At 35.2% G+C, this 254321-nt stretch overlaps 8 protein-coding genes and 3 non-coding genes across 23 annotated transcripts; 6 read left to right on the forward strand and 5 right to left on the reverse strand.

The window, feature by feature from the left end:
- The first annotated feature begins 29674 nt into the window (after window positions 1-29674).
- LOC126979915 (tribbles homolog 2-like) lies at window positions 29675-68259 on the forward strand. 2 transcript variants are annotated; one of them, XM_050829509.1, is made up of 5 exons: window positions 29675-29942; window positions 30084-30477; window positions 34967-35256; window positions 65572-65763; window positions 66661-68259. In XM_050829509.1, exons 2-5 carry the CDS (start codon window positions 30175-30177, stop codon window positions 66929-66931), a joined length of 1056 nt encoding a protein of 351 aa, XP_050685466.1. In that variant the 5' UTR covers window positions 29675-29942; window positions 30084-30174; the 3' UTR covers window positions 66932-68259. The 2 variants fall into 2 exon arrangements, with proteins under 2 accessions (XP_050685466.1, XP_050685467.1); XM_050829510.1 differs by lacking the exons at window positions 65572-65763; window positions 66661-68259 and having other exon boundaries at window positions 34967-35260.
- A 1285-nt stretch (window positions 68260-69544) lies between these two features.
- LOC126979903 (NADH dehydrogenase [ubiquinone] flavoprotein 1, mitochondrial) lies at window positions 69545-77847 on the reverse strand. Of its 2 annotated transcripts, none has more exons than XM_050829491.1 (8): window positions 77683-77847; window positions 77366-77569; window positions 76955-77247; window positions 74934-75164; window positions 74182-74414; window positions 72340-72543; window positions 71318-71385; window positions 69545-69874 (listed from the first exon to the last, which is right to left on the reverse strand). In XM_050829491.1, exons 1-8 carry the CDS (start codon window positions 77729-77731, stop codon window positions 69735-69737), a joined length of 1422 nt encoding a protein of 473 aa, XP_050685448.1. In that variant the 5' UTR covers window positions 77732-77847; the 3' UTR covers window positions 69545-69734. The 2 variants fall into 2 exon arrangements, with proteins under 2 accessions (XP_050685448.1, XP_050685447.1); XM_050829490.1 differs by having other exon boundaries at window positions 77680-77833.
- A 3970-nt stretch (window positions 77848-81817) lies between these two features.
- LOC126979929 (beta-lactamase-like protein 2 homolog) lies at window positions 81818-86465 on the forward strand. Its single transcript, XM_050829525.1, has 4 exons — window positions 81818-82209; window positions 82615-82775; window positions 84277-84602; window positions 86077-86465. Exons 1-4 carry the CDS (start codon window positions 82088-82090, stop codon window positions 86347-86349), a joined length of 882 nt encoding a protein of 293 aa, XP_050685482.1. The 5' UTR covers window positions 81818-82087; the 3' UTR covers window positions 86350-86465.
- A 1003-nt stretch (window positions 86466-87468) lies between these two features.
- LOC126979896 (mRNA-capping enzyme) lies at window positions 87469-104127 on the reverse strand. Its single transcript, XM_050829475.1, has 12 exons — window positions 103715-104127; window positions 103500-103636; window positions 102904-103071; window positions 101950-102053; window positions 100441-100516; window positions 99538-99777; window positions 96976-97108; window positions 95045-95190; window positions 93440-93605; window positions 90254-90354; window positions 89750-89940; window positions 87469-87696 (listed from the first exon to the last, which is right to left on the reverse strand). Exons 1-12 carry the CDS (start codon window positions 103901-103903, stop codon window positions 87575-87577), a joined length of 1773 nt encoding a protein of 590 aa, XP_050685432.1. The 5' UTR covers window positions 103904-104127; the 3' UTR covers window positions 87469-87574.
- Window positions 104128-104621: 494 nt separating this feature from the next.
- LOC126979928 (carboxy-terminal domain RNA polymerase II polypeptide A small phosphatase 1) lies at window positions 104622-135414 on the forward strand. The gene is made up of 5 exons (XM_050829524.1): window positions 104622-104812; window positions 105127-105443; window positions 123725-123906; window positions 126218-126371; window positions 127841-135414. The coding sequence occupies exons 1-5, from the start codon at window positions 104740-104742 to the stop codon at window positions 127997-127999; spliced, it is 885 nt and encodes a 294-aa protein (XP_050685481.1). The 5' UTR covers window positions 104622-104739; the 3' UTR covers window positions 128000-135414.
- Window positions 135415-136038: 624 nt separating this feature from the next.
- On the reverse strand, window positions 136039-156471 carry LOC126979872 (alsin). Of its 5 annotated transcripts, none has more exons than XM_050829420.1 (10): window positions 153229-156471; window positions 152819-153150; window positions 152273-152487; window positions 149077-149413; window positions 147246-147395; window positions 145267-145379; window positions 143137-143313; window positions 140481-140653; window positions 139886-140049; window positions 136039-138846 (listed from the first exon to the last, which is right to left on the reverse strand). In XM_050829420.1, the coding sequence occupies exons 1-10, from the start codon at window positions 156290-156292 to the stop codon at window positions 138796-138798; spliced, it is 4776 nt and encodes a 1591-aa protein (XP_050685377.1). In that variant the 5' UTR covers window positions 156293-156471; the 3' UTR covers window positions 136039-138795. The 5 variants fall into 5 exon arrangements, 4 of the variants coding, with proteins under 4 accessions (XP_050685377.1, XP_050685380.1, XP_050685378.1 ...); XM_050829423.1 differs by having other exon boundaries at window positions 153233-153382; XM_050829421.1 differs by lacking the exon at window positions 143137-143313.
- Window positions 156472-156970: 499 nt separating this feature from the next.
- On the reverse strand, window positions 156971-174420 carry LOC126979948 (uncharacterized). Of its 7 annotated transcripts, XR_007732917.1 has the most exons (7): window positions 174313-174420; window positions 169530-169715; window positions 159523-159730; window positions 159178-159261; window positions 158459-158527; window positions 157922-158011; window positions 156971-157156 (listed from the first exon to the last, which is right to left on the reverse strand). XR_007732917.1 is itself a non-coding variant. In XM_050829545.1 (5 exons), exons 1-5 carry the CDS (start codon window positions 160197-160199, stop codon window positions 157020-157022), a joined length of 432 nt encoding a protein of 143 aa, XP_050685502.1. In that variant the 5' UTR covers window positions 160200-160404; the 3' UTR covers window positions 156971-157019. The 7 variants fall into 7 exon arrangements, 1 of the variants encoding a protein (XP_050685502.1); XR_007732916.1 differs by lacking the exon at window positions 174313-174420 and having other exon boundaries at window positions 159523-159706; window positions 169530-169820; XR_007732914.1 differs by lacking the exon at window positions 174313-174420 and having other exon boundaries at window positions 169530-169820.
- Window positions 174421-175142: 722 nt separating this feature from the next.
- Window positions 175143-181779, forward strand: LOC126979918 (eukaryotic translation initiation factor 3 subunit H). The gene is made up of 5 exons (XM_050829513.1): window positions 175143-175309; window positions 175752-175969; window positions 177301-177460; window positions 178252-178456; window positions 181384-181779. Exons 1-5 carry the CDS (start codon window positions 175232-175234, stop codon window positions 181734-181736), a joined length of 1014 nt encoding a protein of 337 aa, XP_050685470.1. The 5' UTR covers window positions 175143-175231; the 3' UTR covers window positions 181737-181779.
- A 5975-nt stretch (window positions 181780-187754) lies between these two features.
- LOC126980091 (5S ribosomal RNA) lies at window positions 187755-187873 on the forward strand. Its single transcript, XR_007732956.1, has one exon. It is a non-coding gene; the product is annotated as a 5S ribosomal RNA (ribosomal RNA).
- A 3952-nt stretch (window positions 187874-191825) lies between these two features.
- On the reverse strand, window positions 191826-191944 carry LOC126980094 (5S ribosomal RNA). The gene has a single exon (XR_007732958.1). It is a non-coding gene; the product is annotated as a 5S ribosomal RNA (ribosomal RNA).
- A 34629-nt stretch (window positions 191945-226573) lies between these two features.
- LOC126980093 (U4 spliceosomal RNA) lies at window positions 226574-226712 on the forward strand. Its single transcript, XR_007732957.1, has one exon. It is a non-coding gene; the product is annotated as a U4 spliceosomal RNA (small nuclear RNA).
- Window positions 226713-254321: the final 27609 nt, after the last annotated feature.

A 254321-nucleotide genomic window follows, 5' to 3' on the forward strand; every position in this document is an offset into this window, starting at 1 on the left:
ATTACTATGACCATTTTTTATTATTACACTGTGACAGCAGCGAATTAGTGAATTAGTGGACCATAACTTCCATCTGGTAATAGTCTGCCCTACTCCTAGAGTATATTATAAAAGCCGGAGGTGTGGAGGGTGGGCAGGCCCTACGCAACTTTGGCTCACACGGCTGCCTGTGCCTAGTTACGCAAGGGTGGAGACGCTGCTCTTCCTTCAGTGCCGAAGGCGTGCAGACCCGAATTGGTCTCAAAAACTTTTGCTTATGATGCCCCAATATGACGGTAATGGAGGTTAAAAACCTGGTATTTAGTGCTTATAATGTCTGAGGTCAAATTCAATTCGCAAATAGGTTGTACACCCTTTTTAAAAGTAACCTAACATGACCTCAAACTGAAAATATTTAAATAAAAATAAAACTACTCCTTTCCGCGCTTTGAGGGTTGAAAGGGGTGCTGTTATCCCTTCCTTTTCCCACTCCTCTACCCCTCAACTCTTAAATAAGGATGGGAATTTCTAATTCAGACCCTTACTTAATTCCAAATCTAGCTGATATAGATTGTTTTTAAAATTTATAAATTATATCCCTGAAATAAGGAATATCGTTATGTCTTAGATGCTCCTCCATGCAAATCTCTCTCTCAAATTTTATATCGTATGCAAGGGCATGATTAAAATAAAAGGGTTTACTTAAAGTATTAAAAAAAAATGACTCAAGTGGTAATGACACATGTCCTACGTACCTACGTACATTTTCTGCCAGCTTGCCCTACTGAAAACCACGTAAAAGACCTTTATTCACTAACGAAAACATTCATCATAACACTTCTCGTTTTAAATATTCATACTAAATCCTCTTAACAGCTCTCCAAGTATTGGATTATAAGTTCTATAATATAAACGATTGCCAATAGAACTAGATAATACTTGACACTGCCACAAATACTTCTCATCTCTATGCATCAGCACGCCAGTTTTTTGTCAGTACAGACCTTATGACGGGTGCAACGAGCTTATAAATGGTCAGTTCATTGATCATCTTTTAATATATCACGGGGATGCATTAACCAGTAATTAACTAACCGTCAGATACCAGCATTACACCTTATCATCTAATTCCATCCGATTATACGAACCTTTAAAACTTGTCTGTATACCTTAGACCATTAACGCCCATGTATTAATTATTCTTATATTAATAGAGACTATGGTGACAATTATTACTTATCTTCAGGTAGCCCGCTTGCTCATCCACATCGGCCGTGCCCGCGGGCACTGGTAATTCAAAAAACAATGAGAGCGGCTGTGCCGCGGGGCACTCTTTTACCTCATCCAGTTTTCACCCTTATTAGGTGTACAAGATGGTTTATTTGCCTACGCAGTTATGAACGAGTGAATTCCCAAACACATTTCGATCCGTTACGATTCAAGGCCACCAATATTCGACGTCATAGCTTTACGGACAAAGCACTTATGTGTCCACTTGTTCCCGGCCGCCGCAGCGAGCGGTCGTTATCAAGACTTTACACGAAGATCATTCTTTGTGGAGATTTAAGCTTAATTTTATAATTAACATATACTATTCATTACAAAAACATAAAAGGAAATAAATAAAACAAGTAATTAACAATAATAACAATATTTATTTTAAAATATACCTATTTTTACACTTTTTTTCGAATGAAAAGTCTTTGTGAAATAAAAAAGAAAGACAATATGAATAATTTATACATGGTCTTATAGCTTGTTTCAATAGCTTTCAGTGACAGTCACTCAAATCACCCTAGTTATAAGCATTTTATAACTACACGTAAAATAATACACACGGGGAAAATGCCGCGAAAATGCCGGAAGCTTGCCGATCTACAGTGTACAGCGAGATCCGGAGCGCGCCGATGCGGAAAGGGTTCTACTGACTACTCTTAATCTAAAATCATTTCAATCGATAGTTTAATTGGAATGAAGATAAATAAATAATACAAAACCAAAAAGGAAAACTTCAAAAAACAAGCAACTCTGCAATAAGAGTCACCGCGACCACAGTGAAAAAATTAAAAATACATTAGAATTTGTATTTAAAAGTGTTAATTAAATCTGTTAAAAAATATTGCGTTAAAAAAAGTTTCTTTTAGTTTTTTAAGTTAAACTATTATCGAAATGCGATTATTCTCGATAAATGAATCGATTCAAATCAGCACATGCAGAAATTGATTGTCAAATCTTGTAGATATGACATTTGACAATGACAAATGACAGACTGATGACAGTCATCACTCCTGACAGTGAGTCAGTACTGACAGTTTAAAAAGCTTTGATAAAATATTAATTATCGTAGAGTGTTGTTTACTCAGTCTACGTTCGTTATGTATTTTAGATACAACAGATTCAATATTATTATAATATTCTGTTATACATAGTTGTAAAAGTAATACCCTCACAATTTGCCATAATTTTATTTGTCGTTCGTGTTTAGGCTATTAGATACAGTACAGCCCGATGTCTTAATTAAAGAGGGTCTAACACCCATATTCGGGAGGGGCGAGAGCAGAGTCGTGCTTGGGTTCTCGGTGGTTAAATGGTAAAAATAAGTTGTAGCCAAATATCATTAAATCAATTTAGTATGTAGTATATTAGAAATGACATCAAAAATAATTCTAAAGGAATCAATTTTGAGAAAATAAATGCCTTTTATGCCTTTCTTTACCTATAAGCTTAACAACAAATCTTGATTTGATATGAAATAGTTGGATGAAGCAACAATATATGGGACGAGGAAATTGTGAAACATATTATACACTACCGTGTTTTCGTTTGTATGTTCCGAGTACGTGCCGCGCTACTAAACATAGAAAATGTACTTAAGTACCTTTAATATTGTACGTATCTACTTCATGACAAAAATGTGGTTCAACTCGACTTGCTTTTAACTACTTGTTAACTTTATTATATTAAATTGTGTTTTATTTTCTTTTATTTGTGCAGAAGGCTATCCTTGAATGGAAACTGTGGCATTAAGATCTCGATGGGATTAAGATGGGAAGCAAAACAGCAGATGGGGGGACGGTTTTAAATAGTACCTAAGCAGGGCCAGACTGAATTAGAGTAGAACGGGATAGATCAAGATTTAAGATTGAAGTCCTTAGAAGAGGTCTATAGATACTATTTTGACAAAGGCACTCTCTTAGGTTATTTGTTAAGATTGGGTATAAGAAAAATAATTAAAATTAGTAACAATGTAATAATAAAGGCTTACTTTATATGGGTATCATCTCAACATTAAACTTTTAAATATTATTTCTGAAAATATTTTGGTGGCAGTGTTTCCAAATAAAGATTATTACTTAGCTACTTCTGAAATACTTACATTGTAAATTGAAGATTGATACAAAATTTCGTAATATAGTCCATTAGTAAATCAAGATATGTCTCAATATGTCAAGTTCTATAAATTGTTAAGTAATTGTGGTTGACATTAGTATTTGCGCGCTATTTGACTGAAACGTGAATCTCAGCTAACATTTACGAGTTACACAATAGCGCTAATTACAATTTTAATCAAAATCGTCCTAGGTAATGATGAATTGTGCATAGCCAGTTACGATTCCCGTTCGTTTAAAACTACTTCACACCTGATACTTAGATAATTTAAACACGTCTAGATAAACTATGACAGCTGTGAAAACGTTGAAAAAAATTTAGTTTAGACTTAATCTCTAATTTGAGTAATGCACGCACACTAATACAAAGTATCATAAAAATCGCGAGTGTAAGACGTAGCTTGTCACGCACACTAAACTAATCTTCCTTATACTAATATTCGTTTTAATCGGTTGTCTAACAGCAAGAGACTATCAGATTATCTATCTGATAGAGTATAGAGGTAGAGATATCTAGAAAGAATCTATCTAGACATATTAATTATCTAAGCATAAATCTGTCTTTTCAACCGAATTCAAAAAGAAAGAGATTCTTAAATAAAAAAGCAATTGTGTGTTTTTATGAAACCACAAAGTTTATACTAAACCCGAAGTGAAAACATTTTTCCACAAAATTACATATTTAATCACCTTAATCTACAATCTTTACATACAATACATACAACAATTCATACTCCTTCTCGAGAACGAGAGTTAATCTGGCACCTTAAACCACTCGGCCAACCTAACTTGAAAGCAGTAGTTGAAGTTAATGTGTCTCCTCACCCTTAATCAGCGGCCGGCTGTAATGCGACATGCCATAGATGGACGAAAAAAATTGAGACGCAATATAATAACACTTTTGTTTTAAAAACATAAAAATCACTCAGTATAGATTCCTTTCTTTATATTCACAGACCATTTGGCAATCGCTTGAAATCTTTTGAAAATATTGCAAAATAATGTTGATTTCAAAGAGTGATTTTGATTTGATATTGGTTTGACTTAGTATATATGTACCTATGTACTTCAGACGATCTGATCGCCCGATAATGCATGACAAATTTTCATTTGTCAATGGAAAAAAATTGGAAAAATTTTCAAAACATTAAGGAGCTAATTCCAATCGTGGCTGACTGTTTACGAATTTACAATCAAAATTGGTTACAGTAACAACAGATTCGCTCACCTTTTCTATGTTGCTGTATCTCCGTTACAAATGCTTTTCGTTTGTCTATTCGCCAGTTTTTCCAGTTTAAGTGTATAAATGAAATATCGCTGGCTTTCGTGAGCTGTATTGACCACATCTGAAACAAACATGGTACACGAGGAGGTTTGCTGGGAATTTCGTTATTTGATCATAAATTAGCACCTCCGTTTCTTGCGAATTTATAATATCAAAATAACGTTTAAGTAGTTTACATATATTATGAGTCAATGTTACGAAATACGGAAGTTACTGACCGACTCATATCTGAAGGCTTTGAAGCACGTAGGTTTTGTGGAGGCTTAAGGACAATGCAAGTGACCTCGGAAAGTACAATATATTAATTTACATACTATCAACTACCGTGCCTAAAAGTATGTACAAAGGCGTTGATTTATAGCTTATTTCATAAAGATATTCTATGATGAAAAAAATCTTCTTCTTCTTGTACCATATCCCTCTAGAAGTTGGCGATCATTTCTCTGTACCATTTAGAGACAAATGATTTATTTTGGGGTACCGTAAAAAGTCCATAGAGACTTTTTAGAGGGAATTAAGTTCTCAAGACCGTCAAACGCCTCTTTCAACCAACCGGCTAAGAATAATACGATTTTATTCTACCTTGCCTATTCTTGTTTTACAAAGTAAAACTGTACATTGATTTCATTTTTAAAAATGTGTGTTTTACAAACAATACCAAAGCCAAAAAGTAATAAGTGCAAATATTTTCTCTTTGTCTTTTTGTTTGTTTTTTTTTTTATGAAAATAAGGGACGAGACGAGCAGGACGTTCAGCTGATGGTAATTGATACGCCCTGCCCATTACAATACAGTGCCGCTCCGGATTCTTGAAAAACCCCAAATATTTAGAGCGGCACGAAAAACTTAGCTCGTCACCTTCAGACATAAGATGTTAAGTCTCACGTGCCCAGTAATTTCATTAGCTACGGCGCCCCCCTCAGACCGAAACACAGTTATGCTTACACATTACTGCTCTGCGGCAGAAATAGGCGCCGTTGTGGTACCCATAATCTAGCCGGCATCCTGTGCAAAGGAGCCTCCCACTGGTAAAATGTATGTACGGGCTAATCAAAAAACTACTGAATAGATATGCATGAATATTAACAAAAGGTGACGACATAATATAAGTTACATAATTCTAGCTGACCCAGCAAACGTTGTATTGCCGATATTAAAATCGTGATACAAAAGTAACTGTTGATCGTAGATGGGTGAAAATTTGAAGTTGTATGTATTTTTTAATGCTGACTCATAATCAAATTTAAAAAAAATGTCAAAAAAAAAATTTCGTGTGGACCAGCCTTAACATTTAGGGGGATGTTGTCCGATTCTCAGACCTACCCAATATGCACTCAAAATTTCATGAGAATCGGTCAAGCCGTTTCGGAGGAGTTCAAAGTTTAACACCATGACACGAGAATTTTATATATTAGATTATCACACAAGATACAGACATATTTTGTGCGGTGTTTCCGGGACGATACGACATGGGTACCTTCAAAAAAAGCGCATACACCTTCCTTAAAGGCCGGCAACGCTCCTGTGATTCCTCTGGTGTTGCAAGAGATTGTGGGCGGCGGTGATCACTTAGCAACAGGTGACCCGTACGCTCGTATTCTCCTATACGACGACGTCGCGGCCAGCAGCTAGTTAAACAATATACCGACATGTACAAATATTTCACTGTTTGAAAAGTTAGATTTGTTATATTATCAGACAAACAAAGCCAATTGGGCCATAAATATTGTAACAAATAAAAAATTATTGAAACATATTTATTTTAAGCTCTTTAGACTATTTACGTCATACCTATTTGTGAGTACCTTATATTAAATAACAAAATTTTAGTAGGTAATACAAAAAGCAGGTGATTTGGGAACAGCACGCATCGTGCGAAAGTTCCTCAGTTTGTGGCCCTAATCATCGATTGAATGGAGAACCTACGCCAGCGGGACTATTTTTTTTTATTTCATATTGTTTTTTATATACATAATATTAATATAATAATTATAAATAATAACAGAATACATTCTAATGAAGAGTAATAATTATTGGCACCCTTTATACATAGGTATATTAGTATCTACTAGCAAACAATACAAAATTAGAATAAATAGAATAGAAACACTTTATTAGCATACAAAAAACACTCACACAAAAACATAACAATTTACAATATTAATTAAAATCTTAAAATACTAAATTAAATAACGTAACAATATTATAAATATTATATTATAGGCAATTAAGCACAGCGATCGGTATATTTATTATTTAAAACAAAAAAATTAAATTATTTATATGTCTAGATAGACTGTGACAGTTGTGAAAACGTCGAAAAAAGTTGAGGTTGACAATTAACCTCTATTTTTTAGCAATACGCACATTAACACAAAGTTACACCTTCCACAGAAGCCACAGTAGGAAGAATAGAATAGTGACAGAATAGACAAAGTGACCTACAAATCGCGAGTGTAAGACGTAGCTTGTCACGCACACTAAAGTAATAATCCGGGCCTGTTTTCATCGGTTGTCTAGCAACAAGAGGCTCTAATTAGACGTATAAATTATCTAAGACAAAAAACATACATAAACAATCCATGCTATGAATAATTAATCTTTATTATAGAACATAATGGGCTTGCACGAATTGGTTGGAATTATCTGCCATTTAAAACAAGATGACCATACACGATGCGGGGTTTCAACTTGCGCTTCATCACAATATCTGGTGTTCCTTCTAAAATAACCATCGAAGAGGAGCAAAAATTTATGAAAATCTAGTTTTTTTTTTATGGAAAGGGAGGACAAACGACCGTACGGGTCACTTCTTGTAAAGTGATCTTCTACAACACCAGAGGAATCACAGGAGCGTTACCGGCTGTTAAGGAAGGAAGAACGCGCCTTATTTTTAAAGTATCTACGTCGTATCATCCCGGAAACACTGCACAAGGAAGCTCATTCCACAGCTTTGTTGTACGTGGAAACGTTCCTTGAAAACCGCACTGTGGAGGAGGGCCACACATTCACATGGTGGGGATGATATTCTAAGTTGTGGCGCGTCATGCGAAGGTGGAATTCGGCGGCAGGAATCAGGTGAAACAGCTCTTCGGGACACTCCCCGTGATAAATACGGTAGAATACACACAATGAAGCGACATTTCTACGCAATGCCGGATGTTATAGATGTTATATTCCCAGACATAAAGCATAGTAAAAATTGTTCACATTTCACAAGCTGTTAGCCAATTCAGCAAATGAAAGGTTAACCCCCAGAGAGAGAGAAATTCGTTTAAAACTCTTGACATGAAAGAAACCGCTGACGTAGTTTGCTCAAAACAATGACTTTGATAACTTATAAATAAATAAATGAAGCAGTTTTGATCCAAAAAAGTAACGTCCTGCTTTGTATTATCAACCCTACGAAAAAAAAAATCTTTTACGCCAATTTATTAAACTTTAAACGAGTTGCTTCTTATCAAATAGATTGTGTTTTACTAAAAAACTCTACTACCGATTTAGGTGTTGATGGTGTTGAACTAATTAACAATTCCGTAGAGACGTCTCATTGTGTGTCTTCTATGGCATTTATCACGGGGAGTGTTCCGAAGAGCTGTTTGACCTAATTCCTGCCTTCTAATTCCAGTTTCGCACGACACGCCACGACACAAATTATTATTATCAGCTAAGCTGAGTCATTCAGCTTTGTTATAGGAAAATATTCATAGAAAAATTTAAATATTATGATTGTTCACAAAAACCGTAACATACAAAAAAAACTACCTAACTACGTTTAAAAAAGCGACTTCAAAACCTGAAAAGTAGAAAATAACTTATACCTGCCGTTAATCTTAATAAAATATTTTTACTTGTATGTGCTACCTACTGATAGGGTTTAAGTCGGTGCCTGCCCGCTTGGATTGTTTGGTTATAGACGAAGTTATCCCGCTCATAGTCACGTGTGGCGAGTGTAGGTACCTGTTATTACATTTGGTTTGGCACCGACTTCAAACCTATCAATAGGTAGCACATGCAAATAATAGTATTTTATTAAGATTAGAGGTGTAAGATTTGCATAAGAGGTGTATTAAGTTATTTGAAACCTTTCAGTTTTTTAAGTCGGTTTTTTTAAAAGTAGTTTTTTTTATTTTCTACTTTTTAGTGTCTTTATTCAGCTAATCTTTAAGATTTCGTTGCTTTTTATTGGCATATATTAAATAGTATTTTTAGTAGCTATAGTTATGCCTAAGAAAGGTTCCGCGTGCCTTAAACAATATAGATCCCCTATTTCACGTTCTTGTTAGACACTGAAATATCGTGAAGAACCTTTGTTACATATAAGAGATTTCCACGTATATAGTCACTCATCACGATATCTCTGGAACCATTAGAGCTAAAGACTTGAAATTTGGTAGGAATATTCTTTTCACCGAGTAGAGGTCAGCTAAAAACGGATTTTCCAAAATTCCACCCGCAAGAGTGTTTTTTTATTATGAACAGAACAACGTCTGTCGGGTCAGCTAGTCACTTATAAATGATAAAAAGTAGCACTTTTAACATTTTAAGTGTCATTTTTAAGGTTTATTAGCCAAATGGCAAAAAACGGAACCTATATAAATTCGCAATGTCCATTCGTATGTCACAGCCACTTTTTTTCCGAAACTATAAGAACTATACTGTTGAAAATTGGTAAGTAGAGGAATTCTGTAAACCGCATTAAGATTTTCACACAAAAATAGAGTTGGGGGTTCCCCATACTTAGAACTGAAACCCAAAAAAATATGTTTATTTGTGCATAGGTCTTCAAAAATGATATTGCTGTTTCTTATATCATTTTTTTCTAAACTGAATAGTTTGAGCGAAAGACTCTTCCAAAGTGGTAAAATATGTCGTCCACCCTCCCCTCCCTGTAATTTCTAAAATAAGATAATGATAAAACTAATAAAAATATATGATGCCCATTACCCACCATGCAAAGTTATAAATTAATAACCAAATTGAAAAAAAAAAGTACACTATTAATAAAACATCGATCAAAGTTACATCGAACTACAAGAACTTTTATATTATGTTACTTGCTGCTACGGAATCCTTCAAGCACGAGTCCAATTGGCCGCTTTTTTTACCTAAACGAATAATGAAATTTTGATTTGATTTAAATTCTAAATTAAACCAACCTCAGGTCATTTTTATATCATCAAGTTAATGTTCAGAAAAACACCTCTGTTTAATTTCTTTTATTTCAACAAATATTTTATCATATAAATGATTTGAGTTTTCTTTAGTGTCAATTCCGCCAATATTTGTCTTTAAACAATTCAACACGTGTTTCGCCTCTACCCGAGGCATCCTCAGGACGTGTTGTCTCGCCAAAATTTTGAGTCTCGTGCCAAATTTTGAGTCTCGTGCCAGATTGTTTAAAGACAGACGTGTAGAATTGTTTAAAGACAAATATTGGCGGAATTAACACTAAAGAAAACTCAAATCATTTATATAATTATGGATTTCCGCAAAGTAACGCCTACTTCAATAAATATTTTATCGATCAATTAAAACAGAAAAGAAGTGCCTACTTATAGACCTTATTCACCCTATTGTTAAAGTCTCACATAGCTCTGTTGTAGCTTTAAAGCCTCACAAAGCTCTGTTGTAGCTTTAAAGCATATCGTCATTCGACATTTCATAAAATGTAGCAATACACCCAGTTCCAATAACGAAATATTGCATAACAGCGAAATTAATATCAGCGGAGCAACCATGCTGACTGAACACCGCTCAAGGTCTGAACTCTAACATATTTGTCATTATATTTATTTAAATTACAAATTGTATAAATGAAGCTTACTGAAGACAAGTTTTAGTGCAAGAAAAAAATTAAATAAAAGTGACTGATATAATTAATATAATTAAGTTACAATAATTGTTATTTTTTGAATCGGTCTCCTCCCGCACCGGCCCTATCTCGCCTCTTGTGTCATCACATCGCGCGTGCGACACAAGCACATCTCACCTATAACTATGTATGTAGTTACAAACCTACCTTGGCTGACACCAAACAGACGATAGTTCTAAGGTTAGTAATATAAAAAAAAACCTCTCCCTTTTTTGAAATAGGTTGAAAAGAATTTTCACTATTCATTTTTTATGTTAGTTTTCAATGGCACGAGCTTGAAGCTTCATTAAATAGTATTAATTAATTAATCTAATAGGTCTGACCATCCGTTGACTCTCACCACAGAGCTCCGGAGTTGATCCTCGCCCGCCACGTACGAGTACCAATGTGTTCTCAGTATTTGAACTCATTTGTATGTTTATTCGACACTTAGTAATGTCTTATATCAGCAAAATACATAAAAAATAGAAGTTATTAATACGTAATTAAAATCTTTCCACACAACACAGAGTTTACTACACGAGTTTTAGTAACTTACGACATTATAGAGTTCTTCAATGATAAATCTGCTTTGATAGTTCCCTATCTGGTTAATTTAAGATAAAACGTACTTTTATAGTATAATTATTATTATAATTTCTTCAAATAAAACAAATCTTATAGTTATACTTACGACATTATGATTACATTAAATTAAAATATCTGCCAGCGCTTGGGTTGCCAGTATCTAAGACTCACTGAGACCGACATATCTGCGACAATTGCTGTCTTCGGCAGTCGAAGCAGCCCCAGCACCAACTGACATTACTTGGACATCAATATTAGGTACATATTGTTTATATCTATATAAAATCCATCAAAAGCATAGCTTGTAAAAAAAACAAGTCTCACAACTCCGTTCTTCCGCAGTAAACATTTGTGAGATATATGTAATAGCTACCAAATCTGTCAATTTATTTAGTCTCTACTTTTAAGTAGGACCTTTAGGCTCTTCTGTCTTAAGTTATTACATAATTAGCTAACCTAACAACATCTTATAGTGACTTGACCATCGGAAGAAAACACAGTGTGTTTTTTTAATTTTATTAAAACACAATGTATCTCACAAGTTATATATATTATATATAATTGGATTGTTTAGATAATTCTATATTTATGTATTATTTTATGGAATGTAATAATAAGTACTATTGCATGTTGCTGAGCCTTCACTTATCGCAGGCGTGTCATCGGATCCGACCATTTTTGTAACATCCGAGTCCTTGATATAGGCTTGCAATAAATTATTACACATTCATCCTCTCTATATAACCCACATATTTCTATTAGTACTAGCTGACCCAGCAAACGTTGTATTTCCGATATTAAAATCACGATACAAAAGTAACTGTTGATCTTAGATGGGTGAAAATTTGAAGTTGTATGTATTTTTTAATGCTGACTCATAATCAAACAAATTTAAAAAAAAAAAGTCAAAAAAATTAAAAAAAAATTTCGTGTGGACCGGACCACATTTAACATTTAAGGGGTTGAAAAAAAAAATGTTGTCCAATTCTCAGACCTACCCAATATGCACTCAAAGTTCAATGTTTAACACCATGACACGAGAATTTTATATATTAGAATATCACAACATAGAGCCCGTGTACTTAAAGTTAACATTGCACATGAACAGTTAAGTTGTGAGTCAGATAAAGATGATGCATCAAATTCTTTGTTCGTTCAACGGTTTGGCGCATTCCGGAGCACGCCACCAGGGGTCAATCAGAAACGGATGACGTATAAAACAATGACTTTAATACTGATTCATATGGAGATAATATAAAGCAAAAATTATAAGTGTGAGGGACTTACGCCAAGTTCTAGTATGATGTGACATTTTTTTTTTAATTCGGATCCCACTGCTGGGCAAAGGCCTCCCCTGCTTTACTCCATTTATTGCGTTCCTGTGCCAGTACTGACCAAGTCTTATTATAGGCATATATATTATATAATGCCAACATATATGGATATGACATTAGTATCTTCAAAAACAGCTTAAGCTTTTTATGGAGGAGGAGGAGAAACGAGCCTACGGGTCACGGTAGTGAATGCGGTAGAAGACACACAATAAAGCGACCGCGACGTTTCTACGCAACTAAGTGATCTAACCGTTCACAGAGCATTGGGTCCTCGATAGTTCGAGCAGCTCTGCGTTGCACGCGGTCAAATGGTTCGAGCTGATACTGGGGTGCACCAGATCAGATATAACAGCAATACTCCATATGTGACCGGACGTGTTATCGAAGAGAAGTGATACGACAAATGGGGTTTTTAGTGGTAAACACGCCAAGTTTTTTGGGGGTTCAATTGGACAAGGATCATTTTACCCCATTCTGCTACCTTCCCTAGAGAGGACTCGATCAAATTATAGATAGAAAAACAACGATAGACCTCGTTCCCTGTCACTTTCACTTACTTGCCACATTATTTTTCTCTTTCCATGGACTGCGTTAATAGAGTGAATGCGGATACAAGTTTTCGGGGAAATATTGATCTAAGTGTTGATTACACGGTAAGGTGATATCATAAAAAATAGAGAAAGAATAGCTTGAATAAGAGAGCATTTATGAACTTTAGTGCCCCAACAGCCATCTGCTATATGTACCCTACTTACTGCGACATAAGTTTCGCAATCTTCCAGGCAATTGGTGATTCTGGTTCTCCTACGGATCTCCTCGATTCTAATTCGATCTCTCCATTGTCCTCTGAGCGACCATGAGCTGTCTCATAAGGCTCATAGGTAGTGTGAGGAAGTGCGTAACCTCTCAGTAACCATCTGGGAGTCAGGAGTGAATGAATAATTATAATCACATGTAAACTTTGCCAAAATCGACGTACGACGTGTCTAGCGTCAAAGCGCGAAGGCTTTGTTTAAGAATTTCTCGATAGGTTTCGACAACTGATTGAGAAGAATTATTAGAATAAATGAAATCTTAGATAGTATGTACCCAAACAATATAAAATGACCTACATTCGAAAAAAGTGTGGTCATTTCGATTAAACATTTTTTTTACTGTACCTAGTTATAAGTAGGTACTTTTAACTTTACTTTTTTCAATCGCTCCAACAGGACTGGTGACTGAGAGTCATGACACCGAGCAGCTGATCGCCAGTAGAAGTGATAGTCGGTGCTGCGCCAATTGCAGTGCCTCTAGCTGTCATCTGTTTTACATAAGGCAGGCATCTGTTTTACATAAGCTTATTTTCTTCCAGTTTTTCTTACAAGATCAATCTCGTCACAATTCAGAGCCTCCACTCGCTACTTCATCGAAAAACTAACTATCAAGACGAAAAACATGAATAATACAAAATATTTTAATATCATTCGAAAATAAATTACTTTTATATTGTCTCTTTTTTTATGGAATAGGAGGACAAACGAGCGTACGGGTCACCTGGTGTTAAGTGATCACCGCCGCCCACATTCTCTTGCAACAGCAGAGGAATCACAAGAGCGTTGCCGGCCTTTAAGGAAGGTGTACGCGCTTTTTTTGAAGGTACCCATGTCGTATCGTCCCGGAAACACCGCACAAGGAAGCTCATTCCACAGCTTTGTAGTACGAGGGAGAAAGCTCCTTGAAAACCGCCCTGTGGAGGACCGCCACACATCCAGATGGTGGGGATGAAATCCTAACTTGTGGCGTGTCGTGCGAAGGTGGAATTCGACGGCAGGAATCAGGTTAAACAGCTCTTCGGAACACTCCCCGTGATAAATGCGGTAGAAGGCACACAATGAAGCGACGTCTCTGCACTGACACAAGAGTTTTCTAATGGTTTATTATTAAGAAGTGAATGAAATGCAATAAAATTGTCATACCAAGGAGAACAGAAAAGGTCAAACCATAATACGTAGGTCGTTGATCGCCTCACGGTGCTCAAGCAAGGTGCTTCTCTCCCGAAAGCATTTTGAAGACGAACGGCACAGTCAGAGAGAACTTTTAAAATCATAAAAAATCATCGCTCTAAAATCTTTTCTACTCAATTCCACTTTTGTTGCGTACGTACAACTTTGATGTGTGATAAATAACAATTGAAAAATGATTTCCCGCCAATTGTTTTTTTTTATTATGTACTAAGAAGGCTGCAATGTTTCAAAAAATATAACATTCGAAATTCAAATAGTTCAAGAAGCTCCAACACAGACAACAAATGTTTCTAGAGCAAAGGATGCCAGGCGATAGAAGTCAAATAAAAAGAAAGTCACAATGTCATCATTGTATTAAAATCAATGACAATGAATCACTGACACACGACACTTCCTGTTTCCGTCAACAAATAAAGGAAGCGCCTGCGCACCTCTGTTTCCAACATGACGTATGCGCCACATGATTCAGCCACAGACTTATAAACACAGAGGAAGTGTACGGTATAAATTAATAAGGAATGTTTGTATCGATTTGATGATTTTGTTTAGATCTCGCAACGTTTCACAATAACGCATAATTATTATATTACAGAACCTTGCCATTTATATTATGTTACAATATACATTTTCTTTCGATTGAAAAGTTAAATGAAAACAATATTACAAACACGATTATTTATTTAACATGATTAACCAAAAAAACTGTTCTTTAAAAAACATAAACCCGTTTCTGTGTAATTTGGAAATGAAAAAACCCTAAAACAAGAAAATCTTTATACTCAAATTGCACTTAAGAATCGTCAAAGTTGCTAAGACGATGCTTAATAGCGTGAAATCCATACAAAAAAAGTCAATTTAGACCTTACATAATAGTCTTTAGGCGCTTTGAGATGTTTAGTGCAAACGGGCACTCGACTAATAGGGGTAGTTAAATCTAATATATAAAATTCTCGTGTCATGGTATTAAACATTGAACTCCTCCGAAACGGCTTGGCCGATTCTCATGAAATTTTGAGTGCAGATTAGATAGGTCTGAGAATCGGACAACATCTATTTTTCATCCCCCTTAAGGGTGGTCCACATGATTTTTTTTTTATTATTTTGACTTTATTTTTTAAATTTGTTTGATTATGAGTCAGCATTAAAAAATACATACAACTTCAAATTTTCACCCATCTACGATCAACAGTTACTTTTGTACCGTGATTTCAATATCGGCAACGTTTGCTGGGTCAGCTAGTTAGTTTAGAAAAGGAGCTCTTTGTATTTTTACTAACAATATTTTAAAAACAAGAAAAGTCAGTCGGGACCTAATCTAGAAATGGAGGCTTAGCAAATGAGAACACATTTATTACTTTGTTGATTACTCCAATCTACTGACAAGACCGCTGACTTTCTACAATGGTAAGTAGTTACATATATTAAACAGGCTTTAGTTCGTACCCCGCGAGCAGAAATTCGTAGTGCGAGACGGGTCGTTTAAGAACCTCCGAATGGTCTGAATCTTTTAATAAATGTTAATATGTGTGGATTGATGCATCTACTATACTCAATAACTCTTGTGTTTATAAGTATTAATTTACTTTTTTTTTCTTTTTTTGACTTACTCGTGTAAGCCTTTCAGTTTTTGACATTTGAGTATTTTTGTTGCGTCACTTTGCATATATTGTAATTGAAATGATTTGTAAAACAATTAAAATGTAAATCTTGACTTAAAAGAGTGGCAATGAGTTTCTTGCTACTTCTTCTCATTAGCTCAACCCTTTACGAAGTAGCGGTAAATTCAATAAGAAACAATTTTTTTTTTACTTTCATAAGTGTCATTTCCGTGACCTACATGAATAGTGTTTTTGAATTTGAATTTAATAAGGTCTCACGAAAACTGTAATAATTTAAATACAGAGATAATTTACAAATCTTCGGGATGAATAGCACCGTGAATCAGCCGTTATCAATTATCACCAATGCGTCATAATATGTAATCTTATTTACAGAGCACAATCTTGATATAAATATTCTGATGGCATTTGGAGAACTTGTTTTGTATGAGCGAGTTCACACTACGCCCTTGTTTTGACAGGCATTGTACATTAAATATTATCACAAAAAAATTATACGCGTTATAACTTATGTAACTAAAAACAAACAAATGACGGTTTCTAGGTTTGTCTGTATGTTTGTGCACGTTTATATCCCATAAGTAAACCCATAAGTAATGTCTTAAAACCCAAAAAATATAAAATGACCTTAATAAATATTCGAAAAAAGTGTGGTCATTTCGATTAAACATTTTTTTTTACTGTACCTAGTTATAAGTAGGTACTTCTAACTTTACTTTTTTCGATCGCTCCAACAGGACTGGTGACTGAGAGGCGTGAGACCGAGCAGCTGATCGCCAGGATAAGTGATAGTCGGTGCTGCGCCAATTGCAGTGCCTCTAGCAGTACCGGCATCTGTTTTACATAAGCTTGTTTTCTTCCAGTTTTTCTTACAAGATCGATCTCGTCATAATTCAGAGCCTCCACTCGCCACTTCATCGAAAAACTAACTATCAAGACGAAAAACAAGAATAGAACTTGTTTGGTATGAGCGATTCACACAACGCCCTTGTTTTGACAGGCATTCTACATTAAATAATTTATCACAAAAAAATTATACGCATTATACTTATGTAAATCAAAACAAACAAATTACCGTTTCTAGGTTTGTCTGTATGTTTGTGCACGTTTATATATCAAAGGCAGATTTGAATGCGGTTTTAGTGTTATATTTTGGCAACCGGTTATAAGGTTTGTTTGAATTCAATCACAATTCAGAAACAAAATTATTATCTTAGTTGAAGCAATACACATTAATCTCCGTAGAGACAAGTCCAGGGTTGGAAGCGACGGCACCTGATGGTATGTGGTAGTCGTGGTTCATACTCTCTTGTGATTTGTAACACTAGAGAAAACGTAAGATCGTTGCCGACCCAAAAAGGTATTGTTTTTTTTTATGAAAACAAGGGACGAGACGAGCAGGACATTCAGCTTATGGTAATTGATACGCCCTACCCATTACAATGCAGCGGCACCTACAATTGCGCTCGTCACGTTAAGTCTCATTTGCCCAGTAATTTCACTAGCAACAGCGCCCTTCAGACCCAAACACAGTAATGTTTACATATACGCGCTACAAATAGGCGCCGTTATGGTACCCATAATCTAGCCGGCTTCCTGTGCAAAGGAGCCTCCCACTGGTTATTTATTATATATATATAATATTATTGTGGTTGAGAGTCAACTGTTCTACCCACAGGCTTTACCTATTGCAATGCCAACGCTTCAAAACAATTAATACCTTTTCACATTTGATTAGAGAGCTCATAATAGCTTGACCTTCTTCTAAGTCTGTGTTACAAGTGCTTGGGTAACAATAATACTCTATATTTTGTTACAATAATTACTTCCCCTCAGGTGCACGCTCCTCTCTTATCTATATTAAATACTAGCGACTGCCCGCGACGTCGTCTGCTTACTAGCTATAAGTAGCAATAATACTATGTCTGCAACTAGATTCTCTCTTAGATTCTCGATAGATCCCATATTACTATTAATGCAATATTTGAATTAAAACTATTCATTAGTTTTATGTTTTGCCTGGACGTAGATAGATGCAGATATATAGTATTTTTGCTGCTTACAGTGTCATTACATACATCATAGCTTAAAGGGTAAATACACACTTTTATAATAAAGTCCCAGCCACTTTTCAGGCATTATCTTTAAATAAATTTAAATGTTTTATTTAAAAATGTCTCTGTCGTAAATTCTACTACCCCACAGCTGAATATCTAAGTGGTCCAACAGCCTTGGGCTAGATTATGATTATTTATAGCAATAGCAATGACAGTACAATATTGTATATTTCATTAAAAAGAGCGCACAAAAAGAAGGCTGGGAGAGTTTCTTGCGCCGCTTCTTCTCTCTCAGAGCGCCATTTGATTCCGAAGCGGTAGTAGTATCTAGTATATTAGAAATGACGTCAAAAAGAATTCTAAAGGAATCAATTTTGAGAAAATAAATGCCTTTTATGACTTTTCATGCTGACCACATCGAAAGCAACAGCTATTCTACAAAAAGTTTCTTATGTACGTCTTGTATTTGCTACGTTGTTACCCTACCTTGGTAGTTCTAAAAATGCTGAACGGATTTAGATTTTTGAATTAAATCATCTATAGGCGCGAGTAGGGCATGGTTTGAGATGTGAAAGAACTGTTTCCGTTACCGACACCTTTATATATATTAGAATGTATTAACATATAATGTGTAATTACCGTACACAGATAACATGCGCGTCAGCATAATATTAAAAAAATACGCACGCAAATGTTTAACTTCTCACTTCTGTCGGAAATACCAGAGTTCCACCATTCTTTTTGTTTTTTTTTTATGTGTCTGAGGACGGCCGTTTCATGTTAAAAATAGACTGGTGCTACTCTCTAGTTCTAGAAGTTTTTCTAAACCTATTTTGATTTTTCTTATATTGCCTTAATTATAACCCAGATCCAAAATACAACCTCGATATTTCACTTTACACGAAATTATATAAATGATTTGAGTTTTCTTAAGTGTTAATTCCGCCAATATTTGTCTTTTAACAATTCGACACGTATTTCGCCTCTACACTAGGCAAAATCTGGCACGAGACAGTGTGATATCTCGTGTCGATGTCTCGTCAGAATTGTTTGAATTATTTAAAGACAATTATTGGCGGAATAAACACTAAAGAAAACTCAAATCATTTATATAATTATGGATTTCCGCAAAGTAACTCCTACTTCAATAAATTTTCTTTACACGAAAGAAAATTTATACATTTCCGTCTATTTAGGTAGACTAGAAGCGCTAATCTCTATAGTATGGGCTTCCCGAGAGTTTTTGCAAGAGGATCACCAGTTTCCCCCCGAGGCGCAAAATACACCGACTGTTGCTGCTCAGACCCTAAAAGTGTGTACGCTGGTGTTCCCTACTCCTGTGCGCTTTCTCCTACATATATCTTATAATGATTTCTTAGCGAATCAGCTCTCAACCTACCAAAAAAGGCTAAAAGATTACAGTGTGATTCCACTGGCAGATAGAAGGATAGTGCTAGATCTTTTGTTTTTACACAATATTTTTAGCGGTAGAATAGATTCTCCATAGCTATCAAAATTAAAAAAAAAAGTTCCTCCAAAATTTATAAGAAATAATGCCTATAAATTTTTTGTAGTACCACTATCTAGGACTAATCTGGGTCAAAACGGAACTATTTCTAGGCTCTGTAGGTCATATAACTCACTGGCCAAATCGCAGAACATTGATTTATTTTTGCCAATTGCTGAATATATAAAGGATATACTAAGTTTACACAAGTGAGTTAGAAGCCTTGTTTTCATATTTCATTTTTATTTTTCTATTATACATTACAATATTTATAGATTTTAGTTTTTAAATTGTCATAATTACTGTCTTATACACGTAGTAAAAATAATGAATGCTGTGGTAGCTTATAAGTGAATTAACTCTTATGCATATTATTAATTTTAAGTTTAAGCATGTTAAAAGTGTAATTTGTTAGTTGCCCAATTGAATAAATAAATACATTGTATCTTCGTATCAAGGATATATTTAACGCCTCCAACATGCATTGTTATGCAGATTTTTAGTACTGAAGACGCAGGCCCCTCTCGGGAAAGTGCGGTCTCCGTCGCCCGTGTCGGAAGAATCTTGTATCTTCTAACAACTCCTCTTTTGGAAAGGTGGCTGAAATGGGGTAAAATGCTAACTCAATTTAACTCCCAGAATACTCACGTGAAAAAATACCTTTATACATCGTGTCTCTGCTCTTGCATGATTCACTTTAATGCCTCGCCTATTATACTGCTTACTGGGTTTCGAAATCTCGAGCGGTTGGTAATTCCGCTGTCATCAGGAAGGCAAGTTCCAATTGGGTTCAAAGAAACAGGCAGTCTTATATAGGGTAAGGAAATAGTTTAAGTCTGCGCACATTCTAGCGCTCTACAAAGCGCAGGTCTGGCCACATATTGACAATAATTTGCTTTCATCTCTGGTATGGTGCATCCCTGTACTATCAGCTCTAACTATTTGCCCGCGTGCAACACAGAGATGCTCGAATTATCTGCTATTATTATTAATGTTATTAATAGTGTAATGTGACCAAGACAATACATCGTGGGTACCATCAAAAAAGCGCGTACACGTTCTTAAAAGGCCGGCAACACTCGTGTTAGGTATTCCTCTGGTAAATGATATATGGCCTCGGCGATCACTTAACGCCAGGTAACCCGTATGTTTGTATGTCCTGCTTTTTCATAAAAAATGCATCGTGAGGGCAGTTCAATGTTCCCTAATATGTATATAACATGATATGATCGTAATTCTGAATACATAAATCACAACTCGAAAGCTTATCATATGTATTGTCTTTCTAGTACCAGTATATTGTTAACAATAATGTGTAATAATATATTTATCAAGAGTACACATTACTATCTTAGTTCAGTAAATAACTGATTTATAAATATTAATAATGACTGATTTATAAACATAAACCAACGTCATATTTTGTAGTACCATATTTCATAATACAAATTCGATAGTTCAAATTCAAATATTTTTAGTCAAAATAGGATATAAAATCACTTATTGAATGTCAAAAACTACCACCCATTCTAAAAGGTATGCCTCAAACCTGAGAAGAACGGGCGCAACAAACTCAGCGGGCTTCTTTTTTATAAAAATATGGTTGCAATGTACGATAAAATTTATTATTATCCTGTTGGCGGTCGCTCTATTTCCAATCTGTGGTATCATTAAGAAAGTCATTTATATCATAGTAACCTTTACCACACAAACGTTTTTTAAAGATTCTTTTGTGTTTCGTAATACATTTGTTTTGAACATTATCTTGGGATCTTGTTGGTATATTGTTTAATATTGTGAAATACATAAAATTGCAATTTTAGGCTAAGTTCATCTGACCGCTTTGCGCATTCACATGACGGCATATTATGTACATGCTTGAATCTATTCATCTATCCGTCTCAATTCGCGCGGATCAACTGACCACTTGAACAGGGTCCTTATATGTTCGTAGATCTTGGTCATATTATGACTACATAGCCTCTAGTTAAAAAGTACCTTCACTTATATAGAAGCTGATCATTAAACTTATTTTTTTTTGTTATAAAGTATAATATATTTAACTTGGAAGCCCTCCTTTATTCACTTCGTTAGATTCAGCAATGACTTTTTTGGTACACGAGCTTATCGCAAATTCTCAAATTGCTAGGACAGCAGTTGATTATCTAGAAGATAATTTTTAGCACGTAGTTAAAAGTTTAAATGAAACAAATTAAAAGGTTGTCGCGCCGTCATGTTTTTCCGATTTCTCCTCTATTTATTATTTGGTCCCACTGGACCCCCGGCGATATGACGCTTTAAGTGATTCGTGCTGTCAAATCCGAGACTTTCGGGTCGCTCGTTGATAACAATATTATCTGTGCACTAATTGTATTAACTTGTATCATATCGCGTTTCTTATCTCATTATTATATTACTGTCAAAAGTCAATATTAAGACTGAGTCACGAAAAATATTTGTATATATATAAAGAAAATTGTCTTTGTTTGAAGCTCAATCACGCCTAAACCACTAATAATATCGACATGAAACTACCACCATTCGATGCAAAATTTATCCTAGATGGTTTATGGCTACTTATTGTTCGATTTCCAACGTTCCTTCATTAATTTAATTCGGTTTAATATGTATAACCAGAGAATTGAGATTTATTAAATCGTATGGACAACTGCAATGCCTAATATCTAAGGTTCGAGATTGCGTCTCAACCAGGTCCCAATACATAATCTAAGATCAAATGAAAAATAACTAAAATACATTTGATCCTAGATTACGGATTAGTATACTTCTATATTTTACTATAAACTGTTTTGTTTTACTATAAACTATGATAAACTAATGATGAGCACTGAAAATTTTATTAAACCAAAAGTAAAGTCCTACTGTGGTAGTTATAAACGCGAAGTAAATTTATTCCAAATTTAAAACATTTCGTCTTTATGTTACCTTTGTCACTACAGAATAACATGACAGGTAATTTTAAACTTGGAGTAACTTTTCACTGCGTTTATGAATAAGACAGTTGGAGTAAGGGTCTTCTTTCCCGCAAAACAAAAATTTGTATACAGCTAGTATCGAAAAACTGTAAGTGAGGTTATTTTATTATGGCCACCTCTGTGTAATGAGAAGTATGAATATTTCGAATGACAATGACAATGACATTTGCTAGAAAGACAAAGCTGTAATATACAAGCACCCGCGCACTTAATTCGTGAACACAGACTCATTACTCCATCGGATACATTTCTACCTGACGACGAAACAAAAGCTGCAAAGCAAAAAAAGTGCTAATTGGTAAGTTTTCAAGTCATAAATTTACTGGCTGGAATGTCAAGTTACCGATGGTTACGATAAGTTTTATCTGAGACATCGAACTATTTAAACCATATTCTAAACAAAGGTTACCCCAGTGATTGTTTTATGACGACATCGTCTCACACGTCACTTGTTGACTGGTTCCCCGGACTGCTCAGAACTCATGTCTTCCTAGTATCATTTACACAATTTTAGAATATTCTTGCGCAATACGATATCAATGTTTAACACAAGATATAAGTATTATCTGTAGTTATTTTTCGGCCTCTACGAGGGTTGGTTTTGTGACAGTTTCGGTCCGTTTAGCTTTTGACTTCAAGGTATGTTGGAGACTTTTCTTAGCCTATAAACTATGATAAACTAATGATGTACACTGAATATTTTATTAAAACCAAAACTAAACTCCTACTGTGATAGTAATAAACGCAAAGTAAATTTATTCCAAATTTAAAACATTGTCATTCCCCCTTATTCATAATAGTCTGCTAACTTAAAGCATTGCTAATTCTCACTCTGTCTTCTTCTATAGACCTAAGTCAGAATGAGAAAAAACACTCCTAAGCGGCTGATTAAAGTTAGCGGACCATTATGAATAAGGGGGTTTATATTACCTTTGTCACTACAGAATTACATGAAAGGGAGAAGTATTTTTTTAGCCTGTAGCCTGTAGTGACTCTAGAATCTAGTGTATTATTAAAACGAGAATATACTGTAAGTATAAAAGAAAATATTAAATCTAAATAACAAATACTTCCAAAGCATTTTCTTGTGATGCTTCTGATGTAGTATTGATGAACAGCGGTGTTTACTAAACAATAGGTAATCCGCATTCTCGTTTTTCATCTTAATCTACGGAAAATTAACAAGGGGAGTCGAATTGTTATTCGTAATATAAGCTATTGTCGTGGGGTACTACTATATTGTAACAGATATTGTATAATTGTATCATATCTTACGCTTCTAACAAATTTAATATCAACCTTGGCTTTAAAACTAATTAACACTGACATTGTACATGCTTTATTGAATTTAGAGGTTTATTTGATGAAATTGCGCAATATTTCATTCGTATTCTAAATACGTATTTTCAGTTGATTGTAAATTTGTATGACATATTATGGAGTAAGTAAATTAAATTACTCATTTAGCATTTAATTATTTTATTGTGGTTAAAATTGATAAGCTTCTGTTTTTAGACAACTCAAATATAAACAATTTGTAATTTTTAGCGACCCATCCCACTTCTGGCTTAAATATATCAACTCAATTTATGTATTTACCAAATTTCTTAGATGAAGAGAACCTGTGCCTCTTGTGATACGCCTCAGCGTTCTAAACATTCAGCCAACCGTTCGAATGACAAATTCAAAAACCTTCGTATGTTTGTTTTAACTCTCATGTAGTGGCGCCATCTACGGGATCTACATTACAGTTGATAACCAGCTTAGTCCCAATATTTGCATGTTAGGAAATTGACTTGAGTTGCCTAAACAATTTGATATTTTAACAGATTTGCGTCATTTTTGGGATTACACTAAAATATTTGATCTACTGTTCGTTAGTAATTTTGTAATCATAGCGATGGGGCGCATCTCCAGAGGAGCGAATGTCAATAAATTTTGTTATATAAGTTAAGTTTGTATGAAGAATTATGCTAAGAATTAGTGGATATAAATCTGTATATTTGTTGCTCACTTAGAAAATTGCGCAATGCTAAGGTCTCTACTCCACAACATTCAATTGTAGTATTGTATCTTTCATGCTGTTATGAAGACGTTTGGAGTGAAGAACTTAAACTACTCATTGAGCATACAACAATACATACCAAGACTTGTGGATAATGCATTATTTGAACGGAGTTGAAAGCGCTGGAACTTTTCAATAAATTTTGTTGCATAAATTAAGTTTGTTTACAGAATGATATTGCTATGTAACTATTAAATAAGAATAAGTGGAAATGAGCAAGACATTCAGTTGATGTTAGTTATAAGCCCTGCCCAATGGAATGCATTGGCAATCAAGATTGAAAAATAAAAAACCAAAATTGTGAGGTGCAGTGCGTTACTCTCGTCACCTTGAGACCAATAGCGTAGTATTTTCACAGGCAACGATAGCTACGACGGCCATAAATTAGACGTAATTTCAGAAAAACGTTCCAAACCACAATCATGTCGAAAGAACTGGTCACGTGATTCATATTAACGGACTGACAAAAATCGCAGCCCTACTGTCACTCTCTAGATGACATCATGTCGTAGTAGCCCAACCCTCGTGTATGGAATACACTAATATTTATTAAACTTTAAATACGAATTCCTTAAAATGTTATGTTTGTGGCTTGGAACGTTTTTCAGGAACTACGTCCCATTAAGGCTGGGGACCGAGCCAATGGCCTTGAGGAATCGAGTGGAGCTAGGATACCTCTCTCGCACAAGATCGCCATAATTTTAATGCTGAATTAGAAGCATTTTTAATTTATTAGAAATATAATACAATTTTCTTTACAAAATTAACAAAACCATAACTCCAACTGTAAAGGTTAGAGGTATTTTGGTCATTTTAGTCTATAAAAAATAGAAATGTAAAGAAAAAATGAATTTTTTACGCATATTCTGTAGATATATAATAATTTTTCTGTAAAAATATAAGCTTTATATAAACCGTCAAGAAATGGTTACAATTATGCGCTATTTTGGCAATTTCCAAATTAAAGCGAAACTATTCACAAATGCAAATATTGCATGCACACCACTGCTGCTTGGCGGCAAATAAAACATTGGTCTTCCCGTTTTAAGCCTTCAATGTAGAAGGTACTATCGGCAAAATTTAATCGTACCACACCTTAATGTCATTTTCCTATATAGTCATAATAAACAAGTAGGTCGAAAATCGTTTGAATATACATACTAAGTTAGAGGTCCCGGGTTCGAATCCCGGTAGGTGCAAGCATTTATATGATGAATATGAATGTTTGTTTCCGAGTCATGGATGTTTAAATGTATTTATGTATGTTTAAGTAAGTATATTGTATTAAATATATCATTGTCTTGTAACCCATAACACAGGCTATATATGCTTAACTTGGGGCAAGATAATTTGTGTAAAAAGTGTCTCAATATTATTATATTATTATTATACATTTCCTAATTTAAATTCAAAATACATATATTTCTTTAAATACACTATTTTATACACAATTTATTATATTTACTTACACAATTTAACTATGTTTTGTGATGAATTACGGGCCAATAAAAGCAACAGTAATTAAAATAATGTAAAAATCATTGACTCGATCTATACGAAATACAAATAATAATATGTATACATTGCCGCATTTACTCCAGTTGTTTAAAATACTCTTGGTCAATAAGCAGCAATGTAAAACATTTCTTCAGTTCAGGTTTGATTCGGCCAGTGACACACGACTGAGAAAAGTGTGCTTACATTGTTTTAAAGCACACTTTTGCCGTTCCGCTATCAGACTGGGAATGATATGTCCATATAATCTGTGTATAGGACGTCATTGCAGAATATGCATTAATGCAGTTGTGTAGAGGTACTTATGATGTATAAATATTGTGATTATTATTATGTTAAGTTAATGTTAGATGTCGCATTTGTACCACAAATAAGTAGGTACACGAAGATAATAGCTATCTATCTATCGCTTGTGGTAAGTTTGCTGGTTTTCCTGTAATGATAAGTATAAAAAACTTAGTTAAGCATGGCTTGAATAGTCCATTTGACATTATGGAAAATAATTACTTATTTACTGCCATCCACGTAAACGCAGTAATAAAATTTAAAAATATTTTGTATTTACTGCAAAGACTACTTAAACCTATTCTTTTTTAGTTGCTCGTCAACGGTTTTGATTGGCATAATTCATTATGAAGTATTAATTCATAATAATATGTGAATATAATATTTTTCCATTGCTATCTAGCCCATTTGCGAAATATTCAATAAGTACATTAATAGTGAATTGTGTAAGAAATATATTAATCTATATATGTATAAATGAATTGCTATTCGTTAGTCTCGCTAAGACTCGAGAACGGCTGGACAGATTTGGCTAATTTTAGTCCTAAGTCTAAGTCCAGAGCAGGTTTAAAAGGTTTGAATAAATATGAAAACGCTCGGAATCAAATAAAAACAACGATTTTGATTTTCGACGTGTCTCCCGTCGTTCAGAAATCAATTTAAAATGAATAACTAATTAGAATTTTTATATCATTCTAACTTTCTCAGGAGGTGAAAATAAACTTAATTTTAGGCAACTATAGTAGATAGTTTAACTATCATCAGATTATTTCTATGTAGTAGTGTATTGATAAATCTTATCACAAATTAAATTTCAGAATGCAAACAATCTTATTTGACATTTGACAACAAACTATATGTAGATTGATAAATCTTAAGTTTTGCCAAAAAATAAAATTTCTGAACCCAACCGCACCACTTTATTTTATACAAAAGTTTAGATCTTATTTATCGATTGAGGCAGTACGAAGAATGCCGGGTCATCTAGTCTAATAGTTTGTGACACGGATAATATTGATCTCTTTAACTCCAGTATTAATTCAATTAGAGCCCATTTGGTAAAACAATTTAGCAGTGATTAACAAATTAACATTAGGAATGAAATTACTCTTTTTTGATCATGCTCTCAACTGGCGATAGGAGTGTGAGAAGATTTTTATTAAATAATTTTATGAATTTTTATTTAATATTTTTTAATTATACTTGTGTTGTTTGTTTGTAATTAATATGTTATATTTAATAATATTATACTTGTTCGTATGTACATGTGGAAGCCTATTATTAGCTCGAACGAATTATGTTTGTTAATTATTTTATTGTACGTAAACCCAGCTGTTGGCTTTCTTAAAAATATTAAATAAATATAAAATTCTCGTGTCATGGTGTTAAACTTTGAACTCCTCCGAAACGGCTTGACCGATTCTCATGAAATTTTGAGTGCATGTTGGTCTGAGAATCGGACAACATCTATTGTTCATGCCCCTAAATGGTCCACACGATTTTTTTTTTGATTTTTTTGACATTTTTTTTTAATTGTTTGATTATGAGTCAGCATTACATTACATACAACTTCAAATTTTCACCCATCTACGATCAAGTTACTTTTGTATCGCGATTTTAATATCCGCAATACAACGTTTGCTGGGTTAGCTAGTAATTATAATAATAATTTGATATGTTTGTATTGCTTTTGTACTTATTTAAAAAAAAAATGAACATTTTGATAACATCCTATACAGGTCTCCTTATTTGTTAACATCGTAAAAAAACGACTATTTTATGGAAGAGTGGACAAACGAGCGTATGGGTTACCTGATGTTAAGTGATCACCGCTGCCCACATTCTCTTACAAAACCAGAGGAATCACAGGAGCGTTGCCGGCCGTTTAGAAAAACCTTACCTTTCGTACCTTTCTGAGAGACGATTTTATACTACATAGAATTGCCTGATTACTCAGACTAGGTAATAAATATTAAAAGTTAAGAAGAACTAAAAAACACGCTTGATTATAAAACCAAACTAAAAAAAGATACATATATACAAAATTACTTATAATCTACTTATTAAAGCAATTTACAATTAAGCCTTATATATATATGTAGGTATCAGAAAACTTATTTCTACAACCCTATCTACGTGTTGAGGGATAAAACTTTATTATGCTTAAAAAACTAATACATTAGGTTTGTGGGGGAAAATCCAGGAAACTGGGAAAACCTGGCTATTTGCAATCACTTAACCTAACTTAAGACTAATGACTAGAGCTTAAAACTAAGGTAAATAAATACATAGATATGTATATACGTGTATAATATATAAATATAAGAGGGGTGTGGGGTGGCGGGGATCTCGGAAAAGGAAAGGAGACCAAACTAAAAAGTAGAAGTAACGTTGCCATCGACTAACATAGGTACCTAACCTACCTACGCTAGGTAGGTACCTAAGCTACCTATCACTCATAATTTATTTTGATTAAGGTACTTCCCATTGCCATTTTCATCCGTTTCATTTAACTAGGTAGACCTACGTCATCTGATATCAAAAGTTCTTATCTACTTTCTACATAAATATTTTGGTTGCCTAAATAATTACAATCTATTTTTATAAATAAAATAATGGCTAGCCCAGACACTTAGATATGGATTATAACATATACATACTTACTTAATAACAACTTTAGTAGGTAGGTACCTCCATGAATTGTAATTTGGAATTTGTTTTTTTGTTGATTTATCGATATTCGATAGTCTAAAATTGGGAACCAACAAACATATTGACAGCTTAAAAGTTATCTAGGTAATAATAGTTATTAATAGTAATGACAATAATTCTACATTAAAGTAATAGGTAATTAATTATAATCAAAGTAGTAGTAGTGCAACAGATATCAAAAATAAATGTAATAGGTAATAATTTTTTATATATTAGGAGTTTTTAAAGTTACTCAACCTCATGACTGTATTGAGAAAATTAATGAAAAGTTGAAAATTAATCAGCCTGTTTGAACATCACCGACCGCAATTGCCAAATCTGAATGAATGGTGTATTTCTGTCGCTCTCCAAACTAACGTGCTTCTGGGGGATAGACAGAGACAGATATATAACAACAATTGCACTTCGAGCCACATGGCGTATTCTTGCGTACTACGCAAGCTGGCACGGTGTGTCGACATTGGACATTGGCTCGGTTGCCGTTCCGAAGCTCCGACCGAACGCATTCGCGCGACGCGTCGGCCCCGAAACGAAATCAGAATCAGTCTCGCAATGGCGTTAGTGCAAGGAGGTTGTGTGTTCGTTTAGTTTATTGCAAACCCGAGCGGACACCGGCCCAAAATATTGGCCTGTCTATACCTGCTCGAATTACTGGAAACTATTTCTCGTGATTCACAACAGTTACCCCGTACTTTACAACGACGGACAGTCAAATTTTGGTTCGATATCCACTCAGGGCAGTTGATTTCAAGGTTCGTACAACATTCGTATACACATTTTATAATTTCCCCTTCGATTGTCTCATAGTTCGTTTTGAAATCCTGCTGCAGTTCGCAATAAATTCGCAACCGACGTGATTTTGTAAGATTACAAATGGATTTTTGTTGTTTCAGATCATGCTCATCTCTTCATAGTTCCTGCTACGTTTAAGTGTTTGTGTTTTGTGTACTTTAGTGTTATTGTGACAGTGTCAAGTGTTGAGTGATGGATCCCGGATCGCCTACCGTGATGTGGCCGCTGCGGATGAGCAAGCCTGATGTGACAGGTCCGGTTGCTCCTGGGGGCGAAGACACGAAGGCTGACGAGAGGTCGCAGTCGCCATCCCTGGCGGAGCGACTGTCGGCAGCACCCTCGCCCACTAGCCCAGCGCCAGCCAGCCCCAGTCCTCCGCAACACCAGTTCCAAGCCTCTCTGGTCGCTGAGAAGTACCTCCTCCTAGAACAAGTCGAGGGTTCGTCGCTCTGTCGATGTGTGGATGTGCGCACACAAGAGGAATACGTTTGCAAAGTAAGTCCTATTAATATGATGAAACCACAGTTGTAACGAAAACCAGTCAGACGGCGTCTGTGCTATATAAAATTGGTTTAGCAAACAACCCACCTTACCTGCTCACCACTCCTACGACTACAAACTATAATATGATAGTGTCACTTCTTGACTGTCCCTACCACAAAGGTAATTCAAAACATTGAAAAGTCGTTGATAATTTTAAATTTAGAACTACCCCCTCAGAATAACTATTTAGTAATTTACCTTGGCATACGTATTTAAGTTTTAAGTTTAATTGGTTTTCTTTTTAATTACTAAGTTAATAATTAAAAAGTGTTTTACAACAATTAAATGATTATATCGATTATTTCTCAATTATATAGAACCACAGTCATTATGTTCACAACGATATAAAAAAATACGTAATAGATAATAGTATGAGGTAGGTACCTACTTAATTACCTTCTATTTATCCAGAATATAAATTTTGAACTTACGTGCTAATAAGCAACTGAATATGTAAGATTTATATCATTAGGAATGTCTAATTGGTTACATAGTTAAAAAAGTAGCAATAAACAGTTTATGAAAGGGTTTGATTTTGTCCCACGGAATCGAAACCCCATGGAGATAAGCCAAATTAAATAATATGCCCACATGCAGTTCCTTTATCGCGCTTTGCCATTTACCAACATTTGTAAACTTAGTATACATATAAAGTAAATCCGACATTATTAGTTTACGTAAACGAAATTATGTAACAAACATTAACTCCATTATCAAATCAATCTAATTTAAAAGCGTATAGTAATAACAATCAATAAATTAAAATTTATTGGCACCTATTATCAATATTTTATTTATTAATAGTTATTACTAATGAAGAACATGCGAATAGTGCCTAATAATATCCAAAAAAAAAGGTATTTAAAATGTAATGCTTCATCTGTCATTATTTATAACTAATAAAACTTTTATGTATATTATATATACACCAAACGATCATTTATTTATAATATTGAAAAATATCAGTAAACGTGTCCTTGTTAACTCCACTTAATATACCTATTTGCTTAATTACTTAAAATTTATCTTTAATTATGCATAACATTAATACACACATGTAACTGCATAGATAGAATTGCATTTTTTATGCGCAAACGCAATTTACTGTATAATAGCTGCGTCTCTGTTCAACATCGGTGTCATACTTTATATGTCATGGTCTCGTGCTGCTCGATCGCACTTGTAGGCCACAAAGCATCGTTTTTACAATGTCATGTATCGACTTTCGCAACATAGGTACACAATTACTGTTGATTTTTATCGATATAACTGTTTTGGCTGTATAATAGGATTGTTGCCTCTTTGTATTTAAAAAGCGAAGCCGGCGACGATTAGCCGTAGAGCAACCAACGAATAGCTCAAGTCATCAAGACGTTCTAAATTTAAAAACGCATTATTGCCGAATCATCTGAATGCTGTTTTTTCAGAAAATTGTTATGAATTAACAATATTGTGCCAATTTGGAAATGTCTAGTCTCAAATAATGTTTATAGAGGTATGTACATAACAATTCGTAGTAATTTTGTAGTAACAAATTATTTGAAAACTTCATAATTCATATATGAACACAGGATTGAGGATATACATCCATTTAACAAAGGCTACATACAGGTATTGTCAAGGCACAGAATAGGCACTTCCCGCGTGAGAACTTGGCAAGGTTAAGTGTGGCAACGTTATCGTTGCTAAACGTATTTACAACACAGCCTGTTAGTTGTTACCGACACAGCTACTCGTGTACCTTTAAGCAGCTATTACGCTATACAATTAATGCCCTAACTCAATTTTCAAAATGGCGCCTATTTATCCCTGTTGTAATCGTGAAGTTTAATTTGAACAAATTCATATTTTAATATTTGATAGTAATTTGTAGAAACAGAAAAAACCTTAGTTAACCTTAAAAAGTGTGTTTTGTACACTGTGTAGGATTGCATGTCAAATATGTTAAAAGATATTATTTTTAGAAGGTTCATTTGCATTAGTGTAGTCTATAATTTACACATTAGGTTTGATATATTATTATGTTAGTTTTACACGAGGCATCGTACGCTAAATATGGCCTTCTCATTGACATTGTGAAACTGATAACACATCAAACTGTCGAATGTCATAACAAGGCTAGCTGGCCCCCCTACCACTCCCCCCACTAAGCCAGCGTCATCGAGAATGTAGCAAGTTCATTGCTGCTCACGAACGTTGTAAGTAAAGCTATCGTAAACAAAGCAACATAATTATGTAGAGAAAATACGCGACATACAAGGCGTAACAGATTTAGTGCCGTTTGATAGATTTTCAAATTTGCTTAGTGTAGGTAAATACATTTGGCACAGTCTGATAAAAATTTTCAATTTATTACCTGGTACAATTCTAGTTTGAATAGTTCTAATGTGGATTGAAAAATAAATTCTGAACATTTTCGTAAATTATTAGATATATAAAATACATGCAAAATATTTACGCCAACAACATATACAAACAAGATATTTAAAAGTAGGTTAGTTGCCGAATCGTCTCGAGCAAAACATTATCAATTGTGAATTCTTATCGGAACTTTTTCGCAACTTAAAATAGGTCATAATATTATAAACTAATTCAATAAACGTCTAAATCAAAGTTTTGTTTGAAAAGTATTTTCGTAAGTCGTGATTCATTTACAGACGGGCGGAAAAGATTCGGAATATATTTACAAAGTCGTTGACATTTCGTTCCTATTCTAAAATAAGTATTCAGTGACCACTCAGCCCAAAATAATCTCGGACATAATACAGACATAAAACATAATAAGACATAAAACAAAATAAAACAGGACCATTAATAACATCCGTTATGTTTACGTCACACAATTTAAGTACATATATTATAATAAGTAATATACATTTACCAAAAAAGGTTTATAACACAAGTGAGAACTATGCTGAACTCTGAATTATTTTCTATCGCCTATAAGAAAATATGTTTAAAATAAAAACAGAACCTTGGCACAGCCCGGTGGACATTAAAGCTCAGATATAACCCGCATCTTCAATTCCGTTTGAAGCTATCTTCTTATTCGCAGAGGGTCAAGCCTTATTCACTTAATGTCTCGCTTCGTTATTCATTTAGGAGCCCTTTTATACTGTTTCTTTGAGTACTAGACATCTTTTGTATTTCAAGACCGGTACTTGTATTCAACTTAAATAACAACTGCGTAGTTAGGTCATAGACATTTTGTACTGGACTTTTTATTATGTAAGATCTTAGGCTTACAAAGAAATTTGCAGAAATGTTTTTTATATTAACAATTATCCGTTAGAATATTAAATACAAACATTGAATATTTCCAAACTGATTGTTAAAATCATATCAATAGGACCTACCTCAGTTCCAAAGTATAACAAGTCAAAAATTCAGTAAGTTTGAGATAAGTATGAGAAATTGTTCCATAAACGATAGCGTACTATTAACACAGCGAAACAAGTCGATAAGTGAATGCAGATTAGTTGTTACTTCCAAAATGTCTTCATAAGTCTAGAATATTTTCGTTTCAAACAGTAACAACTCGAGATCTTTTCTTTTAGAACCTTTTTCTAAATTGTTACCCTTTGGAACTGAGGTATCGATATATTGATTTCAATAGAAATGGTTTATTCCAGCCCTAGAACTTGTATTCAGACTAGTTACTTCCAGTTTATCCGAGGAGTAGTGTTGTGTCTATAATGATGTTAATAAACACGGTGTAAGATCAAGCTAACAAAGCATACGCTTGAATTAACGCGTTTACTAAAGTTCGCGCATATAAAGTTTAAATTTATCAAGTTGTTCTATAAAATGATTGAGTTTATGACATGAGAGAGGTGTACCAACAAAATCTCTACAATCTATTCTAAAGGACTTTGGCCTATCTAAATCTGCAGAACTAGAACGGACTTCTAAAGTTGCACTACCAGATTCTTACCAAATTTGGCTAGGCAGAGAGAGCAACGCTAATAGTGAAGGGGAGTGCTGATGTAAATCGCCATCAGGGGGCGCCAATAAACCTGCTACCGAGTCACAACTCTCGCTGTTCGGAGTTGCTTGATCTGCCACACGATAGCCGGGCACCCCCATGGTGAATACATGGAGGAAGTTCCTCTCAATTATTTATTACTCGCCTTTATATTTGCTAATATCAATTAACTTAGTTATCGGTTAGTAAAAAAACTTACTCTACTTAAGTAATTTTGGTTAAAAATGTGATACGCCATTATTATAGCACGGATCTTGACCAGTGTCCATGATATACGAAAGAGAAAAGTAAGGGTCTCATTCGCGGGGGAATCGGGGTGAAGTCCATTATAAAAGTACGCTATCATGTACCTGCGCAATTAAATTGCCAACACTTGCTACTAGCGGTCCTATCTGTGTTTTCAAAGATGGCGGTCATGTTCTGGATGTATGTTTCAAGAAGTCTTCTTCTTTCCAGGTAGTATCAAGGGACTGTAGTAGCTTATTACAAGCCCACTACCGCCTCGACGGACATCCACATGTCAATCCCATCCACGAAGTTCTGGTTGGAGACAAACGAGTCTACCTAATATTCCCTCGCTCGCACTCAGATCTACATTCGTATGTCAGAGCGAGAAAGAGGTTACGAGAACATGAAGCTAGGAGACTCTTTAGGCAAATGGCGGAAACTGTAGCAGCGTGTCACGAACAAGGAATCGTGTTACGGGATCTCAAATTGCGGAAATTCGTCTTTGCCGACCCTCAAAGGTAAGTCTCAGAAATTATAATTTTCCATTTAAACTTTTTTCTGTAATATAATATTTCCCTCTAAACTCTTAAGCATATATGAGGATCAAAAATATTGATTTTAAAAATTAACTTTCAAAATTTTACCTTCGCACGACACGCCAGAATCTTGAATATCATCTTCACTATCTGGATGTGTGGCGTTCTGATTTAATATGCTCAAGTAATTTACGCCGAATCTGTGGTGAAGTAAATTAAATTCAACATTGGAAGTGAATTGATGAAATTAGATAATATTTTTCCACATTTAATCCTCCTTAAATTAGCCCTATAAGGTAGCTAAATATCAATATTTCAATACGAAACCTATCCACTGTTGTAATTGCATAAACAATCAATTTATTAAGCAATATTTCATCATTAAGCATAAAGTACGTTTTGAGGTTGCGAACTAAATGTTTAAATAATGAGCCATTGTCAGCATATCCGTTTCTCGTAAAGCCGCAGTTAATATTAAAGAAGTCAATTATCATGTATATACATGATAATTGAAGCTCTTGACGATGTGCGATAGAAGAAAAACAAAAAAGAAACCTTATAAAAGATTATACATTTCTCTAGAATAAAATTCTTATAGACTCCAAATTTATAAGTCAGTAGAGTTACAACTGTTTGTGCTGGCAAGTTTTGTAAGCAGAGAAATCTTGTTTCGCATAAGCAACTTTTGTAATAACTACATCATAATATTTGCGTAGTTATGGCCCTTACTTCCGATTGGGCTCGGAACTTGTAGTAAAACAGCAACCTGACGCAATGTTCATGGTTGTTTCGATAAAGCTGTTTCGTTATTTTCATTAAAGAGCACAACAATAGTTGAATCGATTTCTTTTTTATAGCATAGAGGCTAAGATACATGATCGCTGTCGTCAAATCAATCAATGACTTCCTTTTCACCGCCCAATAGAGATGAGTCGTGAGAAATAGCGTAAAAAGCGCATGAGGTACTAAGGGGAAACGGAAACATGTTGTTTTTTAAGTAGCGCGTCATTTCCTCTTTGTGGCCGATAGTGCCTTGTACGACTGCCGATAAACAGTTATCAAGAAAGCAATTCATTATAGCCATTTACGTGATAAAACTTGGAAGGCGCCTTGTACATGGTAGCACTGGATAGCTAAATATTATCAGCTGAAACATTCCTTGCACATAAATGTTACAATATCATTCAAAGGATAAACTCGGCGAGTTACAAAACATTAACCAACAATATTAATTACGGACAGCCGGTAGTAACTGGCGGATTTTTGAACTTTTGAAATGTTATCTGGCCTCCATTGTTGCGAATATCTCCGGCAATGCTAGGCTCAAGGCGAACAGTGTCATTGCTGCGTACAATACAGCACAATCGGGTCAAGGGTGATCGGCTATGCGCCAGCGCACCGCAACAACATCTCCACAGATAGTACCCTCATTCTGGATGCGGGTACCTGCCTACCCTCATGGGAGCACCTGACCTCAGATCAACCCTTAGTAAACAAGTTACACCTATGCACCCTTCTTCTATAGGTAACGAGTAACGACTACATTCCTATTGATTTCAATAAATTTCATCGTTCACCTGTCCCACATACTTTATCCCGACCTTTACTTTGTTACGTTAATAGGGTTTCTTTGTAAGATATATTGACTGTTACTTTAAAATAGACTTTGTAATGTGAATTCAACTTGTAAAAGAAGTATACATCACGGTGTAGGTATTAGAATTTCGAATAGGCTTGTCTTAGTAATATGTTTCGTACGATACCATTTTATTTGTGAGATCAATGTATCCCCAACTTATTTACGCCTACACAAACGTGAGGGTGACCGTTTTATTTGCTTTCGACGACCCTTGTTCGTTGCCCTTTGTCATTGACATTTTTGGCAGGAGTACACGAGACGTAATAAACTGCAGTCCCAAATGATATCCATTTTAGGTACTAATATCAACCTGCCTTTGAAACGACAGTTGGCTTACAAGAGGAAAGGATAAAATTTAATACCCTTTTTGCGAGTATCATCAAAGCGAGTGTTATCAAAAGCTTCGTTCTCTGAACTAAAAGCTCCCCGTGTTTAAAATCTAAAAACTTTTGCTCGCTACCCTTTACGTAATAACAGCCGCAGAGAGTCGCATCACGACTTGAGGAAGCCTTTTCGATGTGCCTGCTCAAAGCAGGAATTTTAACATTATAGTTTTTATGATATTATCACATTGATATTGCATAACATTATATACTCGTTCCAACATCTGACATTACTTATAAAAACCTTGACCGTTAATGAAGCAGGATATCACAGATGTGTTTCTAGATTTGGCATGTGTCCGAAATCCTGTAATGTTGGGAACGGAAATATAACTTTTTTGTAGAGATTTCCTACGATAGGTCAGGTAGACAGCTGAGAGGATACGAATGATCCAAAAGCCGGAACAGAAAAATATTTAACTTTCCCAGAGAATTTCTCAAATGATATCTAACCGGTCAGCACAAAATTTGCATATGGGCAGCTGACCTTGTTTGGCCCTAATAAATTCTAATGATTATGCACATGTTGAAATGGTCAAGATAATTCTCTTATTCTTTGCGATCGTGAGAATAGCGATCATATTTGGAAGGTGCAATATGAGCAAGTGCCCGCCCTTCGACCTACGTTCTCACGTCTTCTACAAAAGCACCCCTGATCATTAATTCCAGTCATCCGGTAGACTTCTCGGTGCGATCGGTGCTCGGGGTCTCATGTTTTTAAAAGCATCTCATTAATATTGATTCTGTGTTACGGTTCTAAATAGATTTTCTTTGCTCAGTTCGCGTAACTGTATACCACAATAATTATATTAGAAATTGTAAATATATTTTATAAATTAATCACGAGTTCAATAAAAAGTTGCAATTTCATTAGATCGAGTATTCGTATAGAATTAGTTAAGAATTGTGCATATATATGTAGGTACATACATAAGTTGGAATACTTTTATGGAAATAAATGGTTTTTTTCGGTGAATTTGTTACAATATAATGTAGGTAAGTTATTACGAGGAAATGAACAGGTGATTTAGCCAGTCCCAAATATTTTGTAAAGAAACGACAACGATGCAAAGTAACCATTGCAAATTCAATTACTGAAAGCCGGATGTTTCCTTGTAAACCTTTGTATGAATAATCCCTAATTTTGTCAACAACGACCGGAAAACGGAAATATATTCACGTGTTGGAGCATCCATTGTAATAGTTGCATCTTCAATTTTCAACAATGTTTTTTATAATATCTAAAATGCGTCTACACCAGACATTGAGGTGCCCGACTTCCATCTTGCAAAGATACAAAGTGGATCCTTTGTAAATGGGCTCAGGTATAAAACTATCTTCATGACATTGTGCTTACCTGGTCCTGCCTCCTCCGCATAGTAATAATACTGGAATAAAACTCGCAGGTAACAAAACACAATCCACGTTTTTTGCGTAACGTGGATTTCAGAAGCCGGATCGAATACTCGGCAAACAATTGTGTTACAAAGGGTATTTTATTACGCAATCTGACACTTGATAAGGAGCTGCTGTATCATTAGGTTTCTGTAGCGTGTTGCTGACGAAAAGATTGTTTGAGAGTCGCTACTAGTACAGTAAATATGTGTGCAGACGATGCAAATATAATTCGCTAGCCGCGCTGGCAAGCTGAGGCGGATGTGCCAAATGAGTGTTCGATAGTCGCGGTAGACGCCGACATGTCGCATACCAGCCCGGCCACCGCTCACGGCTGACACCACATCTCTACCAATCTTATTTAAACTTCATTTAGAACCGTTTATTCTTAGAACACGCGAGGCATCCTGTAATTTTGTAAACATGCAATCGAAATCAACTCCCAAAACGATTATTGTTGAGCTGGCAGCGAGAACGGTGAGTTATACATGCACCTACATCGGCTATTTTGAAAACGTTTTGAAATGTGTTGCCAATGGTTCGTGGTGCAACTTATTGCTGTATTACAACGCTGTATTTGCATAATATGGGCGCTCCGTAATTCAATAGATATATACCCGTATCTTGTGTTCTGAGATTATAACGATACAGATGTCTTTAGTTGCGTAAGCGTTTCACGAGCTGCGCAATTGTTTTGGCAATGGAAGTGTTGTTACTATGTTGTTTTCACGGGGGATTTAATGCGGGTTTATATAACACGGTTCGGGCGTGCCGGAATTCGGATGTGTATGATGTTCTGGGGCGATCGCTGGTGGCCTCGGTCGAGTTAGTGGCGCGGAGGTCGCCGCAAGTGTGCCAATGTCGCCGACGCAGCCGCGGCGCGAGTCGCGACCGCCTCGCCGGGCGCTCGTGCGGAACCAGTAACAACTGAACTCGTTAAAACCTCACACGATACACAAGTAATGTGAAAGGAATGCTTTCAATCGCAACACCTACGGCGCTTTTTAAATATCGAGTCTGACGAGGACGAGGCGAGGGTTCGTCATCACTATAAATACGCGTTGTTCGCACCTTTTTTGGTGGTACGAAAACACCGGACGCGGCTACCGGATGCGGACCTAGTGCATTGATCTCGGACATACATTACCCTCACTCACTACTCACATCACAATGCGACATTCTGAGAACTGACTACCGAACTCCGCTCACATACAAATAACATTAGAACAACGTATTCACAATAGATGCGTATGACTTATTCCGGTCGCGCCTTTCCACTTGAACCGGTTCGGGGCCTATGATTAATTGGCGACAATTTCTCAATTCGTGTTTAGGTGTTCGCAGCTGAGAAACGCAAGACTATTAAATCGATCTGGTTGCGTAAAACAAAGGTCTGCGAAACCTTGTGCAAGCCCGGCTGCGCCCGCGCTGAGCCGACATATCTACGGATTTGCGTAACCGCGCACTTATCCACAGATATACCAGCGTTGTGACATGCATCGTTCGGCTACGAGTACGTACCCGCTCGCTATCAATAACCGAAAATAGCCGAAGAAATCTAAGCTCATACAAGCCTTGCACAACATGCTTTTGAAATCAATATATGTAATTTAGATGAATGTATGCTATACCCTTATTCGTGTATTAATACTTGGTGGCTAACTATGGGCCTTATGGGGAAGCTCACGGTCGCTCAGAGGGCAATGGAGAGGGCTGTGCTCGGAGTTCGCCTGCGAGATCGAAATGTGGAGATCCGTAGGAGAACAAAATTTGGGGGAGGCCTTTGTCCAGCAGTGGACGTCTTCCGGATGAAAGGATGATGATGCTATACCCCATTTTATGCCTCTATTCACTACACAAAACTCACGAATGAAAAACAAATGAACTTGCAATAGTCTAGAGCAAAGTGAAAGCCCACATCACAAAGGATATCCCGTATGTGTACTAAGTTATACTGTAAATAGTTTCCATTCGCTGAAGCCTAACGAACTATATGGGTTCCAGGACACATAAGTCCGCAAAAAAACGCCACGCGACCAGTAAATGCTTTCATTACACCCCAGGCAAAAAGCGTGCACGTGGCAGTCGGTCTGAAGACGAGTTCGCTCATAATTGTTCCCCCAGACACCGTCTCACAAGAGCGCTCGCGAGGAACGTAGCCACTGAACGTGAAAGAGACACGCGTCTTGCATTTCTTTTATATTCTCACTTAGATACAATTTAACATTGAAAGCACATGAAGGACTCAGAACTATAGGCTATTTCTTGATAGTGAAGCTATTAACTATAATCATTTATTAAGGATCACGTTTTATTTGAATTCTATTTTATATTCAAAATAAGATTTTAAATAATATATTTAACGTCTAAGAACTACCACCCATTCGAAAATTTATGCTCTGAGAAGAATTTCGTCACAATTCCCAAACGTTCTTTAACAATTTTCTCTCTTTTCTTTTTCTCAGAATCATATCATGTTATTAAAATACATTGCCCAACTAAAGAATTACAAACTTAACTGTAGTTAAACAAGGGAGTCGTTCTTTCAGTTCATGAAACATCCTAACAATAAAAATTAAAATATATCATTGATAATTAGTTAAAGAGCGAGCTTGGTAACTTTGTTATCTTAAGAATGGGTATATTGAACTCTGCGGCTAAGATCAACAATGGTACACACTCACCGGATTACGCAGCACTTTCTTTAACAACTTTTATTTTCGTGGTATAAATAACTGGGCCGTAATGGCCGGGCTTCGAGGAACAATGTAGCCATGAATCAGGGTATGACATTGCAATGATGAATGCAAGGGGCTGCGTCATAGCTATGACGTCATCGGAGAGGGAAGGCTAACAAAGAGGGTTCGGGATGAATCATAGAAAAATACCCCTCAATATTCTATTTTTGTAGCCCTCTTTCAAATTTAAGTGGCATTATGTTTAAAATAGGTGATAGGTATATGCGGTTCTTTATTGATATTATTGTATAGTGCTCGAAATTGTGTTTATCTTATCTTAAGTGTTTATATTATCTTTCCGTTGTACTCCTGATATGCAAATACCTACTTATGTTGCGAAAAATATTGTAGCTAAAATTTGTCAGACGTAACATAAATCATTGGACAAAAACACATAAAAAGCATCGCCCCAAGTCTCGAGCGATTTGTATTTATGCACATACAAAAACAAAAAATTCAACAGTTTTCAACGGTGCGGGGCTTTCGATAAGGTTTCATGGAAGCGAAAATGATCTTGCAAGAGTAAACTATGTAGTTTGTGTTTGCATTAAAATATCACAAAAAAGTGATATTTTTTTTTTGGTTGCAACATTTGTAAATCGCAGTAGTAAAAAAATAACCCAATTTATATAATTGGTATGCAATAAATTTCTTCTTTAAATAGATATTATTTAAAAAAAATATTACCTTTATGAGATCGTTGTAATGACATAGCAAGTTATTAAATGTTGTACTCTAACTCTAGTTATATATTGCTGTCACCGTTTAATGACAAGATCTTATCCATAGTTTTTGTCCAATGCTTTATGTCGATAGGTTATTGAAATGTAAGTAAGCGTAAAAGGATAGAAAGTTAAACTAAGGATAGATAGGTTATTGAAAACGGCCGTAAATAAATCTTTAGAGAAATCTTTGAAATGTGATTATAACTTCCTTTTAAATTTTGTGAAATTTATTCTCAGAAGGATCCTTAATTTTTTCGTTTATCTCATGACTACTTTTAAATATATTCAAGTTTTCCGTTGGTTCTCGTTCACTCTGGAAGAGTTTGCGACCGCAGCTAGTGGATTTATGTCCGTATGCACAGTATTACAGGCGAATGACCTGGCTACCTGTTTAGTCGCTAGCTTTTTTGTTTAGCTTTCAAAAGCTTGCTTTGAACCAATTTCGCTGAAGCGAGACCTGACAGTTGACAACAAATGCAAGGCAGCCATTTGACCCAAGTATGAGCCTGGATACGTCGAAACGTACACGTTTACGACTCTGAAAAGTAGGTAGATTTGTTTCCCATTGCTGTTTGCCTGGTATTTCCCCTTATTTCACTTTAAATTTAGATAAAAATAGACTTTCACGGTACAATGAGGTTGGTCACGGTATGTTGGAGTTCGAAGGGTCCATATTGTACAGAAAAAGGACGTTCACCTTGTAGAGATTTCAATCCATGATATTTATGTAAATCTTTATGGCTTCGTATAAATATGTATAACTTATATAATTAATTACTATTATAACAGGAGTAGCCCTTTCTATCTGAATTCATATAAAATGAAAATGTATTTTTATTTCTCTATTTTAAAGGCTATATTACGCTTGGACACCACGGTGCCGCAACCAGTCGCCGCTACCAACAAAATATATAGAGCTCTATAGAGTCACTCACCTGGTGTCCGTTTGGTTACGCAACCAATTTGGTCGCGCGACCAGCTCGGACGCGTCTTGTCTCTGGTGTCTGTATGGTGTCTACTTTTGTAGCTTACGAACACTGTAAAATATAACCCTAATGCCAGAGGAATGACAAAAGCGTTGCCAATCTTATAAAGCGTCGCATAGACGTAAACACATAGGTGAGGGTCGAACCGAGGGCACAGTAGTGAGAGTCAACTGTTCTACCTACTGCGTCACAGACGCTGCAACCTACTACTTCTATAACGAACAATAGAATCACTTGAATGCCAAATAATAACTTTTTAACATCATAATAATTTCTCTTGCGAATTTCTATTAATAAACTTTATAAGGTTGCGGAGGAGGCGCTCATGACGTTTGTGCCTTGATCTGATTCGAGCGCTGTCACTTGTATATGACCCACGTCACGCAAGATATTTCAGTGGGATGTTTCAATGTTAATTTTGTACGTGAACATTGTTTTCAAATTGACGTTAGGAAACAATTTGTGGGGACAACTAATAAATCGTGCTTCGAGTAATCTTTAGTAAATGTCTCTATCTATCTATCTATCTATCTATCTATAGAAACTTTATTGATAGGTATTTGAAAAACATTTTGATTACCGCCAATTTGAATAAAACATACGCTTGTTGAAGCCATCGAACCGGTCTGCAAGTGGTCAGAATTATGATGAGTTTGAGAGTCGCTTCAGACGCCACCGTCATTACTGCGCCGGTTCATTGTCTGAAATAATCCATACTCGGAGTTCTAACTCGATTACATTTCAATATTTGGTACGGACTGCGAACTTTTACGTCAAGTCAGCTAAGTCTTATAATATAGCAACTGGAACTAATATATATATATATATATATATATTTAAATGAATTGCTGTTTGTTCGTCTCGCTAAAACTCGAGAACGGCTGGACCGATTTGGCTAATTTTGGTCTTGAATTATTTGTGGAAGTCCAGAGAAGGTTTAAAAGGTGAATAAATAGGAAAATGCTGCTAAATTAAATAAAAACAATATTTTTTTTTTTCCTTTAATGTGTCCTACATAATTTCTATGAGAGAATTTATTGACGCACGGTTTGACAGTTCTGCTGTGAAACATTTTCATTACGACAGCAGGGTGCATAATTTACGAAGTAATTGTTGATGTTATGATATATTATTGACAAATTCATAAAAAAACATTATTTTATTTATTATATACAGAACAACGTCTGTCGGGTCAGCTAGTAAGACAGTAAAAAACAGACAAAGTATATGAGATGAAATTAATTTTATCATAACATTTTATCATTGGTTTTCTAGCAAGGTAGGCATTGTCGTAGATCTAACTGGTTGTAGTTGAGCTTTGGAATATGCAAAGATTGCTTACCGTAGGTATCTAGTGTCTAGCGTAAAGAAAAATTTTAAAATATTTTAAAAATGAGTGAATGCAATTCAATAGAAATTTGGTTATAAACAAATTAAACTAAATTAACTTCAACACCGTAGTCCGTAGTCGTCTGTATCGATCACGAAATAAAGAATATATTCGTGTCACGGCGTCTGTCCTGTTAAGTTTCCTCTTTGTTTAATCACAATTGAATTTAAAATGCGCTCACCTCGATAATGAACCTACGGCCATTTATAACTGTATTTTACATACCACTTATACAACTTCCTTTCCTAAACTGGTCATTTGAAATTCAGTGTTCCTCGTGTTAAATCCTGCGTCATTGTGCTGTATATAATTCTATCATTTGACTATCAAATATGACAACTGATATCCTGTCAAGAAGTTATTCAGATATTCTGGCCGCGGCGGAAATCAAACCTACATGTATTATTGATAATATAACAAAGCGTACAGATATGTTTACGAAAGTTGATACGAAAACATGTAATAAAAATATCACTATGTGTCAGTGTACTAATAATAATGATATCATTTCCGCGTTATTTGGTTATTCTCTCAGTAATATTGTAATAAGTATATCATATTTAATAAGATAATCAAGCTTATATGTATTTATATACATATTTCAACGAAAGCCGACAGTGATATTTAATGTGTAATATATCAAAATTCGGTACTTGATATTTGGTAATGCTAAATTTTGTACAAAGATCTTTCTGGTAGGAAACTCCTGATAAGAATAATAATAATATTGACACACTTTTTACTTAAATTATCTTGCCCCAAATTAGGCATATATAGCCTGTGTTATGGGTTGCAAGACAACGATATATTTAATACAATATACTTACTTAAATATACAATATCCGGACGACCGAGCCTTGCTCGGATTTTTAAGAATGTACAAAACTTAAACAAAAAAAAAACTAATAGGACATCTGGATTCGAACCGGGGTCTTCTGCTATCCGGATCACCCAATGTCCCATCTGAGCTATAATAGTCTTGTATATAGTGGCGAAATTTACCTACCATTACTACCATTTATATATATATATATATACAAGAATTGCTCGTTTAAAGATATAAGATAAATACATATAAACATCCATGACTCGGAAACAAACATCCATATTCATCATATAAATGCTTGCACCTACCGGGATTCGAACCCGGGACCTTTAGCTTAGTAGCTAGAATAGCTAACCACTCGGCTATACAGGTCGTACTGATAAGAAGTACAGACTATTTGGTTTTATTTCATATATGTTAAGGAACATTGAAGAATATTTATTGATCGAAAGCCCAAACAAACTTTGAACTATTCCGCTCTATAAAATATTTTGATTCGCGTAAATCCCGACCATTTTCCTCTCATCAGAGCGTTACTAAGAACGCTTCTTAATTACCAATGGAATTGTTTCCGTCATAAATGTTGATAAGTAAGAGTGTTAATGAAGTACGTAATGGTTGACATCATCTGAATATCTTCTAGGGAATTTCCGCGACATAATTTTCCGGTAATATCCGGCCTTAGTTACTGAGTATTTATTAATAGCTTGGCATTTATAACTAAGTTTAAATCAATCATAAAATCGGTAAATGACGCGAAACTCAAGTAGAAACATGTTAAGTGTGAATTGAACGATCCATTACATAAACGGGTTTTCAAATTATTCATTTTTTTTTACTAAGGTCGCCATAATTGTATCGACATTCATAGAAAAAAATATTTCTACGTTTATGACTTTATTTTCCTTTTCATTGTTTTCAGTAGCAGAGCGAAAATGGTTTCTTTAATTGTTTCGTATTATTTTTCTCAAATTGTTTCTGAGATTGTAAACAATGGTATTCAATGAATTAGGTATATTAATTAAATAATTTCTAACACAAGTTACTTTTTCTGAATGGTGTTATTTAAGATTACATCATAAAATATGTGTCTACTGACCCAGTCTATGCATTAATTTAAGACTTCACAATCAGAAGTACTTACCTAGTTAATATTGTTCATAATGTAAAACTTGCCTGTACTAAAAATGAAAATTTAGCTTATAATACTCAGTACATATATTTTTTTCTGTAGACATCCAAGCTAACAGAATCTTCTGATCTGATCATTTACAATGTTTCGAGGTGATTGTCCTGTCGTGTGCAGCGTAGGATCGTCCTAACTGGAGTGACGTCACGTCCCGCGGTCACTTAGAGGACGTGACGCAAACGGCAAGACACCTCCGCGTGATTATGTTAATAAAGTCATTTATTTCACAGAAAAACGTGATCTTAGCAAACACTACATAATTATTTTTAAACTAAATATTTATTTTGAATGAACTCATAAATATTTGTCATAATGGAGTTTGCCGTCATATTAAAATATATCGTTTAGAGCAAATAGTGCATCGTTAATTGCAGTTGATCTGAAATGGATCGAATTAACAACCGGTTTCTAGCCAGACTAGAGGTCGGTTATTTATTCTGAATGAGTTTTAAACATTTTCAATTTTATTACGTTGTGTTAAGAGTTTAAATTCCTCGGATGTTGGGAGCTATATGTAATACGCAGTGCCTATAAACGAGTGAAGGCTACAAAGCTTGCGAATACAAGTTTAAAAGTTTTGTATCGCTTTTATAAATAGATTGCTTAATTTAACACGAGTGCTTTAAAATTATAAGTTTTTTTATTAAAAATAACTAAATCTTTTAAATAAGCGTGGATTAAATGTTAAAACATATTCAAAGAAACATAGATCCTTGTCTAAAAAAAAAGGACCGCTTTTCGTACAAAGTTGTGGAGTAGTTGAATTGAATGGCCGTTTTGGCGTCACAATGACATTGAAATAAGTTGCGTTGCGAAACCATATTCTTTTTGTGCTCTCGACCTCGGCTGACTGATTGAAGAATACGTATAATATGAGACCGAGTGGTCTCCCTTGGCGGTCACTGGTTGCGTAACGCCGGGACAATAATTATATCGATATATTACAAAGAGTGTCTGAACACGAAGGTTTTCAGCCAGTGTGTGTTGCTAGTGATGACTTACGGTATGTAGACGTGGTCGCTATGTGCCTGATCGCTCAGAGGGCAATGGAAAGACTGTGCTCGGAGTGTGCCTGCCGAGGGGATGTAGTAGGAGAACCAAAGTTACCGACATAGACCAAATTATTGCCAATCTGAAGTGGCAGTGGGCAGGGCACATCGTTGGAGCAGTAAAGTCCTCGAATGGCGACCACGTACATTAAACGCCGTGTTGGTAGGACTCCCACAAGAAAGCCTTTGTCCAATAATGGACGTCTTCCGGCTGATGATAATTACAAAAGTAGCAGCCTCTCCTGACTTGTCCGGGTGAAATCAATACAGGCAAACAAGTAAAATGTCACACTGTTTCATACAAAGTGCTTCTATGTCGTAAAATTAAGAATTAGATACTCTAGCAAGTTCATTTGTCCTTAAAAAATTCATATTTTTTTAATTTTATATGATATATTAAATTTAAACTGGTCTGTTTAAATTAAAATGTCCAAAATATTTTTTTTTTACTTAAAAAAAATTGCTTATAATAAAGCAAGGTTCTAATATATTACAAACACACTGAGAAGTTTTAGAATCTGGCGCAAGGTTAAGAGATCCTAAGGGCACATTATGTGACGTCATAATAACCCTGATTCATTTAATTATAACGTTTCTAGTGTCACTAAGCAGTTTTACTGAAAATCAATTAATTTTGGAAATTAATATGAAGCGATGAGAGTTTATAATATATACATAAGTAAATTCCCCGTTTGTGTTTGCTTTACTTAAATCGTCATTAGTATAATGATTGACGACAAAAATAGTCCTTGTACAGTACCATTAACAACCGTGTAAGCCAACCAAAAATATAATGATTATATTTTTTTGAACTTAAAATAAATCTAGCATAATTCTTCAATAATGACGATGACGGATTGTACTAACAGTTATTGCAGTACTGTTGGCAAAAACAGTAATATTACTTCTTGATTGAAGAACAATTTAGCTCTTCACGTGACCAAAAGATTTTATATGATTAAGTTTGTTCTGATCTCTTACGCCTTTCGGCTACTGACACGGCTTATGCCTATATATTTATATTCTAAGATTTGGATCCATCGAGTGGCTTCTACGTGATTCGAAAAGCATACTATCAAACCGAAAAGTAGACAAAAATATAAAAATAGTTTTTTACGTTGCAGTTGCTTTGCTTAAGTTTCGGGTACTGTTAAATTTGTAAAATATTTATTACATTACTAGCTGACCTGGCAAACGTTGTTTTGCCATATATAAATTATTTTTAGAGTTAGATCGTTTCTTGGACATTGCAACATAACTTTATTTTTCTAAAATAAACGCCTAAATAGCCTAAGTTACTCCTTATTACATCTGCTACGTGCCAATAAAAGTCCCGTCAAAATCGGTCTAGCCATTTCAGAGATGAGCCGGAACAAACAGACAGACAGACAAAAATTGTAAAAAAAAAATATTTTGGTGTATTAAATATACATGTAGTAAAAAACTGTTATTTCAATATTACAAACAGACGCACCATTTTTATTTATATGTATAGATGTGAAATTTCAGAAGCGATGGCTTGCTGTTTAGCCACGTATTTCACAAACAGACATTACACGATCTATCATAATAAATGTCTCCATTCGACTTTGAGTCATGTCACGGATGTAATAAAGATTAGATTCACGTGTTCGTTTTCATTGATTGGTCGGAACAATACTAGAACGTCACACGTTAATTACGTCAGAGTCGCAAATTAAACATTCGAATATATTTTGTTGTTAGCTGTTTATACATATTTTAACAAACTGCGCAGTTTAAGAATGATGTAATTATCGGTGGAAAGACAGCAAAATATACAAATTTTTTACTTTCAATTAATTAGTATAGGTAGTTAAGTTAGATATTAACTGAACTGTTATCAATTAGAGAATTTAAGCTCTAAATCCGATTCTGTACGATTTATTTGTCTAAAACATTAAATACTATAAAATAGTATTCGCAGTCAATATAAGCCTGGAAATTTAAAAGTTTGTATGTTTAGATATTTCCTACTTAATCTACTTATAGTGGGAGGCTCATTTGCTGCTGTGCCGGCTAGATTATGGGTATACAACGACGCCTATTTCTGCCGTGAAGCAGTAATGTGTAAGCATTATTGTGCTTCGGTCTGAAAGGCGCCGTAGCTAGTGAAATTACTGGGCAAATGAGACTTAACATCTTATGTCTCAAGGTGACTAGCGGCACTGCATTGTAATGGGCAGGGCGTTTTAATTACCATCAGTTGAACTTCCTGCTCGTCTCGTCCCTTATTGTCATAAAAAAACTTTACATTACAGAAGTTAATAAAAATCATAGTTGAGTATTTGCAGACGAAGTCGCAGGCCAACGTAGTATACTTAAGTATATATTTTACTCATAAGCATGTATTGTTCGTAGCATTGACGTCACGGGTCGCGCGGGCGTAACTGTTTCTCAAGTTTCTTAACAACGCCTCCAGTTTATTTTTACACAAGTCCGCCATACATTAAAAGGTTTTACCCCTAATGACGTCAGAGGGTAAGTTTTCTTAGCGACTTGCTGAAATTGTGCTCAAGTTATATTTCAATCCATTCACGTGCCTCATGAAACTTCTGACGGCCCGCAGAGTTAAGTAACAAGTTATTTCATCTTTCTTCATAAACGAGATGAAAACGTTTCTTATGAAACAATTTCTAAATGTGACAATTTGTTTCGGCAAACATAATTAGAAATGTCGTGCTTATTTCGTAAATCACTTGACGTCGAGCGTGACAAACTTTTCTTAACTTTCTTTTCATGCCTTTCAATAACTGAGCTATTTCTAAATGTGCTGTTAATTTATGTTTTAAGGTTAAATATTAATAGCACAGACGGGATGGATTCTTACGTAATTGGTACTTGAGATTTGATTGAAAGACATATCATTCTTGGAAGTGTTTATTTTCCCTCAATATCTACTCGTAAATTTTCATCAACAAAATCAACCTAAGCTTATTATTAAATGCTATTTCTGCCCCACGGTTAACATTGTTAGTATCTAGTCGTAGTATCATTGTCACTATTAAGACGGTTTAGATTATCTTACTCGCTAGCTTCCTACTCTCGCTCCACGGCTATGTGCTTCATGGTACGTTCGCCCTTTCTCACTCTCTCTCGATCGGTCTCAATCGCTCTCTCCCTTTTTCTTCGACAAAAACGCTGCACATCTTCGTGACGCTAATATTATAATTATTGCGTTTCATCCGTAAAAAAATATCCTCATGCGCCTAAAGAAGTTTCACATCAAAAATTCGCTTCCAATGCCAATAAATAACAAATTATACTTAAAATATAAAAGGAATACTGTAATACTATTAAGACTACGGGACGCTAAAATTATAGTTATATATAACAATTTTAGTAACAAGATCAAAGCAACGTTACAACGACGTAGCAGTTCCGTGGGAACGGCTTGTTATGTAACTGGTGTCACGGCAGTCGGCACACGGAAGAGTGACGGTGGTAACGGTTGCGTGACCAAGCACAATGTTATCAACCCCGCACTCTATCACTCTATCACCCGACCAAAATTCACCACATTCGACTCTTACTTCTTTTATTTTGAGTCTCCTTATTTGCGTGTCAACTATTTCATGTGCAATTGATGAACTCAGTCGAACTTGTGATTTATACACAAATATTTTTTTTTATGAATGATGCGGGGCTCGAACCCAAGACCTCTCGCGTTCTGTGCGAGTGCTCTGCCAACTGAGCTAACCGTTCCAGTGACGTATCGTCATAAAATCTTGTATGCTTTGTTCAACTCTCAGGTTGTAGCTTCATCTACAGGATCTACTTTACACTTGATAACCTGCTCAACCCCAGTATTTGCATATTAGGAAATTGACTTGAGGTGTGTGTAAGAAGTGAGGGTTATCACTTTAAAAACATAACAAATTGTTTGTGATTTATAGCAAGCAATGTAATATAAATTTGAATGCTTCCTCTGGTATTACAGAAGGCATATTGGTAAAGCATTGTGTATTGATATTAGCATTATACAATACCATTTCTACATACCATTTAACAAGATAATAAACATTTACATATGTATAAGTACTGTTTTAAAATAACCATTTTTTTATTATTTGCAAGGTGATCGTATTTGAATTCGCTATCTTAGTTTTTATTACTCGTTTGTTAATCTGCAATAAATTTCATCTAACTATTGCAGTACAGCGGAGAGCTCGGAATAGGTTACCGTTTGGGTTTGAAACCCGGTATATTAACAAACGTCTGTATATCTGTATATTTTGAACTGCAAATGACCAATAAGATTAAGATACATATTTTATCACCATCTGAGAATCAACTTAATTCATCCTCTCGATGAAAACTCAAAATTCCAAATCGTAAAATCAAAGAGTACTAATGTTTTAACTGCTCATATACACATTAAGTATGTAATTAGTGTTACATAAATGTTAACCGTGTAAATGAAGTAGAGTAACTAATACGTAACAAACAAGAAACATATAATTTCAAACACTACCTAATGCGTTTATAGATCGGTGATACATAACGCGGTTTACGCAATAACAATTGTACATAATCCTGAAATGTAGCTATATTTACACGTGTATTATTAGCAATGAATAACAAATCTACGCAGAAGTATGAATTAAAAAAAATGTTTTTAGTTATGACTGAATAATGTAGGTATTATAACATCTAGGTACTCACATATTCGATATGTAATGAGTACCTTCAACGCGTGTAATAAACTCTTAAATATCAGGTACATCTTTTCACTTACTAACACCTATCCCTGAAGTAGTTTGTCTTAAAAAACTTAAATAATAAAAATAATACTGACACTCTCTTACACAAATTATCTTGCCCCAAACTAGGTGCAAGACAACGATATATTTAATACAATATACTTATTTAAACATACAAACAAACATTCATATTCATCATATAAATGATTGCATCTACCGGGATTCGAACCCGAGACTTCTAGCTTAGTATTCAGGGTCACTGGGCTATAGGGGTCGTCAAGAAAATCAAATCTACCGAAAGATCGATGTAATATATATAGTGATAATACATACTTACCTGATAAGACGATTTTAACGACATTGAGAATGTTAATATCATGTTAACCTTCTTCTTTTATTGCGACAATGATCTTAAAGTGGTCGTGAATTATGACGCAACCCTACCAATACTTACAAATCGATCTTATGACATATTTTTAATATTTACATTATATTAAAAATACATTTATTTACAAAAAACAATGCTTAAAACTATATTTACAATACATTATATGATTACATGAAGTAAAAACTATGGTGAAGTGTACAAAGAAAACTGGCAGCATTTTCGCGTTAGATAGCTAGGCTGATCCGTTGGCCGAAATAGCTGGGTTTATAAGCGCTAGGGTTTCCAATAGCCCTATTGAGACGCGTAGAGAGTATTTTGTACATTCTCCGCGCCTCTGGATCCGCGGGTCAAGTCTATCGACACCAAATAGCACAATGGTGTAAGACTTACTGAGACTGACATAAGTGTAACCTTTGCTGTCATCGGCAGTCGAAGCAACAGCGACAGCATATTTGGTTCTAAAATAGTTGATAATATATTAAAAGCGGCCAAAGCCCTGCGGATTACTTAAATAAGACTGAGTGTCGTAGCTTAGTTCTACTTGAGTAAAGTCTGAGCAAATTTTAAGTACACTCGATACGGTTTCAGCATCATTAATATAAAATTGTATTTTCTTTTAATAAGATTGTATAATGTAGGAAGCGAATATCGTTTAATATATTCCTGTATCGATAAGCGTGCAACTATTAGGTATATAAAATATTATGTTTACCTGCTTTGAATGTCTTCCGCATGATTTAACTCTTACATACCCAGTACGTAAGTTGTCTACATATATATAAGTAGTAGATAGTAATATTATAAGTCAGTAATTAGAAAGATCTGAAAAGAACTGTTTTTAGTTAACTAGATCAACAAAAATTTGGATTCTTTTCCTGAGCGATATCTTATGATACATACTTATAATAATATAATACACTCACATCTATTATAAAATTTCCCGCCTTAATATCCGTAAATAATGACTTCATATTGATATAGTTACAAGAATCCGGGTAGCGACCTCCAAACGAAGACTAGTGTTTCAATGTCAATTGCGTAACCTCTTCCGCCTTCACGATTGGACCAGGAATTAACCATCCAATGTATATTAAAATTTAACGTCATTTGTAAACATTCAACAATCGCGTTTCTAATTGCGTCAGATCTTTGTTATGTCCTCTGAGAGACTCAATATGTTTGCACGTTAGCAGCGGCCAACTAATGTTCTGTTACATTTCTATCTCTATTCCGTTTGTAAAGCTCTACTAAGAACTTTAAATAATATGTAATAACCTATTAAATTTTATTAGTAAACATATAAAGTACGGATAATGCAACAACGTTTGTAAGTCCACCAGTGTTATTACACCAGTCCATAACGCTTTTAAATTCTCTTTGGATCCATCCAAGAGTTACATTTACCAGGTTTTTAGCGGCCACAGATATAGAATGTACACGTGAATATTACTCGTCATCAACCGTGTTTTTATCATCATATTATGCCTCACTTACGCTGACTCACAGTCAATTTACATATCTAATGCGTGTTAGATTAGGTATTTGATTGTTCCTATTGTCTAATACTTTCGCATTTCTCAATATTTCATAATTAACTTCATCTAGTTTTGGAGCATTTACTTAGTTACAGTAAATAATATCGTAGGGGGTCTTAAATTTGAAACGATTTACGGAATTTGGAACGGAACAAGTGATTATACTAATTGTTAAAACAACGCTGTTAGCTGTTCAAAGTTAATCTTATTCAGATTTCTAACATCCTTTAACACGTTTAGTAAAGGGATAATGTGGTGATAATTGACTAGTTGGGGATGTGTATCAATAATAAGAGTATGTTAGAAATATATTGGTTAAATTATTGATTAACATGAATTTGTGCCGTTTATTTTGAATTGAATGTTGGTTTTCTTAAGTTCCCTTGTTTTGGATTCAGCATAGCATCTGGCAGTCGATTTATTCATTTAATCCTGGTCCCGTTACATCCGCCACGTAAGAATACTTGAAGTTCGTAATGCCCCCTGATGTTTAAACACGAGAGCCCTGGGAACTTTTATACAAATTAACTAACCGAATCGTGGTACGTGAACTAGAACAACTGAAGAATTTAAAATGTCTGCTTTTAAAACGTGTGCTTGATGTTTAATATACAAATAAGATTTTTGTTTAAAACTATTCTTCATTTGATTGTCAATTCTTGATTCTTGATTGATCTTAGTGTCGTTTTGAAACAGAAATGACACACGGTCATTGGTCTTAGGCTTATCAGTGTGAAGAATACCTAGTCAACACTACGTTAAAGGTCACACAATCTTTCTTATCACGTAGATAATACAGCTAAGGTCGCGAACACGCAACATTTATATGGCATCGCTTATTTACAGCGTTATGAAACCTTTCCTTCAATTCATATGAACCAAAACTCAAGGTGTTCTAAATGCATTGTCAGCCATATCGGGTTAATCTTTCAACAATTACCTGAGCCTCGTGACAATGCGTGGTTTTTGTATCGAACTTGCCAATTCTAAAAGAAATTTCGAACAGATGTGGAATAAACAAACAGCTTTTGTGATCCACGCATGATTTATCATTCGGTCTCTTTACCGACTCGATGATTCGAGATGCGGCTATTGTGCAAGAATCTTCAATTCATACCGAAGAATACTACTTTTTTACGAGACAGTGCGGTGCACATGCGATTTCTACCTGCGAAACGCACGTGTTCAATTCGCATTCTATTGTCATCACGACAAAGTAACCTGAAGGTCTTCTATTTGTCGCCGAAGGTCCATTTTGACCCATAATAATTTAATCCATACTTGTATCAACCAAAATATATATGTAAACCTTATTTGATGACAGCCATTCTAACTTTCTATTCAATAATTAAATAGTAAATATTATTTAGAATTTTATTGATACGCAAGTATCTTGAAAGTAAACACAATTAATGACAGTATATGGTGCCGGAAACGATTTTAAGTTTTTATTTGAAGAATACTGTTGTATAAGATGTTGGGTTCGATCAAGCTACCATCATAATATTCTTTGTATGCACACCTGATGACAATCCTATCTACGTGCATACAGTTTGACATTCGATACGTTGTAAGGTCAACAAAGTTACTATCACACAGCGATTGTTTATTCAAATGCACTCACAACCAGTCCTCAAGTTTGCTTTTCGACATATGCGTCGAGGTCAATATTTGCCGCTTTGAACTTTTACATTGCAATACTGCAAAGGATCTCGACAATAAATATTGTTCAACGATTGCTAATTGATCGATTACGCATTCATCTCCGAGAAACAGCAACACGTGTATAGACACGTACTTCCCTTATTTGTTCAGAAAACAATCGAAAACTCAGCTCAATAAATACACCAGCAGGATATTACGCGATCAAAGTAAATTGCTTCTGCCGTTATTAATTTTGATAACTGGGATTCGATTCGTTTCTCTCTTTTGTAACAAAGGGAAGCCATTGTATTTAATTTACTGTAGTTTCGCATTCGAGCTCAAACAATTTTAGCTGGCGTGGAAATTAAATTTTCGGTCCTTTCGAATTGGACATACGGTTTAATCATTTGATTTTTTGTGGAGGACATGTGCGCGGACATCTGTTCGGTCAGATTAGAGTTGTTTTTTCGATTCTTACCTAAAACATGTTATTCGTATGAAAAAATGACACGTAGCACATGGCGTGTCAGACTCGGAGTCTACCTGCCTTTGTTAAGTTTACAATGGTCCGCAAACATCTGCCGATGCGCCCGCGCACTAACTCTGTGCTCCTGCATATCTCCCGTCGATTATACCTCTTATAATCAATCATCTGCCTCATACCTTTAATCTATACCAACATTCGTAGCTAAACAATGAAACAATTTAGAAATATCATTCAATTTTGCTAAATTATTAAGCAACAGAGGAGCAATATAACCATTTTAATATTCAGTAAATTACAAACTCGGGCGAGGTCGTAGTACATTGGAAAACTAGTATAATTTTTTAAATTAACGTTTATTTGATCTGAAGTACTTCTGTATTACATTCAGATGAATGAAAACAAAGGTTTATATAGTTGTATATTCGATAGGAACAATTAATCGTGCGGTCCGGAGTACAGACGCTGCTGTTGCGACACAAACGTTGTCGAACATTGTGTGCTACCGCTTTTGTAATACATCTGGATCGTTTTGAAACATATTAACCTGTTTATTTTGCGCTCTATTTTTTCTACTCGTTACAAAAGCCTCTACAGCCTCATTGTATTTCAAGTTTCAAGTACTGCGACAAAGGGACACACTAACGACTGAATTACTTTTGTTCTTACCCATTAATTTTACAAAAGAGGTTTGTTTCGTTTTGTAGAGTTACTGTAGAAATGTCACAAGCAGATGAATGAAATACGGCGATCTTAAACAGGTATAAATTAGGTGTTTAAGAGAAATTGGGGCCCATTGATGTTTATTGCAGACGAATTGTCGCCGAGCAGTTGTTACGTTAACAAAAGCTGTAGTGCAGCAGGGTCGCGTGCAGTTAGCTCACAGTAAGTAACGTTCTGTTTCGGAGCGGCGTTTTGCCGCAACAAATCCTTGATGAAACCTTAACCCAGTTGGATTATTACATGGCAAGTATCGACACACCACCGGACGCTTGCGCCGCTCAACGCTCGCGTTTCTCTCAATATTGCAATCGCCTCAGTACAACTTGCTAGTTTTGTCATTCTTGTGATACATTCGTTTTAGTACTATCAAACCTTCACCGTTCACACTAATGTGTTTTGACACACGCTTTAACAACGTTTTTAATATTATCTAAGTATGTTAACTGCAAATTAATCGACATGACTCAAATATGTATCATCAGTTTTCCTTTGTTTACCCAAACTAGTTTTAGTAAGTATTGCATGTGTAATACTTAGCCGCAGCCTACGTCACATTTGTTCATATAAATAATTCAATCATCAAAGTGGCTCAGATGATATCACCACTTAGTTGAACATTTTCCTGACGCAAACGGAGCCGAAATCTTGCCAATGTTCTGTTTTCACCGTGGCCTAGCGATCCAAATCGCCAATGTCAATTCGTGTTGCACCCGCTTTTATTGCTTAGTCGCCCACTGTTACAAATTAAACTTCTCTCCTGTCATGTGTACGAAGCGAATAAACAGCTTTGTAAGCGTGACGCTATTTACTGGGTCAAGTACAGCGGTGTTTTGCCATTCATTGTCAATGCGTTCCCCCACCAGAGAGTACCCGTGCTGCAATTCATCGACCTCTATTCCGAACTTGACATAATCCACGCCAAACTTTTTTCCTAACACAAACAATTGTTGCCATTATTATCACAGAACCCAGTCGCAGTAATGACAACATTGATTACCTCATTTCTTGATGTCACCATCATGTATATGAGTCGTGTAATCCGCGAATCTGTTATATCATGATGCGAATATATGGATTCCCTGCGGCTTGCGAGGTCGTCGCCCGCTAGAACCTTTACATAAATGATACTCGGCTAATGGTCGAGTACGTTCAACTGCCAGAGCCTCAGTTCCGTGCTTTCTTTATTACATCACGATATTCGTATAAGTTGCTTCTGGGAATTGCAATCGTAGACTACGAAATTCAAAATATATATGAATTTATCTTACATTTTTACTGTTAATACTATATCTACATCGATCGCTACTATGGCTACTCAGTCGGAGATAGTAAATAGTTTCAAAAGTAAGCAACTCGTCTTGTTTTGATATCCGCAATCTCACGTTTTACTTCACCCCTCCACTATCAAGTAAGTTTAGCAAGTTCACTGGCCTCGGCTGCATCTACGAGATACCCACTAGTATGATATAATTCGCTCAGCTTTTTTATCTGCTTTGAATTATTTCTTTCCGCACTTTCCAAGTTACGTCATTAGCTAAACTAATAGGTGAATGACCGAGTTCGTGGACCCGCGCTATGATCATTAGTTTAATATTCGCGAGCATTGATCCTTCATGATCTCATCTTGACCGCTAAAAAATAACTACGCCGTACAGAGTCAGGTTATTAAGATTGACACGAGTGGCCTCTTCCTTGATTACAAGCGATACTTTGATCGGCACAGTCGTGACCGTACGGTTCTTGTTGAGAAAGTACCGTTGGACAACATTCAGTATTCATTCGCCATCGACGATCTTTCAATCTGAGGATTCCACCGATTCATCCAGCTGCAAGGGCATTGACCATCGCCTGGAATACACTGCTCACAGTTCGCCACGCGTAATCGAATCACATTCACTACACGTATCAGATTCACACAATCTTGGAGCATTCGAGTGTTAATGGGAGACAGTATTCCGTGTAAATAGTTTCACGTTCCTCACTCGATTATAAACGCATAAATTTCAATTCGACGCCGATACGGGTGTGCCCAATGCGGATACTATCACTTACGTGTTTTTTTTGGTGAAATGAATATAGGAACTTGTTCCGAACCGGCCGTGTTTACGAATGTTTTCAGCACAATAACGGTTGAAACGAGTTCGCGTATCGTATTTTTTCTTAAACACGCTTTATTTATTTACATGCTGGGCCATTTAAAGTGTTGACAAGAATATTTTACTACGCAATTTCCTACTGTTGTGTTCGACGCATACGGTTGTAATAAAGATTTTATAGCTCACAATAACTTTACGTTTTCTAATAACTGTCGAAGCTTGCTAATGCATTGCTGCATTAATTATTGCATGCGTTTTGATACTGCGTTAAAACCAAGAATTGAATACGCAACGTAGCGGTTTAACGTTGATTTAATCAAGAAAATCATAGTTAACGTGCCTTATCGCGTTGACCTGGCTACTACGTCACTGAAATACACCCCATGTTATTAAAATCATTGTGCCGATAGAATGCGATTCATGATAAGCATCATGCGTGAGCTGTGGAATTTATTTCGAGGGTTACAGAACTACTACTGGCTTGTTTGTAAATAATTGTCAAGTGCTGTATTGTTTTGTAATTTTAGATCAATATCTGTGTTTTTTACTGTAGGGCCTGTTTGGAAATTAACAATGAAACTCTTCCGTTGATTTTTTTAATTCAAAAGCCGAGAAGTTTACAATGTGTTTTACTTTTACGTAAATTTGTTATTTATTTTCAAATATATGTCTTCAGAGGTAACATTTTTTAGTTATATTAGTATAAAAATGTACATGTACTTCAAAATGACACTTAATATGTCAGAACACTGGCAGGCATAGTATGTCGACCGGCATTGGCGTCGAGAAACATTTACATATGAATGCAAACAATAAGCAAACATGTCTCATTGTATATTTGTATCATTTTGCAACAAAATCCGAACGATAAGTGAGATTAACTGCGTTGTGAAACTGTTTCAATATTTGACGGTCATTACAAAATATTCTGGACGACGAGTAAACTAACACATGGTGAAAATTTGAGCTATTATTACCCGATAAGATAGCGGTGAAATTAAGATTAGGACTTATCGTGAGTTCTGAGCAGGATTGGGTGGTTTTGAAATAAATAAAAAGGATAAGAATTTAATTAGGCTATAACTAAATGTATTGAAATAATTAATATGTTCGATGAATGATTTGACAAACTGGCGTTGTCGTTAATAATTCAGGTACAGAGTTAGACACAGATTAATTAAACCATAACATAAATAAAGCCAAGTATGTACAAATCGACGTATTAAACCCATATGTCGTCCCACGCATTTCTGCAACCGCGCGGTAAATGTAATTTCGTAAGGCGAAATCGCAACGTCGTTTATTTTACGTTTTCGAAACAACTGTGTCACTCGTAGCTACGAATTCTGCTTACGTCTAAGAAATACTGCTCGATCCAGAATGTATTAGTTAATTTGCAAATAGATATTTCATAATGGCCATCGACGCAAAAATGTAGTTCATTAGATCTCATTATAGTTTATATTCTTGTTATTATAACAAATAATAATTATGTAACACTTAACGAGGATGCTAACAGGAGTGATAAAAGCATTGTTTCACTTCATCTTGTGCAAACTGTTATGAAATGAACATAAGCTGGGCGTTTACACAGCTCGCATCGTACGTACAATCTTGCAAATCTGATTACAAAATAAGGATTACTTAAAGACTGCGCGGCAGGAGAGTACCTTGGCCTGATCATGCGCATTATTCAGAAACAAACTGAATTGCTTCTTATATTTACGCGCTCTCGCAACATCCAATACCAGTTAACCAATTGTTTGAAATCCCCGAGTATTGTTCAGAGACAGCTACATATCGCAAGCTCTTGCCTAAACCAAATTTTATCATTAATGATCATTATAAAATTGGAACGCGTACGTCCCGACTCCCGCGAGACGCGGTTGGAACAAGGAAGGCCATGTGGGCATGTTTCGCATTTCCTATTTGTAATAATGAGGAGGAAACGATTGCAGAGCGAAACAATCGTAGATTCCGGCTGCGTATGGCCGTGGCGGAAACTGCAGGCGCTGGCGGATGTAGATTTACTCTTTTATTTATCGGACGATCTAGAGATCGCATCTGTCGGACGACAAATATAAACAGCTGCCCTTTTTGGGATTCTTGTCGGGCGACCTCCACGAATGAAACTGCGTTTAGCGCACCTGTCGCCAGCTGTACTCACCACTAACTACTCGTACCAAAGTAATTACTCTGAAGACAACTGGCTATATTTCGCGTTGCGTGTATTACGTGAAAGCCACGTAGCGATTGTTTTTTGCAAGATCACGGAAAACAATTTTCACTGATGACTATAATCACTCCTCTACAATGAGAACACGTTTTTTTACATTCACACACTATGTAAGAGTAGTTTCAAACGTAAGAGCGTTATGAAAGTGCATACGTAAACGTACTACTAAGCAGGTTACCTGGCGATTCTTACCGCAACATCGCCGCAAAGGATTCCAACAAGAATTACGCCAACTGTTTCAAAACGTTTTCAAAATGGGGCCACACATTTAACTGTAGTTCTTTCATAGGTTCGATAAACTAATGTACTGATAGGACATTTTGTGCAACACGTGTGTAGGTCAGCACAAGTATTTCGACACCGCGATAAAAGGGCAGCTATGTCGGAAAGGAGTCAATGAACGGAAGTATTTTCACGTGCGGTGACATACCGTCGATAGTTTATCGCACTTGCGCAAGTGACCGGGTTGCCCAATGCTAGTATTCTGTTGTGCTGAGCCGCGGTGATGCCCGCCGGTTGTACTCGGTTTGTTCTGTCGCAACTCGTAGGCAGCGCGTCGCGGTGAGGCGACGGGGCTCGCTTTCTACGGAACTGCTCTTTCTCGGTTACGCTGCGGCCGCGGCTGTACGATTGCAAAACGCGGAGGTTGCGCTTTCTTCGTTCGCGACGTCGGAGAAATTGTTGCGACACAGCTCCGCACAGCGCACGTCGTACACCGACCCCGCGTTAGAAAGTCGAACGTTCACCGGATTTAAGACGCGGCCACGTAACGGTCGCGATCGCTGGCAATCTGGACAGTTTTTGCGTAAACGCATTCCAGCAGCTTTCTTCCGTTGCATAACATTCGCGTAATGGGCCGGGGTCGACGAACGCGGGGCATCACTGTGCGTAATGACGTGGACGGCGCAGCAATTGGCAAGTTGCATTTGGGTTTGCGTAACGGGAGAATGACGCCCGTTCCGCGGTCCCTCAGTTGCAACACGGGACTATTTCGGCTGGCGGGCGCCGGAGCTTGGAGCGGCGCCCGGACTTGCAACACGCCGCAGCCATTGTGAGTTGTGACAGAGCCTGCGCCTGCGCCGCCAAATACGGCCCACAGGTTCGTTCTCGTTCTCATTGCTGCGGCAAATGTCAACCGCGTGCTCCGGTCCATCGCTGCATTCGATTTTAAAACTAAAACAATTTTGCAATCGATGTTCACATTAGTGTTTTCGCAAGCAACGCGGCGCTCGGTTTCAAAACGCCTTGCGTTATCGTGACTGCGATAAAGTGAGCTGTACCAATATTTATGTAGTTTTAGGCCTAAATACTGCCAGATTATGAGCACATCGACATGCCGGCTGATGATCGATGATCTGTGCCTTAACTCAAAATTTTTCATATAAAAACACGTAGGCAACGTGTTCATTACTGAGAAATAATTCCAATATGAAACCATTCTTATCCTTGTACATTTACACAATTTAAACCTAGCATAACTCGAAATAAGGACAATTGAACTATTAATTTCACAAGATTTTGTCACAAGTTCAGTCACAGTTTAGACGTGACTAAGTCCATGTGTCCTACAATTAATGGTATAGATAATGGTGCACGTTCGAAATGTTCTGTTATCAATGGCCGCTAACGATTGCCCAATGCCCAACTCATACGAGTGTATAATTGGTCGAGTTCGCTCGGGATGGTTTCCCAACGAATCCCGGGCGGCATCTCAGCGCCGCGGTGTGGCAACCGACAACTGGCAACTGGCAGCAAGCTTGCGACACATGTCCCTACAATGCGGGTTACGAAAACCTATGACTAACAATTGCTTGGGCTTTAAAACGCATCTGACATTGAATTGTGCTTTATTAAATCTGTTTCACGAACGGCGTCTAATACATGGAAATGGTTGCGCAAGCGACATAGTGATACACGAGTAAGTCGAGCAGGAAATGCATGTGTGTTGGCTGCATCTGTGCTGCCATTGTGCGTTACGAAACAGTCAGGGTTGAGTTGAGCAATGGCGGCAGTTGCGAAACGCTGGCGCATCCCGCTAATTGTGGGCGATCACCGTTATCAAACAATCCATCTATTACCGTATTAGCTACGATTGGAGTAAAAATCCAAGTATCTCTTTTTAGGAACGGTTTAGTGAGGGATGATATAACACAGTTTTTCGACATAGGTATACACTCTTCTGTTACGTCATCAGATTCAAATGACGCAGGAAATATCGCTCAATTCACCAAGTTTAGTCTCGGACTTGACCAAGAAACGAACAACACGCAATGTAACATCAACGAAACTTTAAGTATTAGTTAATTCCGTTGCGAAGTACGTGACTCAATGTTGCCGTGTAAACATTTATGTTTGAGTGAACGTCACGATTTTAATTAGAACGCTCAACAGATTTTCATTACAGGAATCTCATCTCTCGATTTTACTTGTGTTATTAGCAACATCGTGTCGATTGACCTCAATGCATCACGTTTCACGCGTGGAGCAGTTGTCAGGCGCATAGCTCACGCTGATACCGTGGTATCATTGGAGCGTGTCGTAAAGAACGGTGTGTCCTTTCGCGGTCCCCCGACCACTGAGAATCCTTCGAGGCCACGACACCGCTCGGAAATCCGGCCAACCTTCCGACATCGTTACGACACTCTGTAACTTATTTACACGTTGCGAAATACGAATCGATTGCAACTGCAGACATCGCACTAGCCTTGCTGCTCTAAGGGATTTAATTAGGATCAGTTGCGCACTCGACGCGACGCCTAACTGATACGAGGACTGCCGCTCCACTCACTCGACTATTTTAAAAGGGCTGCTGTCACGTCACTGCCTGCAAACACCACGAAGGCTCCTGTCTTGTACTTTATTACTAGCACTTTTAAAACACAGGTTTTCCTAGTCAACTATCAACTCTATACTATGCGTGTTAAGGTTTTAATTACTTTTGTACATCGCTCAAACATGGATGCTCGATTTAAGGTTTTCGTCACTGAAAATCGTTATAGAAATATTGCGACAACGTAACGAGGTTAACCTTTACTTGTGCGCTCCATATTGTCACGATCGCTTCATAAATATGTTAATAAATCAATATAGTTTTATCTTGATTGTAATTGCGTTAATACTCGCAACAGTCGCCATTGCCGAGATACGATTCGAAAAGTTATTTGTCAAACAGATCGCAACTTTGATTTTGAAACACGACTAGTATTTATTGCCACAAGCTTTCGGAATACTCAAGCTCGTAATCAAATCTTACGTGTTTCTTCATTCGTTGGCCTTTCTGTTCTCAATAATATATATTTTAGTCAGAAATAGACAAAGACCCTTCGTAAGATTGAACGTATAGACATGGCGTTCCCCTCACAATTTTATCAAGTTAAAAATATCCTTACATGCATATACTCGTACATCGATAGAACAGCATTGGAACGCCCATTGCCGGTGCACCTGTCGCTTCTATATCTAGACTTCAATCATTGACTTGAGCCCAACTAATTACAGTTTTAATGCATAGGCGAGACTGTGTATAGCCGTACTGAAAAAAAAAATCCATCGACATCCATTCAAATAAAAACAGTTATTGGAAGAAATTAGTTCATCTGAGTCAACATTCAAAGTTCAACAGCACGATATTAGCAGGAAGTTTGCTCTAGCCGGTGTCATCCTCATTGGAAACATTGATTCATAAACCGTACACCGTTTCGAATTGTGCATTAAATACATTTCGAAACGACGCGGTGGCTTGAAATACGAGGTCGGCTTGCGCCTAAAGCCCGTGATATGACGACAGAAAGCCTATTGCGTCACTGAACGGCTTTATTCTTCGCCATGTAATTATTTACAAGACAATATTGTAACACACTAAAACTTGAAAACAGTTTTGCAACGGACGCGTATGATAATGTTACTAATTACTGATGGACGAATTGTTAATGGATAATGGTCAAAGCTTTGAGCACAAAGGATCCATTACGCACGGCAGACCGCGGCGGAGTGTTTTATATTATACCCCTATATAAATGATACAACTTCCATGTACGCTCTGCAGATATCTCATTGGTTATTGCGTCAATGAAATCGATAACCCCCAGCCTTTATTGATCATAGCTACGCCGTCGATTGATTACTCTAAGTCTTCTCTCTATTGTTACAGAACGACGCTGAAATTAGAATCGTTAGAGGACGCAGTTGTGCTCGACGACCCTGAGGAAGATCTCTTGCAAGACAAGCGCGGCTGTCCTGCGTACGTGTCGCCGGAGATCCTGAGAGCTCACCGGACGTACTCGGGCAGAGCGGCCGACATGTGGTCCTTGGGAGTCATACTGTACACCATGCTTGTTGGAAGGTAAGCATCAGTAAAGCACCAAAGTAAATCAGTTGGTAGTCATGTATGCAGAGATTTATGTTGATAAAATACTTTGTAGGCAATTCGTTTGGTACAGCCAAATATTATCGTAATTAGTGAATCAAAATATTGTTGCAATAAATATTTGAAATTCAAATTCATTTAAGTATCCTTCGCATTCATTTAAATTAGGTTAGTCGCGTTAAAATGTAAATAAATTGTGTTAGGGGGGTAGTGGGCGTCTTCACCTGTTGCCGAGCGTGGGACTTACCGTTTCTAAGATCGCACAGTGGGGTCGCGGTGAGGCGACCGTTGGCGGGTGATCACCTGCCGGCCGTTACGCGCCAACGGCTACCAATTATATCACCCACATACAAGTCTGAAATCTTGCGTGCACCTGCCGCGCCGGGCTCATGTGGCGAAGACGTTAATCCCGCCCCTACATCCACCTGCCGTTTGGCGATCCATTGTTTCCGACAACTTTCGGGATTCTCGGCCGCAATCGTTTCACCTGTCGCCGACGGAAGGGTTCCACGTTTACCTGGCTTTTTGTTTCGAGCATCTGCCCCGAATGACAATCACTGCATCATTAGCGAGCCAACGATTTCGCTCCTAAAGTCGATGTTAATGATCCCGTCTTATCTTTTGAGCGACCCTGAACGCGGGACGTCTCTATTTTTTATTACTATTTTTAAATAGGGATTTATACTTGGCGACTTTTAATGTTTTTAAAAATGTTGTTAAATTTTTAAGCTTTGTGTCAGATAAACTGAAATGCGGGAAGTTTGAGGTTTTATCGTGTCAAAAGGAAAACATATCCGATCAGTGATTATAATGTAAAAATTAAAATTTGACACACAAAACAACCGGGACTAAGAACAGTTTTAATTGTTGCAGGTATCCCTTCAACGATTCCGAGCACGCGTCCCTTTTCGCTAAGATATCGCGCGGCTACTTTGTTGTACCCGAGATTTTGTCGTCGCGGGGTAAGTGTTTGATCCGCTCGCTGCTGCGGAGGGAAGCGGGCGAGAGGCTCAGCGCCCGGGACGTGCTGCGGCACCCCTGGCTGGCGAGGGACCCCAGGAACGAGCTGCCGCCACGAGCCGCCGCGGCCAGCTACCGCCTGGTGCCCGACGTGGACTCGGAGATGGACGTGGACTGTGTCTAACCTGGCCTGCCACCCGACGCGGGCGTCGGACGCTTCCATATCCAGCCAGGCAGAAGACAGATCGGTCTACAGTTAGCTTGCGGTCACTCACTGAATATTTGACGTGTTAAGTATCCCGAGCCAAAAATTAAGGTCTCTAGCGAGATTGTTAGTATATACGAGCGGCTGGTCCGCGTGTCTGTCACTTTATTTATATATGTAGTAGAAGTATCGACTGTAGCGCTAAGAGTCACATTGTTTGTGCGGATTTTATTGGCTACTGTGCGTTCCATGAAGGCATAATTTTGTGAAATTTTTACTGTTGCATATTAAATTCTAGTTTCCATATTTTTTATTAATCATCATGGATACAGAGTTGATAATCGACAATCGGAACGCACGTGTCGAGGCTTCTACAGCTGTTAATGTAGTCTAAATGTTCGTAATGACAGAATAAGTGAGACTGATAACGCGATCCATCTCCGGGGTGAGTTGTCGCCGTCAGTGACGTCACAACACCACGCTGCGACGGGTCGAGTTCTCGAGCGTTATGTTAACTATTACTTACGTTATTTCATGATAAGTCTAATGTAATCAATTTGACATCAGTATAGATGGATATATTGCATTGAAGTTGTCGCATAGCTGTAGGGTTCGGCTTGTTTCAATAGAGTTTTACGTTTTCGATTATATAAATTTAGAACATTAACGATCATCCGATGTAATTGAAATTGTTTTTATTGAAATCCTATTGAAACAGGCCAGTGTGTATATATTGTATTTATATGAAAGTTATATCATTTGTGATCTCCACCGAATGTTATTTATCGTATAGTCGATGCCATCGTATACACGTTGCTTCCATCAGAGATATTATATTGAGTTAGCGTCGTTGATTGTATGTTTTCAATGAGTCCAGTTGTTATTCTTTATATTTCGCACCACCATGTACCGAATAAGTTGAGTTTGGTCTGTGCCATTTATTTAATTTAATTTATTGTTGTTAATCGTACGACAGGCACTTCTTCCTATTAAATTATTCAGTTTGGTACTTGGTGTTATCGTTGGTTTAAATCATTTTCTGTTAAATTAACTTTATACAACAATCGGTTGTTACCATTTCTGTTATTGTGATCAATTCCGAGTTCTGTATTTCTTACTTTTAATAAGAAAGTGTGGCTTTCAAATAGTCAAGTCTTTCAGTGATGAAAGCGTTTTGTACAATACTAGTTGTCTGTAAATTACTATTTGTAATAACAATTAATTTATACAATTGTAAATAGAGCTAAGATATTATAAGATTATCAAAAAAGGAAGAATGATAGAGGGAATAAATAATTTAAAAATTATATCATACTTTTATTTACATCCCCAAATGTTTTTTTTATAATAGGAAAGTTGTGACCGATGAAATATTATCAACCTTCAAAGTATCAAAGTAAAGACGGGTTATGTGATTTCCCCTGATCCTTTCTATTGCCTTATAATCTGTCCAATTTAGGAATTGAAAACTAAGTGAGGCACTAACTGTATAAAATACTTCTTACATTTTAATAATTATGGACCTAAAAATGTATTCAGTATTGATATACGCTACAAGTCAGAAAATATAATTAACCACAAAATATGAGAAAGGTATGTAGGTCATTTTATGATTTGTTAATAATACTTCAAATATCTTCGAAGTAATTCTTCTCACCTCTGTCTCTTTCATATCCCGTTATAGATACGGTGCTCGACTCAGGTACAAATAAAAATTAAAGGGATAAAATCATTGACTTACAATAAACAACTAGACACACACACACACGCTCAAAAATTGTCCGAAGCAAAACTCTGCCTTCGCGTCTATTAGGCAGAGTTTTGGTTCATAGACATTGAACATTACTGCCACGAAATAAGGTGCTAATTTGAATGTAAGTATATTTTAATGTTATCTGTATAAGTTAATGTCAACGTCACACGGACATTTATGATGACCTTTTACTAGGCGATTGGGAGTCTAGTTGCTTATAGAACGTCAATGTGTGAAACCCAAAACTGAATGAAAATAAAATCCTTTTTTCATTGAACGTTTTATTGAATATCATGATCGTTTAACTTTATTTACATATTTCTGCTGTTACAATCACTCAAGTTAATGTAGCGCTATAAAATCAAAACAATAAATAATTAAAAATTAAACAATGATGGAAAGCTATTACAAAAATATTACAACTCACGTTCAGTTTTAAAACAGCGCCATCTGTTGTTCCGATGAATTTGCCAATACGAATAGTATTTTTTAACTAAACGCCATCTGTGTTCGTCTTATTTCATTGCATACATATAAATGTAATACGTCAACTGTTACTAAGCACATCCATTACTTTGATAATAATTTAGAACCATGAATAATATTATTTTCTTTAACAATAAAAATATTTTTACAAATTATTTAAAAGGGGCTTGTAGTTCCCACGCTTAAGATATTTAATTTGAGAAAAATTAAAAGAGGTCTACCAATCTGAAAATCCACCAAAAAAATTACAAGAAAAAAGGTTTTTTTCATTGATTTTGGTTTATCCAAAGGTATAAATAAGGTAAGGAATTGTATCATTAAGCTAGTAGGTAGGTCTACGTAAAACACAAATATCTTGTACAATATTATATTATAATCTAATACGCTTCTAGACTTGATGTTTTCCGTAAATCAACAACAGTTCTGTATCGCAGTGATAGATTCTACATTACATATAATTTAGAGCTGATTTAACTGATCGCTTACAAAAAATAACAAGTATAAAAACGAGGTTCGTCTGTCTATACACATGTATATAATCAACTAGTAGAGACGCTCGGCTTTGCTCTTGCCGCATTGCATGGCGTAACTCTGCATCCTCGACTCGATCTCTGGGCGGAAGTGTCTGATGAGTCCCTGGACCGGCCACGCGGCTCCGTCGCCCAGAGCGCAGATTGTGTGACCTGCACCAGCATTCATAGTTTAAAAATTCATGTAACGCTTAGATAGAGCCTCTTGTTGCTAGACAACCGACCGGTATATTACTTTAGTGTGCGTGACAAACTACCTCTAAGGGTCCGGCCACAACACTGCGTTGCGGCGTCGCTACGTAAAAAACTACCAAAAAACAATTTACCAGTGGGAGCCTCCTTTGCACAGGATGGCGGCTAGATTATAGGTACCACAGCGGCGCCTATTTCTGCCGCGAAGCAGTAATATGGAAGCAGTACTGTGTTTCGGTCTCAAGGGCGCCGTAGTTAGTGAGGTTACTGGGAAAATGAGACTTAGCATCTTAAGTCTCAAGGTGACGAGCGCAATTGTAGTGCCGCTCGAATCAGGATTTTTCAAGAATCCTGAGCGGTACTGCACTGTAATGGGCAAGGCGTATCAATTACCATCAGCTGAACGTCCTGCTCGTCTCGGAACTTATTTTCATAAAGAATAATAAAAAAAATACAAAAAAAAATCTACGACACCGACCTGGCCCTACGTGTTATGTAGACCGGTTAATTTAATAAAGAACATAGGTATGAACAAAAGCTTTCGTTTTTCTAGTTGATTTGTAAAATAATACGATGTAGTTTTTGCGATACGACGCCGGAACGCAGTGTTGTGGCCTGGCCTTTACACTCGCAATTTGTAAGACACTGTGTTAGTGTGCGTGCAATGCTCAAAATAAAGGACGACCGTCAACCTCAATTTTTTTCGATGTTTTCACAGCTTTCACAATCGATTAGTTAAAGAAATAGGGACTCTTGCGGCATTACAATAAGGTGAAATTCAGATCGCACAGCGCTAATAACACTGCTACATTTCTATTCTCACGACATTAGGGTTATCTAATTAAGGACATTATACCGATCTGTTATTAAAGCTCGTAATTTTAGATCAATATTCTTTCGTTGTCAAACCTACGTTAGTTACAGATAGTAATGAATGCGTTGGAACGACATAGTCATACGAGCGATGTGATGACGCGAGCTAAACTTGCCTACTCCTCAAACGTTCTCTTGGCATGCAACATAACCATAGAACCTACTTAGTATAGGTAGCTATCATGAATAGTAATTTCATTATAATAATCACTTTAAATTAGATTGTTTCAGCGTCTTAAAGAAGCTTAATTTCTTGAAGTGTAGACGTCTTTAGCAGCGTTGAGCATTCTTCTTGGGATGGGTTTAAAATTTTAAACTCTCGTCAGGGCACGTGACCTGAACGAAAATTCGACTGACACTCGTTGAAATTATGGATGAAAGTTGATTTTTCCGAGAGATGAACTTTTTAATGTAAAATAATTGTAATAGTTCTGAAGTGTTAAATGTTTTATGTAATATAAATTGTGGTTTTTGTGTACGATAGCGCATGAAATGAATACTGTATTTAACCACATAAATTCTTTTATTTACCTTCAATTTGCTTTGAGATCTCCCACAGCATGTCAATTTCTTTAGGTGAAGCATTGCCCTCAACAAATCTGTTGAAATTGCATATAATATAAATTGTGACACACGTTTTTTCAATATAAAATAGGACAAACTGGGGACCATTTAATATTTTATCAAGTTATACTATTGAATACCTGAGTGACCGAACTCTAAACATTCTCAAACATAGGCTAACTAGCCTTTACTTAGCTGCCGCTAAAATTATGGTAACCATAATTAACCATCAGCTCTTCGTTTACCTAGCGGGTCACCAGTTGATTAACAACAATCCGGTTATAGTACACCTTTAATAGTATATATTGGATGTAATAGTTTTTTAATACTGAAATTATATTACTCATATATACACAGCTCTGTACTAAAGACCAGTTACCTAAATTTAGAATAACACATAATTCACACCAATGCAAGTTTATAAATTATCACCTATTTCAAAATGGTAAGAAAACGAAACACTAATAATATATGTCACAACAGAAGCCCTGTTTATGTATGTGTGGTACATCTTAACACTATCACACTCTATTACACCCACACACACATATACACACCCATTCTGAGATATGTATAGAACGTCATTGCTTAGAAGTCATACTTTTATGTTATTTTTATTTAACTTTTGTATTTAGACAGTATTTTTATATTTTTATCTAATTTTGATAATTTGATTTGACCATCTAGGTAATTATGTCTACTGAGATGACACTGACAGCTGAAACACAGTTCATACTAATTTAGCTAGTTTAAATAATTATTAATATAATTTAGAAACATATTCTTAACTTGTAATACTATTATTTGTAATATTCGAGAAATAAATAAAAAAATTACATTTACATCGTATTTAATCAAATGGCCTTGTACTATTTTTAATTAATGACAATGGATCAATTATAAAAATATACATGAAATTCACATAACCACAAATGTTGTAGTTTGTAAATTTAATTTCTCTTTTTAGCAATATTAATAATTTATCATACCTGTACATAATCTTGTTCATCCACGAGACTCCCTCCCTGCAAGGTGTGCACTGGCCACAAGATTCATGCTTGTAGAACATTATCAGACGAGCAATAGCTTTAATAATGTCTGTGGATTTGTCCATCACTATGATAGCTGCCGTACCCAGAGATGTCTGGGCGGCCACCAGACCATCAAAGTCCATGATAGCGGTTTCACAAACACTGCAAATATAATAATTGTTCTTATAGTTTTGATTACAGTTCGTCTACTAAAGACAGTTAGGGTGCGTCCATAAATTACGTGAGATGTTTAAGGGGGGGAGGGGGTCGAGTCAAATCTCATCTAATCTTACTTTGCAGAGAGGGGGGTCTCGGCAAATATCACGCAATTTTTTTCTAATTGAAACAAAAATAAATTATACTATTTTGATCCATTTTTTCATATGGACATGTTGGATCCGATAGTCTCTCTTGAGACCGTGCATGATTCTCCATGGACTGAATTAGAGTAGATATTCTTTTTTTAATCACAGTTTTTACGATTTAAGTAAGTATTCTATTGTTTAATTTTTATTACACTTATAACTGTCAGCAATATTGATTACTAGTCGTAAATAAAAGCATGAAGCAAATGTTCTTTTTCTTTATACAATAACAATCCAACGCGTTTACGTAAGAAACCCCCATTTTGAAAAATCTCACGTGAGATTGGGGGATGGGGGGGGTTGGAATAAAATCTGACGACACCTGACTAGGGGGGAGGTAGGTACTGAAATTTCAAAAAACACCTCACGTAATTTATGGACGCCCCTTTAGACAGCATTTATATTTTTTATGGAAAAAGGGGACGAACGAGCGTACGGCTCACCTGGTGTAAAGTGATCACCGCCACCACATTCTCTTGCAACACTAGAGGAATCACAGGAGATGACAATGATGACATAAGACATAAGGAAGATGCTTTTTTTGAAGGTACCAATGTCGTATGGTCCCGGAAGCACCACACCAGGAAGCGGATTCCACGTTTATTGTCAGAATTTTCAGAACATTATAAATTAGCAGTTTTCAAATTAAAACATTGTCAAAAAATAAATAAAGGCTTATACAATAGTTCGAGAAGTGTTGACCTTCATTTACCGCGCGAGCCATGAAGCCGACACAGCTTGAATAGCTTACAACTAGACAGACCAGTTCAGTCTTGTAAACCAAATTAGCAATAACTTTAAAATTTCTGGCTCCTGGAGACTCCTGAACTAGCCTGCAATACCATTTTCGAGTCTGTTAACTGTCAATTTAGTCAATTAACAATTTTTACGTATTTACAGTGGGAGCCAAAACTACAACAGTCCCGCAATTGCGCGCGAGCGAACGATAGAAGCTCCTTTGATGGGGTCTTGAAAACTGACAGCGAGCGGATCTACCCCCCGGCAAGTTCGAGCGCGACAATGCTCACGTCGCTTGGTCTATGTTCAATGGTTTGCCGCGCGTAATTTGCACGCAACTTTGTTTTTAATAGCAATATTGTGCATTAGACTCAACTGCATATAAATTATCAATCTTCTTCTTCATTGTTACACTCTTCACAGTCGTGGTCATCACGAAGTGGTATCTTTTGGGGCAGATGTGATGCGCCCCACGAGACTTCGCCACTTTTCCCTGCTGGCCGACAGTCTTGTGCACTCATCCAATGGACCGCCCACATCGGACTTAATTTGGTCGGTCCAACACATGGGTGACCGTCTCCGCTCTCTGGTACCCTCCACTTTGCCCTGAACGACAAGGCGCTCAATGCATTCACTCTCGCGCCGGGAGACGTGAAATTATCAATATTGAGAACTTAATCACTAGATTATTACTCACTGTTTTGGTATAAGAGGTGTAGATGAACCTCCAGGTATTATAGCTAATAAGTTGTCCCATCCTCCTCGGATTCCACCCGCATGTCTTTCAATTAGCTCCTTTAACGGAATGCTCATCTCTTCTTCAACAGTGCAGGGTGTGTTCACATGACCAGAGATGTTAAACAACTTGGTACCTGAATTTCGTGTGCGACCAAACGAAGCAAACCATGAGCCACCCCTGCGGCAAATTGTCTGGAATCACATATATTGTAAGATAAGAAACACAATAAAATAATAATTTTATATTTCATGGATTCTGATGGTAAAATAAATAAAATCAAATGTATTCGATAATGCTAGAAATGGTCCAAACAGGTCCTTTCTGGTACCAAAGGCAATATAAGCAAGGCATAAGTATCTGGGTCAATACTGGACTTGAGCTCTCTGGGATCTAAAAGAGGAGAAAGAGCCATATGAAGGCTTTGCTAAAAGGCAGTCAATACAGCAAAGTAAATTATGCATACAGTTTGTAAGAAATCTATTACAGCATTCTATTTTTTTTATCAATACTCAATTAATAAAAAGTAAAATGACTCATTTTATTATATTCAAATAAAAATTAATTTAAAATATTGTATTTTAAATTTATTATAATCTGAAAAACACCTCGATAACATTCAACTGTCAACATTTAATAATTTATGTTCAGAATCACATCTGTCTCATCATTTGTTATGTACGAATCTTCTTTTTTAAGATTATAAAACTTACCGGTGCAACTGCAATAGTCTCAACATTGTTCACAGTGGTGGGACATCCAAACAGACCGACATCAGCTGGGAATGGAGGCTTCAAGCGTGGCTTACCCTGCTTTCCCTCAATTGACTCTATCAGTGCAGTTTCCTCTCCACAAATATATGCACCTGCTCCACGATGGACAAACACATCAAAGTCATACCCAGAGCCACATGCATTTTTTCCAATATAACCAGCTTGGTATGCCTGCAAGGAGGAGTTTAGTTAATAAGCTTAGTTATTCATTAACATCATCTGAACAATTTCAACAGTAGATATATTTTTTGCTAAATTTATATAAATAGATAAAATCGGAGTGTCTGTTTGTAATATTGAAATAACCATTTTTTTACTACATGTATATGAATATATATAGGGTGCATACACCAAAATAAAAATTATACAATTTTGTCTGTCTGTCCTGTCTGTATGTACCGGCTAATTTGAATGACTTTTATTGGCAGGTAGCTGATGTAACATTTATTTAAGAAAAAAAAAATTAATTTAGAAAAATAAACTATTGTTGCTATGTCCAAGAAACAGTCTAACTCTAAAAATAATTTATATGGCAAAACAATGTTTGCTGGGTCAGCAAGAAGTAAATAAAGTTAGAGGGTGGAGTCCAAATAACAGCAATGAAGGTGGTCTATTGTGATGAAATTGTTCAATTCTATCTATAACTAATATATAAAATTCTCATGTCATGGTGTTAAACTTTGAACTCCTCTGACACGGTTTGACAGCTTCTCATGAAATTTTGAGTGCATATTGTGTAGGTCTGAGAATCGGACAACATCTATTTTTCATCCCCCTAAAAGTTAAGGGTGGTATGGTATGGTATAGAGGCTCCTGTTTCCGTAATTAATCCACTAACATGGGTCCATTTTGCGTGCAGTAATGGCCAGTTACTCAGTTAATGTTAAGGGTGGTCCACACGAATTTTTTTTTTAAATTTGTTTGATTATGAGTCAGCATTAAAAAATACATACAACTTCAAATTTTCACCCATCTACGATCAACAATTACTTTTGAATCGCGATTTTAATATCGGCAATACAACGTTTGCTCGCTGGGTCAGCTAGTAGTCTATACTTTTTAAAGGTCATGTGTTGTGCAGAGATGTTCCTATGCTGATTCCCTCACTTGCACGCCCTAGCTACAGCTAACTCTCATGTAGCCAGAGCAGTTGAATCATTCTGGAATCCGCTCAGGTCATGCTAACATCATAACAGTTTATTCTACTTTCTTGTTCTTCAAGAGATCTTGAAAAAACTAAACATTAGCCTTATTCATAATAGTCTGCTAAATTAAAGTATTGCTAATTCACACTCTGTCTTCTTCTATTGACCTAAGTCAGAATGAGAAAAAACACTCCTTAGCGGCTGTTTTAAGTTAGCGGACCATTATGAAGAAGGGGGTAAGTTTTCATCTTTTTACTACCACTAGTTTAGTACTTCTCAATCCACTTAGTTCACTATAGTGAGATGGGGATACTTAATTATTTATTACATTATATGTATTCACCTATTATATTCACAGAGCCTCTCTTTTTTTTATTCTTTATTTTTTTGGGGTTTAGTCAAAAATGACTATGCTCCCCCTTAGCTTACACAAAAACCTTAATTACCTCACACAATACATAAAAAACAGAGAGCCACATACAACCAAAAATTGAAAACACATTAATAACACATCTTAACGAGCCACCGCGCGGCCCTTGATAGTGGAGTGGCTAGTAAGCTATTAAACATTGTAATTATTTTTAAGGAGCCTCGGCCGCTCTGAAACGTTCCGTACACATTCCATCAAATTCAGCTATATAACTAGTTTATTCCAAGTTATATCATAATTTTGTTAGTATATATTTTTTAAAGTTTTAATTCTGTACTTATCTTTCATCATTTTCATCATTTAAGTTTGCTAATTGCAATACAATTTGGATTGCTTTGCAACACTTGTTTTCTATAAAATACATATTAGTAAGCAACAATTTTTACCTCGGCTATAGCAACTTGTAAATTGCTGGCTTCGTTGTAAAACTCCCCTCTAATATAGATATAGGCCGCTTGAGCTCCCATAGCTCTCCCGGCTATCAAACAACCTTCAATCAGTTTGTGGGGATCATGGCGCATGATCTCCCTATCTTTACATGTACCAGGTTCACCCTCATCTGCATTGACAACCAGATACTTTGGTCGTCCATCTGAAGGCTTGTTCATAAATGACCATTTCATACCAGTTGGGAAACCTGCACCACCTCTTCCACGGAGGCCAGAAGTTTTGAGTTCATCTGAAATTTTGATGTTAAGTAAATACAAACAGTGAAGTAAAAATAGAAAGAATATCAAGAGCAACCTTTACGGTAAATGATTAACACTTTACAGTTAAACTATTTGTTTAATACTTACTGACAATCCAGTCAGTACCCTTTTCCAAGATTTGTTTCGTCATATACCAATCCCCACGAGATAAAGCTCCTTTTAAACGCCACTCATGTCTTCCATAGAGATTGGTGAAGACACGATCAGCGTCAGCCAATGGACCAAAAGTGGTCTTTGTTTGCTGAAAACGTACTGAACCATGGCTGATATTTACAAGAGGTCCAATAACACCTGTATGAAATGTCAAAATATTATGTAAGTTTAAATGCGCAATAAAACATTTAAATTGCTGTGGTGTATTCATTTAGACACAATAAATCTTATTAAACAAACGTTTAAACCACCTATATGCGACTTTGTTCCCTGAACGATTCTCGCCAAGGTACCAGCCATTTTCAGAGACTGGTATTAAAAATTCTAGGATAGGTTCCAAGTTCCAAATCAATCCAATCCAATTATTTTACAATTCGTAAATTCTGATGAATTAATGACAACTGACAGTAAGTCAAACCTGAAAACATTTAACTCAAAACAAAGAGAATTTAAACACACGTTCAAGAGGACATTGATTTTAAATAAAGATATGACTTTCAAGAATAATAAAAACTCTTATCAATTTACGGGATAGGTCAGGACTGGGAGGAACATAATAATGATGTCAACAAAAAAACGAGATTAAATTTTCATTCATCTTACGGCCTCCTACAACTAAATAGACTACTTAATTTCTCTGTCAAAAATAAATGAATTTAAGATAAGTTATTATTAAACTATCAAGAATAAATAGTCTTGGGAGCAATTTTTTTATTAGTTAGTTTTCAACTCAATTTTATATGGTATAACGACTGGGTATTTTTAGCAAATTTTCAAAGTTCAGTTTATTTAGTTAAATTATGTAATAACAACAAAACAGAAAGCTTCTCTAAAGAACAATCGGTAATTTTGAATGGGACCCGTTCCCTCCGTTGTCATAGAAGGGACTTTATCTGACTGACCTAAAAATAAATGAATGAACGGAAGACCAAAGTTATTACAAAATAATATCTATGTTCACCGATTGTGACTATTCAGTTTGCTTAGGTTGCAAACTAGATGCCAAGTACCGACTCTGGTGGATAATAGTTACAAGTACCTAACGATTTTTGAAGAATGGCGAGCCCAACATCGACTAACTGCTAATACTCCAAAGTTGGTTTTAATACGTTTCACCAATAAATGCAGCTTAAGTATTCTTATATTACCAAAGCTGTTCAATAACCAATAAAAATTTACTAATGAAGTTAAGAACCCAGGGGGTGTACTGCACAAGCTGTGAGCTGCTTTGGAACAAGCACATTGAACACAAGCTGGAAGAAGCGTCGGCAGTGCCGACTCAATGGAACACTGCAAGACTCATAGGGAAAACCTGGGGTCTAGCTCGAATAAAATATCGCTACATACAGCGGACATTTATTAAGATGAAATATCTCCTATGGAGCGATAGCTTGGTGGCCAGGACAACGAATCAAACCATTACAATAGCAGACTTACACAGCTATAAGAGGATACATGCGCACTACGCCGACGTACACACCAGAAACTACCCTGCACCGCTAGACATCCTCATTCAACAACTTCGCCTGAAATTGTTGTGTATGGAATGATGAAACAAAGCATATATTATGATAGCAAATCAAACAAAGTAAATAAAGAACATTCACTCTGTGGTAGTACACCTAAAACATGTTTAAATTTAACCCATACAACTGTGTGAAGAGGAAACATACCATTCAGTTGTAAATGAGCACCCGGCGCGGGCGCCTTATAAATTTTTAAGCAGTTTTATGGCCCTCCATGCTAATCTCGTGTAGGCTAACATCTGGGATATCTTTGGTATTGTGTTGGGATAATTGGGCTCTTGGTTCTTCAAACGTATTGGTAACAGGTACCCGAGCTGTCGTGTCTACTCTGAATTAAGACTTTGAAATTAAAAATTGATAATTAAACAATTTTCAGATGGACTACGTGATTCTAGTCTGAGTACAATCTTCGCCGTCCAAAAATTTGATTATCTTACTGAAGCTATCCAAGAAGTATAACACGCCCCGACGACGATAAGAATATCCCAAGCCCAAGGGTGTCGTAAGAGGCGACTATGGGCTTATTAAAAAAGTTAGTATCGAGGATCTGAGGCCATCCCTTCGCAACCCCCCCCCCCCCCCCCCCCCCCAACAAAATATGGGAGCAACACTATGGCACCCCGCTCCACGCTTAATGTGGACTTCTGTAACATCAGGGGAATTCACTCCAATTTAAACGCCGTCCACCACCCCCTTGAGATGGCGCCGATAGTTACCAGGTCATTGTCGACGCCCCTCTCGGAACGTCCGACCATTGCCTGGTCAGGAATGTAGTGCCCATCCGACGCCAACGTCGCAGACCACCAGCGACCCACCGCGTTTGGCACTACAAGTCAGCAGATTGGGATAGGATGCGTTCCTTTTTTGCATCCTACCCTTGGGGCAAGGTTTGTTTCCCTTCGGATGATCCTAGTGCCTGTGCCGTTGCAGTAGGCGATGTGATACTGCAGGGCATGGATATTTTTTATACCAAGCTCTGTAGTACCGATCGGTGGCCGATCACAGCCCTGGTTCGATGCGTCAGTTAACTGATGAAGAACAGTCAGATGCTGCTTTAAAGCAGCATCTGACTGCAAAAAACAGGCGTATCGAACTTGGGTTGCAGCGCTGGGCTCAAAAGATCCGAACTGCAAAGTTCTGAAGAGGAAATATAACCATTCCTCCAGATTTTAAGCGGAAAATCACCCGTGCGAAATCAAAGCACGTCGTCAAAATTGGCGAGCAGCTTTCCAGTTACCCGACCGGAACACGCAAGTTCTGGTCGTTGTCGAAAGCTGCTCTTGGTAACTTCAACCAGCCGTCCATGCCGCCGTTGCACATGATGAGTTACACCCTGGCCCATACAGCAAAAGAGAAAGCCGATCTCCTGTGCACTCTTTTTGCCTCCAACTCGACTCTTGACGACAACGGGAAAACACTGCCGACCATCCCGCGGTGTCAGAGCTCCATGCCTGAAGTACAGTTCAGACAAAAAACTGTTCGGCGAGCTTTGTTTTCGTTGGACGTCAGGAAGTCGAGCGGGCCGGATAGCATTTCTCCAATCGTGCTTAGAACGTGTGCGCCTGAGTTGACGCCGGTGCTACGCGTTTATTCCGGCACTCTTGTCTATTCAAAAGGCGTAGTCACTGACTCATGGAAGTCAGCCCTTGTCCATCCGATCCAAAAAAAGGAGACAGTTTTGATCCGGCAAACTACAAGCCTATAGCGATTACCTCCCTGCTTTCCAAAATCATGGAGAGCATAATTTACTGCCAGCTCTCGCTATACCTTGAGGGCCAGTTGATCAACGACCGGCAGTACGGCTTTCGCCATGGTCAACAGCTGGATCACTTGGCGTTGCATAGAGACATCGCTTCATTGTGTGTCTTCTACCGCATTTATGATGGAGAGTTTTCCGAAGAGCTGTTTAACCTGATTCCTGCCTCCGAATTCCACCTTCGCACGACACGCCACAAATTAGGATATCATCCCCACCATCTGGATGTGTGGCGGTCCTCAGTGCGGGAAGGTTTCAAGGAGCTTTCTTCCTCGTACTACTAAGCTGTGGAATGTGTGTTTTTCCGGGACGATTCGACATGGGTGCCTTCAAAAAAAGCGCGTACACCTTCCTTAAAGGCCAGCAACGCTCAAGTGATTCCTCTGGTGTTGCAAGAGAATGTGGGCGGCTGTGATCACTTAACACCAGGTTGTACGTTGTACGCTCGCTTGTCCTACTATTCCATAAAAAAAAACGAGGAGTTAGCAGCTGTTTCCACTTTCAACATCCACAAGTGAGAATGTCTTGCTGTTACACCGGAATATAAGCATCAAAATGTAAATAACAATAACTATAAAGGTTATTTCAATAATGTGAATCGAGTTGTAATAAAACTGCACGACTCAAATGACAAGCGTGGCTGCAGCACTTTAGTGGAAGTGTATCCATCACTTGAAGGTTGAAACTGTTAATTAATCAAGTAGTGAGTAGACACGTGAGAAAATATTAAATATCTCTGGACAATTATTCACAACCATCATCTTCTATCTACGGAAATTTCTAAAAAAATAGTGATGCACTCGATTGTATGAAACGTGCTGTCATTGATAGATGACAGCTATAATCTTAAGAAAAGGAGATCCGAAATCCACTACTATGCTTAAGAAACTGTTCACTTTCAAACTTAGCCGGATTATACTCTTATCTTACTTAATACATTTTCAAACTTATGTGAAATCTCACTGCACGTATAAAATACTAAACTAAATGTCAATCTTTGCGCAGTCTCGCCTCTTTTAATACATAGTATTTACATCCTCTTTGTTTGACAGTTGACTGTCAAATTGTGAACTTTTATTTAGAATTATTTTGTAAAGTTTGTTGTGTTTCTTATTTTTATGAAATTTTCAATTTAATATTTTTTACTACTCGGACTAATTACATATCGAAACCTTTTCTTTCTGTCTAGTTGAAAAAAGAGATTTTCACATATTACATAAATAATTTCAAATCTGAAATGGATGCCAAAGTTGTACTTTATCCTAAGATAATTTTTTATCTTTGAAGTTTGAACTTTAGAAGTAATCTCTCAACGACGCGGCGCGGTATCGGTTGCCTTCTGGCCTTGTTTTATTAGTCAGGGCGAACTTTACCATGGCAGCTGTAATCCCAGCAGTAACTAGGCTATCAAATAGAATAATAAGAATTCTGGGTTGTAACCCAGGTCCTATGACCCTTCAAGGAACAAATACTTATCTAATCGGTACCGGCAAGGAGTAAGTACAGTCAAGTTTAATTTTCTTAAAGATAAGAGTCAAGATAAATTGTTATTAGCTAAATATAAACACATTATTGTTTTAGTTAAAAGTATTCATTTCTTTCAACCAATGACTTCTTGAGAGTGGTAAACAACCATGCTGTATTTCTCTTAATCACTTGCTATTATTATCACACTTGGCACTCATAATAATAATAGTATGGAATAAAAATATTTTTAATTTTTTTAAAAATCATTTATTTTCTCAAAAATGATTCTTTGGAAGTCTGTTTGATTATAGCACTACCACACCTTTGGAAACAAAAGAAAGCAGAATAAATCCCTCCAGGAGAGTCTCCCAGTATTGGTTTTTTTATATATTCCATAATGTGCATTCTATTCTTTAAATTACTTTAATTTTCAGTCGCATCCTATTGGACACAGGTGACAAAGATATCAAACAGTATCAGAAACATTTATCTGAAGTTGTATCTGCAGAAAAAATAAATATTGAGCATATTGTACTTACACATTGGCATCATGATCACATTGGTGGAGTTGAAAATATCTATGGGACCATAGCAAGTATGATAAATTACAAAATATATAAATATTATAAAAACAATTACTTGAACAGCCTAACTTTGAATTGAGCTCCAGGAGAGACATTATGCTTGAATAAACATGATCATGTGAATTACGTTGGTTGCAGCCAGGAGATGCAAAAAAATGCAAATTTACTTCAACTTATTTATTAAAAGAAAGTTGTAACTAATTACAATTAATTATCCTAATGTCTACTGATCGATGCTAGATCAACTAATGGGTTCCATGATCGGGTAAACACTGTCAATGACCTAAGTCATGTTTCTGCTGTGCTTGCGCCTCGTGCCTCGAGTGCCGTGTGCAAAGTTTATGGGACTATGCTTATGCAGCGGTTTGCTAGGGTTAGCTATGTGTAACATGTGTTCTGAGCTTCCTGAGGTTTGATCATCCTAAATTGTTTATTTTAATAGTACTATGTTATTTAAAAGTTGTATCATTGACTCTCTTAACTTGCAAAGTGTTGGGAAAAAATCAAGAATGACCTATTATTACCTTCACCTTTAAGAACGAGAAGGACAAACAAGCATACCAGTCACCCGTAGGGTACTGGGTGAGTACTGTGGCCCATATTCTCTTGTAAAAACAGAGGAATCAAGGAGTGTTGCCTACCTATGATAATATTAGAAGTTTGTTTTATTCATTTGAGCTTTTGTAATAATCATATGTTATTTAAAGAATATTTTTAAATTGAATTTATATAATGTATTACTTACAAGTTACAAAATAATAAAAAATACATGGCAAAACTGAACAGTTTTATATTTTTAACCTTGCTTATTTATATCAGATCCAATGACTTAAGGTTTATTTACGGTTCTCATACAAAACTTAAAATATGTATTTGTATTAATAACACATGACTATTGAATCTTACTTGCAAGATACAAGACCATCCAGATGTAGCAATACAGATGTACCAAATTTTGCAAATTAGCTCCTATATTTAAAGGGCTATTTAATCCTTTTGATATTCATGATTGGCTATTCTATTTCATGTTTACCAGTGGGAGGCTCCTTTGCACAGGATGCCGGCTAGATTATGGGTACCACAACGGCGCCTATTTCTGCCGTGAAGCAGTAATGTGTAAACATTACTGTGTTTCGGTCTGAAGGGCGCCGTAGCTAGTGTAATTACTGGGCAAACAAGACTTAACATCTTATGTCTCAAGGTGACGAGCACAATTGTAGTGCCGCTCAAAATTTTTGGGCTTTTCAAGAATCCTGAGCGGCACTGCATTGTAATGGGCAGGGCGTATCAATTACCATCATCTGAACGTCCTGCTCGTCTCGTCCTGTATTTTCATAAAAAAAAATGATAAAAATTAAAATTGATAAAACAACATCTGTTTAGGTGTGTTGAGAAGATTTTTGTAAATCTCTTGAAATAATAAGTTTTTCTATAAATGTCATTGGTATGATAGAGGTATTACTATTGTGTTTGAAATTAAGATAACAATAATTGCTAAGCAATTTATTTCAGAATCACCTACAATCTGGAAACATAAAAGACATGAAAGTGATGGAGTTGACAAGGATTTACCACCATCCTTACCATTAAAATGGTTAACAGATGGCCAAGAGATAAAAGTGGAAGGAGCAACTTTAAAAATACATCACACCCCAGGGCACACAACGGACCATGTGGTCCTAACATTAATAGAAGACAATATACTGTTCAGTGGAGACTGCATTTTGGGGGAGGGAACAGCAGTGTTTGAAGACCTTTACACATATATGAAAAGCTTACAAAGAATATTGGAATTGAAACCAGGTGTCATTTATCCGGGACATGGAAATGTTGTTGAGGTTTGTAAGCTCATATCAACACTCAGATTTTTTTATCGACGGTATTTTTTTTCATATTTAAATGTAACAAACTCAAGTTTTCTCAATACTGGTCCAGTTTGGTGCAAGTGAAACTTAGTTTTATTTCCTAGATCAAGTTTAACTGGTTCAATTATTAAAGTTTTTATTATTCAAACAAAATAAATCTTATAACTATATTTACAATACTGTGACTACATAAAATTAAAACTCATTATGTGGAAGTGTTCCTAGAATACTGCTAGCATTTTCGTGTTGAATAGCTAGGCTGATCTGTTGACCGAGATAGCTGCCAGCGCTTGGGTTTCCAGTAGCCTTTAATTAGCCGTATTATTAAATTAGTAAGTAATTTATTATCTTAAATAGATATTATTTATATATACAGTGAGTAATAGTAATAATTTTGCATGACCCATTGAATTCAGTTTAACGATGTGGATATTCTCATTTGTATTTATTATCTTTTGAATAATTCTTTATTTCTTAAGCTGCAATTTGTAATTATTTCAGCCGTATATTTTATTTATAAATTAAATACCGGCAATAACATAATAACCATTTAACACCCACAATTTAGGTAAGTATATTAATCTCAAAGAAAAATTTAAAGAACTAAATATTATGACTGTTCATTCTCAGTACGTTTATGAAAATTTAATAAACGTTCACAAAAATCGTCACCTTTTTGCTCTTAATAGTGATTTTCATTATTATAACACTAGAAATAAGAGATTGCTTGTAACTAATTCTAGTAGGCTTCATAAGATACATAATAGCTTTAAGGGTAAATGTATATGATTCTATAATAAAGTCACAGCCACTGTTCAGGCATTATCTATAAATGAATTTAAATGTTTTATAAAAAAAATGGCTCTGTCGTAAATCCTATCACTCCACTGCTGAATATCTAAATGATCGGACAGCCTGGGACTAGATTGTGATTATTTCATAGCGATGACTGTACAATATTGTATATTTTTATTGAAAATAGCGCAAAAAAATAATGTTGGGAGAGTTTTTTGCGCCGCTTCTTCTCTCTCAGAGCGCCATTTGTTTCCGAAGCGGTAGTAGTATCTAGTAGTTATTAGAAATGACATCAAAAAGAATTCTAAAGGAATAAATTTTGAGAAAATAAATGCCTTTTATGCCTTTTAATGTGATCTATGGCTGACAAGCAAGAAATTTTATTTTATGATATCTTCTAGAGAGCATACTCTCATTTTAGCCTCTGGTGTTTACTCATGTTTATGAGCGATATTCCATTTTCAATATGTGTCCTTACCTCTCTTGCTAATATTGCTTTCCCTTTTTTAATATAAAAAAAATATTATTTGCTTTTTCATTCAACGGTATTGTAGTAAATTAATGAAAAAATAAAATCGGGAATAGAATGAGAAAGATAACAATATTTTTGGCATATAAATTATAATTTTTTTAAATATTTTATTTTTTCTAGGATCCTTTGGAAAAGATCAAATATTACATTGAACATAGAAATATGAGGGAAGATCAAATTTTAAATGCTCTAAAGGATAATGCAAATAAACATTTTAATGAAATGGAACTAGTGAAACTTATTTACAGAGACACACCAGAGCATTTGTGGGCAGCAGCCGCATATAATGTTAACCATCATTTAACTAAGTTGACAAAAGAGAATAAAATTGAATGCATTAATATAAATGGGGAAAACAAGTGGAAAATTATTTCAGGGCAAAGTAATTTATAAAGATATTTTTTGGGGGCAATTTTCAAAGATATGCAAAATGTGATACTATATACTATGCTTTAAATAATTATGGGTGTTGTTGATTTGTTACAAATAAAAATGATTATATTATTGTATCTGTGACTTTCTTTGATTACTGATTTATCATTCATTGTACTCTTGTTGTAGATTATTTTTCTTAAAATATTAGTATTGTTTGTTTTAGATACATTCATACTATTTTACTTAGATAGAGCCTCTTGCTGTTAGGCCACGCATGACTATGAGCTATGTATTACTGCCGCGATAAATTAGTCCCTTTGTTTCAGTGTGCGTGCGTTGTTGAAAATGGAGGCTAACAGTTCGCCGCTATTTTTTCGACCTGTTCACAGCTGTCACAGTCTATCTAGACGTATAAATTATCTAAACTATTATGCTACTAGAAGGGCATTTGATTGTATTAAAAACATTGTTTTCGGATATAGTTTTGATAAAGAATACACAGAGAAACATTCAGTCAAATACTATTATCCAAGTACATAAAAAACAGTTAAATAGTAAATTTAATTTTTATCATTAACTCTGCGACAAACTTAACAATTGCTCTTTAAAAATCATAACGAGAGCGTTTATGCTTCACGAGCCGGAACATGTACACACAACACTTACTCTAATTTTCAAGTGTAGGCATTTATCAAAATATTAGTTTGCGAAACGATCGATCACCCTGCTCAAGACGCAGCGCTCACAACGATATAGCACGACTGATAAATGTTAAACCTGGTAATTTCTCAAACTGTTTCATTACAAAGGAATTCAAGGACGTAAATTAGTTTCCTTACTTTTCCTACAAGAAATGTGTGCCAGTAAATAATATAATCTATCCAATTTTTTTTAATTAATAGATATCTTTACCCCAATAATTCTTCAAGCCTTTTCTCTTCTTATCTACGTATGTGAGCACTAATGGAATGCCCACATGAACGAGAGCATCGTCTGCTGAGAGGCTAACAGTTTGCCGCTATTTATTTCAACGTGTTTACAGCTGTCACTGTCTAGTCTACGTATAAATTATGTAAGATTGAAAGATACATCAACAATTTTTTTATTGATGAAGAAAATTTGAATAAAACAAAAATATCATGTGAAATATATATTCCACAACATTGCTTACAAAGACGAGTCCACATTAATTAAATTAGCTTAATACATTGTTGTAATTAATCTATAAATCATTGTTCGTACACTACGTACGTCTTCGTTTTGAAGGTGCTGCCATAAGTTCACTATCGTCCTTGAACCTCTGAGTTGCTATGTAGTGTATGAGTGCTTCTTTTGTTACCGGATACTGAATAGAATTGCAGACCGCTGAAAATTAAAAAAAAATGTGTAAATCAATCGAATTTTTGAAGTTATACTTCTTTAGGCGCGTTATGTAAAAATGATGGGAGTGAAATTTTATGATGGGCGCCCATCACTTTAACACAAAAGTAACGGGTTGAAGTTGGTTCCTAAAAATTTCTGACGTTTGCGTCAGTCGTTATTTTTTGGTTTCTTCGTCCATTATTAGGACAGGCAAAGGGTTCAAGCCCATACAGCCGTATTTATTATTTAATAATTAATTGTCAAAGCCATCTTTGCAAGATTTTTACAAAATTGTTCGTCCTAAAAACGTAGAATAGCACGAGGGATAAATCATTTTAATTAATTAATTTTAATTAGTGCTTGTCGCCACGTTTATGTATGGAAGTGAGAGTTGGGTATGGCAGAAGAAGCATAAAAGCAGAATTAACGCAGTTGAAATGCGATCACTGCGTAGTATGTGTGGGGTAAGACTGACTGATAGAATTCCGAATACGGTAATACGAGCGCGCTGTGGTTTGAAAGAGAATGTTGTGACAAGGACTGAAAAAGGAATGCTTAAATGGTTTGGACACGTAGAGCGAATGAGTGAAGAAAGAATGACGCATCAAATATATAAGGCAAGTGTGTGTGGGCAAGTCGGTCGCGGGAGACCTTTTGAGAAAAGGAGAGGTCCGAAGCACCCGCAACCGGCGAGCATGTATGAAAAGAGTAATGAATGTAGAGGAAGCGCGTGAGGTTTGTAAGGATAGAAGCAAATTGCATTCTATTGTCTCTGCTTACCCCGACTGGAACAAGTCGTGAGTATGTGTGTGTGTGTGTGTAGGAAAAAGATGTATAACTTCTTGCATACACACACACTTTTTTTGGTTAACAAGCAACAAAACGGCGCCTTTTACTTGTTCAAACAGTTTGATCTGTTTTGAAAGCGCAGTAGCTAGTAAAATTATTGGGCTAATGAATGAGACTTAACATCTAATTTGTGTTATTAATAAACGCGAACTACAGTTATTCCAAATTTAAAACCTTTTTGTCTCAACTTTGTCACTACAGAATTACATGACAGAGAGAAGTTTCACCAGTGTGAGGCTCCTTTGGACAGGAAGCCGGCTAGGTTATGGGTACCACAACGACGCCTATTTCTGCTGTGAAGCAGTAATGTGTAAACATTACTGTGTTTCGGTCTGAAGGGCGCCGTAGCTAGTGAAATTATTGGGCAAATGAGACTTAACATCTTAAATCTCATCGTCTCAAGGTTACGAGCGCAGTTGTAGTGCCGCTCAGAATTTTTGGGTTTTTCAAGAATCCTGAGCGGCACTGCATTGTAATGGGCAGGGCGTATTAATAACCATCAGCTGATGCTCGTCCCTTATTTTCGTGAAGTAACTGAAGAGCACAATCGCAATGCAGTTCTAAATTTATGTGTTCGAAAATCCTAAGCGGCCTAGTGGTGGACATGGTGTATCACTTAATATCAGGTGATCATCTTACGTCACTTTTTTTATATAAAAAATTTAAACTGCGTAACGTCATCATGCCGTAGTCACTTTGAAAGAGGTACTTTTCATAGTGTAGTTTTATTCGAAGTGTCAGCCTGGACATGGGCATTATAAGCGACACACCCATAACAGTGTTATATAATATAAAAATTAATAGAATAAGGCGTTATCTTGCGAAAATTTATTTCAATACAGACATTAATTTCTTACCGAAGGACACAAGCCCAAATTATGTTAATGTTTTTTTTAACTATCTAAATTAATATATTTTTGATTTTTATTTGATAGGATCCATTTACTAAGAGTTTCGGTGAGAAAATCTAAAAGTTCATACAAATACAACCACACTGGAAAGGGGCGGAGCCTGCTTATATCGATATTATCGACGTGACGTCATTTGGCAAACGGTAGTTTTGATTGGCGCGTTTTGGTAGTGTTTGCCTGACGTCACTAAGATGGCGACCTGTAGCTATCTCGACGCGCGGGGATTTTAATTCCCTAGTCTAAAGCGAATTAAAATTAACTTAATACTTTACTACTATAGAATAATTAATACGTACACATAGCTGTCGAGTAGCTGTTAGGATAGGACTTGTCCGTTCGTTGGCGCATGAACATCCATTCGTTGTTCTCGAACTTGCATTCTATTATCTTATTGTGCAAGTGCTTGATGCTCTTCGTCATCCTCAGGTGGGCAAACGGCACACTCTGTGAGCCCACATACAACTGACCAACTTTTCTTGGGAGTATGCTACGGTGTGAAAAAAAAATTAGATCGTAAAGGACCCCTTAAAGTAAGGGTAAATTTGTTTCATAGGTATCTAAATAATTAGATTGAAAATAGGATTCCAACTATATACTTATACAATTCTTGTATTCTAAACAAATTAAAATACAACTTCAAAATTTAAAATGCTTTAAATCTGTAATTTAACTTCAAAAAAATATGTGAACATATTCATGTCTGCAAGAAGTATAGCTGACCGGAACAAATTTCATAACTTTATTTCTTTTCATTGTGAGCATCAGGTGAAAAGTCTAATATATATAAAAATAAGTCATACCCTGGCCCTGATTCCACAGCAATCTTTAGTAGAAAGTCAACACTGTTCATGTGTCCGGGCTTCCATTTCAATACATCTTCACAGGGTCCCGGTACGTAGGGCTGGAAATAATTAAACGAAACAATGAGGGTACTTGTAAATTTAACACCATAGTAGTATTTTCCCAAAATTGATTGATTTAGAATTCTTTTTGATGTCACTTCAAACACTATCACCACTTCGGAAACAATAATTAATGACGCTCGGAGAGAGAAGAAACGGAAGAAACTCTCTCAGCATAATTTATGCGCTCTTTTTAATAAAATATACAATATTTTACTGTCATTCTTATTGCTATAAAAATCATAATCTGGTCCCTGCTGTCTTCATCACTTAGGTAGATGTTCAGTGGAGTAGTAGGATTTACGACAGAGCCATTTTTAATAAAACATGTAAATTTATTTATAGATAATGCATGAACAGTGACTGGGACTTGATTATAAAACTTGACTTATAATTGACGACCTGTATAGCCGCGTGGTTAGCGATCCTACCTACTAAGCTAGAGGTCCCGGGTTCGAATTCCGGTAAGTGCAAGCATTTATATGATGAATATGGATGTATTCATGTATGTTTATATGACTTTATGGATGTTTAAGTTAGTATATTGTATTAAATATATCATTGTCTTGTAACATATATATATATATGTATATATCTCGCTTATCCTCATGACAAACAATGGCATTCATTACTTGTCAGAAGCATTAATAACTATTTTCAACCACAAAATGTTACGAATTTACATACTAAATGAAAGGGTAAAAAAGTAAAAAGATTTCTAACAATTTGCTATGTTTCAAAGTGATAACCATCACATCTTGGATTAAATTAATTACACAAACAAACACTCAGACATGTAGGAGTTTGCAATGCTTTGTGATCGGGGTCAAAATCTTGAGACACTACCGGTTTGTGATCGAGTTAATAGTGGGCAATTCATTTTGCTTCAACATGGGGTAATTCAACTGCTAGATCTGTAATTCTCCTAATAAAAAAAGATCTTTTTTTATGAAAAAGGAGGACAAACGAGCGTACCTGGTGTTAAGTGATGACCGCCGCCCACATTCTCTTGCAACACCAGAGGAATCACAGGAGCGTTGCCGGCCTTTAAGGAAGGTGTACGAGTTTTTTTTGAAGGAAGGAAGATACGTGTCGTATCGTCCCGGAAAAAGCGCACAAGGAAGCTCATTCTACAGCCTTGTAGTACGTGGAATGAAGATCCTTGAAAAGCGCACAGTGGAGAACAGCCACAAATCCAGATTGTGGGGATGATATCCTAACTTGTGGCGTGTCGTGCGAAGGTGGAATACGGCGGCAGGAATCAGGTGAAACAACTCTTCGAAACACTCGCGATAAATGCGGTAGAAGACACACAATTTTTTTTTATGGAATAGGAGGACAAACGAGCGTACGGGTCACCTGTTGTTAAGTGATCACCGCCGCCCACATTCTCTTGCAACACCAGAGGAATCACAAGAGCGTTGCCGGCCTTTAAGGAAGGTGTACGTTCTTTTTTTGAAGGTACCCATGTCGTATCGTCCCGGAAACACCGTACAAGCCAGCTCATTCCACAGCTTTGTAGTACGTGGAATAAAGATCCTTGGAAAGCGCACAGTGGAGGACCGCCACAAATCAAGATTGTGGGGATGATATCCTAACTTGTGGCGTGTCGTGCGGCAGGAATCAGGTGAAACAACTCTTCGAAACACTCGCGATAAATGCAGTAGAAGACACACAATGAAGCGACGTCTCCACGCAACGCCAAGTGATTCAAAAGTTCACAGAGCACTGGTTCCCCGACAATTCAAGCTGCTCTTCGTTGCACGCGGTGAAATGGATCAAGATGATACTGGGGTATCTCACTCTAGTAAGTTGAAACAATGGAATAAAATCGGTAATGTTTTTATAGTTTAAAAAGTTCCATAAAACTGCATTGTTTAGGAACACCACACATCGAGACGGTGACGACGATCAGCGGCAGGAATCACGTCAAACAGCTGTTTGCTTCGGAACACTCACACAAACGCGGAAGAAGACCCAAAACGAAGCGACATGCCAAAGACTTACAATATAGCGTATAGACAAGGAAAGCGAATCTATTGTCACTGTAACCGATTTTGATTGACAAGTCGTAAACAGTCAGCCACACTAGGCATTAGTTCCTTATTATTTTTACTATTTAACCACTAGCTTTCCACCTTCGCACGACACGCCACAAGTTAGGATATCATCCCCACCATCTGGATGTGTGGCGGTTCTCCACAGTGCGGTTTTCAAGGAGCTTTCTTCCTCGTACTACGAAGCTGTGGAATGAGCTTCCTTGTGCAGTGTTTCCGGGATGATACGACATGGGTACCTTCAAAAAAAGCGCGTAGACTTCCTTAAAGGCCGGCAACGCTCTTGTGATTCCTCTGGTGTTGCAAGAGAATGTGGGCGGCGGTGATCACTTAACACCAGGTGACCCGTACGCTCATCTGTCCTGCTATTCCATAAAAAAAATAGCTAACACACACATTGACAAATCAAAATTGGTACATCATCACATCGGGCTGTGAGATCGTCTATTTGCTAGTATTTTATTAGTCTTTAGTCTACGCAATGCTTAGCGATAGAGCCGTCCACAGAGTACTATATCCCCGACTATTCGCTTTTTAATATAATTGTGTAACCTTAGATCATATTTTATACGTCTAAATAGTCTATGACAGCTGTGAAAACGTCGAAAAAAAAGTGAGGTTGATAGTTAACCTCTATTTTGAACAATGCACCCACAATAAAGTAAAGTGACATAAGTAGGTTATCACGCACAGTAAAGTAATAAACCTGCCCTGTTTTCATCGGTTGTCTAGCATCAAGAGGCTCTGTCTAGACCATAGGTTCTCAACGTGGGCGATAACGCCCCCTTGTGGGCGTTACCAGCGAAAATTAGGGGGCATTGAGATGGCGCAGATGGGGCGTGGATAGATTAAAAAATACAGTCTAAAAAGGAATAAAAATACACGAAAATACTCTAGAAAAAAACATTCTCAAAGTGGGCGGTGAGCAAAATAAGGTTGAGAAACTATGGTCTAGACGTATAAATTATCTTATTAGTGTATAACACTAACCGGAAAGAAAAGGGAACAACAAATAAATCAAACCCACCTCTTTGGATGGCTGGAATATAAGTCCGTCGGGCTCGTGGTGTAAGGTTTTGGCAAACTTTTCACCCAACAGTTGTTCAGTCATGGTGACATCCCAGAAATATTTCAGCACAACGCGAAATGGTTCGCGTTCTTTTTTAATGAAGCCCTCCTCTATGGCACGTGTTCTGCGAAAATGGTTTTAATGTAACACAAGAAATTGCAGTCATAAAATTTTAACATTAATTTTTACTTTTATTTATTTGGCAACAAATACAAATACATCCTTTAACATAAAATAGATAATATAGCGAAAAGATAAATAGGTAAGGGGTTCTCGTTAAACAGTTTCACTGAGTACAACTAATATTTAAATTAACATTTAAATTACTCTTAGTAGCACACAACCAGCTAACAAAGTTTTCGGTCAACACAGCACAATATAAAACTTCGTAATCGATACAATATATCGGATATGTTGTTGCATTTTTATATTTGCATATCTAATCTCAGAAGTGAGTTATATCTAATCCCACAAGTTAAGGTTATTACTTTAAAAATATACGAATTTGTTTAGATTTGAAAGAGCGACATCTCAAGTTAATTTCCTAATATATCAAGAGCAGGTATCAACTGTAGAGTAGATCCTGTAGATGGAGCCACAACCTGGGAGTTGAACAGACTTATCAAGATTTATGAGAGATGTGTCACTGGAACGGTTGGCTCAGTGGAAGAGCGCTGGAACGGAAGCCGAGAGTTCGCGGGTTCGAGTCATGCATTGGTCATAAATTTTGTTTACAAATTTAATATAAACATTTATTTTCTCTCACAATCACACGATACACTGTTTATTCAAATCGATATTTATACATGGTTTGAATTTTGAGAGACCAGTGCAACTAAAAGTCACCGAGCTCCCAAGCACGTGGTTATAATGATGAAAAAATCGAACAAAGAAAAGTTATCAGATGAAGAAAGTACCTGATTGGCGTGCACGATAGTGTGGTGTGTGTGTGTAGTGTTTTTGTGTATGTGTTGTAGAAAATTAAATCAAATGCGGATACATTACAGGGTATGACACAATACATTCTGTAACAATATTTTAGACTTTAATAAATTACTTATTATTTATTACTAATAACATTGATTCAATTATATTGCCTGTCTGCCTGTGTACAATGTGTATTATTTTTATCTACACCCATGCTTTAAATCCTCCATTAAAGATTCTGAAAGAGTTAGCTTACTGCTAACATTAAAAAAGCCAGTCCTAGTAACCATTACATCATCCAAACGAGTGTTGTAATGTTGTACCGATTTTCATTACAACACTCGTTTGGATGATGTAATGGTTATTAGGACATTGGGTCTTTTATAGAGGATTCATATTCTGGGTGTAGATAAAGTCTTGTATGCAACTGTTGATAATTAGGTATTAAAACACTCATGTGATACTATTATCACACGAGGCGAAGCCGAGAGAGAAACCCACATTCGTGTTTTAATACCTTATTACACAACAGTTGCATAAATAACTATTAACTATAAAGTGGTAAAAATTTATAAATTTCATAATATCGGATGGTTTTAGCGTAGTTCAATTAATGCTTAAACTGGTTATATATACCTTGGTCTAATGATTTCCTTATCCAGACAGGTGAGTCGCACGGGATAGAAAGCTTCCTTCCCTACATTCATGTCTTCAAACCGAATAATGTCGTAACACAGAAACCGATGCTTATTTTCCCCATGTTCTGTATCAACCACCATTTCCTAAAATATATTAAAGAGTTAAAATCGTCTTAGAACTTGAATATAAGTATAATTATTACATCGGTGATTTAAAATTTCAATATAAAAGTGATTTAAGTGTAGGTAAATTATTCATTTTTCGAGATGTAATGTAAAAAAAATTAAAAAAAAAATTCACCCTTAACATTTAGGGGGATGAAAAATAGATGTTGTCCGATTCTCAGACCTACCCAATATGCACTCAAAATTTCATGAGAATCGGTCAAGCCGTTTCGGAGGAGTTCAATGTTTAACACCCTGACACGAGAATTTTATATATTAGATATAAATGTAGTTGCCAGTAAGCTTAGTTTCTCTCTCTGGCGTCGGATGTCTAAGGATTGTGATCAGCACCATAATTGAATCTTGAGCGGATGATCTGCCTCCACCGGTTACTGTCGAGCGCATCTCTAACGTCTCTCTCTAATGGCGCCATTTGTTTCCGAAGCGGTAGTAGTGTTAGAAGTGACATCGAAATGAATTCTAAGGGAACCAATTTTGAGAAAATATATGCCTTTTATGCCTTTGCACGATATCGTAACATCCTATGGAAGAAGTTATGAACCATCATACCCGGATATTTCGCAAGCTAGAGCTGCTTTCTAACACGTAAAACATGACGCAGATATTGTACTTTTCTCGTATAAGTTCCTACAATTGATAAAATTCAAAATCGTTAAATAACGGCTCAAGCCCAATGTATTTTTGTATTCAAATGTTCGTGCATGCAATGCTCTTAAACATGATCAATTCACAGTCCTCCGCCTTGTGTAGTTTTCATCATTGACGAGGTTTCTTGACCTCCACACAAATTATTTCCCGGTCGATCGCTTTCCATTTGGGTTACGGTCTTCGGCGATGTGTATATCATGCCTTATGTTTTGCCCTTTTTTCCAATACACAATAGTGAATAGACCAAATATGATTTATACAATCTCATCATTTCAGCCGGAAGACGTCCACTGCTGGACAAAGGCCTCCCCCAAAGATACGAGCCGACTTTACCTCAATTTCATTTATCATCATGCCTTCCCCAAAGGGGGAGGTTTTTGCCATAATCGCCACGCTTTGGAGGCGGGTTGGCGATCGCAGTAGATGTTTATGCTTTCTCGAATGATGCTGCTGCCAATGCTGCAATCCTTTGTATTTCTTAGTAACCTCTTACACGAACACATGAGGAGATTCAATTCAGTGTCACTCAATACCCACAAAACAAATTATTCGCCTAAGGAGTTTTCTTCATGAATACAACCTTCTACATTTTATTACGTATTATTACATTACGTCGTCATATTTGAACAAATTTAGCAATGACTAAGGTACCACACGATAAGATTCATTCAGTTCAGTTTGTTGTTGCCACATCATCATCAGCCGGAAGACGTCCACTGCTGGATAAAGGCCTCCCCCAAATATTTCCACGACGATCGGTCCTGCGCTGCCGTCAACCAATGTATTCCGGCGGATAACTTATTCCGAAGAACTTGACCAGATCGTGGTCACCATTATTATAAAATTTATAAGAGCTACAAGCTCATAAGGCGGCACGCACTCGAAGACAACCTACCTACTAGACACCACCTTGCGTTTTTTCAAAGGGTCACGAAAGGGTTAGCGGTGCCCATTTATACCATATGATAAATGCTACATAGTAACTCAAAGGTGATTGAAATTCATAAACCTTTACAAAAAGTGTCTCAATAGACAAATAACACATAATAATATATATGGGTTGCATATTTTAATAAGTAATATGAACATACATACACCATCGAGCAATGTTTTCTTCAGGTGACGTTTCTCCGTGTTGTGTAAGAATGTAAGTCCGTGCACTTGGAACACGCAGTTGTCTCTGTCTATCATGTACACTTTATCCTTATCCTCTATCAACATCATGTATCTACAAACAGACCACTTGATTTTAACTATCGTTATAATTATTATAGAGACTAACAAGACCCTGGAAGCCACCTAATGGTAATTTCTGCCTATGTTAATCTCCATTTGCTGCTAAAAGTTTACAAGAACATTTTTATACAGTATCTGGTCTGTCGTAGCTTTTAGTGATACGAAATAAGGTCCATTCCATTAATAACTTGCTAAGGCTGAGATTTATAATAATAATATTGACAAACTTTTTACACAAATTATCTTGCCCGTTGCAAGACAACGATATATTTAATACAATATACTTACTTCAACATATATAAATACATTTAAACAGCCATGACTTGGAAACAAACATCCATATTCATCATATAAATGCTTGCACCTACCGGGATTCGAACGGGGGACGTCTAACTTATTAGGGACGGTCGCTAACCACTCGGCTATACAGGTCGTTAGGTATTTATAGTACTAACTTAAAAGTTAGCTGAGTGTGATAAAAAGCGAAATTGACTTAGCTTAAGCTCAGTATAATTTCATCCGTCAATACATACATACATAAAATCACGCCTCTTTCCCGTAGGGGTAGGCAGAGACGTCTAAACACTTACTACGATCTTTATATACTTGTTTCGCTTCGTCCACTTTCATTGTTCCTTGCATACATGCTCTCCGGTCTAGGGTACTCTTGACATGGCCTTTTTTCAAGACGTCCCTGATTTGATCTTGAAACGTCCGCCTAGGTCTACGCCTTCCAACACTTTCATTTACACTGGCCTTATACACTTTCTTCGTCAATCGTTCTTCATTCATTCTCTCGACATGTCCAAACCATCTCAGCATACCTTTCTCAATTTTTTTCATCCGTCAATGGACTATAAAAACAGCAACATTCTAACACTTAGCTAAGTTTTACGCAAGTAAATCCTGAGCAAAGTCTAAGTACTCTCTATATACATCAGCCTTAGTTACCTTTGACTATATTGACATAACTTAGATTTAATTGTATATACATATCACACAACAATTTTTTTTTATGGAATAGGAGGACAAATGAGCGTACGGGTCACCTGTTGTTAAGTGATCACCGCCGCCCACAATCTCTTGCAACACCAGAGGAATCACAGGAGCGTTGCCGGCCTTTAAGGAAGGTGTACGCGCTTATTTTGAAGGTACCCATGTCGTATCGTCCCGGAAATACCGTACAAGGAAGCTCATTCCACAGCTTTGTAGTACGTGGAAGAAAGCTCCTTGAAAACCGCACTGTGGAGGACCGCGACACATCCAGATGGTGAGGATGATATCCTAACTTGTGGCGTGTCGTGCGAAGGTGGAATTCGGCGGCAGGAATCACGTTAAACATCTCTTCGGAACACTCCCCATGATAAATGCGGTAGAAGACACACAATGAAGCGACGTCTCTACGCAACGCCAAGTGATCCAGCCGTTCACAGAGCACTGGGTCCCCGACAATTCGAGCTGCTCTGCGTTGCACGCGGTCAAATGGATCGAGATGATACTGGGGTGCGCCAGACCAGAGATGACAGCAATACTCCATGTGTGGCCGAAACTGCGCTTTGTAGAGCGCTAGAATATGGGCCGGCTTGAAGTATTGCCGTGCTCTATTAATGACGCCCAGTTTCTTAGAAGCCAATTTGGCTTTGCCTTCCAGATGACCACGAAATTGGCAATCGCTCGAGATTTCGAGACCTAGTATTCCGATATTAGGCGAGGCTTTGAGGGAAGTGTTGTCGAAGAGCGGTGATACGACAAATGGGGTTTTTTTAGTGGTAAACGCGTAAACTTGAGTCTTCTGGAGGTTAAATTGGACAAGGTTGTATATATATATATATATATATACTTATTTAGTAAAACGGCTTTACTCACGTTTTATCGGTGTGGGTACCGATAATAGTGCCGACGATCACGTAGTGGACATTGTGAGTACATTTTGTTCACCCATGGACACCAATAGTGACACAGTGTCAGTAATACTCGTCATCACCACCGAAGCCCCCCGCCCTGTCCAGCCGCGCACTACGAGCCCAAGTCCGCAGTAAGAAATCGGACGTTATCGCGAACCGACCACACCCTGATGAAGGACCTCCGAATTGTCCGAAACTAGTCGGTACCGATACCGATAAAACGTGAGTAAAGCCGTATCCTCTCTATATATATATATATATATAATGAAAATGGTCTTTGTTTGAGGCTCAATCTCGCCTAAAGCCTGATCGTATCTACATGAAACTACCACCATTCGATGCGAGATTTATCCTAGATGGTTTACGGCTACTTATTTTTTTATTGTATTTGTAATAATATGAATAAGATATAATTTATTTCATTTTAAAATTTGCTCAAGGAAGCGGGCTTTTGGGATAATTATCGCAAAGAAAATATTCTTAAAACTAAATATGTATCGCAAAATTGAACAAATACCTGACACCATCAGCCTTCCATGACACCCGATATGGCATCATACTTAACTTGCTAATATTTTCCAAATCCATGGAAACTGGTTGTGACCCAGGGAATCCTGTGCTGTCCCATTTACAATATGACTGGACTAACTTCTGGACCTCACTCAGTCGTGGCTGGGTATGTAATGGTTCCACACCATGTATGCCAGGCATGAAGGTTGTCTTTGTAATCACCCTTTCCTTCTTACCTTTTTTAGATCTAAAAGACAAAAAATAAGTATTAAAGTATATCCCACTTGGATTGTCATTATTATAACTTATTATATTTCAACAATGGAATATGAGAAGAGAAGCTCTACAAGGCAGGATTGGCACAGATGCGTGGAAGCCAACCTGGGAACCAATAACAACATCAAACGCAAAATGTTTCTGGCAATATTATTAAATTACTGGGTAAATGAGACTTTACATCTTATGTGTCAAGGTGACGAGCGCAATTGTAATGCCACTCAGAATTTTTGGGCTTTTCAAGAATCCCGAGCGGCACTGCATTGTAATGGGTATTGCGTATCAATTACCATCAGCTGATCGTCTCGTCCCGTATTTTCATAAAAAAAAAAGTACCTATGCTGATAGAGTTTTGTTTCTACCATGAAGTGTGAAAGTTATTTATTTTTATGTGAAATCTAATTCGGCTTCAAACAGCTGTAATGTTTTATTTAAAAAATTTGCCATCTTAGTGGCTTTTTAAAAAAATCACTTGACCCTTGTACATTAATAAATTATTGTAAGGCGGTTCAAATTTCGCGGAAATTAATATTATTAACCCGGCGTTTGGAGAACTTTATACTATTTATTGTTAATAAACTAGAAATTAAATAATTTACATTCCCTAATAATAAAGATAAATTATAGAACTTACTTTTTATGGGTTCGTGAGCTCTGGGAAGCCTGCGAATTGCTTGGAACTTCTTCATCATCGAATTCTTCTTCCTCTTCTATGGGAGTAAAAAGATGTTTCACAAGTTAAAGTCTAAATAAACAAACTAAAAATAAACTGTTTTAAATTAGGCTTAAGCTTAGCGCTTTTGAATGCTCACCATAAATATTTGTTTTGCATTACTGAATCTACCATATGTTCGGAAAAAGCTCCTGAGAAAAACATACAAGAAACTCCACAGCCACTCTTTTGAGTCAATTAGAGTATGTAAGTATTAGAATTGAGGCATACTGGGCAAAATGCAATACTAGGTATGACTGTGACTCAAAAGTAACAGTGACAAATACCTGTTACAAAATACTAGCTGTTACTAAGTACTCGTATCAGTAACCAGTAACAGCTGTTACTCAAATAACAGTTGTTATTTTTGATACCTGTTATTTTTGATATCTTGTCACAGTGACAACTGTGTTATATTTTATTACCTGTGACGATAAATACGTCTTACCTCTAGTAAGTATTTTACAATGGCTGTAAAAGGTATACAAGACATATTTGTTTGTAAGGTGCTTCATCCAATACATTATGAATCACGTTCAAGGTTAAAAGTGTTTTAAATATAAAACCTTTAGAGATTGGATTCATTGTTTGTCCCAGGAATGCTTGGTGAACATGGTGAACATGATAGTCGTGCTTACTGTCTTATAATAAATTATTTAATAACTATAAGAGGTCGACCTGGCACAAAACAGAACCTGTTCACGAGTTGATGCATGGACCAGCCATTGTTCCCTCCACACATATTTGAGGAAAGGGAAGGGAAGCCACTGTAGTGAGCATAATAACCCATGTTATTATAGCAAACATGAGTAGCATACTTTAAGAATTCTACTCAACAAGTTTTGGCAATCTTAAGTCTGTATTAATAATTTCCCCATTCACAATGCCATATGGAAAACAATCAGCACTTTAAAAAAAAAGTAATAGAATATAAATATAATATTGAAGCCAGTATTCTGAGTGACAGTGGCTATCCAAAAAGAGTGGAAATATTAAGAAGCACAGAAAACATCATGGCAACAAAAATACAAGCAATGGGTGGCAATAAAAGCTGATATTAGGCGTTTTTTATAAGCTTTTTCTTTGTATAACATATTATGAACCTAAGAAAAGGAAAGCTTGTAAAAATAAATACTTTTTTTTTAGTTTCAATGAACAAACTGTTTTAATTCTATAAAACTGCTAGAAAGCAAATATGTATGTGACACTTATCTATCAGACACTGTAAAAAGTAGCTTTCAAAATACATTATTAAAATAAATTACTATAAATATTATTATTTTATTAACTAATTAGTTAACTACTTCTTGAAACTTAAAACTCTGGTGGGTCGGTTTTTTGCATGCAAGTGCAAGATTGCAACCATGAGAAACAGAGAGCTCCAGATTGCTTAATGGATTTATATAATAAAAAAAAATACAAAATACTTACCATTACACCAGTCTGGTCTAGGAGGAGCCACAGGTTTAAAATCCTCGTCATAATAAATCTTCGAAAGCTCATCAATATAGTCTTGTTTGTATATACCTGGGTGCCTGAAACATTTTCATTTAAATTTACTAGATATAGATATTTTGGGACACTAGGTTAAAGGTGATATAAATGTTTATTTATATAAGAGGGGGCAAAAAGGCAAGAGGCTCACATGATGGGAATGTTGAGGAACCCCTTGTGTATATACTTACCAAATTGACAAGGGATCAAGAGATAAATTAACTTTATTGTACATAAAAAATCTTATTTGCATAAAATATTTTTAAATTGACATAATACAATATAATCTTAGATTGCCTGTGAGCAGTGAATAATCATTTTGATTACTGCTGTGATAATTCACAATAAGAAATAGATCATTTTTAGCACTGACACTGCACTTTCATAAATAGATTTTGCTGGTTAAAAGGAAATAATTGTATTTTTTTTTAAATTAAATTCTTTGAAAAAAATAGTGTGTACATTTACATAAAAAACAAATTTTAATACTATGTAAATGTAAACTCTGTTACTCTTTTGCAGCTAAAATACCCATCAGTACATAAGTAGGCAACAGACCTCCAGTATTTTACATCATTCTCTACTAAAAAAAAAACAAATTTAACCATTCCAGATCAACATGGATGGTAAGAATAATTTACTTAGCCTGGCCATAAATACTGTTACAATTAAAAATAAACAAAATTAGGGACTATGGCCATATTTCCTATGAGAGAACTTATTGACACATGGTTAGACAGATTTGCTGTGAAACAATTTCATTATAACAACAAGAAGCATATTTTACGAAATAATTATTTACAAATTCATAAAAAACAGTATTTTATCTATAATGTACAGAACAATGTCTTTCCGGTCAGCTAGTAATATATAATAGTAATAAGGTATCACCTTCCATTAGAAAATTCTGCTAAAGCTCCACCAAGGCTGCAATCTAATTGGTCCACCATAAATGAGACCAGCATGAAGCCTGTTCTATTGAAGCCATGGGTGCAATGGACACCAATTATTTCTTGTGGATGTTGTGAGATAAACTTGGCAACTAAGTTAATAAACTCCCTGAAAGGAAAAGATTTTTCTGTGCAAGTATATTGGAGGAGAGGTTCGTCTTTAGTGGTGGGTATCTTAAATAAAACAAGTCAGAGCAGCAAAAATGTTACAAACATTGTGTAATTAATATATTTGACCATCATTATGGCAGATAAACTATTAGTTGTGAGAAAATGAATGTATCAATGTTTCCAGATTGATAAAACACAGGTGTATTTTATACTCACCTAAATGGTTTCTCACCATGATTCCTCTGTATTGCAACAGAGTATAGGTTGTGGTTATGACTGACCTACAGGTGGCCAATTTGCGACCATGTATCTATCATAAAAAAAACATAGAACAGAAAGAGTGATCTTGCAATGAATATGTAAAGCTATTATAAAAAAAAATATTAAAGAAATTTAAAAAAATAAAGAGGAATTTAGATTGATTACCTTGTTTTTTCAGGAGTTGGTGTTTCTCCATGGCCACGACATGATAGTTTAACATATTTACAATCCATTTTTTCAATCTCTCTTCTGTCATAAAAACGATCTGTATTTGTTAAATCAATCCATAGCCCAAGTTTCATCTGAAATGGTAGTCACATAGACATAGTATTTGATTTTTTTTGGTCAGTTTTAAAACAACATATTGATGATTTACTTACTTTCAAACTATTCTTAATATAATCAAAGAGCATAGATGGAGTAAAACGGTTTCCTTCGGGCACTTTATCATTGAACTGATTACCAAGTGGAGTCTTGAATGCAACGAACTTTTTAGCTATCAAAGTAGTGGATTTTCTTGGGCAGTTCAACCATCGATTTGGTATAGGTCCAGGGTCTCTATGTGCCATGGTGATATTAAATATTGTAACGGTATACGTACGTTATTATTACTTAATCCTAGTCCGACGGATACATATTAAATTTATTAGACTAAAGCTAAATAAAAAGGTAGCAATATGCTTCGTAAATAGTATACCAATTTATAATAAATACATTTTGCTGTTTAGAATAATTGTAGAAAATTGCAAAATATGAGAAAATCACTTCACCTCTGTTTTTTATTAAAATGTCACTGTCAAATATGAATGTCAAGAATGTAGAATGCAAGCATAGAAGATGTAGCTGAAGTAAATTCTTCTACACACTTTCCTACTCTATATCAGCTGGCTGATATAAAAATGTTTTAATCTTATTAAAAAAAACTAAATCATACTACATATCGGGTGACTTCTAATTCTACTGGCGTCACAGTTTGTGTAGCAGTTATTAACACCTAACTCACGTAGGGCTTGGGATGCTGACTTCCTTAAACACAGGGGGATACATACAGAACGCAAATTCATGGGCTGGAGAGACTCAAAGTGTATTATTATCATTATAACATTATAAAACAATTCATGGCAAGAATTTCTTAAAGCAACACTTGTCGATGCTGCCAGTTTATATTATTATTAGCAATAATGACAACGCTATGAAAAGTGACAACATATCAGCTATTTCACTTTAATATAAGACGTAGAAAGAGATAAACTTACTGTTATCTTTTAGTAGTTGTCAGAACTGATATTTGCTCACACTCTGCCTGCCATTTTGTAACATAGAAGGGAGATAAAAAATAGTTTTATGGTTTTTAAATTATTTAAAATCCTTGCCAATTTTATTAAGATCCACAACAAATGCATAAATGGACGCTTCGTCCATCATAACTCAGGTGTCACGGGATGACGAGCAGTTAAACAACTATGGATCCGAAAGAGGTAAATCAGAACCAAGCTGCACCTGTTACCCACTGCCATCAAATTAGAGCGTATAGTGTTACGGCTAAGCAAGTTATTAAGTGCTAGTGAATATAATGGAAACGTCAAAGTGAATTGCGAAGTTGTAAAACTTCGTTATTGTGTATTGTGACAGTGGATTTCGAAGTAAACAATTGAAACATGTTGATACGAAAACATTCGCTGGTGCAACCTTGAAGGATTGTCTAAGCCAAACCCACACTATATTACCATGAACATCCGTGTATGTTGCATTAAAGAGTTCAACGTGTAAATTAATTAAAAAACTGTTTTAGGACCGCTTCCAGGTGTACAGCAAAATGAAGGGGATGGTGGTACCCCAGTTTCGGGTTCGACCCCTATCGGTAGTAAAAAGTCAAGTGGTACTGGAGGATTCCTGCGATCTTTATTGTGTTGTTGGAGAGGAGGACGAGGCAAGGGTCCTCCTAGTGGGAATGGCACCAACAGTATTGATGGAAGGGCCTCCCCACCACTGCTTGTTATGTCAGACCATGCTCCTCGACCACTACTGCCACCCGTGAGACATCAAGATATGCACAAAAAATGTATGGTAATAGATCTGGATGAAACATTAGTGCATAGCTCATTTAAGGTAAGATTTTCTTGTCTTGATATTATTTTAATGAATAGAGTACTAATTTTAATCATTAATATGCCCACATTAAATCTCCAGGGGCTGAATGCTGTCTTAGTTACTTGAGTATTAACATGAATATGGCCTTATATCAGGTATACATATTATGGTAGTGTTTGGATGCCAATGTTATCACTGGTTTATTATCATTTTATCAAATGACAATCAATGTCAACAAAAATAGTATTCAAGTATTTGTTTCCACTGTGATAAGTACACTCATTGATAATTAAGTTATTTATCAACTATACACATTGATTAAAATAAATATCAGGCCATGTAACCAGAGTAGCCTAACTAAATTTCTTAATACTCTAAACTTATAATTTTTAACAGTTTATTGGCAGAACTGTTTAATTTGGTGGACCTTAATTAATACCACCTTGTTCTTTAAATTCTTCACAGGTGTGTGTGAATGATATGATAAGTAATACGGCCTAGTGGGTATAAGTCTGTCAACTTAACTCCATACCTGGCTCAAGTGACAAAAACAGTTTAAATTAACCAGGCCAGTAAAAATTAAATGTCACACTAAATTTCCAGTCCAATTTTTTTTTTTTAGTTTTATGGTCACTTACTGAGCATAAAATCACAAAATGCTTCAATCCAAGTGCTATCTTGAAAACATTTATTAAATTAGGTGTTACTTTGCGGACTTTCTCTCGTCTCGTGCCAGATTTTGGCGAGACAACACATCCTGAGGATGCCTTGTGTAGAGGCGAAACACATGTCGAATTGTTTTAAAGACAAATATTGGAGGAATTAACACTAAAGAAAACTTAAATAATTTGTATAATCTTGGAAACATTTTTCGCAGATATCTCAGACACAATACACTTAAGGGCAATAAGTTATTGAGACCATTATTATATAGAATTAAATTTTGCATCTTTTATATCCTGTAAACTTATTTGTAAAACTGGCCATGTAATGAACTGGTTGTTCTATATTGGCTGAGAACTCTTAATATATTGGATTAATCAAAAAAAAAATTAATCTATCCATTCTTGTAGATCAGTTTATTTTTCTACAACTTTTGTTTAAAACTTTTTTTCTACTGTCCATACTTTTTGTATTATATGAAATTTAATGTTACCACTACCAGGGGTAAAGTCGAAAATTTCAAGTTAGGCACTGAATAAAATAATACAAATAAATTTTAAAAATATCCAGATTCTTTATGTATATAAAAATTAAAAGTTAATAACCTTATTTGCAATAGTAACAAACTTTTTATATATTTTTTTATATCATACAACATAATTTTTTTTTTAATCACTATAAATTATGTTCTATTCTCATGAAGAGACAACTGAATGCTAACAAACCATAAACTATTTTATTTTAAATAGATCTACGATCAACATTTACTTTTGTAACGCGATTTTAATAATATTTTAATCCATCCACAGACACGCAATAGAGTTGCAATATGGCAATCAAATATAATGATTATAGTAGTACAATAAATTTTATGTATATAATATATATATATGTATATATTTCGTAGGTCTGAGAATCGGTCATCATCTATTTTTTTTTCTCCTAAAATTTAATTATTGAATTTTTTTATTACTTTATATGGCAATACAACATTTGCTGGGTCAGCTAGTAATGTATAATAATATTTGTTTTTGATGAATACATCACTGCTGTATAGTTTGGTCAAGGCATTTTAGTTTTTTAACCTTGCTGGGAGTAGCACTTTAGTGAGAGGGTGTGCAATTAGCTGAACTTTTCCAATTTCTTCAGAAATACTAGGAATTTCAAGTTAGGGGTGGAATTCGTTGTTACGAGTGTTGTATGCTCCTTTTTGAAAACGATGGTGCTAGAGGAAGAAGGCAGCGAAATATTATTCTAGTTCTGCGTAACATGGAGTTCTAATATGGATACTGTACTCTGGTAGGCAAGCATAATTGATTGTATTCAGATGTTTTCACATTCCATTTTATATGATATCTTGTTATGTTATGAAATTCTATACCTTACAATGGAATTACATAATGAGGTGTTGTTCAGTGGTTGATATTAAATCTAGTTAGCTAATCTATGAAATCCGTAGGTACCATCTTTTAAATAAATATTTTGTTTACCTGGCAAAGTGGATATGGATCTAATCTGTTTGAATTATTTCAAGTTTTTTTTGTCTATATAGAATTAGTGATTGGTCCTTGTATCGCTTCAGTTATCAAAATGTAACATAGCTTTTATTATGTATAGTCACCCCAACTTTATCCAAGCTTATAATAGCATAAATAATTTTAATTAATATGAATATAAGAATACCTAAAAAAATTTTATATATTAAATTTATTTATTTTTGATATTTTTCATATTAAAACAATGTTAATGTCGTAGCATTAGAACATGCCATAGTCTTTGGTGCAATAACACCACGGGTATTGGACATAAAAAAACCGGACCGTGATAATCCTGAATAGAAAAAAATTAACATACATTAATTATCAAATTGAGACCAATCCTTGACCAGAGTGCAAAGTTTCAAAGTAATCTGCAGATTTGAAGTGGCTGATCATCACATTCAAAAATTCAATGTTAAAATGACCAAACATTTGTGTACATCTACTATATTGCTCAACTATTAAATACGAGCAATATAGGGACACGCTTCTAGTCATAACATAGATTTACAATAAACTAGCGTATAGACAAACAATGTGTGCGACAGAGAAGAACATATACTAATTTCTTCTTGAATATTTTAATAACACTATGTTAAAAATTTAAAAAGCGGTCCTAAACAGATAAGGTACCATTCGTTTCCCGGATACGGAACCCTGAAAAGAACTTTATATTATCGTAGACTTACAATATACTAGGGTATAGACAAACAATGAGTGCGAGAGAGAAAACATCTCTAACTGAGATACTGCAATCTGTCCTTCAAGCTATGACCCCTGACCACTGCCACTTCAGTTTTGCAATCATTTGGGCTATGTCGGTGACTTTGGTTCTCTTATGGATCTCCTCATTTCTGATTCGATCTCATAGGGAAACACCGAACATAGCCCTCTTCATTGCTCGCTGAGCAATAAGGCCCACACAGTTACCGACCACGGTTGCGTTCCGTATGTCATCACTGGCAACACACATTGGTTAAAAACCTTCGTCTTCAGACACTGTGGTATTTTGGACGAGGAGATCTTACGGAGCTTCCCGAACGCTGCCCATCCGAGTTGGATTCAACGAGTGACCTCTTTCCCGAAATTGGACCTGCCCAACTGTATTATTTGTCCAAGGTACTCGTCAACAATTTCGAAAGTACAGTTCCCAACTGTTACGGGAGTAGGTGCAACATGATCTTCGTCCTGTCCATGTTAATTTTGACACCTGGAAGCTGTATTGAGGCCATGAATATTACCAATGGGTAACGCGCCCATTGACAAACCGAAGCTCATTATCGAGCTGTCAGGTCGTCTATACGTTGATATAGTCTATGCTTCTAATTAATTTATAAAGGTAAACTGTATTTAGATGTCGTTAAGCTGGGGGTGCGCTCTGACCTCTGCCATCGATATAAATAGCATAGTGATTGATCTATCAATAATGTAGAATCTATTCTGAAATGCCACGGGATCATAGTATTAAATTTATTATAAGGTACAAACCCTAGGTCAGGCCCTATAAGGTCTATGCTGTCCAGAAAGACTGTAATATAAATACCGAACACTTGTGACGATTAATCTTATATATAAAATTCTCGTGTTACAATGTTTGTTCCCATACTCCTCCGAAACGGCTTGACCGATTCTCATGAAATTTTGTGAGCATATTGAGTAGGTCTGAGAATCGGCCAACATCTACCCCTAAGTAATAAGGGTTGTTCACCCTTAAATTTTTTTTTTAATTTTTGGACGAAATTTTTTGTTTTTATTTTTTTATAATGTGGCACTAAAAAATACATACAACTTCAAATTTTCACCCATCTACGATCAACAATTACTTTTGTATCGCGATTTTAATATTATTCTAATCCATCCACAGACACGCAACAGAGTTGCTATATAGAGAAACTATACTAATGAACGGATTTTAACGGGAATTACTTCATTGAGTGCAGTTTAGTCCAACTTGAGAGATAGGATAGTTTTTATTGTCGTTTTATCTTATGTTATCGTTTTGGGACCCATTTTTATTTTTATTTCCAATATTTGTTTTGTACGCACATATTTACTGTGAGAGAATTTAATGACGCACGGTTAGACAGTTCTGCTGTGAAACAATTTTATTATAACAGGGAGCATATTTTACGAAATAATTCTTGATGTTATGAAATATTATTGATAAAAAACAGTATTTTATTTATTATGTACAGAACAACGTCTGTCGGGTCAGCTAGTTGATTAAAATGAAATTGTCTAGTTAAATACTCTAAGCTTAGTGGCCTGACATTGGCTAAATCATGCTGGCCTTGCCGCAAAAGCCACACCAGAAAGAATAGTAGTAAAAAAATCGTAATTTGTGTTTCTGTTATGAAAATCTTAAAATATTTGCCTCCCATACAAAATTATCAAGTTCTGTATTTTATAAGGGAAAAATCCATTTTCCCTTATAAAATACCTTCATTCACCTTTCTCATAAATAACTCGGTTTATCTATGAAAAAGCATGAAAAGCCATTCGGTAGATTTTCAGTCTTATAATATTATAAATCTTAATATATATAAATTACGTGTCACGTTGTTTGTCCGCGATGGACTCCTAAACTAATGAACGGATTTATATGGGGATTACTTCATGGAGTGCAGTTTAGTCCAACTTGAGAGATAGGATAGTTTTTATTTCGATTTGGGACCCATAATTATTTTTATTTCCAATATTTCTCTTGTATGGACATATTTTCTGTGAGATATTTTATTGACGCACGGTTTGACAGTTCTGCTGTGAAACAATTTCAATATAACAACAAGGAGCATACATTACGAAATAATTCTTGAAGTTTAAAAATTATTGTTAAATACATAAACAAAACAGTTTTTTATTTATTACGTACAGACAGTTGGGTCAGCTAGTAGAATTTATATTTAGATCAACCTCACAGTTTGATAAAAACATTTGCAGTAAATGTATGGTAGGGACACCAAGGGTTTTTGTTGTTGCTCGAAGTCTTTTTTTTTTGTGTGCAATTGTGCAATTTACTATCGTGCCAGGCTCAGCAATTCAAAGGTTGTCTTATCCTCCGACCGTAGATTGCCTCGCTTTTTTAATCAACTTGGAAACAGTTGGAAACCACCTGGACTGCAGCGGAGTGGAGATTTTTGTAAATTTTCCAAGCGGTATCCTCGTTCGCACGATCTTTTGCGATATATAATTATTAATTACCAACAGAGTGTTTTATTCTTAGTGGCATATTAATAATCTATCGTCCCGGGCAAAAATATTGTTGCCAATAAGGGTGATATTCTATTGGTAGATTGGTTGGATTAGTTTTTGTGGATATCTGTGTCCCATGTTTTGATAACCTGGTGAAATCCAAATGATCAAAGTAGGTACATAGACTTGCTCATGAGGTTACCGACATGTGTAAAAGTTGTAATTATTTCGTACATATTGTTGATGTTATAATGAAATTGTTTCACAGCAGAACTGTCAAACCGTGCGTCAATAAATTCTCTCACAGAAAATGTGTCCATACAAAACAAATATTGAAATAAAAATATTTATGGGTCCCAAATCGAAATAAAAACAATCCTATCTCTCAAGTTAGACTAAACTGCACCCGATGAAGTAATCCACATTTAAATCCGTTCTTTAGTTTAGAGGAGTCCATCGCGGACAAACAACGTGTCACGTAATTTATATATATTAAGATTATTGTCCGTCTATTTAAGTCTGTAGTGCAGTATTGAAGCATTATAGTATTATATATCCGGACAAATTTCACTTCACCGTTTCTCAGAAGGCACCTAACCCATTTGACCTATTAACTCGATACGAAATTCGTCTTTTTCCGACGAACACAGAATTTGCGTTGTGCCTGTACAATATCTATTGGGATTCGGCAATCAATTACGACTCAGATAGCATCCAATGTACGGCGGAACAACGGCGGTGCCTCATTAACCGACTATTTCGAGATTTAGGCCGCTTTATTCTTGTAACACGTAGAGCTATTTAAACCTTAACACTATGTATTTAAAGAACTAAAACAAACAACGCCTCCTTCCGGGGCGTGTGGACCGTATGACGTATTCGACGTGTGTATGTCTTTTAATTAACCTCGTGTTATTTATATTAGACTCCTTCCGTGATTAGGTCAAGAATGTTTTTGTATAATGAATCGAAGAATTAATGCTAATATTTTCCTGTTCACGTAATTGTATGAATATTCTGTTTCTTTTCTATTTGTCTTGTCAGTTTTAAAGTTAAGTCGTGTCTATGTGTTAGTGGAGCTTTTAGTAAAAAGATCAATTTTGCATTGGTGTTATTTCACAAATGAAATCAAAATTTGCTATCGTTGATGGAAAACTCGGAATTTTAGATGATAATCTTGTACAGTTTTACAATACTATATCGATTTATGTCTTATTTCCGACTCCATATTCGTTTTTAAACTTTCGTAACTTAAATTCCAAGTTTATTTATTAAATTAAAATGTCAGACGCATCAGTTCTAATATTTCGATTGTTTTGTTACTATTTATTTTAGCAATTTTATCTAAATTTGCTTGTGCCAAGTATAATAACAGTTTCATTTACGTAAAAACTCACGCGTAATTTTAAAATGGGCAAACGGCTCTTTCAACCGCAACGGCAAGCGCTAAGATACTACTTTTCCCGCATGCGTTATACAAATATATACAACAAAGTAGGTGTACGAATAGTTTTTGTACCAACATCAATGCGCCAATTTATAAACTATTCAGTTGAAAATCAAATCAAATCAAAATCAATTTATTCACATAGGTCACGGAAATGACACTTATGAATGTCAAAAAAATAAAATATTTATCTTATTGAATCTACCGCTACTTCGTAAAGGGTTGAGCTAATGAGAAGAAGTAGCAAGAAACTCATTGCCACTCTTTTATATCAAGATTTACATTTAAGTACATCGATTTACAAATCATTTCAAATTACAATATAATATTATGTAAAATGATGCAACAGACACACTCAAACGTCAAATAGTCAATGACTTACACGAGTAAGTCAAAAAATTAAATGTAAATTAATACAAAAATTATTGAGTACATTAGCTGCATCATCATCCACATATACCATAAATAAATAAGAGACTCAATTCAGACTCCCGAATTCCCGGGATCTCAACATTTATAAAAATGTACGTTTCATTTTAATACTGCAATAGAAAGTATCAAAATAGGACAAGCAATTATTTATAGAGGATGTCTGTGCATCGTATTGTTTCCATTTTCGTATTGAAACGCAAAACGTGCTTCGTGTTTGTAAAGAGAATGACAATGAAGGACATCACTGGTTATTGTGAGGTTTATCTTTATAGATTTATCATTGATACTTGAGTTTTATCCGATAGTGTTAAGACCGTGAATTATATCATTAATTACTTACATTAACGAAGTCGTTTGCTGCATCTTACAGGATGCTGGCACTCAGAGGTGTGCATTGCTTTTCTAGCAAGGTTTATAATATAAATATCTGGACGACCGAGCCTTGGATTTTTAAGAATGTACAAAACTTCAACAAAAATCGAATCAGGGTCTTCTGCTTTCCGGATCACCCAATGTCCCATCTGAGCTATTATAGTCTTGGCGAAATTTACCTTTGTATTCTAATGTTATTGTAGCTGATTCTCATAAAAACACGGATAAAACTACAATGTTTAAAAAAATTTACATTCTTAAAAATCCGAGCAAGGCTCAGTCGTCCGGATATTAATTATTTATATGGCAAAATAACCTTTGACGGGTCAGCACTTATTACAAGTGTTTGTAAAAAAACGTGGTGTCGTAAATTCACTTTACCTAATGTTATGGAAGCGACATACAATGTACAAAGAACGAGAATCTAGAAATAGTTCAGACCTCTGTTATTTTGGAATTAATTTCGATGACTAATGCGAATGGGGCCCTTATACGGACAATTTATAGAGCAGACTTAGGCTGAGATCTATAGAGCGGACTTAGACTAACTACTTAGACTTTACTTACGTATAACTTAGCTGAGTTTAAGCTTAGCGTAATCTTTGATTACGTTTTTAGGGTTCCTTAGCCAAATCGCAAAAAACGGAACCCTTATAGATTCGTTCTGTCTGGCCGTGTATGTCACAGCCACTTTTTTTCGAAACTTTAAAAACTATACTGTTGGAACTGGGTAAGTAGATGTATTGTGAACCGCATAAGATTTTCACACAAAAATTGAAAAAAAAAACAAATTTTGGGAGTTGTCCATACTTAGAACTTTCAACTGTAACTAAAAATTTTTTTTTCATCAAACTCATACGTATACCCTATGAATAGGTCTTGAAAAATTATATTGAGTTCATATAATTCTTTTCTAATCTGAATAGTTTGCTTGAGAGACACTTCGAAAGTGGTAAAATGTGTCCCCCCCCCACCTGTAACTTCTAAGAGAATGATAAATCTAAAAAAAATATATGATGTACTATATATTAGGTAGGTACCATACAAACTTACACCGAAAATTCGTTTGAATAAGATGTAGTAAGTAGTGATTTTTTGCCTTTTTCATTTAAATAATTTAATATCATTTTCTTTTCTATATAACTTTTATACTATGTTACTTGCTGATACGGAACCCTTCATGCGACGACTCGCACTCGGCCGCTTTTATATTTTAACCTATGACAGCCCAATGCAAAAGTCAAAGCCGTGTTTTGTCATACTCAGCTAAATTTGACGTGAGTAAAGTCTAAGCAATTTTAAACATATAAATTAATGTTTAAATAAAAACATGCAATTAAATAAAAATATGTAAATAATAAAATTTGAATTAAGTGAAAAATACTAGGTACATACCACCATGTCACTTATGTGTCACGGAGTCCAACCGCAATACAACCTTATAATCATATATTCCAAATTGCAGTAAACATTAGAAGAAGCCTTTGATATTTACTACATAGTGTGTTCTTAAAGAATATTTTTTATTCATTTTTTACCAACGTAACTAATATTATGATAATAAAATCCGACCTAATGTCTAAAATTATGTATTATTCGTACATAAGCCCTTTAAAGATGCTACGCCGTGTTTGCCAGCCTTTGTTTTAAGATGTGACTCGCAATTAAAATGTTTAATTTGAAACACTATCATATCGGGTGGCTGGATTATCTTGTTACCGGGAGGTCTGCTTGATGTGTTTTTTATTATTATTATTTCCTTTAAAGTCAAAGTTATTATATATTTTATTTTATGAAATGCTCACATAATGTTTCTTGCGCCGCTTCTTCTCTCTCAGAGCGCCATTTGTTTCCGAAGCGGTAGTAGTATCTAGTAGTTATTAGAAATGACATCAAAAAGAATTCTAAAGGAATCAATTTTGAGAAAATAAATGCCTTTTATGCCTTTTAATGCCTCTATTTATTTACGGTAAGTGTGGATTGATGCATCTTCTATACTCAATAACTCTTGTGTTTATAAGTATTAATTTACTTTTATTTCTTTTTTTGACTTACTCGTGTAAGCCTTTCAGTTTTTGACATTTGAGTATTTTTGTTGCGTCACTTTGCATATATTGTAATTGAAATGATTTGTAAAACAATTAAAATGTAAATCTTGACTTAAAAGAGTGGCAATGAGTTTCTTGCTACTTCTTCTCAGTAGCTCAACCCTTTACGAAGTAGCGGTAAATTCAATAAGAAACAATTTTTTGTTTGACTTTCATAAGTGTCATCTCCGTGACCTGCATGAATAAAGCGTTTTTGAATTTGAATATCACAATCAAATATTTCACCGTCACCTTTTTGCTCTTTATAGTGATTTTCATTATTATAACACTAGAAATTGAAACTAACACTTTTATAATAAACTCCCAGCCACTGTTGAGGCATTATCCATAAATAAATCGAAATGTTTTATTAAAAAATGGCTATGTCGTATATCCTACTACTCCACAGCTGTATATCTAAGTGATCGGAATGCCTGGGACTAGATTATGATTATTTTATAGCAATAGCAATGACAGTACAATATTCTTAATTTTTATTAAAAAGAGCGCAAAAAAAGAATGCTGGTAGAGTTTCTCGCGCCGCTCCTTCTCTCAGAGAGCGCCATTTCTTTCCGAAGCGGTGGTAGTAGTAGTATATAAGAAATTCACATCAAAAACTAAAGGAATAAATTTTGAGAAATAAATGCCTTTTATGCCTTTTATTGAAACGTGTTTCCGTAGTCTACTTGTAATGTATAATATAATTAGCCAGAGTAGTTCAAAGTATATTATTATTACCACCTATTTTTTATGGAATAGGAGGACAAACGAGCGTACGGGTCACCTGTTGTTAAGTGTTCACCGCCGGCCACAATCTTTTGAAACACCAGAGGAATCACAGGAGCGTTGCCGGCCTTTAAGGTGTACGCGCTTTTTTGGAAGGTACCCATGTCGTATCGTCCCGGAAACACCGCACAAGGAAGTTCATTCCACAGCTTCGTAGTACGAGGAAGAAAGCTCCTTGAATACCGCACTGTGGAGGACCGCCACACATCCAGATGGTGGGGATGATATCCTAATTTGTGGCGTGTCGTGCGAAGGTGGAACCTATCAATTGTCATAAAACGCCAATGACGTCACTGCTGTAACATACGCTATGCTATTCGTGTTTCAGTGTATTGTGCCCTTATACTTGCCCTTCAGACGTGCGAGCCTTGAATGTATGTTATTAAAAATATTATTCCATCAAAGCAGAAAGTATAAATTTCAAGAAACAAGTTAAATATAACCCTCCAATTATCTGCTTTCTGCACTAATTTTACTGCACTTTGGCTGTTCATAATCCTACTAATATCTTCCCTTTCTTGGCATAAAAGGCATTTATTTTCTCAAAATTGATTTTGATGTCATTTCTAATATACTAGATACTACTACCGCTTCGGACACACACCGCATTCTTTTTTTTGCGCTCTTTTCAATAAAAATATACAATATTGTACAGTCATTCTATCGCTATAAAATAATCACAATCTAGTCCCAGGCTGTCCGATCATTTAGATATTCAGCTGTGGAGTAATAGGATTTACGACAGAGCCATTTTTTTTTATAAACCATTTAAATTTATTTATAGATAATGCCTGAACAGTGTCTGGGACTTTATTGTAATCGTGTATACATTTACCCTTAATGCTATTATGTATCTTATGAAGCCTACTAGAATTAGTTACAAGCAATCCCTTATTTCTAGTGTTATAAGGCGTGCGTCCGTGCAGAATGGGATGTCGCTATGCCAACTTAATGGCTGACAGGCCTGCATGTTTCAGTATGATAACTCTCATGATTATCCTCATATTAAACATTTTATTGAGATAAAACCTTTAGTTGCGAATGCGACGGGTAACTACTAGTGTACTCATAAATTTAAAGTAAAGAAAACATTGCGATAGAAACCTCGCGTACGTAACGGAGATTCTATTTTAAAAACATTTATTTAACAAATTTGTAAGGATTTCTCAAATACGTATTTCCTAGAAGAAGTTTCATGGAATTTCTGCATACTTTTTTTCGTTCAATGTTATTGGTTTATCTTGCTTGTCGTTAGCACGCGTTGAATGATACAACTTGCTTTTCGACTACGCTCGTGGTGATGATAGACAGGACCGGAAGGAAGGGCCCTCTTGAAAGCATACCTTAGAGCCCATTTTTCAAAAGGTTCAATCATTCTCGGCTCTAGTCTAAATAATATCAATATCATCAATATGTGTCTCTCTTTTTAAGTTCTTGTTTTTTTTCTTGTTTTTGTAAGTGCTTCAAAGAGTACTTCATGAAGTGCATTAAACTGTATAATCATTAATTGTGAACCGTAAACAGAAGCCTAGTATACACTTCAGACACCAATAAGAGAAAAAATCAAAACAATCGGGCACAGAATATTTCCTTCCCATTCTGTTTTCAAACAAAATAGGATATCATCCCCACCGTCTGGATGTGTGGCGGTCCTCCACAGTGCGGTTTTCAAAGAGCTTTCTTCCATGAACTACAAAGCTGTGGAATGAGCTTCCTTGTGCGGTGTTTCCGGGACGATATGGTGGTGATCACTTAACACCAGGTGACTCGTACGCTCGTTTGTCCTCCTTTTCCATAAAATAAATAAATAAACAAATTTCGTTTCGATTGAAAAATTTGTTGAGGAGGAAATTGCTGAGAACGAAACCCCGATTTTTTAGTTTTACTCACAATTTTCATTCAGAGCTGCAATTGTCCTTATCCCACTTCTGACTGTCTCGCCCGCGTTAACGCGACGGTATGTTTTAGTATGCTTACATTTAAAAACGCCTCAGCTAATGTTGCCACCATATCGTATGAACCTTTGTCACCGCAATATGGAACGCCACAGATCCAGTAGTGGCTTAGGCCGGGCTGCATTATTTTAGCTGTTATAGTTAATGTTTAAGTCAAATTTAACGAAAACAGTTACGTTGACTTTAACATAGACTGTTGCACCATCGTATTCCTTGGCATAGCTGAAGTTAAAAAGTTAAATTCAAATTCAAATATTTTTATTCAAAATTGGATGTGACATCACTTATTGAAAGTCAAAAAACTACCACCCATTCCAAAATGAATGCCTCAGACCTGAGAAGAATGGGCGCAAAAACTCTTAAAATATCAAGTCAATATCGATTATTTATTTGAAACTTTTGACAGGTCGCTATTTAGCTACTTAACATTAACTTTAACCGGCGAAGATTTGACAGTTAAAGTTATGACGTCGTCTAAAAATTGTCAAATGGTGCAACACAATTTCTTGCTCAAGCGGTACTTAACATGTTTGTTATTGCTAAAGTTAGTTGGTGCAAACCAGCCTTAATATTCAAAATACTATCGAGCTAATGTCAAGCATGGCTGACTTATAATTTACGTCAAACAAAATCGGTTATAGTAACAATGGATTCGACTTTTTCGATGTTCTTTTCTCTCGCATGCTTCGTTTGTTTATACGCTAGTACACTGTAAGTCTATGGTTGTTACCCTTTGTGCACGCAATATTTATTTGTCACTAGCTGACCTGCCGGGTAGCTGACTTCGTACTGCCTCAATGCCTCAATAAAAGACCTAACTTTTTGTATAAAATAAACTTAAAACAAACAAAAGGAATCTTTTTTAAGTGTTATTACCCGTGTTTTAAGGAATTTCATTTTTAACCTCCTAATAAAGTTAGAAAGATATAAAAATTCTAAATAGTTATTCATTTTAAACTAAGTATTATTTTATTTGATTTCTGAACGACGCACGGGGGACACATTAAAGGAAATCAAAATTGTTGTTTTTATTTAATTCCGAGTATTTTCATATTTATTCATTTCTTTTAAACCTCTGGACTAATAATTCAAGACTAAAATTAGCCAAATCGGTCCATCCGTTCTCGAGTTTTAGCGAGACTATCGAACAGCTATTCTTTATAGATATAGATTATAGTCATAAAGGGAAGGAAAATGCTTTATGGAGCATGGGTTTTCATTGTCCGCGTGCATCATTGGCCGTGCGTTGTGTTAGATGGGCATGTCTTGTGGTGAGCAGTGACCTTGTTTGCGGTGTATGTACTATGTACTAGGGAGGCACCGTGTGAAACAATGCTAGGGTTGTCACAAAAAATAATATTGTGTCTTTGCAAAGTATTTTGGCAGTTAGAAGTTGTAGGTCGCATATGACATATGATTTAAATATATAAATTCTTTATTGCCATACAAAACATTACAAAAATAAAATGAATAATTAGGCTACGCGATGAAACAATAGGCTAAAGGAAAAGGCTCAGCTTCATCTGACAAGGAATCATGGATTCATGTTTCGATGCAGCGCTGTTTTCAGCCATCCCCTCCTCCCTATGGTGTTGAGTGGGAGTGGTTGTATTATGGCTTTGTATATTCACTTTACGCCACTGAATCTTAATAACACCATAGTGAAATTTTAAATGCAAATAACCACATAATTGGTTGAGTTGATTCAAGGTCCAACATATAATAAAGTTAATGACTCAATCAGACGCATTGATTATGGAAAACCCTGTATGGAGCCAAAGCAACATTCAAAATAATTAAAATATTTCAAGTTACCGTGAAATCCTTTATATTATTATATGCTTTTTATTATGGTTATTTATAGTAATTTATGTGTATAACCGCCGCTTATCTCCACAATTTGAGTACTTCTGAATGACGGAATATTTATTGTGACTCGTATCAATTATTTTTTGTGCACCGTATTGATTTTTTAATGTAAATATTTATACAGGCCTATAAAACAAATCGTGGTAGCTAAACTGTTTGGTTGCTGACTTCTAGAAACTCAGCGTTCCATGGGTCTGTGTCGTCGATTCCGTTTAAGCAATACATGGGAAACCTACCTGCAAAATAACTGCCATCATTATGGACAATTCATTTTACTCAAAATTGATTCTTTTTGATGTCGCTTCGATCATTTCCACCGCTTCGGAAACTAATGGCGCTCTGACGGAAAAGATACACCGCAAGGAACTCTCCCAGCAATATTTTTTGCGCTCTTTTTAATCAAATATACAATATTGTACGGTCAATGTTATTGTTATATAATAATCATAGTCTGGGACTAGATTATGGCTGTCCAATTGCTTAGATTTTTGGCTCTTGAAGTTAATTAGTCGTTTGAGCAGTGCAGATTTGTGGTGTCTTTTACTGTGATTTTGTTGTGTAATCAGCCTTACATACAGCATCCTTACTTACCTATGTATATTTCAAGTATGATCCAGTATATTTCAAGCTTAACATTCTTCGTGTTCAAAGACTTGTTCGCATTTTACAGTAACTCGATTTTTCTCATGGAATAGTGATGTTTGCAAACTGTTTTTTAGCGTTCTCGACTCGTGCTCACACCAGTGTGACTGCGAGTAATTTTTTTTCCTCGTCGTCATCCCACGGGTTTTACTACACCCTGTCGTTAATAATATTAGTGATATATCAATTTATATTTTTAGCATCTCGGCATTCTCGATAGTTTAGTTAATCAATGATTGTGGAAGATATTGTGGCTCCCCCTCCAAGGGATCACTAATATTAATGAAAGGGTGTAGTAAACTGTAAAACTCGGTGTGACGACGAAAAAGAATTACTCGTAATTACTGTATCTGCTGCTGCTGTTCATTGTGACATTTTTTCATACCATTGATGCACAAAACCCTCAATATCCGGAACGTCTCAAGCATAAGTAGCATTGTAATGTATGTAGGTATTAAGAGACGACAGTCACCCGTAAGTAATTAGCAGTTATAACGCCCAATTACCTTCATATTAAGATTTCTATGGTTCGGGCGATGACGAGTCCTTGAGAGTCACAAACAAGAAACATTTTAAAATGCATTGGTTTAATTTAATCTAAACGTATTGTGTAACGAATAAATCTCCTGCTGTCTTGAGTGATTGATCTAATCTAATGGCCGGGAGCCAACATGACGCGGACGACAGAGATACCAGCGATAAGTATGTATAAATATAATATCGACGTGTATACATGGGCATTGAGTAAAGCGCTCATAAAATACATAGTTTACCGCTATTCAGTCCTATGTTAACGGCATGGCAAAATAAAATAGTGCGGTATAGTATTTTCACTTGAAAATAATGTCTCGTTTTAGTACAAGATTTTTCACCTGATTTTTAACAAGATTTTTTTTTAACCTGATTCCTGCCGCCGATTTCCATCTTCGCACGACACGCCACAAATTAGGATATCATCCCCACCATCTGGACGTGTGGCGGTCCTCCACAGTGCGGTTTTCAAGTGGAGCTTTCTCCCTCGTACTACAAAGCTGTGGAATGAGCTTGGGCGGTGTTTCCGGGACGATACGACATGGGTACCTTCAAAAAAAGCGCGTACACCTTCCTTAAAGGCCGGCAACGCTCTTGTGATTCTTCTGGTGTTGCAAGAGAATGTGGGCGGCGGTGATCACTTAACACCAGGTGACCCGTACGCTCGTTTGTCCTCCGATTCCATAAAAAAAAATGTCACAAAGTGCCATGCCGTTCAGGATTGCCGTTTGAGTTATTATGCTCGTCCCATTCCTTTGTAACAAAAAATCTACCAAAACTATTCAAGTAAAACTACTTTATGCCATCTTGACTTAGGGAGTAAGCTGGTGAATGCAAACGAACGGACGCTAGCGTTACGCGAACGGTGATTTCTTGTTTATTTCCTAATTTCATTTCGTTCTTGAACATTTTTATGAATTAATATTTTGTTTTACTTCGGAATTCTTGTTTGTATAATATGGAAATTTCCCTGCATAAAACCTGCAACCATACTCAATACGAATAGGTACCTAAGGTTGTTGACGCCTTCGACTTGGCTACAACAAACTCGGACTCGTGAAGGATGATAAACTTTCCGCAGTCGTATCAAAATGCCCTATTTAATGGATTTATAATACATTAATAGTAATTTCGGTTTTTCCAACTGAGCCAACCGTCCGAGTGACGTATTGATCGTAAATCTTGGTATTTTCTTGAGAGACTTTTCTGACTTCTTCTTGTGATTACAATTATGTATATTATGTTAATGTATAATTGATCGCAGAAGTGAGGAATATCCGAATATCACCTTAAAATAACATTTTTTTTTATTTATGGTTCGTTTACTGGTAAACTACATGCGCGCATTGTACAATTTATACTGCGCAGTAAAAAAAAATACGCACAAAATGCTTCAAACCGAGACGCCTAAGACTGTTATCAAGCATGAGTCAGAGTATCCACAGACAAATTGGTTATAATTATAACAAATCCCACTTAAAGTCCGTGCTAACAGTGTAACATATAAAACGAGTATTAACGTATAATTAGCTCTGTACAATAGACGTTAACTCCGGATGATAATCACGTTGAATGTCGACGATAATTACTTTAGGTTCTATGTTTCTTGACATTATAAATTATGTTTATCTATACTCGTGCTACATTTTAACAATCCTCGTCCTCATTGTTACATTTTTTATGGGTTAATGTGTCGGAACGAGAAGATAGATAGAAAAATGGTGTTTAGCGGTAGAATTTATAATAATAATAATAATAAAATAATAAAAAATTTTTTTGGAACAATTTAACAAAGCTAATACAAACAAGTAAAAACGATGATAGCTGAAAAAGTATAAACTGCAGCGCAGCTAACATCGCCCTTCTCAGAATACAATAAGGAATTATTATTTGCCCATAAGAGTGACATCACGTCGTAGTGGAGCTTATAGGGGTCCTCTGCCTAGGGTTTCTTTTGCGTCGTTGATTTTTATAGTGAAAATTTATCTAGCCGCTTTCTGTTAGGGGAAAAATCTTATCGATTTGCGTCACCGGCATGCTCATGACTGGCGCACTTGATAAATAATTCAAAAATAAATATATAGTTAGACACTTTTTGGATGGGTGAGATCTCGTGAGTTCGCGTCACCTAAATGCTTATAACAGTATATCTGTAGCTATACAGCTGACGTATTGTGCAATATTAGTGCTGTGTAGATCTTATTAGTGAAATTGAATGGATTCAGTGAAAAGTTCAATTGGTATATGCTGTGCATTGGTGATATAGTGTTTGTGATTGATTAATATATTATTGAAAATAAATTTAAAAAATAGATTGAAATCGATATATTAGTTCTTTTTAAATATTATAAAATTTCAAATTTTTATACTAAAAGTTGTACAAATGAGCCAGCACTATTAGTAGTGAAAACTTCAGTCAATTACAACTATAGTAATCATTGCAGCAAATTACAAAATGAGTTATTACAATTCCAACGAATTAGAACTCGAATTGTTACTTTTCCAGTCAACAACAATTTGAGTTGTCAAAATTCGCAGCCAACAACAATTATAGTTGTAATGATTCCATTGAATTTTTATGTGTCATGTTACTATTCCAGCTGATTAAAATTTGAATTATTACATTTCCGACGAATAACAATTTGAGTTATTACATTTGCAGACAAGAACGATTCGAGTTGTTATAATATCTGTAAATTGTAATTCGAGTTGTTATAATATCTGTAAATTGTAATTCGAGTTGTTATAATTTCTGCTAATTGTAATTAGAGTTGTTTAATTCCAGCCAATAAACAATGCGGACTTCGTTGTGCCGGTGGAGATCGACGGCGCCGTGCACCAGGTGTACGTGCTGAAGCGGCCGCACGTGGACGAGTTCCTGCGGCGCTGCGGCGAGCTGTACGAGTGTGTGTTGTTCACAGCCTCGCTCGCCAAGTACGCGGACCCGGTCGCCGACCTGCTCGACAGGTGGGAGGGGTTTTAATAGGGAATAGGAGGACAAACGAGCGTGCGGGTCACCTGGTGTTAAGTGATCACCGCCGCCCACACACTCTTGCAACACCAGAGGAGCGTTGTCGGCCTTTAAGGAAGGTGTACGCGCTTTTTTGAAGGTACCCATGTCGTATCGTCCCGGAAACACCGCACATGGAAGCTTGTAGTACGTGGAAGAAAGCTCCTTGAAAATCTCACTGTAGAGGACCGCCACACATCCAGATGTTGGGGATGATATCCTAACTTGTGGCGTGTCGGGCGAAGGTGGAATTCAGAATTCGAATATGGAATTATCAATTATCAGTACATATTACAAAACAAAGTCTACCGTCGCGTCTGTCTGTTCGCGATAAACTCAAAAACTGCTGCATCGATTTTCATGCTGTTTTCACCAATGGATAGACTTGCCTAGAGATTGACAGAACAGTGTCTGTCGGGTCAGCTGGCAATTTATAAACAGGGTGTAATCGTAAAGGTGACCAGGCGATTATTCCGTAACTATTACAGATATCAAAAAAATTTAAACTCTCGAAAATCGATGCCTAATCAGTAAAATTACATCAATTCAAACGAGAAGTTTCCAAAATATTAATATTTACAATCCCAATACACTTAGTATGGGATTACTAGAATTTTTGATATATACCTGTATACATTGTGCAAATATATGCAAACACACACTTTAATTATATTTATATGTACATAAATTAATTCTTTCCTTCTGTAATTATGATTAGCATTACAAACACCCAGAGGAAACATATGCAATTATCTCAAGGGAACTCGAGGCGAGTATTCCAGTGACAGACACGTGTCATCGCAATGGCCGCCTTCTTGGTAGCTACTGATAATCAGTGTTGGATTACACCCAACTAATATGTTGAGTAGCAAACCTTTTTGGGACATAACACTGCAAACATCTTATTATATTCATCTAAAATAAGTCTTACTTTAGTTTTTTTCCATTGGGTCCTGATGTATATTCGTTTTAATTAGATTACTCGTATATATTTTATTTATATAATAGACAACCTATATAGCCGAGTGGTTAGCGATCCTACCTACTAAGCTAGAGGTCCCGTGTTCGAATCCCGGTAGGTGCAAGCATTTATATGATGAATATGGATGTTTGTTTCCGAGCCATGGATGTTTTAATGTATTTATGTATGTTTATATGTATGTTCATATGAATTTATGTATGTTTAAGTAAGTTTATTGTATTAAATATATCATTGTCTTGTAACCCATAACACAGGCTTTATATTATGCTTAAATTTGGGGCAAGATAATTTGTGTAAAAACTGTATCAATATTATTATTATTGTATCATATAAAGATATTTTTTCAAAATTTGTTCGCATTATATGTTCTTATATTTTGTAAATGTTTCCTTGTATTTGTAGTGTTTCTTCTAAATAAATATATACTTACTTTCACACAAAACACTATAAACACCTTATTATGTTGATTTAAAATAAGCATAACTGTAGTTATTACAATTGGTTCCTCATGTATATTAGTTTTAATTAAATTACTCATGTAAATAATATTCATACTAGCGGACCCGACAGGCATTGTACACACAGTACACACGTCTTAAATTTGAAATTTCGGTCCAGCCGTAAGAAAGAGTTCACGAACATACACATAGGCAGCAGAATTATTTATGGACTAAATTGGGAATCTCAACCATTCTCAAATTCACTGGAACACACAAAAAAGCATTAAAATCGGCCCAGCCGTTTATTAGGTATTTCAATTGTGAATCTAAACCATCCTTGATTCCACTTGAACACACACAAAAAAACTCATTCAAATTGGTCCAACGGTTTAGGAGGAGTTTACTGTGAACACACGTACAGAGGAATTATATAATATATAAACATTAAGATATTTTTTTGCAAATTTGTTCATTATATTTGTTTGTTCTAAATAAAGATATACTTTTACCAGTGGGCTCCTTTGCACAGGAATCCGGCTAGATTATGGGTACCACAACGGCGCCTATTACTGCTAATGTGTAAGCATGACTGCTTTCGGTCTGAAGGGCGCCGTAGCTAGTGAAATCACTGGGCAAATGAGACTTGACATCTTATGTCTCAAGGTGACGAGCGCAGTTGTAGTGCCGCTCAGAATTTTTGGGGTTTTTCAATAATCCTGAGCGGCACTGCATTGTAATGGGCAGGGCGCATTAATCACCATCAGCTGACCGTCCTGTGTGACCGTATCTTTACTAAAAAAAAAATTAAGATACACGTATTCAGAAGGTACTGTTGTTATCTTCCAGATGGGGCGTGTTCCGCGCGCGCCTGTTCCGCGACAGCTGCGTGTTCCACCGCGGCAACTACGTGAAGGACCTCACCAGCCTGGGACGTGACCTGCGCCGAGTCGTAATCGTCGACAACTCGCCCGCTTCCTACATCTTCCACCCGGACAACGCGGTACGTACCCCGCCTGTACCGTTACTGTTGTCAAATCAAATCAAAATCAGTTTATTCAAATCAAATCAAATCAAAATCAGTTTATTCACGCAGGTCACGGAAATGACACTTATGAATGTCAAAAAAAAATTTTTTTTCCTTATGGAATCTACCGCTACTTCGGAAAGGGTTGAGCTAATTAGAAGAAGTAGCAAGAAACTCATTGCCACTCTTTTATATCAATGTTTACAGTAACAAAATTGTTTCAATGAAATAAGGGACGAGACGAGCAGGACGTTCGGCTGATGGTAATTGATACGATCTGCCCATTACAATGCAGTGCCGCTCAGAATTTTTGGATTTATTGCGCCACCTTGAGACATATGATGTTAAGTCTCAATTGCCCAGTAATTTCACTAGGTACGGCGCTCTTCAGATCGAAACACAGTCATGTTGACACATTACTGCTTCTTCGCAGAAATAGGCGTCGTTGTGGCGCCATAAACTAGCCGGAACCCTGTGCAAAGGATTCTCCTGTGCAAAGGAGCCTCCCACTGGTACCTTGATAGACTCCACTACTTTAACCAGTCGCACTCTCCTTTGCACACGATGCCGGCTACATTATGGGTACCATAACAGCGCTTTTTTCTGCCATGAAGCAGCAGTAATGTGTAAGCATTATTGTGTTTTGGTCAGAAGGGCGCCATAACTAAATAACCGGGCACACGAGGCTTAACAACTTATGTCTCAAGGAGACGAGCGCAATTGTAGTGCCTCCCAGAATTTTTGAAGTTTTCAGAATCCTGAGCGACACTGAATTGTAATGGGCAGGGTGTATCAATTACCATCAACTGAACGACCTGCTGGTCTCGTCGCCCAACGCAATCAACGTTAGTTAATAAATATAATAAAGCGAAGGCATTTGATTCAATGTTGTCCATAAGCACTTCTTTCAAAATTTCCATCATATAGTTTTCCTTATAGCTTACTGGGAGAAGGTTGAATATTCAGCATCTTTTACATCCATTCTTGTGTCGATGGCAATACTAGAGATGCTGTTAGGCTTTGCAGGAATGAAATCATATGCGAGTGCCTGAAGAAACTGGGTGTCGTCACCGAGCGATTCCTAGTATCTACCTCGGTCATTTGGAAGGCAAAGAGAAATTCTTCGCGAAAAGCTTTGAAGACACACTGAAAGTCTTCAATAATATTTGAAAAACCGTTACTTGTGGAAGTGTCATGGGGCAAGGGAATCCATAGCTGGTCCGAGCGTCATATCCGTGTACGGGCCCCGATTAGTGATACTTTACTGTGATAATTACTTTACTGTTACTTTAGTTATTAAAGAGTGCATTGCGTATTTTCGAAGAATCAAGTGTTTGAGATATCTTTTCGTATTAAAATACCTCAAAGCACAATATTTATAACGAAATCTATATCATTTTTGTCTATATTCATTACTTTATAATAATAATTCACTGTATCCGCAGGTTCCTGTGGTATCCTGGTTCGACGATATGACAGACTCTGAGTTGTTGGACTTGATACCTTTCTTCGAGAAACTCAGCAAAGTGGACAGTGTGTACACAGTGTTGCGGAACTCCAACCATCCGTACAACCCCACACAGAACGCCTCTCCCTCTATGTAGCGGCGTGTGTTCATCTCCCTCGACTGTACTTACAAACCTCCCCCCGAGCCCGCAACGCACACCAACGAAGTGATGCGGACAAATGCCTGTACAGTCGCGTTCAACACGCAAATAATTCGTCCAAGTTCGGTTACAGGTGCGTACAGCACGCAAGCAAGTGCGTGCACAGTCGCGTATAACACGCAAACAATTCGTCCAAGTTCGGTTACAAGCGCGTACAGCACGCAATCAGTGCGTCCTAGTTTGAGTGCAGCCGCGTCTAACACGCACTTCCCGTACACACGATCGTTCCCGCTACGAGACACGCACATAAACAAAGTGCGTATACACGAAACGGACACGGTAAAGTGTTGCGCGGTGTATCACTCGTGTCCCACAGACGAGCTGGAAGCGTCTCTCATGGCTCCCAGCAAGAACTCTCCGGTCGTCTCGTTCATCCGGATGCTCGTGAACCGAGGGGCGAACTATATAAGTGCCAATTTTGCCTTCTGGATAGTAAGGACTCTATTTGTACCTATTTTACAGTTTAGGTATTTCTTAGTACGTAAGTGGTCAGTGTGAATGTCTTGTATTAACTCCCAGTTTCACACACGTTCGATTGCTGTTAAGCTTGCGATTTGTATCATATTTGTGTACACAGTACTGTGTACCTTCGGTTTGAATCAGCTATGGTGAAACAAAATCCGATTTTATCCTTTTTATATCGTGCTTGGGATCAAATATTGTTAAGTTAGTGTATTTCCCTGTTTGCCGAGTATTATAATATAAAATAACAACTTCACACTGTTTATAGACTTTGGTGTAATCACGAATTTTTTTATTCGACTGCTATTGTAAGTTTACAGCTAGAGAAATGTGTAAATATATTTGTATTACGCTTATACCTTACGGTATAGAGCATAAGGTTCGAAATCGATTGACTACAGTGTATCATATTATAGTATTATAGATTTACCAGTTTTCTTCTGTTCGCATTGGACTTGAGAGTGAGAGAAACAGAACTTATCATCTATGGCATGTTATAATTTGTATGTTGCAATAAGATTTATTTGAGTGTCTCAGTGCATTTGGCAATTATTACTAGTTGTATACATGTATATATATACATTTTTATAATTATTTTCGTGTTTAAAAGCAATTATAAAAGAAATGATAAAGTAATCCATATTGTGAATAAAAATTATGTTTAACAAACATTAAATTGCCTTTTGTAAATATTGACATTCAGATGAATAATTTTTATTCATGACAATAATTTGTCTATTTATAGTTGTATTTATCAGATTGAAATCAGTGCATGTTCCGTATTAAATAAATTATTATAAAGTTCTAGAAGAATTAAACGGGTGAATACATTTTAAAGATTATTTATATAAATTAATTTTACATTAACCTATGTTCTGAATGTTCAAATTCTTATGACTACAGTAAAATAAATTATAATATTATAATGCATAAATATACTTTATATTACAAATGTTTTCTTAACAACAGCTCGAACTAATTTCAAATTATTATTATCTGTGAATCCAACATGAATTTACAATAATTCAGTATTAAATAGTTTTTTAGTAGCCGATGCCATGATAATATTATATTGCTAGCGAGACATACGACTTAAGTATATTTTTTACAATATTATAATAAAGTACTATATATATATTATTTGTGGGTAGGTGTCGCTTTTTATTCAAATATTAATCAAAGGTGTGTTTGACACAAAGCAATCATTATTAAAATAAATAAGTGCGAATATTCCACAAGAGAAACTAAGAAGTAAAAATATATATAAAAGTAAAAATAATTGATAATTTCATATCGTTTTAAAAAAAAAATATCCTAATGGTGATTGTTTTAGTGGAATGACACTCCTCACACGTGTGTGTTTATTTTTTGAATTGATTTGCGACCTTCGTACAATTTACAAAGTATTTAGGTATGTATACAATTGTATGACATATGTTAATATAAGATTTGATTATATAGTGAACTTGATGGTGCTTACAGTATTAATATAAGCAAGTTACGATTTGGAGAACGATTATATGAAAGCACATAACGCACACTCGGCACTAAATTGAAACAGAACATTTTTAATATTTCCTCTTTTTTTTTGTATGTATTTTCATTTTAATAATCGTAGCGTTTATGCTGTCTATTTATTGTTTTATTTTGCTTGGCAAATATATCTTAATTTATTAATAAGCAATATAATTTTATATAAATGTAACCTGTAAATAAGATTTTTATAAAGGCGACCGCTCTGTTGACGGCTTTGGTGTAATATTACGGTGATTATTACATAACCCCTCGCTTGGAGGTATTATGGAGGCGATTAAATAAATTGTTTTTATTCAGTCTTACGGCAAATGGTTGTATGGCGCAGAAACGTTTAGTTAATCGTCACATGTACTGTTCAGTTAAAGGTTTATGTACATGTTTGTTATTTAGTGACTAGGGTATATGTATATACCTTGTATTTAAGTACGCTACGTGTAGATTCATAACGCTAACATTACCCTTTGTGATACACCATACAATATTAGTGATGTTCAGTCATCATCCCAATTCTTTGAGTGATTGGTTGATAATGCGGGTAGTGCGACATTTTTCAAAAAATTGTTAATTTTAAATGTAATAATATCCTCATGTGTATATTGAAACCAAACCAAGATATAAATGTACAATCTGTAAGTATTTGAGCGAAGATTATTATAGACTTCGCGTTAGTGAATGATTGTAAAGCGGTTTTGTTAGTATTAGTGAAATGTGACGATAACATTTAAACGCCCATATCGACCAATCACAGTGTCCTCTACCGTCCTTGAGTTACAAATTATTTGTTGATCGGCGCTAAAATCCACAGAAACAGGCGGGGCTTAGGAACCCGCACATTACACTGTCTCATAAATGTATCGGAGTGTAATATATTTATGTTTTTTTCTGTATTTCTCCGTTATACGAGGCCAACAGTTGTCATCGAGAATATTTGACCTTACCTTAAAGCATTTTTTTAGTTGCATAAAATTATGTGGTAATCAGAAAGCAAGAAAGTTTTATATAGTCAAAACGTTGACTAGCGTTTCATTCATACAGATCTAAATACTAAATAATCTTATAACACAATTTTTCATTACAAATATCTCTTTTAAATTACTGAATTTACTTTAATTTGAACTCGTGAGAAGAACATACAAGAAAGTGAGAACAACGGTCACTGTTTTCAATCAAATAAAATACTTTACAATTGCTGTAATATATATAACAAATTAGTTTTGTTGGCTTTTTGAATAAGGCGGTTCTTTATTACTTTTTTGAATTTAGAAGGTGTTAGGCATGTGATGGTATTTGGAATTTTATTAGAACTGCACTACTGTGATATTACTTTATCGATTCCTGTCAACCTCAATGACCGCTAAAACGCTCGTCACCCCGTAGTTTTGGAAAGATAACAAAACATCGAGTTAAATTAAAATTATTAATTTTCATCGTGAAATCAGTTATTATTAATAGCATTTTATTTCTTTCAAAATATTTTTTTTTAAATCGCGTGAATCAAAGAAAATTTATAAAAAAATATTTGTCATAAATAATTTATATTTCTTTTGTAAGACTAAATGTACCTACCAACTGAAAACAAGATTGTTACAAATTATTTGATTCATAAAATGATAGTTTATCTGAGGATTTTAGTGCACATCACAAGCCCGGTACAAGAATAGAGCATTTACTAACAATCATAAATATATCTAGATGTTATAGTAATATATACATTATATGTTGATTTCTATAGTTAGCTATAGTCTTGTTTTAATTTAAGAATTCATTTTATACTTGTCCCCGTGAATATACTTAAAAAAATATTTTGTTGTTGTGGTGGGCCTTTGAAAACGATCCAAATGATCAATTGATATGTATCGCTATAGTGCGAATTTGGCCTTATTGCGACAATGTGGCCGCAACATAAGTTAATCCTACTTTGACTACAAAACTGTAGTGCTTCGATCGGATACAATAGTTACCTATTATTAATGTGTTGACGGTACTTACCTACTTTAGTATCTTTTATACGGATATTACTTCACTCTATACTACAGGGTGATTTAGCTACTTACTTCTTAGTGTCGGAAAATCGTGACGTAAATTCAAATTTTTTCCTTATCGCGCCATTACAAAATTAAGATTAAAAATAAGATAACTAATTAATTTAATAATCGTCATATTACAAAAGAAAATATTATATTATTAAATGATTTATTTGAAGATTGAACCGAATGTAATATTAATTAACTATTAGCTACTAGTATGATCTTTAAAGAATGTTTTCAAAGGCGTTTGGGCACGAGTGACCTTTTCACGAATAAAGCAGTCGTGACCGATAATCGTCCATGTTATTGTGAATTTTTATAATAAATTGTTAATTTAACATAAAATTATGCACGCAATAAACTTCGATTGATATTTGGCTAATTTCGTATGTGTAAATTAGTAATTATGATGTCTTGTAACAATTAATTAATCGAGGAATGGAGTTCGTTGTTATAACTTTAGTTTTTTCAGAATGTTTTTATATTGTAATTTAAGTAGGTAAGTTTCTATGACTAGTGATGACGACGCAATAAGTTTACATTTCGACTGTTAGGGGGCGCTGCTTGTTCTATGCTTAAAGTCGTGCTTGCTGAAATCGATTGCAGGCAATACGACCGCCATATTACATTACGTGTAAGCTGCATGTGTATTTTATAAATCTGTGTCGATGTGCCTTTTTTATTTATTTTAACTTGTTCGTAAATAGTTAACAGGACAATTATTTGCCATTTATCGGCAGTTAATTTATTATTATCACGTAGGTAATTTCGTTTATTCTCCGATGAGATAACTAATGACTTGATTCTATAGATTCTATTAATAAAATTCTTAAACTGTGAAACTATGAAAAATAAAATGTTAGGTAGTAATGCAAGTTTTATTTCATAAAATTTGTGACATTACAGGCTTAATTAGTTTTCATAATAATTGTAATTACAAAGAGACTATTTTTACAGCCAGAGTTTCACGGCTTTTGGTAAAATTATTGTAATAAAAGTATTGTATTAATTTTGCACTAAATTTAAATTTGAACATAATTTAAAACTATGAGAGCCTTCTTCATTAGTTATCTCGTCTGCCACTTCCAAGAATATTTGAAAACTCATTATCAATTCTTGACCAGCATTAAAATATTATTGTGAATAAAATTATTTTAAAGAAAGTACAAATGGCTGTAGCGGATAGCGAACAAAGCATCAACTTAGTCTTGGTTGTTTTGATAATGTAGTGTTTAGTTTGTTTTCGCTTTACGTTTTGTTCGAACTTCGAAGTATCCTTAGATTTATACAGGGTTAAATGTTAAATAACTAATTCATGAAATTTCTTACACAAATAAAATTATATAATAGAGATTTGTGAATGTTAGCAACCAATATACAATATAAAACTAAATGAAAATAAATTTTAAGTACTCCAACGATATTGGTGAGTGACGTAGCAACTTTCACAAATTTTTTATTATATCTATATTTCTATGATTAGTTTGCAAACAAAAGCTGCAACATATTACGAGCAGTGACTTTACAAGTTCGATGAAATATTCTATTTTATAACAGGGCTTAAAATAATTAACTAATAAAAATAACCCAATAAAAAAAGTCATACAATAACTTTAATATCATAGCACACCAAGGGCCTCTCAAAAGAATTTCCTACGGGCCCCCTGCACTGTTGATAAACTACATGTAACCCTGTATAGTATTCTAATTATTTAAAGCTGGACATTCACGGACGTCTTCACGATAAAACGATTGCATCCAAATGGACACAATTAAAATTCCCCGGCGCGTTTCGCGTCAATTAGGCTCCGTCTATTTCTGGTCTGGGTGGTTCATGTGTGGTTTCGAGTGAGTTCCTATTCTGAATAGGAATTATTGTGTTTGGCTGCAGTTTAACTCTATTGATAAAAATTAACAAAATTAGACATTTAAATATTTTGAAATGGATACACCAAACGATTTTGTGGCGTGACATCTCGGAGAAGACCAGCCTAGCGAAACTAAGAAAAAAGCAATTGTACGAAACGTGCACTGATCTTTTAAAAAACGTGGACAGGCGAAATGTACTACGTTTTAAAGTAACTGTTCGCTTTCAAATTTAGCCGGATTATACATAAATTTTTACTAAGGCAGTCCCGCCCTTTTTTACGTTGTATTTATACCAACTCTTCAACTAAACAGTAAACACAAAATAGCCTCTGGCGGTCGCATTAACTACGATGCCGTTTGGCTTGGCGCGTGGGCGTTCAGTGGAGATGTTGTTAGGACGCTCGTGAATGGCCAGCCTTATGATTTGCCCACCCACCTAGCCGTTACCATGTTTCAGAATGCATTTGATTAAGTTTTAAACATTTATTTGGTAGCAAGTCTTGACCCCAATACATTATTATAATAGAAAATAAACTCAAAAAACAGTCACGTGATATAAGTGAGAGATTTTTTATGTTTTATTATATTTTATCTTTTATTGCCATAATTATTTGTTTAAAAATTTCGTCCGTTGATAAGTTCGTTAGTAATGTGCAATCATCATAAGGTTAGAAGTATTTAAATATTTTGAAAATAAATTTTTGCCAGCATATACATTAAATCTATTGTGATTTAGTTAGTCGATGTGATTGTCTCTTATACTAACGGCTTTAATCTATAATATTGGTAAATGGATTTAGTTTTGCAAAAAAAAATTATATTTTGATTTGCAAAAAAGTTAACCGCTACGCAAAATAATTGTTTTGACAGTTTGGTAACACAGCAGATGATCGACTGCAATCTGTATAAGATGTCTTTATATTTAACGCACATTTAATAAACATGTATTTTTTATTGATTAACTTGTTTGTATTTCGTACGCCTATACTTATTTTCTTCTTTCGATGTCTGTTTTCTGACCGATTATGTCGTTCGTCTGCTTTGGGCCTTAGATGTACAAACGAAAGATTATTGATATATTACTATAGGTATTCCGATCGCGAGTGAGATAATTTCCCATGTCGACTAATTAGCTAATATAACCATAAACGTGTTTACGATGAGTGAACGAAACGGAGGTATTGTGGTACAATAGTGACAAGTAGTAAAGGTCAATGTCCGATATTGTCTCCGCTGCGCGACCGGAGTTTTAGCTAAACAAGTGAGAGGAAATAATAGAATACCCGGAAATCGGTACTCGTTACACGAAGCACTAACAGCCGTGGGCCGGAGCATCGCTGGGTAACATTTACCTAATACGGAATTTATATTATGGTGTACATTTTTGATATGACGTTGTACAAAAGAGACATTTGGTATGTTATTTTATAGAAATGAAATAAATAGAATTAATAAAAATTTATGTTTATTATTTGTGGCCTATTATTTTAAAAGAAGCGCAGGTATTTTGCAAATTGCAAAAATTTTACGAGGGCATTATTTGTAACTAGCTGCTACCTACTAAATCAGCAAAAACAACGTGAGAATATGAAACCTCTTGACCCGATATTTTGTTAATATTCACGTAAGATTTGATTTAAATATATTCACAACATATTTCCGTTTTGCCCTGACAAAGATTCTATAAAGTTTAAATGCATATAATACATTTTATATACAAGCTGCTGCGCACGACTTCGTCCGCGTGGACTATAAAGCAGCTAAAATACTACGCGTGACAATATGTAGCCTGTCTATTGTCTCGACCTCTTGTTCGTATTCAAGCAAAATTAGATTTATATCTAGTCAGTAGATTTTTGGTTGGCCGGATAAACAGTCAGGCAAAAATATTATGCACTTTTTTGGATCCCGCATTATTTGTAGAACACACAGCAGGTATTGTTTAAAACCGTTATTGAATGTACAGTTTTTATTATATTTATATCTAGAAAATTATTATAAATTACGTGTTGAGAGCTAAGCAGTTCAACAATTTTAGAAGTGGCCGGATGTTACTAGTTAACTATAAATGATACAACAAAGAAATCTTTAACGAATTATTTATTTTAAAAATCTCACATTTACGTAAGCATGCTCACAATAAATACCTAATGATATGATTTTTTTTATTAAATTACACTTTGTCACTAAAACAGTTTCATAAATAATAAAAATATATTGTTATACATCAATTTCTCCACCTATTTTACAACTTATTATTAATTGGACTATACAGGATGCATTTAAATAAGAGCAACCAATAAAACCACAAAATATTATATTTTCATACATAATATTGAAAAATATAAATCAAACATGTTTTAAGGAATTTAATATATTTATAGTATATTTGAGTAATGTTATTTTATTTATTTTTTTAACGAATATGAAGAAACGCTATTAGTTGAAACACACACAACTTCAATCAACTACTTACATGTTGTATACACCTGTATAGTCATATTTGATAAAATAATTCGCTTTAATGTTACAGAGAAACCGATCATTTGTACTTAAACTTTATTCAATTAACTTATTAACAATTTAAAATATAACGGGATAACATTAATTACAAGCATAACAAAAATAAAGAAGTTAAATAACAAAAAATTGAATGGCATCTCGACTTATAAAACACGTATATTTAAAAATAATTAAAGCTCTTAAAACTAAACTTTTATAGTTATTTATGCAACTGTTGTGTAATAAGGGGTATTAAAACACTAATGTGAATCACATGAGTGTTTTAATACCTAATTATCAACAGTTGCATACAATACTATCTACACCTAGAATATGAATCCTCTAAAAGATTCTGAAACAGTTAGCTTACTGCTAACATTAAAACAGCCAGTCCTAGTAGTAACCTGATATCATCCATTACTGATTATATTCAAATAAACTAAGTATTAATGAAAAAAATATTTATTTATGGTAGTAATTTACATTTTGGATAGTGCAATTATTAATAAGAATTTGGCTGTCTGTTGAAACTCTTTGCGCATGAAGGGATCGAAAAAAAAACAAAGGAGTGTTGTTATGAAATTCAGTACAACATACAACACTCGTTTGGATGATGTTATGGTTATTAGGACATTGGGTGTTTTAATGATGGCAATAAGCTAACTGTTTCAGAATCTTTACTAGAGGTTTTAAAGGATGGGTGTAGATAAAAATTATTAATACTAATATTATGAATGACTTCAATATTTGGCATGTTTAATTTTATAATATTACAATTTGCCTAAACCAACTTGAGGAAAATGATCCTCTTTTTGATACTTTTTAAATACCATCTATTTTTACTTTTTTTCTTAAAGAAGTCTATTGCGTCGAGGGCTCCATAACATGTCAGGAAACGTTTTAATTGTTTAACATAGCATTGACAAACTACACTTTGAAATTAGTCAAAACCTTAGTGCTCGGTGTACACGGCAACGCCACCACATTGCATTGTGTATGTACACACTAGGGGTGGCAAAGGACGGAGTTCTAAAAAGTTAATCTGCTTGGACACGGTCGATAATTGTAAATTCAGGCGATCAGATGGGATTTATACCTAACGCTCAATTGATTTTTAAATCTCAGATTAAATAAGGTGACCATCATGATGACACGAATCGAAACAGTTTATATAAAAATGGCTTCAAAGAAATTAATTCCCAATTTGTCTCCAAAATCCTTAGTCGTAATGATAAAAAACCGTAGCACACAGTCCAGATAATGAAAGCACCCACTTTGGCCTCCTCTAAATTACAAATGCAAAATTGGATTACGAACAAGCGATTATCTTTTTTACCAACGAACAATGCTGAAATATTATATTTACGATTTCTTCTTAAATCTATTATTAGTATTCATTTTAATTGGCGTATCTATTCTGTTTTATTTTTATATACTCTCTACATTTCGTTAGCCGTAAGGAATCATAAATATATAAATAATAGCACAAAGAAGCGTCAAATAATGGATAGTAATATAGTGCAATCATTTTAAAGCAGAAATTTTATAAATTATATTTTTCAATAACCAAAAATATATCCCTTAATACAACACATTTTATAGATCTTTGTAAAATATGAAAAGAATTTAAGAGTTGCAATATTAAACTAGAAAATATATTAATCAAGTAGTAGTAGGACGCAATAAGCATTTACCTTTATTACGGAACCCTATTAAGACTTACAAACCCTATTAATCCTACATCAACTAACACACAACATTTTGCAACAAAACATTCAAGACTTCTAAGCATTGTTTTATTTAATACAATATTCTGCAATTATGATTAGCGCCACAATTGTTCTTTAGCACAGTTAATATAATAAATAACTTTTCTTATTTTATAAAACTACACTAAATTGAATAAGGAGCAGACAACATCATTAGTAATTTATATTCCGTAATGGTTCCATGTTTTTAATGTACCCTCAAAATAATAGATAATACTTTCATGACCTTAAGATAAATACAAGGTTTAATAGCAAGTCCAAAGCTAACGTTACGGATGCATAATGCATCACATCACCATTGAATGCACACCGATAATTTAAAAATAATTTTCAAGTTTTTAAAGACAACATTACATCATCTACATAAATAAAATTTTAAAGAAACATAAAAGTATACATACTCATATATTAAAATATTTTTAATCTAGAAACAGGTATAAGGAATGCTCGTTTGTGTGGAATGTACGATAAAATTTTACATTACTCCTATTAATACGATCTTAACTGACTACATATATATTGTTCAAAATCTCGCAACAATGTCTAAAAAAGATATCTTCTTCAAGCCTCATAGCGCGTTGATAGACATTTTCTCTTGCAGTATTTGGAAGTAGCACGCCTGGGGACAATAAGTTTCTATGAAAGTTAATTATAATTAATTATAAGAACAAAGATTTTATCATACTGACTTTATATGTTTGAATATTTTAGGTCAGGGATAATCTCTTTTTGCATATAGTATATATAAACATATACAAAAATCAACCCAGTTGAAAAAAAGCTAGTAACAAAAAAACTCAATATTTGGGTCAAGAGACTGCAGACAAGCTTACTGGAAGAGCACGATGGACTGTGTACTCATTTGTGATCCTTTATTGAAAATAAAATAAATCGCGATAAAAAGTGGATCCCGTACGACAAGAACGTCCGAAAAAGTCGTGGACAAAGATCGGTCAGACTTCACAGATTGTTGCAAAGCCCGGGTTAACTCGCAATAAGGTGATGCTGTGTTCTTGGTGGGATTGGAAGGACATTGTTCATTATGAGCTGTTACCGCCGGGCGGAACTTTCCATTCCGATCTTTACTTCCAACAACTGATGAGATTAAGGCAAGGAAGTTGAGGGAAAGCGGCCGGAATTGAATATTGGAAAAGATGTGCAATCACACACAATTTTAGCCAATCAGCAAAATGTTTTGGGTTTTTAATAAAATGCGAAGATTCTTTTCACCTAACCATTATGGTCCAATAATACAGATGTACTCATTTTTGAAAAATCATTCCAGTCGCTTTCCGTCAAAAGTTCAAGGAATTAAAAAAAACTAAACATGCAGTTATTGGTTCTCAAGAAACCAATAAATTATCCAAAAAAAATGGCCTCTCAAGGCCCACTCTCATAATAACCATAAATTACTAGGTTATCAATATTCACTTACCAGTGGGAGGCTCTTTTGCACAGGATGCCGACTAGAAATTACTGGGCAAATGAGACTTAACATCTTATGTCTCAAGGTGACGAACGTAGTTGTAGTGCCGCTCAGAATTTTTGGGGTTTTTCAAGAATCCTGAGCGGCACTACATTGTAATGGGCAGAACTTATCAATTACCATCAGCTGAACGTCCTGCTCGTCTCGTGCCTTATTTTCATTAAAAAATCACCTTAAGTGTTGTGAACATAAGACCCAGTTCACCATGCTGCATAGCGGGCTCCAGGAAGTCCTCGACGAAGTGTATCTCGGAGCCCAGCTGCAGGATTCGCGCACGCACTACCACGAAGTGAAATACCGGGAACAACTCATCCATGCTCCAGAGATACTGGGCGCCTAAAACACGTGTATCTTATTAATATTTTTGTTTATATATAGGGTACTGTGATGACTTTGTTTTGTTTATGTAAGCTAAGAGGACCTTAATTCCCGCTAACTAACGACTCTTTTCCGATCCATGTATCCTTTGAACTTCCTTAACATCCACAACCCCAAATTTTAACTTTACAACATCTACCACAGACCTACTGCTTCTGCGAAGGTGACAATGTTTTTCGCAGAAGAAGAGGCTTTAATGAAACCTGTAAGGAGGAGAAACCATGTCTTGAATTTTCAATGATATACTAGCGGGGGATGATCTACTATCACCGAGTGATAGAGCTCGACCGTTAATAAACACACCATTGAAATCATAAATTCATCATGGGTTAGTATGCAAATAATTTCTAAATGTGTCTTAGCTAAAATTTTAAGTTTTAATGCCATACCCAATTCATGTTGCACAGCGTCAGTCATTTTCTGGAAGGTACTCCTAATTACGAGCAGCTTCTCTATTGGCGAGAAGGTTGTTTTTAGTTGCTGCAGCGTCTCCACAGCTTCCTGGAACTTTTGCTCCTTCGGTGGATGCGTTGGCGATAATGTGCTCGTCGGCCAGAATTTTCTAGAAGATTAGATATAGATACGTCATTAATTTTTTTCAAGTCCTACATTCATACCAAGCCGGCAGGGAAAGAGTCAAACATATAATTTGTATTGAAAAGTAGACTAACACGGTATTAGTACGTAAGATAAAACGTACTGGGTGGGTTTTCAATTGAAGTTTGCATATATAAAAACAGAACCAAATTATTACTGTTTTAATAGGTAATATTAATTATGTTCTTATTTGGGTACTCATTGCCTAATTGCCTATATGGAATGGACGCCCCTGCTATGAATACAGCTTTAAAAATAATTTTCGTGTCACGGACTGATGTGCTAGAGGGAATAATAGTAGTAGGTACGTGTAAGTTTATTTCTTTCCCTGCCTGCCGCATATGGGGGCGAGAGTGACACCAGCAAAATATCTTTACTGAAAAGAGTTTTCTCCTAGAACTAACATCTAAAGCTGCACCAATTGAAGCTATCCATGGGGGGAGGGGCAACACGAGCAGAGAAGTGAGAGCTGATGTATCGCTCTGGAAGAAGACATGGTCAAGGTACAAGGTCATCCGGTGGCTTTTCCTATTTATAATCTATGGTCTCTATAATTGCAAATATCCATGGGCTGCGTTTCTCACTTTCCAACAGGTGAACCACCTATCGTTAGTAGGATTTCGTGTCCGAAGGACCACCAACAGGAACCCAATGCCCAAGACTCCACTGTCCATCTTTACGGCTGTAAGCCGGCTGTCTCCCAAAAACCTAAAGAGTTTACAGCTGAAATTATCACAGAATTGGAACAACAAATAATAAAAGCCAAGAGGGTGAGCATCAAAATGGTTAACATTAAAAAATATGTTTCTTTTACAAGTGTTTAACAATTAAATATCTTGTACAATGGTATGAAAACTACTGCACCGGTTTACAATACAATACAAAAATGTTTATTTTCTTTATCAAGTATGTACATATGTCAATACTCATGATTGGAGCCTCCCTTTAAGCACTATGGCACCTGTGTTAGAAGACTCCGCTCTTTCATAGCTTATTAATACTTATAACTTTATTTACACACAATCAAACTCTAATTACTAAGAAGTATATCTAAGAAGTATGTATACTGAGAAATAAGGTGTATGTGTCCATTGCGTGTGTTGTGAGTGATAAGTAAGGTGTGAGAGGTTTTATGAAGTGTGTGTGGGTCAGCATTTTTTTACATTCATAAAGTTGTTTTGAATGGATATATATCTCGGAGATTCATTTAGATCAAAAATCGGGCGTGACGGTGTTGGTTTCCTCCATGTTGTTTTAAGTCGATCAGTGCGCACAACCGGGGCGGGCGCTAGCTTGAAGACGACTGCGACTTCTCAATGAGCGCTCTACTGATGGTCAATAATAACTAATTTCAATCACGTCACCGACATTGACGTACACAGTGACAACTTCAAACACACTTTGAAAGTTGACGTTCGCCATCAGTTCAGTCCAATACACAGAGTAGAATATAATCATACAGGCCATATTACTTTTATATTCTAATTCTCCGACATATATATCCTTGTTTACCCTATTATAATGCATGGCTGAGAGCTTGCTGTACTGGCGATTTGCAAATCCCGTTTTGGTTGTAGGAATTTTTGCAATAATATCCATTACTCTTTTTGATAAAATGCTTGCATCATAGCGAAGAGTTTGAAATGTTTTTAGAAGTATAGCAATAATATTAGTTTTGAGACAGAAGGTTCCTGATAATGTATTATAGTCTTTCAGTGGGATATCGTGTATTTTTGAAATACATGTTTTTTATTAGGCTCCTTTGTCCGCGTTCCAATTCAATAAATTTGGATTTAGCAGCGCCGCCCCACACGGGGATACAATAAACTAGCACAGATTGCGCTAGTGCAATATAAATTCCATTCAAAATATTTCTGCTGGTGCCTGATTCATTGACTAATGATTTTAAAACGACATGTCTCAGTGTTGCATATCCATCCCAGTTTTCTAATTCTTCCAGTGACGTGCCCAATGTGTTGGTACCAATTAAGCTTTAGATCAATAATGACACCTAGATATTTTGTATGTGAGACTTTTTCAATAATTGGACATGTGCAGTTATTTAACATTTTTTCACAAAAATTTGGTTGTGATCATTTATATTTATTTAGACTTAGCTGTGTTTAAGCTAAGAAGATTGTCTTTAAGTTAATCAAAAATTTGTGACATTACTTTTTTTACTTACAGGGTTTTCTTAAAGGGGACATCCATAAATTACGTCACACGTTAACACAACACTTTTATTCAAAATATTATACTATATATCTTAGTATTACAACACTAAATTTAAACTACATACCAACTAAACTTGCAAATATGATATATATTAAAATGGTAATAAAAACACTACGTTTTACAATTGTGACAAGGACGGGGGAGGGATCAAAAAATGATGACAATCATGTGACGTAAGTTATGGAAGGCCCCAAATGAGTCATGTGGACGTACTGGTCGATTCCAAGGAGCGGCATGAGGGTGGCGTCAGGCTGCCGGTTCCATTTGAGCAGGCGGCGCCAGTAAGTGTCGTCCTCGGCCTTGTTGTGGAGCGCGTAGAGAACGAACAGAGCGGGGTGCACGCGGGGCAGCAGTGCCGGCTGCAACAGCGAGGAAGCCGACACCACCTCGCTGGTCATGCATTCACATTGATGAGGCCGTCAGAAACAGTGTAAGCCATATTTATTTGATTTATAACCTAACCGTCGCAAACATTTTAGAATTTACAAAAAATTAAGTATAGGTATATAACTTTGATTATGTTCGCGTTTTTAATTTCATAATATGGTACATCATTTTCAAAGAATGTAATAAATATCTCATTTCTTTTCAAATGTATGACAGTTTATATAAGAAAAATGTTGCTCAGGCCGTGTTTCGCTGACGGTCTCATTTACATTTCAACGAGTTTCGTTTTCGAGAGTCTCTTTCTATAGAAATTAAATGAATATATTCAATCGCAATCCAAAACTTGCGATTCCTTGCAATATGAAAGTGAATAACTGATTGTTTTGGCAAACAGTAAATTGATTATTTTATAGACTCCGATGTACTCTTTCCGATAGTGTACTACTTAGTACTCGGCGTCCCTTCGTAAAAAATTGTAGGAGAGCACTGTTGTTCGTGTCAATATTACCCCTCGTTTACACCAAGAAACAAGTGAAAAACTTGTTTTATAATATAAATCTTGTCAAAACACAATTATTCGTTTTTAGCATGTATTGCAATTGTCTGAAGCATTCTTGCGTTCACACTGTGTTGCCAACAAGTTTTTATACAAGTATAAAACACATTTGCGTTCAAATATAGATCTGAGACATGTTTGATACAGTCTACGTTCGCACCAACATAAAACATACATGTTTTTAACAAGCATTGTTAATTTTATTGAAGTTTATGTATAAACAAGTTTTATAATCTATCTATGTTTGGTGGATAAAGTTTTAAACATTTACCAGACAGACCGCTTTTTTTTAGTGGAAAAGAAGAAGATAAATGGAGTGGTCAAAGACATAAGCTTTATTAGCAATATTTATCTCGGCTTATGTTAAGATATTCTTTCGATACTTATATAATCGTCTCGCAAGCATGAGTAATGCATTAACTACATTTTACCTTTGATATCCGATGCAAATACAAAGAAGAATATGAGTCACCAGTAGCTAGAAATCTCAAATAAACAGCTTAAGTAACAAAAAAGAGCGCGTACGCCTTCCTTCAAGGCCGGCAACGCTCCTGTGATTCCTCTGGTATTGCATGAGAATGTGTGCGGCGGGGATCACGTATCACCAGGTGACCCGTGCGTACGCTCGTTTGTTCTCCTTTTCCATAAAAAAATAATTGCTCTGCTGGAGTGATGGCATCTCGATACTGTGAATTCATTAAATTCTGCACTAACATGGCTTATGACCGTTCCCAATATACAATCTACAGATAGAGATAAATTACTACCTTCTACTGTCAGTAATTAGCTGTCAATAATCTGAAGCTGTCCCAATATACCCGATAAGTCATTCTTATCGCCATATATTGGGAAGCGTGAATTGTAATTTCCATACAAACCTTATATCGCTGGTAAGCCATACGTTGTCCCATTGACAGACACCGTGCACGGATAAGGTGTGTTACCGTCGATAAGTTTATTGGGACAGAAACGATAGTTACGATTTTTATCTCAAGTAAGAGATAGACTGAATATTGGGAACGGCCGTTAAACAAGTTTAGCTACAAGCCTACAACAAGTATAAAACATGAGATCATATACATGTAGACAACTAATAAGTGACAAACAATTACATCTGACAAGTTTCATACAAATATTGTCTATCACACGTTTTATGTTTTTGTATTTTGAAAACATTGCATACAACTTTTATTTGTAATTTGCATGAAACTTGTCAAATACTTGTATAATACCTTGGTTTCAACGAGGGGTTAGATTGGTAAGAAAAATTTTACCCCTAAATATAATGACAATTCCTCATTCTCAGTATTTTAAAACTTGTTTTAAGGACAGTTTACTGATTAATTTAATTCACTCAAATGCACTATGTTTACAATATTATAATATATTATTGAACGAACCCTTCTATAGGATTGCTGTTGTCACTGCCATCGCTGTTCTCGTCTCCTCCCTTATATGGTAGCACCACGTCAGAACCTTCTGGAGGCAGCGCTGGGAACAGGAGCCTCACCACCTAAACACCACGGTAGTACAATCAGTATTTTAATAGGTACCCTAGTATCACAGTGATTATAGGTCTTATTAGGGGTGTGTTGAATAGATCTTCATTCAGTGGCGGATTTATAGATTTGCCGCCCGTAGGCTATTCAATTTTTGCCGCCTCTAAATTTTGATATCTTAGTCCACAATCATATCAATTTTCTATCAATAAAATTCCAACTTTATAATTTGTGCTCCATCATTCTCGTTACATCAACTTTTACCATATAGTTATTATTATTGAGAACTATGGTACCGTGTTAGATCCTTGATTATTTTTACAGCAAAGAATTATCAAAAAACATTATTTTAAGGAAAAAATATCTCAATCATGTAGCACTTTTAAAGTAAGGTATGGTATGTCTTAAAACTATACAATACTTGCATAATATGAATTAAGCTTACGTAAAAACATACATTTGGCGAACGTTGATTAACATTTATTATTACACCCACAGTTTAAAAACAATACAATAAATATATCTTTTCTTAATTATTTGTTAGCATTATGATTTAAGTTAAATTATAAAAGCATCACAATACTTATTTGCGAGACTTCGAATTCGCAAAATCATTTATCATATCGTCGTATGAAATCTTGTTCATTAGCTCTGACTCTATGCACAAGAGAGCTAAAGCGTTTAGCTTTTCTTGACTTAAAGTCGATCGTAGGTAGTTCTTTACTCTCTTCAAGCAAGAGAAGCTTCTTTCACCTGAACAATTTGCCACTGGTGTACAAAGAGCCATACGAAGTGCTATACCTATATATATATTGGATAAATGTTTCCTAGATTCTGTTCTCGCAGGAATGAAGACAGACTTATTAATGATCCAGAAATTGGTTTTATTGAAATTCTTTTAGACGAAAGGTAGCTTTGAAAGTGTAGTAATTCCTGAACTAAGTCTTTTTCAAAAAAACTGGCTTTTTCCGTCAGAACTGCTGGTAAGAACACATTCATTTTGGTAAGAAATGAAAATTTTTCGTTAAATCCTTGATAAGCCTCTTGCTGTTTTGCTAACTCGGATATGAGTCTATCTATGAAAACGAGAAACGTATTAACCCTGAAGTAATCACTCGCAGCTATTCCAATATCTTCATCTGGTGTTTCATCAATCTTTTTTTTCTTTTTGGTTGTCTTTTTTTCATCTCTCTTGTATATTCTTTCGATACACTTAACTCGATCACCTTTTCTTCAAAGTACTTGAAATTCTCTCGTTCAGCTATGAAAAACTTACGAAGTGATTCGTAAAGATCAGCAACGGTAATCAAATCTATGTTAGAAGTCTGAATTTGAAAAACCAAAAAAACATCCCATACAACAACAATCATGATTAGACCATCGATATTATATCAAGATTGAATTGGGTAAGCAGATCTCATAATTACTAATAATTGACAGTGACCTATATATACCTAAGTACACGGAGAAAAAATTGTAGCAGTTATCAGTGAAGAATATATGTAAAAATTACTAAATTTCGATTATAATATCGAATCGCTATTGCGATATTCTAAAAGTTCATAATCATTAATGTATAATTAGTAAAGCGTTTAGGAATTGTTCATGCAGAGATGTTGAAATATTTATTAATTAGCACTGTATATGAGAATATTTAGATTTTTGTTAAATATTTTAATTTCTCTCCAATTTTCGAAATTCGTATTATGTGTGTATAATATTTTTTTTTTTAATTTGTAAACCGAAATAAAAAATTTATGAACTAAATTGGCCGCCCCTTAAAATTTGCCGCCCTAGGCTCCAGCCTACTCAGCCTGCTGGTAAATCCGCCACTGTCTTCATTAGTAGTATACATAGAAGTCTATGTTATTATGTTATACCTGATACAGCCGTGAAGTGATGCTCTTCAGCTCCTTGACCGCATGGCTCAGTAGCAAGGGATGGACTCGCACGCCGCCGTAGGTGGTGTTGAACGCGTTGGTGAGACCCAACACTAGCTGCCCGAGTGGGTGGTGTGAGGATTCACAGGCCTGGGAATCAGATTTATTTCTGTCAGATAATTTGTTTGCAACTTTTATTTATTAATTTTAATTGCGTTACATGCGACTCAGTTACCTACTAAACAAACATATCACGTGAACCTGGTAAGGCATATCAATGAACAACAGAGGGGCAGATATTCAAATATTTTTTTCCTCTAAGTATTCATTAATAGAATAAGAACGTTTTCAAAGAGCTTATGATTTTTTAAAAATTGGTCTCGGCTTTTTAGTTTTCTGGTAATTTATTATAAATTTTAATTGACATTGGGTAGGGACCGGAACTATGTAATGTTAATTTAGATTTAGTTAGCAAAAGATTATATTTATAGCATGGTGTATTGTGCCACACTTGGGTGAGCTTATAAATTGTGAGCCCAGTGCATGACACAGACTAGCAATTTAAAAATATAGATTTAATTGCAAACACACTTATACTACACAAATACTTGATACTCTACCTAGGACTAGAACAAATTATGGCAAGTGTATGTTAAGAGAGTGCAAAACTTTTTAACAGTCTACGTTCATCTCTTAAAAAGATTGAGTCATTTAAAACATCTAAATCTAAGTTATCAGATTACATCATTTCAAAGTTTTTAATAAAAAATCATGTTTGATACAGGTTGTAATACGACAGTGGCCTATATATATATAGTATATGTCTATATAGTATATAATATACATAATAGTATATGTATAATTGTATAGGAATATGCAACCTTGTAGATACGAAACGAACGGCTATACAAATTATTACTGTTTTTATCTTATTATGTTCTCGTGTAGGTAAGTTACGTTATGTTTTTAATGAAAAAATAAATTTCTTTAAACCTAAAACATAATTTGAAAACTTCGCGAGGAACACAAACATAAGAAAATATTAAAGGGCTGTGTGTAACATTGATCAACTCACACTGGTCTCACAGCTTGTAAGTATTAGGGTTGATTCCAAGGTCTTTCCACACAAAATAGGCGCACGCTAGGCGTCGAATTTAACAAATTAAAAAAGAAAAGACCACTTGTTAATCATGGGTATAATAAATACCTAATCATAAAATTTTATCCTGAAAAAATATTGCTGACAAATTAGTTTTATAATAAATTGGTCGAATCTGGATGAGCAAGAATTTAAGGGATTCGCAAAATTGTACTCGCTCATAGCGCTTCCTCTATAAATGAATTCATGATTATTTTATAATAGTGAGGCAAAAGGAGCTCTCAAGTAACTCTCATTTACCAATAGAGATAATAAAACTCGTGACACATGGGCCAATTAAGAAATGTATGATATAAGTACATACATTTCTTAATTGCCCCATGTGTAAAATATTTTGAGGATCAATGTTATAAATACATTGATCCTCAAAATACTTTACTTTTTGAAGAAGTCAATTAAAATACGAAAATCTTCGTCTTCAATTCAATTTCGCATTCACAATTAGTAGATGGCACAAGAAGTAGACCATTGACTTCCAACGTGGAGACCCCAGGTTCAAACCTCACCACATTTCAATTAGTTTTTGGGTTTTCGAATTTATATGTATGTTTATTAGATTCTTTGACGCTCTAAAGAGCTTCGGTGGGCAAATATTATGAGGTTATCCATATTATGCTCTTTTGTTCATCTCTCTTCCAAAGGCAATAAAATAAATAAATACAAATAACTTACATTGTATACATACTGCTTCAATTCCATGTAGCCATTAAGATTCAGTATCTTCTGACCAAAAGTAGGTATCACTTCCAGGCAATCCACAGATTTCTCAATGTCCGAATTGCTCGATGATTTTATTGGACTTTTAACATGTTTCTCCTTTTGCGAACATGAAATCGCAACTGCTACTTTCTGCCATATTTTAACATTGTCAACTGTTGGGTTAGGCCCATTCGCAAAATGATTGCCTGTTGGTGTTAGTATTGTTTCTGGCACCCCCAAACTGTGAAAACATTGTCGAAACAATGCATTCCATTTCTGGTTTGGTGCTACACTGAGCTTTCCAAAAGAACTGCAAGAAGAAATGAATGGATTGGAGACTACAAAAAGAGAGCATACCATTGATGATGAAAATACAGGCTTCAAAACTTATGAGTGTTATGAACAACATTTTGAATATTAATTTTCAATGACACCATGACGACATTTATATTATGTAAAATAATGCCAAATGAAAATGCCACCTATGTTTTTCTCATGCATCAAAATGAATTTAATATAGTAATTATTTGCTTAATTTTTGCCATAGTCTCGACATTGAAATCAATGATTTGAACAGGGGATTCAATTAAAAAGAAAATAAAACATTGTAGATTTTCCTGTAAATGGCGGTAACGGACATAAAGCCATAAATTTCTTTGAATGTTGTAGTTTACCAAATGATCATAATTTAGGTACTATTGACATTTATTGATTCCGATTGATGTTTATTTATTTGAATCGATTTTCGCAAGATCACATACTTTGAAACCAGTCTCGTAAAAGTCTCTTTTAGGTAATCGAATCTAACTAAAAATCTAAATTTTTATCCTTATAAGCACTTATGGAGTCGACACCCCAATTGTGACTTTCAAATTATAGATGAGACGAGCGGAAGGTGCATCTGATGGTAATTGATACGCCCTGCCCATTTCAATGCAGTGCCGCTCAGGATTCTTGAAAAGCCCAAAAATTCTGAGTGGCACTGCAATAACTGCGCTTGAGACATAAGATGTTAAGTCTCATTTGGCCAATAAGTTCACTGGCTACGGCGCCCTTTATACCGAAACACAATGTTAAAACAATACTGATTCACGGCAGAAAAAGGCGCCGTTATGGTACCTATAATCAAGCCGGCTTCCTGTGCAAAACAGTCTCACTGGTGTATAATTACATTTCGTATTATCCGCTCAGTGCTAATCTGATTGAAACTAAAAATTGACCCACGATTAGTGACCCGCGATAAGTGTCACAGATTTATTTTTATTTTTTAGTGGGATGAAAAAAAAACCATTTATGGTCAATTCTTCGATCGATTTCAGACCGCCATCACTACTGCATCGCGACATGACTAACATACCGCCCGGTCGCCAGAGTTTTGTTATTTTTTAGTGTGTCGATCATGTTTTTCCTCTCACCTCGAACTTCATAATTGTAAATATTACAGTATTTTAAAAGAGTGATCACGTACCTTGTTTTGTAGTGAACTCATTTACTTACTATAAAACTTATCTACATACTTTAGGAATAGGATATGACATTTTATTTTTATTTAGTATGTGTGGTTTTGTAACAGTGAGTGTATAATATCATATTTGAGTGTGTACACGACCAATAAAACCACTAAATGTTAAAATACTTAGTTGAACTTAATACCGGTGTAATAGTGTAACCTTTGATGTTTTGTCCTAATAAACGCGTTTTTTATTCATGTACATAAATGTTGTTGCATGTACATAAAAATGTAAATTATTTGATTAATAAATATATTATTATTATTATTATATAAGCTATGTGTATGCTAGTGTAGTTTATTTGTATTTACATAAGGAAAGTCTACTAAATCTGCAAGTCTGCAAAGAATGTAGGTAAATATGTAATGAGGCTTTTCGAAATGTAATGAAATTCCTGAAATGAAAAGTATTTCGAAGTTTATAGGTTCAGTTATGTCAACATATCATTGTGCCTAAGCTAGTAATTATTTGGACTTCATACGAATTGCTTTGATTTTGAGTTTATGTTACATTTTATCAAATAACATAAAAAACCGGGTTTTGATTTCAATAATAACTGGGTGATAATCACTGGATGCTTACGAGGGCTGCATTAAAAGTATCGGGAATGGAATATTTTCACTGTTCCTGTCATATTAAAATCTTTTTAATTGAAAACTCCTTGGTTTTAAAAATCGAATACCATTTATTTATTTAAAAAAAGATTCACGGTCTTGTCAAACTTGTTTAGTCGTTGAGAAAATGGAATTGACTCGAGAAAATTCTAGAGCGATGATTTATTTTGACTTTCGAAGTGGTTTAACACAAAAACAGGATGTTGACCGAACGATTTCTGCATTTGGTGATTAAGCCCCATCCAAAACCACAATTTATCGCTGGTTTGCTGAATTTTAACGTGGACGTGTCAAGCTCAGTGATGATCCCCGTCAAGGTCGTCCAAAAACTGCAGTCACCAAAGAAAAAGTTTGAGTGTTCGAAAATGAGTCAAAAAAAGCCAACAAAAACTGTTCGTTCACGGAGTGTTGCAAAAAAAATGGTGGCCACGTTTGTCTCCAAAACCGGCCATGTTGCGACTATTCCTCTTGAGGGACAAAGAACGGTTAATGCAGAATGGTATGCTAGCATTTGTTTGCCACAGGTCAAGCCCTAATGATTTCTATACTTTCCCTAAAATAAAGAATAAATTGCGTGGTCAGAGATTTTCATCACCTGAAGAAGCTGTGGACGCCTACAAAACGGCCATTTTGGAGACCCCAACTTCCGAATGGAATGATTGCTTCAATGATTGGTTCCATCGTATGGAAAAATGTGTCAAATTTCGCGGAGAATACTTCGAAAAGCAGTAAATACATTTTTAAATAGTAATGTTGTGTCAATTCCTTGATTCCCGAAATATTCGGTGCCGCCCTCGTACATATCATCTTAAAGGACTTTGAATTTGATGCAAGTCTAGGTGGCGGTCCATACTTTTTTGGGCAATTTCCTTTATTTAAATTAGTAGTAGTAAATAATCTCTAATACATCATGAATTGTGTTCAACTTCGAGCTTAAACTGAAGTATTAATTTAAATTGAATGTCAATTAAGCCTATTTTCCTGAGATACTAAAAGAAGAGACATATTTATATTACAGATGTCATATTGATATTAACAGCTTACTTTGGCTTTGAGTTGGCTGGTAGCGCAGGATTAGACACATTCATATGCATAACACCATTAGTTATTTTAACACCTTCAGTCCAAGCACCATTCAAAGATCCTTCAATACGGTCACCACTTGAGAAAGTAAGAACACCTTTCCCTGAAAATATTCCCGCCGCACGAAATTCCCCCTCATAGTGGGTTCCATCTTCAAACACCATTACTCCATGACCCTGAAAAAAGTTATACATACATTTGTTTTATTCAATTATTAAAATAAATTAGTTTGATAGTGATTCTTGATATAATTTTCTTATGAAAAATTCCGCAATTTATAGCAATAAACTTAGGCATAAAATTACATTCGCCTAATTATTACCCAAATCAAGAAGATACTTAAAATTTTATCGGAATAGAATGTTTAATGAATTATTTGGGAATGAATCAATTACTTAGTCACCTTGTGTATAAATAATATTATAAAAGCACTAAATGATACTAATACAGTAATATATATTTAGCAAATATTCAAATGTGATATTTAAATATCAACTTATCACTGACCGTTAAAATATCTTGTGTAAACAATCCTTCGTAGTAAATACCGTCGAGGGTCACAATAAGACCACAACCGTGTTTTTTGTTATCACTCCAGTTTCCTAAATACTTCTCCCCTTTGCCAATATAATCCATGACTCCATAGCCTTGTTTAACACCAGCTATCCATTCACCAGTATATATTGTTGCTGATAATGATGTAAAATCACCTTGTCTTTTGATTCCGTGACCATGAGGATGCCCATCTTTAAAGTATCCTTCATATATGTCTCCGGCTGCATATTTCATGATCCCGTATCCATTTTGAAGGTTATCTTTCCACTGCCCTTCGTAACATCCTGGAATACAGCCTCATATAGCATAAAAAATATAATTTGAATAATATATCATAAACACTATAATGAATAGGAAATTACCTACACCAGGAATATCCATTTTTCCATGTCCACATAGTGTGTTGATTTGAAACTGTCCTACATATACTCTTCCATCTGGCCAATCAACTCTACCGTTGCCATGAACTTTTCCATCAAGCCATCTTCCAATATATGTTGCATCTTTGTAAAATGCACTTTTACTAGAAAATGTGTATGAAGCTGTCCGAATACTGGGAGCTTTAAATGCAGAGTCTTTTTTTAGTACTGATTTGATTGCTGTGGTGATGGCATGTATCCATTCAGATTTACCTTGCTCAGAACAAGCTGTAAGGTATAAAATTTCTTCAGGTGTAGTAAGCTGGATAATATTTTGAGCAGAGTCAGAATTAGGTGCTGCCTCCACCCAAACCGTTTCTAATGGATGAATATTTGTACTGCTGCCATTGACATGAATAAATAGATTATTAAACAATATAAACCAATGTGATGAAAAGCGCCCAGGGTTTACAACATTCAGTTGTTTGGATTTCGATTCCCGTATTAATCTCCTTTCAGGTGTTCTGTGTTGCTCTAAGCTTTTGCCAACTGTTTCCCAAAATAATTTTGTAACATCTGCATCCTTTCTTTTTTTGTCTTGTTCATCTATTAATATGTCTAATGCCGTAACAACCTTAGCTATTTTTTCTTCTATATTTGATTTCGAATCAGCTTTCTTATTATTAGATTTATTTCGCAACAATGATTGTGCAATGCACTTGTAAGAACTCAACCTTATCAAAGGTTGTATAAATGCTAAAGCTATTACTGCTTCTTGAGTTTTCTTATTTTTTTGTTTATTTGAAGGAAGTTGATCATTAAACAAATTATATACATTATTGGAGATATCATAAACATTATTGATTTGAGCAAAACCCCCAATTACAATCAAATTGCTTAAAGCTATATAATACTTCTTGTATAAATATATAAACTCATCTAAATTTTTTATCAATAATATATCACATTCACTTATATGTTTCTCGGCATACTGCCATGTGGAAAGTACATTTAGGGCAGTAATATTTAATATGTCACTAAATATATCACACACTGCTTCATAAATATTTGAATGAGAGGTAATTGCTTTGCTTTTCTTAAGAAATGGCTTTACTAATGAATGATTTATAATAAGCATTTCTTCCAAATATCTTTGAGCAATTGAAAGATTCTGAAATTCTAGACTAGAAAATGATTGTCCTACTGAAGAATAGCTAATAGAACCACTAGATAGTATTCTCCAATGGTAGCACATATTCTGACTATGTTTTAATTTCTGAGCCTCCTTTATATTAACAGTTTCAGAATTTTTGTTTTGGTTGCTCTCTTGTTCACATCTTTCATTCAAATTAACAATATTTTCTGTAAACCCATCATCATGTTTTCCCATGTAATATATATTTTCATTATGAGTGTATGCTAATGTATGGTTATCAGTTGCTATCATATCTCTGATGCGATCACTCTCAGAATTTTCGGAAAATTGTTTGGGGCTACTCCTATCATCTCTTGTGTCTAAACTTACTTGTTTATAATTGTTATAGCCCCAAACAAATAACCTTCCATCTAAAGTTAAGGCACCACAGTGCCATTTCCCACAGGAAACTTTTTGGAGTCCAAAACCGGAAAGACTCATTACAACCATAGGTTTAACTCGCTTTACAGTGTCACCAATACCTAACTGTCCATGTGTTATATCTCCCCAGGTCCATAATTCTGTAGCCAAAATATTTTTTCCTAGCTTGGACATATTTTTAAGGTTCTCACACTTTTTAGTTACTTCAAATTCTTTTTCACTGCTAACAGTGCTTGTTGAAAACTGTATATCTTCAAATTTTGTGGATGTACAGCTATGCCATAGCATACCAATTTCTTCATTATAGTTTTGATTTAAAAATTCAGTAGCCTCATTATTATCACTACTTCCACTGACATGCCTTGACAAAGTAGCTACCTTATCTCCAACAGTTTTAACTCCCTCATAAACAAAGTTAGTAATGTTAGTTACATTCTCCTTTATGATTCTTGTTGGTTTCTCAGTGTATTCTACGAGATAGTCTTCTCCTGCTGATACCCAAGACAACTGTCTACTTAGGAATTGCCGAGCTGCATCTGTATTTATAAATATGTTATTTAATTTCTCTGTACTCCCTTGAGGAGTTTGACTCCCTCCTACCTTATCAGTATTATCTTGGATATCACTTATTTGTATATTATTAGCCCCAACAGAATTTTCAATTAGAGGAGAAATTGGTTTCTCTACTTTGGATTCTTCTGAAGTAGGACTTGAATCTTCAGTGATACTTTGAGCATCTACTTGGACATCAGTCTGTGGGGCCGTAGTGCTACTTGAATCCTCGCTTGACTTACTTATATGTACTCCTAATGGACATGTCTCTGATAATGAGGGCATAGATGCTGGTGATGCAAGGCCAATTATAGACTGACATTGAGAACAGTTCGAAGCAAACACCTCTTCATCATCATTATCACTGTCTGTGTCACAGTCACCATATTCCTTTACATTCTTTCTTGCAATTACAGCTGCAAAATTCTGACCTATAGATGCACTGTAAACAGTTCTTCCCTCAAAAAAAGGAATCTTTTTTATTTCTTGATTATCTAAACCAATTTGTGGCATATCACCTGAACCCCACAATTGTCCCTCAGTACTAATAAATAACTGCCCAAAATCACTTGTCACAACATTTCTGAATTTTACTTTGGTACTATTGCTTTTGAATCCATGAGGACAACACTTTGACTCTTCTTTAACAATAATTTCATCTTTACATTTGAAGGTAGGAGTAGTTTTGTAAAGCCTTCCATGAATATCAATAACATAAAGAATATCATTGTGATAAGATATGTCAATTGCAATAATACCATTAATTTTCTTACAGTGAAGGCTATTATCTTCAATAGAACAGTAAAATATGCTATGATCATTGGCTAGAGCAAGAAAATCTTTTTCTAAACTGCATAGTTTGAAAACTTTTTCCGGAGCAGTTGGAGTGAAAGATACATTCAGGGACGTTATACCGTTCCAAAATTTATGTTGACTCATTTTGTTACAACAGAAGAATTAGAAATTGTATCAAATTTCATATTGCTCAAGATGAAACGATACAAACTAAATCAATAATATTTGAGTTTATTGGATATTTTTTCATGGTGCAAGCCAGCAGGGAGAAATATTAGGTAATAATTAATACTTATTATTCTTTAAAAATAAACTTTTATGAATGTTTTTGTTCCTTTTCTCAAGTCACAACAAGAATTGATTAATTGAAGAATTATGATTTACCTGTCACCTGATTACCTTCATACTTTGTCACAGAGATGGGACCAAAGAGTATAATAATATATAGGGAAAAGGGAGCCCTCTCTACGCATTATGAGCTGTCTATTTGAAAACTAGCGCCATCTGAATATTGGCCCCGAAAATAACTATAATATATTAGCTCGAAATTATGAAATTCATTTTTAATGTTGTGACGCAATTAAATAACTAACTCTACTTTTTGTAGAGTTAGTTATTTATGGTATATGCACATGTATGTATGTATTGCAATTTTTTACCATGTTGAAATTGCGCGTAGAGTTAGTTATTTAATTTTGCCACAACATAGAACATAAAGGATAGGATTTAGTAGTGTTGGTATGAGTAATTGAAGTTATTGGGTGGGAGAAATAAAAAACAATGTTTGCATATTATTTTTTATTTTCATAATGTTTATGTTTATCATAATATTATTGGTCAGCTATTTTTGTTTCGTCTTCACCCACATATGTTAATTTTCCGGACAAAATTTGATTGATCGATCTGCACCACCTTTTAACCTTGCTTTGAAAGATTGTCCTTTTTTTCGCAAGCACGATATTTCTGCTTGAAGATGCTTGATCTTTGTGCACTGTGAAGCCATTAGATCTGTGAAAGAATGTTTAATTTACAAATTTTATAAGTAGTATAATATATGTATTATATGGTATTAAATAAATGATAAGGGATTCAGTCTTAAAGCCTTTATATATAAAAATGAATTGCTGTTCGTTAGTCTTGCTAAAACTTGAGAATGGCTGGATCGATTTGGCTAATTTCGGTCTTGAATATTTGTGGAAGTCCAGCAAAGGTTTTGATAAGAAGCAGAATTTAATATGTACAGCACAACGTCTGTCGGGTCAGCTAGTCATGAATAAAAATATACTAAAAATTTCACTCACACACGGACATTAGCTGTTCTCAATCCTATCAGGTACCAATGCAGCCTTCATCAAAAAAGACATTTGGCTCAATAGTCTTATGTCATGTCATGCGAATGCATAAAATTACTGTCACATTTATGGTTAATGTTTGTTAAATAAAGACCTTTCGAATTTCTTATTATGTTTAATTTCTTATGAGTGTTGTAATATTACATCAAAGCCCGCCATTGTCAGGTGTGCTACTCCCTTACTTTGCTAACTCACACACTACAAAATAAATGATGGGCCATTACAAGAATCTTGCTGATTTTTGTCCCCAGCTCCGGGACTATGAGGGAACTACTTTGCCCACCTAGACAAAAGATCATAAACTATGCCAAATTTCATACAAATTTATTCAGCACTTTTTGGATAAAAAGTACAAAAACAATATTTTCAAAAGAAATCAGAATCTTTCCCATTTGCAATATTAGTATAATAATATTAATACCTTTTCCAGCTGTTCCTTTAGGCTTGCTAATAAAACTATAATTATGTTCCAGCATCAAGCACCTTGCTGAAGTAAATTGTTGAGATGCATCTGAAATTGGAAATAATACTTATATAGTTTGTTGCCCACTTTGTCAGAGTGAATTTTAACTATACTTTTCAAATCATTTCAATCGTCAATTTCAATCAGACGATAATGGAGAAAAAAAAAACAAAAATCAAATCATAATGAAGTAGCACTCAGAAAATGTAGAACCAGGCCAGCATTTCTTAAGAGTCTAGAGCTCAAATTAAATCACAAGTTGAAATAAGCTGTCAAACAAAACCATTATAGAAAAAAAGACATACCGACACTACTCACAAAATTTAAAATTATAAAATTTTGTTTTTATTTATGTTTTAGTTGTGTATAATAGATAGAAATATATTATATTATATAATATTTTGGTATGTGTTCAAAAGAAAATATAATCATTAATTTATATATTTATTATTATTGATAATAGCCAACAAATTGAAAAAAATATGTGAATTTTACCTGCAGCCACAGGTTGGAATGTTGTTGAAGTTGGTGCCTTTTCTAAAACAAAGTTGCTCACATATGGCTCTGTAAATAATAAACATAATAATAGATTAATGATTATTTATTATTTGTATGCCACAGAGAACCGGAAAACTTTTATTGTAATTTGTAAAATCTTATGTAAATGAAATGAAATTATGAAGACTATATTATATGAAAACATGACATTAAGATCAAGGTCAAATGTGGGATTTTCAATCAATAACATTGTATGGGCCCAAGATTTTAAAATTACAACCAAGAAATACATCAAAATTTTGTATGTGTATGTCCATAAATATCAATAATTTTAAGAAGATACATAAAAGACATGGGATTAAAAGCAGAACAAAATCAAATTGTTAATGCCCATTTCTAGGCTAAATTTTGACAGATTTTTATCAGCAATTGAGTTTGACTTTATATTCTTTCTGAATATTTTATTCGAAATAGGATATAATATCACTTACAGAAAGTCAATACTACCTATTGGAAAAAGTATACCTCAGACCTGAGAAGTAAGGGCATAAGATACTCAGCGGGCTTCTTTTTTTGCATAAAAATATGGTTACAATGTTAAATCATACAATAAAATTTATTATTTAATACCCTGAGGGTGGCCGCTCCATGCCATTTCTGTGGTATCATTAAGAATGTCACTTATGTTATAGTAAATAATTTTAAAAATTATTTACCTGAACAGTCTTGCTGTATTATTGTAGGCAGTAAATGTTGTGTGGATGAAGCTTGTCCTAAGATTACTTGACTCTGTAGTTGTCCTAAAAATAATGTGAATATGTAAAGATTATGTTTCATTATTAAATGATTATCATTGATAATGACCCAGTTTCAGCTAGAAATGCAACTATTGAATTTTGTAATCACAACTGTGTAAGAAAATCAGGTGTTTCCAGAATGATACAATATACCTTCAAAAAAAACATCAACTCAACAAAGATTCTTAGTGGTGTGACTAAATCTGACAGAATAAGGAATAGAATCGAATTCTAACTCAATATGTGTTAAATTAGGGGACTTACCAGGCAGATGAAGCATCGGAACTGCCAATGTGCTTAGCCGATATTAGATTACGATTTCTGTGTCTGTCAGAAAAGTGTATATCACAAATTCTCTTCTTCTTATAACATACAAAATCAGATGTTAAATGGTTTCCACCAACAAGACTGACCCAAGTTTTAAACTGCTCAGGAAATTTGACAGCATCTGGGAAACGATGCATTGGAATCTCTGAAAATAATAAATAACATTATTAAATAAATTTAGTGGCTATTAAAGCCATCAGATAAATTGTGATAACCTAGTGTTATGACCATTGGGCTAGTATTAGATTTTGGACTAATATATTGACTTTTCTCTTGATAAAAATGGTGTCAGAAGCCAGCACAGCTGTCAATTATTATTAAACCATATAAGTCAGGGGGAGTCTGAAGTCTGACATAAGGTGATTTGAGGGATTGGAGTTTAATCTTTGGGGCAAGATACAGAAAACCGGTATGTTTATAATAGTTTTAACCATGATTGCAAATTCAATCTACGGACCGGTAGTAGAACCTGAGAGTAGAACAAACATTATATGATACTTTATTTATCACAAGATTAGTCAATAAACTATACTGTTAAGATTTAAGAGAATAATTTACTTACCACGGAGCGCACAACCGAAAGCACAACGTCTCGGCATTACACCAAAGTTCATAAATTCCACAAACAAAAGTGTCTCTATCACAAAAAGTAGAAATTCACAGAATAAGGAGATTTTTTGAGTGAATTCGCAACAGCAAGGCGAAGGAACACAAGGCTCGACTCGACGCACTTACACTTCGATTTCAATATCAAAAATATACAAAATGAAACACAAGAGCTACATACATGCGCAAAGTGCAAACGCTAGAAGTAGCCGCCATTTTATGACCAGTGGGCAGGTTTCAAAGCGAGTGACAGTTGACAAAACTTTAATTTTGGGGCCAACTAACAGATGGCCCGAAAATGAAAGCCTTGTCTGCTGTCACTCGCTTTAAAACTTTTCACCTTTTCTTTAGTTGTGTCACTGCCTACTGGTCATAAAATGGCGGCTACTTCTAGCGTTTGTGCATGTATGTATCTCTCGTGTTCCATTTTGCATATTTACACTACTAAATCTATCCTTTATTTTCTATGTTGTGACAAAATTAAATAACTAACTCTACGCGCAATTTCAACATGGTAAAAAATTGCAATACCTACATTTAAAAGTAGAGTTAGTAATTCAATTGCGTCACAACATTAAAAATGAATTTTATAATTTCGAGCTTATATATAGTTATTTTCGGGGCCAATCATCAGATGGCGCTACTTTCCAATAAGCAGGTTATAATGCGTAGAGGGCTCTATTTTCCCTATATATACTCTTTGCTTTGTCATCTGTCTGTTTCAAGTATAAGCCAACGAGAATTTAAACATGACGTTAAGTATAAACTGTTATTATTTTTATGTTAAGACATATTTTTATGATTTAGTTTTTTATTTCATAACCATGGATGCTAGTCCCGAAGAATTAAATAAGTATAGAATTAAATGAATTGTTTTAATTTTTAAATTATGATTTTTTTTGGTTTCCTCGTTAGGATAGACAGATAGTTCAAGCCCATACAGATGTCTTCGGTGCAATTTTGGAGTTTGGACCCGACAATAATTATCATCTTTTATAACTTTTTTGAATAAGCTGTTATCGTTTGGACCATTATGATGTTTTATTTTTATTAAAACGTTATTACAATATCAAATACGTCATTAGATGCACAGTTACTACACATGAACAAATCGATAGTGTGTGAGTATGTGTAGTATGTACGGATATAAGGTAAGTTTAGGTAGGTACATTTGTATTGTTGAGCTTTTTCAATACATTGAGTTTTGGGTTTTTATATTAGGTATAATGTGCACTTGAATTCAAATATAGAGTGCTAAATGCTTTAAAACTATGCTTTTGAATTTGGTAACAAAATATAGATCACCCAGCATAGCATATAGACTTACTAACTTGATTTAACCGAGTACCTAATAGGATCAGTTGCTCAACCGGTCTGTATTTTGTATGAGAGTAGCGTCGAGTGTTAGTAAATAAATCCTTCTCAACATGAAAGTTGTTATTGTTAATTTAAATTAAAAATTAGTTAATAGTAGTAATCTGCTTAATAATTTCTTCTTTTTGTGACGTAGATCTCTTTTTGCAGCAAACAACGGAACATTTCCGCATTTTTGTGGGACGTTGAGTCAATCGCGCAACTACATTTCGTCTAGGGAGCCGTGTTGCTTCCAACTAGTTTTATTAAATGTTTAGAGACTGAGCGTTTGTGGGATAAATAAAACAACTGCTTGAGTAATATGAGGAATATATATTTCACTTCAGGTATACGATATTTATACAAAATCCTTAAAACTAATTAAGTAACCAATTTCTATTGTTTTTATAAAATTTTAGAAATTGCAAACCAATAACAAGGCATACATTTCGACCAATAGTTAAATGTTTCATTTAATAAGAATTGAGAATAATACAGTGTGCTCTATCTCGGTCTAACACTATTGCTGTCGCAGTAAAACATGTCATGCCAGCCAGCTGTCGCATTACACAATCGCGTGTATCGAGCACCGACGCGAGTCAGTGGCGTGCCTCATTCATTAAAATTGGATGATAGAAGTGACGCTCTTTTAATTTAGATTTTGGTAGCGTACGCGCAGCCATTCTCTGAGGTTGTCTAACGCGGAGGACCAGTCATATACTGGTCCTCCGCGTTATACAATACTTAAGCAAATAAGTGATGTTATGTGCTGTAGATATTATAAAATAAATAAATAACATAAAAAATACTACGAATGCATTACGTTAAAGGTTGTATATTAGACGTATCAATTAATTGATGTTATCTGTTGCAGGTACAGCTACAAATAGAATGGCCCACATGGCCACGTGGACTTGTTTTTTGTCACAGGGGAACTCCTACATATAACTACTCCCCCCCGGTAAGCCGGTGGCCCGGGTTGCTCTATGACAGCAGTGCATTCAATGAAAATTGTAATAAAATTATTTTAATAATCAACAAGAAAACACTTCATATATAAGTATTTCTTGCACAATAAAGTATTTCATAATACATAAAGTATGTACTATAATGTTAACCACAAAACCTTCACATTGATGTCTAATTCTTAAATTATCGACTAGGTACTACTTATTTTACATTAAACTTACCTTATATCCGTGTATACTACACATGCTCACACACTATCGATTTGTTCATGTGTAGTAACTGTGCATCTAATGACGTATTTGATATTGTAATAACGTTTTAACTTTACTAGGTTGACTAACCTACTTAATAACGTACCAAGTCATTTTTATTTAATTTCATGCATTTATTTATATGTCAAATATACATTGGTAGAACATACATTTTAAAATAGTATAGAGTATTATTTCCGGTTCACGAGAAAAGATAATATTATATATGATACATCATTGTCACAATTCACACATTACGGAGAGGAATAAATAAACAACTAAATATGTACTTACATATTACACAGAACGGACCCATTCAAGTATCCAAACAATTTTTGCTTCCAAATTTTAATCCAGACATATACACAATACTTTTAAAAGACACTAACTTAAATAATATAAAAGCTGAAGGTACCGATGTGGACATCTAAGAATTAGCTATGTGTCTGTTGGGTAATGTTTACCACGAAATCTAGTTCTCTAAAAAGATTTCTAATTCTTAAATTACTGCAATTGATTAATTTTTATTAACTAAAAGCAACATATAATAATCCTTTTAAATAGTACTAGAACTATTTAACATTTTGTAGAACTATAGAACGAAGTGCATCGAGCTTGTCATCATATCGTTGATGCGCGGCTGTGATTCAGCTGTAATAGTTCAAAAACGTTCGACGAGAATACTAATCTACAGACAAACGTATCCATGATGCGAATAAAACTTAACGTCAAGGATTGTGAAATTAGGAGAATAGCATTGGAAATCGACAACACCGATTTCAGATACACGAGTATCGATTTTTCGGATCGAATGAAAATCGAACTTCGATTTTCGGCCCTCACAAAGTTCTGACCCTTATTTTGTTTATAAGACGGTTTGTTTTGTATGTTTTTATAGCTTGTTTCAATCGATTTCAGATACATTGACTTAAATCATCCTAATTTAAGATTAAGTCTTAAACTATGGTCTAAATATTTACGGCAAAACGTTTAAGACTTACTTAAACTACATTGAAAAAATTCAAATTAGATTATTAAAACTAATAGTTTGAAGGAAAGATAAGGATAAATACAGAAAAAAATATGAAAACATATTTAAAGACTTAAAAAATCTGCCAGTAACTATTAAATATCAATGGATAATTATAATTCCAATAGATTTAAAAACCCCATTAAACTAAGGGACAAATTGAGAATCAATATAACGATTAGATGTAAAATACCAAAAATATGTAATTACTACGTGGAAAGATTGAGGGAATATGTTTTGACTCAACTTTATAACAGTATGTTATAATGGTTAAGAGAGGATAAAGACTGTAAAGGAGGAATTAAGAAAAAATTAAAAGAGCTTTTTCTTAACGTCTCCATGTAAGACTTAATATTTAAAGTAGTATAGTTTAGTTAAAGTAAGTTAGTTAAGGTAAGAATTTTACCATGTTTTTAGGAATATTAGGAATTAATAACTAAGTATTATATTATGTGTGTATTAGTAATTGTGTAGTATAACGAACAAATTAGGCAATTACAACTTATTATAGATGCACATTAATATAAGAGCGTAATCTCGCCAACAAACTTTTGTAACAGTTTGGCGAGATGTAAAAATTAAGTACCAACTGTGCCTACCTTTATGTTAATATAAATTGAAAAAACAATGTAGGTGTCTATTAAAACAATATCTTTCATTTCTTTTAATAGACATGCATATATTTTATATGCTCTCCGCATTCCATTTCCCGTATCTATACAATTATATGAATACTTTTATGAATGTTATGAAAATTATATGAATATTTTTTTTCTGTAACTTGTTTTCCCCTTCTTACGGATATATGCGTATACTGTGCAGTGCCAAAAAAATATTAACTTTGGCAGTTGACACTTAAGCGTTCGCCCATTTGTGGAGTGTGAACTGTAGTCTGTGGTTTGCTTTTATGTCTATGAATGATGGCTGTATGGGCTTTTGATCCCTTTGCCTGTCCAGATGGACGAACAGAACCAAAAAAAAAAATGTCTATGAATGAGGCTGATACGAAAGCGCGGGAACTCTTGGTTGCTTAGGGCGGTCTTTTTAACTGTAAAATTAAATATTTCTATTATATTGTATATAATCCTCATATTTTTGAAAAGTATATAAGTATTTGTATATGTTTATCATTTAATTTGTTTAGTATAAGTAAAAGTCTATATATTTAGTGATTTAGGTTTGTGGTAAGAGATGTCGAAAAGGCGGAAAAAAACCAAGCCGGGACGAGATAAAGGTGAGTCTATTTTAGATTCCACCTCTGAAAGTAGAGAATACTCAGATTCGCGTACAGTTTTGGAAGACCACGAGGACTTTTATTTGCCATATAGGGTGGCCGACTATTGTCGCCGATATCCGGAAGACGCAGGTGCCGGTCATGAATTTATAGTCTTCATAGAGAGTGTCACTGAACAGCCACTTGGTAGTCGTGACATGCTAACTCTTAGTAGCTATTTATCACGCTTCATTAAAGGCATTAAATAACTTAAGAAACTCAACAAATATAAGATAGGAGTAGTGTTTGAACGACCCAATTTGGCTAATACATTCCTAGACAACACGACATTTTTAAGGGAACAAAATATTAAGGCGTCCATCCCAGCTGGTGCCACTGAATTTTCTGGAGTGATTTCCTCCGTACCCATTGATATGTCCAACAAAAAGATTTTCAAATCTTTGTCAAGTACAAAAAAAAATATTTCTGTTCGGCGTATAATGAAAAAAAAAACAAATCCGATAGTGGTTTTATATTACAACCTACACAGGCAGTCATTATTACTTTTGCATCATCTACTTCACTCCCAGATTACGTTCACTTAAAGATGTGGCGTCTACCAGTGCGACCTTATGTGCCGCCAATTAAGCAGTGTTTCCGATGCCTTAGGTTTGACCACTTGGCTAAATTCTGTAAGAATGCTCAGCGTTGCTCAATCTGCACTGAAAATCATTCATATAAAGAATGTACTATACCTATTGACAAAGCAGTATGTGTGCACTCTAAAGGTAATCATCTTGCAGTATCGGGTCAATGCCCTATAAAACAAAAAAGATATTGGATAGTAAAAATAAAAGTAAAACACCAATATCAGATTTATTTAAACATCCAACAAACTTTCCATCACTCAATAAGACAGAGAACACACAAGACATCATTAATTTAATTTTATCCAATCCAGCAGCAATGAACCTAATCACAGAATCAATAATAAAAGTCATTACATTAAATAAAACACAGAATCAAAGCTTAGCTTACACGCAATTAGTTCAGCTATTAAAGATACCATACAAATTAAAAATAAAACGTCACATTCAACTCAAAGTCTGTTGAGTAACAGACTTGAGCTTCAAAACCTACTTTATGAGCAGGATATAGACATAGCACTTATATCAGAAACTTGGCTTAAGCCAAATATACAGTTTTCTATCAGAGGTTATACAATACTAAGAAATGATTGTGGTAATGATCACAATGGTGTAGCAATTTTTGTTAGAAATGGCATTTATTTTCAAAAGTTAGAAACATTTTCTGAGATTTTCTATAGAAAATGTAGCAATCAAAATTAAATACATACAAAAAGACATCTCAATTGTAAGCTTTTATAGTCCTGGCAACAGTGTACCTAACTTTGACAAATCTAAATTTAATAGACTGTTGCATAGTATTCCAAAACCACTAATAATTGCTGGTGATTTTAATGCTCACCATACCATTTGGGGTTGTAATAGAACCAATTCTAGAGGTAGAGACATCATGGATGTAATGGACGATAATGACTTAATGCTCTTAAATAATGATCAACCAACTACAGTGGGTACTAATTCTTGGATCTAACAATAGTATCATCTTCATTATTCCTGTGCTGTGAATGGCAAGTTCATCAGGACTCTTTGGGCAGCTATCACTTGCCTACAATCACAAAATTTTCCATGGTAGTGTCGGAAACTGAATCTTCTTCAATTCCATCCAACATTCCTCTTTTTTTTTTATGGAATAGGAGGACAAACGAGCGTACGGGTCACCTGGTGTTAAGTGATCACCGCCGCCCACACTCTCCTGCAACACCAGTGGAATCACAAGAGCGTTGCCGGCCTTTAAGGAAGGTGTACGCGCTTTTCTTGAAGGTACCCATGTCGTATCGTCCCGGAAACACCGCACACGGAAGCTCATTCCACAGCTTCGTGGTACGAGGAAGAAAGCTCCTTGAAAACCGCACTGTGGAGGACCGCCACACATCCAGATGGTGGGGATGAAATCCTAACTTGTGGCGTGTCGTGCGAAGGTGGAATTCGGCGGCAGGAGTCAGGTTGAACAGCTCTTCGGAACACTCCCCGTGATAGATGTGGTAGAAAACACACAATGAAGCGACGTCTCTACGCAACGCCAAATGATCCAGCCGTTCACAGAGTACTGGGTTCCCGACAATTCGAGCTGCTCTGCATTGCACGCGGTCAAATGGATCGAGCTGATACTGGGGTGCGCCAGACCAGAGATGACAGCAATACTCCATGTGAGGCCGGACCTGCGCTTTGTAGAGCGCTAGAATGTGGGCCGGCTTGAAGTATTGCCGTGCTCTATTTATGACGCCCAGTTTCTTTGAAGCCAGTTTGGCTTTGCCTTCCAGATGGCCACGGAATTGGCAATTGCTCGAGATTTCGAGACCCAGTATTCCGATACTAGGCGAGGCTTTAAGGGAAGTGTTCTCGAAGAGCGGTGATACGGCAAATGGGGTTTTTTTAGTGGTAAATGCGCAAACTTGAGTCTTCTGGGGGTTAAATTGGACAAGGTTCAACTTACCCCATTCCGCGACCTTCTCGAGAGAGGACTCGATAGAAGACACAAGTTTCTCCCGGCACTGGTCGACGTTTTCCCGAGAGAGACCTGCATGGCCCGTGTATACGGCATCACCAGTGCTGTCGTCTGCATAGCAATGCATGTTGGCGGTGTCCAACATATCATTGATATGCAGAAGAAACAGCGTGGGAGATAGCACACAGCCTTGGGGAACTCCAGCGTTCACGGGCTTGGGATTCGAGCAATAACCGTCGATAACGACCTGTATGCTGCGCCCAGTGAGGAACCTGGAGGTCCACTTGCATAAGCTCTCGGGAAGCCCATATGATGGAAGTTTTGCGAGGAGCGCCTTGTGCCATACACGATCAAAGGCCTTTGCTATATCCAGACCAACTGCCAGGCCTTCCCCCTTGCTTTCAATAGCCGCCGCCCATCTATGTGTTAGGTATACCAGAAGATCGCCAGGCGACCGACCATTGCGAAAGCCGTACTGCCGGTCGTTGATCAACTGGTGACCCTCAAGGTATACCAAGAGCTGGCCGTTAATTATGCTCTCCATGATTTTGGAGAGTAGGGAGGTAATCGCAATAGGCCTGTAGTTTGCCGGATCCGAACTGTCTCCTTTTTTTGGGATCGGATGGACAAGGGCTGACTTCCATGAATCAGGGACTACGCCTTTTGAATAAGAGTGCCGGAATAAACGCGTTAGCACCGGCGTCAACTCAGGGGCACACGTTCTAAGCACGATTGGAGAAATGCCATCCGGCCCGCTCGACTTCCTGACGTCCAACGAAAACAGAGCTCGCCTAACAGTTTTCTGTCGGAACTGCACTTCAGGCATGGAGCTCTGACACCGCGGGATGGTCGGCGGTGTTTTTCCGTTGTCGTCAAGAGTCGAGTTGTACTCTAGTCCTCCACACAGTAATCTGAAAATAGTAAATTGGGACCAATATGAGAACTTAGTAAATGACTTGTTAAAACAATTTGATATAAATAATTGTAATCTACAGAAGTCTTACAATAACTGCTGTTTCATAATTCTTAGAGCGGTAGAAAATTGAGTACCTAAAACCAAGTACCACTGTAACAATATTACTAATCTACCTAAAAGAAAGCGACAACTTCCCTGGTGGAATGGGCAATGTACTAAAGTGGTCGAAGATTTTTTTTTTATGGAATAGGAGGACAAACGAGCGTACGGGTCACCTGGTGTTAAGTGATCACCGCCGCCCACACTCTCCTGCAACACCAGAGGAATCACAAGAGCGTTGCCGGCCTTAAGATTGCAAACAGGCTTATCTGTTATTCAAATCAAATTGCAATATCCAAAACTACATTCATTTTAAGCAAGCTCAAGCAAAGAAAAAATGTATATTAAGATTTGAACGTCGTAAATCCTGGACAGATTTTTGCTCCACCATAAATATATAACACCAATGAAACAGATTTGGACAAAAATGAGGAAATTTAAGAACTTATATTCTAATAATAATTGTTTCTCTAGCAATAATTGGATATCCAACTTTTTACACAAATATACTCCAGATACAGTACCAAAATTTGACAATTATTCACAATAATCATCCTTTAAATAGCACCAACTCTTTTATGATTGCCCCTTTTACTATTGAAGAATTAAAAGCTGGTCTTTCATCAAGAAAGGACTCCGCATGCGGTTTGGATTGGCTCTCCTATAAAATGTTTAAACTCCTAAACTCTTCTAACTTAAATAAGTTTCTAAAAATATTAAATCTCCTATGGAAGAACTCTACTATTCCAGAAGAATGGAAAACAGACTGTCTAATTCCAATTTTGGGAAATGGGAAAGATTCTAGTTCAGCTGATTCATATCGTCCTATCACACTAAGCTCGTGTGTTGGTAAAATTTTTGAACAATTAATAAAACAGAGAGTAATATTTTATATTGAAAGTATCAACCTCTTACCTAATAATCAATTTGGATTTCGATGTGGTCGTTCTGCTTGTGAGAGTATACGGCATTTATGTCTTGACATCCATAGTGCCCAGATTGACAATAAGATATTGGCTGGTGTTTTTTTGGATGTTGTAGGAGCATTTAATAATGTTGATTTAGAACAATTATCATCCATTCTTCTATCCTTAAATGTCCCTGAAAAAATAGTTAGTTGGATATTCAATTTCTTGCATGGTCGTAAACTTTATGTTAGAGTCAATAACCAATTAATAGGTCCTCGATATTCATATAGAGGCGTATCGCAGGGCGGATTTTGAGTCCATTGCTCTTTATAATCTACATAAATCAAATAAATATTGTTTTGGGTAATAGAGTTTCTAACCTCCAATTCGCTGATGATCTAGTAGTGTATAGTTCAGGACTTAATTTATCAAATGTTGTGTAAGATCTTAATGTAGCACTCAAAAAATTGGAGCTTTATTTTCAATATCTTAGTCTTGAGGTCAGTATTGACAAAAGCAAAGTAGTAATATTTTCAAAGCATAAGAGATGTATATGAATAAGAGATGCAAAAATATATTATGGTACTCAGGAAATTTCAATAGATAATTCAATAAAGTTTTTAGGGGTTACGTTTTTATGTAATTTTAGATGGTACAAATATGTTGAAATATTAGAAAATCGAGCATTAAAGGCCTGCAATATTCTGAAATTATTAGCTGGTACATATTGGGGTGCAGACCCACGCATCTTGCTAACACTATATAAGTCATTAGTCCGTAGCCATTTTGAGTATGCCTTCTCTTATGGTGGAGTAATTACATTAGTGAATAAATTAGAAAAAATACAAAATAAATGCTTAAGGATCATAACAGGCGCTTTTAGATCTACTCCTATTATATCATTACAAGTAGAATGTAATATTCCCCCATTAGCTCTTAGATTCAAATATCTACAAACAAAATTCTTTCTCAAATTAACTTCTATTAATAATTACCCACTCCTATTAAAGATACAGGACTATATTAACCGAACTGACAATAATTCCTACTATCAAGTAGAAGGCATCTCTGATTTGTTACATTTTTCTTGTGATCATAATCTATTTTCTAGTATTCTTTGGCCATGTTATTTAAATTCTTATAATTCAAAATATACACCTATTAAAATATTTATTAATCAATCATTAAAATATAAGGAAGATGTGCAGTCAGAGTGGCAAAATTATGGCCAACTTTATACTGATGGATCTAAAAGTAATACCGCTGTCTCTATGGCAGTTTATGACATACAACTGCGGAGTGTGTTTGGTCATAGGTTAAATACCTTGGCTAGTATATACACAGCAGAATGTGCTGCCATATATGCTGCTCTAGAATATATTGGAGAACAGTCATGTAATAATTGGATTGTTATAACAGATATCATGAGTGTTTTAAAAGCTTTAAAATAAATAAAATAAAATAGCCTTTATTATTACTAGTGACTTAATTTTTTTTTCTTATAAATAAAACTTAAATTATCTTAACTAGTAATTTGTCTCTCGACAGAGGCCTCCTCTAAAGACTTCCACCTTATTCGGTCTCTGGCTACTCTCATCCAGTCCGGTCCTGCTATTCTTTTAAAATCGTCCTCCCACCTTCTAATCTGTCTACCTTTCCTTCGTTTCCCGTCTCTTGGATACCATTCTGTAACGGTTTTTATCCATTTCTCTTTCTCTTCCCTCAGAATGTGTCCAGTCCATTTCCACTTGCGCTTTTGACAGAGCTTATGTGCGTTTTTGAATTTTGTCTGACGCTTTATGTTTTCTAACGTAACTTTGTCTCGTCTCCGAACTCCAATTACGCTTCTTTCTATGGAGTTTTGGCACACTTTTACTTTTTCCGAGAGATGGTCTGTTAGAGCCCAAGTTTGACATCCATATGTTAGACATGGGAGTATACACGTGTTATAGACTTTTCTTTTTATTCCTATAGGTATTTCGGGGTTTTTCATGATTTCACTCAAAGACCAGTATCTTTTCCATGTATTACAAATGCGTCTGTCTATTTCTTGCTTCATGTTATTTCTAGGGGTTATTAACTGTCCTAAATAGATATATTCTGTGACATATTCTACTGTTTCATTGTAAACTACTATCGAACCAGTTGGGCCGGATGAGTTGGTCAAGATTTTCGTTTTGGACGCATTTATTTGCAAGCCGGCTTTAGCACTTTCATTTGCAAGTTGTTGCAACATTTGCTCTAGGTAGTTTTCACTCTCCGAAAATAGAATGATGTCATCTGCGAATCGTAAATGGTTCAATTTTTCGCCGTTTATATTTAGGCCAAAACATTCCCACTCTAGGTTCCTGAAAATCATCTCTAGGACTGCTGTGAAGAGCTTAGGAGAAATAGGATCGCCTTGACGGACACCCCTCTCGATGCGGAACTCTTCTCCGGCTGTCTCCAGTTTGACCTGTGCAGTACTGTTCAGGTATACATTTTGGAGAAGACGAATGTACTTGTTGTTTACTCCTTGTTTTCGCAGTGCATCCCAAATGTAATCATGTTCCAGAGAATTAAATGCTTTATTAAAGTCGATAAATCCTATGAAATATATTTTGTTGTAATCATTGTATTTTGTAAAACCTGTCTTAATACGTGTATATGATCTGCAGTTGAAAAATTACTCCGGAAGCCTGCTTGTTCTTTAGGTTGATTTTCTTCTAAAATGGGTGAGATACGATTTAATAATAGTTTCGAGAGAAATTTTGTAAATATTGGACATAAGGCTTATAGGACGGTAGTTCCCAATATCTTCTTTGTCTCCTTTTTTGTGCAACAAAATTATTGTAGATTTCGTCCAATCGGCCGGTATCATTTCAGTTTCCATTATATTGTTAAAAATATCTGTCAGGTGTGGTGTGATAACTGGTGATATGGTTTTAAGGAGCTCATTAGTTATTTGATCTGGCCCTGGAACTTTTTCTAATTTCTGGCTTTTAATAGCATTTGTTACTTCTTTCTGAAGAATGCTAGGCACTGGTTCTGTGATTGTAAAGTCTTCGAAGCAACGATCACGTTTTGCATTTTGGTTGCTGCTATAAAGTTTCCGGTAGTAATCCGTAGCGATTCTCAGGATATCTGGTCTCTTGCTAGTAAGATTTCCGTTCATTTTTTTTAAACTTGACATACAATCCTTTTTATTGTTCAGTTCTTTGAAAGCCTTCTTTACTACACCATTCTTTTCAATATATTTTGTTAAGGTTGTTTCTCTTCTCACCTTTCTATCTTTTCGTATCCTCTCATTAATCTTTTTGCTCAACTCAGTTATTTTTTTCTTATTGTCTTTCTTGTTTACTAATAAGGTTTTCCTTTCATCCAACAATTCTTTTGTTTTATCCGAAATTACTGTCTTCTTTTCTTTATTTGTTTTAAAAGTTTCAGTTTTAATTAATTTTACCAAATGATCATATTTATCTTCTGTATAAATGCCTTGAGCTAATAGATTATTTAAATTTTTAAGAAGGTTATTGGCGTTACCCGTGCAATTTAAGCTTCTTGCTTCTTTCTGGTATCTTCTTTTCTTTCTTATATATGTGCAAGATATAGCACCTCTAACCATTCTGTGGTCTATATTAAAGTTTAATTTATTAATAACTGAGATATTTTTAAAAACTTTGACGTTATTTGTAATTATAAAATCAATCTCATTTCTGTAGCTTCCATCAGGAGAATGCCATGTCCACTTTTTATTCTCCTTCTTTTTATAAAAACTATTTAAGATGCTTAATTTGTTTTGCATGCAGAATGTAACGAGTCTTTCTCCATTTTTAGAGCGTTTACCCATCCTGTGTTCTCCTACTGTATATTGCTCTCCTAAATGTCTCTGTCCAATTTGTCCATTAAAGTCCCATTAAAACAATATTCTTATGTGAAGTTTCTAAGACATCTTGTAAATCTTTATAAAATATATCTATCTTTGCGACATCATCTTTTCTGCATGACTCGGTTGGTGAATAGGCCTGTATTATGGACCACATGCTATATTTCTCATTTTACAGTGGTAATTTTATATTTAAGATAGCAATTCGCTCCGTAACACCTTTTATTTCTTCTATGCCTCTTGCAAGTTTCTTTTTAACTAAGAATCCTACTCTATACATTCCTGCAGTTTCTCCTTTTTTATGTAGAATATAGTCACCATAATCTTGTATACTTTCACCAAATCTTCTAACTTCGCTTAAACCTATGATGTCCTATTTTAAATATTTTGTTGCTTCTTCTAATTCTATAAGTTTTTCTGGCGTTCTTAGGGATCTTACATTTAATGTTGCAATAAACAGGTTGTTTCTTGTTTTATTTTTTGTCGTTGTGAACTTATTTGTCTTTAGAGGGTCTTGGTCTTTTTCCCCCAAGAGGACCAGTCGGCTTGGGGGAGTTAAAGCTTTACAATATCCTAAATGTAATGTTACAACTAATTTCATCATTTACAATATTAGAGACAAATATCAATGCTTATCCCTAACAAAAGATATTGTTTTATTCTGGACTCCTTCACACATAGGCGTGGAAGGAAATGAACAAGCTGATTATCTTGCTAAATCTATTGTGAATAGTAATCAGATACATACTGCTTTGAACATTGGGAATGTTACCATACACAGATGCACTGTCTCATTTTAAAGGTACATTCTTGCAAGACTTTCAGAATTATTGGCAACAAGTTGTTCAAACAAAGGACAAATGGTTAGCCGACATTAAAAACGAAATCTCTCCTCCCTGGTTTGTTAAAAAGAAAAAATACTTACACAGAAAATTTTACACCACAATTTGTCGGTTACGTCTGGAAAATTCTCGTAGTGGTGCTCATTTATTTAGGATCGGTGTTTTAGATTCTCCAACTTGTCAATTCTGTAATTTTTCCATCCAAACTCTTTATCACATTTTCTTTGACTGACCCCATTATAATCTTCAAAGATTTACATTGATAGACTGCCTCTTGGATATTTATAAGAATGCTGAAGACATCCCGCGCTCACTTCAGCAGTTATTGAAAACTTATGACTGCTTCGTGCCGCTTTACAAATTTATAGTTTCAACAACGAAATTTGAAAATACGGCTTGACTTTTGACACAATCCCTTACACAGACTTAAAACATATTCGTCCATTAATTATTATTGGACTTTAATGTAAATTTTAATGTAAATATTATATTTGTAGTTATACCTTAAATTAGTTTCATATTATCTTATAATTATATTCAACTAATATTCATCATTATTATTTATAATTCATGTATAATATATTTCTTATAACGTATATGAGATTTATATTTTAGTAGTATATCATAAAAGTTTATTATTAAAAATAAGGGGCTAAGCTTGATCTTAATTGGAACAAGAAGAAAAAGCCTTTCATGCGAACCTATATGTATATGAAGAAAATGAAACATGAAGAACACGAAATACTACTTTTATGGGAAATTGTACTATTTATGTTTGAAGATGAAGATTATATAAATACTTAGCTTGACTTTGAACAAGCTGTGTAACGTGAAGAATAGAAAAATAAAAATGAAGACTTGGCTGTATGGGCTTTTGACCCCTTTGCCTGTCCAGATGGACGAACAGAACCAAAAAAAAAATGTCTATGAATGAAGTATGATGTTGCTTGGCAGTTGCTTGCTTTTGCTAGATAGACAGTGATTCTTATTCCTCTTTAAAAAATGGCGACTCGGGGCGGTTCATCTAGACGGGCCCCTGAAAGTGAGGCTGCTATAACTTATGTTCAGTGTGATGGATTGGTATGTTATTGAAAGATTAAGTTGTAGGCAATAATTAAGTATTTACTTAACTGACACGTCAACGCAATATAAAATAATTAAAATTTTACTGTCTGTTAGTGTTAAGAATACTAAAATGAGTATTCGATACTATTTACCATAATTTAGTCATATTTATAAAAAAAAAACATACAAGTTAAGATCTAAACTATTGTTTGTATGTAAGTAATTTTCATGTCCGATGTAAGCAATTGTTTGAGGTTATGTCGAGTTTATTTACCTTTTATTTCATTGGCTGCGTGATTCACCTTGTTTTCTTCTATCAGCAAACATTAATTTAAACTTCTTCGCATACATTTTATCAAGTGTTTAATCAAATATTTATGGTAATTTATTTAAACTAGGCAACACAGGCTTATTACTTTATCCATCATAAATAGTATTGTCTTGTTCCTTTTTATAGGCTGTAATGAAAATAGTGAAACACTGTCATGAGGAATCATGCAGCAATATGGAAGTGGCCCAAGGGGCTTTGCTTGGTCTGGTTGTTGAAAACCGTTTGGAGATTACGAACTGTTTCCCATTTCCCAAACATGATGATACCATGGATGAAGAGGAATACCAGCTGGATATGATGAGAAGACTCAGAAGAGTGAATGTTGATCACTTCCATGTTGGATGGTGAGTCTTATTATATTGAGCATAAATTGTTTTGGATTTGGCTTCATGTGTTGCAAATGAATATTTGTGTACAAATTTAAATATTACTTTATAAAGTAGTATATTAAAGTATTATAATATAATGTGCATGCTCATTGTATAATTTATCTTTCACTAAATTAATTTTGCAATATATCACTACTGACAGAAGCGAGAATAGAGTTAATTTGAATGTATGTTGAATGAATGTATATTGTTATGGGGCAGTGCGGCCGATATTAATACTATCTTTGTGCTGCAGATGAGGGCTATATGCGCGATTTATAACCTAGGTCCTAAAGAATCATTAAGAGAAAAATTTAAAGAAATAAACATTTTGATTGTTGCTTCTCAATACATTTTCGATAATGTTTTGTATGTTCATAAGCACATTGAGGAATTTTCTAGAAACTGTGACATTCATAATGTTAACACGAGGAACAAACATAAACTTGTTATGCCCACTACTTGGTTGGCTCGAGTTAGTGTAAGTCTTTTGTTGGGCGATGTATATGCTTCTACAATATGATCCCAGAAAATGTACAAAACAAATGTGTTACGAAATTTAAAAGAATTGTTAAAAAATGTTTGTGTGGGAAAGGTTATTATAGCATAAACGATTTTCTTAATGACACCACGGACTGGGAATAAAGCGAACACCCTCAGGCTCTTTAATTATAAATGTTTATTGTACGATATTACATTGTAATCCATATTTTATATATAAAAAAAAAAAGACCGCTGAGTTTCTTGTGCCCATTCTTCTCAGGTCTGAGTCTCTTTTGAATGGGTGGTGGTAGATTTTGATGTTCAATAAGTGATTTTAAATCCTATTGTGAATAAAAATATTTGAATTTGAATGAATATGTGTATATAAACAAACTTCAGATGAACATTCTGTTAACACATAAAATTCAGCCATACTTTGGTTTTTTTTCTGCACTTCTTCTAATTAATTAATAAATATAAATAATTATCTAAAAATAAGAATTTAATATTTAAATAATTTTTTTATTTAGAGCTGCTTAAATTAAATTTTTATTGTTACTAAATAATATTTTTGTCCTTCATACAAATTAGTAAGAGAGTCACACACTGCAAGTAGTTACTGGTGTTTGTTATAAGAATATTAAAGAATACTAAACTATATCATTTAAATCATTGTATATTTATTACCATTTAAATATTTCAAACTACCAATATTATTAAAAAAAAACTTGGTAGTTTATTATTATTACAATTATTAAAAAACTTTAAAAATTGTTTATGTTCTTAATAAATATACTATATACATTATATAAATAATATTTCAGGTATCAAAGTGCAGATGTAGGTAACTTCTTGAGTCAATCACTGTTGGAGTCACAATACCATTACCAGACCTCTATTGAAGAGAGTGTTGTGGTTATTTATGATACAAAGAAGTCTGCCAGAGGATTCTTAACACTGAAAGCTTATCGTCTTACACCACAGGTAATATTATTAAATTAATATGAAAGGTAAAACAAACTTAGGTATTGTATAATGTGCAGTTCACACACATCCTTAAGTATATTGTGAGAGAGCATAAATAACTATAATTGCCATATAGTGAGCTCAATGTCTAAGAGTAGGAGAGTGTGTACATTTATAATAAAATTTGAAAGTAGGTATGTTGACATGTGTACCATTGTTTAAACAGATTTCTACTAAGGAAGCTAAGCACTTTCAATATTTTTTTTTCAATATACATGAAATTCAAAAGTATATACAGCCCATTTGAAAATTAATGCCTCAGACCTGAGAATAATTTGTGCAAGAAACTCAGTGTGATTCTTCAATCAAATTTATAATTTTAATAGTCTGATGGTGTTTGCTCCATTCCCAATCAATGGTATCATTAAGAAAGTTATTTATGTTATATAGCAGCTGTTACCACATAAACAGTCTCAAACAATTGTTTTAAATTTCATAATACAATTGCTTGAACATTATCTGGGATCATGTTGTATAAGCATTTACATCACCCGACAACAAGTTACTATCTCAATTCAGCCTAGTAGTTAGCATAATATGTTTGTTTGTTTCTAAGATTTTCCACATTCAAAAGTAGAGTAAAATACTGCATAAACTCACACATATCTAGTTGATTTGGATAACGGACGCCACAAAAGAGTAATCACTATTATATATAGATTTGTTACAAAAGTATGATACACCATAGTATTTAAGATACTATATTAACAAGTGAATTATAAAGGTAATAAATTGTCTTTTCTTCTCAGGCTATAGCTATGTATAAAGAAGAGGATTACACACCAGAAGCTTTACGTAACCTTAAGATTGGTTATGAGAATCTATTTATAGAAGTGCCAATTGTGATACGGAACTCTCCTCTTACCAACATAATGATGTCAGAGCTGTCAGAGATGATACCAGAGGAAGAGGGCTCCAAATTTTTGGATCTTGGAACTGCATCAGTTCTTGAAGGTGATTTTTCATATAACTTCTTTCTAATATGAAAGCTTCTCTGACAAAGAAGGCTTACATGGAAGGCTTCACAAGTACCCATTCGCAAAAGTATGCCTCAGACCTGAGAAGAATGGGTGTCAACTATAGTATGCTTAAAGCATATGCCTTTGTTGTTAATTATAAAATAAAAAAAAATTATAAAAATTTTCAATTGCTCGGTTCTTGTCTGGGTCTGTGCAGGCCACCTAATATTTTATTAAGTTCGAGCTGCTCTGCATTGCACGCGGTCAAATGGATCGAGCTGATACTGGGGTGCGCTAGACCAGAGATGACAGCAATATCCATGTGGCTGGACCTGCGTTTTTCAGCGCTAGAATGTGGGCTGGCTTGAAGTATTGCCGTGCTCTATTTATGACGCCTAGTTTCTTCGTAGCCAATTTGGCTTTGCTCTCCAGATGGCCGCGGAATTGGCATGATCTCGAGATATCGGGACCCAGAATTCCGATACTAGGCGAGGTTGTAAGGGAGTGTTGTCGAAGAGCGACGATACGACAAATGGTTTTTTTTTTGTGGTAAACGCGCAAACTTGAGTCTTCTGGGGGTTAAATTGGACAAGGTTCAATTTACCCCATTCCCCGACCTTCTCAAGAGAGGACTCGATAGAAGACACAAGTTTCTCCCGGCACTGGTCGACGAATTCTCGAGAGAGACCTGCATGGCCCGTGTATATGGCATCGCCCGTGCTGTCGTCTGCATAGCAATGTATGTTGGAGGTGTCAAACATATCATTGATACGCAGAAGAAACAGTGTGGGAGATAGCTCACAGCACTCCAGCGTTAACGGGCTTCAGGTTAGAGCAATAACCGTCGACAACGACTTGTATGCCGCGCCCAGTGAGTACGCTAGAGGTCCACTTGCAAAAGCTCTCGGGAAGCCCATATGATGGAAGTTTTGCGAGAAGCGCGTCGTGCCATACACTATCAAAGGCTTTCCGTATATACAGGCTAACTGCCAGGACTTCCCCCTTCCTTCGATACGCGCCGCCCATCTATGTGTTAGGTATACCAGAAGCAGGGGCGTGCATTGGTTTTCCAGCTCGGTAGGCATTGGAAGCCTAACTAGTCGTAATTGCGATAAATATTTAAAAATTTAGTTCCTGTTATAAGGATAAATATATGTTCACCTACCAACATTTTTCGTTTGATTTGATGATGATGATTTGATTGATCGTGTTTTTTAGCAAGATTTGTAAAATTATTCAAGCCACCGTAACCATTATCATTCCACACAATCTTCGTTGTAGAAAATAAACAGCAAGGAAAGCAGAACAATAAATTGGAATGGCGGCTTCCAGCTAGCCAAGTGTATTTTTCGTAATACTTGGTATTGAAATATCTCATAGTTTTATCCTTTTCTTGAGTTAAACTAATATTTGGCCTTGGTGTATTAAGAGAAACAATTTTTATTTTATCTACGAACGACATTGTGCAAAAGGATACGTACCTAATTTCTGTAAACAAATCATATTTTCGCCACATTCGTGACACTGGAATTTCTCAATTATATTTTAGTTCCTTACTAGTTACCTATTTTAAACACAAAACACACAGCAACTTCTTTTTTTCCCAATACAAACACTAAATATAATTAACAGTAAACAAATCAACACAAATAAATAATTTAATTAGCATGTGATTAGTCGTGTCGTCTGTCATTGTTGATTACTTAACAAAATATATTTTTATTTCCGGAAATGTCATATTTTCTATCTCATATGTCAACACTCTTATTGGAGCGCAATAAGGTTGAAACTCGGACACTAAGCCAACGAGACACGTCATAATAATTACTCATAAATCATAATGTAGGTATAATTTATTTCGTTGGTTTAATCCGTGACAGCTGCTGTTGTCCATTTGAACTGTCATAAGCTTGCCTACCCAGGACGTGCCTGTTATCTGAATTAACTTGGAATCTAGTGTAGGTATATTATTTAGTCTCTAAACATTGTAGGTAGGTTATGCCAATTGGCATATATGGAATGCACGCCCCTGACCAGCCTGCCAATCGACTATAGCAAAAGCCGTACTGTCGGTCGTTGATCAACTGGTGACCTTCTAGGTATACCGAGACCTGGCGGTTAAATATGCTCTCCATGATATTGGAGAGCAGGGAGGTAATAGCAATAGGCCTGTAGTTTGCCGGATCCGAACTGTCTCCTTTTTTTTTGGATCGGAAGGACAAGGTCTGACTTCCATGAGTCAGGGACTACGCCTTTTGTATATGAGTGCCGGAATAAACGCGTTAGCACCGGCGGGCGTCAACTCAGGGGCACACGTTCTAAGCACGATAGGAGAAATGCCATCCGGCTCGCTCGACTTCCTGACGTCCAACGAAAACAGAGCCTGCCGAACAGTTTTCTGGCTGAACTGTACTTCAGGCATAGAGCTAAGACACCGCGGGATGGTCGGCGGTGTTTTTCCGTTGTCGTCAAGAGTCGAGTTGGAGGCAAAAAGAGCGCACAGAAGATCGGCTTTTTCTATTGTCGTATGGGCTAGGGTGTCATTCTTCATGTGCAACGGCGGCAGGGACGGCTGGTTTCAGCCAACCTTCAGGTATCAAGAGCAGCTTTCGACAACAACCAGAACTTGCGTGTCTGGAACACGTAAGTTCAGGTAACTGGAAAGCTGCTCGCCGATTTTGACAAGGTCCTTCGATTTCGAGCTGTCCATTAGCTAAACCGATTATTGTAAAACGTTATATAAGTAACTTATCTATAATTATAAATTGAGAGAAAAATAATTAAAAAGCTCTTATTTGTATTTTGTTGTCTTGAATATGTAATAATTAAATAAATGTTTGTTTTTATTTCTTTATTATGAAGCTGTTTGCTATTCTTAAAATAAGGCAAAAAAGTCCAACTAAAGATGGCTTAAACTTTCAGGCCAGCTTCGTAGCTTAATGGATCGTGTTGATGAGTTGAATCAGGAAGCCATCAAATTCAACCGCTACCAACAGTTGGTTGTCCGTCAGCAGCAAGACAAACATAGGTGGTTGCTGAAGAGGGCTCAGGAGAATGCTGCCAGGGCTGCCAAGGATGAACCTCCACTACCTGATGATGATGTGAACAAGCTTTTCAAGCCGCACCCTGTGCCCCCGAGGCTCACGCCTATGATTGTAGCTGGCCAAATCAACACATACAGCCAACATATCAGTCACTTTTGCTCACAAAGTCTCGCAAAGTTGTATTTGACCCAAGCTCTACAAAACGCTAAGGAGTCGAAGCAGAACAACTAATTGTGATGGATATAATTTGTATTAAATGAGATACTAAACTGAATTTTTATTTATTTATCCTTAAAACCTTGGGGAATTTTTAAATTCCTATTATGGGTAAAAACTAAATATTAAGAGTTTAAAAAGTACCCACGTAATTATGTAAAGTTATTAAAAAATTATGTATGATTTATTTATTAATCATTGCCAACAAGATGGACCAACGATCTGGTCAAGATCGCTGGAATATGTGGGATGAGGGCAGCACAGGACCAATCGTTGTGGAGTTCTTTGGGGAGGCCTTTGTGCACCAGTGGACGTCTTCCGGCTGATTATGATGAATAAAAAATGGCCTGTAAGGTTAAAATCCGTAAAAACTGAAAAGTATCAAATAACTAAAAATTTAATTTAATACACCTTTACATTTAATATTAATATAATACAATTATTTATATGTGCTACATATTGATAGGTTTTGATTCGGTGCCAAGTCCTAATCAAAATAAAACTTAATATTATAAAACTGCTTACTTACTGTAATTATTAAATTTGTCCAGCCACGCGTGTCTGTCCGCTTGGGTTGTTTGTTCTACACGAAGCTATCCCGCTCAAAGTCGCGCGTGGCGAGTGTAGGTACTTACCTACACTTGGTATGTACATTTGGCTTGGCACCGAATTCAATGCTATCAATATGTAGCACATACAAATAATAGTATATTATTAATATTAGAGCTCAAGGTGTATTAAATTAAATTTTTAGTTATTTGATACTTTTCAGTATTTAATGTCGGTTTTATTAAACCAAGTTTTTTTTACTTTTTAGTACTTAATTAATTATTATTTTTTACTTATAAATTATTATATAATCAACCTGAATGATAGCTAAAAAATCCGTACACATAAAACAATTATATCATCGAGATACACAAAAATTTTCATAAAACTAGTAGTTTAGTAAAACTATTATGTTGGCCAAGCTATGTAAAATTTTTATGGTACCAAATGGCATCTGCATCGAACTAAAGAAAAATCTCGAAAATCGGATCATAATTATTCTCAGAGTAATCAGTAGTAAATAAGTAAATAAAAAAAAATACCGATCGAATTGATAACCTCCTCCTTTTTGAAGTCGGTTAATAACTCATGAAATGAAATACGTAAAGTAGTCAATTAAAATGTTCGCGAACAAAAAAATGTTTTCGCTCCGATAGCGGAAGAAAGACTGAGTCCGTGAAAAGTGAATGTGCGAACATTGTGTCAAACACCACGCACATTTTGTAAATATATATACTTGAGTGAGTCCACCGAAAGAAACATTTGTGCCATACATTGTGCTGCATGTCGCACACTGATGGAGTGGCACCTTAATGGCGACTTGCAGCTATGGTTCTACGTGATTCAGTGTTACAAACTCTATTCGAGTGTCGTGTGGATTTAAGATCAAAGGTAAGTTGGGTGTTTTTGCGCAGAATAGCTTGAAAAATTAATACCTATATGTCTGAGGGAGAGGACCTGGCAGAGGGTAGGTATGTCATAGAGATCGGATGTCGGATATCGAATCGGCTTTCTAACATTCCATTCCATTTCTTGTCATGTTTTTTTGTAATCACCGCCGTCCACATTCTCTTGCAACATAGGTCATAATGTCATATTGTCCCGAAACCTCCGCACAAGGAAGCTCCTTGAAAAGCGCACAGTGGAGGAGCGCCACACATAGATGGTGCGGATGATATTCTAATATGTGGCGTGTCGAAGGTCACGAAAGTGTAATTCGGCGGCAGGAATCAGGTGAAACAGCTCTTCGGAACGGTCGATTTAGCTTTGCTCTCCAGATCGCAACGGAATTGGCAATCGCTCGAGATTTCGAAACCCAGAATTCCGATACTAGGCGAGGCTGTAAGGGAAGAGTTGTCGAAGAGCGTTGATATGGTCAGGCGTAGAGATGATTTGGATAAGTAGGATCCCATAAAATTGATTTTTCTTTGTAAGACAATCGTCGATAAATAAAAGGGTATTTTTCGTTATCCCACTAAAAACTAAAAAAAGTCTCGTTAGAGTAAGTGTTCTATGCGGTACGTGCACTGGCCACTGACTGACTTGTAATGAGGCTGACTCTCAGAACACTCAGAACTCAGAAGGATCCGCTAAAAATCCGACAGTCGAGTGAAGCACGCGGTGCTCGCCGCGAATGATGAATCGCAAACTAACGTTACAAGTCAGTCTTTGGTTTCTGTTACAAAAACTTGATACACACTTATAGGTACCTCGATACTATCTATCCGCTGACTCTATTACTTTATCAATCTATTTACTTCAGTATACATCTATGGTTTAAAACTCTGTAATATGAAATTTTTAAGTCTGAAGTTAAAGTAGAATTAGTAACTTAGTCGTCTAACACAGGTGACGACTAAGTTACTAATAAAAATTAATGCTTAAACAATAGTAATTATAATGTTAATCAAAACCAAAGCTAACAATTTAAGTAAGTATTAACAAATGTAAGTACTTATGCACATATTTAAAGACAGTAACTAAGGACGGATGTCAGTTATTTCAATTAGCAAAAACATTATATCCACTCACATTATCATTAGCCACAAATATACTCTACTCCATAAACAACACTATTAAGATTCTTACATACGAATTACCAACATAGGAAGTACGTTTTTGTTTGCTTACAGACAGCTGTCTAGGATTATAATAACTTAATTAGACTTATTTCTCGTAATAGCTGCTGTAATTTAAGCGTGCAAGGTTTTTTATTCTGTGACCGTTGTTTATTTATAAGCCGCCAAAGGATAATGGGGATTACTAGTAGGATTATTCTTTGATCACCGCAAATTGCTCAATTTTGGTCACCCCAGCCTCCGGTTAATTGACTAATCCGTATTATAGTTTTGTCAATTAACGCGTGGGTATGAATTATCTTTTCTCGTAAATTATATTGTCATTTAAAAATAATTGTGTAAACCGGGCAATATCGAGGTTTATTTAGTTCTAGTAGAATATATTGTGTCAAACTTAGATAATTTATACGTCTAGATAGACTGTGACAGCTGTGAACGTTGAAAAAATAGCGGTGAACTGTTAACCTCTACTTTCAGCAACGCACGCACACTAACACAAAGTGTGTAAGACGTAGCTTGTCATGCACACTTGCGTGACCTAACAGCAAGATGCTCTATCTAGACGTAAAAAATATCTAAGGTATTAAATAAAAAAGAGTGTGTGTACTTATATACACGCGTTAGAAGTTATACTTCTTTGGCGTATGGAAAAATAAATCAAATTCTAACAAATAGTTAAGATCAAAGATAGTATAAACACTCAGAATTTAAGGTTGTAGATTTTTATTTATAAGTACATAAAATTTGTTAATATTCCAGAAATAAAACAAAACGAATAAAGTATATTTTTTAGATAATAACGAAATAATTTTTAATTAACGATATAAATAAATTATACATACCGACATTAACCTCAAATCTATACCTAAATGCACTCAAAACAGTTTATTCAAATCAGTTTTATCACTAATATTCAATATATATAGATATACTAATAAATTATTAGTAAATACTATCACCGTCGTATATGAAATTGATTTAATAAAACACCAAAATAATATTTATTTATTCACACTGTTTAATTGTACTGTTACGAAACACGTGTTCTAAATATAAAAATACTAGAATATACAACTTGAACATAGTTATCGATTTTCATGCCACCTAGAACTAACTTCACGATGTAGAATTCAGGTGTCGGTGTGCGCGCGCTTCGTAAAAATTAGCTCTCATCATTTTTCTCCATCGTGCCAAAAGAAGTATAACTTGATGATGGAATTAATAATAGCTATCAGATTTTTGGGGTTTCTAATATCGAGTGACTGCTACAATACCGGTCATATTGAACGTGTGGTTTTCATCGAATAGCGAGGCAATTACTTACAGTAACACGACGTAGAGACCTTCTTTTATCCAGTAATTAGTTTTATCCAGTATCAGCTCAAACATTTAGACGGGCAATGTTGAGCTGCTAGAATTGTCGGGGATCTCACACTAGTATGATATGCTTAGGGTCTTGTTGGCTTCTAGGCAGAAACTGCATTCACTGATGCGAAGTTTTACTAGGTGTCTTTTAAGTTTTCAATACCCAGAGAGAAAACTTGTAACAGTTCGTAATTGACTCCTGGCTAAGTTTAAGCAATACCTTGCCCGCCTCCAAATGTAGACCACTTAAGCTTTAAGAGAGGCAATGATTAGTGTCTTCACGGGTTTCCTAATTCTTAATTATTTCTCGACGACACATGGATTTAATCTAAATGGACGATGTAATTAATACTTTGATCACATACACGGGCGTAACGCGCGCCTATTTTTAGTCTCCACATCTTTCCATTCGGCGTGGTCGTATGTGTTGTTTCGACTATGAACACCCATAGAAATCTAGAGAAGAATGTATAACTTTTATGTCATTACTAGCGGACCCGACAGACGTTGTTCTGTTAAAAAAACTCTCGCCGATGGAATTTCGTAAAATCCGTTCTTAGCTGACCTCTACTCGACGAAAGGAATATTCCTACCAAATTTCAAGTCTCTAAGCCTTATGGTTCCAGAGATATCGTGATGAGTGAAAGATGATGATGACTGTAGATACGTGGAAATCTCTTATACTGTATATATATAGATTGACCATGGGACATGGATTTTCTAGATTCAGACCACAAACTATCAAGAACTGGCCCTGAGATTTGTTAATGGTCATGGCGAATGCAAGACGGATCGGAAATTAAAGATTTGCGGGCTAACTCGACATGAAAAATGTTCATGAAGTAGTTGCTGCAGATCATGAAGAATTGCTATTATCATTGCTGCATTGTTCCTCCATGGTGCCCATGAAATATAATTGTTAAAATTTATGGTGTGCATCTTCGAGAGATTGCAATGATCCAATTCGATGGTGAATCTGTCCTTGTATCTACAAAATCAAAAGCAAAGTCCGTATTACTGATTTGTTAACACTTATTTTTAGAATTAGCATACATAATACATAGGAATAAGTATAGTAGGTATGTTATTCTTCTACTGTATTGTGTGTAAGAATATAAATAAATTAATACCCTGAATATCGGATTAAATCGTCGTTCTTAGACAATGTCTGCCCCAAATGAGGACATTTGGAAACAAACATTGTATTTTTGAGTGTTTGCTAGAAAATGTCGTGATTCGGTGTCACAAAAATGTCAAAATATCAATCCAAACTAAATGTATGAGAAAATAAATGTTTTTATAATAATATTTTTTCGATATTTTATTACTAATTATCCTATTCCGGACTAAGTAACCCAAAAAATCAAACAACAGAAAAAATGGTCTAGCCGTTCTTGAGTTATAAATGGTGTAACTAACACGATTTTCTTTTATATATATAGATTATCATACCTATTTATATGATTTAAGTGCTATGTATACTCGAATGGGAAATGAGGATATCCGTAGGAAACGTCCGCGTTTTAGTCAGATGAAATGTTTTTTTTATGAAATAGAAAATAACAAAGGGACATGAGTGTCACCATATGTGTTTACTGCTGCCCTCTTCTTGATATGCCACAGAGCAGAGAATATAAGATATTCCCAGGGGCGTTCATGGCTTTTACATCCACCCAGGACATGTGGACAGAATATGCGTGAGTATGTAATCCGTTATCTTGTGAATTTTGTCCCTTTTATACAGTTATGAAGACTATTGCAACATTCGTGAGACATTATTAACCGTAGTGCGAGACGGTACGTTAGAGCAACCTTACTACACTCACCCTGATTAAGGATCTCCAAATACTCCGAAACTAGTTGATACCAACACCGGTGAATCGTGAATAATGCCGACAAAATAAATAAAGTTATGAAGACAGTAGCAAAAGACACTGAAACGCCTTCTTAATTACAGAGCTATGACGCAATTGTAGAGTGTAAATATTTTCGTGATGTGTGTGACGTGAACTATCTGTTGATGTTGTTCGACAAGTCTGTTGCCAACGTCCATACCACGTTGAATACACCGGTTCTCGTCCGATCACCGAAGTTAAGCAACGTCGGGCGCGGTCAGTACTTAGATGGGTGACCGCTTGGGAACACCGCGTGATGTTGGCTTTTTGTTCATTTTAACACTTATTTTGCTTTGTTTTTTTTAGTCGTACGGAGAAAGAAAGTTCCTTGAGAACCACACCGTGGATGAAGACCATTTAATCAATTAATGAAAATAGTTTTTTTTATGAGGTACGATGCTGCAGTTTGGTCATAATTAGATCTGGTTATAATCAGGTTAAATAGAACTTCGTAACATCCCATAATATATGATGTACAATGATGTCTCCATGCAGCGCCAAAGTACCTTTTGAGCCTTCTGCAGCATAAATTAAATTCAGGTGACGAGCGCAGTTGTAGTGCCGCTCAGAATTATGGGTTTTTAAATAATCTTGAGCGACACTGTATTGTTATGGGCAGAGCGTATCAATTACCATCATGTGAACGTCCTGCTCGTCTCGTCCCTTATTTTCAGTAAAAAAAACTGGATCTCCGATAGGTTGAGGTGCTTTGCTATTTCTCGGCTATATTCCTTATAAAGTGTTTAGGAGCTCGTCTGAAGTATTGTCTTGCTGCTGTGTATCACCAATCACACCATATAATATGAAGGAGCCTCGACTTAATATTTGCTGCTTACGACTAAAACTCAACTATACTGAAAGGTACTCAGAATATGGGATATGTACAGGATGCCGGCTAGGTGACGGGTACCACAACGGCATCTTTTTCTGCCGTAAAGCATTATTGTGTTTCGGTCTGAAGGGCGCCGTAGCTAGTAAAATTACTGGGCAAACGAGATTTAACATCTTATGTCACAAGGTGACGAGCGAAATTGTAGTGCTGCTCAAAATTTTTGGGTTTTTCAAGAATATCAATTACTATCAGATGAACGTCCTGCTCGTCTCGTCCTTTATTATCATAAAAAAAGTATAGTAAAATGTGTGAATATTCGTTGCTTAATTAAGAAAAAGCCCTTGTATACCAGGATATTGCCAGGCCATTTCTTGCCATGAATTGCACCTATTTAAAAATAAACTTTGTCAAGCCTATCATTCTTAAGCAGTAGGGGAACGTAGTGTACCTTGGCACTATGTGTACCTAGGTCATAAGGCTGGTTTCAAAAATTCCTGCGATGTTTAATTCTATTGTCTAGTGTATTATGTACGTCACTACTTACTATTCAATTTGAAAGTAGTCACCGCCATTAAGCCGGTGTTATCGACGTTAAATAGTTTTTTGGGGAAAAAAGTAAGTATTTATAATAATGCTTTGAAGTCTGATAGTTGTAAACGTATTATAATAAAATAGTCTCTGAACTTTTATATGCCATTGGTTCTTTTCTTTAAGCAGTATTAAAACAATCATAAAGTTACGAGATAAGTAACCCCAAATTATTTGAAATCCACCGTTTTGTTAAAGTTGGAGTAGGTACCTAGTGTTGTAGGTACCTCGGTCACTGTCAATCAATTGTACATTGGTCAGTGGCCAATGTACATTTAGATGTTGTACTTTGGCCAGGATAATATTATTTTGAATCATTTCACATTCATGTAATATAATATTCCTAGTAAAATGTAAAAGCTTTGCATTATTAGAAAAAAGAAACTACGAATAGTTATAATTTTGATTTTGTTCATCTAATCGAATAAAACGGTTTCAAATAAGAATACTTATATTTTCCATAAATAACCGCTAATTCCTAGGTATACCACCTTGTACCTTGGCCATAAATCCCTTTTTCGTTTTAATTATTAAAACACTTAAGTATGAAATATACATTTTTGATATTTTGATGGTGAATACTCAAATAATTGAACGTTCAAAATATGCAAAAAATCGTTTGAGTACAGATCGTCAAATAAAAAAAAATAGCGATCTAAAAAACTGTACTAGGTACAACAGGTTCCCCTATCTAATAGGTTCTGCTAGAACGGCTATTTAAAACAGAAGATGCTGAGTCACAAAAATAGTTCCTACCTCTGTAGAAATTTGTATGTGAGAATACCCAAATTTTTTTGTCTCCAACTCGATTCGATATTATTTATTCGTAAAGTCCATTTTATTTATCTTTGCTGTTTACGCAAGGTCATAGTAAGGTCGTATGGGCGTGTCTCAACTCGCAGCATCTGGTTTCTGGTTGGTAATTTAATTAAAAAATTCACAGAAAGCGTTTGCTCGCTGCGAGCAATCTCCACAAATTGCAGGCTGCAGCTAATTCAGTTAAATAACGTTTTTATTTTTATCATACATTTTTAAATTAACTGACTGACGTAAGTAATTAGTGTTATCTTCGAGATTTTGATTAAAACTTTACAAAACCAATGTTTTTAATTATTATAATCTGTGCAACAGATGTCAGCATCGTAATATCTGTGGGACGGTTTGTAGATAATTAGACAGTCATTTTAGGGCATAACAAAATAAAACACAAGATTAACATCAAGTCCTTCATAAGTGCCGTAGTCACATAAAAATACTTAATCTTATTTTCTATCAGTTCATAGCATTGGTATAATGTCTTGGAGCTCGTAATCTTTACTACTTTACTTCGAAGAGTTCCATTTCTACCATTATGGTTGGAAATTTTAGCAAACATTCGGATTTGATACTATCGGGATATTGATTGAACTCAAATAATTGAATTTAGGTACCTAGTTTAATCACAACACCAAAAGGATGTATTCGGATATTTTTAAAATAATAATTAATATAGAAGTATAAATTATTTAAGTATGAAAAAATTTAACTATCATAATGTATTTTGTAAAATAAAATATTTCAATATACGTAATTAAATTATTGAAGAGAGTCAGGACTTCTCGCTTGCATTCCATTACCGTAAACATTTAAAAAATTCACAACATTCGTCAATAAAGGCCGATTGCTGTACTTAAAGCCGCATTACATTTTGCCGCCATTTCTCCCACTTGTCTCCCCGTTTCTCAGTTATAATTTAAGCGATTATAGCCGGCAACACATTACGCCACATTTGCATAATGAAATTACCAGCAGTGGTTGAGGTATCATCGAAGATTGCAAAAAGCATCGATCTGAAGCGATGCACTGATCGTTTACGGCATCAAAAACGGGCTATTTGAGGTTGTTAATCGAATATCCTGTTTTAAACTCCACTTGGTAGTAATTGGTAATAATTTAATGGTAGTAGCTAGAACCCGGTTTGCTTCGATGAAATATTATAAAGCTTTCAACATTACATTTTTACAAAAAGTGAAACACAACACAACTATTTAATTTAATATCAGTGATGAATTGACCATAAGCGTGACAAAATTTTTCTAAACAATTAAAAACAAATTTAAATCTAATTTCATATTTTTCTTTTTAGTTTCTTACAAAATTCATAGCTAAGTATATTATTGAAGCTTGGCTGGCTTTAACATTACATTTTTATAAAAAAAAGATATCATTTTCAAGATGTTTTGTTATTATGTGCTATACTCTAACTACTGCTTTTGTGTTGCTATGAAAAGAAAGTACCTAAAAAGATACGTACCTACTGCATAAGATATTGATACAAAAGTGATTATCAACACGAACTCGGCACCTAGGAAAACCCGTATTATAGTTTTTTTTTTAAATGAAAATAAGGCGCGAGACGAGCAGGACGTTCACATGATGGTAATTGATACGCTCTGCCCATAACAATACAGTGCCGCTCAAGATTATTTAAAAACCCATAATTCTGAGCGGCACTACAACTGCGCTCGTCACCTGAATTTAATTTATGCTTCAGAAGGCTCAAAAGGTACTTTGGCGCTGCATGGAGACATCATTGTACGTCTTGTACATCATCTATTATGGGATGTTACGAAGTTCTATTTAACCTGATTATAACCAGATCTAATCATCACCAAACTGCAGCATCGTACCTCATAGAAAAAAACTATTTTCACTAATTGATTAAATGGTCTTCATCCACGGTGTGGTTCTCAAGGAACTTTCTTTCTCCGTACGACTACAAAAAAACAAAGCAAAATAAGTGTTAAAATGAATAAAAAGCCAACATCACGCGGTGTTCCCAAGCGGTCACCCATCTAAGTACTGACCGCGCCCGACGTTGCTTAACTTCGGTGATCGGACGAGAACCGGTGTATTCAACGTGGTATGGACGTTGGCGACAGATTTTACGAACAACATCAACAGATTGTTCACGTCATACACATCACGAAAATCTTTCGTCTTCATAACTTTATTTATTTTGTCGGCATTATTCACGATCCACCGGTGTTGGTATCGACTAGTTTCGGACTATTCGGAGATCCTTTATCAGGCTGAGTGTAGTAAGGTTGCTCTAACGTACCGTCTCGCACTACGGTTAATAATCTCTCACGAATCCTGCAATAGTCTTCATAACTGTATAAAAGGGACAAAATTTACAAGAGATAACGGATAACGTACTCACGCATATTCTGTCCACATGTCCTGGGTGGATGTAAAAGCCATGAACGCCCCTGGGAATCTCTTATATTCTCTGCTCTGTGGCGTATCAAGAAGAGGGTAGCAGTAAACACATACCATGAAGTGACACTCATGTCCCTTTGTTATATTCTATTTAATAATAAAGCAATAAAAACATTTAATCCGACTAAAACGCGGACGTTTCAATTGATGAAACAAACATTGTTTCTCGATCCACGAATACAATCGTCAATTAATCAATTAAATTGTACAGTTTTTTTGGCAGTTCGTGCGAATTCACTGCTTGTATGTTAATTGCGTATGCGTTTTTGTTTCGCAGATTGGAATTTGCTGAGAGGTTTGGCAAGATACCGCGCTGTTTGTAGATATAAAAGGTTCTGTTGAATGTCGAATGCAATTATAACGTTTGTTCCGATCGATTTTACTGCTTAATTATTTAATTAGCGCTGACGTTTATATTTGTTTTTTCATAGCTAGGGACTTCATCTAAGGATCTAGGTCTGTTCATGCAGCTGAAGAGTCTCTCTGTATTTCTTAATAAAGTTGTCTTACGGTACAACGAAATCTTTTATTATAATCACGTTGCACGCTTAAAACAGAGTACAATAACGTTTGGTTCGAATTTATAGGTAGGTTATATTTAGGATGAATTGGATAATGAAATGTCCATTATCTAATCTATATATGTAAAAGAGAATGTATGTTTGTATGTTCTCTAATAACTCCTAAACTATTCGACCGATCTCAATGAAATCTTTTGTAATAGATTCGTTGAAGCTCAAGGACGGTTTACATATATAATTTATATGGCAAAACAACATTTGCCAAGTCAGCTAGTAGGTAATAATATTACCAAAGCTACCGACATCGACACCGAGCAAGGCTATGTCGGTGACTTTGGTAATGATTATTAGTAAATATTAGTAAATATAGTAAATGATTGCGAAACTGAAGTGACAGTGGGCAGGGCACATAGTTCTACGGACAGATGGCTGGTGGGGCAGAAAAGTATTCTAATGGCCACCACGTACCGGAAGACGCAGTGTTGGTAGGCCTCCCACAAGATGGACCGACGATCTCGTCAAGCTTGCTGGAATACGTTGTACGAGGGCAGCGCGGTCGTCGTGATATTTTTGGGGGAAGCCTTTGTCTAGCAGTGGACATCTTCCGGCTGATGATGATGATGATCCAATAGGTATTGAATCTTAAAGTAAAAGTTACGCGGTAAATAATAATTCTTCAATGCCTATTATTAGTCTAAGATACAATCGGGAAACGAAAAAATTCTGTCAAGACTATAATTTATTAAAATACTAACCGAAATTCCAACAATTCCAATTGTTATGATGGGATAAAAATAGTAAACCTATACAGGATATAACCAGAACCTGGGAATACGTAAGCATTTCTCAGTTCTCTATAACTGAATACGCCAGTATTAGCGAAGGAGTTCTGCTGTTGTAGACAACGTTTCTAACGCTGTTGCGGCGACATATATTTCTGCTTTTTGGTTTTTAATAATCTTAGGGATTACTAATTAAGATCATTAAATTTAAAAACATAAAAGAATGAAGTGCATTGCATTTTTATTCTAAAAAAAATGAAATAACCTGTATTTTTGATATCTTGAAATATTTAGTTCAAATACGCAATCGCTGAGTTACCTGGTGCATGATTAATAATTCTAACAACGAAGGGCTGCATATGAATGAATGGCTACTATGAACTGAAGATAGAAACACTGGTAAGGCAACTCCCGAAACTTTACATGTACCCAAACCACCAAACCGTAGTAATTTCTGGTATATGTTATCAGCATGATACATCTCCAATACATTAATTATGTTTACCTAGCATCAATGACGTTTAAAGTCAAAGGCGGTAGTCATGAGTAAGACACGCGTCATCCATTACTCTTCAAACATTTTATTATCTCTTCTTCACTTATGTCCGCCTGGTACTTATAATAATAGCCGGCGGCTAAACACCATCAAAATAAAGCTTGCACCTAAAAAATCAGTACTAAACTATTAATGCCTTACAAATAAAATTGGCATAAAGTTATAATTAAGCATAAACCAAGAAGATGTAAAATGTTTACAAATAGACATTTTGCTTACGAATGGTTTGTTGAACGTATAACGTTTCCCGCGTTTATTTGCAAGGCAGCTTGTCATTAGGAAAACTTCAGAATTATCATTGTATTGACAGTGTTGTCAACGATAATGTAAGCATTTTGCATTTTCTTTGATTATCATCAGTTATAACTTTATGCCAATTTTATTTGTAAGGCCGTTAAATTTTAAGTCAATCAATTAGTATTATTACTTTTCTATTGCTTGTTGTACCGTTGTAAATAGTTTCATGCACAATCCGCCATTTTAGTTTATTTTTACTTTTCTCTAGAATGCTTATATGAAGTGTTGACGTAAAACCGGTACAGTAGATGATAGTCCTGGTGTTATAGCTTTCAATAAACGGCGAGTTTATGATGTATAAGTGATTGTAAAAGCTAGCGTCCAAGCCGCCGCCGTCGGTAACTTTGACTGTACATCAGGTTTATACGATAATAATGAGGCGATATCGAAGAGCCGCTTAACAATATGTATTATTTGATCAGTAACAAGTACTTATCCATAAGTATTAAATTAACAAGAAATCTTATCTTTGTATTAAAAAAGCGACTTTGCAGGGGATGCTGGGCCGGTCTTTTCCTGTCGTCAAGCAATGTGCAAGAATTAGAGTTTCAGTTTGAAGGACGCTTTAGCTAGTGAAACTACTGTTTGTGATTAGTTTATGAGACTTATCATCATCAGCCGGAAGACGTCCACTGCTGGACAAAGGCCTCCCCCAAAGATTTCCAAAAAAGGAGATAGTCCGGCAAACTACAGGCCTATTGCTATTACCTACCTGCTCTCTAAAATCATGGAGAACATAATTAACCGCCAGATTTTGGTATACCTTGAGGGTCACAAGTTGACCAACGACCAACAGTACGGCTTTCGCCATGTCGGCGCCATCACCGCTCTTCGACATCACTTCCAGTAATCGGGGCTTCGGGTCTTGAAATTTCGAGTGATTGCAAAGTGGTCATCTGGAAGGTAAAACCGAATCGGAATCGAAGAAGCTGGGTGTCATAAATACAGCACGGCAATACTTCAAGGCACAGAACTGCTCGTTGAGGATCCAGTGCTCTGTGAACGGCTAGATCACGTGGTGTTGCGTAGAGTCGTCGTTTTATTGTGTTTCTTCTACTGCATTTATCACGGGAAGTGATCAAAAGAGTTGTTCAACCTGATTCTTGCTACCGAATACCACGTTAGCAGTAATGTTCCTCTGGTGCTGCAAGAGAATGTGGGCGGTGCGGTACTCGAACCCGCAACCTCTCGGTTTCGTCCGAGCGATCATTCAACTAAGCCGGGTGACGCATGGTTAGTAAATCTTGGTATGTCTTGTTCAACTCTCAGGTTTTGGACGGAACCCGAGAGGTGGCGGATTTGAGTCCCGAATCGTTCATAAATTTTGGTTACAAATTTAATTTCATTGAAGTGATGGATATCACTTTAAATACAACAAATTGTTTACATTTTTATTATGAAAAATTGGTAATACTTATTTGCAATCACTTAGCTCTCGGTCTAAATATTTAACAGGCCAGCGTTGAAAGCAATTTCGTAACTAAGTTGGTTAAATGATTTTAAGCAATTTTCTCGGGACGAGCCCGCCGCGCGCCGTTCGTTTAAGAAGCCAATTATGAATACGTGTAGCTTCAGTTAATTTATCAATTATTTTTATTTGACGTGTGAGTATGGCTTATTTCTTTGGCCCTTCTTGATAATTCAAATTCAAATATTTTTATTCAAAATAGGATTTATAATAATTTATTGAACGTCAACATCTACAACCCATTCAAAAGAGACTGCCTCAGGCCTGAGAAGAATGGGCGCAAGAAACTCAGCGGGTTTTTCAAGAATCCTGAGCCGCACTGCATTGTGATGGATAGGGCGTATCAATTACCATCAGCTGAATGTCCTGCTTGTCTCGTCCCTTATTTTCATAAAAAATGTTAGATATATAGATATATAGCTGTTACTCGCGATTTCGTCTGCGTTAATCAGTGTTACCATATTACCTCGTTGATGTTTCAATTTAATATTTTTGATAGTAAATTTCGTAGAGAATCGTCCAAACTTGACAAAAGTATCTCATGATTCCAAATAGGGAAACATCGGAGAACATAGGTTAGCTTAGGGACAAAAACACAAAACCGAATTGTAATAATAATAATGTTAGACCAAGTGGGAATGTATGCATAGTAAGCGGTCTGAAAATTTTGAATTTTGTTCATTTATATATGCTGAGAAAGACATTGCTTTTCTATCTTTTTTAAATTTTGGGCAATAATGTTGAATTTATTAATTATCGCATCTCGTCTATCAAAAGGTAAAAACCAAATCTGAGATAAAAAGTTCACACTTTGAAAAATTTAGTTCTAAACCAATTTCATAAAACTTTTTTATCAAAAAACTGAGATCTTTTAGAACTGTATTTGTTTCACCTCCTAAAGTGCCGTCATCTAAGTACCACATATTTAATTTAGAGTTTAGTAAATTAATTATTGGGTGTATAGCGAGACTTAATATTGCCGGTCTGAGTGGATCACCCTGTTGACAACCAGTAGAAGACTGGATAACATTGTCCCTATAAAATAATTTTGACTCCGAACCATAACATTGCCAAAGATATCTAAATGTTTCTGGAATCAAATTTTGAATTTCTGTTAAAATGCTTGATCTACTTACAGAATTGAAGGCATTTTTTACATCCACATTCAAGACCACCTCACCTCCATCATTTTTCAAAAAGGAACGGAGAGCGTGTACTGCAGCTTCGCAGCCGCCTTTCGAACCAAATCCTAGCTGCAGTGGCTGAAACTTTTCAGCAAGTTTAGTCATAATAGATTTACAGCAAACTTTGGAAGCTATTCGTCTATAGGTAGCAACCTACAGCAATCGGCCTAATGCCACCATCTGTCTTTTTAAAAGCACATAGGTTGGCACCATACAGAATGGAAGCAAAATTTTGGGGTACTTTGCCTGCCAGCATGACATTTATTAAAGTGGCGATATCTGACAGGAGGGTTCGGCCGGTGTCGCCGGTACAACCGAAGACGAGATCTTTAATATGTTGCAGCGGTCTTAACGTCTTTAATTGTTACCTGCAAAGGTAACTGAGGTGCAGCAGGCTGGAAGAGAGGAGGTGCTGCTGATAAAGGATGTTTCTCTTTTAGGGCGTTCAGCGTTTCTTGCGAATCAGGCGCAATGACGTCGTTTGAGAATAATAATTGTGCTGCACCTTTCACTCACCCCATCACTCACTTTACTCTCGACTTTCTGGGATAAAAAGCGTGTTGATGTCGGTGGTTGTCTATAATTTTTCTTATTAAAAGTTCAAAAACAATTTTTTTTTATGACAATAAGTGACGAGATGAGCAGCATGATCATATTCTGATGGTAATTGATACGCCCTGCCTATTACAATGTATTACCACTCAGGATTCTTGAAATCCTAAAAATTCTGATCTGCACCAGAATTGCGTTCGTCTCCTTGCGACATAAGAGTTTGCCAAGCAATTACAAAAACTCAATAATGCTAACACATTACTGCTTCGAAGGCAGAAATAGGCGCCGTTGTAGTAGGTACCCCAAGCCGTGTCCCACACCAGCGTCCTTTAAAATAAAACACTGTTTTAAGCACAAAATAGCGAGCAGCAGCAAATAGTGCCAAATACTATTAGCTGCTGCCCGTGACGTCATCCGAGTGGATGCTGTAAATCAACAAACATATTATGACTGTAAGTGATAGTATGTAGTCTCGAATCCTATTAATATTCATGCGAAATTTAAAAAAAACATTATTCACAAGTATTTACTTTTTGTCCGAATTTTCTTATTGTTGTTTGAAGAATACATAGCAAGTATTCTTTAAAAAAATTCAATGTGGAGTTTTTAGTTAGCTTCGATATTATTAAATATGTAACTTCAGATATATAAGCATGCACCTTTATAATCAGTGGAGAAGCGTGCCTTGGCGGGGACCCGTAAAAACATATGGGGTCCCTTATGAAGAGTAAAGATTTCTCACAAAAGAAAAACAAATGTTTGCATAAAATTAAAAGAAATATTTGTTATCATACTAGCTGGCTCAGCAAACGTTGTATTGCCGATATTTAAATCGCGATACAAAAGTAACTGTTGATCGTAGATGGGTGAAAATTTGAAGTTGTATGTATTTTTTAAAGCTTATCTACTCATAATCAAAAAAATTAAAAAAAAAATCGTGTGGACCACCCTTAACATTTAGGGGGATGAAAAATAGATGTTGGCCGATTCTCAGACCTACCCAATATGCACTCAAAATTTCATGAGAATCGGTCAAGCCGTTTCGGAGGAGTTCAATGTTAAACACCATGACACGAGAATTTTGTATATTAGATATATGTATCTGTCACTTTTTCTAAATTTTTTACAAACAATTCAAATTAAATATACACTGTCCTTGCCGTTTTTGAGGCAAGCAACAAAAGTTTATATTAATTTTTGCTTACGGACGGCGCCGTATATGTGATACGGCAGATACAGCGGTAGCTACGCTCCTGTATATACTATGTGAAAATGGTACCAATTATATTATAATATTTGAACCATAAACACAGTTATTAAAACGGTGTTAGTTTTATTATATTTATTGTTACCTCAGAATTCAACTAAACCTATAATAACAGACGAAACTACTACAAAATCTAGTCTAGATAGGTATACAATTATTTCCATAATCCAATGATAATTCTAAGTGACACGATTTTGTCTCTACATTGTAAGTTACCGAGGGTATCACTTATCTGGACATAATAGCTAGCTAACTAGCGGTTAGTTATATTATCAGGATGAATATTAAGTTATTTACTTATTGCTTTAATATTGCGTTAGATTTACAATTTTATATTTTGAAATATACCTAATATTAAAATAACAGGTATGGCTATTTTAATACGAATAAAAAAAGATGTAGGTACCTTGTCTTTGAATCTCTCATGAGCATGTATACACATAAATAAGAAATTTTTATCTACTCGAAGTAAAATTGACATTCATTTTTCATTCCATTTCGTCATTATTAATTATAATCACAAACATTGCTTCCTGAGGGCCTACCATCAACTTTAAATAAGCGATGCGATTCCGATGCAGTTCAGTTTAGGTGTTAAAACTGAATCACTAAAATTCGTACCATGAAGTGCCTTTTACTGAATGGCGTTTGGATCGCATATAAAGAATGAACGAAATACATTTGTCCGTGGTCCGCGGTGTAAGAATGAGATGACGCTCTAGCTGCATAAGTTTGTCTCTCTTACTCGAACCATATGCGATGCGTTTCGAAACCTAAAATGATATGATTTTAGCGGTTTTTTTGCGTAGAAAATACTAAAAGTACATTTTAAAATTGCGTTCTATAGCGTCAAATTATAAACCACTGCTTAGTGGTTTCCTTTTTAGGACTAAATAATTAAATAATAGTAATATAAATAAATATATGTAGTTCTTTGAATTACAAATTAAATGTTTGCTTAGTTGTTTTCATATAAATATCAAGTTATGAACGCACCTCCATTGATGTTTGATTTGACAGGACCACAGAGTACATCTTTTTTAATTCGTTCTTGCGAACAGGCTATAGCCCGAGCCCTTACTGCCTCGTCTTTAGTATTTTCATTTTTGGTATTTATATTCAATATTTTTTTTTACAAAAAAGTCTAATAAAGTATTCTCATCTCATCTTTCATCAATAAAATTTTCCTTTTCTATATGTTTTCACTATATTTCGCTATCCAGTTTACGTTGAAATATTATCTCATGGTACGAATGAATGAACGAACTAAATCAGTTTGCGATTCAATTGATATCATTTTTGACATTCAATTGACATCATTGCGATTTAATCAGTTGATTTGACGTCAAACTAAATTAGATAGCTCTAATCACGTCGTCGTACGAAATAGCAATGCAGTTCATTTTAGGTTCTCAATTGAATCGCAATAAGAGTTCATGGTAGGCCCCCTGATGTCTAATATTATTATTTGTAGATTGTTTTTTTAACCCTGCGCAGAACCAACCAGTGATTTCCGACAGCTTTGTACTGTTAATAATGTAATGAAATAAAACTATACAATATATACCTTCTCCTATCTTTGAAATATTTTAAGGCATATACCTATCTCATGCTCAAACTATGTTCAACAGTTTGTGAATAATTATAACAAAAAGCTGAGATTGGCAATTACTTTGCGGGAGAACTTGGCCTTAATAATGGTCGGTAAGAACATGTTATAAAACGTTATTACTCGGTAACAAAATCCGGTAGTTAATTATGTTAAATTGTTTAAGTGGTGTGCTGCTTACAACGCCTAATGCAATAACTAGTGGTTGTTGTTCTATGAGATTTAATGTAAAACCAGCCTCGGGGAATGGGTGGAAAGTACAAACCTGAACATATTATGTCCGCGCCGATATTTAGCACCTAACGGAAATTTTTTGATTGATCACTATCAAGTGAGCTCTAACCCTTTAAATACTTTTGCTTTCAACTAAAGTTTAATATTTATTTATTAGGTTTATATACAATCACTTTCAATAATACACACAAATATAAAAGTAGAACTAAAATCTAGAAACTAAATGTAGTGATTACTTACATATAAACACAGCATTCACAGAAATATAAATTTTAGGTATTATATAGAATATGTAATAATTAAATAGTTTTTTTTTAATTAATAAATGAGTTGGTCACATAGTTATACACACTTACATTAATTTTCCAATTATAACATTAAAGATCACCAATGATGGTGCAAATGGTCTTGCGGAATTTGGCTAAGGAATCAGCAAATATATCAGTATCAGCTACGCTATATAATTTTTAAATTTTACACAACCGTGGGACTGGGGAAATGGTACCTTAGATATTAGGTGATATGTTGACGATCCGTTGGATTGAATGCGCAATAGTAAAAACTAGGGTCTCATTGGCGCGGTGGAGAGCGGGGGGCACAGCACAGATTGCATGATCAGTATTACTAATGAATGTACCCGAATGTATGTAGTCTGCATATTAAAACCACTGGTAAAAATGAGTACCTATCAGGGTCTTCTAGGCATGTTCGTAGAGTTAGATCACAAAGATTAATGTGCGAAAGAATTGCTGTGTTACTGAAACAAATCAATGTACACCGTTGAATGTTTAAAGCTTTAAGGCTTTAATAGCACTTAAATTACGGTCTTGACCTAAGTATGTATAAATAAATAAATAAATAATATTGACACACTTTTTACACAAATTATCTTGCCCCAAGTTAAGCATTTATAGCCTGTGTTATGGGTTACAAGACAACGATATATTTAATACGATATACTTACTTAAACATACATAAATTCATATAAACATACATAAATACATTTAAACATCCATGACTCGGAAACAAACATCCATATTCATCATATAAATGCTTGCACCTACCGGGATTCGAACCCGATGTATGATCTAACAAATTTTACTAGAAATATTGAGTCCCCGTATTCGGTTTACAATTTATGTTGAAAATATGCAACGTAATACTCAGGTCCATTCAGTAGTACTAAATGTATTCTACGCCCTTCGAGAATAACGCTAACGCCTTAACTTGATTGACCGAGATATTTATTATACTTAATCAGTCTATACCAGTAGGGATTTGTCGCTTCACAAGATTTGGTAACCCGCTTGTTGGGTTAGGGAGACTGTAGGTTGCTCAGAGCAAAATCATAAACTTTCCCATATTCACAGCGAATAAAACAGCACCTGGCACAAGCCAGGTTAACGAACCCAGTGTTAAATAAACCGTCATTAACATCTCGCTTCCATTCACTGCGGAATTATTTAAATGTCAGATAAATTGCTTTAACAGATCGAGAGCAGTAATAAGGTGTCCAATGCAGTCTTAACCTATAATTTACGTTGCGTTCACTCGACGCACACGATTCCTGAGACAAAGAATAGATTCCCGCAGAGGTGTTCAGTATCTAATTACAATATTTTGTGTTTAATAATATCATTATTGCAGATTTATTTAGATCTTGTGGCGCGTTTGGACTTTGTTCTTGAATTTGAATATTAAAATAGTACAAAACATTGATTGAGAGGAGATTTTAGACTTTGAAAGCGCCTTTAACAGCCTGTGACCCACCAATTCCGCCTTTTGCCCTGTGTTAGAATAGGGACGTCCCACATAGGGTGTCGTAAGAGGCGACTACGATAAAATTCGCGCTCTGTGAACGGCTGGATCACTTGGCGTTGCGTAGAGATGTCGCTTCATTGTGTGTCTTCTACCGCATTTATCACGGGGAGTGTTCCGGAGAGCTGTTTAACCTGATTCCTGCCGCCGAATTTCACCTTCGCACGACACGCCACAAGATAGGATATCATCCCCACCATCTGGATGTGTGGCGGTCCTCCACAGTGCGGTTTTCAAGGAGCTTTCTTCCTCGTACTACGAAGCTTTGGAATTGGCTTCCTTGTGCGGTGTTTCCGGGACGATACGACATGGGTACATTCAAAAAAAGCGCGTACACCTTTCTTAAGAAAAAACTCCTTTTCATATATATAAGAGGGGGCAAATGGGCAAGACGCAAACGTGATGAGGAGTGATAAGTGAACATCCGCAACATCAGGGGTCAAGAAATGCGTTGCCGGCCTATAAGGTATGTTGAATCTTGAAAGACTATCCTGAGTGGACAATCAATGATTGCCAATTCCGATCAATGTTCACTTTCTACTACATATCACTAAACTTTGGAACGATCCTCCTTACGTGTTGGTTCCTGGACGTTACGGAATGGGTTTCTATTCGTATATATCTAATGATTATTATCATTATTTTTTTTAAAATATACGTAGATTGTTATTTCAAACATCAGGTTCTTAAACACAAAATGTGTAAGTTAAATATTTTATTTTGATTTTATTTTATATTTTTACTCACACTTTTCTCAGTCACTTTATCTCATAAACAAAAATAATTACTTAAGCGTTGCAGGAGGAATACATATAAAATTTAAACAACATCGTGCAACCCGCTCTTGGCGAGTTATTCTCGACCACGATGTTGAGATAACATTAAAATGCAATCAGTTATCAAACTAAGAGGCGTCTTGTCGCTTTAATCAAAAATTTCAATAAGAATATTAAGGCAGCATCAAATTACATAGACCTTTTACACACTTTTGTGATGAGATCACAAGTTGATGATATTTTTATACACTTTATATGTGATGTTGTAATTTATCGACAATAATGTTAAAGTGGGATTAAATATGGACTTGACGGAGAGTCTTCAAACTCATGACTTGGGTAAAATTGACTTCGATGATGGGAATGACAACTCTTTAACTCTGTTCACGTGTGAGTTTAGTAAAATATCGTTTATTCAATCATTGTAAGTATTTAGCTTATGGCTATTTTCATTTGAATTTAATCTTGCCGATGTCTAGAAAGTTTTTCTCACTATGTCAGTGTATCGACAAGTAAGTGTAAGTAAACCTATATGTGAGTGAATTTTAATTCATAACTCTCTTTTTTTAGAATAGGCGTAGTCATGCTCGCTTAAATGTCATTGTTTGTGGCCGCGTCGTGGAGCGGGTTGTTCCCCTAACTAAAATATGGTCGAGAGAAGCGTTGTTTGAAATTTATTATTATAACTCCTCACCATCAATTCGCGTGTTATTAAAATTAAAGTTGAGTTTTTTTTACTTCAACTGTGTTACTTATAATCGCGAAGTAAAGTTATTCCAAGTTTAAAACTTCCTTACCTTTGTCACTACAGAATTACATGACAGGGAGATGTAATTTTAAACTTGGAGTAACTTTACACTGTGTTTATTAAGACTGTGTTTATTTAAGACGTTCGCATAATAGCTTTATTTTTTTGTATAAGTGTTCCTGTGTGTGTATATTAATGTATCGACTGTACCTACTCAATAAATTAATTTCAATTTACATACATTTAAATTATTTGTATAACTTCAGAAAGATGAGATGTTTGAATATTTTGGATGAATCGCTTTGTATTGATTTTAATTCAAATACGTTATTTGTAAAACTATGAAGCTCTTTATATTGATTGAATTTTCGTGAATGAGTTTTTTGCAACATATTCTCATTAAGCCGCACCTTTTCCAAAGTGGTGGTAACTGGTGGAAAATATAATTTTGACATTCATAAGTGTCATGTTTTGATCTACATTAATAAATAACTTTTTAGTTTGAGTTTGAAACGTACTTGCGTGTCGCGGGAGTTCTTACTATTCGCTTAACAAACGTTACGCCAAACTTTCACCCATTATCATCAATAATTTTTCCTTTTTTTAATTGTGAAGAGTCGAGCAAAACTTTCACTTGACGGTCTGTGCCGGCACATGAGTAAATAAAACCGCACAGAGACTAAGCTTCAGACAACCACTCGAAATGGTTGCACTACTACAATAATCCGGGGCATGTGTGAGTGTCCACTGGCCGCTTGTTGCGTATGCGGAGAATCTCGTTATAACCGGTTGAGGATCGCACAGACAGTTGACAATCTCAGGGTTAGCGCGACACACGTATTGTTTTATTAATTGCAAGCTTAAATATTTTAACATAAAAAGTGATATTATTTTATTAATATGGTTGTTTGGCTGTACTGTATATTTAATTTGAGAAAAAATAAGAATGTATCATATTTTAATTATCCCAAGGACCGTAACGTTTTATTTACTGATATAGTGCCGGCCGATTATATACTAAGTCAGTGTTTGGTGACAGCTGTGACGTGTAATAAATTGTTGACGAAATTATACAAGGAGGCAGTTTTCAAAGAACTTTCTTCCACGTACGACCAAGCTGTGGAAGCGCTTCCATATGCGGTGTTTCCAGAACGATACGACATGGGAACCTTCAAAAAACGCCCGTATACTTTTTTAAAGGGCCGGCAACGCTCTTGTAATTCCTCTGCTATTGCAGGAGAATGTGGGCAGCGGTGATTACTTAACACCAGGTGACCCATACGCTCGTTTGTCCTCTCTTCCATAAAAAAAATACGTAGGCCTGGCACGTAAGAATATTTTGAAAGTAAACAACACGACATTCCATTTAGTTTCTATAATGGCAACGTGCGGCCTGTATAAATGTAATTACTTACAGAAGACATCTAAATCAAGTTGTAGTAAATTAGATCATGACTTACGATTTCTTATTTGATTTGTCGATTTATTCAACAAAGGTGTCTTGGGGTATTCTATTTGCAGGACAACATAGGGCTGTCACGCTCTACAATTATTTTTAAGATTTTTAAATCTGTTTGTTTGTAGGCAAATGGTTGGCAGATTTTTTTTGCTGGCCTCTTATAGCCGGACCATGTGTCCGATTTGGTAGGGCCGGACCATCAGACTGTCCGGTACCGGCCTCGCCCCAATGTTGTTTGCTTGTTTTCTTCAATATTCCCGCCTGACCCGGGGATTGTTGAACGGAGCGGTAGTATCCCGTAGAGCCTGGTTGAGGGTTCTTGAAAGAAAGACGCCGATTTGTGAAGAAACTTTCGGACTGGTGGTCAGGAACAGATTATTTGCGTATCGTGTCGTGCTAGGAGACTTCTCCGAATATATACTCTTTCCGGGATAAATTATTTATCTATTATAAAATTGAAAACACTAGTGTAAGTTGATGCACCTATTGTACTTATAATTCTATCTCTTGCGGTTAATAAGACTTAAGTCCTTTTTTTAGTTAAATTAGAAAGCAGAATTTGTGTCAGCATTATCTTGTTTATAAAATTATGCAGAAACTGTAAATGAACCTTCAACTTCTTGTCATGAAACCTCAACTTTTTCGTTGTGACCTCAAACCAAAATTAAAGTTACGTTTATAAACCTTGTTGGGCAACGCGGATATGCTGCCAGTATTCTTGGTACACTTCCCCGTAATTAAAGTTTTAGTTTAATGTAATCATAGTATTGTAATAAGAATTGATATTTTTGAATAAATGTAGTTTTATCTTATAAAAAATTATATTTAACAATTATTAATTACATTTGCCAGCCCTAGCGGTCACTTAATGAAGTTGTGAACACAGTTATTTTGGCTGATTTTTATAGAAATGCGACCGCACAGACATTCAGTTGCTAAGGAATGTGCTGTAGTGGGTAAAATTTGGCTATATAGATGTATAATTTAGTTACTAATATATTTATTCTCGCTCTATACTATCGCCTCGTCTATTTTTCCTCACTCATATTTTAGGCGCGGCAGGACGAGCTACGACGAAGAATGCTACATTATTCGTCATCCAAAGTGGATGTAAATACTACGTAATAAGAGTACTGCTTAAGTAATAATTGAAATTTAGTTTCGTATGAAACGTGCAGTGATTTGACATATGTTTGAAATAGTAGTGATTATAGTATCGCGATTGGCCACGAAGTAGAATCCGGCTAAGTTTGAAAGCGAACAGTTGCTTAAAACGAAGTGGTATTTCGGCTATCTTCGTTTTTTACAAGGTTATAGCCGTCATCTGTCACTCTAGCTCACACTCTCACTGCACGTTTCGGTAGGCTGTCTTCATCTTTACAAAAACACCACAAATTATAAAAATTCAACCTTAGATCATTTATACATGTCACGCATACTAAAGTAATAGGTCTGTTTTCATCAGTTGTCTAGCAACAAGAGTTTCTATATAGACGTATAAAATATCTAAGAATTAAACGTATAAACAATATGTTATGTTTTTAAAGTGATAACCCCTAACTTCTAGGATTAATATACAAATAAAATTTGAAAAACAAAATTTTACGAACGATGCGGGAGTCGAACCCACGACCTCCGGCGTTCCGTGCCGGTGCTCTACCGCCGCGTTATAGTACTCGAACGGTTAGCTCAGTTGGTTAGAGCACCGGCACGGAATGCCGGAGGTCGTGGGTTCGACTCCCGCATCGTTCGTAAAATTTTGTTTTTCAAATTTTATTTGTGGATTAAACGTTTGTTTTTCAGACAAAATAGAAGGAACTTTAAAATTATGTTAGAGTTTGTCATTCAATACAGTTTTACTATTGTGATTTATTATGGTTTGACTTTATGTTCATTCATACATCATCATTATTGTTGAAGGAAATCGAAAAGAAACCTAATAATTGCACTTTTATATATTTGATCGGACAAGTAACATATGATTCCATTATTATTATAGTAACCTTATTTTTATTTATGAAAATATGGGACGAGGCGAGCAGGACGTTCAGCTGATAGTAATAGGCCCTGCCCATTACATAGTATCTTTGTCAAACAACATGACCATTTATTTACAAAAGCAAGAGATATTTATCCGAGAAATACAAGAAACGGTGACAGACTGGTGATTGCACACAAATTTCATAATGCATCCTACGGAAAATGTAGCTATGTCATGTGTATAAAAATATTTAATAAACTCCCTCCAAGCTTACGCGTATTACCCGTCCAACGATTTAAAAAGGATCTTTTTACATGGCTTATAGATAAATGTTTTTATTCCATAAATGAAATGTTGACACATTAGGTTAAATTAAATTGACTTTAAAATATATATTAATTCTAGTCTTTAAATAATGACATTTAAAATAAAAATTATAATTTAAATTAACCTAAGTGCTTAAAATATAGAGTTTGTTAATCAATTATAATAATAACTAGAATTTTGTTAATAATAATTTTGCATGCCAGAAATGGCCGATAACATTGATACATTAAAACTACTTACACCCATTGTTACATGTTTTCTAGCAAAATAAAGAATTTATTATTTATTATTATTATTACAATTTAGTGCCGCTTAAGATTCTTGAAAAGCCCAAAAATTCTGAACGGCACTACAATTGCTTGAGACATAACATGTTATATATAGCAAGTGTCATTTGCCCAGTAATTTCACTAGCTACGGCGCCCTTCAGTCTGAAACACAGTAATGCTTACATATTATTGCTTCACGGCAGAAATAGGCGCCGTTGTGGTACCTATAATCTAGCCGGCATCCTGTGCAAGGGTTTTCATCTCGAAATTTATATATAGGATGGCTGGTCTAAGCCTCAACTCGTGAACGGGTACTGCTTGTGGTGACTTGTTCGACTTTTTGTAGTTTAATAAATCTTTGTATTTATTTGATGCGATTCTTAGACCATCATCGTTCCGAAGCATCCTCAATCTTCAATCCTCACATAAACAATGAATTCATATTTGATGCATGCAATTACCTACGATTTTTTACTACTTTTTATGAAATATTTGGTATCGAAAACTCTTATAATTTTGAACACGATTAATCGATTGAATGCACCTTACAAACTTATTTGTTATGTACTGCTATTGGAAAATACTGCAATTGATTTAAAACAGTGGCTCTATGCTCTAAATTTACCAACTAGACACAAAGGCTTACCAACTAGACACACAATTAATATTATGACTACTTATAATATAAAATTTCTTATATTTATACTTGTATATCTAACTTATAGGTATGCACAGCGTTGCCTTCATTTATTATTGTAAGTTAAGTAATACTACTACAATATGTCTTTACTATTACTAAAAACTATAATTTTATACATCCAAATTATAAGGGTTCAAAAGCGTATTTTTTTAAATTCCAAATGTATTAAAATTTATATCTATACTACTATTACTATGGAATTTATTGTTATATAATTTTGAGATAAGTTGGATAGGTGAATTTGAGCCATAATTGTTTCTGAAGAATCGTACATGTACTGGCAGATATGTACTAATACGACAAGGATAAGGTGGTACACATAATCCAATCTTAGATAAAAGTAATGGACAATCTAATTGATTATTTAATAATTTATATAAGAAAAGAATTTGTGACGCATTTCTTCGCAATTCTAAGGTTTTCATATTGAAAAATTTTAATTTGTCTTTGTAACTTATAATAGTGTAATTATTAGTGACATAACTCAATTTGGATATAAATTCTTTTGAACTGCCTCAATCCTAGTGATGTACTTTTTGTAATAGGGGCACCAAACTACCGAATTGTATTCAACCTGAGATCTTACAAGGGAATAGTATAGTATTTTAAGCGTAGGAATTGATGTAAAAGCCTTGGTGTTACGTAAGAAAAACCCAAGCATTTTAAAACTTTTGTGAGCTATTTTGTCAATATGTTTATCAAATCTCAACTCCTCGTCTAAAATGACACCCAAATCATTGATATGGTTTATTTGATTTATTTGTATGCCATCAATATGATATTTACTCTCCAATTTCTTTCGTTTCCTAAAAAATTTTATAAAATGACATTTGGACGCATTGAGTTCCATCAAATTATTTTTACACCATAACATTACACGATGGATATCATTCTGTAGTTTCGTTTGATCCTCTGAACAAGTAACTGTACGATATATTTTTAAGTCATCTGCATATAACTCGTAATTTGATTCTTGAATATATGTAATTTGATTCTTGAATATATATTAAATAAATATAAAACAGCAAAAATATTGTTTTTTTTTTTACGAAAAAGACAACGGCCTGTTAGAAATTATAAAAAACTATGCGCCAGGTTTAAAATTAAAAAATTATAGTCGAATATATGATCCTCGATGGAAAAAATCCACAGTTACTTTTAAAAATAAAATTAACCCTTGGTATGGCAAAATTTATTGAAGTAGGCGTTACTACGTTACGAGACTAAGTCTCGTGCCAGATTTTGGCGAGGCAACACGTCCTGAGGATGCCTCGTGTAGAATTGTTTAAAAACAAATATTGGCGGAATTAACACTAAAGAAAACTTAAATCATTTGTATAACCTTGGTATGGCGTAAATACTTCATGAACGCTTTAAAGATTGTAAATAATAATCAAACAACATGTTTTCTTTAACATATATTTACGCTTTATCTAAATTAAATGTAATGAGTTGTCTTTATTGTTAATTCCTAATTTAAATAACTAATTAAGTTAACATTTGTTAGTCTACAGGCAGAATGCACGACTTAAACTGGGTTTTACTCACAGCAAAGAGGATGTAAATACTACGTAATAAGGGGCGGGACTGCCTGAGTTTTGTATGAAACGTGCAATCATTTGACATAAGTTTGAATTTGCCCTGTGCTTCCCCGGGGCGTAAAAAGAATAGGGTAGTCCCAGGCCCTAGGGTGTCGTAAGAGGCGACTACGGGCTTATTGAAGCGGCCTAGTGCCGCTATGTTTCGCATAGGTTAGTGTCGAGGACCGGAGGCCTTCCCCCACCCCCCTCCTCTTCCCCCCAACAAAAAATATGAGAGCGGTATAGAAAGATAAATTACCCCAGGAGGGTACCGGCTCCTGTAGAGCCGGAGAATCCCTCCCCGAGCATTCGCGCTCGGGCTGCCCCTCGTATTCTGGGGAGGGCACAGTACCGCGCATGATCAAGGACAAACGAGGCAGTAACACCACGGCACCCCGCTCCACGCTTAATGTGGACTTTTGTAACATCAGGGGAATTCACTCCAATTTAAACGCCGTCCACCACCACCTTGAGACGGCGCAGCCGGCCTTGTGTTTCCTTACGGAGACGCAGATACCTCGACCTAGCGATGCGTCATATTATATAGGTATGTGTGTACGTTAGGGAGGATATCTGCTGTCGCCGTCTCGGCAATTTTGAGGGTAGGGACCTGTCTACTCTCTGGCTCCGCTTAGATTTAGTGGACCGCGTCCGCATCTATGCGTGCGTCTACAGGTCCCATAGTGGTAACGCAGAAACCGATCACCTCATGGGCTGCGTTCAAACGGCAATTGACGACGTGCTTGCACAGATTCACTCCGCAAAAATCGTAGTCTTGGGTGATTTCAACGGGCACAATGCCGAATGGCTTGGATCACGTACCACAGACTACGCAGGGCGATCTGTGCATAATTTTGCATTGGAGTATGGTCTATCCCAATTGGTTGAGTCGCCAACGCGGCTCCCGGATGTGGATAGCCACATGCCGTCCTTATTAGATCTTCTGCTGACTACACATCCCGATGGTTACCAGGTCTTTGTCGACGCCCCTCTCGGAACGTCCGACCAAAGCCTGGTCGGAAGTGTAGTGCATGGGCACTACACTCCCGACGCCAATGTCGCAGACCACCAGAGACCCGACCGCGTTTGGCACTACAAGTCAAAAGATGGGGATAGGTTGCGTTCCTTTTTTGCATCCTACCCTTGGGGCACGGTTTGTTTCCCTTCGGATGATCCTAGTGCCTGCGCCGTTGCAGTAGCCGATGTGATTTGCAGGACATGGATATTTTTATACCAAGCTCTGTAGTACCGATCGGTGGCAGATCACAGCCCTGGTTCGATGCATCAGTCAAAGCAGCATCTGACTGCAAAAAACAGGCGTATCGAACTTGGGTTGCGGCGCTGGGCACAAAGGATCCGAACTGCAAAGTTCTTAAGAGGAAATATAACCGTGCCTCCAGATTTTTTAAGCGGCAAATCGCCCGTGCAAAGTCAAAGCACGTCGTCAAAATGGGCGAGCAGCTTTCCAGTTACCCGACCGGAACACGCGATTTCTGGTCGTTGCCGAAAGCTGCTCTCGGTAACTTCAACCAGCAGCCGTCCATGCCGCCGTTGCACATGAGGAATGACACCCTGGCTCATACGGCAAAAGAGAACCTAACCGCCAACTTCTGGTATACCTAGAGGGTCACATCAACGACCGACAATACGGCTTTCGCCATGGTCGGTCGGCAGGCGATCTTCTGGTATACCTAACACATAGATGGGCGGCGGCTATAGAAAGCAAGGGGGAAGGCCTGGCAGTTAGCCTGGATATAGCGAAGGCCTTTGATCGTGTATGGCACAAGGCGCTCCTCTCAAAACTTCCATCATTTGGGCTTCCCGAGAGCTTATGCAAGTGGACCACCAGGTTCCTCACTAGGCGCAACATACAAGTCGTTGTCTACGGTTTTTGCTCAAATCGCAAGCCCGTGAACGCTGGAGTGCCCCAAGGCTGTGTGCTATCTCCCACGCTGTTTCTTCTGCATATCAATGATATGTTGGACACCTCCAACATACATTGCTATGCAGACGACAGCACTGGTGATGCCGTATACACGGGCCATGCAGGTCTCTCTCGGGAAAACGTCGACCGTAAAGTGCCAGGAGAAACTTGTGTCTTCTATCGAGTCCTCTCTCGAGAAGGTCGCAGAATGGGGTAAATTGAACCTTGTCAAATTTAACCCCCAGAAGACTCAAATTTGCGCGTTTACCACAAAAAAAACCCCATTTGTCGTATCACCACTCTTCGATAACACTTCCCTTAAAGCCTCGCCTAGTATCGGAATACTGGGTCTCGAAATCTCGAGCGATTGCCAATTCCGTGGCCATCTGGAGGGCAAAGCCAAATTGGCTTCGAAGAAGCTGGGCGTCATCAATAGATCACGGCAATACTTCAAGCCGGCTCATATTCTAGCGCTCTACAAAGCGCAGGTCCGGCCACACATGGAGTATTGCTGTCATCTCTGGTCTGGCGCTCCCAGTATCAGCTCGATCCATTTGACCGCGTGCAACGCAGAGCAGCTCGAATTGTCGGGGACCCAGTGCTCTGTGAACGGCACTTGGCGTTGCGTAGAGACGTCGCTTCATTGTGTGTCGTCTACCGCATTTATTACGGGGAGTGTTCCGAAGAGCTGTTCAACCTGATTCCTGCCGCCGAATTCCACCTTCGCACGACACGCCACAAGTAAGGATATCATCCCCACCATCCTCCACAGTGCGGTTTTCAAGGAGCTTTCTTCCACGTACTACAAAGCTGTGGAATGAGCTTCCATGTGCAGTGTTTCCGGGACGATACGACATGGGTACCTTCAAAAAAAGCGCGTACACCTTCCTTAATGGCCGGCAACGCTCTTGTGATTCCTCTGGTGTTGCAAGAGATTGTGGGCGGCGGTGATCACTTATCAACAGGTGACCCGTACGCTCGTTTGTCCTCCTATTTCATAAAAAAAAAATATATGAATATTTTGAGTTTTTTTTAGTTTTAATTCTGCCAATACTCGTATTTGTCTTTAAACCATTCGACACGTGTTTCGCTTCTACACGAGGCATCCTCAGGACGTGTTGTCTCGCAAAAATCTGGCACGAGACTGAAGACTGAAACTTTTGGCGAGACAACACGTCCTGAGGATGCCTCGTGTAGAGGCGAAACACGTGTCGAATTGTTTACAGACAAATATTGGCGGAATTAACACTAAAGAAAACTTAAATCATTTATATAATTATGGATTTCCGCAAAGTAACGCCTACTTCAATGAATTTTCATAAGTTTGAATTATTAATTACAATATTATGGCGACGAAGTATAATCCGGCTAAGTTTGAAAGCGATCAGCTGCTGAAAACGTAGTAGATTTCGGCTATCTCCGTTTTATACAAGATTATAGCCGTCATTTGTCAATGACTGCACGTTTCATACAATCGCATTTTTCTAAGAGGCTAGGCTGACCCACAGTTGCATTAAATAAGTTAAGCAAAAACAAACATGTTAAAGTACCGCTTAAGCTAATAATAGTTTTCACCATTTGATAATTCTTAGATGATGTCATAGCTTTAAGGCGACACTAAATGCCAGCGACCTTGAGCGATATGAGTTCACGGCTCTTCTATCAATGCAACAAAGTAAATTTTTCCAAAATTCTTGCGTTGAAAACGCGCGCAAACAGTTTATATGCTTACTATCCTAATCTGAATAAATGTACCTACACAAAAAAAGTCCAAGCTATAAGATTAACTTTTCTGACAATAGTACTGAACAAATGGGTCATGCCAAGAAAAAACTTGTTTAACTGCAGAGAAAAATGGTAGTTCAAAATAGCTCTGGAGTGTTAACTATAAACAACAGCATGCATTACCAACCTACAAATAAGACTTAAGGGTACGTGTAACAGGATAAAGTAGTGTTCATAGCTCCAAATGCTAAATTTTCACGACAAAACTTGTTAACCGTAGCCGTCCAATCTTCGCCGGAGCTATTGTTATCTAATGTTAAATAGCTAAAAAGCGACATGTCAAGTTTCGAACAAATATTGGATGTTATATTTTTTACTACTTGTTACTTTATCTTATATCTTTAAATGAGCAATTCTTGTATATATATATATATATATATAATTGGAATCTCGGAATCGGCTCCAACGATGTTCATAAAATTTAGTATATAGGGGGTTTCGGGGGCGATAAATCGATCTAGCTAGGTTTCAATTTAAAAAAATGTAGTTTTATCCGTTTTAATGAGAAACAGCTACAATAACTTTAGAATACAAAGGTAAATTTCGACACTATATACAAGACTATAGTAGCTCAGATGGGACATTGGGTGATCCGGAAAGCAGAAGACCCGGTTCGAATCCAGATGTCCTATTAGTTTTTTTTTAAAATTCAAGTTTGTAGATTCTTAAAAATCAGCAATCGAGCAAGGCTCGGTTGTCCGGATATTATTATTAAACTACGAAATTGCCAATTTGTACTTTTTGCAATTGTATTTTTTTTTTTTACTTTAACATATTTATTTAATCATAATAATTACCATTATTATTTATACATTGCTGCCATCTAATAGGAAGGTCATTTATGCCTTTGTGATAGAACAGTGGTGATCTAGATTCGACAAACTGTGTGAAAGCATTTTGTACTGCCTCCTGACAAGAAAACTTTTAATCCCAAAATTTACCAAATTATGTTCAAAATGGTAGTCCGTTGGAGCAAGGTCGGGCGAATTCGGAGGATGACAAATGGTTTCTAATTGCAGTTGCTTGCTAGTTAAAACAGTTTCTCGTGCTGTATGGGGTCTCGCTTTATCAATAATGGTGAAGATGGATTCATGAGTCGGGGCTGTTTCACTGCTAGTTTTGCTATCATTGTTCGGCGTTCGGCACAGTATTGCTTGACCAGATCGGAGAAATCTATAGTGAATAACACCATGCTGAGACCACCAAACAGTTAACATTACCTTTATATTGGTAAGCTTTGCTGTAGGCCACTGTTGCGGCGTTTGACCTGGGGGTCAGCAATTGCATTTTTCGCTTACGTATATCGTAAAGAAACGACTTTTCATCGCATATCACAATTCAATCTAATGTTCCTTCATTTCTGTATTTTCTTCGATTCAACAAGGCTTTCAAAGTTTCAACACGCGTTTCTTTAGAAGAATTATTTATTTTTTTCGCGTTTTCTACAGATCAATCAAACCATGAGGCACCTATAAACGCAATGAAAAAACCAATGCAGTTTACTAGAAACTCAGTGCTCCCTAGATATAAGCACTACTTTTATTACGCTACTACATACAACACCACAAACCGCAACACATTCCCCTGTGGTCCAGATAAATCGATAAACATCTGCCCATTTCTATTTTGAAATCATTATTATCACCTGCGAGTAGTAATCGATTCTATTTTAAATAGTTATCGATTTGTGATAGGATCCACGCTGCGCGGGTGCACCCCTACTGTTACTGGAACTGTGGGGATCAATTTGCGATTGTCGGCGAGTGTTCACACAAATCTATATACAAAAAATATTAAATTTTGTATTAGTAGTATTTAAGATGCAAAATACATGGAAGTCTGGTAGTCACGTTGTAAAACGAATTATTAAACAAAGCCTAGTGGCATAAAACATATTACTCTAAATTTTATCCGACGCAACATAGTTGGATGTATAGTTTAACTGGGCTATTTATGCACTAAATCGTTGATTGGGCAATTGTATGTATCTGTTCGCCTTCTTACTCCAGTCAGTCCAGACCCTCCCAGATACCTTTTCAAAGTGCTGAAAGCATCAGTAAGCTGGAGTTCGGAGAATTTGTGCCCGTGTTCAGTTGTGACTGACTCCTGCACTCTATAAGCACATGTTTATTCTCCCACAAAAATGGCAACAGATAAGATATGAATATAAAAATATTTCCAAAAAAGTGTCCCGAAGACCAAGACGACACAAGTGATAACTTCACGGCGAGGTTAATAATTATTACATTTTTTATAATCATTAATATGCTATATATATACTATATATATCATTAATATATATATATATACTTATATATATATATATATATATAATTAATAATTGCGTAAAATTACTCTGTTAAATATTGCTCTGACTGGTCGCGCTGCTTCAGCTGACTGAGTTACATATCGAACGTGACAGCTCAGTGACATTCAATACTTACATAAGAAAAGCGATCAGCGCGCCTAAAGAAGTTTACACCCCAAACACGCATTTAAGCTTGTGGTGGGATAATATTCTTATCTAAAATCTGCTTGTTTCATATTTGAGTTAATGAAATAATTCTTCGGTTGGTGGATTCCTACCAGTAGCAGTTCCTTAGATAATTTATTCGTCTAGATAGAGCCTCTTGCTGCTAGGCAACTGATGAAAACAGGCCAGGTTTATTAGAGTGTGCATGAATTTCACAAAATAGAGGTTAACTCTCAACTACAGTCTATCTAGACGAATGATCTAAGGAATTAATCGGATCGAAGGATCTAATTGAATCACAAAGTGTTTATTTTTTAAGTTATTCATATCACATTTTTCGCTTATGCCAATGAAGACTGACGTTGACAGTTGCCAGTGACATTGACATTGACTAGACTGCTTGTTTTTTGGCTGTTTTAAGTCAATAAGTGATGTGACGAGCAAAATGTTTAGCTGATGGTATATGATACGGCCTGACCATTACAATGCTTACACGTTACTGCTTCATGGCAGAAATAGGCGCTGTTGTGATACCCATAATCTAGCCGGCATCCAGTGCAAAGGAAACTCGACGTAAAGAACTTTGAAGAGAAAATAGTTGCAGCAATCTTTGCATCAAACGTTCTCGACTCTTTTCATTCTGGTTTTAAACCCTAGACCATTTTTTTTTAAATAAGATCCATATCATAATTATAAGTGTCTCTCTGTTTTGAGTTTATTGATATATTTGTCTTGTAAGTGCTACACTACTTCAAAAAGTACTTAAAATGGATTATCATATTATAGGCCGCAAAATGTAACCTGCTATACAATATTGACAACAATAAGTGGTTATACCAAAACAGTCTGACAAAGAATATTTAATTCCTATTTACTCGTAGTATCCAAAACTTCGTTATAACTGGTTACATTTGATATACAATTTTTCGCTTAGGTACTTCTCTACAGGTACAGTAGACTAGAGAAACTATATACTACTTATTTTTTAATTACATTGATCCTTTTTTTGAAGTGATATTTTTTGATATATCCTACACAGTGCGGTTTTCAAGGAGCGTACTACAAAGCTGTGGAATGAGCTTCCTTGTGCGGTGTTTCCGGGACGATACGACATGGGTACCTTCAAAAAAAGCGCGTACACCTTCCTTAAAGGCCGGAAACGCTCTTGTGTTTCGTCTGGTGTTGCAAGAGAATGTGGGTGCCGCTCACGTGATCACTTAACACCAGGTACGCTCGTTTGGCCTCCTTTTCCAAAAAAAAATGGATCTTTACAAGGCATGCCTGTTTGACTTATTAATTTTTTTTCTTTTGCTTGTTTTGTATAATATTTATGTTTATGAACCATACGATAGATTCTTTTTAAGAGAAACGGGCATTACTGATAATAATGTCCACATCAACATAGTATACATCTATTAATATTCGAGCAACAACACAATCTAAAAAAGCAGCGCGCAGTGAACGAGACACTGAGAAAACATTGAATTTGAGCTCTTGCATTATGAATTAAACAAAACATATTATTATGCGACAATTGCTTGACTAAATATTTAAAATTGCAGTATATTCTGTTAAGAATAGTATCTATTTCGTATTATAAACGTCGCCTTAATTAATTTTTCAAATTGGTAATATATGTGCCACCGTAGTTTTCGATTTGATTACACAGTGAAATGCGCGCGAATCTAACTATTAAGTATACTATAAACAAGATTTAATACGTTAATTAATAATATTTGTACTTTGTAAAATACTAATGTATCCACGCATTATGGTATCATGGGTCTGGGTATGATGTAAGTTGTAGTAATTATATCGTGAGCGACGATCTGAGCGGGCCAGCGCGGCGAAGTGCGCAGGCGGTGTTGATTTTCAGTTTATTTCATTATGTTAGCGCCGCGGGGCGCTCGGTTACCGCTTCGATTGAGTACAGTGGCCATATCTTAATACTTTATATGGTAAATTTATTTATTTCAAAACAATTAGCTCATACAATACAATTATTGAGCAAAATGAATCAACTCTGTGTATTTAAATTAACCATAAAACAATGCAGCTGTTTATAAAATATTTTTAAAGTTTGTAATATCTTTCATTCAACATAAGAAAAGCTACTACACGAAAACGCAATGTTTTTTGAATTAAAAATATTGAACCTAGTTAAAATCATACAAATACACCAAAATCTACATTTCCAGCTAGTTCTACTTTCATCCAAAAAAAAATGTGCTATGCACACATTTAATTAAAAAAACTACGAGAGAAGGAACAGGAGATGGAAGGATGATATCAAAAATGTATAAGGCAATTTATGGTCGAGAGTAGCTAAGGAAAAGTTGGTAAAGGCCTTTGTCTGATCAAACGGGCATTTGAATATTAAATTACAAGTAGATAATGCTATCTAAGTTGATCTAAAAATATCCCTAGGAATGTCTTTATTATAATAGCTTCCGACCGCCACTCCGTCAGTATTAAATTTTGTCTACATACAAAGAAGGACGTCGAACGAAAGCAATGAATGATACTCTTTCTCTTTAACTCGCGTTACATACCTACACTCTATTTTATTTTATTCCATAGCTTACTTTCAAAGTTTCATATAGCGTGAAGTACTTAAAATTTTCAGGATATAATATTTTATCCGTTTCCTTACACCTGACAACTGAAGTGCAATTTTGCATTATTGATCGAGAAGTCCACAGAACGAAGGTTAAAACGAAACCTATGATCACCTAGCTAATGTACTTTTGTCGACACGAGGCGACTTTACTTGATTGAGTTGTTTTGTTGTAGTTGCAAGACAATGTGTGTGGCGGTGATCACTTAACATCAGGTGACTGGTACGCTCATTAATCCTCCTCTTTCATTAAAAGAATGAGTATTATATAGACTAGTGTGTCAGCTCAGTTTCATTTCATTACCGCTAAAAAGGTTTTCGCGTCAACAAACAAACTTACTTTCGCATTTCTAAAATTAGTTAGGATTAAGTAAACCGTACGACCCACAAGTCTGCCAAAATCCTGATACTAAACCTTACATGGAAAATCTGTTATGTTTTAAAGTCATAACCCTGACTTCTAGGATTAATACACAAATAAAATTTGAAAACACTTTTAACAAAATTTATGAACGATGCAGGACTCGAACCCACGACCTCTGGCGTTCCGTGCCAGTGCTCTGCTAACGGAGCTAACCGTTCGAGTGACGTATCGTCATAAAATATTGTATGATTTGTTCAACTCTCAGGTTGTAGCTTCATCTACAGGATACACTTTACAGTTGATAACCTGCTCAACCCAAATATTTGCATATTAGGAAATTGACAGGAGATGTAACTTTTGTAAATCAAAACTATTTGTTATGTTTTTAAAGTGATAACCCTCACTTCTACATAGAATTAACACATAAATAAAATTTGAAAACAAAAATTACATTACATGGATAAACATCACTTCATGGTCACCCTACAATCTGACATTTCACCTGCTCGTTTAAAAATGGTAAAATACGGCATTTGTAATGAAGCGGCTTTTTCAATTTTCGTCTCTATCTTTATCGGCGTGACATCGGCCTTCATCATTATACATCGTTCGCTTTTATGATATGTTTATTTTTTATTAATATTCTCTAATAGTCTTTCGTTTTAATGTAATTGAATTTTTAATATAGAACTCGAACTGAGATGAAATGCTATTTTATGTGCCTTGGCTAGTTGTAAATGTAGAACTTAGACAGAGCGTTACTCACAATTCAAGATTTTTTTTAATGTGAGTAAAATAAATTAATTTTTATTCTAATTTTATAATTCAGATTATGGGTACCTCAGAATATGGATCAAACCAGAAACCGTCAACGCTCTCAATAGTGAGGCGGTGTAAAATGTGCCAGAATGGCGTAGTTTGTCAAATTGCAAATCAACGATACCTATGTACTATTAACATCTAGTTGCAGTTGTCAGTTTAAAAATAATTACACAGCTGTTGTGTTTCGTTCGTTGCAAAAATGCTACATGCTAATCTATAAGTAGCACAATTTCAATTAATTTTATTAAAATTAATGAATTTATTAGAAAAGCCATTAATTATGATTGAACACTCCTTCTAGTTTATTTCGTATTCTGTGTACCTATTCAAATTTTCATTTAAGTATGAGTAACAAGTGGGAATTATTTATTATATTTATATTATCTTATATGTAGAATTATATAATTTTACTCCTTAAACTAAGGTACCTATCTTGCCTTGGCCCATATCCAAGGTATATATATATATATTCTGCAGACTCGAGGATTTGACGGTTTTTGTCAATTATTTCTACACATTTTACAGGCAAACCATATAAATATAACACTTTTTAAAGGATTAAAACGCGTGTAATAGTAACTGTGTTGCAATTATTTTGGTTAGCCCGACGTTTCAAGACCTTTCCAGATCTCGTTGACAGGTCCCCCTGATGCAGTCCCCTGCAGATGAAAATATGACTAGTATTAACAAGCACTTAGTATGTTTGGCAATAAATACTCCCATTTACGCATACCACATTGTACCATTTAGGTAAGACAGAAGTAGTAGTAACGCAGAAGTGATTGCTGTGTTGGTTATGAAAGCGTAAAAATTAAGATTTCTTCCATAACAGGTATCGGAAATTTTTATTCTGTAGTACACATTTACAATCCAAACTTATATTATAAAGAGGAAATATTTGTGTTTTTGTATGTATGTTTGTAATGTTTTCTCACAAAAAGTACTGGATCAATTAAAAAAACTCTTTCACTATTAGACAGCTGAATCTTCACTGAGTGACACCGGCTATATTAAATTTAAAAAAAAATAGGAATCCGTAATAAAAATTCAATAATATAACCAAAGGAGTGAAAAAATTAGCAGTAAAAAAATCCGGTAATGGCGTGCGCTGGGGAAACTATTGCTGATAGAACAAAAAAATGTTGTACAGTATTATAGAACGTATCAATATCTACAAAAAAGTCCTCGGTAGCATAATATGTACGTGCTGACAATAATCAAACCGTAGTATTCATAAATCTGTATTAATCCTTATCCCATTAAATATTTCATTAAATACCGTTTCAATACCAGTAAAATTATTAAAATCCGATCTTTCATTCAAAAGGTATATCGAATTAAAAATGTTAGTTTAAAGAAAATAATAACTAAATGAAATAAACCTTTTATGTTAACAAAAGTAAATCTATAGACAGACTTAGTAGACTTTCCAGAACCACGAGATCAGTATCTAAGCGAGTGAAACCGCGGGGCATTGCTAGTATTATACATGATGCCCGAGAATTTGGCTCTGTCTAAGTATTAATACATCAGTGTTAATATTATGATAGTAATTATGTGTTAACACAAAATATATGGACGTGGGATGGTTGTTAATGAGAATAATGTGTGTGTGTTGTTTATGTGACCGGGGTGACCTGATGGTGGACAATCAAAAAACAAATGAAAAGACACGGGCACTTATTAACAAAAGTAAACAATAATTTATTATGATGAGCATCTTTCTATTATGTTTACTACAACATCTAAAATCTATATTAAAATAACAATAAAACACAGATATGAAAAGCATAAACAATATGTTATGTTTTTAAAGTGATAACCCTCACTTCTAGGATTAATACACAAATAAAATTTGAAAAACAAAATTTTATGAACGATGCGGGACTCGAACCCTCGACCTCCGGCGTTCCGTGCCGGTGCTCTTACCAAATGAGCCAACCGTTCGAGTACCGCCTCGCTACAAAATTCTGTTTGCTTTGTTCAACTCTCAGGTTGTGGCTTCATCTACAGGATCTACTTTACAGTTGATAACCTACTCATCCCCAATATTTGCATATTAGGAAATTGACTTGAGATGTCGCTCTTGTAAATCTAAACAATATGTTATGTTTTTAAAGTGATAACCCTCACTTCTAGGATTAATACACAAATAAAATTTGAAAAACAAAATGCAAACAATGCGGATTCCCGCATCGATCATAAAATATTGTTTTTCAAATTTTATTTTAATATTTACATACATACATTTACCAGTGGGAGGCTACTTTGCACAGGATGCCGGCTAGATTATGGGTACCACAACAGCGCCTATTTCTGCCGTGAAGCAGTAATATGTAGACATTATTGTGTTTCGGTCTGATGGGCGCCGTAACTAGTGAAATTACAGGGCAAATGGGACTTAACATCTTATGTTTCAAGGTGACGAGCGCAATTGTAGTGCCGCCCAGAATTTATGGGGATTTTGAAGAATCCTGAGCGGCATTGCATTGGGCAGGGCGTATCAATTACCATCAACTGAGCGTCCAGCTCGTCTCGTCTCTTATTTTCATATAAAACATATTATTATAAATTAATCAAAATTATCAACAATTCTTTCGTCTATGAAATTAGAGGTTATCTATATATGTAAAACACACAGAAGGCGTTGGAATGTTTATTTTTCGACAACCACAGTAGGTAGGTTTATCAGTATATTCAAGTAGGCAAACGTAAACCCTGTCCATGAAAGGAAAGAATAGGTAATCCTGTAGCGTCTAACAGCTTTTAGGCGAAAATTTACTGAAGTAGGCGTTACTTTGCGGAAATCCATTATTATACAAATGATTTAAGTTTTCTTTATTGTTTTTTTGTGTTTTGAGTCTCGTGCCAGATTTTGGCGAGACAACGCGTCCTGTGGATGCCTCGTGTAGAGGCGAAACACGTGTCGAATTGTTTAAAAACAAATATTGGCGGAATTAACACTAAAGAAAACTTAAATCAATTGTATAGCTTTTAGGCGTTCAAATAAATACAATAAAAATACATAACTAAGTTTTATTTTGTTTTTATTGTCCTTACTGTACTTGGCCGCAAATCAATGAAATTTGTTGTGTTTTTGGAGTTACCTTATTCTTCACAGACAGTTTATTAGAAATACAGTAAATAGTATGAGTGCCTATTGTTGGTATTTTTTTTTGAAACAAAAAGTATCTTAAATGTTTTAATATGGATACTTAAATAATTTAGACAAAGTTTGTGAGACTTTCGTGGAAAGAATGAAAAAGCAACCAGTGGGAGGCTCCTTTGCACTGGATGCCGGCTAGATTATGGGTACCACAACCGCTTCTTTTGCCGTGAAGCAGTAATGTGTAAGCCTTATTGAGTATCAGTCTGAAGAGCGTCGTAGCTAGTAAAATTACTGTCTTATGTCTCAAGGTGACGAGCGCAATAATTGTGGTGCCATTTTCTATAATTCTGAGCGGTACTCCATTGTTATGGGCAGGGCGTATCAATTACCATCAACGCAACGTCCTGCTCGTCTTGTCCCTTATTTTCATAAAAAAATACTCCAAGGTAAAGCTTCGTTTACGTCGGTAAGTACTTATTTAATTGAATCCTCGGGAACATTCGACGTAACAATATAATATACAAATGATTGTTGCATAATAATTATTGTCAATTGTTCTCGGTAAAGTGACGACTCCATCTTGTCGTGTATACACCCGCGCGCGTCGTCAATAATGACATATCACTGAGGGGTTTTTTGCGCTAATAACTTTCTTTACAGCTTTAGTTTAAGCTGGTAGTAGACTTATCATGTTAGAATAATAATAATATTGACACACTCTCACCCAAAATTCGTTTAAGCACTGTTTTCTTATATAATACGGCCATTCTAAGGCTGTTTTAAAGAAATATTAATTAACTTTGCATAAAATCCTTGTTAAGGTACATTAATATAAAAATGGTTAATTCTGTTTGTTATTAATTATTACAATATTAAATTTAATATAGGACCTTTTTTGTAACGTTTCTAGGCGGTATAAATATTACAGGTTTCGTTTGTTTTAATGTTTTGTTTCTTTTATAAGTTATTTGTATTTATATTAACTATACATTTGATATAAAGATATGATACTCTTGTCTCTTACACAAATTATCCCACCCCAAACTAGACGTAGCCTGTACTATGGGTACTAGACAACAATATATTTAATACAATACATACATAAATACATATAAACATCCATGACTCGGCAACAAACATCCATATTCATCATATAAATGATTGCACCTACCGGAAATCGAACCCGGGACCTCGTGCTTAGTAGTCAGGGTCACTAACCATTCGGCTATATGGGTCGTCATATAAATTTACAAAGCCGCACGAATTAACTTAAAAATGTGTATAAAAAAATCACTGGAAATTAATATAATAGACTTAGATAATTTCTTGTCAAGTGAACACATCTAATAAAATAGAGGTGAACTGACAACCTCTATTCTTAGCAACGCACGCGCATAAAACAATGTGACATAGTTACGTATCGCGACTGTAGGACGTTGTTTGTCATGCACACTGTAATAAACCTGGCCTGTTGTTATGCAGCAGCAAGATGCTCTATCTAGAGGTATAAATTATCTAATATAATAGAAATCTAAGAAGGTTCTAAAAGTTACATACTTATGTTTACCATGTCGCGTCACAGGTGACTTATAGACCACCAGTGATTAATCAGAACAAACAGTCAAACAACGTCATTAAATTATTTTTCATGCATGACTGATTGCTTGTAAGTACAAACGCAATTATCATTTTTTATTTAAGTATGTTGTTATATTGGAATGTATGTTATAGTTTCTATTGGTAATCTATATATATAAAAATGAATTGCTGTTCGTTAGTCTCGCTAAAACTGGAGAACGGCTGGACCGATTTGGCTATATTTGGTCTTGAATTATTTGTGGAAGTCCAGGGAAGGTTTAAAAGGACGGAGGTTGAATAAACATGAAAATCTTCGGATTTAAATAAAAACAACAATTTTGATTTTCCTTTGACGTGTTCCCCGTCGTTCAGAAATCAAATAAAAATAACAGTTTAAAATTAATAACTAATTAGAATTTTTATATTTTCTAACTTTCTAAAGAGGTAAAAAATAAACTTCCTTAAAACACGGGTAACACTTAAAAAAAGGAGTCCATTTGTTTGTTTTATGTTTATTTTATACAAAAGTTTAGGTCTTTTATTTATCGATTAAGGTAGTATGAAGTCTGCCGGGTCAACTAGTCTGAAATAAATAAATTAGTAGTGAATTTCTAGGTATTAATTGAACGAATGAACGAAATGAATAAATAATTATGGTGTATTTTAGTATATCTATCTATCTGCCGAAACTCTTTCATAACCTGTAACGATACCAATCAAATATTACAATTAAGTAGTTTAGTAAGAATCTTCAAACTTTTTGAAACTGTTTTTTTTAATAAAATGGTGATTGTTATGCACTGTGAGATACTTAATTTACTCGTATTGCCTTCATTTTGCATACCATTGCTGCACTAGTTACATTAAACATGAAAAGAAAAAATACTTAAAAAATTAAGTACCTGACCAAAAGTAACTCTAAAAGTAGATAAGTGTTTAGACTAACTAGTATTAAAATATTCACGGTAACTAATCTAATCAAATTTATTTTAAATAGGTATAATTATTGATAAATTTTATACCCAATGGCGAAGCACAGTTACCTAAGTACTGCATAAAATAGTTCGCTTGGAAGACTTATTTACGAAGTAGATTTTAACAATTATTTTAAATAAAAAATTAGTGTTTAAGTAAAAAACCTCTAATATAAAGATATTTTATGCAACAGCAATAGGTGCATTTTAGAATTCATAATTCTTCCTCAACCCTTAACATTAATTATGAACATAACATACTATGAAACTAAGATTTATCAAATATCACATAATATAAGTTTGAATAAAATTGGATACTGAAACTAATAAGTATCAAAACTAACAAAATAACAGGCAAGAAAATATAGAAAATTACCTTGTATTGTTAGTTGCTCTTTACTAGAGCTAAGTTTTAAATTCAACGAACAGGTGGCGCTAGGTGTAACTTGACACGCGCTATCTATATTTTAGAAGATATCATTGGACTCTTTTTCAATTCGTATTACATTTAACTTTGCGCAGAGGCAATATCGTAACCAATGAGGTTAATCCGAGGTGCGATTATTGCTAGTTGAAAACTTTACCAATACCCCGCCGCGTGAACGTGAAATACCGTTCGCGATGGCAATTTTTGAACGGCTGTAATGGCCTTATCTCTCCTCAAAATATCACTTTAACAACTGACACTTTCACTTGTCGAATGTCGGCAATTGACATACATTAAAAATTAATATCATATTTTTCTGCACAATGATAACTTTTTTATTTTAAGTATCTGAACTTAAGCAGAACAAATTAATATAGCAAGCTACTGAAAATCTACACTGCATTATGCGCCATCTAGGATACATTAAAAACATGTATTTCATATTTGTACCTTGGGTACGTACATAATAATTAATTATTAATTAATCCTCCATTAAATTTAAAGGTATAATAAACATTTGCATTTGACAATAACACACAATTTAATTTTGGCATTTCAATGGTTGTTAATTTAAAAAAAAATGTTTTATTTTTATTAGTTTACGTACAATATTATTATCTATGTTTTAACAACTTAGTTTTATTATGTGTAAGCATAATATTTTACAATTAATATTAAACAAAAAATAAATATGGCTATAAAAAAGGATGCCGAAGTCATAAATTTCATTGTAATGAAATTTTATAAAATAGACCGATGAGTTTCTTGCGCTCGTTCTTCTCAGCTCAGCCACGTTTGCTCTCCTGTTCAACTGGCAAAATTAGAAGTTTTGAATAGATCTAGAATTGATCTGTGTGAATGTGGCGATATGGCTTATTCAGTGTCATATCCCACCTCCAACTTCCGTTGTCATACCAAGAGTATCCTCGTAGTCCTCTGATGAACCTTGTGTATATAAATTAAATTAAATTCATTCTATATTATTTTCTATCCTTTCCTGATCCTATGAAAAATTTCATAAAATTTTTAAAATATTTAATTATTTTTTGAGGAAATAAGTTTCCTGTTTTAAAAAGAAAAACAAATAAATAAAAATAACTTGACAATGGCTCAATCGCTTAGCGGATGGAGCCGATAAGCCATAAAGAAGAAGAATGGATTGTATTTTTTTGTATAACTAATTTTGAATCCTATTTTGAATAAAACTACTATTAAATTATTAAATTTGAATACCTTCTATCTCCAACAGGTTTATGTTACATGCAATAGTCGCCTAATTGTCAACATTATTTTTACTACAATAATGAATTTTCTTTCATTAAGTAAACTTAAAAAGTTAATACTATGAAAGTTAATCTTAAAATATTTAGAGGTAGTGTACGTGCAGCTTAACATATCATAATTTAAAAACGCCCATTTCTCCGGGGTTCTCACAACTGTGTTGATTACATTTGACATCTTATTGCACATTCGATCAACAATAACAATCACAGATAATATTACTAATGTTTTGCTTGTGTGCATTAGTCATAATAAATGCTTTCTATTATAACTGTTCCCTGAGTTATATGCAAATATGTGTTAAAGTTATATTAGATATTAATGAAGGAAAATCTCATGGAGTTATGGGTATTTTATAGCTTTTTGTAATGTGACGTATGCATGCGAAAATCCTTAATCTTCCAGCTACATTGTACATATCTTTGTTATGATGCGGTTAATGTTATAACTTAATTGGTTATTGCGTGAGTGATTGGTGAAAATGGCGTTTCGAACTGAGGTCATAATATTGTTATATTCCGACGGAGTAACGAAACACAGTAACAATGTATGCGTGTAATAATCTTTAAGCGCGGTTGAAGTAAAATTTTAATCGATTAATTAGCTCTATTTTCTCTCTGTAAAAAAAAATGCACAAAAGTGCCAGATAAAAGCCACAATTTATTTTACACAAACCACAAATTAAAAAAAAGCGCACGGGCCTGCTCAATGTCGATGGCTGACAACAAAGAGGATGTAAATACTACGTAGTATGAGGCGTTACTGCCTAAGCAAAAAATAATATTTAGTTTAGTATTAAACGTGCAGCGATTTGACATCAGTTTGAAGTAGTCGAAGTATAATCCAGCTAAGTTTGAAAGTTAAAACGTAGTGGATTTCGCATATCTCCGTTTTTTACAAGATTATAGCTGTCATCTGTCAATCTATCAATGACTGTACGTTTCATACAATCCTTATAATATAAAAGTGTTGCTTTTTTCTTAGAGAGTTTCGCTGACTGGCTGACAAGTGACATCGCGCATGCGCCGTAGACAGCGCCCACCATTCGCGCGCCATATTAACTTTTATCTGCACCTTAGTTTATTTTTTAATATTCTATGGTCCTATAAAATATCATATTGTGTTCTACAGCACTCGTGCTGTCTATTGTGCACTAACTAGAGCTCATTACTTGTTATTGGCGTTTATATAACTATTGTTAAAAATTTCGGCTACTATTTAAAATTCCTTGACTCCAGCAGGGATCAAATCATTAATTAGTTCACGTCTCGCCCCCAGAACTCAACCCTTATAATTGGATATTACAAAATGAGCTAAGCCCGTATCGGTCCTTATTGATTACGGGATCAAACATAATCTCCTTGATTTATCTATTCTAATTGATTGGTTTACACTTTAAATATTCTAAACTTTTAACTGAAGCTTCAATATACTTAAAATTGACTATAAATATTGAAGAATACAATTACAGAAACGCTGTCTTCTTACAAATATATTGTGTTGCCTCTCACGTATAGAGTTGAAAGATATTTTCAAAAACACTGAACATAATTTACAAACAAATTGTAATAGCGGCGTAAGTAGATGTGTAATTTGTGTCGATGTGTGTGTAACGCCCGCGCGTTGATAATGGGACAGGCAACCATAATAGTGATGTCATGTCCTGCAGATACTTATAATACACTACCTACTTAGTAATACATATTATGCAGAGGTTAAGGTTGTAGCGAGTAATCTCTGAATCTACTGAACCAATTTTGAATTTTCTGTTACCAATAGAAAACCAAATTATTTATGAGTGACGTAGGCAACATGTTAATTTGAAAAATCAAAAAATTTTATCGTGGTGGTATGATTTGCAAAGTAAGTCGGAGATATATATTCTTGATAAGGTAATGTATGTTCATAGGCACATAGGTGAATTTGTGAGAAACTGTCATAATCATAATGTTAACACCAGACATCAAATTATAATGCCTACTACTCGGCTAAGTCGAGTTAGTAAGTCTTTTGTGGGGCGATGTATATGCTTTTACAACAAGATCCCAGAAAATGTTCAAAACAAAAGTATAACGTTATTCCAAAGAATTCTTAAAAAACCTTTGTGTGGTAAAAGTTACTATAAATGATACCACAGATTGGAAATGGAGCGACCGCCTCAGGCTTTTAAATAATAAGTTTAATTGAACAAAATATTAATTTGTAAACATATTTTTTTGATGAAAAAAAAGAGCTCGATGAATTTATGCGCCCAATCTTCTCAGGTCTGAGGCATTCTTTTTGGAATTGGTGGTAGTTTTTGACTTTCAATGTCACATCCTATTTCGAATAAAAATATTTGAATTTGAGTTAACGGTAGAAATTCGAACAAAAAAACAAGGTTTGCCTTAACAATGATCATTTCGTATAAATACAGCGAATGCTAGAGTATCAGTCGAACCAAGGAACTCTAAAACTTATAGAACGTTTCCAAGGAGAGCTCATTTGTCAATGTTAAATTATATTGTTTTTTGTTCCAACAGTAATCACTTGCCTAATATGAGAAATGGTTAGCAATTTATTATTCAAATTTACTGTTTCGACTATTATTTGAATAGATGATGTGATTTATGTGGAGGATTGCTCTCTAATATTAGATTAGAAATTAGTTTTTGAAATCGATTGCTATCGTTGTGAGTCTGGTAGAGACATTATGAAATTTTTTAACATTACTTTTTGAAGTAGGTCATTTTAAACATTGTTTTTTTTTTTTTTACTTTTTTGTGTCTGTTATGGGATAGGAGGTAAACGGCAGTAGGTTTACTCTCGATTACATCAGGTAAATTAAATATTATTATTTATTATATTATTTTTTTAAGTAGCTGTGGGCAGGGCAGGCCTATGAAAAGTGCCGCGCGGCTTAAACAATATTGACCCCAATAAGCGGGAATGGAAAACTGAATCTTCTCCGAAAAACTGCTGTTCGAACCTCTATTTCACTTACTTGTAAGATAGTGAAATATCGTGAAGAAAATTTGTTAGCTATGAATGACAGGTAGTCTAGGACCCACTTATCGGGTTTATAATAAGATATAATCAACCTAAATGAAAACTCCTAAAAAAGCTGTACACAATATAAAATTAGATCGTAGACGTAAACAATAACATCATCCACGTAAACCTGAATGTTGATATAAAATGTTCATAAAATGAAAACTACTCGGCCAAACTATGCGAACTATGGGACAAATGGCAACTATTCCACATAAAACTTAAGTAAAATCACGTAAATCGGTTCATAAATCTCAACGTAATCGGTGTGCATACATAAAAAAATACCAATCGAATTGAGAACCTCCTCCATTTTGAAGTCGGTTAAAAATGAACACAGCTGAAATATTAAATAAAACATTGCTTTAAAAAGTTTCTATCTATTAAATCATATATTATTATTCTCCTTAGCAAACTTGTTCATGGAATAAAAATATATTTAAATATAATAATAAAAACTGATCCGCCATCTTTAATCCGCCATATTGAATTTCACGTGTATGGAAAATTTCAGTTAATTTGTCAAATAAACGTCTATTAGATAATAAATGGTTATAAGGCTACCAGTCATGACAGTTATACAAATAATAAAACAAGGTATGTTTAATTATTTGTAAAGCCAAAATGTTATGGGGTGCGAAGTACAAAAACGGCTCGTAACATTTCTCGGAACAGGAATATAAGGGAACAGTGAACAATTCCCAGACATGCTTCATTGACACTATTCAATAAACATATTGGTGACTGTTTACTCAAGGTACTATAGTAATGGTTAAATCAATAATGATAAATTATTTGAGTGATGTATACATAAGATTTGTGTGATTTTTTTTGAGTTAATTAATTAGTTTCATAAAAATGCGGGCATAAAAATAATACCTTTGGATAATATTTATTTGATTAAATACCTGTTGTGGCTTATAAGTACCTGTATAATAAATAAACATAATATAGACACACTTTTCTATTATGGAGTGAGCATCAATATTTTTGTAGAACATTATATTTACTTACCCTTTTTATTTTATTGATTTACATAAGAAAGAAATATTTTTTTTTATTTAGTCACTTCACTACAATGAACACTGAACCTAACATAATGAACATAACAAAATATAAACTCTTAAGTAGCTAGAATAGCCTATACTTTTAGATTAAGGATTGGTCTCCGCTGCACTCCAAATAGATACCGCACTACCTAAGAACAATAGCTTTTTAATAACGGCAACTTAATATTGTATTGTCTATTGGCTATTTGTAAAGATGCTTGTGTGCGTGGCACCTTGGCACTCAATCTTTCAAATTTTGTAACTTATATACGCTTCGTATATAAGTTATGGAATAGGTGGACAAACGAGCGTACGGGTCACCTGGTGTTAAGTGATCACCGCCGCCCACAATCTCTTGCAACACCAGATGAATCACATTATTTTACATTGAAATTAATAAAATACAAAATACTTACTGATGATATGTGATCCATTGTATTTCTTATTTCTTGTAGTATTATTTTAACAAAGTTTTTTACTAAAATGCCGGGTTGCGTAGTCGTAACCCGGCATTTTAGTTACAATTATTAGCAAAGTTTAACAAACATGTGGCTCGTCAACGTCGCACATTGTTCGAGACTTGCCGCACTTTGCGACTACGCCTGCGGTATCCAGTTGGAACGCAGCGGAGACCAATCCTATACTATTATTTCATTTTGTTTCCATATTTTACTAGTCCGTGTTTCAGTGTTACCTACTACTTATTATAAGGCTTGTATACTACAGACTTCTCAAATGTAATCGTATCGGTACGCATTGAGCTTGCCTTCTCGAATACGGACTTTAGAGTAAGAATGTTCGAGTATTTTTCTTGTAACACTTTAAATATTTCTTTCAAAGCTCAAATTTTCTCTATCTATGAAATTGTGGTCTATGGTAAAATGGATAACTTCGATACGAGTCATTTTCTAGCCTAAATAAAAAACATTTGATTTTTTTAATGAAAATAAGAGATGAGACGAGCAAGACGTTCAAATTCAAATTAAAATATTTTTATTCAAAATAGGATGTGATATCACTTATTGAAAGTCAAAAACTACCACCCATTCCAAACGGGCGCAACAAACTCAGCGGGCTTTTTTTTTCATAGAAAAAATATGTTTACAAAGTAATATTGTACATTTAAACTTATTATTTAATAGCCTGAGGGCGGTCACTCCGTTCCCAATCTGTGGTTTCATTAAGAAAGTCATTTATGTTATAGTAACCTTTACCACACAAACGTTTTTAACAATTCTTTTGAACTTAACACCAGGTGACCCGTACGCTCGTTTGTCCTCCTATTCCATAAAAAAAAAAACGTAATACTTTTGTTGTGAATATTTTCTGAAATCTTGTTGTAAAAGCATATACATCGCCCCACAAAAGACTTACTAACTCGACTTAGCCGTTGTCAACAAGTCGCGCCGTATCTATGTCAGTTAATTGTCTAATCTTTTTAACCGCGTATGCTGCAGAACTAATTCTGTTCGCCACTCCTTCAATATGGGGGCCCCATTGTAATTTGGAATCTAGATAATCTGATGGTTCACTAGCTACGGCGCCGTTCAGACCGAAACACAGTAATGTTTATACATTACTGCTTCACGGTAGAAATAGGCACCGTTGCGGTACCCAAAATCTAGCCGGCATCCTGTGCAAAGGAGCCTCCCTCTGGTAATTAGTGGTTCATTTTTAATCAGTAATGATGTTATGGGCGGGGTTAACTTCTATCAAGTGAGCTCCATTTTCAACTGTTGATGACTGACGTACATTATATTTGTTTGATGCGATTACTAATTGTGACAGTAATCACGACCATCATTTTCATGAAGCATCCTTTCACTAACAATGAATTAAAGCTCTAAAGGTGGATGCATCCAATATTGGATAATTTATATTTATACGGTATATTCTTTAATACTTTTTATGAAATATTTGATATTTACAACGTTTTTAACTAACACTACTCATTTATTGGATGCAGCACCTTTCAACCCTATTTGTTTTATATATTACATACAAATGATTTAAGTTTTCTTTAGTGTTAAATCCGCCAATGGAATTAACACTAAAGAAAACTTAAATCATTTGTATAATTATGGATTTCCGCAAAGTAACGCCTAATTCAATAAATTTTCTTATATTATATTACAGCCATTATAAAATACTCTATTGATTGAAAATAGTGGCCGTTGAGTTTCTTGTATGTTCTTCTCACGAGCTCTACTTTTTCCGAACATATGGTACCTACATTCAGTAATTTAAATGAAATATAGATTATATGTCCCAGAAAGCGGACAGTGCTGAGACAGAAAGTGGAAGCGGGCACGCCCGCAACGAACCCGCTTGTAGAACTGTGTCGAAGGGTCTGATCGACAATGATGGCTTCATTAAGGTAGAGCGGAAGAAGAGGAGACCTCCTAGTCATAACCAATGTGGCACAGCACCGATAGGATAGAATCAGCTCCTGCGTCCCGTAATCCCAGCGACGTATACCTACGTCTCTCGCTTTCTCCACACCACCAAGGCCTCCGACATTGTTCAGTACTTGGTGGAGAAGACAAGGTTCCGGGTCGCGAAGTTGGTGACGCGTCACGCAGTAGACTTCAACTCTTGTCTCATGTGACGTAAATTAAGGTTATATATCATATGTATGTTAGACTATAAGGTATTTATTTTAGTAGCCTGAAATAAAGGAATTATTATATTATACTAGTTGACCCAGCAAACGTTGTATTGCCATATAAAGTAATAAGAAAATTAATAATTAAAAATTTTGAGGTATAAAAAATAGACGACGACCGATTCTCAGACTATATAATTTAGGTTATATAGTTATTTTATAATTATCTAGGCTAATCATTTACGGGTGTGCAAAATAGATGTCATCGGGAAACAGCTGTTATATTTCTGAATGTTGGCAAAGAAGTGCTTAGTATTATTTAGAAAGAAAGAAGTATAAAATTTAATTAGTTATTTATCTTATATTACTCTTTCAATTTGATTTCTGAACGACGGGGACACATCAAAGGAAAAACAAATGTTTTGTTTATATTAATTTTTCTCCGAGAATTTTTATATTTATTCACCTTTTAAACCTTCCCTGGACTCCCATAAATAATTCAACACCAAAATAAGCCAAATAACGGTCCAGCCGTTCTCGAGTTTTAGCCAGACTAACGAACAGCAATTCATTTTTATATATATAGACTAGTGGACCCAACAGACGTTGTCCTGTACACACGTCTTAAATTTGAAAAATCGGTCCAGCCGTTAGGAGGAGTTCACTAACATACACCTCTAATCTACATCTCTAATCTACAGCAATCTCAAATTCACTGAAACAAACAAAAAAATCATCAAATTCTGTCCAGCCGTTTAGGAGGTAGTTTAATTGTGAATCTAAACCATTCTCGAATCCATTTGAAAACACACACCAATCTCAAATTCAATGGAACACACAAAAATATCATCAAAATCGGTCCAGCCGTTTAGGAGGTAGTACAATTGTGAATCTAAACCATCCTCGAATCCCCTTGAACTCACACATAAAATTTCATCAAAATCGGTCCAGCCGTCGAGGAGGAGTTCAGTGACATACACACTCACACAAGACATATATATATAAAGATTATAGTGACGATTTAAAAGCGCTTAGTTTAAGCCTAATTGAATAAAGTTTATTTGACCATAACTTTAGAAACTATACGGAACTCTACAAATATACTTTTAATATAACTATCTAATGTGATATAAGCGTGGTCTTCTTAATGGCATCATGTCGTGATTGCTGTCGATGAGACTTCACGACCACGGGACGAACACGGCTGCGGAGCGGGCACGACTACGAGACGACAGCGGCTCCGATAAATCAATGTAGCGCTTCTCGATGTTTATTGAATGTAACTGTGATTGATGGAACTTGATAGTTCTGACGTAACGAGGGAGGTACCTCGGCGAGAGTGACTTTGGTGTTACATCTAGCTATACAGGGTGTCCCACATGAAGGGGAAGTTAAATGTTCAAAACAGACCATCACAACTAAAACGTGGTGGTCACCATGAAATAAAATATGCTAATAATAATTTAATAATATTAAAAAAAACAACAATTCTGAATTGCAACGCGAGTAAAATTTAATTTACGCAATACTTAAACAGATCCATGCTGTAGTGTGTCTTCAATATAAAATATGTATTTTTATTGAAAAGAGCGCAAAAAAAATAATGCTTAATATAATATTTTTATAAGGTAACAACTAACTTCTGGAATAATAACTCCTAAACATATTATATAATAAAAAAATATCATGCTTATACTTATTTGACGACCTGTATAACCGAGTGGTTAGCGATCCTACCTACTAAGCTAGAGGTCCCGGGTTCGAATCCCGGTAGGTGCAAGCATTTATATGATGAATATGGATGTTTGTTTCCGAGTCATGGATGTTTAAATGTATTTATGTGTGTTTATATGAATTTATGTATGATTAAGTAAGTATATTGTATTAAATATATCATTGTCTTGTAACCCATAACACAGGCTATAGATGCTTAACTTGGGGCAAGATAATTTGTGTAAAAAGTGTGTCAATATTATTATTATTTGTATTCACTGACCTGTATAAATACAACTGGACAGGTTGTTCCACTATAAAGAAACATCCACAGAAATAACCAGAAAGCGTAAGCAAGATTGTGATCTATCTATCTAGTATCATACTATCTATCTAGTACTAGTATTATATAGCTAGTAGTATATATCTAGTAGAAATCTAAATAATAAGGTACTACAAATGACATAGCCGCACTAAACATGTCCGCTATCTGGTGACTTACAGACAACCAGCGATTAAGTAGTGATTTAGTATTAATTGGACCGATGGACGAGAAGCATAACTATGGTCTTCATATTAATGTTATTTTTTCGAAAGGAGGAAAATACATTTGCGTAGTGAAGACTTCGAAACGAGGCCCATATGTGGGGGTCGGGTGTAAACACCCCCTACCGACTAAACACCGAAGTTTTACAGCGAAGCCTGGCGGGGGCCTTGGAGGTCGAGATATATATATCATATTATTATGTAAACAACAGAGCTGTTTACAAAAATAGCAGATATGTCAAGGTCATAGCGCCTTAACGTCAATAACTATCTATCGAATTCTCGTGAACATTCCATCATATATTTAGTAGCTAGAGACCAAAATATATTTTTATCTTACTATTACAGTATAATAGGAGCATAACACATATTAAATATTTTTATTTAAGAAAATATTTAATATGGGACGAGACGAGCCGGTCGTTCAGCTGATGGTAATTGATTGCCCTTTCATTGTAAAGGGCAGGGCGTCATCAGAGTTGAATAAAGCATACAAGATTTTATGACGATACGTCACTAGAACGGTTAGCTCAGTTGGGAGAGCACTGGCACAGAACGCCAGAGGTCGTGGGTTCGAGTCCCGCATCGTAAATAAAATTTATTTTCAAATTTTATTTCTGAATTGAATTGTCAAAAATTTTGGAGACCTCTTCGATAATTGTAACCATATGACCTAATGTATTGAAAATATGGATACACAAGTTATAATTGGAAGTACGTTGTGAACATATAAAGATGATTTCTGACGATTATAATAAATAACTATTCATAATAAATACGATCACTAAACTTCACCTATTTATTTCTGAAAAAAGTTTTCTTTCCGCAGATTTAACACGCCCTTAATTTTATAATCGACAGCTAAAACAAATCGATGGCCATTGAGTATTTTATAACACTAAATCAGTTAACCGTTTAAAGTAAATTAGTGTGAAATGTGAAAAATCTTGTGAATTTATTACTTGATTTTATATATTTTTTTTAATTTTGCTTTGGGATTTTTTTTATGGAATAGGAGGCCAAACGAGCGTACGGCCCACTTGGTGTTAAATGATCACCGCCGCCCACATTCTCTTGCAACACCAGAGGAATCACAAGAGCGTTGCGGGCCTTTAAGGAAGGTGTACGCGCTTTTTTTGAAGGTACCCATGTCGTATCGTCCCGGAAACACCGCACAAGGAAGCTCATTCCACAGCTTTGTAGTACGTGGAAGAAAGCTCCTTGAAAACCGCACTGTGGAGGACCGCCACACATCCAGATGGTAGGGTTGATATCGTAACTTGTGGCGTGTCGTGCGAACGTGGAATTAGGTATAGCCTCATAATAGTTTGGGAAATCCAAAAGTGCACGCCACATAAGCTTTTTTTTGTTTTTATTTATTTATTTTTTTCATTAGAATTAGTTACAGTAACATTTCTTTATTATTGTACCTAATTTGGATTGATTTGAAAAAGGATAAGACTATCATTTCTAAGACTATTAATGTATGTTCATAGAAACATAAGTGAATTTGCTAGAAACTGTCATAACCATAATGTTAACACCAGGAACAGCATAAGCTTATAATGCCTACTACTCGGCTAAGTCGAGTTATTAAGTCTTTTGTGGGGCGATGTATATGCCTTTACAGCAAGATCCCAGAAAAGGTTCAAAACAAAAGTATTACGTTATTCAAAAGAATTGTTAAGAAACGTTTGTGTCGTAAAGGTTACTATAACATAAATTACTTTCTTAATGATACAACAAATTGGGAATGGACCGACCGCCCACAGGCCTGAATGAAAATGATGAAAAAAAAGCCCGCTGAGTTTGTTGCGCCCGTTCTTCTCAGGCCTGAGGCATTAATTTTGGAATAGGTGCTGGTTTTTTGACTTTCAATAAGTGATGTCACATCCTATTTTGAAGAAAAATATTTGAATTTGAATTTAATAACAAGTACAAGAAAGGAACATTCTAGAGTGAATATTTTGGAAAGCATAACTTGGACGACATGATGTGCGAGAGTGAATGAAGATAAGAACTTTCTAGAAGCGTGAGCGAATCTTCTAGATTTTACGACAGGGAAAGAATGTTGTCTAGAAGATCGAGAATTTTAAACTTGTGTTAAAATATTACACTAACTATGATTGCTTAGAAAATTCTCGAATATTGTTCCCAGGCGGGCCGGGTCGCGGTCATGCAGTTAAGTTTCGAGTGAGATACCAAGCGAATAACTTGGAAGAGACAATTATAACTACTTTATATGATCCTGAGATCCAATTCTAGTTGAACACAGCATTCACCAAATATAGAAAGAAAATAAAAGTGGATTGTAATATTATATTGTATCACGAAGAGACAATTAAAATCTGTAAACGTTAAATTGCACAGAATTCGCGATAGTCATAAAAGATCTCAAAACAATACCTAAAATACCTAATTAGAAATTACTTTAACTTATAACAACAAGTCCAACTCGTCGATCATTTTTTTATAAAAATAATAGATTACTTATATTACGTATATATATAGCCAGTGCTTGTTGAGAGGCAAAAATTATACTGATTGCAACCTTTTTTCTCCTTTTATGATAAAACCAAAATTTTATTATTTTAATTACAATCTATCCTTAAGCTAATAGCAATATAATTTTAAGTTAATTTACTAAGTAGAGTAAAAGTAAGAAAGTATCCATTAGCACTATTCTTATTGTTTCTATTAAGGCGACACTAAATGCCAGCGACCTTGAGCGATACGTGTTCACGGCTGCCGGCCGGCCATCTATGTAACAAAGCCAATATTTTCAAAATTCTTGCGTAGAAAACAGTTTATATGCTTACAATCCTCGTTATTCACTACTAATCTGAATAAATTAACTTACACAAAAAAGTACAAGCTATACGAATAACTTTTCTGAGAGAAGTACCAAAAAAATGCGTCACGCCATGCCAAAAAACTTGTTTAACTTCAAAGAAAAGTGGTAGTTCAAAAAGGCTCGGTAGTGTTAACTATAACCAACAGCAAGCATTAGCAACCTACAAATAAGACTTAAGGATATGTGTAACAGGATTAAGTAGTGTTCATAGCTCGAAATGCTGTACTTTCACTACAAAATTTGTCTAAAAACACCATGTTTGCGTGTTTTCTGCTTACTCTTAAGGGAAAGACCCTATTCTTTAGTCCTTTACACATAATTGCAATATGGCACTATTCCGCTAGATGGCTGTAAAAACAAAATCATCTTCAGTTCCCTGAAATAGTGCAATTTCGTTTAATGTTTTGCAGTTCTTGATAATTCTATCTGGATGAATTTTCTAGATTGTCCTATATATCATTAATGATATCCTAAGGGTAGATGAAAACTTACTTAAAAACATTTATCTCAATTCATGGCGTATGTTTTTCTAAACTAAAACGTACTGGAAGGTCAAGTGTAGGTAGGCCCTCCTCGAGATATTCTGGTCAAGATTGCCGAATAGGCAGGTTTGGCAGCGCAGTACGTCGTGGAGATCTTTGGGGGACTGAAATGATGAATGATGATGATCAGAAAATCGTGAATCTGCATTTAAGCATTTGTACAACGTACAAATGCTTAACAACGTACAATATAATAGTACGTTGTTCTTTTGTATACTTCTTTTGTGTTCCTTTCTTTTATTAAGATTATATATCCTTTTTACGGAATAGGACCATAATTAATTCTGTTATTCATTTGGTAATTGATAATCTTTGCCCTAGTCTCCGAAAAAAAAAAACAGCAGAAGAACCACAGGAGCTCTGAGCCTTAGTAGGCATTACGCATTTTCTTACAGATACCCATATCAATATATTATGTACCTTGGTTGCGCCGCAATTGTCAATTATCTTTGTTGTCATTTTTTTGTTATGGCAAACTATTGTAGATCCTGTAGACAACACAGTAACACACACCTTAGCACCAGGAGTTCCTAGAGGATTACCGGGGCCCCGAGCTGCAGACCATCTTTTTCAAGATATTTTTCGCCATAACTTATTTTAATTTTAATATAATTTGTTTTCCTACGGGCATGCGCTTATACACGTAAGATTATTTATATTTATATGTCGAAATTAAGGCTGACAGTTAACCTCTATTTTGAGCAATACACTAACACAAAGTGACATTCAAATCGCGAGTAACTTGTCACACAATCTAAGGCAATAAACTGACCTGTCGAGCAAGAGGCTAGAGGTTCCTGCCACAGTGTTTTATTCTGCAAAAAATATAGCAAAGTTAGGATTTGATTAAAATGTAGTACGGTGTTGGAGTTAAGAGGCAATCAGGTCAGACAGGTCTTCGCAACAAAATTGAACTGTTCCTAATCGATCTTAACAAAATAAAACTTTAACAAAAAAATCTATTAAGAATTCCCATTAACTGCACAACGTATGTATTTAAAGTAATTAAATCAGAGATCTCGTTAACAGCTGTGACCCTCGTTAGATAGCTGAAGGGTTAACTAAACTTAATCGATATTTCGTCTTCTCGACATAGATAATTAATTATCGGAACTGATTGCGTATGGGCGGGGCACCAATAACGAGGTACCAGGGTTGAGTAATGTTGAAGATTCCTCCTCACACGATTATGACCTATACGCCTTTCAGATAAGAGTGTATATTACTTAGTAAGAATTGCATCGTTTGAACTGAAGTCAAAGTATTTGCTTCTGGTCTTAAATGGTATGTGGTACCAGGAGGTCCGAAACTGAATGTTCTTGCAACACGAGTTTGTATTTAATCATTATCAATCACAGCATGGAATTAAAATAATTGGTTTGCATAGACTTAAAATATACTATAACTGGGTTATTAATAAACGCGAAGTAAAGTTATTCCAAATTTAAAACTTTATCGGCCTTACAGAATATTTCACATCAGTTATTTTTGTTTGTTCACGTATGGATTGTAGTCGTATCCTGTCCTGTATTTTAATATTGAGCATACTTCTCTCCATGCTATGCTGCCAAGTTTCTAGTGCCTTAATGTTTTTTATGGTTAGGCTCCAAGTTTGACAGCCGTAGGCCAAGTTGGGTAAAATGCATGTATTAAAAACTTTTCTTTTTGTTTTAATTGGTATTCTCGGATCCTTCATAATTTCTTTTAAGTTCCAGTATTTCTTCCATGCTATGTTTATTCGTCTTTCGTTGTTATTTCTGTTGGAGATATTTGCTGTCCGAGGTATGTGTATTCATCTACTGTAATGACTAACCAAAAAAAAAAAATCAAAGCTTTTGACTCAATTAGGTACTATTGATTATGTAGAAGTATGGTTATACTTGGTACAAATTGAAAATAATACAAAAATTTTGTTGACAATTTAACCAAATATTGCCTTCTCTCTTCTGTTAAGTCACGGTTAAGTCAAAACGGTCAAAATCAAATCAAAATGAGCGGAAACAGCGCTACCAAAGGAAAACCTATGTACATGCAAGCACTAATTTACTTCAGCACAATATATAAATATATATATCACTTTAATGAAAAACAGTTATGTTGTATATTTCATCAATGCGAAATTATCGTCAGACGATACACATACTATTTCTACTGTGATTATAATAAGGAAAACAATATGTTATAAACTATCACCCGTTTAGTGAAAAGAAAAGAATACAATACTTCAAAAACTCTTACGGTCTTAGGTATTAATAAACCTAGTATTGAGTTATATCTCAACATAAACATAAAAGATATATGCAAAATCTTTACAAATAGACATTTAGCTTAAGATTGGTTTATTCGGAAGTATCACGTTTCCCGCGTTTATTTGCAAGGCTGTTTGACATTTGGAACACTTTAGAATTGTCATTGTAATGACAGTGTGGTTAGCGATGTTATAGTGAACATTATACATTTTCTTGGTTTATTCTCAGGTATAACTTTATACCAAGTTTATCTGTAAAGCCATTACTGTTTTATTTATAAACGCGAAGTAAAGCTATTCCAAATTTAAAACTTTTTGTCTTATCTTTGTCACTACAGAATTACATGACAGGGAGAAGTAATTTTAAACTTGCAGTAACTTTTCATAACGTTTATTAATAAGACAGTAAGTGTATAGATTTTTATTAGTGTTCTTTTGTTTAGAGTTCCTATGTATATACTTGTATTCCTTTCTTTATTCTTTTTTTTTTAACCTAATATGAAACAAACAAGAAAAATGGGCCAAAATAGTAACAGAATGGTATCCTAGGGTAGGAAAAAGACAGAGAGGGAGACCGAGTTGTAGATGGAGCGACAATTTTAATAAAAGATGCCGCTGTTATGAAGTGGAGCAGATCATGCCATGACCGAGAACACTGGAAGAGCCTGGGGAAGGAATGCGAAAGCAAAACAATCTGTGCCGATGTCTACTGCAAACTAAATGTAAATCTTAAATTATCTAAATATTGTTATTAGAGTCTATTATTATTATTAAGTGTATAGATGACCTGAGACCCCGATGATGTGCGACTAATTTTGATGTGTCAATGTGTGGGTTAAATATTGGTTTTATATTCATAATCATCTGGAGGTACTTCCAAGCGTGGCTGACTGTCAAGGACTTGTTATTCAAAATCGGTTATTGCTTACCTTATATAATTGCTTACCTTTTCTATCTTGCTTTATCTCATCTATAGATGTTCTTTACTCTCGCACTCGTGTATGGTATAAACTCCTTTTCAAAGTTCCGTATCCGGGAAATGAACGGTACCTCATCAGTTTAGGACCTTTTTTAATTTTTAAAATTGTGTTATTAATATATTCAAGAAGAAATAGTTGCAGTGATTTGCAATAAAATTAAAAAGTTTTATGAAACCACGGTAAAAGTGAAACTTTTTTTCACATTATAGACATTTAACTAAAAATTTTTGGAATAATATTCCAGTAAGGGTATAAAAATCGCTTTATCAATCTTAATTTTATACTTGGAAAACTGGAATGATAATAGGAAATAATAAAAACAAACAAATTAGCGTGGAGCACTGGCACAAATGAGTAATAGTCTATACACTACACGGTCAGTCGACATGCAACACACAGACGAAAAAGTTTGACATCATGTAATAAAAGTTTCACTTTAATAATAGTCTGATCATTAACACCAGCGTAATAGTTTAAGTCGATTATCAGACCGCTGTTTAAACTTTTAAGAGCGTGGCGGTTTCGCATTACCTTGGATTTAACAGAAATTAACAAGCTTATACTCGAGAAATTAACCGGCTTGCCATTTGGACACGCGGTAGCTTGTCAAGCCAAGTTCAAACGAACAGAGAGACCTGGCGTGAAGCACAGTGTATACTATTACAAGAAACATTTGAAGCCACTATTGACCCGGCAAACGTTGTTTTGCCATATAAATTGTATTGATCTTTTCCTTGCTAGTTGATAAGAGATGGCGCTAGTTGTATTCATAAGTAACAATCACACTTCTTTTATATTTTTTTACATTTATAATTCACTTCTTTTATATTTATAATTCACACTATAGTTTTATAAATTATAGCCTATTCGTTATTCTGGTGTGTAAGCTATATTATTGTAAAGTAGATTTTGCGTTAAAGAAGTTCAAACATACATACAGACATACAAACTTTCACATTTATAATATTATGTATAATATTTATATTTATATATATATATATATATAAATATTATAATGAGAACTTGGCTTGACAAGCTACCGCGTGTCCAAATGGCAAGCCGGTTAATTTCTCGAATATAAGCTTGTTAATTTCTGTTAAATCCAAGGTAATGCGAAACCGCCACGCTCTTAAAAGTTTAAACAGCGGTCTGATAATCGACTTAAACTATTACGCTGGTGTTAATGATCAGACTATTATTAAAGTGAAACTTTTATTACATGATGTCAAACTTTTTCGTCTGTGTGTTGCATGTCGACTGACCGTGTAGTGTATAGACTATTACTCATTTGTGCCAGTGCTCCACGCTAATTTGTTTGTTTTTATTATTTCCTATTATCATTCCAGTTTTCCAAGTATAAAATTAAGATTGATAAAGCGATTTTTATACCCTTACTGGAATATTATTCCAAAAATTTTTAGTTAAATGTCTATAATGTGAAAAAAAGTTTCACTTTTACCGTGGTTTCATAAAACTTTTTAATTTTATTGCAAATCACTGCAACTATTTCTTCTTGAATATATTAATAACACAATTTTAAAAATTAAAAAAGGTCCTAAACTGATGAGGTACCGTTCATTTCCCGGATACGGAACTTTGAAAAGGAGTTTATACCATACACGAGTGCGAGAGTAAAGAACATCTATAGATGAGATAAAGCAAGATAGAAAAGGTAAGCAATTATATAAGGTAAGCAATAACCGATTTTGAATAACAAGTCCTTGACAGTCAGCCACGCTTGGAAGTACCTCCAGATGATTATGAATATAAAACCAATATTTAACCCACACATTGACACATCAAAATTAGTCGCACATCATCGGGGTCTCAGGTCATCTATACACTTAATAATAATAATAGACTCTAATAACAATATTTAGATAATTTAAGATTTACATTTAGTTTGCAGTAGACATCGGCACAGATTGTTTTGCTTTCGCATTCCTTCCCCAGGCTCTTCCAGTGTTCTCGGTCATGGCATGATCTGCTCCACTTCATAACAGCGGCATCTTTTATTAAAATTGTCGCTCCATCTACAACTCGGTCTCCCTCTCTGTCTTTTTCCTACCCTAGGATACCATTCTGTTACTGTTTTGGCCCATTTTTCTTGTTTGTTTCATATTAGGTTAAAAAAAAAGAATAAAGAAAGGAATACAAGTATATACATAGGAACTCTAAACAAAAGAACACTAATAAAAATCTATACACTTACTGTCTTATTAATAAACGTTATGAAAACTTACTGCAAGTTTAAAATTACTTCTCCCTGTCATGTAATTCTGTAGTGACAAAGATAAGACAAAAAGTTTTAAATTTGGAATAGCTTTACTTCGCGTTTATAAATAAAACAGTAATGGCTTTACAGATAAACTTGGTATAAAGTTATACCTGAGAATAAACCAAGAAAATGTATAATGTTCACTATAACATCGCTAACCACACTGTCATTACAATGACAATTCTAAAGTGTTCCAAATGTCAAACAGCCTTGCAAATAAACGCGGGAAACGTGATACTTCCGAATAAACCAATCTTAAGCTAAATGTCTATTTGTAAAGATTTTGCATATATCTTTTATGTTTATGTTGAGATATAACTCAATACTAGGTTTATTAATACCTAAGACCGTAAGAGTTTTTGAAGTATTGTATTCTTTTCTTTTCACTAAACGGGTGATAGTTTATAACATATTGTTTTCCTTATTATAATCACAGTAGAAATAGTATGTGTATCGTCTGACGATAATTTCGCATTGATGAAATATACAACATAACTGTTTTTCATTAAAGTGATATATATATTTATATATTGTGCTGAAGTAAATTAGTGCTTGCATGTACATAGGTTTTCCTTTGGTAGCGCTGTTTCCGCTCATTTTGATTTGATTTTGACCGTTTTGACTTAACCGTGACTTAACAGAAGAGAGAAGGCAATATTTGGTTCAATTGTTAACAATATATTTGTATTATTTTCAATTTGTTACAGTAGATGAATACACATACCTCGGACAGCAAATGTGTAAGCTATATCACTGCAACTATTTATTATTATACAAACAAATATACAGACATACAAACTTTCACATTTATAATATTATGTATAATATTTATATAAAAATATATATACATATATATATATATATATATATCTATATATATATAATATATATCGGCGCAAATACTAAAACACGAATTGAAAACACGTGCACGTGCACCGAGCCTCATAAATACGGCCGCACGGTCGACACTTGGGTCAGTCGTGCTCAGGCCGTACGGTACGGACCTCTCTGGGACGTCGTAACGCTGCCCGTTGAATAAACGAAAGTAATAAAATACCTACTCGTGCAGTTTTCTTTAGAAGAACCAATGAGTGATCTTCAGCAAGATAGCAATTGTGATGTCAACAGTAATGACGTCACACCTTTTAAAAACAATACAGAGGTTCTTTCCTCGTCATATATTTTTAAATTTGACATCCTATATATATATATATATATATATAGGATGTCAAATTTGGCTTCATATATTGAGACTTGCGAGATGCACATGTGCAAATTTCACACGCACTCCTCAAACAGTTATTTAGATCAAAAAATTCTCATTTTTATTACAGACTGACACGTATATCAAAACTCTAATGCAGTTACAGATGACATTGAAAGTTCCAGATAAATAGTAGTAGTTGTCCTAATACTAAGGAGTAATTTTCTTTCATTTTATTATAATTTTTCAATAAATTGATTCTATACGAAATATTTACTCATAGTTACATATTTCTACTGTGCTTATAATGAGTTTCTGTAATGTAAGACATAAAAATCATCATTCAAAATTGATGTCAGCTTGTCTTTATGCGAATTTTAAGGTCTTCACGTGACTATATAACGAATATACTCAATAAACTCTTAACCTACTTCCACCCTTTATTTTTTAATCCAAATATATCAGTTTTAGTACTCATTATTAAAGGGTATAGATGACTTTCGTATTGATTAGGTAATTAATTGGGATTTAGTATTAATTATTATTTCAATATTTAGCGCAAATCATTAGTGTAAGATCGCATATAAATAATTAAATAATAGGTATTTTATACCTCGGCGCAAAGTTGCGGTACCGTGCTTCGTGGAGCATCAAAATACTAAAACTATTAAGATGTGACTTAAAAATATTTTATAATTAATGAATTTAAAAGACTCTGTAGGTTGTGAAATTACTGGGCTAATGAGTCTAAATATCCTATGTCTTAAAGTGGCGAGCGCAATTGCGATGCAACAAATATCTATGATTTCAATCAAATCAAATATGATTCTTGAATCCAAGAAGAGTTGCAATGCGTTGTAATGGGCAGCGCGTATATCTTACCATCAGTTAAGACCCTCTAATATAAAAAAAATTCAATTTTACTACAAAACTAAATACTCTACTTACATAAATACTTAACATATTTTCTTTATCATAATAACATAATAGAAAGAAGAAAGAAAGAAAATGCTTATTTGTAACGTAAACACAAATAGACTATACAATTATAAGAAAGAGACGAACAAACAAAACTGTGGAATAATATATTTCTCGGTTTGAAAACTAGCGCTGGTCTACCGTTGGGCTGTATGTTATGGAATAGGAGGACAAACGAGTTAACTGCTCACCTGGTGTTAGTGATCACTGCCACACACATTCTCTAGCAACACTAGAGGAATCACAGGAGCGTTGCCGGCCTTTAAAGAAGGTGTATGCGTATTTTTTTGATGGTACCCATCTCTTAATATATATAAATTACGTGACACGTTGTTTGTCCGCGATGGACTCCTAAACTAATGAACGGATATTAATAAGGATCACTTCATGGAGTGCAGTTTGGTCCAACTTGAGAGATAGGATTTTTTCAGTTTTTATTTCGATATGGGACCCATAATTATTTTTATTTTCAATATTTGTATTGTTTGGACATAATATTTTCTATTGAGAGAATTTAGTGACGACTGACGCACGCTTTGACAGTTTTGCTGTGAAATAATTTCATTATAAAAATAGGGAGCATTTTTTACGAAATATTGTATAGTGAAAGTTTTTATAGAAGATCAGGAGCAGAGAAGGAATAATTTGCTTTTGTTTATTGTTGGTCTCTTTCTTATTATATTCAAGTATTTTGTATTTATGTGTATGTTTAAAACTTCTGAACAAGTCTGATAGGGGTCACTTTTCTACTAATGATGCAATAAAAAAACCTAGTTTATTTATTTAGCAATTATATACATAATTTAACATGCACAAATAAGATAACAATTATTATAAGTATTACTATTAATCTATATACGAGTATATACTAGCTGGCCCCGCAAACGTTGTATTGCCGATATTAAAATCGCGATACAAAAGTAACTGTTGATCGTAGATGGGTAAAATTTGAAGTTGTATGTATTTTTAATGCTAACCCATAATCAAACAAATTAAAAAAAAAAAATGTCGTGTCTTTTGACCACCCTGAAAAATAGATGTTGTCCGATTCTCAGACCTACCCAATATGCACTCAAAATTTCATGAGAATCGGTCAAGCCGTTTCGGAGGAGTTCAATGTTTAACACCATGACACGAGAATTTTATATATTAGAGAGATAATGAAAACGGATATTGTTTAAAGCTCAATCACGCCTAAACCACTGATCGTATTGACTTGAAACTACCAGCATTCGATACGATATTTATCCTAGATTGTTTATGGCCACTTATTTTTCGAATTCTATCGTTCCTTTTTTAATTTATTTCCGTTTAAAATTCGCCTTGCGAAGCGGGCGGGAACGGCTAGTATTATATAAGCTTAATATATGAATTCGTATCATTTGTAAAATATAATATGTTAAGTATTAAACTAATAAACATTATTTGAGTAAAATTAACTAAGAAATTGGTATTTTTGGATGAACACTCAACATCTAAGTGAAACCAATAGCGACGTTTTCTACAACTATATTTTAGAATTCAGAGGCAAGCACCTGTTTGGTTATAAATCAAAAATGTTCCCGGAATTAATTCGATAATAATATATGGCTGATCGGTACGCGCACCTTTCACACGATGTATTTAAAAAAGTTATAAATATGTTTCTTTGCTCAATTTTTTGAAATTCATAATTAGATTTGGCAAGTATCCACCCACGAATATCGAATTGAGTATGGTATAATTTATAAGCTTCTGCGCTTAATTTGGACTTAGTGTATGATGATGATATAGTTTAAATGCCATATTCAGAGGGGAAAAATATTTTTGGACATTTGATCGATTATAAAATATAACTATGGGACGTTCAAGAGTATGTCGTATGTAATATTGGTTGTAGCATAAAATATATATATGGCGACGACGAATCCAGTCAAAATAAAACTTAAATACCAAAATAAAAATTAAATACAAAATAAATATAAAAGTTGATTGTCGTTGTTGTAGTCTTCAAATGTTTTAATGATTACCTCTTAATATATTATTAATAATATTGTTATGTATGTACATAGGCAAATAAGGGAATGTTCTAGAAACTGTCATAATTATAATGTTAAGGAACCGGGAACAAACATAAACCTTCTACTTGGTTGAGTTAGTAAGTCTTTTTAGTGGATGTATATGCTTTTACAACGAGGTCCCAGATTACAAAATGTTCAAAACAAAATTGTATTACGAAATTTAAAAGAATTATTAAAAAAAAGTTTGTTTAGTAAAGGTAGGTACTATAACTTGAATAACTTTTTTCATCACACTAAATATTGGGAATGGAGCGACCGCTGTCAAGCTATTTTTAATATAAATTTGTTTGTATCGAAATTTATCTAGCGTCCGTTCTTCTCGGGCATAAATTTCCAAATCGATTGTAGTTTTAGACATTCAATAAGTGATTTCATACCCTATTATGAATAGAAGAAATATTTGAATATGAATTTATTCTTAATCAACTAATAAGTGTGTAAATTTCGTTTTTTTATTTTTTTAATTATGATGGGTTCGATGAAGTTATGACAGTAATTAGTGTAATATACTGTAACCTATATATCATATTTGATATGATGATATGAGATATTTTTAAATGAAAAACGAAATCTTTTAATTATTTGATCGCTTCCGCTTCTAAATTGCAGTATAACCACGTAGACGAAGGCGTGCCCACGCTACTGATGACCAGAACAGGATAAAATTTCGATTACAGTTTAATTGACTGGAATCTTATTTATTTAAGACTATTGTTTCTCTTTGTTAAGCTAAGCTACAGATTATATCTTAAAATTACGAGGGAAATCGATAAAAAATTTCATAAATTTCGAAAAAAATATCTGCGGTCTAATAACATTAACCGAACGGGCTCGCAATGATTCTGGTGTTGGGAATGATTTTTTTTTACAATAGGGATTACTTTCTGCCCGGCAGATATAACCATCAGTAACCAATACATTATGTTATCTACTTCTGGGCGGGCGCTCCCCAGTACCAACTTCCATTTGACCGAATGGAACGAAGAGCGGCTCGAATCATCTGGTCGTCATCGTTGTGTAGAACTTTGTGATCTCTGTAAATATATCACAGGGTGTTGAGGAGTTGTTCAGGTAGATGCCGCTGAATTCCACAACCGGACATCACGGTAAAATGTGAATTTCCACTTGCATCACGAGCCTTCTACAACCGCGCAGTTTTTGAGAAACATCTTTGTTTCCGAGTCATGGATGTTTATATGTATTTACGTATGTTTACGTAAGTATATTAAATATATCGTTGTCTTGTACGTATGGCTTGGCTATGCCTATGTTGGGGCAAGATAAGTGATAAGTCACCAGCGCGAGGCTCCTTTGCACAAGATGCCGGCTAGATTACGAGTACCACAACGGCGCCTATTTCTGCCGTGAAGCTGTAATGTGTAAGCATTACTGTGTTTCGGTCTGAAGGGCACCGTAGCTAGTGAAATTACTGGGCAAATGAGACTTAACATTTTATGTCACAAGGTGCCGAGCGCGGTTTTAGTGCCGCTCAGAATTTTTGGGGTTTTTCAGGAATCCTGAGCGGCACTGCATTGTAATGAGCAAGGCGTATCAATTACCATCAGCTGAACGTCCTGCTCGTCTCGTCCCTTATTTTCATTAAAAAGAAAAGATAATTTGTGTAAGAGCGTCAATATTATTATATTATCTAATTACAGGCTGCAATTTTCCTGAACCCATACGACTTAGGGACTTTCAAGCATAGGACATGCTCGTAACTTAAAGGTGGGCAAAGTCTCTTGATCCCTGGTGTTACGGATGTCCATGGGTGGTTGCTGTACCACTGATTCTGGGGAGTGCCCCAGAATCATTCCTTTTCAATCCTTTTTGACCCCTCCTATAAATTTGCCTCCACCTAATTAAAACAGATGACTACGTCAGGCCTCAATATTTCTTCTGTGTTTCACTTTTGTGGATATTGAATGAGGCTAAGTTATCGCGTTCGTCCGGTTAAAGTTGGCTCAACTAAGCGTGATCAGTCAGAGTAAAATTATCTCGAGAAATTTGTACACAATAGTATTATTTTGTAATAATATGAAGGATGTTTACACTTCCGTCGTGTAGTCTTTTAAGCGCACTCTGTTTTATGCTATTAACACATACAAACAAATATTTATATATACAATGTATGTATGTTACAAAATTTGAAAGATGCCATTAAGTGTCAAGATGCCACGCACACAAGCATCTAATAGTTGCCGTAATAAAAAAACTATTGTTCTTAGGTGGTGTTGTATCTAGTTGGAGCGCAGAGGAGGCAAATCCTTAATTAAAGATATATAACTGTAAGATATACAAAGAAATCATTTAGATAAATGTTATGTAACTAAATTATGCGGTATAGTTATATTTTCATTGGTTGTATTTAAACCTTCTAATAACATTATTGTTCTTTTAAACGTGAAACAGTTCGGGGAAACAATATTTGTAAGGATTTTTGTTTCGTCAAACCAAAGTAGTTTAACATACATAAGTACACACACACTTATTTTTAATTCTTCCGTTGCAATAACTCAATGTTGAACGAGTGCTTAAGATGACTTAAATAAAAAATCATACATATATTAAATTTTTATTTCAGATCAGATCCATATCTCGGTTAGTAATGTTTTACTTAAAAACTAATATTAGTAGCTAAATCGAAATTTTTTTATATTGGTGTGAAGCCACATGCACCTTTGTGAAAGGGATTTAAAGGATATAAAGGACTTCCTCGGATCTGCAATAGCACTCAGGGTAGTGTTGGTGCTGCCACGGACTCGAGTGAGCAGAGATGCGCATCTTTTTCTTATAATGACTGCGAAACCATCAATGGAGGCCACGGCAGCCCTAGCAGTACCCTGAGTCCATTATTATAATGAACACGCAGACAGACCTGTCTCATTTCCCATGTAGGTATCGATATCGTTAGTACGGGAGGCCCCTACACAGTAGGCTAGCCAGTAGGGACTCACGCACGAGTCACGAGCGAGGAAAGACGTACGCGCGAGCTTTGTTGTCACCTACTCACAAATCCGACCGATATTTTAAAAATGAAGAAACATAAATAAAGCAAAGCATATTTAAAGGTCATTGCGATCCAAATATAAAAATTTAAGCGTCCTTAAGACGCTGAAATAATCAAATTTAAAGTGATTATTATTAAATGAAATAACCATTCGAGATAGCTACGTTATGCTATTTATTTCCTATATACTAAGTAGGTTTGACTATGTTGTGGTGTTCTAACACATACATTACGTACTGCTATCAGCAATTAATGTAGGTTTTACAGCGAAAGAATATTGATTTATAATTATGTTTACATACCCATTTATAGTATACATAAAACTGTGTTATTTATTATATGACCTTATACAAGTAGTGTATACTAATACTTATAAAGTTTTTGGTAAAGAAGTCAACCCTAATGTCGTCAGAAGAGTTAAGAGTCACGCGATAGAAAGGGAAGCAACTTCTAGGGGAATAAATATGTAGGCTTGAAGCGCTGTGCGATCTGAATTTCACCTTATTGTATGCCCACAAGAGTCCCGTTTTCTGTAATTGATTTTGCGAAGTGAGACGTCAGTACTTGTGCTATTTTTTTTTTGACGTGGATTACTGTATATATGTATCTGTGTGTAATCAACCCACAGGCTGAAGGTGAAGAAAGATTGGCAATATGCATTAAAAAGTGTGATCTTTACGGATTTCGTTTCTATTCATTAGAAGGCAGTACAGGATAGTTAGTCATAAGGTTTAGAGGTACAATAATAACATTGCTCATAAAACCAAGCGTCCCGTAATTTAATAGTTAGCTCAAAGCAACGTTATAATTGAATATAAGATTAATAGCAGTTCTGAAATCAATCGATCCCACGCTCAGCCCACGATACATTTAATTGAATTTATTATTGGATTACAATTTAATTAGATATGATTATGTTATTAATGAGTGTCATTTGTATTGTCTCGATGCGTGGTGATGGATAGAACCTCTCCAACGGTTAGTTATGAACATCCATGACATGTTATAGGTGCGTGATTGATTGAAGCCGTTTGTTGAAAGCCGAAATTGGATTACTAGGGCTGTCAATGTTATAAAATTTATGTTACATTAAAAATGGATTGAAATGACATAGGCGTGCATTCAAAGCATGTTAATCCTTTTCACCCCTGTACTAGATGAAAGAGATAAAATGTGCGTAAAACGTCCAAAAGTGATTTACGTAATCGTATTAATTTAGTGAAGATACTTAAGTACTTACATTAAGTTTTAGCAAAATTCTGAACTTTATTAAAGTACGTTATTATAACTTCAAATATGTCTGAAGTAAATCAGAGTTATAGTGGTTGGTTGGAGGACAAACGAGCGTACGGGTCAACTGGTGTTAAGTGATCACCGCCGCCCACATTCTCTTGCAACACCAGAGGAATCACAGGAGCATTGCAAATGGTTCGAGCTGATACTGGGGTGCGCCAGA

This window comes from Leptidea sinapis, chromosome 4, assembly GCF_905404315.1.
Source record: "Leptidea sinapis chromosome 4, ilLepSina1.1, whole genome shotgun sequence".
NCBI lineage: Eukaryota > Metazoa > Arthropoda > Insecta > Lepidoptera > Pieridae > Leptidea > Leptidea sinapis.

Bases quoted from the DNA above. Each gene is read 5' to 3' on its own strand.
- LOC126979915 (XM_050829509.1), top strand. From the start codon at position 30,175: ATGGATCCCGGATCGCCTACCGTGATGTGGCCGCTGCGGATGAGCAAG. The intron at 30,478-34,966 runs GTAAGTCCTATT...TCTTCTTTCCAG, and splicing joins AAGAGGAATACGTTTGCAAA to GTAGTATCAAGGGACTGTAG. The intron at 65,764-66,660 runs GTAAGCATCAGT...TAATTGTTGCAG, and splicing joins TACACCATGCTTGTTGGAAG to GTATCCCTTCAACGATTCCG.
- LOC126979903 (XM_050829490.1), bottom strand. From the start codon at position 77,731: ATGGCTGGTACCTTGGCGAGAATCGTTCAGGGAACAAAGTCGCATATA. The intron at 77,248-77,365 runs GTAAGTATTAAA...TCAAAATTTCAG, and splicing joins GGGTACTGACTGGATTGTCA to ATGAACTCAAAACTTCTGGC. The intron at 72,544-74,181 runs GTGAGTAATAAT...TTATATTTGCAG, and splicing joins ACACCTCTTATACCAAAACA to TGTTTGTGAAACCGCTATCA.
- LOC126979929 (XM_050829525.1), top strand. From the start codon at position 82,088: ATGGCAGCTGTAATCCCAGCAGTAACTAGGCTATCAAATAGAATAATA. The intron at 82,210-82,614 runs GTAAGTACAGTC...TTTAATTTTCAG, and splicing joins CTAATCGGTACCGGCAAGGA to TCGCATCCTATTGGACACAG. The intron at 84,603-86,076 runs GTTTGTAAGCTC...TATTTTTTCTAG, and splicing joins GACATGGAAATGTTGTTGAG to GATCCTTTGGAAAAGATCAA.
- LOC126979896 (XM_050829475.1), bottom strand. From the start codon at position 103,903: ATGGCACATAGAGACCCTGGACCTATACCAAATCGATGGTTGAACTGC. The intron at 103,637-103,714 runs GTAAGTAAATCA...CTACCATTTCAG, and splicing joins ATATTAAGAATAGTTTGAAA to ATGAAACTTGGGCTATGGAT. The intron at 89,941-90,253 runs GTATGACTTATT...TTCACACCGTAG, and splicing joins GCTGTGGAATCAGGGCCAGG to CATACTCCCAAGAAAAGTTG.
- LOC126979928 (XM_050829524.1), top strand. From the start codon at position 104,740: ATGGACGCTTCGTCCATCATAACTCAGGTGTCACGGGATGACGAGCAG. The intron at 104,813-105,126 runs GTAAATCAGAAC...AAACTGTTTTAG, and splicing joins CAACTATGGATCCGAAAGAG to GACCGCTTCCAGGTGTACAG. The intron at 126,372-127,840 runs GTACGTACCCCG...CTGTATCCGCAG, and splicing joins TCTTCCACCCGGACAACGCG to GTTCCTGTGGTATCCTGGTT.
- LOC126979872 (XM_050829420.1), bottom strand. From the start codon at position 156,292: ATGAGTCAACATAAATTTTGGAACGGTATAACGTCCCTGAATGTATCT. The intron at 153,151-153,228 runs GTAATTTCCTAT...GCTGTATTCCAG, and splicing joins AATGGATATTCCTGGTGTAG to GATGTTACGAAGGGCAGTGG. The intron at 152,488-152,818 runs GTCAGTGATAAG...AACTTTTTTCAG, and splicing joins TTACACAAGATATTTTAACG to GGTCATGGAGTAATGGTGTT.
- LOC126979948 (XM_050829545.1), bottom strand. From the start codon at position 160,199: ATGAACTTTGGTGTAATGCCGAGACGTTGTGCTTTCGGTTGTGCGCTC. The intron at 158,528-159,177 runs GTAAATAATTTT...TATTATTTACAG, and splicing joins AATACAGCAAGACTGTTCAG to AGCCATATGTGAGCAACTTT. The intron at 158,012-158,458 runs GTAAAATTCACA...TTCCAATTTCAG, and splicing joins ATTCCAACCTGTGGCTGCAG to ATGCATCTCAACAATTTACT.
- LOC126979918 (XM_050829513.1), top strand. From the start codon at position 175,232: ATGGCGACTCGGGGCGGTTCATCTAGACGGGCCCCTGAAAGTGAGGCT. The intron at 175,310-175,751 runs GTATGTTATTGA...TCCTTTTTATAG, and splicing joins ATGTTCAGTGTGATGGATTG to GCTGTAATGAAAATAGTGAA. The intron at 177,461-178,251 runs GTAATATTATTA...TTTTCTTCTCAG, and splicing joins CTTATCGTCTTACACCACAG to GCTATAGCTATGTATAAAGA.